This window comes from Leopardus geoffroyi, chromosome B4, assembly GCF_018350155.1.
Source record: "Leopardus geoffroyi isolate Oge1 chromosome B4, O.geoffroyi_Oge1_pat1.0, whole genome shotgun sequence".
NCBI lineage: Eukaryota > Metazoa > Chordata > Mammalia > Carnivora > Felidae > Leopardus > Leopardus geoffroyi.
Window position 1 is genome coordinate 82,132,666 of NC_059341.1, and position 288,358 is coordinate 82,421,023.

At 36.8% G+C, this 288,358-nt stretch overlaps 16 protein-coding genes and 7 pseudogenes across 18 annotated transcripts; 22 read left to right on the forward strand and 1 right to left on the reverse strand.

Annotated features, from left to right (window-relative positions):
- Window positions 1–13,390: 13,390 nt before the first annotated feature.
- Window positions 13,391–158,329, forward strand: LOC123590229 (olfactory receptor 6C1-like). 3 transcript variants are annotated; one of them, XM_045463145.1, is made up of 4 exons: window positions 13,391–13,966; window positions 94,633–94,664; window positions 126,188–126,303; window positions 157,015–158,329. In XM_045463145.1, exon 4 carries the CDS (start codon window positions 157,036–157,038, stop codon window positions 157,981–157,983), a length of 948 nt encoding a protein of 315 aa, XP_045319101.1. In that variant the 5' UTR covers window positions 13,391–13,966; window positions 94,633–94,664; window positions 126,188–126,303; window positions 157,015–157,035; the 3' UTR covers window positions 157,984–158,329. The 3 variants fall into 3 exon arrangements, with proteins under 3 accessions (XP_045319101.1, XP_045319102.1, XP_045319103.1); XM_045463146.1 differs by lacking the exon at window positions 94,633–94,664; XM_045463147.1 differs by lacking the exons at window positions 94,633–94,664; window positions 126,188–126,303.
- LOC123590234 (olfactory receptor 6C74) lies at window positions 52,878–53,928 on the forward strand. Its single transcript, XM_045463153.1, has one exon. The coding sequence runs from the start codon at window positions 52,990–52,992 to the stop codon at window positions 53,926–53,928; it is 939 nt and encodes a 312-aa protein (XP_045319109.1). The 5' UTR covers window positions 52,878–52,989.
- On the forward strand, window positions 71,099–72,471 carry LOC123590233 (olfactory receptor 6C74-like). Its single transcript, XM_045463152.1, has one exon. It carries the CDS (start codon window positions 71,533–71,535, stop codon window positions 72,469–72,471), a length of 939 nt encoding a protein of 312 aa, XP_045319108.1. The 5' UTR covers window positions 71,099–71,532.
- LOC123590236 (olfactory receptor 6C6-like) lies at window positions 80,490–81,433 on the reverse strand. The gene is given in 2 exon segments (XM_045463154.1): window positions 80,490–81,100; window positions 81,102–81,433. Coding segments are annotated over 2 exon segments (927 nt in total). The 3' UTR covers window positions 80,490–80,505.
- On the forward strand, window positions 95,284–97,090 carry LOC123590237 (olfactory receptor 6C6-like). Its single transcript, XM_045463155.1, has one exon. It carries the CDS (start codon window positions 95,457–95,459, stop codon window positions 96,393–96,395), a length of 939 nt encoding a protein of 312 aa, XP_045319111.1. The 5' UTR covers window positions 95,284–95,456; the 3' UTR covers window positions 96,396–97,090.
- Window positions 112,291–114,123, forward strand: LOC123591840 (olfactory receptor 6C3-like). Its single transcript, XM_045466488.1, has 2 exons — window positions 112,291–113,349; window positions 113,962–114,123. The coding sequence occupies exons 1-2, from the start codon at window positions 112,867–112,869 to the stop codon at window positions 114,121–114,123; spliced, it is 645 nt and encodes a 214-aa protein (XP_045322444.1). The 5' UTR covers window positions 112,291–112,866.
- Window positions 120,997–122,595, forward strand: LOC123590232 (olfactory receptor 6C1). Its single transcript, XM_045463150.1, has one exon. It carries the CDS (start codon window positions 121,270–121,272, stop codon window positions 122,206–122,208), a length of 939 nt encoding a protein of 312 aa, XP_045319106.1. The 5' UTR covers window positions 120,997–121,269; the 3' UTR covers window positions 122,209–122,595.
- LOC123591841 lies at window positions 122,879–125,249 on the forward strand (annotated as a pseudogene).
- On the forward strand, window positions 129,635–131,388 carry LOC123590231 (olfactory receptor 6C3-like). The gene has a single exon (XM_045463149.1). The coding sequence runs from the start codon at window positions 130,121–130,123 to the stop codon at window positions 131,057–131,059; it is 939 nt and encodes a 312-aa protein (XP_045319105.1). The 5' UTR covers window positions 129,635–130,120; the 3' UTR covers window positions 131,060–131,388.
- Window positions 137,120–138,571, forward strand: LOC123590235 (annotated as a pseudogene).
- Window positions 138,763–141,695, forward strand: LOC123591842 (annotated as a pseudogene).
- On the forward strand, window positions 151,005–152,104 carry LOC123591843 (annotated as a pseudogene).
- LOC123590230 (olfactory receptor 6C3-like) lies at window positions 157,013–164,300 on the forward strand. The gene is made up of 2 exons (XM_045463148.1): window positions 157,013–157,101; window positions 163,317–164,300. The coding sequence occupies exon 2, from the start codon at window positions 163,362–163,364 to the stop codon at window positions 164,298–164,300; it is 939 nt and encodes a 312-aa protein (XP_045319104.1). The 5' UTR covers window positions 157,013–157,101; window positions 163,317–163,361.
- A 20,566-nt stretch (window positions 164,301–184,866) lies between these two features.
- LOC123591844 lies at window positions 184,867–186,817 on the forward strand (annotated as a pseudogene).
- A 5,131-nt stretch (window positions 186,818–191,948) lies between these two features.
- Window positions 191,949–192,884, forward strand: LOC123590260 (olfactory receptor 6C3). Its single transcript, XM_045463189.1, has one exon. It carries the CDS (start codon window positions 191,949–191,951, stop codon window positions 192,882–192,884), a length of 936 nt encoding a protein of 311 aa, XP_045319145.1.
- An 8,992-nt stretch (window positions 192,885–201,876) lies between these two features.
- LOC123590164 (olfactory receptor 6C1-like) lies at window positions 201,877–202,829 on the forward strand. Its single transcript, XM_045463045.1, has one exon. The coding sequence runs from the start codon at window positions 201,891–201,893 to the stop codon at window positions 202,827–202,829; it is 939 nt and encodes a 312-aa protein (XP_045319001.1). The 5' UTR covers window positions 201,877–201,890.
- Window positions 202,830–209,854: 7,025 nt separating this feature from the next.
- Window positions 209,855–211,040, forward strand: LOC123590127 (annotated as a pseudogene).
- Window positions 211,041–231,539: 20,499 nt separating this feature from the next.
- Window positions 231,540–237,831, forward strand: LOC123591845 (annotated as a pseudogene).
- Window positions 237,832–238,257: 426 nt separating this feature from the next.
- LOC123591846 (olfactory receptor 6C3-like) lies at window positions 238,258–239,232 on the forward strand. Its single transcript, XM_045466489.1, has one exon. It carries the CDS (start codon window positions 238,258–238,260, stop codon window positions 239,230–239,232), a length of 975 nt encoding a protein of 324 aa, XP_045322445.1.
- An 8,202-nt stretch (window positions 239,233–247,434) lies between these two features.
- Window positions 247,435–248,392, forward strand: LOC123590156 (olfactory receptor 6C1-like). The gene has a single exon (XM_045463032.1). The coding sequence runs from the start codon at window positions 247,454–247,456 to the stop codon at window positions 248,390–248,392; it is 939 nt and encodes a 312-aa protein (XP_045318988.1). The 5' UTR covers window positions 247,435–247,453.
- Window positions 248,393–254,949: 6,557 nt separating this feature from the next.
- On the forward strand, window positions 254,950–256,052 carry LOC123590062 (olfactory receptor 6C3-like). Its single transcript, XM_045462875.1, has one exon. It carries the CDS (start codon window positions 254,950–254,952, stop codon window positions 255,886–255,888), a length of 939 nt encoding a protein of 312 aa, XP_045318831.1. The 3' UTR covers window positions 255,889–256,052.
- Window positions 256,053–269,970: 13,918 nt separating this feature from the next.
- On the forward strand, window positions 269,971–270,909 carry LOC123590130 (olfactory receptor 6C75). The gene has a single exon (XM_045462994.1). It carries the CDS (start codon window positions 269,971–269,973, stop codon window positions 270,907–270,909), a length of 939 nt encoding a protein of 312 aa, XP_045318950.1.
- Window positions 270,910–285,861: 14,952 nt separating this feature from the next.
- On the forward strand, window positions 285,862–286,797 carry LOC123590083 (olfactory receptor 6C76-like). The gene has a single exon (XM_045462929.1). It carries the CDS (start codon window positions 285,862–285,864, stop codon window positions 286,795–286,797), a length of 936 nt encoding a protein of 311 aa, XP_045318885.1.
- The last annotated feature ends 1,561 nt before the right edge of the window (window positions 286,798–288,358 follow it).

The following is a 288,358-nucleotide window of genomic DNA, read 5'->3' on the forward strand; positions in this document are numbered from 1 at the left end:
CAGGAACGTGGGGTTGTCAGACTTTGTAATTGGGTCCTCATCGGGAGAGAGCCTTAGCAAGGGTTAGGGTTTAGTCCAGGGACATCGCCAGGGCTGAAGCTACTCCAGTCTCGTGATCTCCCTTGAGGGCTGAAGTGAGGGCGCATATGACAGTGCAGCTCAAGTGTTGGGTTAGGGTTCGAGGACAACTTAGGTTTTGTTGGACGGTTCTGGTTACAGGTAGGATTTTGGTTAGTTTTGTCCCAGGAGGCTCCAGGCGCCAAACCCCCGGCAGTGCAGTGGTCTCCCCGAAGGGCTGAGTTGAGGGTACAAGGGAGGGTGCCGGTCAGCATCAGTCTCTGGCTTCCAAGGTCACACGACTCTATGGGCCCCTGGTCGTAGAGGCCTCATGCATCCTCCGGGGCATCTGCAGCCAGACTGGGAAATGACATGGTCTGCTTCCAGGTTCCATGCCAAGTTACCTTGTACCGCTTCTGGACCTTAGGCACGTGGTGTTGTCAGACTTTGGTATTGGGTCCCCATGGGGAGAGGGCCTTTGCTAGGGTTAGGGTTTGGTCCAGGGACATCGCTAGGGATGAAGCGACTCGACTCTCATGATCTCCCTCTAGGGCTTAAGTGAGGGCCCATGTGACGGTGTGGCTCAAGTTCAAGGTTAGGTTTTGAGGCCAGGTTAGGTTTCGGTGCAGGGTTCCTGTTAGGGTTAGGGTTAGGGTTAGGTCCCAGGAGGCTCCAGGCGCTGAACCCACAGCAGGGCAGTTGTCTCCCCAAGGGGCTGAGTTGAGGGCACAAGGGAGAGTCCTGGTCAGGATCATTCTTTGGCTGCCAAGGCCACACAAGTCAATGGGCCCCTGTTCGGCGAGGCATCAGGAATTCTCTGGGGCAGCTGCAGCCGTGCCTGTGGAACGACACGGTGAGCTTCCAGGTTCCATGCCCAGTGAGCCTGCAGCGCTTCTGGACCCCAGGCGCGTGGTGTTGTCAGACTTTGTTATTAGGTCCACATGGGGAGAGAGCCTTAGCTAGGGTTAGAGTTGGGTCCAGGGGTGTCACCAGGGCCAAAGCGACTCCAGTCTCATGATCTCCCTCGAGGGCTAAAATGAGGGCCCATGCAACGGTCCGGGTCAGGTGTAGGGTTAGGGTTCAAGATCGGGTTATGTTTCAGTTGAGGGTTCTGGTCAGGGGTGTGTTTAGGGTTGGGGTTAGATCCGAGGAGGCTCCAGTCGCTAATCCCACAGCAGTATACTGGTCTCCCCGAGGGTGCCTGTCAGGATTAGTTCTTTGCTTCTAAGGACACACAACTCTATGGGCCCCTTGTTGGATAACCCTCAAGAATCCTCTTGGGCAGCTGCAGCTGGTGGTGGGAAACAACATGGTGAGGTTACAGCTTCCATGCCGAGTGACCTTGCACCGTTTCTTGACCCCTGTCCATTCGTGTTGTCATACTTGGGGATTGGGTCCCCATAGGGAGAGAGCCATAGCTAAGGTTAGGGTTCTGTCCAGGGATGTCGCCAGGGCTGAAGCGATCCAGTCTTGTGATCTACCTCGAGAGTTGAAGTGAGGGCCCATGCGACGGTGCAGGTCATGTGTAGGGTTGGTTTTTGAAATCGGGTTAGGTTTCGGTTGAGGCTTCTGGTCAGGGGTCAGGTTAGGGTTAAGTTAGGTCCCAGGAGGCTCCAGGCACTGAACCAACAGCAGTGCAGTGGTCTCCCTGAAGGGCTCAGTTGAGGACACAAGGGAGGGTGCTGGTCTGGATTAGTCTTTGCTTCCAAGGCCACACAACTCTATGACCCATGGTTGGGTAGACCTCAAGAATCCACTCGAGCAGCTGCAGCCGGTCCTGGGATACGACATGGTGAGGTTCCAGGTTCCATGCTGAGTGACCCTGCACCGCTTCTGTAGCCCAGGTGCGTGGTGTTGTCAGACTCGAGGATTGGGTCCACATGGGGAGATTGCCTTAGCTAGGGTTAGGGTTCTGTCCAGGGATGTCGCCAGAGCTGAAGTGACTCCAGTCTTGTGATCTCTCTCGAGGGCTGAAGTGAGGGCCCATGCGACTGTGCGCATTAGGTGTAGGGTTAGGGTTCGAGATCGGGTTAGGTTTCAGTTGAGTGTTCTGGCCAGGGGTAGGTTTCGGGTTCGGGTTAGGTCCCAAGAGGCTCCAGGTGCTGAACCCTGGTCTCCCCGCAGTGCCGTGGTCTCCCCGAAGGGCTGAGTTGAGGGCACAAGGGAGGGTGCCGGTCAGGATTAGTCTTTGTCTTCCAAGGCCACACAACTTTATGGGCTCCTGGTCCTGTAAGCCTCACGAATCCAATCGGGCAGCTGCAGCCTGGCCTGGGAAACGACATGGTGAGGTTGTAGTTTCCAAGCCGAGTGACCCTGCACCACTTCTGGACCCTTGGCGGGTGGCGTTGTCAGACTTGGGCATTGAGTCCCCATGGGGACAGTGCCTTAGCTAGGGATGGCATTTAGTCCAGGTACATTGCCAGGGCCGAATCGACTCTAATCTTGTGATGTCCCTCAGGGCTGAAGTGAGGGCCCATGCGACAGTGCAGGTCAGGTGTAGGGTTAGGTTTAGAGGTCGGGTTAGGTTTCAGTGGAGGTTTCTGTCAGGGGTATAGTTAGGGTTAGGGTTAGGTCCCAGGTGATTCCAAGCGCTTAACCCACAGCAGTTCAGTGGCCTCCCCGTAGGGCTCAGTTGAGGGCACAAGGGAGGGTGCCGGTCAGGATTATTCTTTGGCTTCCAAGGCCACACAACTCTCTGGCCCCTGGTTGGGTAGGCCTCTCTAATCCTCTCGGGCAGTGGCAGCTGTGCCTGAAAATGACATGGTGAGGTTCCTGGTTCCATGCCGAGTGACTCTGCACTGCTTCTGGACCCCAGGCATGTGGTGTTGTCAGACTTGGAGATTGGATCCCCATGGGGAGAGAGCCTTGGCCTTCGTTACGGTTCAGTCCAGGGAAGTCGCCAGGGCCGAAGCGACTCCAGTCAGGTGATCTCCCTCCAGGGCTAAAGTGAGGGCCCCTGCGATGGTGCATGTCAGGTGAAGGGTTAGGGTTCCAGATCACGTTAGGTTTCTGTTGAGGGTTCTTGTCAGGGTAGGGTTAGGGTAAGGGTTAGGTCCCAGCAGGCTCCAGGCGCTGAGCCCACAAAAGTGTGGTGGTCTCCCCGAAGGGCTGAGTTGAGGGCACAATGGTGGGTGCTGGTCAAGATTAGTCTTTGGGTTCCAAGGGCAGACCACTGCATGGGCCTCCTGTCGGTTAGGCCTCAGGCATCATCTTGGGCATCTGCAGTGGGGCCTGGGAAACGATATGGTTATGTTCCAGGTTCTGTGCCGAGTTTTTCTGCACCGATTCTCGAATCCGTGTGCGTGCTTCTGTCAGACATGTAATTGGGTCCCCATGGGGAGTGAGTCATATGTAGTGTTAGGTGTCAGTCCATGGACGTCACCAGGGCCAAAGCGACACCAGTGTTGTGAGTTCTGTGTAGGGCTGTAGTGAGGGTACATCCCTGACTGTAGGTCTGTTGTGGACATTGTGAGAAATATCTGCTTAGTTGTAGTGTGAGGGTTATGTTTAAGGTTATTTTTAGGGTTTGGGTTAGATCCTGGGAGGTTCCTGGCAGTGACACCACAGAAGAGTAATTGTCTCCCTGAAGGGCTGAGCGGAGTACACAATGGAGGTTTCCATTAAGGATTTGTCTCTGGGTTCAAGGCAGACAAATATATGGAACGCTCTTCGGGTAGGACTCAGAAATCCTCTGTTGTAGCTACAGTCGCACTTTGGAAATGACATGGTGATGTTCCTCGTTCCATGCTAAGTATTCTGCACCGATTCTAGACCCCGTGTGCGTGCTGTTGTCAGACTTTGGAATTGGGTCCCCATGGTGAGAAACCCTTAGCTAGGTTTAGGGTTCGGTCCAGGGATGTCGCCCAGGGCCGAAGCGACACCAGTGTTGTGAGTCCATGGAGGGCTGAAATGTGGGCACATGCGCGGCTGTGGGTCTGGTTTAGAGTTAGTGTGATAGAGAAGGTTAGGTGTAAGATGAGGGTTATCGTTAGGATTACAGTTAGGGTTAGGGTTAGGTCCCAGGAGGCTCCAGGCACTGACCCCACAGCAGAGGAGTTGTCTCCCCCAAGGGCTCAGTGGAGTATACAAGGGAGGGTGCCGGTAAGGATTAGTCTTTGGGTTCCAAGGCCAGACAAATGTATGGGCCACCCTTTGGGTAGGCCTCAGGAATCCTCTTGTGCAGCTGCAGTCGTGCTTTGGAAATGACATGGTGATGTTCCACGTTCCATGCCGAGTATTTCTGCACCAATTCTCGAACCCATGTGTGTGCTGTTGTCAGACTTTGGAATTGGGTCCCCATGGGGAGAGAGCTTAGCTAGAGTTAGGGTTCGGTCCAGGGACGTCGCCTGGGCCGAAGTGGCACCATTCTCGTGAGTTCCATGGAGGGCTGAAATGTGGGCACATGGGCGGGTGTGGGTCTGGTGTAGAGTTAGTGTGAGAGTTTGCGTTAGGTTTAGGTTTAGGGTTAGGGTTACACTTCTGTTTAGGATTAAGATTAGTTCCCAGGAGGTTCCAGGCCTGAATGTACAGCAGTGCAGTTGTCTCCCCAAAGAGCTGACTGGAGTGTAGAAGGGAGGGTACCGGTCAGCATTAGTCTTTGCATTTCAAGTCCAGACATCTATATCCACACTCTTCCGTAGGCTTCAGGATTCCTCCTGTGCATCGGAAGCCATGCTTTGGAAATGACATAGTGATGTTCCACATTTCACACAGAATTATCTGGCACCACTTCTCAACCCAGTGTGTGTGCTCTTGTCAGACTGTGGTATTCAGTCCCCATGTGGAGAAAGCCTTAGCTACGTTTAGGGTTCGGGCCAGGGAAATCTCCAGGGCTGAAGTGACACCAGTCCTGTGATCTCCCACATCGATGATGTGAGGGCACATGCATGGTGTGAGTCAGCTTTAGGGTGAGTGTTAAAGATGAGGTGAGGTTTAGGTTCACATGTATACTGTGGGTCACTGTTAGGATTAGGGCTTGGTCACAGGAGGCTCCTGGCGCTATACCCCCAGTAGGTCAGTTGTCTCCCCGCAGGGCTGAGTAGGGGGGTCTAAGGAGGGTCCCAGTCAGGCTGAGTTTTGGGTGCCAGGGCCACTCCTCGGTTAGACCTCAAGAAGTCCCCTGTGGAGCTCCTTCTGCTCTTTGGAAATGACATTGTGATGTTCCAGGTTCCATGCCGAGTAATCCTCCTCCGCTTCTGGGGTCCATGTCTGTCATGTCCTCAGACTTAGGAATTGGGTCCCCATTAGGAGAAAGCTTTAGCCAAGGTTAAGTTTCGGTCCAGGGACGTTGCCAGGGCCGAAGCGACACCATTGCCATGGTCACCCTGGAGGGCTGAATGAGGGTCCATGCACGGGTGCGGGTGATGTGTAGGGTTAGGTTTGAGTTGGGGTGAGGTTTAGTTTGAGCGGTATGTGTGTGTCACAGTTAAGGTTAGGGTTAGGTCCCAGGAAGCTCCAAGCACTGAAACTCTTGCAGGGTAGTGGTCTCCCCAGAGGATTTTGTGTAGGCCTCATCAGAGCGGGCTGTTCAGGCTTAGTCTTTGTGAGCCAGGGCCAGCCTCGTGTGTGTGCCATCTTCAGTTGGGCCTCATCAACCCCCTTGTGCAGCTCCATGTGGGCACTGGAAATGTCATGATGATGTTCCATGTTCCATGCCAAGTAATCCTGCACCACTTTGGGGCCGTTGTTTGTGGTGTTCTCAGAGATAGGAATTGGGTCCCCATCCAGAGAGATCCTTAACTAGGGTTACTGTTCTGTCCAGGGACTTCACCAGTGCCGATGTGACACCATTCCTGTGTGTTGTGTGCGTTGGGTTAGGGTTTGGGATTGGGTTTGGTGTTAGGGGTTAGGGTTACGGTTGGGGTTGGTGTTAGGGGTTAGTGTTAGGGGTTAGAGTTAGGTTTATGCATTAGGGTTTGGTTTAGGGTTATGGTTAGTGTTTAGGGTTATGCTTAGGGGTTAGGGTTTGGAGTAAGAGTTAGGTTTAGGCATTAGGTTTGGGCTTGGGTTAGGCTTAGGTTTAGAGTTATGGTTTGGGTTTGAGACTTAGGGTTATGGTTAGAATGTAGGGTTAGGGTTAGGTGTTAGAGTTAGTGTTAGGGTTTGTGTTAGGTTTAGGAATAAGGTGAGGTCTAGGTCTAGGACTTTGGTTAGGGTTTTGGATTAGGGGTTTGGATTAGGGGTTAGCGTTAGGGTTAGTGTTAGAGTTTTCTGTTTAGGGTTAGGGTTAGTTTTAGGTTTTATAATTTTCGGGTTAGCAGTTAGAGTTGGAGCATCAGGGTTTGTGTTTTAGGGTTAGAGTTATACGGTTAGGGTTAGAGGGTTACGGTCAAAGTTATGGTTAGTTCAGGTTATGTTTACTTTTACCGTTCAGTAGGGTTAAGTTTGGGTTTAGACATAGGGATAGGGGCAGAGTTTAGTTTTAGGGTTATGGTTAGGGTTAGCTGTTAGGTTTGGGTGTTGGGATTTGGGTTAGTGTTAGGGTTAGGACTAGGGCAAGAAGTAGGTCATGGTTGCACTCCCACTTGGAGCGGGAAGATGTTCATGCTGGACACCGCCCTCCATCTGGGAGGAATTGCGTTCGTTTTTCGCCCCTTTCTCTCTGCACTGGAGTTTGTTCTCACCTCACCCCATTCCAGTTTGGCTCTGGAGTGTTTCACACCGTCAATCTGCCCTCTCTCGGTATGGTAGGATTTCTCGTACTGTCTTATATATTTTTGGGCCATGGGGTGTATAGTTTTAATCTTTATATCATTTATTTCTCCTCTGATTTTAATTATTTTCTTCATTCTGCTGTTTGGGGTTTTGTTTGTTGTCCTTTGTCTGGCTTTTATAGTTATAAGGCTATGGAGTTTACTTCAGGGTTTTTTGTTCTTGAGGCAGACTGTATTGCTATAAACTTCCCTGTTAGAACCCGTTTTCCTGCTTTACAGAAGTTTGGATCGTTGTGTTTTCATTTTCATTTGTTTCCATGTCATTTTGGATTTTGTCTTTGATTTCTTGGTTGAGCCATTTATTGTTTAGTAGCATGTTATTTAACTTCCAAGGTTTTGTGCCTTTTCCAGATTTTTTTTCCTTGTTGTAGTCTACTTTCATAGCATTGTGGTCTGAAAAGACACATGGTATTACATCGATCGGTTTGATTTTGTTTTGGCTTGTTTTATGACCTAATATTTTATCATGTGTGGGGAATGTTCCATGTGCACATGAAAAGAATGTGTATTGTGCTGTTTTAGGATGGAATGTCTAAAATATGTCCGTTAAGTCCATCTGGTCTACTCTATCATTCGAAGTCACTACTTCCTTGTTGATTTTCTGATGGAATGATCTCTCCATTGATGTCATTGGGGTGTTAAAGTGCCCTACTATGATTTATGACTATCAATTCTTTACTTTAGTTTTGGACTGTTTCGTGTATTTGGATGCTCTCAGGTTAAGCGCATATATGTTTACAATTGTTCTATCTTTTTGTTGGATTGTACCTTTTATTAGTATAGTGTCCTTTGTCTCTTGTTACAGTTTATTTTTAAATCTATTTTGTCTGATATAGGTATGGCTACTGCAGTTTTCTTTTGATTCTTTAGTTCTATAACTAGTCTTTTGTAGGTAGGAAATAGATAAGTCCTATATTGTATTCATTCTATCACCCAGTGCCTTTTATTATGAAGAGAGAGAGCACAGACATGGGAGGGTGGGTGGGGGGAATGGGGGAAGAGAGAGACAAAGAGAGAGAGAGGGAGAGAGAGAATGAGAAGGAGAATGAATCCTCACAAAGTCCCATGCTCAGTGCAGAGCCCAATTGGGGCTCAATCCCATGATCCTGGGATCATAGCCTGAGGCGAAATCAAGAGTCGAAATCTCAAGCGACTGAGCCATCCAGTTGCCCCTATCTGTCACCCAGTGCCTTTGATTTGAGCATTTATTCTGTTACCATTCAAAGTAATTGATAGACATGTACTTGTCCTATTATTACTTGATGTTGGTTGTTTCTGAATTTTTCTGATCCTTTCTTCTCTCTTTTTTTGGTTTGCTGGGTTTCATCACAATTTCACAGCTGAAATTGCTTGTCTTTATATGCTGCATATGTATTAGTGGTGTTTGGTTTGTGGTTATTATGAGGTTTGTACCTAACCGCTTCTGCATATAGAAGTCTATATTAAGTTGATAGTTGTTTAAGTTCGAACCAGTTCTTTACTCCTCTTCTCCCCGTGTTGTAGCTATGTAGTGTTCCTATTTCAAAACCTTTCATATCGTGCATACCTTGACTGATGTTTTACAGATACACTCATTTTTATTGCTTTTGCGTTTCACACTTCAATATTGTCACTTTGTTTCTTTTCCACTTAAAGAGTCCCCTTTAACATTTCTTGCAGGGGTGGTTTGTTGGTTGTGAACTTGCTGAGTATTTATTTGGGAACCTCTTGATCTCTCCTCCCATCTGAATGATAGTTTGCTGGATAGACTCTCTTTGGCTGCAGATGTTTTTCATTTAGCACCTTTACAGTACCATGCTGATCACTTATGGTTTCAAAGTTTCTTCTGGAAAACATCTGGTGATAACCTTACGGGGTTTCCCTTGTGGGTAAATGTCATCTTTTGTTTTCCTGCTGTGAAATTTTTTCTTTATCAGGACATTTTGCGTTTTAATTACTATATGACTTGGTGTGGATCTGTTTCTGTTGAATATATTGGGGGTTCTTTGTGCCTCCTGCTTCTGGATCTGTTTCCTTCCCTGCATTAGGGAAGTTTTCATCTATTGTGTCTTCAAATAAATTTTCTGGTTCTATTTCTCAGAGTTCTGAGAATGAGAAATAGGACAGAAAAGACCTATTGACGTTTCTCTGATGAGCCACTGGATTTGCATGCGTGGAGGATAGATTTGGGACTCAAATGAACAACCTACCTTTAACTTCAAAGAACTAGAAAAAAAAACAACAATCTATGTCCAATGTTCTCAAAAGGGAGAAAGTAATCCATATGAGAGTGCAAAGCAATGAAACTGAGACCATGAAGTCAGTAGAAAATATGAAAAAGACCAACAGTGGGTTTTCAGAAGAGTGAAACAAAATTGTCAAGACTATACATAGACTATGCTAAGACAGAGAGAGGACCCAATTCAAAAGAATTATAAATAAAAGAGAAGACATTATGCCTTACACCAAAGAAACATAAAGGAGACAAAGAGGTGACTATGGCCAAATCAGATGCCAGCAAACCGCCTACCTAGAAGAAATGGGTAGGTTCTTAGAAACACACAACCTACCAAGACTATATCAGGAAGAAATAGAAGGTTTGCACAGACCCATTAAAGGAAGACTGTATCAATACAAGAAGATAACCAATGCAAGTCAATTGAATCAGTAATCGAAGTACTCCCAGGGAAGAAAAGCCCAGGACCAGGTGGATTCACTGGTGACTTTGACCAAACGTTTGTAGAAGAACTAACAGCAGTCGTCTCACTGATTCAAAAGGAATGAACACCACACAACTCATTTCATGAGACTGGAATTACCTGAACAGAAATCTATAGGCCAGTATCCCCGTGATAAATGTAGATGAATAATTCCCAATAATGTACAGGCAAACCAAATTCAGCAGCGCATTAAAAGGATCATTGACCGTGATGAAGAGTTTTTTCCCCTGCAAAGGAAGGATGTTTCAGAAATGCAAATCAATCAATGTGATCTCTCACATAATTGAATGAAAGAAAAGTCAACCAGAAACAAGACTCTTAACTATAAATAGCAAAGGGAGGGTTACTAGAAGGGAGGTGGGCAGGGGGATGGGTTAAACGGGTGATGGGCTAAGGAGGGCGCTAGTAGTGAGGATCACTGGGTGTTGTATGTAAGTGATGGATGACTACATTCTGTACCTGAAACTAACATTACACTGTATGTTAACCAACTGGAATTTGAATAAAAACTTGAAAAAATAAATACTAAAGAAATACATAAATAAATTTAAACTAAACTAAATAAATACATTTTAAAAATAAAAAGAGGGGCGCCTGGGTGGCGCAGTCGGTTAAGCGTCCGACTTCAGCCAGGTCACGATCTCGCGGTCTGTGAGTTCGAGCCCCGCGTCGGGCTCTGGGCTGATGGCTCAGAGCCTGGAGCCTGTTTCTGATTCTGTGTCTCCCTCTCTCTCTGCCCCTCCCCCGTTCGTGCTCTGTCTCTCTCTGTCCCAAAAATAAATAAACGTTGAAAAAAAAAAAAAAAATAAAAAAAAAAAAATAAAAAAAAAAAAAATAAAAAGAAATCTCATGCGATGATGTCAATAAACACAGAAAAAAAGTTCTGAGAAAATTTGGTATCCATTTGTGCTAAAAAACTCTTTAAAATTCAGTGTAGAAGGAACATATCTCAACCTAAGAAAGGCCATGTATGTGAAGCCCACAGCTAATATCATACTCAATAGTGAAATTGTGAAAGATTTTCCACTAAAATCAGGCACAAGACAAGGATGCCCTACATATGTGAAGGGGATTGGGTTATGCAGGCTTCTGGTTATGCAATGAATAAATCACAGATAGAAGATATAGCATAGGGAACAGAGAGAGTGGTACTGGAATAGTGATGCATGGTGATAGATGATAGCTACACCTGTGTTAGCGTAGCAAAATGTATATACTTGTCCAATCACTATGTTGTTCATCTGAAACTAATGTAACATAGTGTGTCAGCTATTCCCAAATAACATGTTTTTTTTTAATAAGGTAAAGTCATGAAATAAAAAGTTTAATGTAAAAGAACCTGTTAACATCTAATCAAGAAATGCAGTAAAGTTCCAAAACAGAAAGTCACCATATCAAATTCTGTAGCATTCCTATACACTAACCAAATTATCTAAGAAGTAAAGAAAACAATCCCATTTACAATAGCATCAAAAACAATAAAATTTACAGGAATAAATTTAGCCAAGGAAGTGAAAGATCTCTCTACAGAAAACTATTCCTGTGTGCAGGAATGGAAGAAATTCAGTTTGGATGAAAGAAACAGGAGTACACACAAGTCAGTGAAAAGCCATCCCATGTCCATCTTTCGGAGGAATTAATATAGATACAATGTCCATACTACCCAAAGCCATCTAGAGATTCAGTGCAATCTCTATCAAGACTCCGATGCAATTTTTATGCAATTAGAAAATCATATCCTAAAATGTATTTGGAACCACAAAAAGACCCCAAGTAACCAACGCAAGAAAGAACAAAACAGGAGGCAACTTCTTGATTTCAAGCTTCATTCCAACACAAAGAAATCCGTTATGTCACTGGCATAAGCACACACACTGGAACAGAAATTGAGAGCCCAAACTAAACCCATGCATGCACAGTCAACTACTATTTGACAAGGGAGTCAAGAATACACAGTGGAGAAGAGTAGTATCTTGAATAACTGGTGCTGGGAAAATTGGATATTCACATGTATAAGAATAAAGCTTAGCACCGTATGTTACACCACTCCCTAGAGACTGAAAGGAAGAAACAGAGGGAGATGTGGTTAGAGAGAAACAGAGACAAAGAGGAAGTACAAGGAGGAAAGTAGAGACCTGGTCCAGGTATGTGGACAGGGTTATATGGGCCAGGGGAGAGGGGATGTATGAAGTGGCTCTGAGTGCTGGGGCAGAAAGGGCTTGTATCATGGGCATCAGAGTTCCATGACCCCAAGACATCCCTGGGTCCAAGCTCTGCAGAGGCCATTGGAATTGAAAAGATGTGTATCCCTCATTTCTTCTGGAATTATGAGGCTCAGCCTCACGTTCTGTCATGGAGAGGGATGTCTTGAGGGAGAGTGTGCTGCTCTTTGGCAGGTAAACTCCAGAGCCTGCCCTGTGGGGAGGTGTCCCGGGGCCATGGATTTCCCCCCTCCCCCCACCAGCTGGCCTTCCTGAAGTTCTGAACCCAGGCATCAGGCATTGTGTTGCCTGCAGGTCCTGCAGTCTGGACCTGGCAGAGGTGGACTAGTGATATTGATAAAAAAAGAAAAATATTTGACAATAAGGTCCATATCCTCCCTCTGGGACTAGCGGTGTGCATCAAAATCGTGGGTTGTTATCCTCCTATCCACAACCAATCTGAGGATTCCAGAAGGTAGGTGAACCCTTTAAAACACCATAGTCTTCTCTTACATCAAATTCAAAGACACTTTCTTGTCCCACCTTTCTTTTAATTCTGAAGAGATGGCAATTAGTAATTGAAGGCATAATGGTCCTATAGGCAATTTACCTATATGACTGATGGATATTATTTCATCTATCCGTATCCCTAAAGCACATTTCATTGGAAATATTAACCAAAGGTACATACTGTAAATTCACAACAGATGTGTAGCTCCCTGTAAGTTGCATTCTGACCTTGTCACATGTGTCATCAAAGATATTATTAGTGACTTTTCAGATAAGCTCTCAACATCAAGATGGTCATGTTAGAGAATCTGGTATAAATGGAATTTCACAGATTCTAAATGAGGAATGATTTTTCATTTTTAATGTTTCTTTTTTTGAGAGAGCCCGAGCTGGGGAGGGGGGAGAGAGTGGGAGACACCAAATCTGAGGCAGGCTCCAGGCTCTGAGCTGTCAGGACAGAGCCTGACACAGGGCTCAAACTCATGGACTGCAAAATCATGACTTGAGTCAAAGTCGGACGCTTAACCGACTAAGCCACCCAAGCGCCCCAGGAATAATAGTTTATTGGCAAAGAAGGAGAAATTAAAGATAGTGTAAAGGATGTCTATTTTTAATTGAAATATTGTTCACACATTTGTTGTATTAGTTTTAGGCATACATTGTAGTCATTCCACATGTCTATACATTATGTTGTATTTAACCACAAGTGTAGCTATCATGTGAAAGCATACAACAGTATTATTACTGGATTGACTCAATTCCATTGGCTGTCCCTTGTATCCCTAGGAACTCATTCACTGCATAGCTGGACGCCGGTATCTCTCTCTCAAAGGTGTCCATTCTTTAACCTAAGTATTTTGGTGGTAAACACAATTACCTCTTGTTCAGCATGTGTAAATTGGAGGTCTATTTTTCTGTGAACATTGCTTAAAACATTACAAATGATGTCATTACGTTAATAAATTCGGTTTCATTCTTCACTCACAAGAAAGGAGAAGGAAAAGATTTCTTTGTGTCCCAGGCCCTGTCACTAAAACCCTTCCCAATGTGGAGAACAGGCTTAGTTGCCCAGAGCACCTTTGGTTAGTCTCTCAGCTGAGCAACCAGGACCTTCAACATTGCGGGAATTCCCATGGTGGCCAGCAGAGAGAGCTGGAGCACCACAGACCGGGAGGGGTGGGTTCCTCTGCTGGGTAGTGATGGCCAGCAGAGGGCGCACCATCGGCTTTTCTGACCCAGGGCACCTGAGAGCAGGAGGGGTTTCTATTGCTCCCAGAGGACTCAGGGCCTCTGCCGCTGCCTCAGTACAGAGAGCAGAGCTGCATTTCCAGCAGGTTCTGCCGCCCGCCCCAGGGGAGACGTTGGGAGCTTAGCAGAAACTTAGCATATCCTGAGTCATCAGAGAGAAGCTGCCTTGTTGTACTGAGTCCTGAGGAGGGGGCGCTGGGTGGCTTCCCTGGACAAGCTGGTTGCTGAGCTGCACAGGCCTTTGCATTTTCTGAGCTGTTCCCGTGTTTCATTCCTCCCGTTCCCGGACAGTATTTGAAAATGACGTATTTTACTAAAGGACTGGTGGATTGCGGAGTCCCACGACATCACCTCATAGATGCAGTCGATGGTTTGTTCCAGATTCAGGCTTGTTTCCGGGAAGAAACCCTGACAGAAATTCAGAAGAACGGGAGCTGCATTCAATTAGGATGTGGATACATGAAATGCTCGTCTCAGGACCTTCTAGAAGAATGAGCTGGGACCCGTGTTCCGAGTCCTGCTGGAACCAGAGATCGAGGTAAGGGCACAAACTGTCCCCCACATCATACATGCTTTTTTAAAAATTTCATGGTTATTTTTCCAACCTAGTGAAGTGATTGAAAACTACAGAAAACCTGGTAGGTACCTGTCATTAACCTTATGTTATCTTTTAATTTAAATGCCAGTGAGTAAAGATACAGTGTAATGTTAGTTTCAGGTGTACAATATAGAGCAACACTTCCACACGTCACCCGGTGCTCATCCCAGGTGCACTTCTTAATCCCCATCAGCTGTTTCACCCATTCCCCCACCTCGCTGTGGAACTCCTCAGTTTGTTTCCTAGTTAAGAGTCTGTTTGTTTGTCACTGTCTCCTTCCCCTCCCCCCTTTGCTTTTATTGCCATGTGTTAGTGAAATCATCGGGTATTTGTCTTTCTCTGACACGCTTATTTCACCCAGCATAACATTCTCTCGCTCCATCCACCTCATGGCAAATGACAAGATTTCATGTTTTTACGGCTAAATAATATTACATTCCATATACTACATCTCAATTTATTCATCAGTTGATGGATGCTTGGGCAGTTTCCGTAATTTGGCTGTTGTAGAAAATGCTTCTGTAAACATCAGGGTGCATGTATCCCTTTGAAGAATTATTTTTTTATTCTTTGTGTAAATACCTCTTAGTGAAATTGCTGGATCGTAAGGTAGTTCTATTTCCAGTTGTTGTTTTTTTTTTTGACAAATCTCCATGATGTTTTCCAGAGTGGCTGCACCAGTTTGCATTCCTACCCACAGTGCAAGAGGGTTCCTCTTTCCCCACATCCTTGGCAACACCTGCTGTTTCATCATTCATTGATTTTAGTCATTCTGACAGATGTGATGTGTTATCTCATTGTACTTTTGAATTGTATTTCCCTGAAGATCAGAATTGTTGAGCATCTTTTCATGTGTCTCTTGGCCATGTGTATGTCTTCCTTGGGAAAATGTGTATTCGTGTCTTATACCCATTTTTAATCTGATTTCTCATTTTTTGGGTGCTGTATAACTATATATTTTGGATACTAACCCTTTATCAGATGTTGTTTGCAAGTATCATTTTGTAGGTGTTTTAGTTTTGTTGATTATTTCCTTGGTGATGGAAGCTTTTTATTTTTACGAAGTCCCATTGATTTTTGTTTGTGTTTCCCTTACCTCAGGAGATATATCTACAAAGATGTTTGTACAGGCAATGTCAAATAACATACCACCCTTGTTATCCTCTGGGATTTTTATGGTTTCAGGTTTCACACAGAGGTCTTTATCCATGTTGGATTTATTTTTGTGTATGTTGTAAGAAAGTGGTCTGTTGTTGTTTTGTTTTGTTTTGCAGGTTGCTGTCCAGTTTTTCCAAAACCATATGTTGAGGAGATTTTTTTTTAAGTTTATGTATTTATTTTTGAGAGAGAGAGAGAGCATGCAAAAGAGGGGCAGAGAGAAGTGGAGAAAGAGAATCCCATGCATGCTCTGCACTGCCCTGAGATCATGACCTGAGCTGAATCCACAGTCACACGCTTTGGTGACTGAGACACCCATGTGTCCCAAGACTATCTTTTTTTTTCCATTGGATAGTCTTTCCTGCTTTGTTGAGAATTAATTGACCATATAGGTGTGAGTTCATTTGTGGGTTTCCATTCTATTCATCTACACCTCTGTGTTTTGTTGTTGTTGTTGTTGTTGTTGTTTTGCCAGTACCATACTGTTCTGATCAGTACAGCTTTGTAACATAACCTAACATCTGGAATTGTGATGTCTCCAGCTTTGCTTTTCTTCTTCAACTTTGTTCTGGCTGTTTGGGGACTTTTGTCATTCCATACAAATTTTGAGATTATTTGTCCCAGTTCTGTGACAAATGTTTTTGTTAGTGTGATAGGGATTTCATTCCCTGTGTAGATTGTTTTGAGGAGTGTAGACATTTTAACAGTATTTTGTTCTTCCCACCCATGAACCTGAACTGTATTTCCATTTCTTTGTGTCCTCTTCCATTTTTTTCATCAGTGCTTCATAGCCTTGAGAGTACAGGTCTTTCACCTCTTTGGTTAGATATATTCCTGGTATCTTGTGGTATTTGTGAACCTGTTAATGGGATTGATCCCTTACTTTATCTCTGTTAATTCATGATTCGTGTATAGAAATGCAATACATTTATGTACATTGATTTCTGTATATTGTGACTTGTCGAATTCATATATCAATTCTAGCAATTTTTAAGGGAGTCTTTCATGTTTTTTATAGAGCACATCATGTCAGTTCCAAATAGCGAAAGTGCTACTTCTTCCTTGCTGATTTGGAGGCCTCTTATTTCTTTTTGTTGTCTGATTGCTGTGGCTAGGATTTCCCATACTATGTGAATAACAGTGGTAACAGGGCTCATCCCTGTCTTGTCCCTGATCTTGGAGGAAAAACTTTCAATATTTCCCCATTGAGGATGAGATTAGCTGTGGGTTTTTCCTAGATGACTTTTATTATGTGCAGGTAGGTTGAGTCTCAATGTACTTTGCTGAGGGTTTTTATCATGAATGGATGTGACATTTTGTCAAATGGTTTTCCTGCATCTGTTGAAAGCATCATATTGTTCTTATCCTTTCTTCTATTACTGTGGTGCATGTTGATTGATCTGTGAATGTGGAACCACCCTTGCAGCCCAGGGATATATCCCACTTGATTATGGTAAATGATTCTATTAATGTATTGTTGACTTTAATTTGAAGGTACTTTAATGAGAATTTAGGCATACACAGTCATCAGGCTATTGGTCTGCAGTTTTATTTTAAAAATTTTTAACATTTTTTTAAATGTTTCTTAGAGTACATAAAAGTGGGGGAGGGGCAGAGAGACAGGGAGAGAGAGAATCCTGGCCATGCCCCACACTGTCATGGCAGGGTCCAACATGGGACTCGAACCCATGCACTGCAAGATAATGTCCTAATCCGAAATTAAGAGTTGGACAGTAAACCGACCGAGCCACACAGGCACCGCTTCAGTTTTTGGTTTTAGTGGAGGCTTTATCTAGTTTTGGTATCAGGGTAATGATGGCCTCATAATATGAATTTGTAAGTTTTCCTTCTTTTTTATTTTTTATAATAATTCAAGGAGAATACATATTACCTCTTCCTTAAGTGTATGGTAGAATTCATCAGTGAAGCCATCTGGCCCTGAACTCTTGTGTTGGGGGGAGATTTTTTTAATTACTGATTTGATTTCTTTGTTTTCAGATTTTAGGTATCTTCCTGTTTCAGTTTTGGTAGTTTGTGTGTTTCTAGGAATTTGTCCATTTTTCTCAGTGTCCAATTTGTTGCATATAGTTTTTCATAATATTATCTTCTAATTGCATTTTTGTGGTGTTGACTATTATTTCTCCTTTCTTATTTGTGATTTTATTTATTTGAGTCCTTTCTTCTTTGTGAAAAGTCTGCCTACGAGGTTTTCATGTTGATTACTGCTTTCAAAGAACCAACCCCTGGTTTCATTGATTTGGTCTAGTGTCTTTTTGGTTTCTATATTCCTTATTTCTGCCTTAATCTCTATTATTTCTTTCCTTCTGCTGTTCTTTTTCTCATTCCTTTAGTTGTAAGTTAGGATTGTTTGAGATGTTTTTTTGCTCTTTAAGGTAGGCTTGTATTGCTATATACTTCCATCATAGACTGCTTTTGCCGCATTCCAAAGGTTTTTACCAGTGTATTTTCATTTTCATTTGTTTCAGTGTATTTTCTCATTGATTTCCTATTTGACCCATTCATTTAGTAGCATGTTATTTAACCTCCCTTTATTTGTGGCCTTCCCCTCCCCCCCCCTTTTGTGGTTGACTTCAAGTTTCCTAGCTTTGTGGTCAGAAAAGATGCTTGGTCTGATCTCTGTCATTGGGTACCTCTTGAGGCCTGATTTGTGACCTACAATGTGATCAATTCTGGAGAATGCCCCATGTGCGCTTGAAAAGAATGTGTACTCTGCTGTTTTAGTATGGAGTGTTCTGAATATTCAAATCCATTGTTTCCTTGTTGATTTTCTGTTTATAGGTTCTGTCCATTGATGTGAGTGATGTGTAAAAGTCTTCTACTATCGTTATATTATTATAAATGAGTTCCTTTATGGTTGTTGCTAAATGTTTTATATACTTGGTGATCGCATATTGGATGCATCAAAATTTACAATCACTGGATATTCTTGTTTGGCTGTGCCCTCTAGTATGAGATAGTGTCCATCTTCATCTCTTGTTATAGCTTGTTTGTTTTTTTTTAATTTAAGTCTCAGTTGACATACAGTGCATTCTCGGATTCAGGAGTAGATTTCGGTGATTCGTCCCTTACATACAACACCCAGTGCTCATCACAAGTGCTCTCCTTAATACTCGTCCTCCATCTAGCCCAGTGCTGACCCTTGTCCCTCCATCAACCTTCAGTTTTTTTTCTCTAACATTAAGAGACTCACGTGGTTTGTCACCACTCTTCTCTTTTCCTGCCCCCTTCCCATGTTTTCATCTGCTTTGTTTCTTAAATTCCACATGAGTGAAATCATATTTGTCTTTCTCTGATTGACATATTTCACTTAGCATAATACATTCTGGCTCCATCCACATCATTACAAATGGCAAGATTTCATTCTTCTTTTTTTTTTTTTTTTTAATTTTTTTTTTCAACGTTTATTTATTTTTGGGACAGAGAGAGACAGAGCATGAACGGGGGAGGGGCAGAGAGAGAGGGAGACACAGAATCGGAAACAGGCTCCAGGCTCTGAGCCATCAGCCCAGAGCCTGACGCGGGGCTCGAACTCACGGACCGCGAGATCGTGACCTGGCTGAAGTCGGACGCTTAACCGACTGCACCACCCAGGCGCCCCAAGATTTCATTCTTCTTAAAGCTGAGTTATATTTCATTGTATATAAGTATGTATGTATATATGAACATACACATATGTATATATGCATATACGTATGTATACACACACACACACACCACAACTTCTTTATACCTTCATCAGTTGATGGATACTTGGGCTTTCTCTATGTTTGGCTACTGTTGATAATGCTGCTATAAATACTGGGTGCATGCAATGTCACTATTAGGTATTTACCCAAAGGGTACCAAAATAGAGTCTCGGTTTTAAAGTTTATTTTGCCTAATATAAGTATTGCTACTGGCTTTCTTTTGACATTATTGGCATGATAAATGTTTCTTCATTCCCTCACTTTAAATCTGCAGGTGACTTAAGTCCAAATAAGGCTCTATAGGCAGCATCTAGATAGGTCTTGTTTTTGTTTGTTTGTTTGTTTTGTCCATTCTGACGCCCTATCCAATGTCTTTTCATTGGAGCATTTAGTCCCTTTATATTCAGAGTGATTATTGATAGGTATATATTTAGTCCCATTCTACTAGTTGTTTTGTCATTGTTTCTTGATGTTTTCTCTGATCCTCTCTTGTCTGTAACACTTTTAGTCTTTCATTTCCACTCAAAGAGCCTGATTTAAATATTCTTTTCTTTTGACTGGTAGTACATTTCTTTACTTATTTTTAATATTTCTTCTTTTTTAAATTTAAGCCCAAGTTAGTTACCTTATAGTGGAATACAGTTTCAGCAGTAGAATTTAGTGATCCATCAAGTACAAAATATACCCAATACTCATCCCAAGTGCCGCCCCTAATGCCCATCACCCATTTACACCATACCCCTCTTCAGTAACCCTCCTGGAACCCAGAGTTTCTTCTCTGTATTTAAGAGTCTCTTATCGTTTGACTCCCTGTCTGTTTGTATCTTTTTTTTGCTTTCCTTTCACTATGTTCACCAGTTTTATTAAATTCCACAGATGAGACAAATCATAGGATATGTGTCTTTCTCTGACATATTTTGCTTAGCATAATTAAGTCTGGTTCCATCCATGTTGTTGCAAATAGCAGGATTTCATTCTTTTTGATTGCCGAGTAATAGTCCATTGTATGAATATACCACATCTTCTTTATCCATTCATCTGTCAATGGTCATTTGGGCTCTTTGCATAATTTAGCTATTGTTGATAATGCTGCTATAAACATTGGAGTGCACGTGCCACTTCGAGTCAGCATTAGTGTATCCTTTGGATAAATACCTAGTAGTGCAATTGCTGGGTCCTAGTGTAGTTCTATTTTAGTTTGTGTGACGAATCTCCATACTATTTTCCAGAATGGCTATACCACTTTGCATTCCCACCAGCATTGCAAAAGGGTTCCCTTTCCCTGCATCTGTTGTTTCCTGAGATGTTAATTTTAGCCATTCTGATAGGTGTTAGGGGATATCTCATTGTGGTTTCGATTTGTATTTCAGTGATGACGAGTGAGATTGAGCATCTTTTCATGTGTGACCAATCTGGATGTCATGTTTCTTAAAGTGTCTCTTCATGTCTTCTGCCCATTTCTTAACTGGATTATTTGGTTTTTGAGTGTTGAGTGTGATAAGTTCTTTATAGATTTTGGATACTAACCCTTTATCTGATATGCCACCTGCAAATATCTTCACCCATTTCATTCAGTTGCCTTTTAGTTTTGCTGATTGTGTCCTCTGCTGTGCAGAAGCTTTTTATGTTGAGGACTCAATAGTTCATTTTGGTTTTTATTGCCCTTGCTTCTGGAGACATGACAAGCGAGAAGTTGCTGCAGCCAGGATCAAGGAGGTAGATTGCCTGTTGTGTCCTCTAGGATTTTGATAGTTCCTGACTTATATTTAGATGTTTCATCGATTTTGAGGTGTGTGTGTGTGTGTGGATTAAGAAGAGTGTCAGGGGTAGGGTTAGCGTTAAGGTTAGGTCCCAGGAGACTCCAGGAGCTGAACCCACAGTAGTGCAGTGGTCTCCATGAAGGGTTGAGTTGACGGCACAATGGAGGGTTCCGGTCAGGATTAGTTTTGGCTTCCAAGGCCACACAACTCTATGGGCCCCTGGTCAGGCAGGCCTCATGAGTCCTCTCGGGCAACTGCAGCTGGGCATGAGAAATGACATGGTTAGGTTCCAGGTTCGATGCCGAGTGACCCTGCACCATTTCTGGACCCCAGGCATGTGGTGTTGTCACACATGGGAATTGGGTCCACATGAGGAGAGAGCCTTAGCTAGGGTTAGGGTCCTGACCAGGGACGTGGCCAGTGCCAAAGGGACTCCAGTCTTGTAATCTCCCTCAAGTGCTGAAGTGAGGGTCCATGCGACGGTGGGGGTCAGGTGTAGGGTTATGGTTTGAGATCGGGTTAGGTTTCGGTTGAGGGTTCTGGTCAAGTTTAGCGTTACGGTTAGGGTTAGTTCCCAGGAGGCTCCAGGGGCTGAACCCACAGCAGTGCAGTGGCCTCCCCGAAGGTTTCAGTTGAGGACACAAGGGAGGGTGCTGGTCAGAATTAGTCTTTGGCTTCCAAGGCCACACAACTCTATGGGCCCCGGTTGATTAGGCCTCACGAATCCTCTCAGGCAGCTGCAGCTAGTCCTGGAAAAAGACATGGTGAGGTACTAGATTCCATGCCGAATGACCCTGCACCGCTTCTGGACCCCAGGCGTGTGGTGTTGTCAGACTTGGGGATTGGGTCCCCATGGGGAGAGAGCCTTACTAGTGTTAGGGTTCATTCCAGGGACATTGCCAGGGCTGAAGCGTCTCCAGTCTCCTGATCTCCATCTCGGGCTGAGGTGAGGGCCCATGCAACAGTGCAGGTCAGGTGTAGGGTTAGAGTTCGAGATTGGGTTAGGTCTCAGTTGAGGGTTCTGGTCAGGGGTAGAGTTAGGGTTAAGGTTAGGTACAAGGAGGCTCCAGGCGCTGAACCCACAGCAGTAGAGTGGTCTCCCCAAAAGGCTATGTTGAGGGCACTAGGCAAGGTCCCGGTTAGGATTAGACTTTGGCTTCCAAGGCCACACAACTCTATGGGCCCCTGGTCAGTTAGGCCTCATGAATACTCTCTGGCAGTTGCAACCAGGCCTGGGAAACTACATGGTGAGGTTCGACGTTCCATGCCGAGTGACCCTGCACTGCTTCTGGAACCCAGGCGTGTGGTGTTGTCAGACTTGGGGATTGTGTCCACATGGGAAGGCAGCCTTAGCTAGGGCTAGTGTTCAGTCCAGGGACGATGCCAAGGCCGAAACGACTCCAGTCTCGTGATCTCCCTCGAGAGCTGAAGAGAGGGCCCATGCGACGGTGAGGGTTAGGTGTAGGGTTAGGTTTCGAGATCGGGTTAGGTTAGGGTTAGGGTTAGTCCCAGGAGGCTCCAGGCGCTGAACCCACAGCAGTGCAGTGGTCTCCCGAAGGGCTGAGTTTCGGGCACAAGGGAGGGTGCCAGTCAGGATTAGTCTTTGGCTTCCAAGGCCACACAACTCTATGGGCCCCTGGTCGTGTAGGCCTCACTAATACTCTCGGGCAGCTGCAGCTGGGCCTGGGAAATGACATGGTGAGATTCCAGGTTCCATGCCAAGTGAACCTGCACCGCTTGTGGACCGCAGGAGCCTGGTGTTGTCAGACTTGGGGATTGGGTCCCAATGGGGAGAGAGCCTTAGCTAGGGTTAGGATTCATGACAGGATGAGGCCGATGCAGAAGCGACTCCAGTCTCGTAATCTCCCTCGAATGCTGACGTGAGGGTCCATGCGACATTGCGGGTCAGTTGTAGGGTTAGGTTTTGAGATTGTGTTAGGTTTCGGTTGAGGGTTCTGGTCAAGGGTAGGGTTAGGGTTAGTGTTAGGTCCCAGTAGGCTCCAGCCGCTGAACCCAGAGCAGTGCAGTGGTCTCCCCGAAGGTCTCAGTTGAGGGCACAAGGAAGCGTGCCGATAGGGATTAGTCTTTGGCTTCTAAGGCCATAAAACTCTATGGGCCCCTGGTTGGGTAGACCTCAAGAATCCTCTCAGGCAACTGCAGCTGGGCCTGGGAAAAGACATGGTGAAGTTCCAGGTTCCATGCCGAGTGACCCTGTACCACTTGTGTACCACAGGCGTGTGGTGTTGACAAACTTGAGGATTGGGTCCCCATGGGGAGACAGCCTTAGCTGTCTTAAGGTTCAGTTCAGGGATGTTGCCAGGGCCGAAGCGACTCCAGTCTTGTGATCTCCCTCGAGGGCTGAAGTGAGGTCCTCAGTGACGGTGTGGGTTAGAGTATGTTTAGGGAACGAGATTAGGTTAGGTTTCATTTGAAGGTTCTGGTCAAGGGTAGGGTTAGTGTTAAGGTTAGGTCCCAGGTGGCTCCAGAAGCTGAACCCACAGTAGTGCAGTGGTCTCCATGAAGGGTTGTGTTGAGGGCACAAGGGAGGGTTCTGGTCAGGGTTAGTCTTTGGCTTCCAAGGCCACACAACTCTATGGGCCCCTGGTCAGGTGGGCCTCATGAAACCTCTCGGGCAGCTGCAGCCGGGCCTGCGAAAAGACATGGAGAGGTTCCAGGTTCCATGCTGAGTGACCCTGCACCGCTCCTGGACTGTAGGCTCGTGGTGTTGTCAGACTTGGGGATTGGGTCTCCATAGGGAGAGAGCCTTTGTGAGGGTTAGAGTTCCGTCCAGGGACATGGCCAGAGCCGAAGCGACTCTAGTCTTGTGATCTACCTCGATGTCTGAAATGAGGGCCCATGCGATGGTGTGGGTCAGGTGGTGGGTTAGGGTTGGAGATCGGGTTAGGTTTCAGTTGAGGATTCTGGTCAAGGGTAGGGTTAGGGTTAGGGTTAGGTCCCAGGAGGCTCCAGGCTCTGAACCCACAGCAGTGCAGTGGTCTCCCTGAAGGCCTAAGTTGAGGGCACAAGGGAGGGTGCTGGTCAGGATTAGTCTTTTCTTCCAAAGCCACACAGCTCTATGGGCCCCTCTTCCGGGAGGCCTCACGAATCCTCTCGGGCAGCTGCAGCTGGACCTGGGAAACGACATGGTGAGCTTCCAGGTTCCATGCTGAGTGACCCTGCACCACTTCTGCACCCCAGGCGCATGGTGTTGTCAGACTTGGGGATTGGGTCCCCATGGTGAGAGAGCCTTAGCTAGGGTTAGGTAAAGTCCAGGTATGTCACCAGGGCCGATCGACTCCCGTCTTGTGATCTCCCTCAATAGCTTAAGTGAGGGCCCATGCACCAGTTCAGGTCAGGTGTAGGATTAGGGTTCGTGATCGTTTTAGTTTTCGGTTGAGGGTTCTGATTACGGGTATGTTTAGGTTTAGGGTTAGGACCAGGAATCTCTAGGCGCTGAACCCACAGAAAAGCAGTGGTCTTCCCGAAGGGCTGAGTTGAGGGCATAAGGGAAGGTGCCAGTCAGGATTAGTCTTTGGCTTCCAGGGCCACACAACTCTATGGGCCCCTGGTAGGGTAGGCCTCACGAATCCTCTCGGGAAGCTGCAGCCAGGCCTGTGAAACGACATGGTGAGGTTCCAGCTTCCATGCCGAGTGACCCTGCACTGCTTCTGTATCCCAGGCGTGTGGTGTTGTCAGACTTGGGGATTCAGTCCCCAGGGGGAGAGAGCCTTATCGAGGGTTAGGGTTCTGCCAAGGGACGTTGCCTGGGCCGAAGTGACTCCAGTCTCGTAATCTCGCTCGAGGGCTGAAGTGAGCGCCCATGCGACAGTGCCGGTAGGTGTAGACTTAGAGTTTGTGATCTGGGTAGGTTTTGGTTGAGGGTTCTGGTTAGGTGTAGGGTTAGGGTTAGGTCCCAGGAGGCTCCAGGTGCTGACCACAGCAGTGCAGTTGTCTCCCCGAAGGGACAAGTTGAGGGCACAAGGGAGCCTCCCATTCAGGATTAGTCTGTGTTCCCAAGCCTGACAACTGTATGGTCCACTGGTCGGGGAGACCTCATGAATGCTCTCGGGCAGCTGTAGCCCTGCCTTCGGCAGGACATTGTGATGTTCCAGGTTCTATACCGAGTGATCCCGCACCTCTTCTAACCCCCGGCGCGTGGTGTTCTCAGACTTTGGTATTGGGTCCCCATGGGGAGAGAGCCTTAGCTATGGTCAGGGTTTTGTCCAGGGACTTCACCAGGGATGAAGAGACTCCAGTCTTGTGATCTCCCTGAGGGCTGAAGTGAGGGCCCATGCGACGGTGCAGGTCAAGTGTAGGGTTAGGGTTGGAGATATGGTAAGGTTTCAGGAGTGAGTCTGGTTAGAATTAGAGTTAGGGTTAGTGTTAGGTCACAGGAAGCTCCAGGCGCTGAATGCATTTCTCTCCCTGAAGGGCTGAGTTGGCAGCACAAGGCAGAGTGCCATTCAGGATTAGTGTTTTTGTTCTAAGGCCAGAAGTATATGGGCCTCTCATTGGGTAGGCCTCAGGAATTCTCTCGGGGTGCTGCAGCTGGGCCTTTGAAATGACATGGTGATGTTCCAGGTTCTATGCCAAGTGATCCTTCACCGCTTCTGGAGCCCAGGCGCATGGTGTTGTCAGACTTTGCTATTGGTTCCCCATAGGGAGAGAGCCTTAACTAGGGTTAGGGTTCGGTCCAGGGACATCGCCTGGGCTGAAGTGAATCCATTCTCATGATCTCCCTCGAGGGCTGAAGTGAGGGCCCATGCGACGGTGCAGGTCAAGTGTAGGGTTAGGGTTGGAGATATGGTAAGGTTTCAGGAGTGAGTCTGGTTAGAATTAGAGTTAGGGTTAGTGTTAGGTCACAGGAAGCTCCAGGCGCTGAATGCATTTCTCTCCCTGAAGGGCTGAGTTGGCAGCACAAGGCAGAGTGCCATTTAGGATTAGTGTTTTTGTTCTAAGGCCAGAAGTATATGGGCCTCTCATTGGGTAGGCCTCAGGAATCCTCTCGGGGTACTGCAGCTGGGCCTTTGAAATGACATGGTGATGTTCCAGGTTCTATGCCAAGTGATCCTTCACCGCTTTTGGAGCCCAGGCGCATGGTGTTGTCAGACTTTGCTATTGGTTCCCCATAGGGAGAGAGCCTTAACTAGGGTTAGGGTTCGGTCCAGGGACATCGCCTGGGCTGAAGTGAATCCATTCTCATGATCTCCCTTGAGGGCTGAAGTGAGGGCCCATGCGACGGTGCGGGTCAAGTATAGGGTTAACATTCGAAATACGGTTAGGGTTCTGTACAGGGTTCGCGTTAGGATTAGGGTTAGTGTTAGCATTAGGTCTTTGGAGGCTCCAGGCATTTAAACCACAGCAGTGCTGTTGTCTCCCCGAAGGGCTGAGTTGAGGGCACAAGGGAGGGTGCAGATCAGGATTAGTCTTTGTGTTCCAAGGCCAGACAACTGTATGGGCCACTGGTGGGGTAGGCCTCAGGAATCCTCTGAGGCAGCTACAGGCAGGCATTCGAAAGGACATGGTGATATTCCAGGTTCAATGCTGACTGATCCTGCACCGCTTCTGGACCCCAGGTGTGTGGTGCTCTCAGAGTTTGCAATTGAGTCCCCTTGGGGAGAGAGCCTTAGCTTGGGTTAGATTTCAGTCCAGGGATGTCACCAGAGCTGAAGCGACTCCAGTCTCGTGATCTCCCTCGAGGTTTTAAGTGAGGACCCATGCGACGGTGCCAGTCAAATGTAAGATTAGTGTTGGAGATAGTGTTATGTTGAGGGTTCTGGTTAGGGTTAGGGTTAGGTTTAGAGTTATGTCCCTGGAGTTTCCAGGTGCTTAACCCACAGCAGTGCAGTAGTCTCCCCAAAGGGCTAAGTTGAGGGCACAAGGGAGGTTGCCAATCAGGAACAGTCTTTGGGTTCCAAGGCCACACAACTGTATGGGCCACTGGTTGGGTAGTCCTCAGGAATCCTCTCGAGGGCATCTGCAGCCGAGCCTAAGAAAGGACATGGTGATGTTCCAGGTTCTATGCCAAGTGATGCTGCACCGATTCTGGACCCCAGGCACCACTTCTTGAGCTTAGGCGTGTGCTATTGTCAGATTTTGGTATTGGGTCCCCATGGGGAGAGAGCCTTAGCTAGGATTTGGATTCGGTCAGGGACATCACCAGGGCTCATGTGACTCCAGGCTCATGATCTTCCTCAAGGGCTGAAATGAGGGCCCATGCGATGGTGTGGCTCAAGTGTAGGGTGAGGGTTCTGGTTTGGGTTAGGTATCAGGAGGCTCCAGGAGCTGAACCCACAACAGTACAGTTGTCTCCCCAAAGGACTGTGTGGAGTGCACAAGGGATTATGCCAGTCAGGATTAGTCTTTGCATCCCAAGGCCAGACAAATGTATGGGCCACTGGTTGGGTAGGCCTCAGGAATCCTCTTGGCAGCGGCAGCCAGGCCGTCAAAGGACATATTGATGTTCCAGGTTCTATGCTGAGTGATGCTGTACCGCTTATGGATCTTTGGCCCGTGGTGTTGTCAGACTTTGATATTTGGTCCCCATGGGGAGAGAGCCTTACCTAGGGTTAGGTTTTGGTCCGGGGATGTTGCCAGGGTCGAAGCGACTGCAGTCTCGTGATCTCCTTCGAGGGGTGATATGAGGGCCCATGTGACGTTTCGGGTCAAGTCTAGGGTTAGGATTTCAGACACGTTTAGGTTTCGGGTGAGGGTTCTGGTTAGGGGCACATTTTGCATTAGGGCTAGGTCCAGGAAGCTCCAGGTGCAGAAACCACAGCAGTGCAGTTATCTCCCTGAAGGGCTTAGTATAGTGTACAAGTGAGGGTGCTGGTCAGGATTAGTCTTTGGGTTCCAAGGCCAGACAGCTGTATGGGCCTCTGATCGGGTAGACTTCAGGAATCCTCTCAGGGTTAGCTGTAGCCAGGTCTTGGCAAGGACATGGTGATGTTCCTGGTTTTATGCTGAGTGATCCTGCACTTCTTCTGGATCCCAGGCGTGTGGTGTTTTCAGACTTTGGTATTTGGTCCCCATGGGGAGAGAGCCTTAGCTAGGGTTTGGGTTCGGTACAGGGACATCGCCAGTGCTGACGCGACTCCAGTCTTGTGATCTCTCTTGAGGGCTGAATTGAGGGCCCATGCGACGGTGTGGGTCAAGTGTATGGTGAGGGTTTGACATATGGTTAGGGTTCGGTTGAGGGTTCTTTTTGGGGTTATGGTTAGGGTTATGGTTAGATCCACAATGCTCCAGGCGCTGAACCCGTAGCAGTGCAGTTGTGTCCCCAAAGGTCTGAGTGTAGTGTACAAGGGAGGGTGCTGGTCAGGATTAGTCTTTGTGTTCTAAGGCCAGACAAATCTATGGGTTCCTGGTCGGGTAGGCCTCAGGAATCCTCTCGGGCAGCTGCAGCCGGGCCTGGGAAACCACATGGTGAGCTTCCAGGTTCCATGCCGAGTGATCCTGCCCCGCTTCTGGACCCCAGGTGCGTGGTGTTGTCAGACTTGGGGATTGGGTCCCCATGGGGAGAGAGCCTTAGCTAGGGTTAGGGTTTGGTACAGAAATGGCTCCAGGTCCAAAGGGACTCCAGTCTTGTGATCTCTCGAGGCCTGAAGTGAGGGCCCATATAACGGTGCAGGTCAAGTGTAGGGCAAGTGTTCGACATATGGTTAGTTTTCAGTTGAGGCTTCTGGTTAGGGTTAGGGCTATGGTTAGGTTTATGTATACATTCCAGGAGGCTCCAGGCGCTGAACCCACTTCAGTGCTGTTGTCTTCCCCGAAAGGCTGAGTGGAGTGCACAAGGGAGGGTGCCAGTCAGGATTATCCTTTGGTTTCCTAGGCCAGAGAACTCAATGGGCCAGTCATCTGGTTGGCCTCAGGAATCCTTCGGGCAGCTGCAGCTGGGCCTTGGAAACAACATGATGATGTTCCAGGTTCCATGCCCAGTGGTCCTGCACCGCTTCTGGATCCCAGGCACGTGGTGTTGTCATACTTTGCTATTGGGTCCCCATGGGGAGAGAGCCTTAGCTAGGGTTAGGGATCGCTCCAGGGACGTTGCCAGGGCCAAAGCGACTCCAGTCTTGTGATCTCCCTCGAGGGCTGAAGTGAGGGCCCATGCGACGGTGTGTGTCAATTGTAGGGTTAGGTTTCGAGATAGGGTTAGGGTTCGGGTGAGGTTCCTGTTTATGCTTACAGTTAGGGTTATGGTTAAGTCCCAGGAGGCTTCAGACACTCTGAAAATCTGAAATAGGCTCCAGGCTTTTAGCTGTCAGCACAGATCCTGATGTGGGGCTTGAACTCCTGAGCCATGAGATCATGACCTGAGCTGAAGTTGGATGCTTAACTGTCTGAGCCACCAAGGCACCCCTGGAGAATATATGTTTAAAGTATCATTTAAAATATATTAAAAATTGAAATTTAAAAGTCATGTAATTCTCAAGGACATGATTCAAATTTCTTTTATGAGTACTGAAACAAATATATTCCACAAAAATACAAAAATCTTACTGGGTAAATACATCTCTGTTCCTCATATCATCTTGGCATATTAATACTTGTAGTCCTGAGGGACTTGACCAGTGTGCCCAATAGACCTTCCATAATATGTATTATTGAGAAATACATATTGAATTGCAGTCTTCATAACTTAAGGAAAACATAGACAGTTCCATGAAAATTCTATATTCTCCCCTATGAAATAAAAACTCTTGCATAGTTAATAGTACTTCTTTCTAATGATCCTGAATCATTTTCCCAAGGCCAGTCACAATTAAATATTACTACTAATATACATCAACCACTTAATGCCAGTGCAAGCAAGTTAGTCTGCCCTAAGTATCTGTTTAGTTCCGAAGATTTGTACTAATCAACAAAATTACACATTGCTAAAAATATCACTGGGGTGCCTGGGTGGCTCAGTGAGTTAAGCATCTGACTTTGGCTCAGGTCACTATCTCACAGTTCATGAGTTCGAGCCACACATTGGACACTCTGCTGTCAGCACAGAGCCCCCTTTCAGATCGTCTGTCCCCTTCTCTCTCTGCTCCTCCTTCACTTGTGCACTCTCTCTCTCTCTCTCAAAAATAAGTAACATTACAAAATGTGTATATATTTAAAATATCATTAAGCTTCCAATTAAGAAGTATGGGGTTTAATTGGTAGGATATATCTGGATATTCTTTATGGCTTATTTCATTCCTCAGTTAAAAAAAACCCCAATTTTAACTGAGTATTTGTGAATAATAAAAACATTTTAAGAAAAGTAAATATGGGACCTTAATTATGGAAAAGGAATAAGGTTATGCTTTATTAAAATAAAATAAAACAAAAATAATAGAGCCTGTTATGTCTAGAAAGCTATAGAATGCTAAGGAAAAGAGTATGAAGAAAAAAATGAGGGTTGTGTACTTAAGGAATGCTGTGGATTACAATTATGCAAAGTATTTTCAATTCAGAGACTGAGTTCATTCATTCTCCAATTTACTAACTTACACTTTGTGTTGTACTGTTCCAGTAAAAGACATATAATAATGATCTCAGCTTTGGCTGGTATTCCAAATACTGATGATATAATTGCATAAATCCATAATCATTTTTTTTAAGGAAAAAACATATAACAGTTGTGAGAAAGCTTGTTTGACTCAAAGGTAAAGTCTATTTCTTCAGAAATGTTGAAAGCTGACCAGCTTACTAAGAAGTGAGAGTTCTATGGCCTCATTAGATGTAGCCAACTAAATTAGTGGGCTTAAGTAAATGTTATTAAATTATCAAAATGCTATGCAGCAAGTAAAATTTTATATTCTCTAGAGCATGTAGTAGTCATGGCAACTCAGTCACATTTTGAAAATTTTAAAAAAGACATTAATATAAATCTATGGGATTGCTTGCAATTGCTGCGAATAATCTTTCTTAAATAGGATATATGCAATGTAATCAGTAGGGTTTTTTAGGATTATAGCAGGAATGAGAGGAATATTTGGAGACACAATCTATAGTATTATCAATCCCTAATTTTCCAAAATTTTATTGAATTTAAATGTGCCCAGGCATGGTGAAAAATGTACAATGCTGATTATCGAGCAATCAAGAAAATGGCGATTTTTCTGGGATAGCCTTATTCATATTTTACATTAGAGACCATGGATGGTACACTGTAGAGCTTGATCACTCAAAGTTCAGCCATTCAACCTATCATTGATTTTCTGTAGCATCAATATCAGAGTTCTGAGGGGCAGTGGTGGCTCAGGCATTTTAGGCATACACGAAAAATCATAATGTAATAAATATCAATGAATAAATGTCAATAAAATATGGATACTTTATCAACTATTATACTCTTCTTTTTTTCTAAGACAAATAATGGAGTATTTTTAGCACTGTAACAAGTTTAGAATTGTTGCAAAATTCTAGTGACCATGATAGCTTTTGCTAAATGTACCAGAAATAGTGTTGTTCTATCACTGGTGATGAGAACGGTATTGAAGTAGGTTTTGCAATAATGGTGTGAGGCAATGGACACAGTTACCTTTACATCTGTCCCTGTGATTCAGGGACTTCTAGGGGAATGCAAAATGTGGGATCGCCAGGGTTCCTTTCCTTATGCTACTGAGGACATTGGCTTCAGAACTTAGACAAGTGAGATAGTACCAAAAGTACATATGTCTGGGGAGGAATTAAAGCAGAATTCTTCCAATGAGCCACTTGTTTCAGAATGGATATAGAGGCTGTGAGTTTTCAGCTTCTTACTTTCAGAGGGGAAATCCGTTTTAAGTATAATTTTTCTCTAAATGAAATAGTTACTTTTTTCTGAATTAAATTTGGAAAATGCATTGCAAAATAACAGATCCAATATTCATCTCACCACGATATAAAAAAAGAAGCATTGTTCATCTCAGCTTCAGTGCAGCATTATGAGTAATTGTTTTTTCAATAATGTTTCTATCGTTACTAATGTCTGCTATATTATTGCTAAGTAAAACTTGTACAGAAAATATTTGTCTCATTCTACTTTTGCTCAAAATATTGTATTCTAACTAACATAGAGTGACTGATTGCATAATAATGGAGTCAGTATTTTATAATGAGATTTTTAGTGGATACACAATAGTGACTAACTCTCACTTCTGACCATGCAGTTTTGGAAACCACTGAGTCTGTTGGGAGTTTAACTAAACTACTTCATAATGCTGCTGACTTGGCATCCATTTGGGATAGCAAACTTGCCTGCAGGGCCCTTGAACTGATATTTACCCCTCCCTCAAGTTCATATTCTTCTTAATAGCCCAAAGAGCCACCAGTAAACCTAAGTTCCTGATATGATATGATTCCCTCAACTGCCCTTGTGATAAATAATGGGCTCCCCTGTCACCCAGGGCTTTCCTCTAATGTGCCATTAGATAAAACCACCAGGAAGAATACTGAAATCCTGTTCTTTTTGGTTTAAATTGACCAATTGACCAGGACCCCAAAGTACTCTACCCTCAGGCTCTAATACAAGCATGTGCCCAGCTCTCTCCACTCTCTATTTCACACTCTGCCTTGACTTCCCCATGTGGCACCTTGAGTGAGCCTTATGCCTCCTCCAGACCCAGTGATTAATAAACCTCTCCATTTTGCTTCCTGTATGGTCTCTTGTTGAACCCTGGATCAACAACTTACACACCATCTTTACTTAATTAATGATAATTTAACAAAGTGACAGCACAGTAGGAAGCAGAATGGTTTTAATGGATGGGAACTGAAATGAATGTTGGAAAGAGGACTTCTCTATTGAAAGTCATATTCATTTGAAATTTTATTTTAAGCCACACCAAAATGGTAGCACTATACCTATGTGCAGAGTAGAAATAGGGGTCCAGTGAAGTGAAATTAAGGTTCAAATGACAATATAAAAAATCACATAAATTAACAGTCACATGAAGATTACAGTAAAACAGCAAAATCAAAATTACATTTTGTGTTTAATTTTTACTTATGTTTATTTACCGTGTCTCCTATATACTTATACAAGTATGCAATAATATATATATGCAATATATATATATGCATATGCATATACAAGTATGCATATATATATATATATATATATATATACACACACACACACACACATACATACATATACATGTATCTGTTTATGTCTATAGTGGATGATGGAATGGAATACACTCCATTCAGTAGAAACACGTAATTTATACACTACAAAATTGGAAAAGTAAAAGTAGCCCATATTTAATCCTTTTGTACCCTAAATTTATTTCATTTCATAATTTAAAAAATTTCAAAAAATTAATAGATGAATCTCTTATAATTATTATCTGTCTAAATCACTTCCATTAATCCTGACAATAGCATGCATCTGATGAGACGTTTTGTCTAGGTCTCTGTCTTTTGTGTGTTAGGAAAGCCTGTTACGTTTCCTGCTTCTGAGAATAATGGCTTGGTAAAAAGAAGTCACTTAATGTCCATGGCTTTGAGCTTCAAGAAGTGTCTCTGGTGTATGCTGCATGCACTCTACTGCTGTGTTTTGTCTACTCGATCCCTCAGGTCAGTCCTCTGCAGAGTTTCTCTTTGCCTGCTATGGAGAGTGTTTGAACATTGGACAGAGTGTGGCTAGTTTTACCTAGGTGTGCTCTGGTCTGGTTGTCAAGAGAGACCTGATGCTATTTCCACTAGAGCTGAAGCTCTGCAGAACTCTATGCTCAGTAGATGTGGTATTTGTGGGATTTGTGCTCATGTTCTGGGGGGAGAGGTCCCACCATGCTGGTTCTCAGGCATACTTGCCCAAGAAAAGCAGAACCATCAGAGAGCGGGTTGACAGGACTTGTGTAAGCAGTGAGTGGCACAGCACACAAAGTGGAGGCTGGAGCCACCTACACCAAGCCCCATACCCTGTGCTCTGCAGGTGCTTCTGAACTAAGACAACTGTGAATGAGAATCAGAGCAGCAGCCACACCTGTTTGCCAGAAGACCAACACAAACTCTCTACATGCACCACGTCTACTCGCCATAGAGTGAAGCAAAGCTTCACCTCTAGAGGAAATAAGATCTAGACTCTTTTAACAAGCAGACTAAAACGTACCTAGTTAAAACTTTCCAGACGTGGAAAAGGTCCAAATGCTCCCCACCTTAGGCAAGGAGGAACTCTGCAGAAGACTCACCTTAGGAAAACACAGCTAAAACACAACATCAGAGGGGCACCTGGGTGGCTCAGGTCATGATCTCACAACTTGTGAGTTCAAGCCCCACATCGGGTTCTGTGCTGGCAGGTCAGAGCCTGGGGCTTGCTTTGGATTCTGTGTCTCCCTCTCTCTCTCTGCCTCTCCCCTGCTTTCACTCTGTCTCTCAAAAATAAATAAACATTAAAAAAACACACAACAACAGAGTGCATACAGCATATACTACAAACACTTCCTGAAGAGCCAGGCATTGGACAGTATAGGACCTCTTTGCAATATAGCCATTATTCTCAGAAGCAGGAAACATAGCAGCCTTTCCTAACACAGAGAAAACAAGGACCTAGACAAAATGCCCAGAAGGAATAATTCATCTCGAAAGAAAGAACATGAAGAGGTCACAGCCAGGGACTCCACCAAAAATTGCTAGAACTGATACACAAATTCAGTTGCAGGATATAAAATCCATGTACAGAAATCTGTTGCATTTCCATACACCAATAATGAAGAAGCAGAAAAAAAATTAAGGAATCATTCCCATTTACTATTGCACCCAAAACAGTAAGATACCTATGAATAAACCTAACCAAAGAGGTAAAAGATCTGTACTCCAAAAATTTTAACTTATGAAAGAAATTGAAGATGAGACAAAGAAATGGGAAAACACTCTATGCTTATAGATTAGAAGAACAAACACTGTTAAAATGTCTATACTACCCAAAGCAATGTGCACATTTAATGCAATTCCTATCAAAAGACCACCAGCATTTTCCACAGAGTGGAACAATCTTAAAGTTTGCATAGTACAACAAAGACCCCTGAGTAGCCAAAGCAATTCTGAAAAAGAAAAGCAAAGCTGGAGGCATCACAATTTCAGACTTTAAGCTACACTACAAAGCTGTAGCCCTCAAGATGGTATGGTACTGGCAAAAACAGACAAATACATCAAGAGAACTGAACAGAAACCCAGAAATGGACCTACAGCTATATGGTCAACTAATATTTGACAAAGCAGGAAAGAATATCCAATGGGAAAAAGACAGTCTCTTCAACAGATGGTGTTGGGAAAACTGGACAGCAACATGCAGAATAATGAAACTGGACCACTTTCTTACACCATAAACAAAAATAAATTCAAATGGGTCAAAGACCTAATTGTGACACAGGAAACCAACCAAATCCTAGAAGAGATCACAGACAGTAACCTCTTTGACTTTGTCTAGAGCAACTTCGTACTAGACATGTCACTGCAGGCAAGGGAAACAAAAGCAAAAATAAGCTATTGGGATTTCATCAACATAAAAGAGTTTCTGCACTGCAAAGGAAATAATCAACAAAACTAAAAGGAAGCCTACAGAATGGGAGAAGATATTTTCAAATGACGTATCTGATAAATATAAAGAACTTAAACTCAACACCTCAAAACCAAATAATCAAGTTAAGAAATGGTCAGGAGACATCAATAAACATTGTCCTCAAATAAGACATCCAGATGGCCAACAGAAACATGAAAAGATGCTCAACATCACTCATCATCAGGGAAATACAAATCAAAATCACTATGAAATACCATATCAAACCTGGCAGAATGACTACAATTAACAGCACAAGAAACAACAGGAGTTGGCAAGAATGTGCAGAAAGGGGCACCCTCTTACACTGTTTGTGGGAATGCAAAGTGGTGCAGCAACTCTGGAAAACAGTAAAGAGGTTCCTCAAAAAATTAAAAACAGAACTACCTGTGACCCAGAAATTGCCTTACTGGGTATTTATTCAAAGGATACAAAAATACTGATTTGAAAGGGCATTTGCACCCCCAAATTTATAGCACCATTATGAACAACAGCCCAATTATGGAAAGAGCTCAAATTCCCATTGACTGATGATTGGACAAAGAAGATGTGGTATACATATATACAGTGGAATATTACCCATCAAAAAGAATGAAATCTTTCCAACTGCAATGATGTGGCTGGAGCTAGAGCATATTATGCTGAAGTAAATAAGTCAGTCAGAGAAAGACAAATACCATATGATTTTACTCACATGTCGAATTTAAGAAATAAAACATATGAACATACGGGATATAAAAAAGAGAGAGGAAGGTAAACCAAAGATACCTATAGCTATAGAAAACAATATGAGGGTTGCTGCAGGGGATGTGGATGGAGGATGGGATAAATGTGTGATGGGCATTAATGAGGCCAATCCTTGTATGTGCACTGAGTGTTATGTAAGCAAAGAATCACTAGTTTCTACTCTTGAAAACATTATTATGGTGTATGTTAACCAGAATTTAAATAAAAACGTTTGAAAAAGAATATGAAATAAAAGCATATTAACAGTATCTATGGTGTTAACAAGTTTATAAGCTTAAATCATATTCTTTCCCAACTTCATACTAAACTTTATAATCAGATATCCTCAGGCAGGGTGTCCATCACTTGGACCTATATGTAAGGCAAAACTCTGAAACTCCTAAAAGCATAGAGAAAACCTAGATGATTTTGATTTTGGCAGTGATCTTTTAGATACCACATGAAAGTTATGATCCATGAAAGAAATGATGGGTAAGATGGATTTCATTAAAAGTAAAAACTTCTGCTGTGCAAAAGATAGTGTCAAGAAAATGAGAAGACAAGTCACATACAGGGAGACAATATTTGCATAAAATACATGTGAAAAGTAACTCAAATATACAAAAACTCTTAGAATTCAACAATGAAAATGAGAAATTGAGCAGGGAAGATGGCAGCGTAGGGGGACGCTGGGCTCACCTCATCCTGCTAATCACTTAGATTCCACCCACATCTGCCTAAATAACCCTGAAAACCACCAGAAGACTAGCAGAACTAACTCTCCAGAGACAAGCATAGAGAAGAGGCCCACAGAAGAGGGTAGGAAGGGCGGAGAGGCGGTACGTGCTACACGGATGGTGGGAGGGACCTGGGGCGGTGGAGGGGCAGCCCACCCAGCAAGGCAGAAACCCGGAGTCTGGCTTGCAAAAGCAGAGGGGCAGGACTGTGTAAGTTCTGACAGCGAGCAGGACTTAACATCTGGAATGTTAAAAGTCAACAGCTCTGCTCTTGGGGAGTGGGGAGAGTGAGAGGACACTGGGAAGGAGAGTTGTTGAGCCCCAGAAGGACAGAGCTCAGTGGGGGAACAAAGGCGCTGGTAAGCGCCATCTCCCTCTCCCATCCCCCACCCAAAATTCCAAAGGGAACCAGTTCCCATCACCAAACTTGCTTGCACCACGCACATGCCCAACACTGTGCTTCTGTGGATCCATCCCTCCTATGGTCCTGCCTCCCTCCCAGTGCTGCAGGGCCCCTCCCACAGGGGACCATGGACAGCAAAGAAAGCTAAGCCTGCCCTCCCACACCCTGGCTAATATGCCAGATCCTGTCCAAACAGCACTACAAGCCTGGCAGTGTGCAAGTAGCCCTGAGAGGGGCCACCCACAGTGAGTCCTGCCCCTGGGAGAGGTGAAGATAAGGTACATACCAGTCTGACTGTGGCCCCAGCGGTGGGCTAGGGGCAGACATCGGGTCTGACTGCGGCCCCTCCCACCAACACAAGTTACTCCGGACAGCACAGAAGTGCCCTGCAGTTTGGAGCGACTGCAGGGACTACCCAAAATGACGGAACCAGAAGAATTCCCTTCAAAAGAAACCCCAGGAAGTAGTGATAGCTAACAAACTGATAAAAAACAATTTAAGCAATATAACAGAACAAGAATTTAGAATAACAGTGATAAAATTAATCACTGGGCTTGCAAAAAGCATAGAGCACAGCAGAGAATCTATTGCTACAGAGATCAAGGGACTAAGAAATAGTCATGAGGACCTAAAAAATGCTATAAATGAGGTGCAAAATAAAATGGAGGCGGCCATACACGGATGGAAGGGGCAGGGGAGAGAATAGGTGAATTAGAAGACAAAATTATGGAAAAAGAGGAAGCTGAGAAAAAGAGAAAAAAATCCAGGAGTATGAGGGGAGAATTAGAAAACTAAGTGATGCAATCAAAAGGAACAATATCAGTACAATAGGAATTCCAGAAGAGGAAGAGAGAGAGAAAGGGGCTGAAGGTGTACTTGAACGAATCATAGCTAAGAACTTCCCTGATCTGGGGAAGGAAAAAGGCATTGAAATCCAAGAGGCACAGAGAACTTCCTTCAGACATAACTTGAATCGATCTTCTGCATGATATATCATAGTGAAAATGGCAAAATACAAGGATAAAGAGAAAATTCTGAAAGCAGCTAGGGATAAACACACTCTAACATATAAACGGAGACCCGTAAGAGTAGTGGCCGACCTATCTACTGAAACTTTGCAGGCCAGAAAGGAATGGCAGGAAATCTTCAATGTGATAAACAGAAAAAAATATGCAGCCGAGAATCCTTCTAGGATAACTCCTTCTCGGGAGGAACTCCTTCTAGGGTAACATTACCTTGATTCCAAAACCTGACAAACACCCCACTAAAAGAATTACAGGCCAACATCCCTGATGAACATGGATACAAAATTTCTCAACAAGATACTAGCAAATTGAATCCAACAGTACATTAAAAAGAATTATTCACCACAATCAAGTGGGATTTATTCCTGGGCTGTGTGTTCAATATTTGCAAATCAATCAATGTGATACACCATGTTAATATAAGAAAGTATAAGGACTATCTGATCCTCAGTAGATGCAGGAAAAGCATTTGACAAAATACAACATCACTTCTTGATAAAAACCCTCAACAAAGTAGGGATAGAGGGGTAGAGAGAATGTACCTCATAAAGGCCATTTACGAAAGACCCACAGTTGACATCATTTTCAATGGGAAAAAATTGAGAACTTTTCCTCTAAGGTCAGGAACAAGACAGTAATAGTGGCTCTCATCATTACTATTTGACACAGTACTGGATGACTTAGCCTGGGCAATCAGAAAAAAAAAAAAAAAAGGAATAAAAGGCATCCAGATAGTTAAGGAAGAAGTCAAACTTTCACTATTTGCAGATGATGTGACACTTATGTTATAAACCCAAAAGTCTCCACCAAAAAATTGCTAGAACTAATACACAAATTCAGCAAAGTTGCAGGATATAAAATCAATGTACAGAAACCTGTTGCATTACTATACACCAATAATGAAGAAGCAGAAATAGAAATCAAGGAATCAATCCCATTTACATCAGAAACCATAAGGTACCCAGGAATAAACCTAGCCCAAGAGGTAAAAGATCTGTACTCTGAAAACTATAGAATACATATGAAGGAAATTGAAGAGGACACAAAGACATAGAAAATCATTCCATGCTCATGGGCTGTAAGAACAAACATTGTTAAAATATCTATACTACCCCAAAGAAATTTACACATTTAATGCAATCCTTATCAAAATACCACTAGTGTTCTTCATGGAGTTAGAACAAACAATCCTAAAATTTGTATGGAATCACAAAGGACCCCAAATAGACAAAGCAATGCAGAAAAAGAAAAGAAAACCTGGAGGCATCATGATTCTGGACTTCAAGCTATATTACAAAACTAGTCATCAAAACTGTCTGGTACTGGAATAAAAAGAGACACCGAGATCAGTGGAACACAATAGAAAACCCCAGAAATGGACCCACAACTATATATTCAACTAACCTTTGACAAAACAGGAAATAATATCCAATTGAAAAAAGGCAGTCTTTTCAACAAATGGTGCTGGGAAAACTGGACAGCAACATGCAGAAGAATGAACATGGACCACTTTCTTACACCATACACAAAGGTAAATTCAAAATGGATGAAAGGAATGAGAGAAGGTATTTGCAAATGACATATCAGATAAAGGGTATATCTATAAAGAATTCATCAAACTCAATACCCTAAAACCAAATAATCCATTTAGGAAATAAGCAGAAGACCTGAAAAGACATTTTTCCGAAGAAGACATCCAGATGGGCAACAGACACATGAAATAATGTTCAATATCACTCATCATCAGGGAAATACAAATCAAAACCACATTGAGATACCATCTCACAATTGCCAGAATTGCTAAATTTAAGAACACAAGAAGCGGGGCGCCTGGGTGGCGCAGTCGGTTAAGCATCCGACTTCAGCCAGGTCACAATCTCGCAGTCCGTGAGTTCGAGCCCCGCGTCAGGCTCTGGGCTGACAGCTCAGAGCCTGGAGCCTGTTTCCGATTCTGTGTCTCCCTCTCTCTCTGCCCCTCCCCCGTTCATGCTCTGTCTCTCTCTGTCCCAAAAATAAATAAACGTTGAAAAAAAAATTTTTTTAAAAAAAAGAACACAAGAAGCAACAGGTGTTGGCAAGGATGTGGAGAAGGGGGATCTCTCTTACTCTATTGGTAGGATTGCAAACTGGTGCAACCACTCTGGAAAACAGTATGGAGGTTCCTCAAAAAGTTTAAAATAGAACTACCCTATGACACAATAATTACACTACTAGGTATTAACCCAAAGGATACAAAAATACAGATTTGAAGGGATACATGAAGGGATAATTTCAGATCCTCTGTAATTAAAATAAAATCAGAATAACTTAAATATATTAATATAAATAAAGTCCTCAAGAGTTTTAGAGAGATTTATTTTCAAAATGTGGATTATAAATCAGTCTGCAAAACACTAAAATTTACAAACTATTATCCTTAAAGGTATATAAACAGAATTATTTAGGCAAAGTATTTTGTTTGTGATGGTCTCATTTTTATATTTCTATTGCAGGATGAAGCACTTAGATTTATATCTTTTTTTCTTTCCAAGCATCACACTGAAATGTGTAATTTTTATAATAAGTTTTAACACTTGTGGACATTTTGTGATTAGCTATTTCTAGCTTAGATCAACAATTTCTAAAAAAAAAATTTTAATGTTTATTTATATTTGAGAGAGAAAGAGTGCACAAGCAGGAGAGGGGCAGAGAGAGAGACAGACAGAGACAGAATCTGAAGCAGGCTTCAGGCTCTGAGCTGTCACCACAGAGCCTGATGCAAGGCTCAGACCCACAAACCCTGAGATCATGACCTGAGCCGAAACTGGACACTTAACCGACAGAGCCACACAGGTGTTACTAGATCAGCAATTTAAACTATCCAGGTATCTCTTTTATTCTTCATATTCAATGTGTTTTTAAGTCAATACATCACAGTACTAAAATTAAGCAACTATTTATCCTATCAAGTGATTATGGTTTATTTCCAGGGAATTCTGTAAACTGTGTGCATATGTCTCCAAGGATTTCAGCTCAAAAAGCAATGTTTCCCTGAGGATCTTTGGCTTGCTTCCTACATAAGAGATGCCAAAATACACAGACTCCTTTTTATATCCTTCAACTATGTTCTCAGAAGATTCTGTACAAAATGCAGTATCTTAAAGTACCATGCGCCCCCTTTACCTGCATTAATTTGTGAATACCTATTTATTGTGTGCTTGAAATGTATCAAGCACTCTTCTGTGTCCAGGGCATACGTCCTGAGAGCTCCCCTGCTTCCTTCTACCATGTGAGGACGTAGTTAAAAGTGTATGAAATCTATGCAGCAGGCTCTTACCCGACACCAGATCTGTTGGCACCCAGATCTTAGACTTTCTACCTCTAAAGCTGAGAAATAAATGTTTGTTGTTCAAGGCACCCAGTTACAGTATTTTGTGATAGCAGCCCCAACAGACTAAGCAAAAATAAAAACAGAGAATTCATTGCCAACAGACTTGTCCTGCAAGAAATGTTAAAGTTCTTTAGGGAGAATTCAAATGATATAGATCAGAAATTCTGATCTACATCAAGAAAATAAGAGTGTTGAAGAAGTAAAGGGATAAGTACATTCAATTGCATTTTCTACAAAACTGACATTCTGTATAGCACCAACCATTTATTAAAATTAATTACAAATCCAATACCATGAGTATGTTTCTGTCTTTAATAATAGGCGATATTCTGAGATCCAAATTAGATTATCTCTGAACACCTTCCTCCTTCACTCCCTGTTTTCTTCTTTATTTCCATCATATACTTTCCTACTTTCCTTTTCCATTATTTATTATTTCCTTCTTTCTTGCTTTAATCAACAGTTTTAAGGAGAAACTTTATCTGACAAGACTGGCGAGTGGGGTTATAAAAATTTACAAAATGCCTTTCATAGTGGCAACCTGGACATGTGATAGCTTTGAAGAGTCAATGGTCCCAAAGTTCATACATTTGAAGAATGACATAAATTTACAGAATCAAGAAACCAAGCTAACTCCAAGCATGACTAAATGCCTAAACAAATCATAATCAAACTACTAAACACTGAAGACAATGAGAAAATCTCAAATCTGGCTAGAGATAAAGGACGAATTACATACTATGAATATTAGAGAACAAAGGCTTAAACAGTTTCTGACTTCTTTTCACAAGCTATGGAGACCAGAAAACAGAGGGCACCTTTAGAGTGCTGAAACAAGCAAGCAAGCAAGCAAACAAACAAACAAAAAACTACTTGTCAATTTAGAATTCTATACAGTACAACTATGCTTCAAACATTACAGGGAAATAAAGACATTTTCACATAAAATCAAACTAAGAGCATTTTTCAGTAACACATCTGCACTACAAGAAATGCTGCAGGAAGTTTGTCAGCTGAAGAAAACTGAATCCAGCCAGAAAGCTGGAATTTCAGGAAGAAATTAGAAATATCAAACATTTTAAACATGGGGCAAATATTGAAGACTGCATTTTTAAAATAAGCTTGAAATAAAATAAAAGTTCATCACAAAGAAATTTAAATATTCACATATTTAAAGACTTTTAAAAATACTGTAACAAAAATTCTATCTTAAGTAAAAGTTCAGTGGATGGGCTGAGGAGCAGAAAGATGATTATAAAACAAAAGAGTCAAAAAAAAGAGTCAGTTAACTTAGAGATTAATAGAGACCACTCAATTTGAAAAACAAAAAGTCAAATATATATATTTAACGAACACAGCCTCTGTGACCTATGGGACAATATCAAAAGATCTAACATATGTGTGTAATTTGAATTTTAAAAAGCAGAGGATATTATAAGTCAGCACTGTCCAATAAAAATATAATGCAAAACACAAATGTAAGCAACATTTATAATTTTAAATTTTCTAGTAACCTTATTTTTAAAAAGTAAAGAGAACAGGTGAAATTGATTTCAATAAGATATTTTAACGAAGTATACCCAAATGATTATCATTTCACCATCTAATACATATTTAAAAATTAAACAGATATTTTACTTTTTTTGTAGTAAGTCTTTGAGATGTGAGGTACAATTTACATTCACAGCACATCTCAGTTTGGACTAGCCACATTTCAATTTTTAGTGGTTACCAAACTGGATAGTGTAAACATAGATAATGTAAAAGGTTTGTTGTTAACTTCTTCATTTTGGCTTCTCAGAAGCTTCAGACCAAATTCATGGTAAGTATGAAAAAACATGTGGAAATTAAAAAACACTCATAAACAACTAATGGGCCAAAGAAGAAGTTGCAAAGGAAAATCGAGAACACTTGAAGACAAATGAAAGCAAACACACAAGATACCAAAACTTATGAAATACAATGAAAGCAGTGTTCAGAGGCAAAATTATAGCTTTAAACATCTGCTTTAACAAAAAAAAAAAAAAAAAAAAAAAATAGCTCATATCAATAATCTAATTTCAAAATTCCAGATTTAAATTTAAAAAAGAGCAAAATTGGGGCACCTAGGTGGCTCAGTTGGTAAAGCTTCCAACTTCAGCTCAGGTCATAATCTCATGGTTGTGGGTTCAAGCCCCATGTCAGGGTCTGTGCTGACAGCTTGCAGCCTGGAGCCTACTTAGGATTCTGTGTCTCACTCTCTCTTTGCCCCTCCCCTACTCATATGTTCTCTCTCTCTCATTAAATAAATGTTAAAAATTTTTAAATTAAAAAAGAGCAGAATAAACCCCAAACCAGCAGAAACAAGTAAATAATAATTAGAGTGGAGATAAATGAAGTAGAAGGGAAGGAAAAATAGAGAAAAATCAACAAAACCTAAAGTTGGTTCTTTCAAAAGGTCAACAAAAGCAGACAAACCTTTAGCTTGATTGACAAGAAGAGAGAAGGTTCAAATTGTTAAAATCAGGAATCAGAGTCATTATTACTGACCTTCTGAAAATAGAAAGGAATATAAGAATAAATAGGAACAATTGTGCATGGACAAATTAGCATAACTGAAATATTTGTAAAAACCCACAAATTACCACTTAACTCAAGGTTGAACAGAATATCTAATACACCTGTAGTTATTAAGGAAATTGAATCAGTAATCTAAATAAAGAATATCCAAGACCAGATAAATGTTCCTGAAACTTTAATTTTTTTAAATGGTTTACTTATTTTTGAGAGAGAGATGGAGACACAGAATCCAAAGCAGGCTCTAGGCTCTGAGCTGTCAGCACAGAGCCCAAAACGGGGCTTGAACTCACAAACCGTGAGATCATTACCTGAGCCAAAGTTGGATGTTTAACCAACTGAGCCACCCAGGTACCCCCTGAAACTTTAAAGAAGAATAGAATTAAATAATTTCAACTTCCAAATATTAGAGTTTATAATAATGCCCTTCCTACTTGATTGCATGAGGACAGCATTATTCTGATACTAATGTCAGATAAAAACATCACAAAACAGAATAATACAGATCTATATCCCTTAAGAATATAGATGAAAAAATCCTCAACAAAATATTAGCAAATCAAATTTAGCTGCATTTAAAGGTAATACACCATGATAAAATGGGATGTAATGTACAGTGATCCAACATACAAAAATCAATTGGCATAATACACCAATGATAGAAGATAAAGGGAGAAAAAAAAAAACATGGTCATTACAACTGATGCAGGAAAAGTCTTTGAGAAGATTCAAATGATAAAACTTCATGATAAAAATATAGCAAACTTGGAATAGAAAGAAACTTCCTCAAACTGCTAAGTGTTCATGAAAACCCTACAGCTATTGTCACACTTAGTGGTGAAAGATTGAAAGACTTCCCCAAACCTCCAGGACACAACAAGGATGTCTACATTCTCAATTGCTATTCATCATTGTGCTGTTCATCTAGCCAGAACGGTTAGATGAAAATAAATAAAAACACTTGAATTGGAAAGAACTTTAAGTTCTTTATGGAAAAATCAAATAGAAATGGAAAGTCCAGAATAATCTCATACATCAATAGCCAATCAATTTTCCCAAAGGTACATAGACTATTCAATGGAGGAAAGAATAGTCTCTTAAATGGTGCTGGGACAACTGGATCGCCACATGCTAAGAATAGTTAGAGCCCTAGGTCACCGCTATTCACAAATTAACTCTAAGTATATCAATTACATAGAAGTAAGAGCAAAACGATAAATTTCATAGCAGAAAATATAGAGGTCTATTTTCATAACTTTGATTTGGATTTAGCAGTTGATTCTTATGTATGACACCAAAAACATAAGCAATTAAATTGGACTTCATCTAAATTTTATGCATCAGAGGGCATTATCATGAAAGTGTAAAGTAAACCTGGAAGGGTACCTGGGTGGCTCAGTGGTTAAGCATCTGACATGATCTCAGGGTTCATGAGTTCAAGTCCCACATCAGGTGAGCACAAGCCCCACATTGGGTGAACACAAGACCCACTTCAGATGAGCCCCGCTTCTCTCTCTCTCTCCCTCTCTCTCTCTCTCTTTCTCTGCCCTTCATGGGATTCTTTGTCTCTGCCCCTTGCTCACTTGTGCCCCCTCCCCCTTCTGTTTCTCAAAAAGCGAAAACCTGAAAAAAGTATTTTCTTTTAAAAAATTTTTAAAAATGTTTTATTTTTGAGACATAGCGAGACAGAGCATGAGCAGGGGAAGGGCAGAGAGAGAGGGAGACACAGAATCTGAAGCAGGCTCCAGGCTCCGAGCTGTCAGCACAGAGCCTGACGTGGTGCTCGAACCCACAAACCACGAGATCATGACCCGAAACAAAGTAGATGCCCAACCAAGTGAGCCACCCAGGCGCCCCTGGAAAAAGTATTTTCATATCACATATCTGATAAGGTTCTAGTATTCAGAATACATAAAGAACTATTGCAAATCAGCTGCAACAAAAACACAAAAACAATCACAAATAACCCAATTTTAATATGTGCAAAGGATTCAAACAGACATTTCTCCAAATGGCCAACAAGGACATGCAATAATGTTACACATCATTAGTCATTATAAAAATGCAAATTAAAACCACAGTGAATTGCACTTCAATTATGGCCACCCTGGGAGGATCCCAGCGTGGCCATAATTAAAAAAAGAAAAGAAATTGATGTGGAGAAATTGGAAATCCAATACATTGTTAGTGGGAATGTAAAACAGTGTAGGCACTGAGGAAAGTTTGGGAGTCTCATTAAAAAAGATAAACATAAAATTACCATATGATTCAACAATATCATTCCTAGATATTCACCCAAATAACTGAAAACAGGCTCTCAAATTCTTGTATGCTATTGTTTATAGCAGCACTATTCACAATAGCCAAAAGGTGGAAACAACTCAAATGTCCATCTACAGATAAATGGATAAAATGTGATATATATGCATGATGGAATATTATCCAGCTAGAAAAATGAAGTATTAATTCATGCTTAAGTGTGGATGAACGTCAGCATCATGATGCTAAGTGAAAGAAACCAGACATAAGAGGTCACATATTGTATGATTCCATATATATGAAATATCTACAGAGTTAGAATAGATTGGTATATGCCAGGGGCTCAGAAAAGAAGGGATGGGAAATGACTATTAAGTGGGTACAGTTTCCTTTTAGGAGAGCAGTGTTTGGAACTTAATATAGGTGGTGGTTGCTGAACAATGTGGATGGACTAAATGCCACTGAATTGCACACTTTAAAATAGTTGAGTGGGGCACCCGGGTGCTCAGTTGGTTAAGCATCCAGCTCTTGGTTTGAGCTCAGGTCATGATCTCACAGTTTCACGAGTTTGAGTCCTGTGTTGGGCTCTGCGCTGGGAGCACAGAGCCTATTTGGGATTCTCTCTCTCCCCCTCCCTCTCTGCCTCTCCCCACTTGTGCCATCTCGGTCTCTCTCAAAATAAACTTAAAAAAAAATAAAATGGTTAAAAAAAAAGACTATAGCAATATAAAAACTACAATAAAAATTTTTAGTAAAAAAGAGTATTAGAGAATCATATCATATAGTTAATGCAAATTTTCTTTTCTGGATTTTATGATTTGAATAGCTTAATTAAGTTCTGGGGGCGCCTGGGTGGCTTAGTCGGTTGAGCATCTGACTTCGGCTCAGGTCATGATCTCGCAGTCCGTGAGTTCAGCCCCTTGTGGGGCTCTATGCTGACAGCTCAGAGGCTGAAGCCTGCTTCGGATTCTGGTTCTCCCTCTCTCTCTGCCTCTCTCTCTCTCTCTCTCTCTCTCTCTCTCTTCTCTCTCTGTCAAAAATAAATAAACATTAAAATTTTTTTTTTTAATTTTGTGATTGGTTATCCATAATTATGGTATCACATGCTTTCATTGCCCTAAAAATCCTCTGTCTATATCTATTCATCCTTCGCCCCTTTCCCTAACCCCTGGCAACCACTGGTCTTTTTACTATTTCCATAATTTTCTTATTCTGTAATGTCATATAGTTGGAATAATAGAGTATGTACTTTTCCAGATTGGCTTCTTTCACTTAGTAATATGCAGGTAAGATTCCCCCATATCTTTTCATAGCTTGATGGCTCATTTCTTTTCAACTGGTATTTTTCTCATTTTAAAATACTTTATCCTGAAGTTATTTTCAAATGCTTCCAGAGTTGCATAAGTTTTAATTATTAGTTTTCAGTGTAGATTATTTTATTTGAAAATTGGAAAGACCTATATCAGAAGATTTTTATATAGATGACACCCTGAATTTCATATTTTAAAAATTAACTCATCATTATTCCCTCTCTCCTCCAAATTTCTTCCATGCTCATTCCAGGCTTCCTGTTATGCCACATCTTACTTAGTGACATTGTCTAATTTCTTATTTCATCATGTTCAAAATTTCAGAATAACCATCAATTTCTCTCATATCCAAATAACTCAACTTTTTAATTCTTCATCACATACTTTTTAAATTTCTAGTTTGAGGGCTATACCAGATCCTAAATATATAGGGATGAATAATATAACAGAAAACTCTCTGCCCCTGAATGGCTTAATTATCTAAGAGAACAGAGATGAGAGAGAGAGACAGAGACAGAGACAGAGAGAGGAGAAAAATACATAAAATAAATATTGATAGAATTGTAAAGAAAAAAATGTTGAGATAATGACTATAAAGAAGGGGAGGGTCTCCTCACAAATGGTTTCCTCTGAAAATGACTGTTTTATGGAGATGATATTTAATTAGAGACCTGGAATTTGGAGGCAAAGTGAGAGCAGATGTAGGGAGAGAAGTGAAAAAGAGCTTAAGGAATGGAAAGAGAGTCGGTATTACACTGATAACAGCAGATAAGGAAAGAATGGGAGAGCATGAAGAAGGGTAGTGAAGAGCTATGCCAAGGATTCTTATTGGCCACTCATCTACAATTTAATGTGGCTTTGGGACATAATTTTAGCAAAGAAGTAGCATAACTTGAGAAAACATATTTTTATCTTCTCTACAGAAAATAGATTGGATAAGGAAAGGAAGCAAAGATCATTTAGAAGCTTATTAGAGGCTACTATGTAGACCAAGTGGAAGGGAATGGTAGAGTGGATTCAGATCTTAGCAGTTGTAGCAGACACTATGTTTAATCACAAAACGTTTCCTACTGGACACCCATCAAGACTAGACATCTGGACATTTTGCATTTTGGTATGTCTATATAACTGGGTTATTATCAATGGAAAATAAATGGAAATTATGAGAATCACCTCCAAGCCTAGCAATAAAAACCTCCCCTGTGATGATTTACCAGACTCTCTTCTTCTGTCTATTGTAGATATATGTTGAAGAGGCCAGAGCTTTAAAAGTTAATTTCTGAATGGTGGCATAGAATAGAGTAGGCACATCCCACCCTACAAACATAATCTCTGCCATCTGTGCTGCATATTTGACTTTAAATTTCCAGGAAATAACTTTTCATTGTGTTAAATCTGGCAAAAAAAAAAAAAAATGACCCAATTCATTGAAAGTAAGAATAGTGGCTAAACCTTGAGAGGGCTAATGACCAGAAAAGAATAAAAGGGAGGATTCTGCAGTACTGGTAACATTCTACTTCTTTATCTGAGTACTGCTTATGTGAGTGTGTTAAATCTGTGAAAAGTGACCAAGCTATATAGTATAGTAATTGCATATTCTGTACATACATTTTTACTTAATTGAAATACCTTTAAAAATCTATGTAATATTGCAATGATTTTGAAGTTTATCTGTTATAACAGGATTAGTTTAAGTACTTGGCAGTAGAAGTAAAGGTAAAATGAATTGAAATAAAATTTTATGTAGAATCAACCAAATTTCCTGCAGATTGGGTGAAGACATTTAGATAGCTGGTGCAAAGATTAGACTCTTATTGTCTGTCTTGAGACGCTCATTTCCCCTCAGTCTAGAGCTCTATGATTTTGATCCTTCCAGGGTAATATCACACACGTAATATTTCCTTTGTCAACGATGACATGTCTTGCTTTCAAATCCTAAAACTAATTAAGTCTCTAAATTCAATCTGTCACTCCAGAAGATAGCCTTGAAAGGTTTAATTTAGGTAGGTATAAGCCCCTTATTGAATCAGGATTCAAATTTTTAGTAATCCCCTTAAAGTCTTTTCACAATATGGATTGGGGAATTTCACTTTTCTTGTGTAGAATGTATATTTATCATGGATATGTAAGCTGTAAGTTCCAAAAACTCCTTATGGCTTACAACATATAGCTGTCTCAAAAAGAAGATTTTGTCTTGTCTTTTAAACTTAAGTTTATGGATTATAGAGTTTTCTCCACTTAATAAATAAGTCGTGTATTTTTAATGTATTTGTACAATGGTCTCCCAGGGAATGTTTCCATGTTTTAAAAATTGTTTCATCAGCTAATCCTCTTGAGATCAATGGCAGAGTACACAAAAATGATTATAGTTCTTGCAATCTTAAAAACTACAAAAGAAGCAATAGTGCTTCTCATGGAGGCCAGACACATTTCAAAGTAAACAATGAGACTGAAATATTCCCTTTTTACCACTCCATTCTAAATTTTTTAAAGAGATGTATTTATTTTATATGTAATGCAAAAAATGTGCTCCAAATTTAATATAGAATAAATTGGAGATATGGCTCTTTAAAGAAAATGAGAAGAAATGAAATTAGATAAATTTCTTGTTATCATAAAAATCTTTGAGCTCATGTGTCTTGAGTGTGAGGTGCTGGGATTAATGTATTTTGGATGAGAATGTAAGATAAAAGTAGGTTAAACCAATATAAAAAAATATGAATATACAACATTCAGAAATTGCCTCTGTTCTTGGACTCAAATCAAGAGAAGACAATTGGGGATGAAATTGCTACTAACAACAATAAGGTTTGGAAAAAAAAAGTATTTTGGTCATATTAACTGCACAAAGTGGACAAAAAAAGTTGATTTATTTGTAAGTCATTGAAATATATAGTATGATGTTAAAACTATTTTTATCAACTCAGTCGAGTTGTCTTAATAAGAAACCTTTGAAACTTCATTTTGTAGGAATCAAGTTTTAAATAGATACCCTTCATAGGCTTCAACAGAATCTCAGAAATGAATTTTATTAAACAAATGTGTTGTTTTCCTCACATAATTATAATTATATATGTCTTTAGTATGCAAAGTCAATGTGAATATCATAAAATATGTCACTAGAAAAATGAATTAGTCTTGAATTTGAGAAACTTCATTTTGTTGAATTCAATAGAATTTAAATATTTCATGAACTCCCCAGTTTTCATATCCCAAAGGAGTCTCCTCTCTCTCTTACCTATAAATTACCTAAGTAGGTACAGAAGTCCCTAGGACTATAAAAATGGTCAGAAATAATGACTATTTTACTGCCATTCAGCAAGTATTTTATTTGGAATTAAAAGAAAAAAAGTGATGTAAAGTAATTTACAATAGTTTTTGTTGGGGGGGTTGCAATTTTGTAATTTAAATTTAGCCTGGGAATATGCATGTATGATTCACTTCTATCTTTGTAATTTGGCACCCTATAGAATTCATCCTCTGCTGATTGACATTTCCCTATGATTTTGACTTAAATGGCCAGAATGCAGACATTTTTAGAAAAATGATACACTGAGGAGTGTGGGAAAAGAAAGAAAACAAGAAAGGAATAAAGTGAAAGAGGAAAAAAAGAAACAAATCTTAGTGCATTATAATTATTTATAACCATTGGAAATATTTGTACATTCTCAACCTCTGAACTGGAATATATGAAGTGTAAAAAGTTTATTTTTTATTTATTTATTTAAAAAAAATTTTTTTTTCAACGTTTATTTATTTTTGGGACAGAGAGAGACAGAGCACGAACGGGGGAGGGGCAGAGAGAGGGAGACACAGAATCGGAAACAGGCTCCAGGCTCTGAGCCATCAGCCCAGAGCCTGACGCGGGGCTCGAACTCACGGACCACGAGATCGTGACCTGGCTGAAGTCGGACGCCTAACCGACTGCGCCACCCAGGCGCCCCAAAAGTTTATTTTTTTAAGTTTATTTTGAGAAAGAGAAAGTACAGATCAGGGAAGGGCAGAGAGAGAGGGAGACACAGAGAGAATACCAAGCCCATGCAGGGCTTGTACCCACGAACCATGAGATCTTGACCTGAGCTGAAGTCAGATGCTTAATCGACTGAGCCACCCAGGAGCCCTGAAGTATAAAAAGTTTAAAATGCAATGTAACATATGACATGATATTCTTCTTAAGAAATATGGTCATGCTTTCCAAAAATTTGGTGATAGACTTTCAATATAATAAACATGAGGATGTAGGCATGGTCTGGAAAAAGATGGAAAACAAAAAATGAAAAGTAACATAATTCTATGTAATTTTTTAAGTTTATTTGTTTATTTTGAGAGAGATAGAGACAGCACAAATGGAAGAGGGGCAGAGAGACAGAGGGAGAGAGAGAATCCCAAGCAGGCTCTACACTGTCAGTGCAGAGCCCAATGTGGGGGGACTCAAACCCACAAAGCAGTGAGATCATGACCTGAGCTCAAACCAAGAGTGGACACTTAACCGACTGAGAATAAGAGAAGAGAAGGGGGACATGAGTAAGAAAGAAGTGAAGAGTCTACCGCGACAACAGGGGAAGCCATGCAGAGCAAGGACACTAAAAGGAACTAGTAGGCAGGGGTAGATAAAATTTTTGTATGGCTTGTTTTCTAGAACCCTTTTCTGTTACTGCAAAAACTAAATAAGGCATGCTACATAAATAATATAATCATCATGCATGAGGATACACTTCCTGTCTGCTTGGTTTCATATCACAGAAAGGAGAATAAACAGGGCTGGTGAGATGAAAGTAAATCCAAAGGAAAAAGGAGAAAGCAGACCTAAAGTGGTCACGAGGATTTCAATCTTGAAGAGTTTGCAAAAGTTTGGTGAAAGTACTGAGTCCCCACTGTATATGGGCCTCAGATGTTTAGGTCAAGTTTACATTTCTTAAAAGGCGAAGAGTCCTCAGCTGAAATCTGACTTACAGAATACTATCATAAGGAGTAATAAATAGAGAAAAGAGACACGATTAGCAAAGAAGAATGAGCCAGCTGATGGTGTAAAATAATGTAAATGTAAACTAAATAGATTGGAAAAAATTGCAACTACAGAAGATGCAAGTTAAAATACTATGACAGTTTTTCTGTTTCTTTCTTTGTTTCTATTTTAATATGACTTTGTAAATGCCATGTATTATCCTTTTGGAATGCCTGAATTTATGACACTTGAGAAAAGAAACTCAGAGAGTTGTACTGAGTTAGTGAAATTCTGAGTACAAATTATATGAGCGAATTTTTAGAGGCTGTTACTGCTGACTAGCAGAATATCGAAGGAGTTTAGGTGTCAGTAGCAACATGTATATGGATGATCTCAAGATAATAGGTATCTCATACAGCCTTATCTCCTTTAATTCTCATTTTTTTCTTATTCCTTATTTTATTATTATTTCATTGGTAGAAGTCAGCCATGAGAAACCACACCACGGTAACAACCTTCATTCTTCTTGGACTGACCGATAACCCACAATTACAAGTGGTTATTTTTCTTCTCCTTTTTTTCACCTACATGTTGAGTGTCACTGGGAATCTAACCATAATCACCCTCACCCTGTTGGATTCTCATCTAAAGATACCCATGTACTTCTTCCTCCGAAGCTTTTCATTTTTAGAAATCTTATTCACAACTGTCTGCATCCCCAAATTTCTTGTCAGCATGGCAACAGGTGACAAGACCATTTCTTACAACAGTTGTGCAACACAGCTGTTTTTTACTACTGTCTTGGGTGCAATCGAATTTTTTCTTCTGGTTGCCATGTCTTATGACCGCTATGTAGCCATCTGCAAACCCTTGCATTACACCACCATCATGAGTGACAGAGTCTGCAACTTGTTGGTCTTTGCTTCATGGTTGGCCGGTTTTATAGTAATTGTCCCACCACTCCTTGTGGGTCTCCAGCTAGACTTCTGTGCAGCCAACACTGTAAATCATTTCTTCTGTGATTTTACTCCTATATTACAGCTCTCTTGCACAGACACAGCTGTAATAGAATTAATGGCATTTCTCTCAGCCATTTTGACACTCCTGGTTACACTGGTATTAGTGATTCTCTCCTATGCAAACATCATCAGGACTATTCTGAAGATACCTTCTTCTCAACAGAGGAAGAACGCCTTTTCTACATGTTCTTCTCACATGGTGGTTGTGTCCATTTCTTATGGCAGCTGCATCTTCATGTATGTGAAGCCTTCTACAAAGGAGAGAGTGTCTTTAAATAAAGGGATAGCCTTGCTCAGTACTTCTGTTGCCCCCGTGTTGAATCCCTTCATTTATACACTGAGAAACAAACAAGTGCAAGATGCTTTTAAGCACATGCTCAAAAAGATTGAGATTTTCTCAAGGAAGTGAACCATTTTAGTGATATTACTGAGGTTATGAGTAAAATAAAGCAAGAAGGGTAGAGTGTTTCACAGAGCTCTTCAAAGTTTGTATTCAAAATAATACTGTTTTTCTTGACATAATTTTCATAGTGGCCTGCCTAACTTCCAAAGCCTAATTCTTTCCCTTATCTGTCCCTTATTTGGACCAAAATAATTTGCCTTTTATTTGGTGCTTTTATCTGTTTCCTTTTAAAATTCTCTCAGAGGAAGACAAAGTTAGACTTTAATTTTTCCATGTTCCTTTCTGCTGTTCTGGAATTCAGAGATTCAATTTTACATATATTCTATATAGAGTTAATTCACTACCTAGATTTTTAAAACTTAGCTGAAAAGCACATATTTCTAGAAACCCACAAATTATCACTGACTCAAAGGAAAATAAAAAATGGGAATTGACCTATAACTATTAAATAGATTGATCACTAATCATATGTCCTTAAATAATGTGGATTTTGTTTGTTTCTGTAAATAGAGGTCATGGCAATCATTTCAAACAATTTATAAATTGCTTTTGGTTATTATTACTCTTTATCATATATTGTCGGTAAAAAACAAAACACAAAAATACTTGAATTTCACAGTATATGTATATTTATTTGTTTATAAATTATACAATTACAGTATAGAATATTTAAACACTTTAATACAAAAATAGAAATTAAGCAAGGAAATTAGGCAAAAGAATTAATATATTTTATAATATAACTATTATATAAATTAATTTTAATATTAATGGTACAACTATTAGATTCAATTTGATAAAACACATATTATTGTAATTGCAAATATCAGTTTAGTTATGTGATAAATTATCTGAAAGTCTTATTCCAAGCCCATCTGATCTTGGTACTTATCTAGAAGGACCATCATAGTTCAAAATTGATGCCTTATAATGCATACTGATCACATGGAAAGAAGTAAAAATCAAAATAAGATAAAAACAGAGAAGAAGGAAATCCATAAGAGACTCTTAAATACAGAGAATAAATGGAGGGTTGCTGGAGGGGTGCTGGGTGGGGGGGGGAAAGGGCAAAATGGGTGAGGGGCATCAAGGAAGGCACTTGTTGGGATGAGCACTGGCTGTTATATGCAAGTGATGAACCACTAAATTCTACTTCTGAAACCATTATTACATTATATGTTAACTAACTTGGATGTAAATAAAATTTTTTTAAAAAGAAAAAAAAAGATTTAGATTGGAAAAAAAAGAAGTGAAAACCACAATAATTATTCTTTTGTCCTACTTGAATTTTTGACATTGAGTTACTACATTTCTGTCTTCTCTAATGTTAATCTGCTGCCTAAACTTTTATTTTTATACAAATATTTTTTACAGTGCAGAGAAAGTCTTTATTTGGAATATTTTAATAGAGATTAAAATAATTCTAAGTTTTCCAATGGGTGGATGAGTATTTTCATAATTAATCAGCTTATATACTCTTCAGTAACAATAACCATGGCAAAAATTTCAAGCAATCAATTTCTAAATTTGTTTAGCTTATTACACCTTTCTTTTGAAAACTGGTTACTTTTTCATTACTATTAAAATACCACATATTTTGGAACAAAATGTTAGGGAAATATCTTCATGAAAGCATACAATTAATGGGTATTTGTTGGGTATTGATGGGTATTTGAAAAGAGAAAATTGGAATATGTTTGTTTGTAAAATAAAATTGTGTATTTCTCTTACTGTGTATTTAAAAAATACTTTGCCTGAGAAGTTCTGATTCTCTGATACAGTTTTGAAAAAGATATCTTAACATATCATTACAAGCTTCCTTCTTTCTCTTATCCCCACTCCCTCACCTCCTCCTCCTTACTCCTCTGATCCTTTGAACGTAAAAAAAAAACTATTCTTAGATGAAAGACTATGCAAAAACAGCCTGTATTTGTCCTGCAGATTATGGTTCCCTTGCCCTAGGTCAAAATTATGGCAAAAGGCCAGAGATGGCCCTAAAGCCTTTTTTCAAGGTGATGAAACCTACCTGTTATGCTCCATTAGTCCACAAAATTCAATAACTCAGTATTTAGTGCCAAGATTGTTTTGATTTAAACCAATAAGTGGGCCATAACTTAAAATGCAGTTGCAATTGATGTTACCACCTAATTCAGCCTATGAATTTACTGTCACCCTCTGAAATTCCTCTGTGATAGGACAGCTAAACATTTGAATTAAATGGCTATATGGAATGGATCACCATTCCTGTATCATTTTTTAAAGTATTAGATGGTAACACCAAGTACTGCAGTTTTGCCAGGGAAAGAAGCTTTAGATTTATTATTTTTTAATGAGGGGGAACTCCATGGTTTTCTACTTGGCCTTGAGTATATATATTTTAACAATATATTCAGGATGATTTTTCACATGCAGTAGAATCACTTCCCACACCCCTATTATCTTCCACTCTAATAAGTGTATACCCTGACATTCTATCATCATTATAATTAAGATTAACTCAGAGATGAGGTCAAACAATACCTGAAAGTTCCAGGTTTTACCCTCTTCAGTGCACAGTTTTCCTGGCAAAGGAATATATATCCATTCAGGAAAACTAGAGGGAGAATTTAGATATTAATATCAATGCATGGCTCTTCCTCACAGATAACTTCCTTCATGGGTTCTGGCTCTGTAAACTCCCTAAAGTCTTTAATTGGATAAGGATCTCTAACTCCTTATGATGCCTGGATCATCCCTTCTTTCACCTAACCTAGAGTTCTTTTAATTATATAGGTCATATAGGAATTTAGTGGATTGTCTATTTATTTTAGTCTTGGGGCAGCATGATGTTTTATTCAATTTACTACTAAAGTGTATCATGCAATTTCGATAACCACTCTAACCCTACCAACTAGTAAGTAACCAAAACCATCTTGCTAAGGGCTATAAGATGGTCTCTGCCCTTCCATGGTCCCATCATTTCCAGTGAAGTGAGGAAGCTCATTTTAATGAAATTATCTCCACTTTCATTTCAGACCAGCAGTTACAATACTTTTCAATGCTGCTCATACCCCCTTGTACCTTGTACAAAGAATTTTCCTCTAGATCTTCACCAGTTACATAGTTAAGGGGCATATAGGCAGACTGCACATGATAAAACTATTCCATATTGTTGTCATTCTACAACTTTGGATTTTTCTTATATTTCAACTTTAATCAGGATAAATCATTCACAAATCCAAGTTGTTATCTAATTGAACAAAAGATTATAGTCATTCTCAGAAGCTTGAACTCTTCCACTAAATCCACAATCACTACTCAGACCTCACCCTTACCCATTATGTGCTGGTAAACTAGCTTTCTGAAAGTAAAAGCCTAATAAATAGGAAAAAAATCCACAATTAAAAATATATCAATAAATTAACCTTGGTATATAATTATTTTTACTTTATCTCTGATATATCACCCTTAGAATCCATTCTCCATTCTCCACATTTATTTTCTCAGACTTTTGATGATGTAAATTGATAAGTTATTGCTTTGGTCTTAATATGTACCCCAAAATTCATATGTTGAAACCCAAATCCTGAAAGATAATAGTATGAGAAGAAAGGGCCTTTGGGAGGTGTGTAGGTCATGAATAAGATTAGTGCTGCTGTAGAAAGAACCCCAGAGAACTCTGTACCCCTCTTTCCACCATGTGAGGCTGCAATGAGAAAACAGCAACCTGGAACAGAGCCCTTATCTGACCACGCTGATCTCAGACCTCCATGCTCCAGAACTGTGTGAAATACATTTCATTGTATACAAGACACACAGTCTTCTGATATTTTATTATAGTGGGCCAAATGGACTAGAACAATTACTATAATATTTTTTGATACATAAGTCTTCTCCTTTGAGGTTTGAATGTTAACCTCTCTAACATGCTAGGTATGACTTTTTTAACACAGAGATGATGAATTTTGGTAGATATGGATCAAAAGGACACCTGGATTCACTCTAAAGTTACCTATCATCTCTCTGGTCATTAGGATTTTATTTTATTTTTTTCTGCTCATTTGTTTTTTATTTTCTAATAATTAAAAAAGTGTTTTTAGAAGTTTAGCATAAAAGTGGATGAAATTAAAACTGTATAGTTTGCTGATTATTCTAAAAAGACTCAGGTAATAGCTGAACAAAGCTTAAAAAATAAAAATAAGTAACCAAAGATCAAGGTATAAGGCATTACTAACACACTGCAGGAAACAAATATTCTAATACCTATAGATTATTTCTGACTGCACAGGAATGTTATGAATATGGAATAAGCAGTATGAGTTGGGCCTCTTCTGCCTAACATGATGTCTGTGGAATCTCTACAAGCTGTTGTATCTTGCATGATTTTGGTCATTTTCATTGCTTTATGACATTGCATTAAGTGACTATCCCAAATGTGAACTGTCATATGAATTGTTTAAGTGCACGAATTTCATGAAGAGTATTGTTATGGACATTTTTTGCATATTGTATATTTTTTATTTAGATATCGTTTCTCCTTGGGTTAGTTTTGATAATTTGTGATTTTCAAGAATTTGTCCTTTTTCATTTAAATATTCAGATATATTGGCATTTAGATAGCATTTTCATTCTCAAATCCCAGTGTTCATTGCTTGGACCTGGTCTAGTCTTCATCTTCACTCATTCTCCTATGGTAATAATGCCCAAATTCCTTCTGTAGCCTAGAACTCCTCTTTGCATAAAATAACTACCTGCTTATCTAAAATCTCTACTTGGACGTCTAAGAATCTCAGACTTAAGCTCTGAATTTAAACTCTATTTCCCCCCAATATTTTTTTTCTTTCTCAGACGTCATCTCAGCAAACAGCAACTTTCTTTCAGTTGTTCAGGCTAAAACCTTGAGATCACCTTTTTTTTTTCTTTTTTTCTTGTTTCCCCTCATACCTCTTAGCAATGTCTTGGCAATATCCGTTGACTACTTTCAGAAAACAACCTCTACTTCTTCTTCCATTGCAGCCACTCTGGCCCAAGTCAAAGTCCCTTTTTGCTGTGATGATTGTGATAGCCCTTTGGTAACTTCCTCCTTCTCCACCTCCTCTTCCTCTCTCTTCCCTCTTCCGTTTTCTTCTTCACCTTCTCCTGTTTTTCCTCTTCTCTTCCCTACTTTCTGTACCTTCTCCTCCACCTCTTTCCATTTCCCCCCATCTCTCACATCATGTATTTCAGCCTTCTACCCAAAACCCTTCAAAAACCCTCATCTTAATCATTTTAAGAGAAAAAAGCCTTAAGGTGGTCCACATAGCAGCTATATGATTTCCAGGGTTTTTTTTTTTTTTTTATTACATTAGCCTCATCTTTTCTAATTGTTCTTTCTGACTGTTCCGCAAAAGACAGAACATGTACCTGTCTTAGAATCGTTTTCACTTGATTTTCCTTTGCTCAAAATATTTTTTTTTTTGATCCACAAGAATCAAATATTCCTCCATGATTTTCTGTATTGTATTTAAATCATAATCCCACACCACACACACCATAGTTCCTTCTCTGAATTTTTTTCTTATTATCTACATGGCATATTTTATTTTACTTATTTTATTTTATTTTTTTTCCAATACATGAAGCTTATTGTCAAATTGGTTTCCATACAACACCCAGTGCTCATCCCAAAGGTGCCCTCCTCAATACCCATCACCCACCCTCCCCCCCCTCCCACCCCCCATCAACCCTCAGTTTGTTCTCAGTTTTTAAGAGTCTCTTATGCTTTGGCCTTCTTTCACTCTAACCTCTTTTTTTTTCCTTCCCCTCCCCCATGGGTTTCTGTTAAGTTTCTCAGGATCCACGTAAGAGTGAAACCATATGGTATCTGTCTTTCTCTGTACGGCTTATTTCACTTAGCATCACACTCTCCAGTTCCATCCACGTTGCTACAAAGGGCCAAATTTCATTCTTTCTCATTGCCACATAGTACTCCATTGTGTATATAAACCACAATTTCTTTGTCCATTCATCAGTTGATGGACATTTCAGCTCTTTCCATAATTTGGCTATTGTTGAGAGTGCTGCTATAAACATTGGGGTACAAGTGCCCCTATGCATCAGCCCTCCTGTATCCCTTGGGTAAATTCCTAGCAGTGCTATTGCTGGGTCATAGGGTAGGTCTATTTTTAATTTTCTGAGGAACCTCCACACTGTTTTCCAGAGTGGCTGCACCAATTTGCATTCCCACCAACAGTGCAAGAGGGTTCCCGTTTCTCCACATCCTCTCCAGCATCTATAGTCTCCCGATTTGTTCATTTTGGCCACTCTGACTGGCATGAGGTGATACCTGAGTGTGGTTTTGATTTGTATTTCCCTGATAAGGAGCGACGTTGAGCATCTTTTCATGTGCCTGTTGGCCATCCGGATGTCTTCTTTAGAGAAGTGTCTACTCATGTTTTCTGCCCATTTCTTCACTGGATTATTTGTTTTTCGGGTGTGGAGTTTGGTGAGCTCTTTATAGATTTTGGATACTAGCCCTTTGTCCGAGATGTCATTTGCAAATATCTTTTCCCATTCCATTGGTTGCCTTTTAGTTTTGTTGGTTGCTTCCTTTGCTGTGCAGAAGCTTTTTATCTTCATAAGGTCCCAGTAGTTCATTTTTGCTTTTAATTCCCTTGCCTTTGGGGATGTGTCGAGTAAGAGATTGCTACGGCTGAGGTCAGAGAGGTCTTTTCCTGCTTTCTCCTCTAGGGTTTTGATGGTTTCCTGTCTCACATTCAGGTCCTTTATCCATTGTGAGTTTATTTTTGTGAATGGTGTGAGAAAGTGGTCTAGTTTCAACCTTCTGCATGTTGCTGTCCAGTCCTCCCAGCACCATTTGTTAAAGAGACTGTCTTTTTTCCATTGGATATTCTTTCCTGCTTTGTCAGAGATTAGTTGGCCATACTTCTGTGGGTCCAATTCTGGAGTCTCTATTGTATTCCTTTGGTCTGTGTGTCTCTTTTGTGCCAATACCATGCTGTCTTGATGATTACAGCTTTGTTGTAGAGGCTAAAGTCTGGGATTGTGATGCCTCCCGCTGTGGTCTTCTTCTTCAAAATTACTTTGGCTATTAGGGGCCTTTTGTGGTTCCATATGAATTTTAGGATTGCTTGTTCTACCTTCGAGAAGAATGTTGGTGCAATTTTGATTGGGACTGCATTGAATGTGTAGATAGCTTTGGGTAGTACTGACATTTTGACAATATTCTTCCAATCCATGAGCACAGGATGTTTTTCCATTTCTTTATGTCTTCTTCAATTACCTTCATAAGCTTTCTATAGTTTTCAGCATACAGATCTTTTACATCTTTGGTTAGATCTATTCCTAGGTATTTTATGCTTCTTGGTGCAATTGTGAATGGGATCAGTTTCCTTATTTGTCTTTCTGTTGCTTAATTGTTAGTGTATAAGAATGCAACCGATTTCTGTACATTGATTTTGTATCCTGCGACTTTGCTGAATTCATGTATCAGTTCTAGCAGACTTCTGGTGGAGTCTATCGGATTTTCCATGTATAATATCATGTCATCTGCAAAAAGTGAAAGCTTGACTTCATCTTTGCCAATTTTGATGCCTTTGATTTCCTTTTGTTGTCTGATTGCTGATGCTAGAACTTCCAACACTATGTTAAACAACAGCAGTGAGAGTGGACATCCCTGTCGTGTTCCTGATCTCAGGGAAAAAGCTCTCAGTTTTTCCCCATTGAGGATGATGTTAGCTGTGGGCTTTTCATAAATGGCTTTATGATCTTTAAGTATGTTCCTTCTATCCCGACTTTCTCGAGGGTTTTTATTAAGAAAGGGTGCTGGATTTTGTCAAAGGCCTTTTCTGCATCGATTGACAGGATCATATGGCTCTTATCTTTTCTTTTATTAATGTGATGTATCACATTGATTGATTTGCGAATATTGAACCAGCCCTGCATCCCAGGAATGAATCCCACTTGATCATGGTGAATAATTCTTTTTATATGCCGTTGAATTCGATTTGCTAGTATCTTATTGAGAATTTTTGCATCCATATTCTTCAGGGATATTGGCCTGTAGTTCTCTTTTTTTACTGGGTCTCTGTCTGGTTTATGAATCAAAGTAATACTGGCTTCATAGAATGAGTCTGGAAGTTTTCCTTCCCTTTCTATTTCTTGGAATAGCTTGAGAAGGATAGGTATTATCTCTGCTTTAAACGTCTGGTAGAACTCCCCTGGGAAGCCATCTGGTCCTGGACTCTTATTTGTTGGGAGATTTTTGATGACTGATTCAATTTCTTCGCTGGTTATGGGTCTGTTCAAGCTTTCTATTTCCTCCTGATTGAGTTTTGGAAGCGTGTGGGTGTTTAGGAATTTTGGGTCATCTCCCTTTTCTTTTTGAGAAGCCTGGTTAGAGGTTTATCAATTTTGTTTATTTTTTCAAAAAACCAATTCTTGGTTTTGTTGATCTGCTCTACAGTTTTTTTAGATTCTATATTGTTTATTTCTGCTCTGATCTTTATTATTTCTCTTCTTCTGCTGGGTTTGGGGTGTCTTTGCTTTTCTGCTTCTATTTCCTTTAGGTGTGCTGTTAGATTTTGTATTTGGGATTTTTCTTGTTTCTTGAGATAGGCCTGGATTGCAATGTATTTTCCTCTCAGGACTGCCTTTGCTGCATCCCAAAGCGTTTGGATGGTTGTATTTTCATTTTCATTTGTTTCCATATATTTTTAAATTTCTTTTCTAATTGCCTGGTTGACCCATTCATTCTTTAGTAGGGTATTCTTTAACCTCCATGCTTTTGTAGGTTTTCCAGACTTTTTCCTGTGGTTGATTTCAAACTTCATAGCATTGTGGTCTGAAAGTATGCATGGTACGATTTCAATTCTTGTATACTTATGAAGGGCTGTTTTGTGACCCAGTATGTGATCTATCTTGGAGAATGTTCCATGTGCACTCGAGAAGAAAGTATATTCTGTTGCTTTGGGATGCAGAGTTCTAAATATATCTGTCAAGTCCATCTGATCCAATGTCTCATTCAGGGCCCTTGTTTCTTTATTCTGGTCATTAGGATTTTAAACAAAGCAGTATTGATGTTATGTATAAGACATAATGGGGTAAGAAGAGGATAGCTTTTCCTGGCAGTGAATTGTGATTTTTATTTAGGAAAAAATAGAAATATATCAAATATCCCAATATATACATTCTGATTTTCTCCAAACCCTGTACCATTATTTCCAATCTATGAGCTTTCTCAAATAAGACCTGGTAAGGATGCAATTTCAACTGATGTTGTTATTTAACACACTACAAAATCAGAGCCTACCTTTGATGATAATGCTTAATTGTATATTTGAAAGTTGCTAAGAGTCTAAATCTTAAAAGGCCTCATCACAAGAAAATAAATGCAACTATGCATGGTGACAGATGGTAACTAGACTTATTGTGATGGTGATTATGCAGTGTATATAAATATCAAGTCATTATGTTATATACTTGAAACCAATATAATTTGATATGACAATTATACCTCAGTTGAAAAAAGAGATCAGAGCCTACCTTTGTTTACAGCAATACCTAACATAAGGCTATAAGAGGTAATAAATTTCTTCGGAGAAGTCATGGGAACTCCATGGTTTTCTGACTATAAATCAAGCTAAAAATTTAAAGCCACAAATTTGTCATTTTCTTTCTTTAGATCCTTGATATGGTTAGAAACAACCATCCTGCCTCATAGCACTATAGTGACTATATATCTATCACATTTATCATATTGCTATCATCTCCATTTAGTTTGGAAAAGGTTATCCTTTAATGTAAATTTCTTCCTATGTGATAATCTAAGTAACTGTCAATACTTGGTGCCATGGATTCCTGATGTCTTATTATGGTCACGGCCCTATCTTCAAACACTTCAAGGTCAGAAAACTACTTCAAAAAAAAAAAAAACCTTCCTTAAGCGTATATTTCATGCAACCCCTTGTGCTTTCATGACTACTGAGTGCCAATTTTCCATGGACTTGCTACATACATATCTTGTATTAGCTCTTGCTCCAGATTATTTTTACAACTGTTTGTATAGCATTCAGCCATGGAGATAGAGATTATATCTCCCTCTAGGCAAGAAGGCAGACTTTTTTCCTGACCAGGGTTAGAAAGATCATGCCTCTGCATATGGCAATATTGGCCAGGTTTGGTAGCAGCCTCTTTAAATACTGTGATTTTTTCCAAGCCCAGGGTTTCTCAGCTCTGACACACACCTATTGTATGTTAAGCGTCCATGTGCATCCTCTCTGCATTGCTCTGTGTGGGGACTGGGAGGCAAGGGGAACTGTTGCAAACATGAAGTCTATGCCACCTGCTATGCTGTGAGTAGTAATATCTATTGTCTCTGACTCAGGAGTCTTGTGTTTTCTGCCAGAATCTATGAAACTGTAGTTGGGTGACCTATTATCTCCCTCCAAGTTCTTGACAGTTTTGTTGAAGAAGATAAATTGCTAGAAAAGATATGGCTCTCTGGAAAAGGAGGGCACAGGGATCATCCATGGGCAAGGTTAGGAATGTGAAAGATCCCTCATCCAATTATAGATGCTCTTGAGCAGGTAGTAAATGAAGAGGTATGAGTCCCTAACTCACCTACCTCTTAATGAGCCTGAGGGTCAGGAGGTAGGATTGAAACTATCCAACAGATCACTGCTTTCAGTTATTGTTTACTCCTCTAGGTGGAAAGAGGATGGCCAAGGACGCACCAAACCTGACTTTGGATGTAAATGATATACATAATATTTTATACGTTTATATATTTTATATATGATACATATATATAACATGTATGTTTTATATATAATTGGAAAAAAATTAAAGCAATTCACAGGCTATTCAAAAGGCAAATGGCTAAACATACAGCAAAAGGAATAAGCTATCAAGCCATACAAAGACATAGATGAATGTTAAAAATGCACACTCTTAAGTGAAAGTCAGCTGACTTCAAATGCTATACAGTGTATGATTGAACTTATATGCTATTCTAAAGGAGACAAATTTATAGAGAAAGTAAACAGATCGGTGATTGCCAGGACTTGGGAGCTGGAGGGTTGAACAGTTGAAGCACAGCTGTTTTTTTTTAGGGCGGTAGAGTTATTGAATATGATGCCATGAAGATGGGTATATCACACTACAGTTGTAAAAACAAAAAGAACATTGCAACACAAAGAATAACTCCAATGTGTGAAAATTTAAAAAAAAAATTAAATCCAGGATCTTAAAATGGAATGCAGAGGATTTAATTGTATTATGAATGCAAGAAACAACTTCACTGAAGGGAGTAGGGGAAATGATACTAACCTATGGGTGGAAATGAGTGAATCAGTAAGACTCAAGTCATAAGCCCTATACTCTAGTTGATATAGTTGCTTCCTACTGGACATTTCTATTGGAATTGAATAATTAAGTCAATTGCAGATGGAGGAAGCCATTGTTTCACTGTTGGAGTAATACATAGGAGCAAGAGGACAAAGGTAGAATGATTCATGTGATATTGGATTAAAGTTGAAGATACTAGTATGAATTCATGTGTAGCATAACATAGATACAGAGTGATACACATGTAAATGCATAATTGTGTGTATAAATCTGGATAGATATAAATATATATTCCCTTGCTCTATCACCTGAGGGTATCCAGAACAGATACTCCAGACACATTCCAATAAAGGGAGATTATAGAAAATGCCTGACAAGTACTTCTCAGAACTGTCTAGGTTATAAAAAATAAGAAATGTCTGAGAAACTGTCAGTCTACAGAAACCTAAGGGTACAAGTCTAATAAATTTAATGTAATATCACCCAATACATTGTTATATTATTGCTTTAAACAAACTCAAATCAGTCAGGTTGGTACACATTCCAGGTGGGAACACGGCCACAAGGGGTCTAGTGGATTCAAGTTTAATTCTGGATAAGTTTTAAAAAAATGTCCTTGTCCCTTCTGTACCTGATCTTTCTAGATGAAAGGTCTCAGGGTGAGTAGGGGATAACTGGAAACTAGATGCAATTATAGCTACTGGAATGGACCACTCAGATTTTGTAGAAGTGGAGAGAGAGAAAAACCTGGTATCAGGCAAGATACCTGCCTTCCTCCAGAAGACAAATACTCCAATGCAAGAGCCTTAAATTTACCTGTTAGGTCTGCCATCCTCCACCAGATGGTCTCTGAGGATAGCAGAGACAAGAGGGGACCACTCCAGTACCTCCTGGTCACCCCCATACACCTACCTTCACCCTTCGGCAAAATACTTCTTTTTATTTTTTATTTAATTTAATTTAATTTTTTTTTTTTTTTTTTTTTTTTTTTTTTTTTACTATTTATTGATCTTTAAGAGAGATAGAGAGCAGAGGAAGGGCAGAGAGAGAGAGAGGGAGACACAGAATCTGAAGCAGGCTCCAGCTCAGAGCTGACAGCTTAGAGCCTGACATGGGGCTCAAACTTATGAACCCTGAGATCATGACCTGAGCCAAAGTCAGAAGCTTAACCAACTGAGCCACCCAGGCGCTCCAAAATACTTCTTTTTAAAATTTATTTTAATTCCAGTAAATTAACATACAGTATAATATTGGTGTACAATATAGTGATTCAACAATTGTATACATTATTTAGTGCTCATCATAAATGTACTCTTGATCCCTTCACCTATTTCACCCATTCCCTATCCATCTCCCCTCTGGTGACCCTCTGTTTGTTCTCTAAAGAGCCTGTTTCTTGGTGTGTCTTTTTTTCTTTCTTTCTTTGTTTTGTTTCTTAACTTTCACACATGAGTGAAATCATATGGTATTTTTCTCTGACTTATTTTATTTAGAACAATATCTTCTGGATCCATCCATGTTGTTGCAGACGACAGGATTTCATTCTTTTTGTGGCTGAATAATATTCTTTTATATTTACCACCTCTTCTTTATCTATTATCTATCAGTGGACACTTGGGCTGCTTCCATAATTTGGCTAAAGTACTACAATGAATATAGGGGTACATACATCCTTTTGAATTAGTGTTTTCATATTCCTTGGTGGAATTCCTGGATCATAGAGTAGTTCTATTTTTAATGTTTGAGGAAGCTCCAAACTGTTTCCCACAGTGGCTGCATCAGTTTGCATTCCTACCAACAGTGCATGGGGGTTCTGTTTTTCTCCACATCCTCACTAGTACGTTTTTTCTTGTGTTTTTTATTTTAGTCAGGAAAAACACTTCCAAATGTCTTCCTCACTCGTATTTTGAGTCATAATGAAGCAGACAAATGTCACATGGCTAATGGCTTGAACAAATAGAACAAATTGGATTAAATACACTTAAGCAGTCCCTCCAAAAATAAGTAACTGAATTGGGAGCTCTAAGGCTTACCAGCCAGCTGGAAGTTACATGGGAGGCTTGCTAACCTGTAATCTGAATGATGCACGCTTAATGTGGCTGCCAGCCTCTAAAATTGTAAACTCTTTCTAGGAGACCTCATGCGCTCTTGGGTTTATACTTCCTGTCTGAGGGCTGGACATTGGTTGGCATCTTGTTGGAAAACACTGTGGTACCTTGGGAGTAATAAGAGAGACCTGCAGGTTAATCAGAGAGGTTAACATAGGAACATGCTTAGGGGAATTTGCCGCTGAAGCCAAGTTGGTATAGAAATGAGGGGTGGATTTGGTGGAAGGAAATTCTGAAACATTTCCACATGTTGTGATAGCTTTTGTTCTGGACTCTGTTTTCAAGAATGTTTTGTAATAGATTTGGCCTATTTTTCCCCTTAGCAGTATATTAAAGACACTGTCTTCTAGTAGGGCAAAATTAAGCAGATTTTCTCTTCACAGGACTGAGAATTTCCTAACCTGGTGTTCCTCAGCTTTAAATGTAGATGCATTGTGTAAATAACAATATCTATTAGGGTCAGGGCCCTTCCTTGAAGAGAATTTAGGGGTCAGGAGAACAGATGAGAACATGAAGCTCCTGCTTCCTGCTATATAATACATAATAAAGTTTTCTGTTGCTAACCTGGTAGGCTTGCCTCCCCATCAGTATCTATGAAATGATGGTGGGCCAACCTGTTAGGCTCTAGGTAAAAGTTCAGACCCTTCTCGGGTTTTGATTAATACCATAGATTTGGTAGAGTGTAAGAAAGACAAATATCACATCATGGAACTCTTCTACGAAGTCACTGTGTTTCTTAGCTGGTAGGACCTGCCATGGTGTTAGGAACCTGGGTCTGCTGTCCCGTATTGAATGGCCAGTGTATTCCTCATGTGCTTGCTCATACTCGTGGTTCCAAATGGTTTGCCATCCAATCTGCATCACAACAGTGTGAGGGACTAGCAGAGAGGAAGAGGAGGGCAAACCCCCCTTATCAAAGATCAAAGGAAATTGCACTACATCTCCACTTATGTCCTTTGCTCATAATTTAGTCACATGGTCACAACCAGTTGCAAGGAAGGCTAGTTGTAGACATAGACAAATATTCCATTAATACAGAGAAAGTGGAGAATGCTTGGGTGTTATGAAATAATCAGTCTTAAGATCTATAAGACTGTAAAGACAATTTGGAGGAAAGACAATTCAGAATAAAAATGAAATGATTATATGGAATAAAATGTTAGATATTTCAGGTGCAACTTTTTCTATGACAGGTTAATAACTTCTCCAACTAATATTGTCACTTGTTATTATCAACTAAAATTTTCTTTTTTCACTTCTAGTTTGTTATCTATGTATTTAGGGTTTCAAAACACATCTGTGTGGAAGGGCAAACACACATTAGGGAAATCTATACTGAAAGCTTTGGAGACAGAGTTAAAAGCAGTTTTGAAAAAAAAAAAGTATATAATTTATTTTTTTTTTAAGTATTTAGTGCCTAGGGAGAACTCGTGCGTAATGTATAAATTTGTGACCCTTTGAGAATGGTCTTCTTGGATCTCATATCCTCTGGGGACTCCTCATAATCTTTAGATATTTTCTTTCAAGATACAGACAGTATAAATATTCAATGAGATCAAGTGCTGATGAATTTTATATGGCACTGTGAATAATACCAAGAAAAGCACTCAAAACATAAATAAGTCAATTGTAGTGAAAGGGAAATTTAATAGTCTAAAACTCTGAAAAAAAAAACCCCTTTTAAAACCATTTACACAGTTGCCATAAATAAGTAAGAAAATCAGTCACAGATTGTGGGGTAGAGGGAGAATCCTACAGAGAAGAATGGAACTATCACTGTGGTCTGTTCAGCATGATGATAAAAGAGTTAAATATTGAAGCAGAGATAATTTGCTGGAATAAATCTGTTTAATATCTTCAAAAAATATGTTTGATTTTTAAAGTGCTTTTGGCAGACTGATTAGGACTCAAAAGGATGAAAAAATTGGTATGTCGAAAATTTAAAGACCATATTTCCATTAGATTTGTTTTAACCCATTTTGTCTTATTTTTACCATTATGGTATTAACCTTATTTTTCTAACCTTCAAATTTTGATTAAGGGGAAATCATGAAAAAAGACAGAATACAATGAAAATTTAGTTTTGAAAAACTTTACCTTTTTAAAATTTCACTAATATTCATAATATTTAACATAAGCTTGACTTCTAATGGTTTTGTAGTGTGAGCTTTGTTAATTTTTGTACAATATGTGTTAGGGATAGTTGGTGGGTGTAACTGTTGTAGTTGGACAAAGAAATAATCTGACATAGTAAAACTCTGATTTAGGTGTTTTAGATATAACATTCCTACAGTTGTTGCCTTTGGAGTAATTTGTGTAAATGAAGAAAAATTTATGATTAATCGTTTCACAATTATGTGAATGTAAGAGGAATGTCCAGGAAAAACAACTGTCCTTTCTTTTATACCCATATATGTCTACATTATTAACATGAATTTGACAACAGATCTTATTTTTTACCTATGCTTTTAGATATAACTGGAAACAATTTTTATTTGTATTCTATGTTTATTTTTATTTATGTGTATATCTTTGAAATTATATTCTATGTTTTAGAGATTGAAATAATTATATTGATATTCTCAAAACAGAAAACATTGTCTTATCTATGGCCCATTACTAAACCTTATTTATTTTATGTGTTTGATATGAAGGTACCAAGGAAAGAAATTTTCCTTAGAATCATTATGAAAAAAAGAAAAAAGCACAATAAGCTGTCCTATAATCATTGGTAGAAGTTGTTATTTTTCAGAGCGCAATGTAGGGAAAAACACTCTTTCAAACTTAATCTTGGTGTCCAATTTGCTAGCTGTGCAAACCAGAACAATCTGATTGTCTCTAATATATGCCATATGTTGAGATGACTACTGTTATCTATAGTTAATATTTATTTAATTACATTTTAGCCAAACATTTGAATATCCTTATGATAGGGAAATACATGCCTCCTAAAATTTTGTCAACACTATTCTGTGATTCATTGTATTTGAAATTTACCAAATACTGTTCATCTCTTTTAAGCCATGCTGACCTCAAATTGTTCATCTTTTCAGTCTGTATTTTACAGAAAGAGCAAAATGGTAAGTGTAAAGCATAGAAGCAGAGAGAGAAATTTCATGACAAATATTTTCTTATAATTTGTATTTATTAAAACTTACAAATTTACATATTTTTAATTTTAGGATTATTACTAATTTAAATGTCTTAATCTTCTTTCAATTTTTCTTACTAATTTAATTTCTTCCTTAAGCTCAATAACCTATTTCTAAAAATCCCTTCTATATTTCTAGGTTTCCATAAAGATTTATTTTTATCTTTCTCCCACTTCATATGATTTCCTGAACTCATATATTTCTATATGCTTCTATATCCATTACTCTCATTTTAATTATTTTTTCATTTTTCAGAATCATAACTTAGAGAGGAAAACTGCAGTTTCTTATTAGACACACAAATATTACCAGAATATTCCTGCTGATTTTGTTTGGGAGTACAACGTGGGAAGAGTGGGAATGATAACAGAGTTTGATGGGATGGAAATACTACTAAGGACAGAAAATAAAACTACTCATGATGTTTCATATTCACTTATTGGAAACTGTATCTCATTAGCCATGAAAGTAAGTGACAGAAGAATCAAGCATTTGAATTTGATTAAGTAAAATGGTAAAGTTATATAACCCTGTCTGTTGATGATGGTGAGGGGTGTGTGTGTGTGTGTGTGGTGTGTATATTTTATGAAAACCATTTCCTGATATAATTTTAATGACAATAATCATTTTGGTTCTGAATGCAAAGCTCTTAATTGAATAAGAAATGGCATCCATCTCAATTCTTGCTAAAATCAAGAGAGAAGAAGCATTTGTGCATGCTTTAAAAGTCCTTCTAATTTCCCTCATATAAAAACAGTCAACAACCGCTATCATATCAATCATCGCTATCATTATTCTCTGGCAGAATTGCAAAGTAAACATAAAATTCTCTATCCAGATACTTTGGAAATGCAAAGTATTGTTCTTCCTGGCATAACCTCCTAAAATATGAATGATGTTACTCTATCTGAAAGATTGCTTTCCTAATTTTACTTTAGACACTAGTTACCACTGCTATTTTCCCCTTAGGACTATCAATTTCTTTCTTTCTTTTCTATTTAGACCTGGAAAAGTAGAGGACAGTAATGGGAAATCACACACAAGTGACAGTGTTTATCCTGGCAGGTTTGACTGATGATCCACAATTGGAAGTTGTGCTATTTTTCTTCCTGCTTCTCACCTACCTGCTAAGTGTCACTGGCAATCTGCTCATCATCACACTCACCCTGGTGGATGTCACCCTCAAGACCCCCATGTATTTTTTCCTTCGGAATTTTTCCTTCCTAGAAATTTCCTATACTACCACATGCATTCCCAAATTGTTGGTTGCTATGGCAACTGGGAACAAAACCATTTCCTTTAATTGTTGTGTTACTCAAGTGTTTTTTGCCTTCCTTTTTGGTGCATCTGAATTTTACTTGCTGGCAGCCATGTCCTGTGACCGCTATGTTGCCATCTGTAAGCCCCTGCACTACACAACCATCATGAGCAGTAAGATCTGCATGCAACTTGTCTTCTGTTGCTGGCTTGCTGGGTTTTTTGTCATCTTTCCACCTCTCCTCTTAGGCATAAACCTTGACTTCTGTGCCTCCAACGTTGTTGATCATTTCTACTGTGATACAACTCCCCTGCTGCAGATCTCCTGCTCAGACACACAGCTCTTAGAGACCATGGGATTCATTTCTGCATCAGTGACACTTGTGGTCACGTTGGTAATGGTGATAATATCATACAGCTTTATTGCATTAACAATTCTAAAAATCCCTTCAACTAATCAGAAGAAAAAGGCTTTTTCAACATGTTCCTCTCACATGATTGTGATATCTCTTTCTTATGGCAGCTGTATCTTCATGTACTTTAAGCCGTCAGTCAAACAAAGAATATCTTTTTCCAAGGGAATTTCAGTGCTCAATACCTCCATTGCCCCACTTTTAAATCCTTTCATTTACACTTTACGGAACCAGCAAGTGAAAAAAGCCTTCATGAACATGATACAAAGGGTTGTTTCTTTCTCAAACAAATGAATATCTTGTTGCATAATGTATAATGCAAATGAACAAAGGAACCCCAATAATATCAATGAATCTAATTATAGCTTCCAATACATAGTTTCTTTCAATGTTTTTTGCTTTCATGTCCTTGATATTCATCTTTATACCTTCTCAAGCTATATTTACAAAAAAAATCTTTGTTCCAAAGAAGATAATTTTATGAATAACCTTTAACAGATATTTTTTCTCATCTCACTTCCATTTCCTATAAATATCTGAAAGCAATGGAGTTGAGATTTTCAATCGGTCTCTGTTGTCTTTGAATGCTAGTCAAGGATCAAAATATCTTTTTATTTACATTATATTTGATGTAACATACAACATAAAGTATTACATCTTTATTTTAGTTGAACGTACTTACAACTAATATTCATTTATAGTTTTTGTAACACTACCAAATTATTGCTGCATACTCTAACAAAATGAGAGGAAAATTTTGGCAGAGATTAAAGATTAGTGTTGATGCTCAAATTAGAAAATGTTGTCTATTTAAAAATTGTTCATGTGTCTAAGTAGATCCCTTAGAAATTAGTTTTTTAGTTTCTATTAGAAAATTGTTAGCGTTTATAAGTGTATCAATTATAGGTGACAAAATGTGTTATTTCACTGCTATATTTTAAAAATTAATTATGAAATACAAACGTATTTGGTGTTTCTATGCTCAAAAAATCTCTTCAACAACATGGGATACTCTGGAGCTAACTGGAAACTATAAGTGTAATTTGGAAAAACAATGGTAACTCAGTGTATTTATTCTTTTCAGATTTTTATAGACATAGATATAAACATAGATAGTTATCCCAGTAAAATCAAAATAGTAGAATTAAAGTAAAACTTTACTTACAGATTTTTGAACTGTAGGTCATAATTTAGAATTTCAGGGTTTCAAAACTTTTCTGTGTCATGGACAAAATGTAAAATATTAAATATAATAAAAACATTTTCACAGTTACATATCATGTTTCATGTTTTTTAATAGAAATGTATGTGCATTAGGCCTTTTTTTTTCATTTCTTTTTATCTTAACTATGGGTCTTGATTTGAATATTTTGAAAAATACTCTCTAAATACTTCTGAACAGTTCATTAATGAACTGGATCTTAAAAGATATTTGAGTCATGAATGATTTCAGGAATAATAGTTAATGAAACCATTGATTACATTTTTTCCATGATCATTTATGTATATACTTTTTTTAAGTTTATTTCTTTATTATGAGAGAGCACACTAGTGAGCAGGAGAGGGGCAGAGAGACAGGAAGAGAGAGACTCCCAAGCAGACTCCATGCGGTCAGTGCAGAGCCAGACATGGGGCTCAAACTCTCAAACTGCAAGATCATGACTTGAGCTGAAATCAAGACTTGGAGGCTTAACTGACAGAGCCACCCAGGCGTCCATATACCTATACTGTTTATATTTTGAGAAAGCCGATCTAATGATCCAGGAGCATTATCTAATTTTAGAAATTAAAAAAGCACAGAAAAATAATAAAAGATACCTATGACATATTGAGAAAATCTAATAGAGTGAAGCCTAAGATTCTCAATGGTGTTTGTTGTTGTTGTTGTTGTTTTAATTCTTTCATGTATCAATCCAAATGAGTTTGTGTTAGACACACTGTCCAAGCTAAGGCATTATTTATCATTGTCATTCTAAAATGCTTTATTTATATATTTTAATGTCTGTCAACTGCTAGTTATTTACCATAGAGGATATTAACATTATCTTTTTAATTATTTTTTTTAGTTTATTTTTTTTCAGTATATGAAATTTATTATCAAATTGGTTTCCATACAACACCCAGTGCTCATCCCAAAAGGTGCCCTCCTCAATACCCATCACCCACCCTCCCCGCCCTCCCACCCCCATCAACCCTCAGTTTGTTCTCAGTTTTTAAGAGTCTCTTATGCTTTGGCTCTCTCCCACTCTAACCTCTTTTTTTTTTTTTTCCTTCCCCTCCCCCATGGGTTTCTGTTAAGTTTCTCAGGATCCGCATAAGAGTGAAAACATATGGTATCTGTCTTTCTCTGTATGGCTTATTTCACTTAGCATAACACTCTCCAGTTCCATCCACGTTGCTACAAAGGGCCATATTTCATTCTTTCTCATTGCCCTGTAGTACTCCATTGTGTATATAAACCACAATTTCTTTATCCATTCATCAGTTGATGGACATTTCGGCTCTTTCCATAATTTGGCTATTGTTGAGAGTGCTGCTATAAACATTGGGGTACAAGTGCCCCTATGCATCAGTACTCCTGTATCCCTTGGATAAATTCCTAGCAGTGCTATTGCTGGGTCATAGGGTAGGTCTATTTTTAATTTTCTGAGGAACCTCCACACTGTTTTCCAGAGTGGCTGCACCAATTTGCATTCCCACCAACAGTGCAAGAGGGTTCCCGTTTCTCCACATCCTGTCCAGTATCTATAGTCTCCTGATTTGTTCATTTTGGCCACTTTGACTGGCGTGAGGTGATATCTGAATGTGGTTTTGATTTGTATTTCCCTGATAAGGAGCGACGTTGAGCATCTTTTCATGTGCCTGTTGGCCATCCGGATGTCTTCTTTAGAGAAGTGTCTACTCATGTTTTCTGCCCATTTCTTCACTGGATTATTTGTTTTTCGGGTGTGGAGTTTGGTGAGCTCTTTGTAGATTTTGGATACTAGCCCTTTGTCCGAGATGTCATTTGCAAATATCTTTTCCCATTCCATTGGTTGCCTTTTAGTTTTGTTGGTTGTTTCCTTTGCTGTGCAGAAGCTTTTTATCTTCATAAGGTCCCAGTAGTTCATTTTTGCTTTTAATTCCCTTGCCTTTGGGGATGTGTCGAGTAAGAGATTGCTACGGCTGTATATAATTGACATCCATAGACTATTTTAACCAACAACAGCTAAATACCTTTTCTTCTCAAATTCACCAAGACAGATCACATTCTGGGCCATAAACTACACTTTAAAAATTTTGAAGACTACAAATGATACAATAACTGCTCTCAAACCACAATGGCATTAAATTAGAAATTTATAAAAAGGATGACTGAGAAATCCTAAATTATGTGAAGATTAAATAACACTTCTAAATAATACATGGATCAAAGAAGAAATCTCAAGAGAAATTTAAAATTTTTTAACTAAATGAAAGTGAAATAACACCTTGTTAAAGTTTGTGGGATACAGTGAAAGCAGTGCTTAGAGGGAAATTTATACCATTAAGTGAATCTATGAGGAAAGAAGAAAAATCTATAATCAGTTATCTAAGTTTCCATAATATGACATGGACATTAAAAGGATAATAAGGAAACACTATGAACAATTCTATGATCATAAATTTGATAACCTAAATGAAAGTGACCATTCCTTGAAAGAAAGGATTTGCCAAAATTCATACAAGAATAATCTGAAAAGGCTTATACCTATTAAAACCTCACTTAATAATGAATTATCTTCTAAAACAGAAAGCATCAGGCATTCCATGTTCATAGTTCATCGGACAAAATACTGTTAAGGTATCACCCAAAACAATTTACAGATTTAAATCAATCTCTATCAAATTCAGTAGCATTATTTTTTTTTTCAAAAATGGAAAACTTGATTCTCAAGTTCAAACAGAATTACAAGGAAACTTGAATACCTAAAACCGTCCTGAAAAAGAAGAAAAAAGTGGGGACACTCACACTTCCCAACATCAAAGCATACCACAAAGCTACAGTAATCAACAAAGTGTGATATTGACATAAGGACAGATATATAGAAACATGGAATAAAATGAGTCCAGAAATAAGTCTATGCACCTATCACTAATTTTTCACTAGGCTAACCAAGATCATTCAATGGAGAAAGAATAGCCTTTTCAACAAAGAGTGCTGGGATAACTAGATAATCACAGGTAGAAGAATAAAATTAAACCCCTGACCCACATACTACAAAATTATCTCAAAGTATATCTATTACCTAGATGTAAAAGCAAAACTATCCAACTCTTTTAAAAACAGTGTATATATCTTCATGACCTTGGATTTGGATTTGGAAATGAATTTTTAGATATGGTATAAGCAACAAAAGGATTAAATTTGGCTTCACCAAAATTAAATACTTTTTGTTCAGCTAAGGATATTACCAAGAAAGTGAAAATAACCTTACAAAAAGGGAGAAAATTGTATATCTTATAAGGTTCTAAAATATATGAATCCAGAATATATGAAAAACTATTTCAAATCAGAAACAACAACATAAAGAACTAACCCAATCAGAAATGTGCAAGGATTTGAATACAAATTCTTTGAAATGGCTAATGAATACATACAATGATGCTCAACTCATTAGTCATTATGGAAATGCAAATAAAAACCATGAGATACCACTTCAAACCCACTAGAATGGCTATAGTTTTTTTTTTTTTTTTAATGTGGATGTGGAGTAATTGGAATTGCATTGTTAGTGGGAATGTAAAATTGTGTAGTTTGGCACAGTGTGTGGGCTAGAGATGTTTAGGTCAAGTTTGTGTTATTTCCATAGGTAGAGTCCACTGAAATCTGACTTCTAGAATAGCAAAGTCTATTACAAAGAGTAATAAACAGAAATATAGGGTTTTTTGTGTTTCTCTTTGTGTTTATTTTTATGTGACTCTATTAATGCTCTGGGTTATCCTTTAGGAAAGCCTAGATTAAAGGAAAAAAAATTCAGAGACTTTCATAGAATTAGTGAAATTTTGAGTAGAAATTATACGAATGAAATTTTAGAGGCTGTTAACTGCTGACTTATGATACTGAAGGAAGTTGGATGTCAGTAGCAACGTGTTTATGAGGATATTAAGATAGTAGGTATCTCTATAGTCTTTCCTCTTTAATTCTCCTTTTTCCCTCCTCCTCTCCTCCTGCTCCTTCTTCTTCATAAAAGTCAGCTGTGAGAAACCACACAACAGTAACAGCCTTTATTCTTCTTGGACTGACCAATGATCCACAATTACAGGTGGTCATGTTTCTTTTCTCTCTGTTTTAAATCTACATTTGAGTGTCAGGGAATCTAATAATCACCCTCACCCTACTGGACTTTCATCCAAAGACACCCATGTATTTCTTCCTCCAAAACTTCTCATTTTTAGAAATCTCATTCACAACTACCCGCATCCCCAAATTTCTTGTCAGTATGGCAGCAACTGATAATGAAGTAGGGAAGCTGAAGGGTATCCATGTTAGAAAGGCTCCATCTCTCCTGGTTTTCTGCTAGGCCCCATTTACTCATGTTTCATATTTTGCTTCTGAATAAGCCAACGAAGCTATGTTCCCATTTCAAGAAGGGAGCAAGAAAGTTAATCATTATCTGAGTTTTGTCCTAGGCCCAAACACCTGTTAACACCTAACAAGAGCCAAATTCAAACATGTTCCAGGACATTAGCTTCAAACAAACCTCAGTTGACACTGGCATCAATACCCCTAACTTTGGTAATTTATGGAATAACATTTATTGTTCACCTGGCATTTGCTTTTCTCTGGATTCCTGAATGAACACATACTCTAGACCTTCTTCTAATATAAACCCCTAGCCCCCCCCCCCAAAAAAAATAACAAATTGACCCATTCTCCTTTCCTTTCCAAATCTCCCAGACACTCCATCTGCTATTCTTTGTGTGTCATTCACGCTATCCAATAAACTCTGTTGCTACTTTCCCTGGCTTGCATTTGATTTCTACCCTGAGGGAAGCCAAGGACCCTCTTGGCTGGTCCTGTAGGACCCTCCTCTGGAGTCTGCCTGCATCGATATGATCATTTCTTACAACAGTTGTGCAGCACAGCTATTTTATACTCGCTTGGGTTCAATACAACTTTTTCTCCTGTTTCCTTAGGCAAATGTTTGTCTTTGGACTAGTACTTCATGTACTCTGGGCAGACTTCCTTAAAGATCTCTGTAGTTAAACTATTTCAATAATGTGACCCTTATTAGTGAATGAAAGGATTCAGATAAGGTTACTCTTTTAATGATCTAAACAATAACCTTGTTTTCTGAGGGGTTGAAATTCCTAATTATAAAGCTTTCAGAAGAAATGGAAAATAGAATGATAAGAGTAGATCATTGGAAAAATATTTTTAATAGTCTTGGGAGATTCTTAGAATCATTACATGAAAGTAATAGTAATCATACTTTTAGTAGTAAATAAAAAAATAGTTTGCAAATGTGTAAGTCAAATGAGAATTTCCTGTTGCCTGTGAATTGCTAGTAAAGGACCAAAACCAAAGTTTTCTTGTATATCAGATTCTAAAAACAGCCACCAACAATTAGGGTCAGATGCATTTACACAGGGTTTATAAACAGATGGAAGTATTAACCTAATTACCATGAAACAAAAGAAATGAGATAGATGAAAGATATGGTTCTATCACCTCCCTAAATCAACAGTAAGGGACGGAACACCTACACAAAGGAAATGTATCCTTCCTGGCTGGAAGTTTGCTGAATTTTTTAATATTCAGAGATACACTATTGTTGCCAAAGGGAAAGAATCTGTGCATTATTTTCTCAGGTCAGAATTCACTAACATAGTTTTGCTAGGTAGAAAAGAAACTGGAAATGACAGAAATATTTTGGCAAATAAACCTTATATCAGGTAACAACACTCCTTTATTATCAAACACACTGAATTTATTTCATAACAGTTTTAGAAAACAGATGGATAACATAGCATATATTGGTTGTATTCCAGACATAGGGATGGTAGGGACAGGAATGATAACCTTAAATTATATTTATAAGACTACCAAAGTGATTCTTACACAAAACCTTTCAAAATTACTGATATACCAGGTTTAAGTCCAAAATATAATTTTAGCATACAGGTCCCTCTAACTTCTCTAGACTTGTTACCTCTACCTTTATAACAGTATATTAAGCACTTGTTGGACCACATTCTTGAATTGTTCAAAATAAGCAATATCTTTTACTGAGTGCTAAATAGTTCTAATAGCATATATTTAATGAACTATGAGCTGTGGATTAAATTTCTCCTATTTTATATATGGAAATTATTAGGCACAAAATTTTTATGTATTCTTTGCAGTATTCTACATTGTGTGTATGTAAGGAAACATTTACTGAACCCAGGCTGAATATCTCACAAATCCTGTTGAAATATTAGATATACTAATTCTCCAAATGCATGTAGTTATCTAATACCTCCATGTTATCTGCATATATTTGTACCTCATTCATCTTTCTCTATGTGTATTTTTAGTCTCAACATAATTATTACTTTCTCCTAAAAGGCCTCCCAGATCTCCAAAATTACTTAGAAGCCATACGATATGCCGTAAAGTATTTTAATATTCCTTTATTACAACACTAATTATACACTGTATAGCAATATTGGAGTTTTGTGTTTGTCTCCGTTAAGCAATGCAAGCTTCTTAAAGGTAAGGACTGAGCCCCTTGCAATGCCTGAAATAAGGGAGATACACAATATGTATTTAACTACCAAATGACATATAACAAGGTATACTTATAAAAGACATACTTTATTTAAAGTATGGTTTCTAGAGGCTAATATATAATAAATAAATGTTACTTAAAGCTTGTATTACAGACTTGAGGGAATAAGTTATTGTAGCAGGGTGCTTTCATTAGGAAGAATAAAATGTATTGGTGACACTGAGCTGCAAGATTCTTCAAGAGACTGTCCTATATGAGTGGTGCCTGGGTGTCTCAATTGGTTATGTGTCAGATTCTTGATTTCTGCTCAGGTCATTAATCTCATGATTTGTGAGTTCAAGCCCTGTGAGGGCTCTGCACTAACAGTGCAGAGCCTTCTTGGGATTTTTCTCTCTCCCTCTCTCTCTGCCCTTCCCCTTCTTGCTCTCTCTCTCTCTCTCAAAAAATAAGTAAACTTAAAAAAAAATTAAAGGCAAAACAAAGAGAATGTCCTATATAAGTAATGAGGTAGAAAAACATGTCACAAGAAGTGAATGAAACATGTTTTTTGTTTTTATAAGATTATGATTTGTAGCATTTATTACAACGGTTTTTATGAAAAGCACATCTTTTGTAACATATCCCAGAAGACTTCTTTTACCTGCTGGTTCCTTAGGGTATAAATGAAGGGATTTAGTAAAGGGGCAACTGAGGTATACAGCAAAGCTACACCTTTGGATAAAGTCACTCTTTCTTTGGCAGATGGTTTAATATACATAAAGATGCAACTCCCATAAGTCATGGAGACAACAATCATATGGGAAGTATAGGTGGAAAAAGCTTTGGTCCTTTGCTGTGCTGAACGGAATTTAATAATGGTCTTAATAATGCAAGTGTAAGACAGAATCACCAACACCAATGTGATCATAAGTGTCACGACAGCGAAGATAAAAGACAACAATTCTAGGACATGTGTATCTGTGCAGGATATCTGCAGGATAGGAGGAGTTTCACACATAAAGTGATCAATTATTTTGGAAGCACAAAAATCCAGCTTGAGTCCCATGACCAATGGTGGAAAGATGATTAGGAATCCAGTTACCCAAGAGGAAAGTACAAGTTGATAGCACACTTTGCTGTTCATAATGATTGGGTAATGCAAGGGATTACAGATGGCAACATAGCGGTCGTAGGACATAGCAGCCAAGGTAAAACTCCATAACTCCCAGTAAAAGAATAAAAAATAATTGAGCTGCACAATTGTTATATGAGATAGTTTTTTCTCTAGCCACAATGGTTATCAAGTATCTGGGAATACATACTGTTGTGAATATGATTTCCAAAAATGAGAAATTATGGAGAAAAAAATGTATTGGTGGCTTGAGGCGAGGATCTAGCAGGGTAAGGAGGATGATGATTAAGTTCCCCAACAAGCTCAATATGTAATTAAGAAATAGAAACATGAAAACCACAATTTGCAATTGTGGGTCATCTGTCAATCCTTGGAGAATGAAATCTATTTCCATCGATTGGTTTTTCATTTCTCTTTTATGAGACTTATCAAATATACGTAAGAAGACAAATCAACCAAATACATATACATATGTATTTATGTACATATAAATACATAAAACATAAATATATATAAATTAGCCTAAGTGTATATAAATTAACTTAAATATATATAAGTTAACATAAATATATAAACTAAATATATATACTAAATCTATAGTTTAACTAAATATATATAAATTAACTAAATATTTATGTTTACCTAAAGCAGAAGAAAGTATATATTCTTTACCAATTTGCAAACGATTTCTCCAGTCTGAAATTGGAGATGCCACATAATTACATGCTACAGTCAATTCTAAATTCTTTCCCATCCATTAGTTCTCCTTATTATATTTCTCACAATTTTTCTCTGGAACTTGGATATTTTCTTTGGTTAATACACATTTTTACCCATTCCCCCTGAGTGGACTCAACTCTGCATGCATAATTTAAATAAAAGAATATGAATTATTTTAAATGTATGTTTTTATCAGTTTTATTCCACCTGTACAAATGCACTAGGCTGTTTTGTGTGTTAGAATGTGTATCATGGTGATTTTCAAAACAAGGATTTAGAATTATATTACAATTCCTGTGGTAGCCAATGACTAAGTAGCACTGATTTACATTAATTAAAGTGAAATTTTTGTGCACTGAAAGTATATAATAATTATTATAAATTTTCTTGACTGGCTCTGCTATATTAAAATGTACAGTTGTTTTTTCAGTATATATAATAAACAATGCAGCACATGACAAAAACAGACAACATATTTTAATAAAAAATATTGTGTCTTTTTTTCAATTTTTTTGAAGTGTATTCCTACATGTGTCTACATAATCTGGGTTGCTGTTTCTTTGTTTTACTTTCTCAATATTCTTTGTAAAATTGTTGAATAATCCAGAAATTATTATAGGGAAGTAAAATGTGCCACCTCAAAATTGTCTCTTTGGCTCGATGATTGATTTAAGCAGATTATTTTTAAGAAATGGAAGACTCACAATGTTTTTCTTTTTACCTCCTCTTCAAATGCCTAAAAGAATTTAGACAGAAGACCTGCTCCAAAAAGGGAACTATCACCACAGATAACTACAGTGTAATAGGAGTTAGATGTGGTAGAGAGGAGGAAGTTAGCAAAGTCTGTTTGATAAAATTCTTCTGTACGTCTCATTGTTTCTGTATGGCCCAGCAAACATTTGTTTACCAAATACTTACTCTTTTTCATTTTCCTTTGAATTGTCTTCCTTCTCTTCAAAGTCCCAGCCCCTGGTATACCCTCCTTCTTATTCAGAATGGCATGTAAGCCTCAATTGCCTGACTGCTGATAATTCTCATATCCTCATGGAGCTACCCATAAATATGTAATTAATTTGATTTTCTCCTGTTAATCTGTCACATGTCAATTTCATTCTTAAATAAGCCAAAAGAATCTTGACTAGTAGAGTAAAATCCCCCTTTCCAACATGATATTACTACCTGTCCTTTCTATGTATAGCAATTCTACTTATTTCCATGTTATACTATCCCCTTTTATATTAAGCATGCCAGTATATTTCATTATATGCATTACTTGCAGACTTTTAAAAGAAATGGTTTACTAAAGCATTTTTTACTAAAGCATGTTATTTTTATTCTTTTTTATTTGTCTTATTAATACTGCTATTTGTTTATTAATTAATTTTTCATGTTTGGGGAAAAAATAAAACTAAGATGTTCCATGAATAATGTGATTTTCTAAAGCAGATATTAGGGAATAGCTTCAATATTTTTAACAGCAATTAAAGACTTGCAGTCTTTAGCTACTAAGTGATCACAAACTTTTATTGTAAAAAAATATATTTATCTCCTTGTTATAACTCCCATCTTTGCTCTATTTCTGACTTGAAAAGGTATGCTCACAGAGTTATTCATACAATTTCTATTACTGTATGGGTCTAACAGAATGTTCTAGAACTATATTATTTCAAATTTTAAAGAAGAATTGCTCAGTATTTTTTCCACATCACTTTACCCAGGGCAATAATTAATAAAGAGAAACAGAGAAAATGAAGGTTAGTTGCAACTATATATAAATAAAATAGATTACAACATTTGTTAATACACAACCATAAAATGACACTACTATTAAAAAAAATTTGTAACTGTAGTAGTCATAAATGTAGTAGTCAAATTCAACTTCTTGAATTGGACTTGTGCATTTGACTTAATTTCTGATTTTGAAGTTAAGTTAAAATTGTAGTTGTCTTACCTCCTTGGATTTATTGTGTCTGTTGTTCCTTTATGTATGCATGGCAGAAATGTATTTTAATATGATTAATTATGATTTTACTCTTTTTTATTTTTTATCTTTTAATGTTTATTTTTCAGAGAGAGAGAGCACAAGCAGAGGAGGGGCAGAGAGGGAAACACAGAATCTAAAGCAGACTCTAGGCTGTGAGCTGTCAGCACAGAGCCCTACCTGGGGCTCAAACCCACAAACCATGAGATCATGACCTGAGCCGAAGCTGGACACTTAACTGACTAAGCCACCCAGGTGCCCTATGACTTTACTCTTTTATGATCATAATTTATTATCTAATCTGGACAAATACTATTATCTATTTACTATCATTGATTTTTGTGGGAGCGACCATGTACATATGATACTTCTGTAAAGAATTCCCACATTCCCTCAAATTCATACTTACTTTGAAGGTCAGAACTCAGGTATTAACAGTTTTAATGGACATCCATCTTCTATTCCACACAAGTTGCATTTTGTGAAATTTTGTTGTTATCACCGGTCATTCAAAACCTCAAAATAGGTACTTATACTTTAAAATAAAATAAAATATGGCAACCGAAACAACTCATGGCATCATTTAATGAAAGATAAGCAACTGTTCCAAGAAAGACTCCATATTGCTATCTGTACACTTATGAAATGCTGCAGTTTTATCGTTTTCTACTTATTACAGACTCAAGTGTTATATTGAAACAAAACAAAGTTGGGGGGAAACCTCTTCTTTGGGGATCAAGGTTCCAAAAGTACTAATTATTGGCAATAAAAGACACCATTGTATTCTACTTCAGATAAAAGCTGAAGTGAAAATATCCCAGAGGAGTATCATAAGTGATTTAGAAAAATAGGTGAAAAATTTAACAAGATCATTAGCAGTTCACTGTCCTAAGGCAACCATGAAAAATCCCAAGCTGTTTTATACAAGCCCAAGACATTGTCTTGTTTCAAATTAGCAACAGAAGCAATTTTAGACTTTGTTGTAAACCATTTTATACTCTGGAACCTAGTGGTCTATTTGTTTATGAATAATAATTAAGCAAAATATATTCTCAGATTAATAAATTGAGAATTCAGTGGGATTTTTGGTGAAACTATTTTGATCTTTCAAGTGAACTGAATTTTATCTATTAAATATATTGTATGTTAATGCTCAAACCTGGAGATTCCAATGTCTATCAACTAGTAAATGTTTTAACAAATTGTGGTATATACATACAATGGAATAAACTAGTCGTATGTAAAACAAAACAAAACAAAACAAAACACGATTGAATCTTAGAAATATTATGCTAAGTGAAAGAAGCCAGATATAATATTTAGATACTCTATGATTCTAGTTCTATAATTCTGGAAATATCTGAATTACAGAGACAGAAATCTGATCAGTGGTTTTAAGGGCTAATGGTGAGAAGTGACTGACTACAAAATGTCAAGAGAAAACAATTTAGGATACTGGAAATATTTTATGTCTTAATTGTAGTGGTAGCTGCATTGCTATATATGTTTGTCAAATTTATCAAACTATATACACCCCAAAAAGTGACCATTTTTGTAGTTAAATTCTATTTCAGTAATCTATCAAATATATTTAGATGTAGCTTACATTTTTTGTTGTTGTTGTTGTTACATTACTAATAAGATTACTTAGGTCTGTGCTATCCAATACAATAGCCACTAGCTACATGGGGATATACACATTTAAATTTAAATTAATAAATACTAAATTAAAAATTATATATTCAGTTCCTCAGCTACACTAGCCACATTTCAAGTGCTTGATAGCTATAGGTGATTAGTGACTACCATCTTGGACAGCACTGACTTAAATAATTTTTAGCTTTTGTCTTTTCTAAAGCATATATTTTATTATATAAATTTTCTATAAATTTTGATATGCTACATTTTATTATCATATAGTTTAAAATTTTCTCCAATTCCTTCCTGATTCCTTTTTTGACCAATTGGCTATATAAAAGTATATTGCTTAATTTCCAAGTATTTGGTCACTTTCTACTTGTCTGTTATTAATTTCTTGCTCATTTCCATAATAATTAGAAAGCATACTTTCAAGAATTTATCCTGTGAAAATTTCTGAAACTTTCTTTATGCTAAACTCATAGTCAACTTTGTAAATATTTCAATATTTTTGAGAATATTAAGTATTTTGAACTTGGACGCAGTCACCATTCTATATTTATGAGGGAGTAAAAAAGAACAGAGCTCAAGATTTTTGGTATTTTTGCAAAGACTAATCATTTTATAGCAATTTAGTTATTGTAATTTTCATCTCCATCATTTCTTTTTGCTTTCTTTAAGGTTTTCTATCTCAGTTTTGATATTTCCATCTTGTTCATACTTTGCCGTCTTGACTTCGCATCTTCCTTTAATTCTTTTAACACCTTTAGACAGTTGTTCTAAACTCTGTCTAGTGGATCCACCATTAAGTCTTTTTCAGGGAAAAATTCTGTTGATTTCTTTTGAATGAGCCATATTTTCTTGTTTCTTTTTATGACTTGTGATTTGTTGTTGTTGAACACTAGATACTTGAATCCAATAATGTGATAACTCTGGAATTCAGATTCTTCTCCTTCCCCAAGGCTGCTATTTTTTGTTATTGTTTCTGTTTTCATTTATTTTTTGGTGGTTGTAGACCAGTGCAGACTCTGCCAACACTGCATCTCTGGTCCTGTGCGCTTTGCAGAGCCTCAGTCCCAGTGGTGCTGCTGAGCCCCTCCCACGGAAGACCTGCACACACCTCATTAAAACTACACAACCCAGGGGCGCCTGGGTGGCGCAGTCGGTTAAGCGTCCGACTTCAGCCAGGTCACGATCTCGCGGTCCGTGAGTTCGAGCCCCGCGTCGGGCTCTGGGCTGATGGCTCAGAGCCTGGAGCCTGTTTCCGATTCTGTGTCTCCCTCTCTCTCTGCCCCTCCCCCGTTCATGCTCTGTCTCTCTCTGTCCCAAAAATAAATAAACGTTGAAAAAAAAAAAAAAAAAAAAAAAACTACACAACCCACCCCACCAGCCTGGTCCTAGTGGCAGTGACATGTCTCTTGTCACTGGCACACAAACTTTGCAGGCACTGTGTGCCCCACTCCCTCCAAGATGTTCTTGGAGGCATAAACCAGGCACAAGCCTGACAGTGTGCAAACAGCCGCAACAGGGCCAGGACCACTTCAAAGTGCCCTGGGGCTAGAGGAAGTTTACCACACAGCAGTCCACTGTGGTCCCAGCAGTGGGCTGGGGGAGGACATTTGGTCTGATTGCAGGCTCCACCCACCAAGGATAGCTTCTCAGGAGACCACACAGGAAAATCACCCTGTACTTGGGTGCCGCTGCATCTCTGGCAAATACCTGGTCTGACCAAATGCAGCCCAAAGCAGACACAGATTGATCCACTAACACCCCAGGGACACAAGGCTACCCACAACAGGCAAAGAGAGCCACTGCAGAAGATTGGAATGAAGGAAAAAGTGGCCGAGACTCAACAGCAGGGCACATGAAACACAATACACATAGAAGACACCCATGAAGCACCAGGTTCTAGTGAGCAGAGGGCATGCCACTGCAGGACACTACAGGACCTCTTCTTCAAAAAGCCATTACTTTCAAGAGCAGGAGATGCAGCTGACTTTCCTGACACAGAGAATTAGAAAAAATGAGATAGAGGAATATATCTCAAATGTAATAATAGGACAAAACCACAGAAAGAGACCTAAGTGAAATAGAGATAAGTAATATGCCTGATAGAGAAGTTAATGATCGTAAAGATACTCACTGGTCTTGAGAAAAGGGTGGAGGATCTCAGCGAGACCCTTAACAAAAAGATAAAAAGGGAACCATCAGAGATGAAGAACACAATAAATGACACTTTAAAAACCCTAAATGGAACAAATAGCAGACTAGAGAAAGTAGAACAACAAATCAGCAACCTTAAGGACAGAATAATGGGAAGTAATCAAGCTGAGAAGATGAGAGAAAAGAAATTATGCAACATGACAACAGATTTAGGGAATTCAGTGACTACATCAAGTTTAATAACATTCACATTATAGGGATCTCAGAAGGAGAAGAGAGAGAAAAGGAGGCAGAAAATTTATTTCAAGAAATAATAGTTGAAAACTTCCTGAATCTGGGGGAAGAAACAAAAATCCAGTTCCAGGAAGCAGAGATTCCCCAACAAAATCAACCAAAGGAAGTTCACACCAAGACACATACTAATTAAAATGGCAACACGTGGTGATAAAGAGAGAATTTTACAAGCAGAAAAGAAGATAGTTACATAGAAGGCAACACTTATAAGTCTATCAGCTGATGTTTCAGCAGAAAATTTGCAGGCCAGAAGTGAATGGCATGATATATTCAAAGTACTAATAGGAAAAAAACCTTGCAGCCAAAAATACTGTATCCATCAAGGCTATCATTCAGAACAGAGGAGAGATAGAGTTCCCCCAGTAACAAACAAAAGTTAAAGGAGTCCATGACAACAAAACCAGCCCTAAAAATCAGTCAAGAGATTCACAAGTAAAAGGGTATAAAGTATGACACCATATACCTAAAACATGGGGGGTAGAGGAGTAGAGAATGGGTTCAAACTTAAGCGACCATCAACTTAATATACACTGCTATATGCAGGAGATGCTATATACAAACCTAATGGTAACTACAAATCAAAAGCAGTAATAGATATACAAAACATAAAGAGAAAGGAATACAAGTACATCACTAAAGAAAACCAGAAAACTGAGAGAAGAGAGTAAGAGAATAAAGACACAGAGAAGAGCTACAAAAAAAAAAAAAAACACAAACGGGTAACAAAATGGCAATAAATGCACACCTATTAATAATTACCCCGAATGTAAATAGACGAAATACTCTAATCAAAAAACACAGGGTGATGGAAAGGTTAAAAACACGGCCCATCTATATGATGCCCACAAGAGACTCATTTCAGGCCTGAAGACACGTGAAGATGGAAAGTAAGCGGATGGAGAAACATTGATCATGCAAAAGGCTGTGAAAAAACTGCAGTAGCAATACTTATATCAGACAAAACAGACTTCAAAACAAAGACTGTAACAAGAGACAAAGGATACTATGTAATCATAAGGAGAACAATCTAGCAAGAAGATATAACAATGTAATTATTTAAGCACCAAACATGAAAGCACCCAAATACATAAAGCAGCTAATAAGAAACATAAAAGAACTAATTGATACAATACAATAATACAATAATAGTAAGGGACTTTAACACCCTATTTACCTCAATGGCTAGATCATCCAAATAGAAAATCAATAAGGAAACTGGCTTTGATGACACATTGGATGAGATGGATTTTACAGATATATCAGAACATTCTGTCCTACAACAGCAGAATACACATTCTTTTCAAGGGCACACTGAACATTCTCCAGAATAGATCATATGTCAGGCCACAAAATAAGTCTCAACAAATTCAAAAAGATCGAAGTCACGCCATGCATCTTCTCTTACCACAATGTTATGAAAGTAGAAATCAACCACAAGAAAAAATCTGGAAAGAACATAAATGCATGAAGGTTAAATAGCATGATACTAAACAATAAATGAGTCAACCAAGATGCCACACAGGAAATCAAAAAATATATGGAGACAAATGAAAATGAAAACACACTGGTTCAAACCTTTGAGATGCAGCAAAAGTGGTTCCAAAATGGAAGTTTATAGCAATACAGGTCTATCTCAAGAAGCAAGAAAAAATCTCAAACAACTAATATTACATCAAAATAGGAATAAATAAGACATAAACCCAGGGAAAGGAAGAAAATAATACAGATTAGAGCAGAAATAAACAAAATAGAAACTAAAAAAATAGAGACTGGGTCTTTGAAAAGATCAATAAAATGGATAAACCTTCAGCTAGACTCAAAAAAAGAGGACTCAAATAAACAAAATCTCAAAAGCAAGAGGAGAAACAGCAACTGACACTACAGAAATACAAAGAATTATAAAAGAATATTATGAAAAATTATGTCAAAATATTGGACAACCTAGAATAAATGTATAAATTCTTAGAAACATATAAGCCACCAAAACTGAAACCAGAGGAAAATTTGAACTGATAAATTACCAGCAATGAAATTGAATTGATAATCAAAAAAACAAAAACAGGGGCGCCTGGGTGGCGCAGTCGGTTAAGCGTCCGACTTCAGCCAGGTCACGACCTCGCGGTCCGTGAGTTCGAGCCCCGCGTCGGGCTCTGGGCCGATGGCTCAGAGCCTGGAGCCTGTTTCCGATTCTGTGTCTCCCTCTCTCTCTGCCCCTCCCCCGTTCATGCTCTGTCTCTCTCTGTCCCAAAAATAAATAAACATTGAAAAAAAAAATTAAAAAAAAAAAAACCAAAAACAAAAAAAAACCCAACAAACAAGTCAAGGACCAGATGGCTTCACAGGTGAATTCTACCAAACATTTAAAGAAGAGTTAATACCAATTCTCAAAATTTTCCAAGAAACAGAAGAGGAAAAAAAAGCTTCCATATTCGTTCTATGAGGTCAGCATTACTCTGATACCAATACTAGATAAAGACATTAAAAGAAGAAAACTAGGCTAATATCTCTGATGAACATAGATGCAAAAATCCTCAACAAAATATTAGCAAACCAAACCCAAAAATACATTTAAATAATTATTCACCATGATCAAGTGGGATTTTTTTCCCCTGAGATACAAGGGTAGTGCAAAGCAATCAATATGTTATATCACATTAACAAAAGAAAGGATAAAAATCATATAATCATTTTAATAAATGTAGAAAAAGCATCTATTTGACAAAGTATAATATTCATTCATGATAAAAACCCTCAACAAGGTAGGTGTGAAAGGAACATACCTCGATAAAATAAAGGTCATATATGAAAAACTCACAGCTAACATCATAGTCAATGGAGATAAACTGAGAGCTTTTCCCCTAAGGTCAGGAATAAGACAAGGATGTCCATTCTCACCACTTTTATTCAACATAGTACTAGCAGTCCTAGCCATAGCAATCAGACAAGAAAAAGGAATAAAAAGAATCTAAATTGGTAAAGAAGAAGTAAAACTCACTACTTGCAGATGACATACTATATAGAGAAAACCCTAAAGACTCCACCAAAAAACTACTAGAACTGATAACTGAATTCAGTAAGAAAACAGGATACAAAATCAATGCACAGAAATCTGTTGCATTTCTATACACCAATAATGAAGCAGTAGAAAGAGAAATTAAGAAAACAAACCCATTTAGGGGCACCTGGGTGGCTCAGTCAGTTGAGCATCGGACTTCAGCTCCGGTCATGATCTCACAGTTCATGGGTTTGAGCCCTGCATCAGGCTCTGTGCTGACAGCTTGCTTAGAGCCTGGAGCCTGCTTCAGATTCTGTATCTCCTTCTCTCTCTGCCCCTCCCCCGCTCACACTTTGTCTCACTCTGTTACTCAAAAATAAATAAATGTAAAAAAAGCATTAAAAGAAAAGAAACCCATTTACAATTACACCAAAAAAAAAAAAAAAACCTAGGAAAAAACTTAACCAAAGAGGTAAAAGACCTGTACTCTGAAAACTATAAAACAATGGTGAAAGAAATTGAAGATGACACAAACAAATTAAAAGATATACCATGCTCATTGCCTGAAAGAACAAATATTGTTAAGATGTCTATAGTACCCAAAGCAATCTACACATTTAATGCAATACCTATCGAAATACCAACAGCATTTTTCACAAAACTAAAACAAGCAATCCTAAAATTTGTAAGGAACCACAAAAAAAAAAAAAACCCAAATAGCCAAAGAATCTTGAAAAAGAACGAAATCAGAGATATTACAATTCCAGACTTCAAGTTACATTAAAAAGCTAGCTACTAATCAAAACCATAGGGTACTGGAAGAAAAGTAGACACCTAGATCAATGGAACAGAATAAAGAGCCCAGAAATAAACACATGATTCAATAACTCTTTGACAAAAAGAAGCAAAAATATGCACTGGGAAAAAATGGGAAAAACTTCACCAATGGTGCTGGGAAAACTGGAAAGCTACATGCAAACCACTTTCTTACACCAAACACAAAGGTAAACTCAAAATAGATTAAAGACCTAAATGTAAGACATAAAACCATAAAGTTCCCAAAAGAGAGAACAGGTAATAACTTCTCTGGCATTGGTTGTAGCAACATTTTTCTAGATATGTCTCATGACATAAGAAAACAAAAGGAAAAATCATGTTAGATGGCTAAAAACAAAAACTAAAGAAACAATAAGTACTGCTGCTGATGTGGAGAAAAAGGGACCTTCACGCGCTATTGGTGGAAATGCAAACTGGCGCAGCCGCTGTCGAAGACAGTATATATGGAGGTTTCTTAAAAAATTAAAAGTTGTGGGGTGCTTGAGTGGCTCAGTCAGTTGACTCTTGATTTCGGCTTAGGTCATGATCCCAGGGTTGTAGGATTGAGCCCCACACACTCTGTATGGATACAAAGACTGCTTGATATTCTCTCTCTCTCTCTCTCTCTCTCTCTCTCTCTTTCCTTCTGCCCGCCCCCCCCCCATCTCTAAATATATATATATATATAACTACCATAAGATCCATTAGTTCCACTACTGGACATTGACCCAAAGAATATGAAAATACCAATTTGAAAAGATACATGCACCCCTATGTTTCTGAAGCATTATTTACAATAGCCAAAACGTAGGAGCAGCCCAAGTGTCCATGGATAGATGAATAAAGAAGGTGTATGTGTGTATATATATAAATATACATGTAATGAAATATTAGTTAGCCATAAAAGAGAATAAAGTCTTGCCATTTTCATCAATATGGATGAGTCTAGAGAGTATAATGCTAAGCAAAATAAGTCAGTCAGAGAAAGACAAATACCATTTGATCTCACTCTTGTGGAATTTAAGCAATAAAACCAATGAAGAAAGAAAGAAAAAAAAGACAAACCAAAAACAGACTCTTAACTATAGATAACAAAGTGATGGTTACCAGAGGGGAGGTGGGTGAGGGGATGAATGAAATAGATGAAGGGATCAAGAGTACATTTATCATGGTGAGCACTGAGTAATACATACAATTGTTGAATCAGTATATTGTACACCTGAAACAAATACAACATTGTATGTTAACTACACTGGATTAAAATTTTTTAAGTGTGCTTATAGTCAATTTAAAGAAAAAACAAAGAAAAAGGAAAAAAAGAATTTGCAACCAACATTCTTGAAAGTGAAGGAAAGACAGGGACGCCTGGGTGGCTCAGTTGGTTAAGCATCTGACTTTGGCTCAGGTCATGATCTCTCAGTCTGTGGGTTTGAGCCCCGTGACCAGCTCTGTACTGACAGCTCAGAGCCTGGAGCGTGCTTCGGATTCTGTGTCTCCCTCTCTTTCTTCCCCTTCCTTGCTTGCACTCTGTCTCTCTATGTCTCTCAAAAATAAATAAACATTAAAAAAAAAAAACTTTAAAAAAAAAAAGAAAGTGAAAGAAAGACTAGGGAACTATTCCAAATTAAAGGAGACTAAAACATGGTAATTAAAGTAACATGTAATTCTAAATTGAATTTTTTTTGTATAAAGAAAATTTTTAGACAATTGGTGAAACTTAAATAGGATTGGAGAAGAACATGTTACTAATGTAGCAATGTTAATGTCCTGATAGCAATGGTTATATTGTACTTATCTAGTAGAACATATTCTTTTTTGGCATAAACACATACTAGTCTACTGAGAGCAGGTGGAGGATCAACTGGTGCAGGAAGAAAAGATCTTCATCGTGTATTTGTTCTTTTTATTTATGTTTATATTGTTTCAAAATTTAAAAATAAGGGAACATGTAAGTACTGCCATACACCTTCAATTTGGGGCATGTGTCATAAATTAACGAAATCCTAACATTGACTAGGAAGCAAGAGAGAGGTTTCTTTTTGGGGTAAACCCTCTTACATGTAGAATTGGTCATATTGTCCCAGGGAAGTGGAATATGTGAAATTCTTGTTGGCATCAACTTTAGAGTTTAAATTAGTTCTAGCTACCTTTTGGGGGGAATATCTGTTCTGTTTTATAGTCAAAGAAATTAAGTTTTTTAAATTTATTTATTTTTGACAGAGAGAGAGAGAGAGAGAAAGAGAGAGAGAGAAGTGGGGAGCAGCAGAGAGAGAGAGGGACAGAGAGGATCCCAAGGAGGCTCCACACTGTCGTGAACTGTGAGATCATGACCTGGGCCAAAATCAAGAGTGGGATGCTTAACCAACTGAGTCATCCAGGTGTCCCAAAGAAATTCAGTTCTATGGTTAAAGCAATTCACAGTTTTTATTTCCTTCCTTCTTTCTTTTGGTTGTTATTGTTTTTATTTTATATTTTACATACATGCCCCCTGACACTAGTCTTAGGGGGCATTATTTTTTTTTGTAATTTTAATTAATCCCCGTGCGTCTCTTATGAGCAAAATGATAAAACTGTGGCTCTAATTGTTAGCACACAATTTGAAGCAAGAATTCTTTGTTACAAAATTTGGGTTTCTTTCATATGGGAAACTTCCTAAAACATCTTTCTATTTAGAGCATTGCATTTTCACTTAGAATTTTTATGGAGATATTCTCCTTCATTTTAATATATAAGAAAAGAAGACAGAAAATGAATCTTATCTGGCCTGAAAGAGGATTTTAACTGAATTATTTGTAATGTCTGGGTCATTTTAATGAGCGTGAAAGTGAAAGATATTAAAAGATGCAGATAATTTCCAGAATACATATCTGTTTTAGAATTCTTCTCCAGAAAACCTTTGGAATTAAATTTCCTCTTAAAATATTGATTTTTTTTATAATATTGTAAGAGAGAAAATACTCATCATTTATTTTTCACTCCTGTTTTTACCATATTCCCACAGGGAGAAAAGTATATCAATGTATCCAAGATATGGTAAGTCATTTATAATTAGCAATAAATATCTAGATCATATTATATAAAAAGCAATTCTGCAAGTACAAGTCATATAATATCCACTGACTTTAGAACTGTCATAGATTTTTCTATTTTCATGCAGATGCAATAGTCAAAACTTCCTGATGAAATGCAACTAATATGAGAAGACTGATGTGTTTGAAACCAAAGAAAAATAATAAAGTGAAATGAGATGAAGGAACAATGGGGATGTACTACATCGGGACAAAATAATTAATGGCACATATTAGAATATTTCAATCATATAAAAATATGTAATTGTCATTATTTCTATATTTCATATATTTTTTAAGTGTTTTAGTGAGCTAAGGACTTTTGAATAAATGCTGTAAGTTGACACTGGTACAATTTTCTAGATGTTATAAGCATTTTTCAATAATTTATAAGATATACAAAGAAAATACATTTAAAGTCATACTTAGGTTTATTTAGAACATTTAAACAGAATTCAGCTCATTTGGAGATGATCAGCTCAAATTTAAATTATCTTTCAATTGCAAATAGGGAAAAAGAAAAAATTCAATACTGTTGTTATAACTGTGGCTCAGATGGAACAATCAGAGGCTGCATAGGTTGATCTATGCTATAATTTTAAGTATCATCTGTCTTGTTAAACTGGATCAACCTTTTAAACTTGTTTACATTTCTGACTATGTTTATCTTTCTGTTTGTAGTTTTTTAAAAAAATTTTTCTTCTTTCCACTTTTGGGGTTGTTTTCCTATGTCTATTTCATAGGACTCAAATCTGAAATGAGGAATCAGTCAAGAGAGATGGAGTTCATTCTCCTAGGACTGACCGATGACCCACAACTGCAAATTGTGATTTTTGTATTTCTCTTTCTAAATTATGTGTTGAGTGTAATGGGGAACTTATCCATCATCCTTCTTACCTTGCTAGATCCCCGCCTCAAGACTCCCATGTATTTTTTCCTCCGAAATTTCTCCTTCTTGGAAGCTTCATTGACAACAGTCTGTATTCCCAGATTCCTGATAAGCATCGTGACTAAAAACAAAACAATATCCTATGATAGTTGTGCATCTCAGTTATTCTTTTTCCTCTTATTAGAAATTACAGAATTTTACCTACTGGCTGCCATGTCTTTTGACCGTTATGTAGCAATCTGCAAACCCCTACATTATCCAGTGATTATGAACAACAAAGTGTGTTACCAACTTCTATTCAGTTCATGGACATCAGGCTTTCTATTTACATTTCCACCATTGGCCTTGGGACTGACATTGGAATTCTGTGCTTCCAGAGTAATTGATCATTTCATGTGTGACATTTCCCCTGTGCTGCAGCTTTCTTGCACTGACACTCATTTCCTGGAATTATTTTCATTTGTCTTAGCTATTTTAACCCTCCTGGTCACATTGCTGTTAGTGATTCTTTCTTACACATATATTATCAAGACCATTCTAAAAATCCCCTCTGCTCAGAAAAGAACAAAGGCTTTTTCTACTTGTTCTTCTCATATAATTGTGGTCTCCCTTACTTACGGTAGCTGTATCTTTAATTACATAAAACCAACAGCAAAGGAAAGGGTGACTTTATCCAAAGGTGTAACTGTTATCTATACCTCAGTTGCCCCTTTATTAAACCCTTTCATCTACACTCTAAGAAACCAGCAAGTGAAACAAGCCTTCAAAGACATACTCCAAAAGACTTTCTCTTTTTTCAAAAAATGAAAAGAAACTTTAATTTTTAAATCTTGGAGAAAAAAGTAAATAGAAATGTTTACTCATTTCATAAATTAACTTAATCTGCCCTTCAATTAGTTAACCTGATAATATTTTAACCAGAGCTTTCAGCACAGTACATCTATCCTTTCCTGTTTCTCTTTATGATTAGCATTCCTTTCTGTGCCTCAGCAGGAGTCCTCTCTTTAGTTAACAACACAAATGTTAAATTTCATTTACTTTACAAAACATGGTACTGATCTCCTCAAAAAAAAAAAAGTATTAGATATTCATCATAAGAATGTTATCAATTATACAGACATCAATATAACAACATGCGCTACCACTGGGGCTCTAGGAAATTCTTCAAATGTCATTCCAATATTTTCAACAAGGCAAAAAAAAAAGGCAGGCTTCAAATCATAAAAGGCTCATATGTCCTAAAATGCACCAGGACTTTATCTGGTAGGTCTAGAGACCTAAAAATCTGGAGTGAATAAGAATCACACACCTGGTTAGCATTTTTAAACAAAGTCAATGTTCTTATCCCTAAAATGTCTTTTCAATTTGTCTGGATTGCTGTATAGAAACATGGACTGTAGCCGATTCTGATGCATGTGGCTCCAATGAGAGTTTTATTTCTTGTTGTTTTTTTTAATGTTTATTTATTTTTGAGAGAAAGAGAGAGAGCAGAGGAGGGGCAGAAAGAGAGGGAGACAGGAGCCAAAGTGGCTCCATGCTGACAGCAGAGAGCTGGGGCATCCACAAACCCTAAGATCATGACCTGAGCTGGAGCCAGATGCTTAACTGACTGAGCCACCCAGGCACCCCGAGAGTTTTCTTTTTTAATATAAGAACCTATGCAAGTAGATTTTTATTTTTAAAGACTGCTATGTTAAACATATTGAGGATGGGTTTTTGGATGTTGGAGTCAGGAAGACAAGTTAGAGGGCTAATATTTTAAACGAAATGAGTTTTCTGAGAGTTGAAATGCAATAGAGTCAATGAATCTGAAGCTCCAGGTGATGGTTCCAGGGATATTTAGGAAAACAAACTGAGCCGAACTGTTGAACGTTTGGATGTACGGCATAAATGAAAACAGACTTTTTGTGTCTTCCTTGGACTTTCCTTCTGCCCACTCCTGCATGTACTCACTCATATATTTAATTCTTTTAAAGAAGGGAGCATTACTGATACCCTGTCAGATTTTTTTTAAAATGACCTTCAAAGAAATCCCTGAAATAGAGTCCCATATTGAATATAATTTTCCATCAGAGAAACATGAGTGAAAAAATCACTAAGGTATTTAATGCTGTACCTACTATGCATGTGGCCCTGAAAAGAAAAAAATTAAGTTCAGGTTTGTGTTCTGATTTATTTTACTATTTTAAGCCTGCACTGTTAACCATCTTCTTTTCTATGGCAATTAGAAGGAAATAAGCTCAAGTTATTATATTCTAGGCCCGCAAAGCTTTCTAATAAGCTCTTTAAAAACTACTAGGCTCTTACTAGATATGGTTTGTGAGTATTTTTTCAGTCGTTGGGTTGTTGTTTCACTTTCTTGATAGTGTACTTTGGCCACAAAAGTTTTAATTTTGATAAAGTCAAATGTATTTATTTATTTATTTTATTTTGTTACTGGTGCTTTTGGTGTCATATTTGAAAAATCATTGCTTAATCCAAAGTTGCAAAGATGTATATTTATCATTTATTTTAAGAAATGTATAGTTTTAGATCTTCTATGTAGGTCTTTGATTTCTATTGAGTTCATTTTTGTGTATGGTTTGAGGTACAGATTAAAGTCACATTTTGCATAAAAATGTTCAGTTATCATTAACATGATTTGTTGAAAAGGATATTATTTCCCCATTAATAATCTTGGCACCCTTGTGAAAAATCAATTAACCATCCATGTATGGGTCTAGTATAGGGTTCTCAGTTCTCTTCCTTTGAGCTATGTTTAATTGCTGTTTCAGTATCTCACTGTCTTGATCAAGGTAGTTTTATATTAAGTTTTGAAATTAGAAAGTATTACTTTCAAGTTTTTTCCTCATTTTCAATACTGTTTTGATTATTCAGGGTCCTTTGAAATTCCAGATGAATTTCAGGATTAGCTTGGCCATTTATGCAAAAAGAGCAGTTGAAATTTTAATGAGGATTGCACTGATTCCATAGAGTAGATAAGTTTGGGCAATATTACCATCTTAATTAACAATGTCAAATCTACTATCCAGTAACATGGGATGCCTTTATTTATTTAGGACTTTTAAAATGTTTTTGTTTTGTTATTTCTTTTGTACAAGTGTTGCACTCCTTGGTTAAATTCATATAAACTAACTTCTCTAAGGGAACAATAAAAAAAACCAAAAACTCGACAAAATATAGACAAAGGCCCTGAGTAGACATTTCTTCAAAGAAGATAGACAAATGGACAAAATGACATGAAAAGATGCTCCGGAACAGTAGTCACTAGGAAAATGCAAGTCAAAACCACAATGGCATACCATTTTGCAGTCACTGGGGCAGTTATAATATGTATGTGTGCTGTGTACATATATGTTGGTTATATACATCACAAAAAATAACAAGTGCTATTATACAGAATAACAAGTGATGATGTACAGAAATTGGAACGCTCATACATTGCTGGTGGGAATGTAAAATGTGCTGGCACTCAGAAAAGTCTGGCAGCTCATCAAAAAATTACATATAGAGTTACCATATAACTCAGAAATTCTACTTCTAGGAATTGAAAACACACGCTCACACAAAAACTCTTACACACATTTCCATAGTAGCATCATGCATAAGGGCCAAAAAGTAGAAACAACCTAAGTAACCTTGAAATGATGAATGGACAAAAAAAAAATGTGGTACAAGAATATCTCATTTTATTGAGATATTGCTTTGCTTTATTGCACTTTGCATATATTGCATTCCTTACAAATTGAAATTTGTGGCAATCCTGCATCAAGCAAATGTAGTCACCATTTTTTCAACAGCATTGCTCATCTCTGTATCACATTGTGGTAATTCTCACAAGAGTTCAAGCTTTCTCATTATCATTATATTTGTTATGGTAATCTGTGACCTTTGATGTAGTAACATGCAATAGTAATTGTAATTGTTTTAGAACACCATAAACAATGTCCATATAAGACAGCAAATGTGATCAGTAAATGTCATGTGTGTTCTGACTGTTCCACTGACCAGCTGTTCCCCTTTCTCTCTCTCTCCTCTGGCCTCTCTATTCCTTGACACACACCAATATTAAAATGAGGCTAAATAATGACCCTACAGTGGTCTCTAAGTGTTCAAGTGAAAGGGAAAATCACTTGTCTCTCACTTTAAATCAAAGCTAGAAATGACTAAGCTTAATGAGGAAGACAAGTCAACAGCCAGGACAGGCCAAAAGCTAGTTCTCTTGTGCTAATTATTAAGTTGTGAATTCAAAGAAAAAGTTCTTGAAGAAATTAAAAGTGCTACTCCAACAAACACATGAGTGATAAGAAAGTGAGTCTTTTTTCTTTAAATTTTGTAACACTTATTTATTTTTGAGAGGCAGAGCGAGACAGAGCACGAGTGGGGGAGGGGCACGGGGAGGAAACACAGAATCCAAAGCAGGCTCCAGGCTCTGAGCTGTCAGCACAGAGCCCGACAGGGAGCTTGAACTCACAGACCACGAGATCATGACCTGAGCTGATGAGCCACCTGAACTGACTGAGCCACCCAGGCACTCCAGAAGTGAAACAGTCTTATTGATGACATGGAGAAAGCTTCTGGATAGAAGATCAAACCAGCCACCACATTCCCATAAACCAAAGCCTAATCCAGAGCAATTTCTTCAATTCTATGCAGATTGAGAGAGGTGAGGAAGCTACAGAAAAAAAAAAAAAAGTCTGAAGATAGCAGAGATTGGTTCATGAGGTTTCATTTTTGTATTTTTGCTGTTTTTGTATTTTTTTTATGCCAGTTAGTTAATATACAGTGTAATGCTTTCAGAAGTAGAACCCAAGTATTCATCACTTACATATAACACCCAGGGCTCATCCCAAGTGTCCTCCTTAATGCCCATCACCCACTAGCCCATCCCCCTACCCAATACCCCTCTAGTAACCCCGTTTGTTCTCCGTATTTGAGTCTCTTATGGTTTGCCTCCATCTCTGATTTAATCTTATTTTTCCTTCTCTTCCTCTATGTTCACCCACTGTGTTTCTTAAATTCCACATATGATTGAAGTCATATTTGTCTTTCTCTGCCTGACTTATTTCACTTAGCATAATATGCTCTAGTTCCAATCACACTGTTGCAAATGGCAACATTTCACTCTTTTTGATCACTGAGTAGTATCTATTTTGTGTGTGTGTGTGTGTGTGTGTGTGTATGTATGTATATATATATATATATATATATATATATATATACACACATACATATACATACATACACACACCAATTGCACTACTAGGTATTTATCCAAAAAGGCTCATGAGACTTAAGGAAAGAAGCCATCTCCATAACATAAAATTACAAAGCGAAGCAGGAAGTATCATGTAGTAGCTGCAGCAAGTTATCCAGAAGAGCTAGCTGAGATAATTAATGAAAGTAGCCTAAACACCAATTTTTTAAATGTAGATGAAAAAGACTTATAGTGGGAAAGATGCCATATAGAACTTCTATAGCAAAGAAGAGTAGCCAATGCCTTGCTTCAAAGCTCCAAAGGATAGGCTGACTCTCTTGTTAGGGCTAATGCAGCTAGTAACTCTAAATTGAAACCAATGCTCATTGACTATTCTGAAAATCCTTGGGCTCTTAAGAATTATGCTAAACCGGGATGCCTGGGTGGCTCAGTCAGTTAAGCATCCAACTTCAGCTGAGGTCATGATCTCACAGTCTGTGAGTTTGAGCCTCCCATTGGGCTCTATGCTGACAGCTCAGAGCCTGGAGCCTGCTTTGGATTCTATGTCTCCTTCTCGCTCTCTCTGCCCCCCCCCTCACTCTGTCTCTGTCTCTGTCTCTGTCTGTCTGTCTCTCTGTCAAAAATAAACAAACAAAAAAGAATTACGCTCTGTGCTCTGTAAATTGAATAACAAAGCCTAGATGACAGCACACCTGTTTAAAACATGGTTTACTAAATATTTTAAGCTCACTGTTGAGACTTACTTTTCAGTAAAAGATTCCTTTTGAAACATTGCTTTTCACTGACAATGCGCCTGACCACTCAAGAGCTCTCATGGAGTTGTACAATAAGATTGACGTTGTTTTCATGGCTGCTAACCCAACTATTCTGCAGCCCATGGACCAAGAAATAATTTTGATTTTCAAGTCTTATAATCTAAGAAATACATTTCCCAAGGCTAGATTTGCCATAGATACTAATTCCTCTGATGGATCTGGGCAAAGCAAATTGAAAATTTTCTGGAAAGGATTTACCACTCTGATGCCATTAAGAACATTTGTGATTCATAGAAAGAAGCCAAAAAGTGCCAACATGAACAAGAGTTTGGAAGAAGTTGATTGCAGTATACAGTATTTATAAACATTATCAGTTATTGTTCTGTGTAGAAATAATCAAACCCTGGACGTTGGTCAAAATCACTATATTATGCAAATGATAGTGACCCTTGGAAGAAATTCAAGGTATAATTTTTTATTTCTGTGTTTGGGGATCTTTCTATATTTTAAACCATTTGTAAATTAAAAATTCCTGATCCATTCTGGTTGTGTCAATGTAATCAAATTTATTAAGAGTATCTTACATAAAAACATATGCAATCATTTTTATCCCATAGATTTGGGCAAATATTGACAAAACATATGCAGAATATCTTCATTATACTAAATAATTCCCTTTGCCTCTTCAAAACCATTCCCTCTACTCTCCATGCCTGCCATTGAATTCAAGTATCCACTGATGTCCTATGGTCACATACATTACTTTTGTTTTTTTCTGGAATTTCTTTTTTTTTCTTTTTTCTTTTTGGAATTTCTTATAAAAGAAATCACAAATTGTGAACTTTAAAGTTTGGTTTCTCTTGTTCAGTCATATTTTTGATGTTGACCCATTTTATTGCATGCATCCTTACTTTTTTCCTTTTTGCTAATGCAATTTAGCCAAATCTAATTTAGCATATTTGATTTAGAAAATTTAGACCTCTGGTGATCTTTCGTGATAGCCAGATTTCCCTCCCAATTCCCACACATTGGTGCCCATATTCTCTGAGGAATCTTTCCACAAGACTGAGTCATTTGCTTTGATCACTTAAACAATCAAGCACACACCATATACTGAAACGTCAATCCCTAAAAGCCTGTATCCTCCCATAATGTCCTTCTGATAAGCGTCTGCCAAAGGGAAACTAATTGGAAGGAGTTATTCCCCCTATGCCTTGGTGAATCTACTACTCAATTCCCATTCTCCATGGCAGTTGGAGTTACAGAATTACAGGAATTATCTTTAGAGGAACATAAGAAGGACACACGTAGAGGAATACCATCACCATTTTGTGGCTTTTTTGGCATCTCATCCCAACTCCTAATTAACATCTTCTATTCTCCTTCTAATGTAGCATGATGCAAAATTCTACCTACTTTTCTCCTTTGTGCTAGCAGCTCAGTTGATCTTTAGGAGTTGATACTCACAAAGAGATGCTGAAGAATAATAGTACACTGTCTTACCTCCTGTCTTTGCTAACCTCTCATGAGTCAGCATATTTATTTGTTTTAAAGTTATACTGTCAGATATATATGAAATCACAAAATATTGTAATTATAGGAAATCACAAATTTGTAAATTCTTACAGCATGGGTCCTATTATTAGTCAGGGTTCATTTGAAGGTAGGATTTCTGTAACTACTCTGGAAATAAAGGAGATAATGGAGGAATTGTAGCTTTTAAAAATAATGAAATAGGGGTGCCTGCATGGCTCAGTCAGTTAAGCGTACAACTCTATCTCCGCTCAGGTCATTATCTCACTGTTCATGAGATCAAGCCCCACATCAGGCTCTATGCTCATAGTATGGAGCCTTGTTGATATTCTCTCTTCCCTTCTCTCTCTCTCTCAAAAATAAATAAAAATAAACTTTAAAAATAAAATAAATAAAACTAATGACAGAGATAGAGAAGGAAACGTTTGAACACCAGACAGAATGTTGAGGAAACTAACATCAAGTATCTCATGTTGAAGCCTTATAGAAAATGGGTCAAGAAAGCTTAATGGGAAATCATAGTGACTCTCAGTTATTTCTGAGAGAGCATCTACCAATAATCTTAACAATAAAGTGGGTAGGCAGTTCTCAAATACTTTCTGAAAATCCACTATGGATCTAGCCTCCACTCACCAGCCTGACTACAAACTGAACAATATCCTCTGCTTCCCTTCCAACTTCCAAATTTTGTACCAAGTCCTCTCATGGACAAAATATAAATTAGAACCATTCAGAGAAGGGAACTCTCAGAAATAGCATCCCAGTTTTTCCACTCCACTGAGAGAACAACTAAGAAAGTATTTGTAAGGTCAAGTTGGCAACAGACAATGCAGATACTTTAAAAATAACCAAGGACCTAGTCTCAGAAATTGCAAATTATTGCTTTTGTCATTGGCTTTGTCCATAGTGTGATATCAGTATTGGGAGCAAATTAGAAGAGATGAGACTTGTATTTCCCTGATGAAGAGTGACAATGAGCATCTTTTCATGTGCCTGTTGGCCATCTGGATGTCTTCTTTAGAGAAGTGTCTATTCATGTTTTCTGACCATTTCTTCACTGGATTATTTGTTTTTCAGGTGTGGAGTTTGGTGAGCTCTTTATAGATCTTGGATACTAGCCATTTATCCGATATGTCATTTGCAAATATCTTTTCCCATTCTGTTGTTGCCTTTTAGTTTTGTTGATTGTTTCCTTTGCTGTGCAGAAGCTTTTTAACTTCATGAGGTCCCAATAGTTCATTTTTGCTTTTAATTCCCTTGCCTTTGGGGATGTGTCAAGTAAGAAACTGCTGCGGCTGAGGTCAGAGAGGTCTTTTCCTGCTTTCTCTTCTAAGGTTTTGATGGTTTCCTGTCTCACATTCAGATCCTTCATCCATTTTGAGTTTATTTTTGTGAATGGTGTGAGAAAGTGGTCTAGTTTCAACCTTCTGCATGTTGCTGTCCAGTTCTCCCAGCACTATTTGTTAAAGAGACACACTCAGATATCACCTCACGCCAGTCAGAGTAGCCAAAATGAACAAATCAGGAGACTATAGATGCTGGAGAGGATGTGGAGAAACGGGAACCCCCTTGCACTGTTGGTGGGAATGCAAACTGGTGCAGCCACACTGGAAAACAGTGTGGAGGTTCCTCAAAAAATTAAAAATAGACCTACCCTATGACCCAGCAATAGCACTGCTGGGAATTTACCCAAGGGATACAGGAGTACTGATGCATAGGGGCACTTGTACCCCAATGTTTATAGCAGCACTCTCAACAATAGCCAAATTATGGAAAGAGCCGAAATGTCCATCAACTGATGAATGGATAAAGAAATTGTGGCTTATATACACAATGGAGTACTACGTGGCAATGAGAAAGAATGAAATATGGTCCTTTGTAGCAACGTGGATGGAACTGGAGAGTGTTATGCCAAGTGAAATAAGCCATACAGGGAAAGACAGATACCATATGTTTTCACTCTTATGTGGATCCTGAGAAACTTAACAGAAACCCATGGGGGAGGGGAAGGAAAAGAAAAAAGAGGTTAGAGTGGGAGAGAGCCAAAGCATAAGAGACTCTTAAAAACTGAGAACAAACTGAGGGTTGATGGGGGGGGGGGTGTGAGGGGAGGGTGGGTGATGGGTATTGAGGAGGGCATCTTTTGGGATGAGCACTGGGTGTTGTGTGGAAACTAATTTGATAATAAATTTCATATATTAAAAAAAAGAAGAAGAGATGAAACTCATTCTGCATCTTTTTGTTTAATTTATAGGACATTATGTCAAGATCCTGAGGCTATGAATATTTAATCCATGTAACCCACTCATATAAATTCCAATATCTTTTGCAACCTGGTTGAAAATTATATTTCTAATGTAATGGAGGAAAAAAATGAGAAAAAAGAGTGATAAAAGCAGGGTAATGAATTATATCACCACTAAAGTAGTGTAATTTCCCATGAGGCTAGCACAAGTCTAAATATTAAGCTCTAGAATATCCCAGGGAGAGTAAGACCTCTGCAACAAGGTATTCTAAAATAAATTCTTTTTACTCAGTATATCCCAGATCTTGAAAGGAGAACTGTTCGTTCATTTATTCCTTAATAAATCAATTAACTTTTTTGATTGTTTATTTATTTTTAAATCTTTATTTAAATTCTAGTTAGTTAACATATAGTGTAATATTAGTTTCAGGTATACAACTCAGTGACCCAACACTTCCATACAACACCCAGTGCTATCACAAATGCCCTCCTTAATCCCCATCAACTATTTCACCCATTCTCCACCACCTCCCATCTGGTAACAGTTTGTTCTCTACAGTTAAGAGTCTATTTCTTAGTTTGCCTCCCTTTTTTTTTTTTCCCTTTACTCATTTGTTTTGTTTCTGAAATTCCACGTGAGTGAAATCATACAGTATTTGTCTTTCTCTGACTTACTTATTTTGCTTAGCTTAATACTTTCTTACCTCCATCCACATCATTGCAAATAGCAAGATTTCATTATTTTTCATGGCTAAGTAATATTCCATCATATATGGCTAAGTAATATTCCATTATATATGCATATATATGTATACATATATTGGGGTGCATGTATCCCTTTGAATTTTTGTATCTTTCAGGTAAATATTTAGTAATGCAATTGCAGGATCATAAGGTAGTTCTATTTTTAACTTTTTGAGGAAATTCCATATTGTTTTCCACGGTGACTGTACTATTTTGCATTGCCACCAACAGTGCAAAAGGGGTCCCCTTTCTCCACATCCTTATGAAACTTGTTATTTCTTATATTGTTGATTTTAACCATTCTGACAGGTGTGAGGTGATACCTTATTGTAGTTTTGATTTGTATTTTCTTGAGGATCAGTGATGCTAAGCATCTTTTCATGTGTCTATTTCATATCTGGATGTCTTCTTTGTAAAAAATGTGTATTCATGTCTTCTGCCCATTTTTTAACTGGATTATTAGTTTTTGGAATGTTGAGTTTTATAATTTCTTTAAAATTTTTGGGGGGCGCCTGGGTGGCACAGTCGGTTAAGCGTCCGACTTCAGCCAGGTCATGATCTCGCGGTCCGTGAGTTCGAGCCCCGCGTCGGGCTCTGGGCTGATGGCTCAGAGCCTGGAGCCTGTTTCCGATTCTGTGTCTCCCTCTCTCTCTGCCCCTCCCCCGTTCATGCTCTGTCTCTCTCTGTCCCAAAAATAAATAAACGTTGAAAAAAAAATTAAAATAAATAAATAAAATAAAATTTTTGGATACTAACCCTTTTAGCAGATGTATCATTTGCAAATATCTTCTCCCATTCCATAGGTCGCCTTTTAGTTTTGTTGACTGCTTCCTTTGCTGTGTAGAAACTTTTTATTTTGGTGTAGTCTCAATAGTTTATTTTTGCCTTTGTTTCTCTTGCCTCAGGAGACATATCTAGAAAATAATTGCTACAGCTGATGTGAAAGGTTACTACCTGGGCTCTCTTCTAGGATTTTTATGGTTTCAGCTCTCACAGTTAATCAATTTTGAATTTATTTTTGTGTATGGTGTAAGAAACTAGTCCAGTTTCATTATTTTGCATGTTGCTGTGCAACACCATTTTTTAAAGAAACTGTCTTTTTCCCATTGAATATTATTTCCTGTTTTGCTGAAGGTTAATTGACCATATAGTTGTGGGTTCATTTCTAGGTTTTCCATTCTGTTCTATGGATCTATGTGTCTCTTTTTGTGCTAATCCCATACTGTTTTGATCACTACAGCTTTGTAATGTAATTTGAAGTCTGGAATTGTGATGTCTCCTGCTTTGCTTTACTTTTTCAAGGTTGCTGTGTCTATTTGGGGTCTTTTTTGTTTCCATACAAATTTTTATGATTGTTCTAACTCTGTGAAAATTGCTGTTGGTATTTTGATAGGGATTGCATTTGTGTGGTATAGACATTTTAACAATATTTGTTCTTACAATCCAGGAACATGGAATGTTTTTCCATTTGCTTGTGTCATCTTCGATTTCTTTCATCAGTATAGTTTTATAGTTTTATAGTTTTCAGTATAGTTCTTTCACCATTTTGGTTAGGTTATTCCTATGTATCTTATTGTTTCTGGTTTAATTGTAAATGGGATTGTTGTTTTAATTTTTCTTTCTGCTGCTTCATCATTGGTGTATAGAAATGCAACAGATTTCTGTAGATTGATTTTGTATCTTGTGAGTTTACTGAATTCATTTTTCTGGTTTTGTTTTTTAAATTTATTTTTTCATTTTGAGAGAGAGAAAGGGGGGGGGGGAGTGAGGGAGGGAGAGAACAAGCTGGGGAGGAGCAGAGAGAAAGGGAGAGAAGGAATCCCAAGCAGGCTGGGCGCTGTCTGCACAGATCCCAATGTGGGGCTGGATCTCACAAACCATGAGATCATGCATGACCTGAGCCAAAATCAAGAGTCAGATGTTTAACCAACTGAGAGCCACACAGGTGACTCTGGGTTTCTTATATATATAGTATCATGTCACCTCCAAATAGTGAAAGTTTTATTTCCTCCTTGCAGATTTCGGGGACTTCCAGTACTATGTTAAATACCAGTGGTGAAAATGGACATCCTGGTCTTGTTCCTGACGATAAAGGAAAAGCTCTCCATTTTTCTCCATTGAGGATGATATTAGCTGTGGGTTTTTCATATATGGGTTTTATTATGCTGAGGTATGTTCCCTCTAAACCTACTTTGTTGGATTCATACTTTAAATAACCACATGTGTAGCACACTGTGAAACTTATTCTAGGAAGGATGACACCTTGTTAACAATCAAAATATAATTACCACTACAAAGTGGTAGCACAGGGAATTACCAAAGTTTGAGAAAATCAAAGAATCAAGAAGACTACTATAAAGGGTAAAATTAAACTAGCATTAACAAAACAAAAGAATTAACAAACAGACAAAAAAACAGACAAAAAGACCATAAATAGAACAAAATGATGGTTGCCAGAGGGGAGCAGGGGTACAAAATGGCTAAATAGGAGTGAGAGGTACAGGCTTCCATTATGGAATGAATGAGTCATAGGAAAAAAACATGCTGCATGAGGAATACAGCCAATGTTATTGTAATAGCATTGTATGGTAACAGCATTGTATAGCTACACTAGTGGTAAAAGTAGCATAATGTATAAACTTGTAGAATCACTACTTTTCCACCTGAAGCTAATGTAATAATGTAACTAATGTACTAACATAACTAATAGTTTTGTGTCAACTATACTCAAATATAAGCAAATAAACAGATAAATTAACATTTATGAATGATTAGAAGTGAATTTAGATGCCAAAGAAACCAGTTCCAGTAGGGAAAATAACATATGTGAGGGTGAATGACTTCCATTCATTATTTCACTTAATTTTTACAATATCCTATGAGTTAAGACTACTAGTCCTTCCATTTTATGAATAAAGAAATTGATATAAAGGATTAATACATTTTGTAAGTTAAGTTAATTTTGCAATTTTACTAAGATATTGGGTCACTTTAACCTCAAAATCTAGGAACTGTGATCTGATCTATATGATACTGTACCATTATGTGAATTATGGCTCCATTTTTATCTCTCTTTTATAAAATGTATAAATGATTTTTAATACCTGTGATGGATAGGATGCAATGAAAAGGACACATTCTTGTCTGTAGGAGTGAAATTTTGAAGTATCTATCAAGATTTGGTACTCATATATATTTTCAGGTAGCACTTGTGTATATGCAAATGAGCATAAAAATGGACTTAGCATTGTAGCAAATGATGTAAAATCGATGGCAAGTTAATCCCCTGAATCTTAACAAACAATATAATTATTAAATTATTAGAAGTCTACTTTGGTATTCCATGAACTCGTTATAAAAGGATGAGTCCCATGTAGAACATTTATAAGGAATGATACCCATTGTATATTGTTAACTGAAAAAGAAAAAAAGAAAAATTGCAAAAATATTTTCTGTAGTAAAACTGCATTACTATATTTTAAAAATTGCCTCTGGGTGTGTGAATATGACTGTGTTTGTGAGTGAATATACAGAAAAAAATCTCTGAAAGGATATACTATAAATATTTAATACTGGTTGATTTGAAGATGTGAGGGCAAATGGAGGATGAGTTAGAAAACATAAGGGCCATGCCATCTGACATCATATACCATTGATTTGATAATTGATTCTCTGACATTATTTCTCAAGGCATTAAGTCTATATAACTCTTAAAATTAAAAAATGAAAAAATGAGTTTAAAATACCTTTCTGATTTTTAAAAATATTATGGGGGCGCCTAGGCGGCTCAGTCGGTTAAGCATCTGACTTCAGCTCAGATCTGATCTCATCCTTATGAGTTTGAGCTCCACATCGGGCACTGTGCTGACAGTTCAGAACCTGCAGCCTGATTCGGATTCTGTGTCTCACTCTCTCTCTGACCCTCTCCCACTCACACTCTCTCTCTCTCTCTCTCAAAAATAAAGAAACATTAAAAAAATTTTAATATTACAATTCTTTCTTGACTAATTCATTCTTCTTTGTTCTGGTAGAGATGTATAAATGAATAAAACCTGAGTGCCACCCTCAATGAAGGGTTTACTGTGGTGGAGTTCAGCTCTATATTTAATGAACCCAAAGCGACTGAGAATAACTTATCTCCTGAGTATAGATTGAATGCCATGTGCATACTAGAAAAATTGAATACAGCCAAGGGGAAACCAGGTTGATTGTACACACTGGTAGGTACATTTTTGCTTTTAGTCTCACTGTATTGCTTAGCTTTCTGGAAAGATGGATGTTATGACATCACTATACTGTGTAAGACCATCTTGCCTGCATTCTGATTTTCTTTATTCTGGTCTCTCATACATTTATAGAGTGACTAGAGAAGGTAAATTTGTTTTATCTTTGGATAGTATTAATCTTTATCATATCCAGTGAGCTTTGAAATGTTTTACCTTACAGTCAGGAAGCAGTATTCCCTGGAAATTTACTTAAAGCACTCTCAGGGTTACAATAGTAATTTCTTGAAATTTAGGTCACAACAATGTTTATGCTTATATGGAAAGATAAAAGAGGTAAAGAAAAATTCCTTTCCTTTTAGCAGAGGCTATATAGCAATCAAGCCTGCATTTTCTCTGTGTGAAAATGCAATAGACAGAGCAAGGGTAAATGAAGGACAAAAAGTCTCCTTAAGTAGATTATGAATGCATTGCCTCCAATATTTTAAGCAAATTAAGAAAATCTGGGATTATATTTTTGTCTGGGATCATTAGACATAGCAGAAATAAAGTATGTTTTGTATTTGTGAATAAATGTATTTTTATCTTTCTCCCATTAATAAGGTTATTTTTTGGAATACATTTCAGGGATCTCCAAATTACTACTTTGACATATTTACTATTTTTAATTTTATATTTTAATATTTCAGTTTGTTCAAAAACTATTAACAGTCTCTGTCTTTTGATATGCCAATTTTGCTGAAATGTGTCAAAAATGTGTCTTTTTAAAAAAATTTTTAATGTTTATTTATTTTTGAGAAACAGAGAGACAATGTGAGTGGGGAAGGGCAGAGACAGAGAGAGGGAGACACAGAATCTGAAGCAGGCTCCAGCCTCTGAGCTGTCAGCACAGGGCCCAGTGTGGGGCTCGAACCCATGAACTATGAGATCATGACCTGAGCTGAAGTTGGAAGCTCAACCTGAGCCACCCAGGTGCCCCAAAAATGTGTCTTTTTCTAAAGGAAGACAATGCTGGTTGTCAAGGAAAAAACATAAAGCAAGGAAAATAAGGCACAATACAATCTTTGACACTTACCACCTACTGACTTCTCCAGTTAATGCTGTAAAAAGAAGTACAGACATAAAAAGGAGCTCTTTGAAATGTGACAATGCGTAATAAGTGAATTTCATTCTAGTGTATAAAATGTGACATGTGAGAATTAATTACTGATACTAACTTGATTCATATTACATTGCCAGTGATTTTCATTTTTTAACAAAGTACAATAAATAGCACAAATAAAAGCTGGTTGCTAAGATAAAGAGAGAACAACATACACAGAAGTCATATAGACTACATTTTAGCAATTTGTGGTTTCTATAAAGTAAATCTTACAGAGAATTTTTTACTTAGTCTTCTAGAAAGAAGGCAATGAGATATTTTGTGATTAAAAAAAAAAAAAAAACTCCTTTATGAGTCCCTTCTTGTACTCAAACAAGTTTAAGAGTGAAAAGACAAAGTGAATATAGTTACAAAACAAAGTTAATTGTTAATTTAAATGAGGAACATAAAAATTATATAATGGGACTATATTACTGAGATAGCTCTATCTATGTAAATATGGATATCACTGGCTTCAAGTTTTTTTTTCCCATAAATTAAGAACTTTTATTACAGCTAAGACAATTCTAGTCCTATATTTTTATGATTAGAAATACATTTATCTAATGGGCATATGAAAGAGAATGTATATTAAGAATAAAAATAATGACAGTTATTATTAATTAAGCTCAGGAATTGTGTTTGGGTCATCAGTTTCCAACAAAGCTTTACAACAAACTAAAGTTTATACATGGCATAAAAATTAAAACTCAAAATTAGATATTTCAGTCCTAAAAGCATGCAATCCTGGAAACCTGAAAACAATATCTCAATATCTAAATTACAGACATAATTACTAAATATTGTTGTAGAAATATATAAATAAGAGATGTATTGCACATATAGAAAATTTGGTTACAAGTACAGATGCTATATAAAGTCACTCGTGAGTGGACTTTTAATATAGACCTAAGAATACATTTTTCCTTTTCAACAGAGGATGTGCAAAATATTTCTACTTAATGGGATTGAGTGGATATTGCAAAAAGGCCAACAGGAAAAAAGTTCCATTGGCTTCATTTCATTGGAACTAATAGTGCAAACATTTGATCTTCAATTCCTTTACCATTCACAAACTCTGTTTTGTTTTTCACAGACTTTGCTTAAAGATGATAAAAATCAGTATGCGAAACCATACAATGATTAGAATTTGTTCTCTTGGGCATCTCAGATGACCCAAAGCTTTAGGCTATAATCTTTATCATTCTGCTTAAGGCTTATATATTACACGTCACTGGAAACCAACCATCATCATCCTCACCTTGACAGACTGTCCTATGTATTTTCTTCCTGTGGAATTTCTCCTTAGAAATTACATTCACCGGTGTGTCTATCCCCAGATTTTGGGGGACAATCATTACTAAAGTTAGAACCATTTCCTATAACGATTGTTTAGCTCAGCTATTTTTCTTCATCTTCATGGGTGTGTCTGAGTTTTTTCTTCTCACTGCCATGTCTTTTGATCGCTACGTTGCCATCTGCAGGCCTCTTCACTACACCACCATCATGAACAAGAAAATCTGCACCCTGCTGGTCTTTGGGTCATGGCTGGGGGGATTCCTTACCATTTTCCCACCACTCATGCTCATCCTCCAGCTAGATTTCTGTGCTGCCAATGTAATCGATCATTTCTCCTGTGACTATTTCCCCATTTTACAACTCTCGTGCTCAGATACATGGCTTTTAGAGATGATTGGCTTTTACTTTGCTTTTGTTACTCTGCTCTTCACGTTGGCATTCGTGATTCTTTCCTACGTGTGCATTCTTAGCACCATTCTGAGAATCCCGTCTGCTACTCAGAGGAAAAAGGCTTTCTCCACATGTTCCTCTCACTTGATTGTCATTTCCATCTCTTATGGGAGCTGTATATTCATGTATGTCAAGCCTTCAGCAAAAGAAAGAGCATCACTGGGGCGCCTGGGTGGCACAGTCGGTTAAGCGTCCGACTTCAGCCAGGTCACGATCTCGCGGTCCGTGAGTTCGAGCCCCGCGTCAGGCGCTGGGCTGATGGCTCAGAGCCTGGAGCCTGTTTCCAATTCTGTGTCTCCCTCTCTCTCTGCCCCTCCCCCGTTCATGCTCTGTCTCTCTCTGTCCCAAAAATAAATAAACGTTGAAAAAAAAAAAAAAAAAAAAAAAAAGAAAGAGCATCACTGACCAAAGGGGTAGCTATTCTCAACACCTCAATTGCCCCTATGTTGAACCCTTTTATTTATACCCTGAGGAACCAGCAAGTAAAACAAGCTTTCCAAAACTTGCTTCATAAAGTAGTGTTTTCTAGAAACAAATGAAAGTATGTATTAACAAGAAAGGATGTTATTGGGAAGATCCACTAAAGGAAAGACAAAATTTTGACTTCTACAATATGCTCCCATATCCAGCTCATAGATATTTGCAAGGTGCCAGAGTCCAACTCCAGCTTAAGGAACCTTATTTTCTTTCCCCAATGGTTCTTTTCCCAGGGGGCCTGTCGAGGGCAATTCCCCAACAGACAATTCCCCAGGTACTTTTATTAAGGCCAAATTACATAAAAGTGGGAGTACAAGAAGTTTCACTGTTGATGGGCAGCCCTGCAGTCCTGATCCGTCCACCGCCTGGGCCCTGCCATCAGGCTGGTTGGATAGCTCAGCTTCCGGCAGCAAGACTGTGCTCATTTGCTTAAGCTTTCTTGTACACTGAAAGTAGCTATGTTGTGTCTATCTTTCAAACTGTCTGTAGGTTCAATTTCCTCACTGATTTACAATTCTGAATATAGCCAGTAGCTATAAAGTATAAATTATTTTCCTGATTGTTTATTATTTCCAAATAATAAAAAGGTTTTAAAAAGGCTTGAGGAAACACTCTTTTAATTGATTTATCCTTAAATTTTATTTTCTGTTACTAATATCACATTTTCCTTTTTTTTTACATTTCCTTTTTAAAGCTATAAATAATATGAAACAAATTCTCTAACAATTATATTTTTTGCACAATATCTATCGTATCTGTCTAGTTCTTCTCACTCAGCTAATAGAGTTGAATGTCTATTTTACTGCTTATAAATTATTTAAAAGTCATATATCATATAAACATATAAATTATTTAAAAGTTGCTCAGGGCATGTGTTATTTTTTTATATACTCCCCCTTGTTTATTTCTATTATATTTTATAATATGTAAAGACAAATATTTAGGCAGTCACTATTATATTTATGCCACATGAAAGTTTGATAGGAATTTCATGACTAATACTATCTCTTCTTTAGAGAGCAGTTATTCTGTGCCATATGCTCAACTAGGTATGTCCTAGGTATTTAATCTGCACAGCTATATGGCAACATAGACCAATTATATCTTTCTTACAAGTGGGCAAACTGATGTTCAGAAGGGTTGAGTAATTGCCTTAGGTCTTGAGGCATAACAGCCAGTGTGATAACCTGACTTGAAAAACAAAACAAAGGCAAAAACTTGTGTTTATTTCACACACATTTAAGAATCTGTGGGAACTTGCAAATATCTATAGCTTTCACCAATTTTATTGGTGTTTTACACTCACATTATACTACTTGGGCATGATTATATTATTATAGTCTAGTAGGAAAGTAGTAATTCCTAATACTATACTTGGCACATAAATTGGAACTGTAATCGTTCAAAACCAGAAACTCTTCAACTGCCATTACTGGTGAGAAACAGAGGGAGAAGGAAAAAAAATTATAAAGTATTAGCCATATTATAATACCAAAAATTCTTACTGAAAGGCAGATTAAGTTATTGAAATGCAGATTAAAATATGGAGTAAAGAAAAGATTTAGTACTAGGTAGTAGATTATCAGTTTTTTAAACATGGCACAGGTTAGAGATGCATTCAGTACAGCTCTGTGTTATGAGCTAGGTTGTTAATCTCTGAAAAATACTGTCAGGGGACATGAACTTTCCCCTTAGTGTGGTTGTTTGCTTGCTTTTTTTTTTTTTTTTTTTTTTTTTCCTGTCTCAGCAGACACAGTCCCACAGCTTCCTTTTCTAATTTTAATACTAATGTGTATGGTGTATTATGTTTTATATTCCTTAGTGTTTTGTGTATAGTTCTGTTCTGGCAATTTGGATTCACTGAATTATCCCCCTTGAGGCAGCAGTGAAGACAATATATAAAACAGTAAGTAGCTTATACTATACAGAATCTGTGTAGCAGCCATAGTGGATGGTTTTAAAACATCTTCTGATTTTTTCCCCTTTTATACATGCATTCCTTTCTCATTCAAAGAAATACATTCCCTCTAGATAAAATGAAAATTTAACCAAAATATTAACATAGAAAGCAAAGGGGTTCACGGAGAGGACGTATGTCCAGGAACACTGGTTTCCTTGGATTACAACAATAGCAATTGCTAGTGAGCCTGTATGAAAATGAGAGGTAAGTCAGACATATAGAAGGCAATGGAAGTCTCCCAAACCGTATCATTGATTCATCAATTATCAGTTCAACTTTTAATTAGATCAAATAGGGTATATTGGAGTTTTATTTTGTAACTGGATATATTTTTTAAAATGTAAAGATATGTTAGTATATTTTGCTTTATTATATCAATTTATTCATTCTCTATTAAATAAAAAGCAGAAAATTACCATCTCTGTGCTTGTGTTTCTAATTGAATACAAGTTATATCATACTTTCTTTAAGAGAACAGACTTTAATTTAGAGAATCTGTGATTATATTTATCACTTGTCAGCTGTATAAATATATCTAATGTACAAAACCACACTGACCCTGGTGCTTCGTTTGGGAATAAAGATAAAAGTTCCAAAGATGTGTCCTAAAGGCTAAATGAGATAGAATATAAAAGTCCTTAGAATTTCATTGGAATCAATAATGACTTTGCTCAATCACAGATAGTATTAATAATGTTCCCAGACTTGGAAATCAATCTCAACTAAAAGAAAATAAATACACCAGCTCTTCTTAAAGCATAGTAAGTGCCACATAGCTTATAGAGCACTTGCATTTATATTATTTCAGTTAGTTCCCAAAACACCCTTCAAATTTCAACTCCATGAGAAACAGAACCGATGCTTAGGGAAACTGAGTAAAGTCCAAACTCACACATCCATTAAGCAGCCCATTCGTATTTTTTTTTTCAACGTTTATTTATTTTTTGGGGGACAGAGAGAGACAGAGCATGAATGGGGGAGGGGCAGAGAGAGAGGGAGACACAGAATCGGAAACAGGCTCCAGGCTCTGAGCCATCAGCCCAGAGCCTGACGCGGGGCTCGAACTCACGGACCACGAGATCGTGACCTGGCTGAAGTCGGACGCTTAACCGACTGCGCCACCCAGGCGCCCCCCATTCGTATTTTTAACTCACGTTTCTCTAACTGCAGAGCCCACATACACTCTGTGACAGTAATTTACCCTAGAGTGTCATGAATAAGCAATTAATAGTGTTTTGATACCATAATTATTATCAGTTTATGCACTTTCCCTCTTTTCTTTGCTTATTGATGTCTAAATAAAGAACTGAAAGCTTGAGGTTAGAAACTGGTATTTGCCACCAACTCCTACAGGTACAATCCTTCCAGTGGCTCACTAGGTTCTCCGCGGGAGACTTTGCTTTATTCAGTCCCAAAGAAGTTCTTAGAGAACACCTGTGTCATGGCCCAAAGCCCAAGACTGAACATTGCAAGTAAATTTAGAGTACTTATGAAGCAGAACTAGATGTTACCCATGACACTGAATTAAACAATTTTCTTTTCCTCTAATGTATGAGCCTAATCTCTGAACAACTCTTTACTCATGAGGTAAAAAAAAAAAAAAAAAAAAAAGAGTGATTTGATCATAAAGCACATTGCTTGGAAGCTATGATTTGTGAAGTTTTGCTAATGACCTCTAGCGAAGTTTAACTTAGTAAACAGAAAAAGTTGAAACAATTAGATTCTCAAAGTTATTGCATTACTAAGGGATATGTCCATCCAGGGCAACTGAGACATTAACAACAACAACAACAACAAAATTCACCACAAATAAAATGGAATCAGTCTAAGACTCCTAGTTTCTCAAAAAAATATCCTTTTTGTCCATAACGTATCCTTTAAAACAAATTCCCTTTCTCATCTTGGGCATCAAAGAAGTCATCAGTATCTAGTTTATCTAAAGGCCCATTGTCTTTTTTTTTTTTAATTTATTTATTTAAATTCAAGTTAGTCACAATACTAACAGGTCATTGTTAATACTAAATTGGTGGTTAACAACTTTGAAAGGGCTTATGCAGGGGTGCTTTCAGAATGAAACCTTGAAGGTACTTTGTGGCCATCTTATTCAACAAAAATGAAGTATTATTGTTAACTTTCATTTTGAATATGTCAAAGAGCCTGTCTCAGGGGTTCTTGAAGGGATTCTTGATTTTGACTAAACAGGTGGAAGATAATATAGAGGTTAACCTGAACCGTGTTCTTCCAGGGGGAAATATGGATCTGCCTTCAGAAACAATAAAGAGGAGTTAAATGCTTAGAGATATCCTTTATCCACTGCATGAATACATCCTTGGGATGGCCTCAGGCTTGAGGAATCATATGCACCTTGTTAAACACTGAAGTTTATTTCTCCCAAAAGGCTGCTGAATGAATGAAGGCATAACATGTATCAGGCTTAGTTGATGTTGGTAAATGAATACAATTCATTGAATTTTCATTAACATCTTTACATAAATAGTATAGCATATCTCCCCCAAGTCTGTGATAGTGGATCATCTCTTCTTACAGTTCTTTTTAAAAAAAAATTTTTTATGTTTATTTTTGAGAGAGAGAGAGACAGAGTGCGAGCAGGGAAGGGGCAGAGAGAGAGGGACACAGAATACAAAGCAGGCTCCAGGCTCTAAGCTGTCTGCATAGAGCCCAAAGCAGGGCTCAAAACCACCAACCGTGAGATCATGATCTGAGCCTAAGTGGGACGATCAGATGACTGAGCCACCCAAATGCCCCTCTTTTGCAGTTCAAGTGTGTTCTCTGGTCCTACAAAATTGGCCTGTCAGTATTCACTTTCAGGTGTTCACATGAAGTCTTCATTATCTATTAATACCTTCCTTCACAGCTCTTTGTGCATTCCTACAAAGGGTTTAATCAGTAGCCAGAATGTGTAAGTCTGTCATGGTATTATTTTTCAAAAATGTTTTAAAATTGATAGGAATGTAAGAGGAAAAAAGAAAAAGCAAAAAAAAAAAAAAAAACCTTGAAATTGTGGTAAAAATACAGTGCACTGACACATTATGACCTATGGAAGAGTAATATACACTATTTTTATTCCTGGATCTCCAATGCCAGTAAAATAGTACAGAAATTTCAATTTTCAGAATGATATTTTCTATTGGATAAGAATGCCTTTTGGGACTTCCAGGTGTTAGGAAAAACTAGCACTTTCAATGAAAAGGAAACTCTGATCAAAGACAAGTGATGTTATTGAGCAGAAATGATCTTAATTAAAAGAATGAACGTTAAAGAAGTTTAATGAAAGTAATTTTATGTATTTAAAGATTATTTATTTATTTTGAGAGAGAGAGAGAGAGAGAGAGAGAGTAAGTTGAGGAGGGGCAGAGAGAGGAAGAGAGAGACAATCCCAAGCAGGCTCTGGGCTGGCAGCATGGGGCTTGACCCCAAACCATAATCTCATGACCTGAGCCAAAACCAAGAGTTGGACACTCCACCAACAGAGCAACCCAGGCGCCCTTAAGGAAAGTAATTTTAAAATAATATTTTATGATGTTTTCAAAAATTATATATCCAAAAATATTGGGCTCCTTTACATGTCCTTTGTTATAAATTTACTCGGTACGGGGAATTTAGGTCCAGTAGGTAAATACACTCTGAAAAGTAGATAAAGTAGGCAACTACACCTTGTAAAAGAAAGACACAACCTACATAATGCAGGTAGGAATTGGGCATACAATGGAGAATCTCACCTGTTGGTGTGATTCAACAACAAACTCAACATCACTTAATTAATGAATTAAACAAGTGTTTATTTTAAGCCTACTGTGACTCTTCTGGGCATTAGATTGTGTTACATGGTTTTGAAGGCAACACTGCATCCTAGCTTTCAGACACGCACAATGTGGTGAGGAGTTCACAGGAGATGTCAGCACAGATGTTTGGTGGGCTGGGAAGAATAAGTCTAAGATTCTTAGGGGACTGACTCATACTAAGGGTATTAAACCTAGTGTTGTGAAGTTGGGAAGAAGGTGATTTGAGGTGTCATTGAAATCTGCTACCCACAAGGCTAGTTACATATACATATTTTATTTAAGGCAAGTTTCACAATCATTCTCAGAAAGATTACTGTTACTAAGGAGGGGCAGAGAAACTAAGCGGCCATTGGCAGCCATTGGTAGCAGTGTTGAAGTGCAGCAAATTTCTACATGTGGTGATTGTATCTTAGCTGATTGAGAAAAGTGAATTGTTGGAGGGCAGAGAGTGTGATGGAGTGCAGGAAGCAGATACACCATGGTGGCGAGAGGTCACCATGGTCATAAAGTGGAAAAACAAAGCTAAGATTTTCACAGGTACGATACATCCAGGTGATTCCACCTCATTTTTGTTGTTGTTATTGTTCCTATGTGATTCTCTCCATGTTCATTATTCACTACTATTTATTTTAGGTAAATCTTTTAAAAAAAGACACCATCTAATCCCAGAGGTTTTCAGCTCAGGGGTTAGAGAACATTTTCTCCACTGAGCCATCTTATTATGGCTTTTCTAAAATACTAAGCATTTTTATAAACGCTTCATATATATTAACTCATTTAATACTCATGATGACTTTGTAAGATAGGCCTGTATACAGAGAAATAAACTGTATTTATACAAGTAACACAGAGAGACCACATGGCTTCATACCTAATAAGTGGCTTGGAATCAAACCTAGATAGCGTCACTCTTCCTTACGGAAATACCTACGATAATATCATTTAAATTTTGTTTTAAAAAAAGAAATTAAAACTCACTATTTTGAAACCATATGCAAATAAAGAAATTAAACTATTTACCTCATTTTCTTGCAGAGCACTTATGTAACTCTTTAACTGAGGGAAATTCTTCAACAACAACAACAACAATAATAATATTTTAAATAGAAGGAAAAATCATTTGTATAGGAACATGGGTCATAATAATTACACATAGGCTGAAAAATTGTAAAATATTGCCAGGGATTCAGATGTGATCAAGCTCAGTTCTAAGCTCTTCCAGCTTAAATTATTTTCTGCCTCTTTCTTGCCTGTAACTCTAACACCTAAGGTTGCTGGTAGTGATGACTGTAATATATCTGACTTTGTGAGGTACTAGGAAGAATTGTAAAAGCTGAGCGTTAGCAAAAGTTGATCAATGGTGAAGGACAAAACACACTCTATATTAAAAAAATACAGTATCTTTCCCTTTTTTAGGATTCTCAGTGTAATTACGGTTTAAGTTACAGAGAAAAAGAAACTGGTGTACAATTGGAACAAAAGCACAAAGGTAGTTCTCACTGGAAAGAACCGTCATGGGCATGTCTCTGAAAGTTAAAAGGTAATATTTGGAGTCAGAAAAGCCTGGGAAAAAACCCTGCTCTAGCACTTCAAGTTTTGTGATATTGAATGTTTTCAAACCTGCCTAAACAAGAGTTTTCTCCTATAAAACAGAAGAAATTAACAGGTCATTGCTATTATCAATTCACTTAAAATTTCCCCTGCAGAGGAAATGACATACTATTTAAGCAAAATTCTGGCTTCACACTTGGACCTTTGTTAACCACTCTTCGAGTTTGTTCCTTGGGCTTTCTTCTGGAGGTTTGGAGAAAACAATAAATAAGCAACTGAGGAATGAGAAACCACACAGAAATAACAGAGTTTATCCTCCTGGGATTGTCAGATGACCCACAGCTTCAGGTGGTGATCTTTGTCTCTCTGCTCATCACCTACATGCTCAGCGTCACTGGCAACCTGACCATTATCACCCTTACCCTGCTGGATTCCCACCTCCAGACCCCCATGTATTTCTTCCTCAGAAACTTCTCCTTATTAGAGGTTTCATTCACAACTGTCAGCATACCCAAGTTCCTGGGCACCATGATGACTGGAGATAAAACCATTTCCTTTAATGACTGCATTGCTCAGCTATTTTTTTACATTCTCTTGGGAGTCACTGAATTTTACCTTCTGGCCGCCATGTCCTATGACCGTTACATTGCCATCTGCAAACCTCTGCATTACATGACCATCATGAATCACAGAGTCTGCATACTCCTTGTCTTCTCTTCGTGGCTAACGTCATTCTTAATCATATTCCCCGCACTCATGTTGCTCCTAAACCTTAATTACTGTAGCTCTAATGTTATTGACCATTTTACCTGTGATTATTTTCCCCTGCTGCAACTTTCCTGTTCAGACACAAAATTCTTAGAGGCGCTGGGGTTTTCCTGCGCTGTGTTCACTTTAATGTTCACTTTGGCCTTGATATTTCTGTCTTACACATATATCATCAGAACAATTTTAAGAATTCCTTCTACTAGTCAGAGGAAAAAGGCCTTTTCCACATGTTCATCCCATATGATTGTCATCTCCATCTCCTATGGCAGCTGCATTTTCATGTACATTAATCCATCAGCAAAAGACACAGTGTCTCTGAGCAAGGCAGTTGCTGTGCTAAACACCTCAGTGGCTCCCATGCTGAACCCATTTATTTACAGCCTAAGGAATCAGCAAGTCAGGCAAGCCTTCATGGACAAGGCAAGGAAGATAGTATTTTTCTCAAGCAAATGAAATGCTGTGGTGTCATAAATTAGACATGCACTTGCACAGCAATTTAAAATATACAAACATGAAATTCAAGGAACTTCTTCAAATCACAATGGTCTTCCTGTCATCCTTATACTTTTGTTCTCTGTTTTTAACAGCTTACAAGCACTATAATATATTTCCCATTCAATTGCAGTAATTTCATGCGTCTTTCTAAAGGTTCCATTTTCTGAACACTTTGTTAGTTGCAACTTCTCGAGCAGTAATTGTTTTATAAGATAAAGTTGTACTTTAAGTTTTGTTTAGGAAAACCATTATCAGGAATGGAGGGGACACTGTGTAAATATTGTTATGATATTTTACTTACTCTATACAGAAAACACAATTTTATTATTTCATTGATATTTGACAGAATTTCCATATGATTTATGGAACATGTGAATGCTTTCATTTAAAAACCAAGAAATACTGCTCACTTAATGGAGTATGTGCATGTAATTTACCTATTGGCTAAAAGAAGTGTAGATCTTTAACAATATAAATACATCTTCATATTTCCAAATCCTGTACTCAGTAGATATAGGTAGATATACAGGTAAATATCATATGCATATACATGTATACACATATTGTGTGACAACAGTGAAGCAATATCTGTTTTAGATATGTAAGATAAGTCACTTTCTCTAATTCCATGGAGGGTAAGCTCCATTTTCTGACTATGCTGAAATACATATGTATAGCTTCTTCTCTAGTTTTGGACAAGTTTCCAACAGGACATGTATCTAAATTATTTAATGCCTAAACAAAATCATTTAGGCTTCATAGAAAATAAAAGCTTCATAAGAAGAAAATTTATCCATTTCATATAAAATAAAATATCACCTGATAATATTCTTCCACTCACTCTATGTAAGGCATTAAGTGCCTAAAGTATTTTGGAAAGATGTGTATGTATATGTGTGTGTGTGTGTGTGTGTGTGTGTGTGTGTGTGTGTGTGTTTGTGTGTACATTAAATAAGAATTGTGGAAACTTAAAATGTAATCTAAATTATATGAACTACTTTTTAGTAATAGAAAATATACTACAATCCTAATTAGTAGCCCAACATGCCTAATGATCACTATGCAATTTATTCAATTGAGGAATACATCACAGGAGTTGTTGAGAAACAAACAAAATAAATTATAGAAAAATGAAGGAGACTCAAAATGTAAGGGAAAACCTATGCATGGTTTCTCAATTTCATCTTCTCTGAAGTATAATTTGTATGCTAAATAAGGCAAATAGTTGGCAAACTGAGGGTTTCTATAACCTCTCAACATATACTTCCCCATTGATAAGGCAGGTGTCAGATAAATCTGGCATATATAATGTACTTAGGGATGGAAATGAACCTGTCAGGCATATAGTATAAACAGCTAACAATAAATAGCAGTGATTGTTATTGTTAATATTGGTCTTTATATCTAACCGCTATAGTTTGGAATCAGTACAAATCATATTTATTAAGTGGTGAGAATATTTAACACAAGATCTACCCTCTTATTTCTTAAAAGCACAATATAGTATTAACTGTAAGCAAATGTACTACAGCAAACAATGTTCTTCAACAATATTCATCTTCAACATTCTCAGAACTTATTCCTCTAACAGAACTTAACTTTTCTTCTTAATGTGTATTTTTGAGTGAGTGAGTGAGTGAGTGAGAGAGAGAGAGAGAGAGAGAGAGAGACAGAGCATGAGTGGGGAAGGGGCAGACAGAGAGGGAGACAAAGAATCCAAAGCAGGCTTCAGGCTCTGAGCTGTCAGCACAGAGCCTGACACAGGGCTTGAACTCATGGACCAAAATATCATGATGTGAGCCAAAGTCAGACACTTAACCAACTGAGCCACCCAGGAGCCCCACAGAATGGAACTTTACAGCAGCTACCATCAATTCCCCATTGGCCACTCCAACCTGTCCCAAGGCAGCCACCATCTATCCTCCATTTCTATGAGTTTGGCCAATTTTAACACTTCATAAAAGTGGATTTATCCTTTTTTTGTTCTTCTGTCATGTGACTGACTTATTTCATCTAACCTAATGTTCTCCAGATCCATTAACACTGTCACATATTGTTAAAAAAAGAGGAAAGAAAAGAGCAGGAAATGAACAAGCACAAAATGATCAGTTTGTCCTGCTGGGCCTTTATGATGATCCTGATCTTCTGATTGTGATTTTCATCTTTTTATTCATCACATACATATATGTGTCACTGGAAACCTGACTAATCATCACTCTAACCTGGTGATGATCTATGGATCTACACATGCCTATGTATTTCTTACCTGGAACTTCTCTTTCTTAGAACTCTCCTTTACAACTATATATATACCTAGATTTCTGAGGGCAATTATTACCAAAGACAAAAACATTTCTCATAATAATTGTATAGCACAAGAATTTTTCTTTCTTTTCATGGAGGTGGCTGAACTTCCCATCCTAATTGCCATGTCCCTTGACCACTATGTTGCCATTTGCAAACCCCTTCATTACACAACCATCGAAGACAGGAATCTCTGCAACCTGTTTACACTCTGTGCACGACTGGGCAGGTTTCTGGTCATTTATGCTACCCCTTATACTTCTGCTCCAGCCGGATAACTGTGCTTCTAATATCACTGACCACTTTGCATGTGACTATCTTTCCCTTGTACAACCATATTCTCAGATGCAAGGTTCCTAGAAGTAATTGGCCTTTACTTTGTTTGGATTACTTCGCTATTCACTTTGGCGTTTGTGATTTTGTCCTACATGTATATCACATCTGTCAGTCAGACAAGAAAAAGTTTTTCTCCTCTTGTATTTCTCACATGATTGTTACCTCCATTTCCAAATATGCTAATTATTCTGCAGAAAAAAAGGCCATCACTGACAAAAGTAGTAGCTATTCTCAGTAACTCCTTTGTCCCCATGTTGAAACACTTCACGTACCCCTTAAGGAACCAGAAAGTACACAAACCTTCAAAGATATGGTCCTTAAATTACTGTTTCACACAAATACATCAAAATTTTGATTAAGATGAATTAATATTATCATGAATATTTAATAAGAGAAAATGAAATTTTAACCTTCTAATCTCCACTATCTTGCTATATACAGCTATAGGAAATCTTGAGTTCATTAGCTAAACATTCCAAGTTCCCATGTAAGTGATTTATGATTGTGAACATAAAACCAGTGGTTATGGAACACAAATCATTTTTCTTACTATTCTAAGTAATAAAAATATTCAACTAAAAATACCAATTCCAAAAGATATATGCAGCCCTGCAGTTTTTGGAGCATTATTTACAAAAACCAAGATATGGAAGCAACCCAAAGTGTACACTCATAGATGAATGGATAAAGAAGACATTATACACACATGCACACAGACACACACACACACACACACACATATACAATGAAACGTTATTCAACTATAAAAGAGGATGAGATGTTGCTATTTAAAACAACATCGATGGACATAGAGGAGATTGTTACATAAAATATGCCAGACAAAGACAAATACCACCTGATTTCACTTATATATAGAATCTAAAAAAAAAAAAAAAATTAACAAACAACCAAAGCTGAAACAAACTCATTATTACAGACAACTAATTGATTTTGCAAGATGGGAGGGGTTGGGGTGATGGGCAAAATAGGCAAGAGGAGTGGGAGGTATAGGCTTCTAGTTAGGGAATAAATAGGTCATGAGAATAAAAGGTACAGAATAAGGAATACAGTCAATGCTTTTATAAATGTGTTGTATTGTGACAGGTGGTAGCTACTCTTACGGTGAACACAGCACAGTGTATGCACTTGCTGAACTGCAGTATTATAACCTGAAACTCGCGTAACTTTGTGTGTCATCAATACTCAAGTAAAAACAAAGAAATAAATATAAATAAAGTATCATTGATGAATGAGTAGAAGTGAACTGAAGTGCCAATGTTTTCCTCATTTCCAACAGGGTAAAGATCATATGTGACTGTGAATGCCCTAAAGGAGAAGAAAAAGTAAGATTATTACAACAAATACACAAATAAAACCGCAGGTATTCTGGAGTGGAAAAAGTGAGGGTGGATGGTAAGAAGTGAGTCTGAAATGGCAGAAAGGGGTCAAATATTACTGTGCCTTAGCCCTGTTAAATTTAGACATATATATATTGAGAGTACTAAGAAACCTTTTTTTTCCCTGAAAAATGAGAAGTATGAGACCACATGAAAGGACACAGAAGGCATCATGTAAAGTGAAATGACTCAGACCAAGAAAGAAAAATGCCATATGATTCTCTTCTTAAGTGGCTTGTTAAAAAAAAAAAAAAAAGTAAACAAACCAAAAGCACAATCACATCTGTAAATACAGAGAAAAAACTAACAGTTGCGGGGGGGGGGGTAGGAAAATGGGGGAAGGGGAGAGGGAGATACAGACTTTGTTATGGAATGAATAAATCATGGGAATAAAAGACACCAAAAGGATTACAGTCAACGATATTGTAATAGCAAGTAATGGGAGCTGGTAGCTATACTTGTGTGAACACCGTGTAATGTATAAACTTGCCAAACACTAAGTTGTACACCTGAAACTAATGTAACAGTGTGTGTGCACTATAATCAAATTAAAAAAAAAAACTCTTAATAATAACTTGAAAAAGAGAGCATAAGTAAGTTTGTTGAGCACAGAACAGGCATTTTCAAGGCATAATGAGATCCACAGTTGGGTCACAAGGAACACAGATGTAGTAAGCTGGTTGGGGCTGACAGGTGACAAGATAAAGGATTTCTGGGCAGATTTTTATATCTGGCAGAGGATTTCATCCAAATGTTTTTGGGAGAGCGTGGGCAATAACCTAACACTCAAGTCAGAATGTTTTTATGTTTTATGACTTTTTATAACAAATTTGGTAACCATTGAGGACATTTTCATTTTAAAGTTAATAATAAAAATGCACAACAAAAATAAATGAAATAAGGGGCGCCTGGGTGGCTCAGTTGGTTAAGCGTCCGACTTCGGCTCAGGTCACGATCTCGCGGTCCGTGAGTTGGAGCCCCGCGTCAGGCTCTGGGCTGATGGCTCAGAGCCTGGAGCCCGCTTCCGATTCTGTGTCTCCCTCTCTCTCTGCCTCTCCCCCGTTCATGCTCTGTCTCTGTCTCAAAAATAAATAAACGTTAAAATAAATAAATAAATAAATAAATAAATAAATAAATAAATAAATAAAATGAAATAAGTTGTTTATGTATTCATTCTACTTTATACAAGTGGGGATGTATCAGTTAATAAAGCTTTGGTGCCACCTTCCATGAAGAGTGCACTACCATGTGGCTCAGCTCTGTATTTAAAGAGTCCCAAAGGAACTGAGAATAAATTACCGCCCAAATGTAGACTAATGCCATGGGCACATTAGGAAAAGCAAGTACAGCCAAAGGGAGACCAGGGTGATGGTATATGCTAGCAGGTACACTTTGGCTTTTACCTCACTGTATCACTCAGCTTTCTGGAAAGACGCGTGTCATGGCATCACTACACATCTGAGTTTATCTGTCCTTGCACCTTTCCTTTCTTGACCGAGGTCTCTTGGGGGATTTATACAGTGACCAGGGAAGGTAAAATTGTTTTATCTTTGGATAGTAGTCAATCTTCCTCTTATCCAGGGAGCTTTGAAATGTTTTAACTTCCAGTCATAAGGCAGTATTCCCTGGAAATCACTTAAAGAACTCTCAGAACTTAAGAACTTAAGAACTTCATCAAGTTCAGGTCAGAACAATGTTTGTGGTTATATGGAAAGATAAAAGTGATAAAGAGAAATTCCTTCACTCAGAGCAGAGGCTATAGAAAACTTGCATGCACTCAAGCTTGCCTTTTTCTCAGTATGAGAGGCTTTTACATAACAGAGGCAAGGGAGAACCGATGACAAAGTATCCTGAAGTAGTTTATGAATGCATTCTCTCTCACATATTAAGTAAATAAGAAAATCTGGGGTTGTATTTATGACTGGAATCATTAGACATATCAAAACGTAAGTATGTTCCAGGTTTGTCAATAAATGTGTTTATCTTTCTCCCATTCCAAAGGTTACTTTGTTGGAATAAAGCAGGGTGATCCCCAATTTATCACATCGGCATATTTACTAAAACAAATTTTATATTTTAGCATTCCAGTCATGTTTCAAAATACAATAATAGTCTCTGCCTTTTGATCTGCCAATTTTGCCAGTATGTTACAACAAATATGTGTCTGTTCCTAAAGGAAGAGAATGCTGATTGTCAGGAATAAAGAAAAGAAAATAAAAAGACACAATACAAGCCTGACAGTTACTCCTACAGACTTACCCAGTTCACCCCATAGGGGAAAAAAAAAAATACAGCAATTATTATTGAGGACTTAGACCGTAGATAAAATCTGATTGATTCTTAAGAATAAAAAGAGAAAAAGACAGGTAAAAGTCATATAGTTTACATTTTAGAAATTTGTGGTTTCTATAAAGTAAATTTTACAAAGAATTTTATTCATTCTACTTATTTAGTCTCCTAGAAAGAAGACAATGAAAGGTTTTGTTATCAAAAACACTTCCTTATCAGTTCCTGCTTGCCCTCAGACAAATTTGAGAGTTTTAAAAGATAAATAGTGGAAAAAGAAAAAACAGAAAACAGTTGTTAATTTAAATAAGAAACATAAAAATGACATAAGTGAAACAGTATGCTGTCAAAATATATTATTGATATAGCTCTACCTATGTGAGTATTAACTAATATCTCTGGCTTTAGTTTTCTTTGTCATAAATAGAGAACTTTACTCTTATCTATCACTAAGGAAATTCTAATATTTCCTGATAGACAACACATTTATTTCCTCTGCTCATATTTAAAAGAATATATATTAAGAATAACATTAATCATAGCTACTATTAAGCTCAGGAATTGTGATTTGGTCATCAGCTTCTACCCAATTTTATAAGACAATAAGGTTTGTAAATGGCATCAAAATTAAAACTCAAAATTGGACATTTTGGTCCTAAGAACACAGTCTTAGAAACTGGAAAACAATGTCTCAATATCTAAATTAGAAACAGAGTAAGTATTGTTGCAGAAACATATTTCCTTTGACTCAGGAGACATATCTAGTAAAATGTTGCTAAAGCTAATGTCAGAGACATTGCTGCCCGTGCCCTCCTCTAGAATTTTTATGGTTTCAGGTCTCCCATTTAGGTCTTTAATCCATTTGGAGTTTGTGTATGGTCTAAGAAAGGGGTGTGTTTTCATTCTTCTGCATGTCCTGACCAGTTTTCCCAATACCATTTGTTGAAGAGACATTCTTTTTCCCATTAGATATTCTTTCCTGCTTTGTCAAGCCAAGAAACACACTCTGAACCATAGAGAACAAGATTATGGTTACCAGAGAGGAGGTTTGCAGAGGGATGGGTAAAATAGGTGATGGGGTTTAAGGAGTTCATTTGTCAGGATGAGCATTGGGTGATGTATGGAACTCTGGAATCACTATATTGTACACCTGAAATGAACATAACAGTGTATGTTAACTCTACTGGAATTAAAATAAAATAAAAATGAATAGCTAAATATTAAAAGATGTAGTGCACTATTAGAAATTTGGTTAGAAATTTGGTTACAAATTTGCTCACAGGTATAGATGTGGTATATAGTCACTCATGAGGGGACTTTTAACATAGATCTGTGAATACATTTTTCCTTTTCAATAGGATGTGCAAAATGCTTCTGCTGTAATGGGACTGAGTGGATATTGAAAAATGCAAACAGGAAAAAAGTTCCATTGGCTTCATTTCTTGGGGCTAATAATACAAACATTTAAATCTTCAATTCCTTTACTATGCACATTTTCTTTGTTTTGTTTTGCAACAGATTTTGCTTAAAGAAAATAAAAAATCAGTATGAGAAACCATACAGTGATTACAGAATTTGTTCTCTTAGGCATCTCAGATGACCCAAAGCTTCAGATTATAATTTTTATCTTTCTGTTTCTGGCTTATGTATTAAGTGTCACTGGAAACCTAACCATCATCATCCTCACCTTAACAGACTTTCATCTCAAGACTCCTATGTATTACTTCCTGAGGAATTTCTCCTTCTTAGAAATTACATTCACCAGTGTGTCTATTCCCAGATTTTTGGGGACAATCATTACTAAAGTCAAGACCATTTCCTATAACGATTGTTTAGCTCAGCTATTTTTCTTCATCTTCATGGGTGTGTCTGAGTTTTTTCTTCTCACTGCCATGTCTTTTGATCGCTACGTTGCCATCTGCAGGCCTCTTCACTACACCACCATCATGAACAAGAAAATCTGCACCCTGCTGGTCTTTGGGTCATGGCTGGGGGGATTCCTTACCATTTTCCCACCACTCATGCTCATCCTCCAGCTAGATTTCTGTGCTGCCAATGTAATCGATCATTTCTCCTGTGACTATTTCCCCATTTTACAACTCTCGTGCTCAGATACATGGCTTTTAGAGATGATTGGCTTTTACTTTGCTTTTGTTACTCTGCTCTTCACGTTGGCATTCGTGATTCTTTCCTACGTGTGCATTCTTAGCACCATTCTGAGAATCCCGTCTGCTACTCAGAGGAAAAAGGCTTTCTCCACATGTTCCTCTCACTTGATTGTCATTTCCATCTCTTATGGGAGCTGTATATTCATGTATGTCAAGCCTTCAGCAAAAGAAAGAGCATCACTGACCAAAGGGGTAGCTATTCTCAACACCTCAATTGCCCCTATGTTGAACCCTTTTATTTATACCCTGAGGAACCAGCAAGTAAAACAAGCTTTCCAAAACTTGCTTCATAAAGTAGTGTTTTCTAGAAACAAATGAAAGTATGTATTAACAAGAAAGGATGTTATTGGGAAGATCCACTAAAGGAAAAACAAAATTTTGACTTCTACAATATGCTCCCATATCCATCTCACAGATACTTGCAAGGCTGTGCTCATTTGCTTAAGCTTTCTTGTACACTGAAAGTAACTATGTTGTGTCTTTCTTTCAAAGTGTGTATACGTTCCATTTCCTCATTGATTTACAATTCTGAATAGAAAGGCAGTGGATATAAAACATACCATTTTGCTGATTGCTCCAAATAGTAAAAATATTGTATACTATAATGGCTAATGGAGTAAAATGTTTTAAAAACATACTCTTTATATTTTATTTTCTTGTACTAATATCTAAGTTTCTTTCTTAAGGTTATAAAATATATGAAATACAATATCTATAACAACCATATTTTTTGCATACTATCTGCAGTATCTAATTCTTTCTACTCTGATATAGGCTTGAGTGTTTATTTTACTGTGTATAAACTATTTGAAAGTCATATGTCTTTTATTTTCTACTTATGCTTAAGGCATACATTGTCTTATTTTATATGCTCTCCTTGTTTATCTGTATTATATTGAAACATATGAGATTGATAAATACTAGGCAGTCACCAAGACATGGCACCTGGAAGTTTGATAGGAATTTCACAAATAATAGTATCTCTTCTGTAGAGAATATTTATTCTATGCCATTTGCTCAACTAGATATATCCTAAATCATATCATATTTAGCTGTCACAGCTATATGGCAAATTTTAGTGATTATCTATTTTTCACACATGTGTAAATTCTAAGCTTGAGGAACTTGCCCAAGGTGTTGAGCTATCACAGTCAATGTGATAACCTGATTTGAAAAATGAAACAAAATGACAAAAACTTGTGTTTGCTCTATTGTGTACATTTTTCAAATCTAGAGACCTGCATATTTTGCATAGCTTTTACTAAGGACCTGCACAATTTTATTGGTGTTTCGCACTCACATTATCTCATTTGGCCACGATCATATGATTATAGTGTGGTCAGGGAAGGTACTCATCTCTAATATTGTCGTTGGCATATACTTTGGAACACTGATCAATCAAAAGAAGAAAAGCTTCAACTGCCATTGCTGGTGCCACCAGAGTGACAAGGACAAAATATAAAGTACTATCAGTATTATAGTCCCAAAATTCTCTGTGGAAGGCACATTAAAGTTAATGGAGCCAATGAATGACTTAATACAATGTGGCAGGTTCTCAGTTTTTAAAAATGGCATGGAGGAGAGATGCATTTGGTAGAGAGCTGATGTAAGAATTAAGATACTTTATAGTAATCTCTGTCTGGAAAATAATCTGTTGGTCTCCGTTTCTCAAGAGAAACAAATCACACTACGAGGTTGTTATTTTTTTCTGTCTCACCGGACACTGTCCCCCAAGCTTCCTTTTCAAATTTCTGTACAAATGTGTTATGTTTTATATTCCTTAGTGTTTTGTGTCTAGTCCTGTCCTGGCAATTTGATTCACTGAATTATTCCCCTTGAGCCAGTGGCAGAGAATAGATAAAACATTAAGTAGCTTATGCTACATAAAACCCATGTAGGAACTGTACCAGACAGTTTTAAAACACCTTCTGAAATTTTTCTCTTTCATATATTTGCCCCTTTCTCACCCTCTGTACTCAAAGAAATCTATTCCCTCTAGATAAAATGGAAAATTTAAGTCAAAAACATTAACAGTAGAGAGCAAATGTGTTCAGTGAGAGGAACTGTGTTCAGGACACTGATTTCCCTGGATTACAACAATGGAAACCACTAATATTTTTTATATTTCAGCCACTCTGCATATCAGTGAGACTGTATGAAATCAAGGTAAGTAGGACATAGGGGAGGGAATGGTAGTCTCTCAAACCTTATCATTGATTCATTACTTATCAGCTCAAAGTTTAAGCAGATTCAATAGGGTATATTGGAGTAGTATTTTGCAACTGGATATATTTATAAATTAAAGCGATCTTAGCATATTTTATTATATAAATTTATTCCTTTTCTTAAATAAAAAGCAAGAAATTACCACTCTATGCCTGTGTCTCTAATTTAATATAGACTATGTAGTGCTTTCTTTACGAGAACAGACTTTAATTTTAGGTATTCTCTGATTAAACACTTGTTAGCTATACGAATATATCTAAGGTACAAAAACACACTGACCCTAATGCTTCATTGGGAATAAAGATAAAACTTCCATAGGTGTGTCCTAATGGCTATATGAGATAGAATATAAATGTCCTTAGAATTTCATTGGAATAATGGTTTTGGTCAATTACAGTTAACTATGAATATTCTGCCCAAAGTTGGAAATCAATTCCAACCAAAAGAAAATAAATACACCAGTTCTTCTTAAAGCATAGTAAGTGCCACATGGTTTATAGAGCACTTGCATATATATTATTAAATTCATTCTGAAGATGCCCTTGAAATTTTAACTCCATGATAAACAGAAAAAACTGATGCTTAGGGAATTTAAGAAACTGCCAAAGTCACACTTCCATTTGTATCTTCAAATCACATTCTCTAATTGCAGAACCCATATACTTTCTGTGATAGTAATTTACCCTAGACTGTCATGAATAAGACATTAAGTGGGGTCTTTTAAATGTTTATTTATTTTTGAAAGAAAGAGAGAGAGTGAGTGGGGAAGGGGCAGAGAGAGACACACACACAGAATCTGAAATAGGCTCCAGGCTCTGAGCTGTCAGCACACAGCCCAATACAGGGCTCCAACCCACAAACCACGAGATCATAACCTGAGCCAAAGTTGGATGCTTAACCAGCTGAGCCACCCAGGCACTCCAAAAATTAATAGTGTTTTGATATCATAATCTTATTATCACTTTATGTACTCTTCCTCTTTGCTTATTTTTGTCTAAATAAAGAACTGGAAGTTTGAGGTTAGGAGTTGGTATTTGCCAACAATTCCTACAGGTACAATCCTTCCAGCCACTCATTGGTTTCTCCAGGGGAGTCTTAGCTTTATTCAGACCAAAAGAAGCTCTTAGTGAACACTTGTGCCATGGCCCAAAGCCCAGCAAGATTGAACATTGAAAGTAAATTTAGAGTAATTATGAAGCCAACCTAGATGCTACCCACAACACTGAATTAAACAAGTTTCCTTTCCTCTAACGTATCAGCCAAAATGCTGAAGAACTGTTTACTCATAAAGTAAAAAAAAAAAAAAAAAAAAGAGTGATGTGATCATAAAGCACAATGCTTGGAAGCCATGATTCATGAAGTTTCTCTAATGATCTCTAATAAGGTTTAACTGAAGAGTGAATTTAGTAAACATAGAAAAAGTTGAAACAATTAGCCTCTCAAAGTTATTGTATTACTAAGGGATATGTCTACCCAGTGCAACTAGGACATTATGAACAACAACAAAATGCACCTCAAATAAAATGGAATCAGTCTAAGGCTCTTAATCTCTTAAAGGAACATCCTTTTGGTTCTTCACATATCCTTTAATACAGAGTCCCTTTCTCATCTTGGGCATCAAAGAAGTTATCAGTTTCTACTTTATCTAAAGGGTCATTGTTAATACTAAATTGATGGTAAAAAATTTGAAAGGGCATTAACTAGGGGTGCTTTCAGAATGAAACCTTGAAGGTACTTTGTGGCCGTCTTATTCAACAAATAGGAAGTATTATTGTTAACTTTCATTTTGAATATGTCAAAGAGCCTGTCTCAGGGGTCCTTGAAGGGATTCTTGATTTTGACTAAAAGGGTGGAAGAGATTATAGAGGTTAAACTAAACCGTGTTCTTCCGGGGGGAAATATGGATCTGCCTTCAGAAACAATAAAGAGGAGTTTCCTCAAAAAATTAAAACTAGATCTACCCTATGACCCAGCAATAGCACTGTTAGAAATTTACCCAAGGGATACAGGAGTACTGATGCATAGAGGCACTTGTACCCCAATGTTTATAGCAGCACTCTCAACAATAGCCAAATTATGGAAAGAGCCTAAATGTCCATCAACTGATGAATGGATAAAGAAATTGTGGTTTATATACACAATGGAGTACTATGTGGCAATGAGAAAGAATGAAATATGGTCCTTTGTAGCAACGTGGATGGAACTGGAGAGTGTGATGGTAAGTGAAATAAGCCATACAGAGAAAGACAGATACCATATGTTTTCACTCTTATGTGGATCCTGAGAAACTTAACAGAAACCCATGGGGGAGGGGAAGGAAAAAGAAAAAAAGAGGTTAGAGTGGGAGAAAGCCAAAGCATAAGAGACTCTTAAAAACTGAGAACAAACTGAGGGTTGATGGGGGGGTGGGGGGGGGGAAGGGTGATGGGTATTGAGGAGGGCACCTTTTGGGATGAGCACTGGGTGTTGTATGGAAACCAATTTGACAATAAATTTCATATATTGGGGAAAAAAAGAAACAATAAAGAGGAGTTAAATGCTTAGAGATATCCTTTATCCTCTGCATGAATACATCCTTAGGATGGTCTCAGACTTGAGCAATCATATGCACCTTGTTAAACACTGAAGTTTATTTCTCCCAAAAGGCTGCTGAATGAATGAAGGCATAACATGCATCAGGCTTAGTTGATGCTGGTAAATTAATACAATTCATTAAATTTTCATTAACATCTTTACAAAAATAGTATAGTATACCTTCCCCAAGACTGTGATATTGATCATCTCTCCCTACAGTGTCTTTAAGCATGTTCTCTGACCCTACAAAACTGGGGTATCAGTACTCATTTTCAGTGATGTTCACATGAACCCTTCTTACCTATTGTAACTTCCTTCATAGCCTTTCATACATTCCCTCAAAGCTTTCATCAGTAGCTAGAGTATGAAAGTCAATCATGGTATTATTTTTCAGAAAAGTCTTAAAATTGAAAGGAAACATGGGAGAAAAAAAAGACTATGCAAAAATTTTAAATAAGGGTAAAAATACAGTGCACTGATACATTATTAACTATGGAATAGCAATAATAGATTTTTAAAAGCTGGCTCTCCAATGCCAGCTAAATAGAGCAGAAATTTGAATCTTGAGATTGAAACCAAATATTGTCTATTTGATGAGAATGCATTTGGGGATTTCTAGGTGTTATGAAAAACTAGCACTTTCAAAAAAGCAACCCCTGATGAAGGAAGACTGATGTTACTGAACAGGAATAAGTTAATTGAAGGAATGAATTCTAAAGAAATTTAATGAAAGTAACTTTAAAATAATGTTTTATGAAGTTTTCTTTTTTATTTTTCTTTATTTTTTTTTTAATCTTTTTTTTTTTCAACGTTTATTTATTTTTGGGACAGAGAGAGACAGAGCATGAACGGGGGAGGGGCAGAGAAAGAGGGAGACACAGAATCAGAAGCAGGCTCCAGGCTCTGAGCCATCAGCCCAGAGCCCAACGCGGGGCTCGAACTCACGGATCGCGAGATCGTGACCTGGCTGAAGTCGGACGCTTAACCGACTGCGCCACCCAGGCGCCCCATGAAGTTTTCTTTTTTAAATTGCATATTCAGGGGCACCTGAGTGGGTTATGCATCCAATTTTTGGTTTTGGTTCAGGTCATGATCTATGGCTTCATGGGTCTGAGCCCCGTATAGACCTCCTTGCTGGCAGTGTGGAGCCTGCTGGGGATTTTCTCTCACTCTCTCTCTGCCCCTTCCACTTGTGCTGTCTCTCTCTCACACAAAATAAATAAATAAACACTAAAAACTTTTAAAAAACTAAATTGTATATCCAAAAAATTGGGGTTTCTTTTACATATCTTTGTTATATATTTACTTGATATAGGGAATTTAGGCCTAGTAGATACATACATCTTGAAAAGTAGATAAACTAAAAAAACAAAAAAAAAAACAAAAAAAACAAACAAAAAAAAAAACAAAAACGCTTTTGCAAAACTAAGACCCAGCCTGTGTGATCTGCAGCCTGGAATTTGAAATACAATAGAGAACTTCACCTCATGGGTGTGTTTGATTCAACAACAAACTCAACATCACTTAATTAATGAATGAGACATGTGTTTATTTTAAGCCTTCTATGACTCTTCTAGGCACTGGATTGGGTTGCAATGGCTTTGAGGGTAAGAATCTGTGCTAACTTTCAGACAAGCACAATGTAGTGGAGGAGCTCACGGGAGTTTTCAGCACAGATGTTTAGTGTGCTGCGAAAAATAAATCAAAGACTCTTAAACTTTCCCCTGTGCGTGAAATGACATACTATTTCAGCAAAACTCTGGCTCCACACTTAAACTTCTGTTAATCTACGTTCAAAATTTGTTCCTTGGGCTTTCTCCTAGAGATCTGGCTGGAGGACAACAAATAAGCAACCGAGGAATGAGAAACCACACAGAAATAACAGAGTTTATCCTCCTGGGATTGTCAGATGACCCACAGCTTCAGGTGGTGATCTTTGTCTCTCTGCTCATCACCTACATGCTCAGCATCACTGGCAACCTGACCATTATCACCCTTACCCTGCTGGATTCCCACCTCCAGACCCCCATGTATTTCTTCCTCAGAAACTTCTCCTTATTAGAGGTTTCATTCACAACTGTCAGCATACCCAAGTTCCTGGGCACCATGATGACTGGAGATAAAACCATTTCCTTTAATGATTGTATGACTCAGTTTTTTTTTTTTCATTCTCTTGGGAGTCACTGAATTTTACCTTCTGGCCGCCATGTCCTATGACCGTTACATTGCCATCTGCAAACCTCTGCATTACATGACCATCATGAATCACAGAGTCTGCATACTCCTTGTCTTCTCTTCGTGGCTAACGTCATTCTTAATCATATTCCCCGCACTCATGTTGCTCCTAAACCTTAATTACTGTAGGTCTAATGTTATTGACCATTTTACCTGTGATTATTTTCCCCTGCTGCAACTTTCCTGTTCAGACACAAAATTCTTAGAGGCGCTGGGGTTTTCCTGTGCTGTGTTCACTTTAATGTTCACTTTGGCCTTGATATTTCTGTCTTACACATATATCATCAGAACAATTTTAAGAATTCCTTCTACTAGTCAGAGGAAAAAGGCCTTTTCCACATGTTCATCCCATATGATTGTCATCTCCATCTCCTATGGCAGCTGCATTTTCATGTACATTAATCCATCAGCAAAAGACACAGTGTCTCTGAGCAAGGCAGTTGCTGTGCTAAACACCTCAGTGGCCCCCATGCTGAACCCCTTTATTTACAGCCTAAGGAATCAGCAAGTCAGGCGAGCCTTCATGGACAGGGCAAGGAAGATTGTATTTTTCTCCAGATAACGAAAGGCTGTGGTGTCATGAATTAGCCACATACCACATGGCAATTTAAAATATACAAACAGGAAATTCAAGGAATTCTTCAAGTCACAATGGCCTTCCTGTTTCCTTATTCATTCTTTGTTTGTTTCTAACAATTTAGAAGCACCTTTAATATATTTCCCATTCAATTATAATAACTTCATATGTCTTTCTAGTTCCCAGTCTTCTGAACACATTGTTAGTTGCAACTTCTTGAGCAACTATTGTTTTATACAGTATCATAGTTTGAGTTTTGTTTAGGAAAACAATTATCACCAGGAATGGAGAGGCTCTGTAAATATTGATATATTTTATTTAATCTATACAGAAAATATAATTATATGATTTTCATTGACAGGAATTCCCTCACCATCTTGTCATTTTTCTAGGAAAAAAAATTCTTCAAATGCCGTATGATTTACAGAAAAAAATGTGAAAGTTTTCATTTAAAAAACACATTTAAAAAACAAGAAACATTGCACACTTAATAGGTATGTCCGTACAAATTATCTATTGGTTAAAAAAAAGCAATCTCTAATAATATATACTTTTGTATTCATGTTGCCAAATAGATCTCCATATTTACAAATTCCATAATTACTCAGTAGATATAGGTAGATATATAGGTAGATACATATATACAAACATGTATGCATACATACATAAAATATATATAGCATAGTATACTATATATACTATATATAGTAAGCATACATTTGCACATACTGTAGAAAATTATGAAGTAATAGCTGTTTTAGATATGTAGGATCAGTTTATTTTCTCTAATTTCATAGAATGTAAGCTCCACTTTCTAACTATGCTGAAATATTAATTACACTTCTTTCTCTACTTTTGGACACGTTTGAAACAAGACATGTGTCTGAATTATTTAATGCCTAGACAAAATCTTTTAGGTTTTGTAGAAACTTTGTAAAAGCTTTATAGCAGAGAAAAATTTTATATTTATATAAATTTATATTTGTATTATATAAATTTATAGCAGAGCAAAAAAAAATCTATAAAACTAGAATTTCACCTGTTAAAATACTCTTCCACTCATTCTACTTAAGGTATTAAATGACTAAAGTATTTTAGAAAGATGTAGAGATGTGTGTGTGAGACAGAAAGAGAGAGCAAGAGAGACAGAGAGAGAGTAAAATAAGAATTATGGGTACAAAAAAAGTATTCTAAATTATATAAATTAGTTTTTAGTAATAAAAAATATAATATAATCCTAATTAGTGGTGCAACATTCCTAATGATCTCTATGCAATTTATTCAATTGACAAATACAGGAGTTGTTAGAGAACAAAAAACAAAATAAATAATAGAAAACTGAAGGAGATTCAAAATGTAGGAGAAAACTTATAAATGGTTTCTCAATTTCACCTTCTCTGAAGTATAATTTGTGTGTTAAATAAGACAAATAGCTGGCAAACAGGGTTCTATAGTCTCTTAACATATACTTCCCCATTGATAAGGCCAGTGTCCAATACATCTGGTATATATAATGCACTATAGGGATGGAAATGAACCTGTCATAGAGAATAATTAGCTACCAGGAAAAAGTAGGGATTGTTATTAATATTGGTCTCTATATCTAACTGCTACAGTTGAAAATCAGTGCAAATGATATTTATAAAGTGATGAGAACATTTAATATGAGATCTACCCACTTATATTTTAAGGCCACAATATAGTATTGTTAACTGTAGGTAAAAATGTACTATGGCAAACAATATTCTTCAATAATATTCATCTTCAACATCTTCAGAACTTGCTCCTTTTACAGAACTGAACTTTGTAGTGTCGTAGACTTTGGGTCTGGAGTTCTCTCTTGTCTAGCAAGACAGCGGGACACAGGATTGAAAATGGGAGAGAAGCTAATGTCCGGGAGGAGACAAGAGCCCTGAGTAAGGGTCCTTGCTCCATTTTTATTAGGATCAGAAGGCTTACAAGAGTGAATGATGTGCATAGAGAGACAATGAAACCATGAACATTAAGTCATGGGCATGGGGAAAAGGGGGTTTTGGAGATATGCGGTGTTAGGGATTTGGGTCAATACAAAACAAGATTCTGGTGCTGGGTGGAAGGTTGTTTACAGCAAACATGAGGACCCACCTCTGTTTACCTAAACTGGAAAGACAGAGCATGCTACCTCAGGTTCAACAAGGCGCTTTCTTTTGCTAATCAGCTCCACTCTGGGCAACTCTGCACTGCTGTGGTCTATAGCCCTATTTGCCTGTTTATCTAATTTGGTCCTTCCTTCCTTCCTGTGAAACCATCTTTCTGCTATTGTCCCATATCTTTGTCCTAAACTGGGGGCCTTTGCCCCATTTACCTAATCTTATTTACCTAATCTTGTTTACCCAAACTTGGGTGTGTTCATCCTATGGCTTTCTAATTCTTTATGCCTTGCTAACCCATCAGTGCAGGCTCAGAGAATTCCTAAGCTTATTCCCCACATATAGCAGCTATCATCAATTCCCCATTGCCCACCCCAACCTGTCCCAAGGCAGCCACCATCTATTCTCCATTTCTATGAGTGAGACTAATTTTAATACCTCATAAAAGTGGATTTATCCATTTTTTGTTCTTTTGTGACTGACATTTCATCTAAACTAACGTCTTCCAGATTCATCAATGTTGTCACATATCTTTAAATGAAATAAAAATGAAAGAGAAAGAAATACCTATATATTTCTAAGCTGGAACCTCTCTTAGAAATCTCATTTACACTGTATGTATTCCTAGATATCTGGAGACAATTATCACCAGGATAATATCATTTCCTATAACAGCTGTGCAGCCCAACTATTTTTCTTTGTGTTCATGGGAATTTCAATTTGAATTTCCATGTCCTTTGGCTACTATGCTGTCATTTGCAAGCCCCTTCATTATACAACCATTATGAGCAGGAAACTCTGTACCCTGTTTATGCTATGTGCATGGCCAGGTATGTTTTTGACCATTTTCCCACCCCGTATACTTCTCCTCCAGCTGGATAACTGTGTTTCCATTGTCACTGATCATTTTACATGTGGCTATCTTTCCCTTTTACAACTGTCTTATTTAGATACATAGCTCCTAGCAGTAATTGGTTTCCACTTTGCTTTCATTACTTTACTATTCACTTTGGCATTTGTGATTTTGTCCTACATATATATCATATCTGCTAGTCAGAGAAAAAAGTTTTTTCTGCTTGTTCTACTTACATGAATGCCATTTCTATTTACATATATGCTAATTCATCTGCAAAAATAAAAAGTATCATTGACAAAGGCAGTAGCTATTCTTAATAATTCTGTTTCCCTCAGGCTGAACCCCTTTACACCCTAAGGGGCCAGAAAATATACAAACCTTCAAATATTTGGTCCTTAAGGTATGTTTCATACAAGCAAATCCAAATTTGGGGTAGCATGAATGAATGTTATCATAAAGATTTGATAAAGGAAAATGAAATTTTAAACTAATTTGTACTATCTTCCTATATCTATGTCACAGCTACAGGAAATGCTGAGCTCATTTGTTAAGCATTGTTCATAACATAGATGTGGATGGGTTGTGTCTTCCTTTAAAACTATCTGTAAGGGTGCCTGGGTAGCTCAGTTCGTTAAGCATCCAACTTCGGCTCAGGTCATGATCTCACAGCTTGTGAGTTCAAGTCTCACACTGGGCTTGTGCTGACAGCTCAGAACATGGAGCCCACTTCGGATTCTGTGTCTCCCACTCTCTCTCTTCCCCTCCCCCACTCATGCTCTATTTCTCTCTCTCTCAAAAAACAAATAAACATTAAAAAAAATTTTAACTATCTGTAGGTTCCATGTCAGTGATTTATGATTGTGATTTATGATTGTGAATATAAAACCAGTAGTTATGAAACATAACTCATTTTAATGACTATTCTTATTAATCAAAATGTTTTATCAAAAACACTAATTCCAAAAAAAAATATGAAATCCCTGTGTTTTTTGCCACATTATTCACAATAGCCAAGATATGGAGGCAACGCAAGTGTACATTGATAGATGGAAGGATAAAGAAGATGTGATATATCCACAATGGAATATTGCTCAGCCATACAAAAGGATGTTTTGCAACAACATGGATGGACGTAGAGGGTATTTTGCTAAATGTAAAAAATCAGACAGAGAAAGGCAAATACCATATGATTTCACTTCTATGTGGAATCTCGAAAACAAAATAAAGCAATGAACAAACAAATAAAGCAGTTACAGATCCATAGAGAACAAACTGATGGTTGCCAGAGGAGAGGATTGAAGGATAGGTAAAATGTGCGAAGGAGAGTGGGATGTACAGACTGTCAATTGTGGAATAAGTCACAGAAACAGAAGTTACAGCATAAGGAGTATAGTCAACACTATTTTAATAGCTCTGTAGGTGGCAGCTACACTGTGGTGAGCACATCATAATGTATAGACTGAAATGTTATGTTGTATAACTGAAACTAATATAACATTGTGTGTTAGCCACATTTCAATAAAAAATGTTTTCTACTTTAATGACTTGAAGTAACACTGTTTTAATCAACTGATTTTAAATATCTCTTTCTCTTGATATAAAAATATTTTTCCTTTTAAAAGTTACATGAATCATGAAATAAATATCTACAGCACCATTGTTTTTTCATACTACCTGTAGCGTCTGTCCAATTCTTCCCATTCAGTTAATAAAACTGGGTGTATATTTTACTACTTTCAAATTATCTGAAGGCCCTGTGTACCCTGTTTTCTGTATATGCTGAAGTCATGGGTTATGTGTTATTTTATGAACTCTTCTTATTTTCTGCATTACTGTTTCTAAAAAAAATGTAACACAAATATTTAGGCAGCCACTGCCTCTTATGCTACATAAAAGTTTGATAGGAATTTCATAAACAATACCTCTTCTATACAAAGCATATATTCTGTGTCATATATAAGCCAGGTATGTTCTACACCATATCATAATTAATCTTCACAGCTATATAACAAATTAGGCATAGTTATCCCTCTTTACCAATGTGTAAATTGATGCTTCTAAGTTTTGAGTGACTTGCCTAAGATCTTGAGCTATAACAGCCAATATAATAGCCTAATTTGAAAATAAAAACAACAAAACAAAGAAAAACTTGTGTTTGCTCTCTTTTACACATCTTTGAAACTCTTCAAGGAACTGCAAATTTGGCATCGCTTTTACCATAAGCACAATTTTACTGGTGCTTTTAACACATGATCTCCTTTGTGCATAATTATATTACTATTATAGAGTTCTAATTATATGATTATAGTCTAGTCAGGGAAGGTGCTAACTCTTAATACTCTACTTGGCATATAAATGAGAACTTCAATCAATCAAAACAGGAAACTTCAACCGCCATTACTGGTGAGCAATACAGTGAGCAGGAAAAAGAGTCTTATGTATTATGTATAAGAGGTATTATGATACCAAAAATTCTTCCAGGAGGCAGATTAAAAATAATGGAGTCGGGGGCGCCTGGGTGGCGCAGTCGGTTAAGCGTCCGACTTCAGCCAGGTCACGATCTCGCGGTCCGTGAGTTCGAGCCCCGCGTCAGGCTCTGGGCTGATGGCTCAGAGCCTGGAGCCTGTTTCCGATTCTGTGTCTCCCTCTCTCTCTGCCCCTCCCCCGTTCATGCTCTGTCTCTCTCTGTCCCAAAAATAAATAAACGTTGAAAAAAAAAAATAATAATGGAGTCAAAGAATGGATTTAGCACAATGTGGTAGATTACCAGTTTAAAAATAAATGGCACGGTGTAGAGATGCATTCAGTAGAGATCTACATTAGAAATTAAGACATTTGGTTGCTAATCTGTGTGAAAAACAATGTCACACCAAGTGTGATTGTTTGCTTGTTTTGGGATTTTTCTTTTCATTTCTCATTGGACACTATCCCACAGGATTTCTTTTCATGTCAGTATTTTATATGTTAGTAGTTTATGTACACTCCTGTTCTGACAATTTTGATTCACTGAATTATTCCCCTTGAGTCAGTGGCAGAGAGAATAGATACAATAGTAAGTAGTTGTACTAGTTAAATCTGTGTAGAAACCATGTCAAAGAGTTAAAACACACTCTGATATTTTTTTCTCATTTGTATATTTGGTCCTTTCTTACTGTCTACACTTAAATAAGTATATTCCTCCTGGGAAAAAATGGCAACGATAAAACAAAATGTTGATAACAGAAAATATACTTGTTCAATGGCAAAGGGAAGTCTATCAGAAATGCTGGTTTTCCTAGAGGACAATGATCAGATTTGCTTATCTTTTACCATTCTAGCCATTCTGACTGTTTGTGAACCTTTAGGAAAAGCAGAGTTGTCAGGCATATTAGAAGGCAGTGAAAGTCTCTCAGACCTAATCATTGGTTCATTACTTAGGTCAATTTTTAATCAAATTAAATGGAATGTAGTGGGGTTATACTTTGCAATTTGTATATACCAAAAAGTATAAAAAACAAGATAGCATATATTTTCTATTATAACAATGTATTCATTCTTAGTGAAAGACAGGAAGTCACTATGTCTCCATCTTGTGTTTCCAACTAAATATAGGCCGGTGGTATTGTGTTTAGGAGAAGAGACTTTAATTTCACATTATATTTGACACTTTCTAGCTGAATGGATTTATGTAAGGTCCATGATTGCTCTGAGCCAGTTCTTGATTTGGGAATTAAGATTTAAAAAGTCCAGGGGCGCCTGAGTGGCTCAGTCGGTTAAGCATCTGACTTCAGCTCAGGTCATGATCTTGCGGTTTGTGAGTTCAAGCCCCGCGTCGGGATCTGGGCTGACAGCTCAGAGCCTGGAGCCTGCTTGGGATTCTGTGTCCCCCCCCCACCACCTCTCTGCCCCTCCCCAGCTTACATTCTGTCTCTCTCTTAAAAATAAACTTAAAAAAAAAAAAAGTTTAAAAAAAAATTTAAAAAGTCTAACAACTGTGTTATAAGAACTAAATGAGATAAATTAAAAAGTCCTTAAATACTATTGAAATAAATAATAACTTTGCTAAATGACAACTTCAGTGAAACATCCTTCCCAAAATTAGGAATTAATTCCAACTAAAAGAAAAATAAAATAAATAAAGCAGTTATTCATATATCCTAGTAAATACAACATAAATTACAGAGCATTAAGTTATGAGTTGATATTCAGGCATAAACCCCTATGGATATGTGTGTTACTATTTCTGAAAATATTATTAAATGCTGGAGGAGTGTTTGGTAGAGGGATGGGCTGAATGGGTGATGGGCATTAAGGAGAGCACTTGTTGGGATAGGCACTGGCTGCTATATGTAAGTCATGAATCACTAAATTCTATTCCTGAAATCTTTATTACACTATATGTTAACTAACTTGGATTTAAATAAAACCATGTGTGTGTGTGTGTGTGTGTGTGTGTGTGCGCGCGCGCGCGCACGCGCGTGTGCACGCTCAAGCAGGGGAGGGGCGGGGGGGGGGAGTGAGAGAATCTTCAAACAGACTCCGTGTTCACAGCAAAGAACCTAACACAGGGCTGTCTCACGACCATGAGAGCATGAACTGAGCCAGAATGAAGAGTCACTCACTTAACCAACTGTTTATATTTATAATTGTATGAATTTCAACAAAACTGAGTCAGCTTAACTTTATTGAAATGAAGAAATATAAAATATTCGATTGATTTTGGGAAACAGTCATCAAAAATTATTATAAGGAAGAATAAAAGCAAATTCCAATAAAACAATTCTACCAACCACTCAGTGGGATCAACTGTGGAGATTTTGTTTCATGCAGGCAGAGAAAGTGTCACGTGAACTCTCATTAATTTGTCAAGAGTGAATGAGCAGTGCCAGAAGTGCATTTTAGTGTAATTATGAAGCTGAGCAGGATGTTGCCCATTACACTGAATTACATTCTTTTTCTTTCTCTAACATATTAGGTTGAATGTGAGCAACTACTTTATTGAACAATTCCATAAAAGAAAAAGAAACAGGGTAATAGATACAATAAAGCAAATTACTTTGGAGATAGTCTCTGAACATATTTTTCTAATGACTTTCAATGTGCTTTAACTCTAAAGAAGAGATCAGTGAATACATACACAAGATGATGAAAAAACCTACACTTTCAAAATTAATGCATCACCCAGCACAACAGAAAGTCTTTTTTTTTTTTTTTTTTAATTTAAAACAACTGAAATGAAGTGGAACCGTTCAAAAGGTCCTCTCTCAGGCTGTCAAAGGGACGTTCTTTGGGACTTTGAAACTCATGTATGTTTTTAAATAGAGTCATTTTCTTACCTTGAACATGAATATCATTAACTAGTTTATCAGAAGGTCACTACATATTTACTTGATGGTACATTTTTCAGAAGGCCAGGATATTGACACATTTTAAGAACAAAAGCCCTGAAGATGCTTTCTAGTCTTCTTATTTAGCCAATGTTCAGTATTATTTTTTAATTTCAATTTCAAATGGCTCAGTGAATCTGTCTCAGGAATCCTTAGAAGGCAAGTCAATATTAATTGTGATAAAAGGAATGGAATAAAATGTGCATCTTAGTAGCATAAGCCATTAACACTTAACTGGAATAAATGTAATTAAGTGCATTTTTAGTTGGTGAGATAACCACATGAAGCCAAATTATTCCAAGAGATTTTACATGCTGTAATTGGACCATATATCCAAGTGGGATTTAATCCAGGGACAAAAAGAATAGCTTAAAATATCTGAAGTTGTTCCTAGGTAGGAATAATATTGTGGATGGTAGGCTATCACTGTTATTCTAATAATGCTGTATGTGCAATGTGAGGAAAAGCAAATGAAGATTAACATGATATTACAATTTTATCTAATGCTATTCATAGCCAGGGCTCTAATCACGAGATAAAGGAAATATAAAGTTATAAAAGATAAAAGGGGGTTCCTAAAAATATTGTAGTCCTAAGTTTGAATGATACACTTATATTGCACTAATAAATGTGCCTGTGTGGCTCAGTTAAGTGTCCAACTTCAGCTCAGATCATGATCTCGCAGTTCACGAGTTTGAGTCCCATGTGCTGATAGCTCAGAGACTGGAGCCTGCTTCAGATTCTGTGTCTCTTTCTCTCTGTCCCTCTCCAACTTGTGCTCTCTGTCCCTCTCTCTCAAAAATGGACAAATAAACATTTTAAAAAAATTAAAGAAAATAAAAATAAACTGCACTCATAGACCTTTTATTTGAAGAAAAAAAAAAGTGTTTGCTGGTCCTGTCCACTGAAAATACCTAGAAAGGATGACTGAACTCATAGTAATTATCACAGCTAGTGTACAGATTCTTAACTTGATTTACCATTTCCTAATCAATGGAAGAGGGACTCTTCAGAGAAATGACTCAGTCCAGTTCTCATACAGAAAAGTATAGCATGAGCCTGGGAACACTTGTCATCCAAGATGGGAAGGAAGCAATCAAAGAGGAAAAGTGTACTGCCCAAAAGGAAGAGTTTTCTCACTGGCTGAAAAAGATACTAGAGAACCAACTCTGACTATGCAATAGAAATAAAATAGGCATTCATCTGGGCTTTTCAGTATAAACTGTACCAATGAATGAGCAAAGAAAATGACAGATTAAGAACATAACCATCTTGCAGTACATAATGAATTAATGGGCCCAAACATTGATCAACAATGGCTGCTAAGAATAAAAAAATAATAATAAGACAATTGAACAAGTATTTCCTGTTAAAGTTTAAATACCATCTCTAGATTACTCTTGCAAATAAAGAACCCAAACCTAAACCTGGATTAAGCCTCTAAATCTAACTAGCAACTAGAGGAAGTCATGAAGATGAGCTTGCAATCAAGTGAAGCATGACTGCACATTGCCCTCCATGAATAATAATAGATTTTCTTGTTGCCTATTAGCTGGGCTTTTAGGATAAAAACATAATATCATTTCATTATTGCAACAAAATTGATCTATAAGATATTATATACTTGGAAGTTGCTGAGTAAACCTTAAATGTTCTCACCACAAAAAAGAAATGATAAGTATATAAGTGATAGATCTGTTAGGTAACTCCACCATAGTAATCATTTCACAATATACAACCATATAAAGTCAACACATAGTACACCTTAAACTTCACAGCGTTAGGTGTCAACTGTGCCTTAATAAAGCTGAAAAAAATAAATGAAATGAACAAGGGTATCACTCTATATGATACAGAGACACATCTGCCAAGAAGGCTTCTTTACTGAGTGCTCCATTACTAGGTTAAATACACACTCATAAATTTGAGTTATGCCTACCTTTTTCTTCCATTTTTTTCCACACTCTAACTCCGCTCTTTCAGTAACGAATTCCCAAATAAACATGCATTCTAGCTGTGATTTACTTCTGCAATGGTAACTCTACCATTATCTGATTATACAAACTATCATATTTTTTGTTAAATATATGTCTTGTTATTTTATTTAGATATATGACACTTATTTAATTTTAACTAGTTATTATATAATATGTATTATATGTTTATACAATTATAGAAATACGCCTTATTATTAACTGCTTACATGTAATAAAGTTTTATTACCAAATATTAGAGAAACATAAAAACAACAATAAAGAAAATAATCAACAATAATTCACTACCCAGAATTTCAAATAAACAAAACATGACTACTTGGTGACATTTCTCATTAGAATATTAAAGGTATGATAAGTGATAAATAAACGTAAAGGCTAAGATGAAAAATAAGATGGGCAATTGGTATTATAAGTAAATATTGCTATATGTACTCAGGATTAAATTAATTAACCTATGTAATTAACATTAAAATGTGAACATAATCTGTGCATTTTAATAGTTATTATTTAATTTAGAATTATGAAATGCCCTTAGTTCTCAGTGCCTCACCACTAACAAAGCCTAAGGATAAACAATAACCAAAAGGGTATATGTTAAAAACTTTGTATTTCCAGAAGCTTAAATATAAATTAGATTCTCAATTTTATTTTTATAAGAAAGTCAGTTTCACAACTGTTTTTATTACTCACAAAATATTAGGTAATTGTGATTAATGGAAGTAATTATTTTATAGAAGACAACATTTCAGGTTCTCTGTGGGATACGAAGGTGAACATAACCATTCTCAAGGGAGATTCATCATAGAGAAGAGCTAAAAGGCTACTGAGAAATGCAAGGCTTCCAGAAATCCCTCATGGTCTCCCATATAGCACAGATCTGACCTGGACTTGGCCTTGTTCCCAGGAGATCAATGAATAAAACCCTCTTTTGAGGTCAAAACAAGTAGACTTGGAAAATTTGAGCTATAAGTGAAACTAGAGGGAAGTCAATCTTAAGAATCTGTCCTTAGCATCACCATATATGATGCTATATCCCACTCAGTTCTCTAATTATTACTTTCTTAAGTTTTTATATCAACATTATTGAAGAGGATTGTCATATTATTTCTACATTGTTTTAAGGTTTCTGACATTCCATTTTTATATCCTGAAGTATTTCCTTTGAGCCATCATAAAATGGAGACAAAGCAAATCAAATTTGATTTTAGTGAACTTTGCTACAGTCTGACAGAGAAGCAATGAGGTGCATTCTACTCTTCACAGCACAAATTTGTTTAAAATTTAAAGGAGGTAACTGTCATAATTTGGGGAAACAAAATCTACAGCATAGCATATCCAGCACAGCTGAGAATTAACTGAATAGGTTAGTATGAATAAAAGACATTTTCCTATATTTTTCTGAAATATACTTATAGATCAATGGTCTCATGTAAAAGATAAGTGTGGGGCAGAATTACAAAAGAATCAAACATTTTTTCATAAAGCTAATATCTAAGAAAAAGGATGTTCAAATGGAAAATGCACTGGGTAACAATCTCAGAGACAGAGCTTTAAGATCTGAAGCAATTAGTTACTTTCCCGATTTGTGCTTCCGTGTAAAATAAAAACTAGATAAATACTGTATGTCCCTTTAAGCTCAAAAAAAAAAGTTCAATATATACATTATTGGCATATAGCAGAAGATGTCAAACATTGATGATTTTGATGAAATTACAAGACTAACCAATAAGTAAGTGAATATGTTCTCTATTTGTTATATAAAATAATAGGCTATTTACTCTCATATAGAAAACATACATAATATACTACTATATAATATGTATACAACATTCCCTATTACCTTGATAGCTATCTCCCAAAATATTAACATCTAAAAATTAATAATTAAATAACTTATGCTAAGCAAGTCATTAATTCATTTCTTATATCATAAAAAGTATAATGGTTGTTATTTTAGTCTTCTAAATTTCACTTTTACCTTGTGATGGAATTAAGAGCATTCATTTCTGTTTTTAAGGGGTGATATATCTAATAAATACATGACAGAAAAGAAAGAAAATTCATATTTAAAATTTTTAACAAAAATGTAATGATTTGCATAAATTGAACAAAGCAAGGAGCACTGATATCATTTATCATCTCTCAATGATGTGAGTTATTGTATGAAGATTTTCAAACTTCCCCTGCTCCATTTCAAATAAGAAAACTAGTAAATAAAGCAGAACTCACAAATGTGTATGAAAACCAAATGCAAACAAGAGAGTTCAATAGAAAATATCATGCATGGATTATAGTATATATTTTAGAATTATATCAATGATGGTGATATTGATCATCATGAATTATACTTTTTCATCTCCTCCCTTTAATACTCTTGCCACCTAAATATCTTTAAGGGAAGAAAAAGGAGAAACAGAGAGGAGAAATGAACCACACAGTGATCACAGAGTTTGTCCTGCTTGGCCTTTCTGATGATGCTGACCTTCAGATTGTGATTTTCCTCTTCTTATTTATCACATACATATTAAGTGTCACTGGAAACCTGACTATCATCACTCTAACCTTGGTGGACCCTCATCTACAGACACCAATGTATTTCTTCCTCCGAAACTTCTCTTTCTTAGAAATCTCATTTACAACTGTCTGTATTCCTAGATTTCTAGGAGCAATTATCACCAGGGATAAGACTATTTCCTATAACAATTGTGCAGCCCAACTCTTTTTCTTTATTTTCATGGAGGTGACAGAATTTTACATTCTCACTGCCATGTCCTATGACTACTACGTTGCCATCTGCAAGCCTCTGCATTACACCGCCATCATGAACAGGAAACTCTGCACCTGGCTTGTGCTCTGTGCGTGGCTGGGAGGGTTCCTGACCATTTTCCCACCCCTCATGCTTCTGCTCCAGCTGGATTACTGTGCTTCCAATGTCATTGATCACTTTGCATGTGACTATTTTCCCCTTTTATGACTGTCTTGTTCAGATACATGGTTTCTAGAAGTCATCGGTTTTTACTTTGCGTTGGTTGCTTTGCTATTCACTCTGGCGTTGGTGATTTTATCTTACATGTATATTATCAGAACTATTTTGAGAATCCCATCTGCCACTCAGAGAAAAAAGGCTTTCTCCACATGTTCCTCTCATATGATTGTCATCTCCATCTCTTATGGAAGCTGTATATTCATGTACGCTAATCCCTCTGCAAAAGAAAGGGCATCATTGACCAAGGGAGTAGCTATTCTCAATACCTCTGTTGCCCCAATGCTGAACCCCTTCATTTACACTCTGAGAAACCAGCAAGTGAAGCAAGCCTTCAAAGATTTGGTCCATACAGTAGTATTTTCTTTAAATAAATATTTATTTGGCAAAAAAAGGACACTCTACAGTGTAACTAGGTAAAATCTTGAATACTATTTAAAGATATCAGGTCCTTGATAGATATTTGTTCAACGAAAGAAATAGTGCTTGAGTCAACAGACTTTTATTTTTGTCATTTCTAAAATGAGACTGAAAGAAATCCGAATTGTAAAATCGTGCCAAGTTCCTGGATTTTATGCTTCTATTAGTTACTGGATTAAACACTGCACATCTTTCAAATGGAAAGAGACCTTCTGGATAGTAGATCCTTCTCAAGAATTAAGAACTCTTAATAGTAAGAATTAATTACTATTATGGGAGAGTAACTTCAAGTGATTTTATGAAAAGGTTGAAGAGTTCAATGAATATTTAAATCCATACTTTTTTCATGCCTTTCAATGGGAACCCAGTGAGCACTGAACTATATCCCACTCTTTTTATTGCTCTATAATTTTTATTGTTCTATATTATTTTTCTGAATTATTAAATTAATTATTAAAAATAAATTATTATTTCTGAATAAATTTGATACATACTCACTTGGAGAGCCACTTTTATGAAGACATTTTAGTATATGATAAAAATGTAATGTTTTCATGTAACATTGTCTCAGCATTTCACCCAACAAGAAAAGTAGTGGGAACATATTTTTTCAGAGAAATTCTGATTTAGGAAATTCAGGAAACCTCTCCAAAAGCTTTGTACATTGTACATTTTCTTATTTAGATAGTATGCAAAATATTCCATATGCTTCTGGCTTATTTCTTATGCCCGTCCTATCTCTTTGGGCATTATCTCAAAAGTTTCCTATTCCAGGGGCGCCTGGGTGGCGCAGTCGGTTAAGCGTCCGACTTCACCCAGGTCACGATCTCGCGGTCCGTGAGTTTGAGCCCCGCGTCAGGCTCTGGGCTGATAGCTCCGAGCCTGGAGCCTGTTTCCGATTCTGTGTCTCCCACTCTCTCTCTGTCCCTCCGCCGTTCATGCTCTGTCTCTCTCTGTCCCAAAAATAAATAAACGTTAAAAAAAAAAAAATTAAAAAAAAAAAAAAAAGTTTCCTATTCCAATAGTGGTACAAATGTTGATAACATTTGTATAATCCTTAGTGTATTTTCCTCTAGGCCTTTGTTGGCACATGTGATTCCCTGGAGCATTTGCTGGGAGACATGGACATACATGATAAAACATGTGCCTTATGCAGGTGAAAATCCATATAAAATCCTTGTCCAGAAAGGCCCAAAGTAACTCCAAACCTAGCTTCTCTTCACTAATTTTGCTCCCATGGCTACAATGGGAAATGTGTAAAAGATTATTAGCTATAAAGTAATTCCAATATATTGAGAAAGATTGATTTTAAAACTACTGAATCTCTTGACCTAAAACTGAAATAGTTGTTAATACGCTTTCTTAAAAAAATCATTTCGGCCAGTTGATGTGGTGCATTTGTATGACAAAGGTAAGATTGTAAAGTGAGGACAATGAAAAATTTCCTTTGGTTCGCACCGATTCATTAATACTTAAGTTTTCATCAAAATCCATAGAATAATTTGGGGCTGTTATGTTATCTGTATTCATCAAGGATAATGAACAATGAGGATGTTACATTTCTTGTTTGTCATAATAATATATTCTTTTATTAATTTTCTGAAAATTATTCTCTGAATTTAATTTTCCTTATTGAATACAGGTTTAATAAGTAGTACATGCTCCAGTTTCAGGCACAAAGAGTTAGGAATTCCAATTCTACCATGAACAAGTGTCTGATCTTGTTTATGTTACTTAAGCTGTTTCATTGTCAGATTCTTCAAAGGAACATAAGATTATCATATTGAGTAAATGAGATAAGAGCCTAAAACTTTTCATTGTCTCTTAAATGAGGGCACTCTAACATGGTTTTTGGTATTTTACAATGGGGCAATATTCCCCAAATATGTTACTGATTTTATTTTGGGGAAAATAAAGATAATAGTCACCACTGTCTGGGAGTACATTTTATTAAAATTTTGTATATTTTGTATAATTTTACTTTTCATTTAAATTGGGCTTCACAATTATTCTGTGAGATACTATTGGCATTTATTAAAATTAAGGAAACTACAACTCATGTTAAGTAACTTGTTCAAAGTCACAATACTATAATGTGACTGAGTTGCATTATTGATCCATTTCTCTTTGATGCAAAGCCCACAAGTTGCCCCAGTAATACCGTTCATTATAAATAAATATTAAGTTCCGATGCCATACATTTTTTAAGAATTCATTTCCTTTTTTAAGTTAAAAATTATCCTCAAATATATATAAATAGCTAACAAACCAAGACATTCAGGTTATAAGTAGAACATCTCTATGAAAACTTAAGGATTTTTCCTTCATTATTCTATTCATACTGGTTGGTGCTTTGATCTTACTTGGGATTCAAACTTTCCCTTTCTATAGAATTAGGAGAAAAGAAAGCTCTTTTTTTTTTTTTTTTTCCAGAGGACTCAGGGAAACAGGATTCTGAATTAATTTGAGGAATATTCTGAGGCATTACTAAAGTCATAATCTGAAAAACATTAAATAGGTTCTTCTTATGAGATTTTTTGTGTTCAGTAACGATGAAGCTTTTGCATGACATTAGATGTCAACAAACACAGGAATGGAAAAAATCATTCCAGGAAAAAAAAATAGTGGTTGTTACAAAACCAAACTGTTACTCAAGATACCACATTAAACCAATGTTTTGTTCTCTTCTCTGACAAATTGGCCCAACATGTACACCTAACACCAACAGTGTCAAGTGAGAGAAAGATAGAGAGTTAGAAAACTGTACTAACCTTGTGGGTGCAAATTGCCCTGAATATATGTGTCACAACTTTAAGGAGTTTTAACTTAAGAAGAGAGAATTCAGCACAGATAGTGCATAATGATAAAGTTAGTTTCCAATTATATTGTGGAATTTAATCTCCTAAATATTACAAAAATAAAGAAAAACAATCTCTTAATCTTTCAAAGGCCTTCAAAAATTGTCGTTTCTTTAAATTGGACAATTTGAGGAATACTATTGTGGGTTTTTTTCCCCAAAATTTATATAGAATGGTAGTGTCCTTAAAGTAATTTCCAGCTATTTATTTAACACGATAACAAGTAGCTGTTTATAGAATAGGTTAATTTCCACTTTCAATGAATGACACACTTGATTCAACAATGACGTATCTATGACAGAGCCAAATTCATCCATTGAAAAGAAAGGAACAAAGGGGAATACAAAGCTTCGGACAAAAGTTACATGTAGCTGGGTAAAAGAAACATGGATGAGTAGTTAGGAAGCAAAGCTTGAAATGATGTCTTGGAACCGTGGGTATATTTTTCATAACTCTACCAAACATATCACAGAAATAATTTATAGATCAAAGACTGTACACACAGCTGTTAATTACAGAGGATTATTCATTGAGAACAATGACTTTGACGATTGAAATATCCATCATACACTTGAATCACCATTCATTTGTTTACAAAATATGTCATTGTGATGTTTGCTTCTCTTGTAAGTGCTCTTTAGCCTGTTTTCTTCAGTCCCTGAGAAATAGCAAAAGAAATGTTCATTTCCTGTGAATCTCACATGCTTTCCTAGTAGCATTACCACTATCCATCTCAGTTGGAATTTGCCTTAAATTATCAACAGCGATATTTTTTGCTAAACAGTAAAGTGAGTGGAAAGAGAACTCAGGCACATAAGAAAAAACAAGGAAGAAATTTGACAGTATTATGATGCATTATATACCAAAAATAAACAATCCTATATCTTGAAACTAAATATTCTATTATAAAACTTCTCTCAGGACACTGAATTGAATACTTTACTATTTAATGACAATGAACACAATGCGGGATATGATAATAGACTGGTTTGATTTACTGAAGAAAATTTAGCTTCACTTTAAAATGCATTGTTATTATTACTATATTATTAATTATTTAGGAAAAGAAAATAAGGAGGTTTTATGTGCTGTTTCATAGATTACTCCAAGGCATTGACAAAATAAAGCTTCTATAACTCATGTAGATAAAAGGAAATGCTCATGTAGATAAAAGGAAAAATATAAACAGTATAATATGGAATAGAAAGCAGAATTCATATATAGAGAGATAATACTAACACCATTTAAATAGAAGAAACTCTGAAGGAAGAAAGTTCTGTAAAAGATAATTTTAGTATTCATAGAGTTCGGTTTCTTTAGTCTGTGACTATGTGGATCCAACCTACTAAATTTCTATCCTGCCTTCTCTCCACTCTGTACTCTCTAAAATCTGAGGATATCATGTCAAAGAATTCATTACCTCTGGCTTCAGATGAGGAGTTGGAGGGCGCAAAAGAATGTGAACCGGAGTGAAAACTTAGGAATTTTGTCACATTGTTAAAAATTGAACTTCAATGACTTTCAAATTTTGGTGCATTCACATTTGAGTGACCTTTTTCCCAACACATCATCTTTTCTACATTATACTAGTAAGTAATAATACGGGGAATTAGGTGACAGAAATGAGGAAATGAGTCACTTTTATTGGGGTTGGAAAAAGGACAAGGAGTTTCCCGATGGGAAGAAAACCCTTCAGGGAAGTGTTTTTAAAAAGTCAACAGGTAGCACTTCTATTCCAGTTATCAGGAAAACCTAGGTTAAAATCCCTGTTTTCTCATTCAGGTATATGACTTTGACAAGATTTTTAAAAATCTTTTTAGATTCAGTTTCCAATCTGTGAAATAAGGACTTTAAGAAAAATCATTCTATGTAAAACACAGAGTGTGGTATGTAGTAAAACCTTACTTTAAAACATTGTATCTATTTTTATTAAGTTGTCTTAAAGACCTCTATATTAAATTAAATTTGTTTCTTGGCAGAGACAAATTTCAGCACTATCTATCTGTGTAACCGTCTTTTCTTTAATCCTTCTATTTGTGTTTTCTACTCTAGATTATATAAGAGAAGAAAAATATGAGAAACCACACAGAAATAACAGAGTTTATCCTCCTGGGATTGTCAGATGACCCACAGCTTCAGGTGGTGATCTTTGTCTCTCTGCTCATCACCTACATGCTCAGCATCACTGGCAACCTGACCATTATCACCCTTACCCTGCTGGATTCCCACCTCCAGACCCCCATGTATTTCTTCCTCAGAAACTTCTCCTTATTAGAGGTTTCATTCACAACTGTCAGCATACCCAAGTTCCTGGGCACCATGATGACTGGAGATAAAACCATTTCCTTTAATGACTGCATTGCTCAGCTATTTTTTTACATTCTCTTGGGAGTCACTGAATTTTACCTTTTGGCCGCCATGTCTTATGACCGTTACATTGCCATCTGCAAACCTCTGCATTACACGACCATCATGAATCACAGAGTCTGCATACTCCTTGTCTTTGCTTCATGGCTGGCTTCATTCTTAATCATATTCCCGTCACTTATGCTGTTCATACAACTTGATTACTGTAAGTCCAATGTTATAGACCATTTTACCTGTGATTATTTCCCCTTACTACACCTTTCTTGTTCAGACACAAAATTCCTAGAGATTGTGGGTTTTTCCTGCACTGTGTTTACTCTAATGTTCACTTTGGCGTTAATAGTTCTGTCCTATATATATATCATCAGAACAATTTTGAGGATTCCTTCTGCTAGTCAGAGGACAAAGGCCTTTTCCACCTGTTCTTCTCACATGATCGTCATCTCCATCTCCTATGGCAGCTGCATTTTCATGTATATTAATCCATCAGCAAAAGACAGAGTGTCCCTGAGCAAGGGAGTTGCTGTGCTCAACACCTCAGTGGCCCCCATGCTGAACCCCTTTATTTACAGCCTAAGGAATCAGCAAGTCAAGCAAGCCTTCATGGACAGGGCAAAAAAGATTGTATCTTTCTCAAAAAAAATGAAGAAATAAAAGTGCTATTATAATTAAAGGCACATGATGAGCAATTAAACAAAAGTGGGGCCCTTCCAAAGTTTATTAATATCTACACAGCCTCAATGGAGTTATTTTTTCTTAATTAAACTTTTATTGCCAGCAGTTTACTGAGGAGACATATATATATATACGTGTTTTTTCTATTTAAATTCCAATCCATCTCTCATGCATTTCCCTTCCTTTGAGCTAGTCTTCCCACTCTGTAACCATGAGACTGGCCTCATTTCTTATAAATATTTTTAAATACCAATTCTTTCAAAATCATACATAGAAAATCAAAGAAATGCAAAAAGAGACCCAAGATCAATGAGTTAAAATTGTTTTATGATTTTACCAGGAAACACTCTTTCAAAGAATTCAGAAAATACTGTCATGTTTAACATTCTTTTTAATTTACTATATAAGTATCATAAATATAACTTAGTCTTATTAGAATGTTACAGAGACTATCCTCTCCATTTTATAGCACGCTTAGTAACTATGCGAAAAAAGTGCAATTAAAAAATAACAATTATTTTTTTGAGAACTCTAAAAGTATTTCTCAAGTACTGAGTTTAACTTTTCTGTGCCATAATTAATTGAAAACACAATTATAAATATACACTTACTTGGGAAAAACTTGAAGCAGCCCCTATTTTTGGAACTCCATAATTACCATATACACCATATCAGCTCTTTTAAAAGCCTAAAGAAATAGATATTCCTAGATACAGATTGAGTACATATACTGTGTTTCAGTAGTGTATTTAAATGCTTGATGTTAAACAGCTCTTTTTGAAAATCAGTTAAGTTATAAGTTTCTCATACCTTTTGTGGCTGTTTTGATATGAAAGCTTACACATACAATTCATTTAAGTGCAAAAGATACAAAACCTTATTTGTTTCATAATATACTTTGTTAATAGAAAAATCATTTTAAGGGTGCCTGGGTGGCTCAGTCAGTTGAACATGCAACTCTTGATTTAGGTTGTGGGACTGAGCCGCACATCAGGCTCTGCTCTGAGCGTGGAGCCTGCTTGAGATACTCTCTCTCTCTCTCTCTCTCTCTCTCTCTCTCTCTCATGCACACACACATGCTCACACCAAAAAAAAAAAAAAAAAGTCATTTTAACAAAAATAAGTTACATACCCACTCTCACTGCTTTTGTTCATTACTCTACTGGAGGTTCTATCCAGGGCATTAGCACAAGAATACTAAATACATTTAAAACTACTGGAAAAGAAGAAACAAATAAATCTTTCTTTGCAAAGAACATTATTTTCCTCCTATGGCCTTACTGCATTTACACTAAATGTTTCTTAACCCTGACATACTCCCCTCCCAGATATCTGCATGGGATAAGCCAGACATCCACATGTCCCCTCAATAAGGCCCACCCCAATGACACTACTTGAAATTTAGTGGCTCCCCACTTCCAAGATTTTTAAATTTCCTCTTCCTTTACAAAACATTAATTTACAAAAGACCATATAATGTACTAATCAATCACGTCCATTGCTTATTGTCTGTCTTATACCCCTCACCCCATGAAAGCAGGGATCTCTGCCCACTTTGTAGACACAGTGATGTGTTCCGGCAGTGCTGTGCTGGGACCTGCCTTTACACTTCCCAACAGCCAACTGTGCTTGTGTCTCCTCAATTCTGCATTCAGAAAGGCCACATCACCTGCCAGGGTGTGAGACTTTACATCTTAAAAATTGATAAACTCTACCGATGGGCTCCTCACCTCCACTCACTGAGAGGCAGTTGTTCAACATTTACTGGAAGTCACTATTCCTCCTCATTTAGAACATGTGTCTGCCATGTAGTGGGTATTCAATAAATATTTTTTGAATAATGAATAAGTTTAAATAACGTAGAATGGCTCCAGTGTCCTAGCAATCAGAGCCCTGACTAAATATTTTGTCCAACAGAACCACATACTATTTATACAATAATGCACATGACATTTAGCTTTTAAAACAATGTTCAAATAAAATGTGTGTTTCATCATAACTAGACAACTTTGAATGACAAAGAAATAATTAACTGAATATTTCTAATGCATTTGGTGTTCATTTTTTCTTTTATTTTACATTAGGACACTTGACAACTACGTAAAAATCTATTTCCTTGATTTTTCATGAAATCAATTATAACATTTCTAGTTAAGGTTTTCCTAATGAGCTTTCTAATGGTAGCAATGGATTCTCTAATGGATGCAAACCCTTGTTTTTCTCAAAGAAAAATTCTTACAACTCTTTGGGCTACACTTAATAATATATGAGATCCAACATCATCTGTCAATTGATAAACTTCTGAGATTATAGATTTAATTTAGAATAATAGCTCAATTAAATGGTGGTGCTCAGTAAGTAGGAGGCCAGTCAGACATCCTGACAGGTGGGAGGGGACTTACCTATAAAGGATGATAATGTACCACTGAAATTAATTAGTAATATGCACTGGAATTATTTAGTAATATGATGTCAGTTAAGGTTTTCAGAGAAAGTCTTTAATAATTTTTTTTATTTATTTTAGAGATAGAGCATGAGTGGGGGAGAAGGGTAGAAGGAGAGAATCCCAAGCAGGCTCTATGCTCATCACGGAGCCTGGGTTTAGATCTCTTTACCCTGAGATCATGGATCCAGACGAAATCAAGAGTCTCAACTGACTGATTGTTTTACTGGTTCATAAATATTCTCACAATGAAAAGATGTCATATGCACAAATATAAACAAGGATTTAATGGAAGTAAATAACATAATGAAAGAAAGTAGTCAAAAGGCAATAAAAGCCACATTAGCAGGAGCTTTGGGAAGGGTTTCCCTAAATTCAAAGGGCCAATACAGGGATAAACCTTCTCATGTCTTTAATTGGTTGCCCATTTCAGAAGGCAATCAAGTCGCACTAGAAATCCATAGCAGCATTTTCTACCATTTCATTCTGCTAAAGAATTCTTCTCGGGGTTGCCAGAATTCAAAGGATATAAGGACACCAATTCTACTGAGGAAAAGTCCAGAGTTTCTGGGAGAAAATGTGAATTCCTTGTATAATCAGAAGGGTGAATTCCAGGTCCAGCTCCCACACACTCATTATCACTCTGTTTATGTATTTGCCTATTTACCTAATAAATTTGCTTTTATACTTCTTAATCAATGTTTATAAAAATGATTCACCTGTATCTTTAATGATTCTTCTCCTTGGCACTCAGATTACTTAATGAATTCCCCTGAGCCAACAAAAAGACATAGTTAAATAGGTCCAGTTCCATTTGTATGGCATACATTGAAAGGAACATTCCTTATTTTCTATTTTTCAAAGAAGCATTTGCAGCAAGATATAGCAGTCCCTGAACCTAGGGAAAATACTACTTAGATTTTATAGATGTATAATCAGAATTACAAATTATTGATTTCAAATGTTTACATGAATAGAAAGAAAAATGATTTAATAAATCAGTGTGTTGTACTATATGAAAAGAGGCAAATGGGAGAGTACTTTACTAGCCAACCCAGGTGTAACTGAATTAGTACATGGAGCTTGATAAGAGATGAAAAGCCAGAATGAGTTGTACTACAATAAAATGTTATCAGAAATTCATAGTATCAGTAATGAAGGATATCGTGAGTCACATATAATTAATCTACCAACAAAGAGAATTATGATCCTTAAGAACTTGAAAAAGCTAAAACAACAAACTTCTTTTGAGAGCACAATGGAAACCAAGTCTTTTGCTAACTCAATTTAGCAGCTCTGAAATTATGTAAATAAGCAAATCAGATGACAAAATTTGAGATTAAATCATCCAGAAGAACCAGAGTAAGTAAATTTTTCATTCAATATATATGTCTTCATTTTATACCAATATCTCCAAAAAATATTATTTGTATATGTTTGGGGATTTATAAACTTTTCATTATTAAAAATTAAATAACTGTTTACTACCAAGAGACTATTAATACAATGTTAAAGGAGGAACACAGAAATAAATCTTGGATTGTCCATTTCTTTCTAACTTGAATTCATATTCTGTTATAAAGTAGGGTTTTTAAAAAAATTCCCAGGGCACATGGGTGGCTCAGTCAGTTAAGCAGCCATCTTGGGCTCAGGTCATGATCTCATAGTCCATGAGTTGGATAGAGTCCTGCGTCAGACTCTGTGCTGACAGCTCAGAGCCCGGAGCCTGCCTCACATTTTGTGTCTCCCTCTCTCTCTGCCCCTTCCCACCCCTCTGCTCGTACTCTGTCTCTCAAAAATAAACATTAAAAAATGATAATAAATTTTTTAAAATTCCCTACTGGAAAGGGTGTCTGTTATTTTGATTATCTACATGTTTATCTTCCATGACAATATTGTAAAAAAAAAAAATGTTAGGCATTATATGAATTAAACTATTTCCAGGATATTATTTATTTTAGTAATAGAAGGAATAGAAGGGTACCTTCTTGGCTGTTTGGCCTTTTATCAGAAAAGGAAACAAATGATAAGAGAGAGATAACATCAATCAAACCCTTAAGAAAGTAATTTATGAGATGAGGCGCCTGAGTGACTCAGTCAGTTAAGTCTCCCACTTTGACTCAGGTCATAATCTCACAGCTTCTGCGTCCTAGCCCCATGGTGGGCTCTGTGCTGACAGCTCAGAGCCTGGAGCCTGCTTCAGATTCTCTGTCTCCCTCTCTCTCTGCCCCTCCCCACTTGGGCGTTCTGTCTGTCTGTCTCTCTCTCTCTCTCTCTTAAAAGTAAACATTTTAAGAAATTTTATTAAAAAAGTGATTTATGAGAGAATGTGAATAAAACATTCCCATGGATAAACATGTATGTTCTAAGTGAGATGATTACTATAGTGACAAGTTGTTTAATCTTGTGAAAGTTCCCTCAACTATGTAGCTTCAAAATATAAAATGTGAGGGCAGCCTAAATCACTCCTATAAGATTTCAAACCCTATATTTAGATTATCCATAATCCAGACTAGTTTTTATAATATTGAGGTAAAGGAAAAATCATTAGAATATTTTTATGTTTTTATAAAAAAGAGAATAATTACAAGCTTAATCTTGAAACATTAGAAGAAATAGCTTCTGCTTAAATGCTAGCAAAAGACATTTTTTATAATCCATGGCCTGTGATTGTGTGTACTCAACAATAAAAGATCAATCTTTAACTTCAGATCATGTTATTACTTGAATGTAAGGTCCAATAGAAATTGGACAGAGTTGCTGAAGGGGAACATGTGTTTTTGGCTTTCATAGATTATTCACCATCATGGACATTTTAAGATTTTATATTCTATCCTCAATCTTCTTTTAACTCTTTTATTTTCTATAGGGGAACATACATTCTCTGTTCGAAAGTGGGGAAAAATGATCAGCGATGAAAAACCACACAGTACCCAAAGAATTCATTCTTCTAGGGCTATCTGATGACCCAGAGCTCCAGACTGTGATTTTTCTCTTTTTAATTATCACATATATATTAAGTGTCACTGGAAATCTGACCATCATCACTCTCACCTTGGTGGATTCCCATCTACAGACCCCTATGTATTTCTTCCTCAGGAACTTCTCTGTATTAGAAATATCCTTTACAACTGTCTGTATTCCTAGATTTCTGGGCACAATTATCACCAGAAACAAAACAATTTCATACAATAATTGCACTGCTCAGTTGTTTTTCCTCATCTTCATGGGTATAACTGAGTTTTATCTTCTCACTGCCATGTCCTATGATCGCTATGTAGCCATCTGTAAACCCCTACATTATGCAACCATCATGAACAAAAGAGTCTGCATTTTACTTGTCTGTTGTGCTTGGCTGGCAGGATTCTTAAATATCTTCCCACCAGTGATTCTTTTTCTCCAGTTAGATTACTGTGGCTCCAATGTCATCGATCACTTTGCTTGTGACTATTTTCCCCTCTTGCAGTTATCTTGCTCAGACACATGGCTCCTAGAAGTGATTGGCTTTTACTCTGCAATAGTCATACTGCTTTTCACTTTGGCATTAATAATTCTATCCTACATGTTCATCATGAGAACAATTCTGAAACTGCCTTCCGCCAGTCAGAGAAAAAAGGCATTTTCTACGTGTTCCTCTCACATGATTGTCATTTCCATCTCTTATGGAAGCTGCATATTCATGTATGCCAACCCTTCCGCAAAACAGAAGGCATCATTGACCAAAGGAGTAGCTATTCTGAATACCTGTGTGGCTCCTATGATGAATCCATTTGTATATACCCTGAGGAACCAGCAAGTAAAGCAAGCCTTTAAGGATACTGTCCAAAAGGTTATGTTTTTCTCCAGTGATTGAAGGCATTAGTAGCATTACAAGAATGAAGTGCTTGGAAATGCTTTCTGTTATTCACACTTTCTCAAAACTCCCTTTCCTTTACTCGAGTTATGTGTTTTCTCCTTTTTTTCCATCCCCCTATTACAATTTCCCAATCATGGAACTCAATAAATTTGATAATGTGAATATCATGTCAGAATTTTCTGTACATTCGAAAGTTTTATTCAAATGTATTTGAATGAAGTAATAAAATTGGGTTGATGATTATGATTTTGAATGGGAGTGGTTTGATTTTGAAGAGACATGGGCTTTAGGTTGATGGTAAGTGTGTAAGAGTACATGCAGATTTCTGAACTTTTCATTCTTACTAATAGAAATGAATGTCATTAGAAAATTTTGATTCTATTTGTCACTTCCATGAAATCAATTAAACATAATCATCAGGGGATTGGGAATAAAATATCTATTTAAAGGTTTTAAAAGATTAGAAACTCATACATATTAAAAATCTTTAACTACTGACAATAATTAAGATGCTAATGAGGAAGGGGAGAAGCAAGAGAGACAGGGGTAGAAGATAACATAAAATTTTCCAGCAATTCCTACACTCCAGATCTATTGTTTTCTTTGTATTGAAACATCTAATACTGACAACAACTTTATGAGGTACTTTTAATTACTATTCTTTTTGGGGATGCCTGGGTGGCTCAGCCAGTTAAGCATCCACCTTTGGCTCAGGTCATGATCTTGCAGTTCATAAGTTCTCCAGTGACTGAAGGCATTAATAGCATTAGAAAAGGAGCCCAATGTCGGGCTCTGTGCTGACAGCTTGGAGTCTGTGTCTCCCTCTCTGCTTCAGATTCTGTGTCTCCCTCTCTGTCTGCCCCACCCCCGCTCAACCTCTGTCTCTCTCTCTCTCTCTCTCTCTCTAAAAATAAACATTAAAAACAATTTCAATTACTATTCTTTTTTAGTCAGAGGTATTTTTCTTTAGGTAGATCACATACCTTCAGAAATTAAAAACTACTTTCCTCATGTAAATATTATGTATTTTCAATTATGTTCAACATTTAATCTACCTCTCTAAGACTTTAACAATCCCCTCAATTGGGTATGTTTTTCTCCTCCTTTTAAAGAATGAAACATAGAAATTCATGGTAAATAAATAATATATATGGCCAATACACATTACAGTGAGGATTCAGATCAAAGCTATGCCCCCCAATTAAGCCATTGTACCAATTCCTGGGGGAAGAGAGATAGTTTACAATATAAACATTACAAGAAAACTTAGAATTTAAGAATAGGATGCTATTTCTTTCACAAAAGTACTTACTTTCACAAGAGTACCAAATAAGTCCACCAAAATGCCACACTTGGCTTATGGGGATTTCTCTCCAAAATAACATCTCTCAGAAATTAACAATTCAGAAGACAAGAACCTCTTGTAATTAAAGTTAGATCCCTACACCTAAAACCAGAAAATTGCTTTCACCAAAGAAACTCAGACTCCAAATTTTCCATTGGTAATCTCAGATATAACATATAACTGTATGATAATGAATGTAGTATCTCATTGGCAAGGCTCTTGTCATTTTTGTTTGAGCACGGAGTTATCCCCATCAACAACCACAGACAGAATCATAAATTATGTGACTGACGATTTATTATCTCACTCATAGATATTATTTAGTCATTCTCCATCATTCTGAATTGAGTCAGAGTAAACCTTTGTATTCTTAAATATCAGAACTTGGCAGTGTTCATCATGCCTTACATCTCTCTCTGAGGGTAGATCTCCAGTACTAAAATTCTCATGTTCACATTGCCTTTTTCTCGCCATCTATAAAATTGGATGTATATTGCAATAATTTACAGTCATATGGAATCACATGAGCCTCCCTGTACAGTATGCTTATCAATATGGTTAGAAGTTTTCACAATATACTAGAATTTCATTTTTCTTGACTATATTAACAGACTATGAGCATTTTTCTAGCAAAAAGAATACTTGTTCATTATTGCCTACCAAAGGGCGTATTGTAGTGTAGTCATTGACTCAAATATTTGTTATAATTTAACAAATCAACAAATGGATGAAAGTGTCAAAATGCCTACTTCCTATCTAAACTATTGCTATCTCCTGCTTTGAAATTCTCATTCTTCTGCTCTGATATCTTATTTGAATAAGCTTCTCTGTCTGGGTTTTCTAGGACTCCTTGTTTTCCAGACCCATACAAATTGCTATAACCCTTAAAATAATATCATCACCTATTAAATGCCTTCCTCAACAGACAGGACCTATCTTTTCTTTATAGGACTAACTCCTAGGAGCTCCACTGTGGACATATTTAGGGCAAAATCCTGTCTTTTATTCATTAAGATACAAGATGGAACCCTATGACTCCCTGGGTATCACATTTTTAACTTGAGATGTTTTCATATAGACAATAGTTGAAATATAACAATGGTACTCAACAACATCATTTAGTTGTAGATATCAGTGGCTTTTTGAGGCAGATTTTGAAGGTCATCGTAGCAGTTCATCTACTCTATCATTCATTCTATATAGTCCCCAGAAATACAATTCCACTTGTGCAACCTTGGAAATATTAGCTAAACTCTCAATGAGTCAGTTTCCTAATATAAAAATTAGGGAGAATAATAGGAATTTCATCATGTGGTAGCTGTAAATATTTACTTAGACAAGGTTTACAAAAGAATTACAAACATGCCTGTTACCTTCCAAGTGTCTAATTATTAAAACTGTTACTGTTATCTTCAATAATGTCAATTTAATTAAATGTCCTATAGCACATGCAATTTTCTCAAAAGTAATTGGCTTTATGCATCACAACAGTGTCTGCAGGATAAGTGTCCTTCTACAGTGCATTGTGTGGTACTCCCTCATCTGTAAGTTAGGGATTACAATAATGTTTACTTGATTTATTGCTGATAAATAATTGAGACTTCTCTTTTGAATATCCCGACTGTGAAACATTTTAATGAACTTACATGTTTTGATTTTCCACGTTCTGTCAAACATATCTATGTCTATGCAAGGACTGCAAAAATTACATTTTCAATGGTCCTCGAAGCTAGGATTTTAAATGTAATTTTCGTTCTGCCAATCAGGAATATTCATAAAAGATACAAATTTTAAATTTGTTGTAGTTAAGCATCTACACTGCTGATATAGATCATAGCAGAGTCAAATGACCCAACTTTGTAGCAATAGTTCTAGATTACAGAGGACCAGACCTGTGAAGACTCAATATTGTGAAACAGTTTAGAGGTTTCCAGGCTAAAATCTGCCTACAGGTCTCTTCAATAATTCCTTAAGCCATATATTCCTCTATTTTAAAAAGATTCATTTTTAACGAGTTACAATAAATTCTGCAGTCTGCAACTAACTGCACTGGGTATATAGAGAGCAAGCATATCCAGGTAACATACTCTCAAAGCAGTAAGAATCTGAAATCAATTTATTAATCTGGTTTGGTCTGAAATCAACAATGATTCTATCAAACAATGAAACACTGGTAGTCCACACTGACACATTAGCAAGAGCTCACCTAGAAGTAAATGCCTACTAAAAGCAAGGATGAATAAGATTGGTAGGAGGATTGATGCAGGAGCTGGCTGCTTCCAAATTCATCAGACAGCTTAAAGAAAGGAAATGCAAGGTTAATGTTTCAAGTGTCTCATAACTGAAGAGATGACATAACTAATATTAAATCCTACAGGTTCCCTTAATTATCAAGTTGATTTAATTCACAGCCTCTCCACATGTCTTATGTGTATGCTAGGGCATTGATTGGGAAAATCAATCAATTGGGAGCTCATCACTGGAATGAAGGCATCTCTGCAGATTCAGATAACTCTCCATTCCTGAATGTGAAAGTACCACCAAGACTCCCTTGTCAACAGAAGGAACCATCTTCCTCGATTTCATGAAGGTGACCATGCATCACTTAGAACCTCTATGATTACCTCACCGGAAGGAGTTAGCTTCAAATTTTTTCTATGTGTACATTCACCACTCCTAGACCATTTTCTGGCCTATAATATGTATCAGAATCTAGTATTACCCAGGAGATAGTAAGTAGGTACAAACTCAGAAGGAAAAGGCATATTACATATTGAAAATTTTTACCTGTTTTGGACAGCTTATTTTAAGATAAACTTGGGAACTTATGTTTGGATGGATTTTCATGGCACATATCCAAGAAAGAAGAGACATAAGATTGCATTGTGCTGAACTTTGAAATGAGTGCATCCATCAGAAATTCTGGGTTTGCTAAGCCACCTTAGATAGATAGGAAAGTTCCACTAGATTCTCATGTGACTACTGAATTCATGGTTCAAAGTTAACCTATAACAAAAAACTGAAATGCCATAAATTCCTTAAAATGAAGTTTACAATCAATAGACTGATGATACAGAGAGTTTGGAAAGCATTCATCATGCTCAAGCTACTCATTAGCCTCTAAACTCTATTCCCTAAGACACCAAGAGTTGAAACAAATACAATGACCTTTTCCTTTTTTAAAAACAAGGAGCAGAGGAAGAGGGGTTAATGATTAAAGTGGGAGATGTTGTTATTAAAGCATCCCTTAAATATCGCCACTAATGTCTCCTTTCATCTTCAAATGATGAGAGCAAGTTATTACACAATATTGAAGCATGTGTAGAGTGGCAATAAAAATGGCCATCCACCAAAGTTTGCTTTGTTTTAGGAGATTCAAATAGAAGTCTAGGACGGAATTAAAATGGCCAGCCCGCTGAGGTGATTCTTACTCATTAACAACAGCAGCAGCAACCACAATAATCATAATGTTTTATTATGGAAGCCTGACTTGAATCATCATGAGGAATCACAAACTTTTATCCAAGGCAGATTCAAATCTGTTTCCAGAAAAATGCCATCCTCTTTGAAGCAGAAAATATTCTCTTACAGTTTAAGAGTGACTCTACATTCCAGTTGGTTAACATATAGTCTAATACTACCATCAGGAGTAGAATTTAGTGATTCATCACATGTTAACTAACTGGAATTTAAAAACTTGAAACTACAAAAAAAAAGAATATATGCATCTTTAGAAACAGAAATTAGACAGTGATCACCTATGGCTGACTGGAGTGAGAAGAATGGAGATGACTGATAATGGGTATGGAGTTTCTTTATAGGTATACAAATTCTCTAAAATTGATTGTGGTAATCGTTCTACAACTCTCTGAATGTACTAACAAATACTTCAAATGCGTGAATTGTAGGCGCACCAGGGTGGCTCAGTCGGTTGAGCATCTGACTTCGGCTCAGTCATGATCTCACGCCTCGTGAATTCGAGCCCCACATTGGGCCTGGAGCCTGCTTCGAATTCTGTGTCTCCCTCTCTCTCTGCCCCTCCCCAACTCGGGCTTGCTCTCTCTTGCTCTCTCTCTCTCTGTGTCTCTCAAAAATAAACAAACATTAAAAAAATGTTTTTATTGTATTTTTACTGTATTTATTTTTGACAGAGAGAGAGTAAGCAGTGGAGGGGCATAAAGAGAAGATGACACAGAATCTGAAGCAAGCTCCAGGCTCTGAGCTGTCAGCACAGAGCCCATCACAGGGCTCAAATCATGAACTGCAGGATTATGACCTGAACAGAAGTTGGACACTTAACCCAGGGAGCCACCCAGGCGCCTCACGTTAAAAAAAATTATTTAAGATTATTTAGGTGTTTGTGTCCCAAGTGACTTATTAACAAATACTCATCTGAAACGAGGATAACATGACCCATTTTGTGAAAGCTATTCAGTTTTCTGAAACCATTTCCTTCAATATTTGATTAGCAGGCTCATGGAAAATATGGCTATGGGGCAATGATTACATTTATGTGTAAGTTACCTGGATGTCAAACCTGTTAGTACTTGAGACCAATGTTGAGCTTTTGATATTGCTCAAATGCTAGAGGCAATAATCAACTACCTCACGGAAAACTAGTAAGTTTAGACTCCTTTCTTCAGGGAGGGGACTACAATGTGCCCTTCAGAAGAGGTATTTTTTCTAAATATATATTTGTTTTTGCTTTGCACAGGATTCCTTCCAGCAATACAATCTGTAGGTACCTATTTGTTTTATCGAGTCATGATGACCTAAAAAAAATTTATTCTGAAAATGGAACTCATTTGACCGTAAAAGAAGTGAGACAACACATTGATTTGTCTTACTATGTACTATGTCATCCAGAAATAACAAACATAAAAGTAGCTATGATGATAAATTTGGGGAAATACAAGAAATATGAGTACGAATTTAATAATTGGGGCTTGTAGGAAATGTCTACATGCCAAATATCCCCAGGGATCTTATTAGAATCAATGTTTAACTGGTATATTAGAATGGAACATACATGAGAGACAGATCAAGTATACCTTTATGCAAGAATATTTTGTTTCCTCAAAAATGAGGTTTAGGTCATCATGCCAATAACCAAAAAAGGTGCCGACTGACAGAAAAAAAAAAAAAAAATATATATATATATATATATATATGAATATGTAATAAAAGGATATGTATCCAGAATATATAAAAAAGAAGTCTCAAGATGCAACAATAAAACAAAGTTTAAACAATGGATAAATATCTAAATAGAAGTGTTATCAAAGATAATATACAAATGTCAAGTTAGCACAAAGATACTCAACATTATTGGTCATTAGAAAAATAAAAATTAAAACCCTAATGGGGGACTGCCATGTATCTATTACAATGAGTATTTTAGTCATTTAGCAAACTGTCTTTTTTTCAAAGACAATATCAAATGCTTGAGGCCAAACTACAGAACTTTCCAAACTGTGGATGGATTACAAAATGGTGCAGTCACTTATCAGCATAAGTTGCAGATAATTTCCAACATACAATTAACAAAAAGCCCATAAATCCCACTTCTAGTTATTTTACTCAAGTGTTTTGAAGTAATTTCACACAAAGCATCATTATTCATAGTCACCATAAATTGGAGACCACCCACATGTTCTTCAGTATGTAAATACATACACTAACTGTGATGTAGTCATCTAAGAGAACACTCCTTGGACTAGAAAGGAACCACATACTGATTGAGCGATAAACATGGATGAAACATAACTTCAGTTTATGTGAAATAATCCTGATCCAGAGACTACATATTAGATAGTTCTATTTGTATGACATTCTGGAATGGCAAATCCGTGAGGACAGAAAGCAAATCCATTGTTGTCAGGGTTGAGAGAGACAAAGGGTTGACTACAAAGGTGCATCATGAGGGGATTCATGAGATAATGCACCGATCCCATGTGGTTCTATGGGGTGGACACATGACCCTATGCAATTTTAAACACCCATAGAACCTAAAACAGCCCTAAGTGTGTGCGTTTCCTAAATGTAAATTACAAATAATCTTCTAGGATGTTGGTGGGACTCAAGAGGAGCACACACTGTGATATGACTCTCACAATCTTACAAAGAATAAACTCTAGACTAGAGGACTGAGTTGGAAGGATCAGGAACTTATGTTCATTTTATATAAATTTGTTCCTCATTACTCACAGAGTCCTTATTTACACATTTTCTTACTCTCTAGCATGTATTTATAAACCCTAAATCAATTCAAGGGACACTCTCTTGAGCTAGTCCAGGACATGGGCAGAGCAACAGAGGTTTTGAGTTACCCATCACACCTGTTGCCAGCTAAGTTTAAACAAGGTGATGCTCTGCCTTCTTGTTTCAGTTCTCGTACCTTGGACATGGCCAACGTGGCCTTTTCATGGCCAACATGATGCCATACTTTTCACATCTTTCTGTTTTAATAATCGTTATTTCACTGCTTCTAATGGCCCCAAAGCACAGTACTATACCACTCAGTGTTGAGAGCAAGAAGGGTGTGATGTGACTTACAGAGAAAATACCTATTGGGTGAGTTTGGGCCGGGTGTGAGTTCTACGGTGTTTGGCTTGATGTTAATGAATCAACAACATACTACATTCAGAAAAAGAAAGAGGAAATTTATTTCTCTGTATGTGAGGCCTCTCCTCAAAGTGCTAAAGTAAAAGCTTTACTGTGTTATGAAGCCATAAAGAAGATGGAAAGCAGATAAATTTGTAGATTCATAACATGAAAACAGATTTTTTTTTTAAGTGATAATGACAGGGGTGCCTAGGTGGCTCAGTCGGTTGAGCATCTGACACTTGATTTCAGCTCAGGTCACGGATCTCACAATTCGTGGGACTGAGCTCCGTGTCTGGCTCTGTGCTAACAGCACGGAGCCTGCCTGCATTCTCTCTGCCACCTTCTCTTTCAAAAGAAATAAATACACTTTTAAAAAGTCATAATGACAGCATTATTGTCAACTGGAACAAGCCAAAGATATTTATGGTCCTGTTACCCATGGTTAGGAAATGGGATATTCTCAAAGAGTGACAAAGTGTGAAAAAATATTAAACTTACAAGTGAGGCAAGTTATGCAGATCAAGAGGCTGTGAAAGTATTTATTACATATATCCAAGATGTTATTGAGGGGTTGGATTATGTAAAAGAGCAAGGTTTTAGTGCTGATGAGACTGGTCTGTTTTATAAGGACGTTGGAAAACTAAGCCATATAGCACGAACTACATATATAATAACACACAGTTTTTGTTGGTGGAGATGTTGTGACAGAGGCTTGAAGGAATTTAACTTCCTATTTCCCCTAGGAACAAAAATGCAATATTGCTAATTCACTGTTGTGGCGAATTTATGGACCATAAGCACCTGGAATAATGAGAATCCACACTCTCTACAAATGTACTTGTGTATACACAGATATATGGATATAAACCTATGTAGATGTGCATACATAGATTACTGTTACAAAGGTCTCCCATAACTGTCTACTGACAGACACTAGGAAAACCTCAAAAATTTTTTTTACAGATGGAATCAGGTTGAATGGACCCAGGAGCCAATTGAAAGGGTAGCCAATAGCCAAAACTGGAAACGATGAAAAACAAAAGAAAGAATGTAGTATTGAATTACAACCTAAAGAATAAAAATCATATTCATTACTGCATACTGAAATAAATAAATGTATAATTAAATGGAAGTGGAAAGGGTTAATTTTTTTCCTACACAAGAATGACAATTAGTAAACAGAAAAAAATAAAAAAACATACAAAACCACTGTCTTAAAATTGTTAGATGAGGCAGTTAATGAGGTTCTAACAGGATGCCTGGAGACCAGCAAAGAGGAAGACATGGACAACTCGGAAGAAGTCAGAGGCCCGTCTTGGCAGCACTCCAATACAAAATCACAAAGAACCAGATCAAACCAGACAGGCCCAAGATGGGTGACATACCAGGCCAAAGTTTACAGTATTCCTTCATTATACCACATTGCCATACTAAAATCTTCTACCCTACGGTGCCATGAACAAATGAGGAAGAAAAAGCACGTACAACCAACATTCCTGAAGAGACCACCCTGCCTCCAAGAAATCCTTGCCTGAAGTAATGAATATCCCAACCCCTTGTTAACAACTGTCAATAAAAGATAGAGACCCAAACCCAGGGATGTAGCTCTCCTTTGACCTCTCCTGCTTTCACATCTCAAGAGTGTACTATTTTAATTTTTTTTTAATCTTTATTTATTTTTGAGAGAGAGAGACAGCATGTGAGCAGGGGAAGAGCAGAGAGAGAGGGGAGATACAGAATCCGAAGCAGGCTCCAGGCTCTGCGCTGTCAGCACAGAGCCCAATGCGGGGCTCGAACTCATGAACCGTGAGATCATGACCTGAGCCCAAGTCGGAGGCTTAACTGACTGAGCCACCTAGGTGCCCTGTCAAGAGTGTACTCTCACTTTAATAAACTTTCCTGCTTGTTCTGCTAATGAGCTATGTTGTGTCTGTCCTTGAATTTTCTTTTTTTTTTTTTTTAATTTTTTTAATGTTTATTCATTTTTGAGAGAGCGCGCGCACGTGCGCACGCACGCGAGCGTGAGTGGGGGAGTGGGGGAGGGGCACAGACAGAGAGGGAGACACAGAATCGGAAGCAGGCTCCAGGTGCTGAGCTATCAGCACCAAACCCGTTGGGGGGCTCGAACCCACAGACTGTGAGATCATGACCTGAGCCGAAGTTGGCCGCTTAACCAACTGAGCCATGCAGGCACCCCTGTCCTTGAATTCTTCTCATGATGAGACCAAGAGCTTCTGGTGGCATCTTTTGGATGGACTGGGTAAAGGCCTTAGGACCCAAGGTCTCCTCATTTCTCACCAGGAACAAAACCACAATAATAGTTCTGAAGCAAGATCACTGTCAAATGTTAAAATAGGGAAACATTTTATAAGACATTTGATCTGATTGAGGAAAAGCCCTTAAGATGTGCTACAAAGCATGGCTTTGTTTATGACAGAAGATAAAATGAACTAGGAGAGCCACACAAGCAGAAAGGAGTGTATTAATCATATGCCATGTATAAATTTTGCTTGTTTTTTTTTTCAGTTTTCATTTGTTCCTTTATAATTTTACATATATTTAGATTTTCTTTTTCTTTTTTCTTTTTTTTTTTTTTTTTTTTTTTTGCTCTGCATACTGGATAACCAACTGATGAATAGTAACTTTCAATCACTGGGGGAAAATATGGTCTCAGGTGTGAATTTCAAAGTCAACCAAAGCTAAAATACAAACATGCGGGTCCTATCACGAGTAAAGTGATATGACATACCAAAAGTTTAACAGTCTTCAATCTTTAATGGATTTATTTTTAACGAATAAAACATTAAGTTACCTGTTTATTTGGTTATTCTTAATTAACAGATTTATTATGTATATTCCATCAATCTTTATGCACGATGCTATCTGTTACTATTGAAAAGATCATTGTAGAGAGCAAATGGAGTCACTCATGTCAAGCAGTGACCCATGTCAAGCAATGACAAAGCAGCCAAGGACACCGTAGCTGACACCAGACATCACTGACACCAGCACAGACTGACAACACCCAGAAACGAAAACCAGCAGAACCAGAAGAGGCCTACAAAACCCCAAGACTGATTAAAGTCCTTCAAAAGGGCAAGACTTTTGCAGGGAACCGTCAGACTCTCCAGACGCTGACCCTTCTATGTCTGACCACGTTGAAAATGCAACCGCCGTCAGAGTTTCTGCCAACTGAAATCTGAACATAATAGATATGCTCCACTGCTTGAATTGTGCCTAGAGCTGACCTGGCCCAGACCAAGGCCTCATCATCTCAACTGCATGTTCATGGACTGACTTTGCATTTTGGTTCCTCTATTTATTACCCCTTGTTGTATATCTTGTTTGTTTTATGACTTTGTATTGTGCCTTGCTTTGTGTGACTTGTATGAAGCCAAGTTAAATGTGTACTGAAATGTCAGTGAGTTTGGAATGTGAAACCTGCTTTAACCTTGCTTTATGATTGAATAAAGCTGGTATTATGGAAAACACAATCATGTACACACGTTTATAGTGTGCTGGCATCATTGACATGAAAACAGCTTCTGCTAAAAGTTTTGAAAGCACATAAATTGTTATGCTAACTAGAGATATATGATTGTTTAAAAGTGTACTTCTTCTGGGAAAAAAGTGTATTTCTTTTGGAAAGTGTACTTTGCATAGTGCCCTTCAGAAATCCATGCACACCTGGAACCTATACATAAGGTGTTATTTGGAAACAGGGTCTTTGCATAGATAACTGACAGAGAGCAGACTATACCACCCCAAAACATGTCTCTCTTGTGTAGGATTATTTTGACCTTTTTTTTTTTTTAAGAAATAGCAAAAGCAAAGCTCTGAAAACTGAGAAGTCAATTTTTCTAAGACATCTACATTTATAAGGGAAGTCTCTATTTGTAAGGGTGTCTCTGTGCCTTTCTGTATCAGAAAGTGGGGGATGATCAAATCTCTGGAAATTCTTATCAAACAAGAAGGTGGCAATTCAAATCTACATAACAACCATACCCTCTATTATCCTGCTTTGCCTGGTCCCTCCCCACTCCAGAACATCGTCTTCTGTCTTTAACTGAAGAAGATAGTTAAAGTGGTGTCATTGGGCCATTCTAAAGAGTCATTTAGTTTTCCTGAATCTCTCCCATGTATACAGGTGGTACACATGTTATTAAATTTGTTTGTTTTTCTTCTGTTAACCTGTCTTTTATTACAACATGGTCTCAGCCAAGAATCTAGAAGAGTAGAGGGAAAAGTATCTTTCCACCCCTACATCATCAAGTTAAGATGAGGTCATATACCTTAAAGCAATTTTCCATGGATCTTAATGTAATAACAGTTTCCCAATAATATGTAATTTGAAATAATATTTTGGCCTACATGTAAACATCATATAAATATTATTGAGACAATGTTTGTAATCAAACGAGCATATTTATGGCACATCCTTCAAGTTCTTGACTTTTATCCTTAATAGATTACCATACTTTGAGCTTAAAATAGCTGGTCTCTTTGAACAGTGTCTTCCTACAGTGTGTGCATTCAGTACTACTTAGTCACACACCTTAAAAAACCTCCCGTTTCCCGAGGAAACAGTAAAAATATTGTAAAATTTTTCTTCAGAATCTCTAGCAATAAGATTATTAACTAAGCCTAATTTCCATTTAATTTTAACTATTTATATGATTTATGGAATTCCAGAACCAAGTAGCAAAAGAGGACTTCAACTACTTCCACTTTAACTTCAAACTTTCTAACTGATGAAATTCTTCTTTCCAGCTTATCTCTTAACTCACACAAAGGCCCTGTGAGCAAAGCAGTCTTGAGGGGAACCAAAACTAACCCCTCAAGCAATAAGAACTGCCCTGAGCCAGCACTACTCTGCATGAATGGCCCCAAGACAATGATTGATTTCAATTGACTGCTTACCTGCACTTACCCACCCACTTTTGCCCACATTTCCCTGGCATAAATCTAGAAGTATTTTTGGCACTTTGGAGACAGACTAGTGAATGCTAGTCCACTGTCTTCCTGGTGTTGGGCTCACTGAAATGAATTCATTTCTTGTTTCACCACCTTCACTTGTTTGCTTTTGGCTTTTGTCAGTGGTGAGTGGTCAAACTTGGTCTGTTTGGGAGCCCTGGAGCCAGGTGCCCATGTACCCTTGCACTCTGGCTGCACTAGAAACTAAATAGAAGTCTCAGAGAATCAATATAAATGGAATATTATAGATGTCTTTTCAGATCAATGCAATGAACAACAAGATGATGTGTACGGTGACGTCTATTGCTTATACTTGGCGTGAGAAAAGGAATCTAAGATTTCTGAGATAATATAGAATTCCCACCCATTGCTGTAAGAAGTGAAAATTATGCACACATACAGAGTCTTTGCTTCTGTATTTTCAAAACCTAAGCTTGAGACCAACACATAATAAACATCTATAAAGTTATTATTGAATGAATAAATGATAATGATTCTAATCATGGTCAGGTTTTCTATGTCATCATTCGGTCGAAATATGTAAAACCTTAAAGACAAGCCTGACATCTCTTACAGTGTAGAATAATAAAGACTTCAGCTCCAGTCTAAAACATTGCAATTCTTTTTCTTTTTCAATATGTGAAGTTTATTGTCAAATTGGTTTCCATACAACACCCAGTGCTCATCCCAAAAGGTGCCCTCCTCAATACCCATCACCCACCCTCCTCTCCCTCCCACCCCCCATCAACCCTCAGTTTTTTCTCAGTTTTTAAGAGTCTCTTATGCTTTGGCTCTCTCCCACTCTAACCTTTTTTTTTTTTTTCCTTCCCCTCCCCCATGGGTTTCTGTTAAGTTTCTCAGGATCCACATAAGAGTGAAAACATATGGTATCTGTCTTTCTCTGTATGGCTTATTTCACTTAGCATCACACTCTCCAGTTCCATCCATGTTGTTACAAAGGGCCATATTTCATTCTTTCTCATTGCCATGTAGTACTCCATTGTGTATATAAACCACAATTTCTTTCTCCATTCATCAGTTGATGGACATTCAGGGTCTTTCCATAATTTGGCTATTGTTGAGAGTGCTGCTATAAACATTGGGGTACAAGTGCCCCTGTGCATCAGTACTCCTGTATCCCTTGTGTAAATTCCTAGCAGTGCTATTGCTGGGTCGTAGGGTAGGTCTATTTTTAATTTTTTGAGGAACCTCCACACTGTTTTCCAGAGTGGCTGCACCAATTTGCATTCCTACCAACAGTGCAAGAGGGTTCCCGTTTCTCCACATCCTCACCAGCATCTATAGTCTCCTGATTTGTTCATTTTGGCCACTCTGACTGGCGTGAGGTGATACTGAGTGTGGTTTTGATTTGTATTTCCCTGATGAGGCGTGACGTTCAGCATCTTTTCATATGCCTGTTGGCCATCTGGATGTTCTCTTTAGAAAGGTGTCTACTCATGTTTTCTGCCCATTTCTTCACTGGGTCATTTGTTTTTCGGGTGTGGAGTTTGGTGAGCTTTTTACAGATTTTGAATACAAGCCCTTTGTCCAATATGTCATTTGCAAATATCTTTTCCCATTCCTAAAACATTGCTATTCTTAAGAGTTTCATCAGATTAGAGAAAAAAGTTACCCGTTCACAATTTAATCTGTTGCCATTATGCAACTGCTACTCTCTGTTACATGATTAAGTTTCTTCTCCTTGTGCCATTATGGATTATTATAAACATTTCAGGCCATTATCACTGAAATATTCTATTCTAAATTTTATACTATTTGAACTATTGTTTAATGCTGGTGTCTTGAGGACACCAAACTCCATGGTACTTTTCACTTATTCATTCAACGAATCCCCCAACTCCACTGTGAAGACAGCAGATAAAATTATGACTAGCCTGGATAACATTCCCAAGATCATGTCGTCTTGTCCACCAGCTTGTAAAGACATTGCATGAGCCTTCATTTTAACATAACTTATTTCATTTCAAATGTTAAGATAATATTTATTTAGGTAGCAATACACAAGTTATCTTGGGGCTTCAGATCCTTAGAGAAATGTGAGTTGATATATAGAAATTAGTTGATGTATGTCCTTTTTGTAAAAATTGTACAGTGGATCCCAGAATTATTCTTTATTATCAGTATTTTGTGTATTTGCTTACAAATATAAGATGACATACAGGAAACAGTTTGCAAAGACCTTTGAAAAATACCAAAGTACTTACATTTAAACAAATTAAAGAAGCTTTTAGAAATGGCATTGTCTAGGGGCACCTGGGTGGCTCAGTTGGTTAAACAACTGACTTTGGCTCAGGTCATGAACTCACGGTTCGTGGGTTCCAGCCCTGCGATGGGCTCTGTGCTGACAGCTCAAAGCCTGGAGCCTGCTTTGGAGTCTGTGTCTCCCTCTCTCTCTGCCCCTCCCCCACTTGAGCTCTGTCTCTCTCTCTCTCTCAAAAATAAATAAAATGCAAAAAAAAAAAAAAATTTAAAGAAATGGCATTGTCCAAACCAGGCATATTTACCACACTTATCATAAAAATAAGTATGTCTTTAATATTTTCTCTCAGGAATACAATTTTGCTTTAATAAGATAAATTTATGCTTTGTACAAGTAATGTCAATTATGCATAATGCTATATATGAATAAAATTAAACCACACAAATTAATAGGAAATGTAAAACTGAAGAACATTTTTTAAAAAGTTATTTATTTATTTTAAGAGAGAGACAGACAGACAGATAGACCATGAGCAGGGGAGGGGCCTGACTCGGGGCTCTATCCCAGGAACTGTGAGATCTTGATCTGAGCTGAACAAAGAGACACTCAACCAACTGAGCCACCTACGTGCCCCTAAAAGAAAAACATTTTTCAAGTGCTACAATTTGAGAGTTTTGTGTGACATTTTTGTTCATTATAACATAAATATTTTGTGACTGACAGGGCTACATGATGTTTTGTGTTCTTATATAGAAATCTTTTAATAACTATTTTCATATAGTCTATATCAGACACCAAGTAATCATTTTTGTACAAGATTCAAAATAATTTATTTCATGTGTTAACACTAAAGAGATATATTTTATGTTTTACTTTTGCACAATGTGAATTTTATATAGTGAAGGTCAGCATCTATTATACAAAGGCAGAAGCCAAAAACATACATATCTGTGACCACAACGACTATAGATGATGGAAAGTAGAAATAATTCCCTCCCAGAAATTTTGTTGGTAAAGCACTATAGTAATATCATTAACAAATTAATTGGTAATCGTGAGTAAATATCAATCGTTTTAACAGCTCTGAAACCTCTGATGGATATAGAAAACAAAGGAGACATTACAGACTTAACCAAACTGTCTGGGCAGTTAAGCTTTTCTTTTCTTTTTTTTTTTTTTTTTTTTGAATGTTTATTTTTGAGAGAAAGAAAGACAGAGTGTGAGTGGGGGAGGGGCAGAGAGAGAGGGAGACACAGAATCCGAAGCAGGCTCCAGGCTCTGAGCTGTCAGCACAGAGCCCGACGCGGGGCTCGAACTCACGAACTGCGAGATCATGACCTGAGCCGAAGTCGGACACGCAACCAACTGAGCCACCCAGGCACCCCCAGTTAAACTCTTCTTAAGAGGATCTTAGAGGATAGCATCGGTCCCAGAATGGAAAGACCCTTTCCCTGAGGAGAAGCACAGGTCCCATCACACCAGGTCCCTGAAGTTTGGAGTTTTAAAAGGCAGCAGGCCCAGCTAGTGTAGAGCTCAAGGTGTACTGCATTGCTCCAGGCAGGCAAGTGACCCAGATACAGTGTGAATTCAGCCATCTAAAAAATGCCTGGGACGCCACAGAGGAAACAATTCACTCCTCTGAAACTGCAAGCAGTTTCACTGCTTAATAATTCACTCCCTGACAGCAGCAAGCATGGACTCCCCTCACTAGGAACGAAGGAGCAGGCTGGTGCCAGTTCCCTCCCCCACCCCTCAGCAAAAACCACCTTCGGTAAACAGCACAGCACCGATACTGGCAACTCAACCTGCTTACACCAAGTCCCAAGTCACTGTGATCCACCAGGACTGCTTTTCTAGGCCCAGTATGCCTTAGGACGAGCACAGCAGGCCCCTCCACAAGAAAACCAGCACAAACCACCACATACGCCACATCTACTGAAAACAGAGTTGTGCAGTTTCAGCTTTAGTGGAAATACTGTGAGGTCTCTTTTAGCAAGCAGATCAGAGCACACCTACTTAAAACTCACCACACTCTGGCTAAGATCCAAATACTTCCCACTGCACGCAAGGAGAAACTCTGCAGAGAACTGACCTGAGGGATAGAGCAGCCATAACGCAACAGCAGAGTGCACGAAGCATACACCAGAGACACTTCCTAAAGGATCAGGCCTGGGCAATATGTGACATCTTCTTCATAAAACCATTCCTCTCAGGACCAGGAAACATAAAAAGGCTTTTCTAACTCAGAGAAGAAGACAGATGCCTGAAGAAAATGCCAAGACTGACAAATTCCTCCAAAAAGAAAGAAAAACAAAAGGTCATGGCCATGGATGAAATTGAAACAGATATAAGTAATATATCCCATCCAGAATTTACAAGAACAAGGAAAAGGGTACTAGCTGTCCTTGAGAAAAGCATAGAAGACACCAGGGAATCCCTTACCACAGAGATAAAAAAAAAAAAAAAGCTGAAGACTAATTAGGCCAAAATGAAAAATGCAATAGCTGAGATTCAAAACCAGCTGAACGTGATGACCACAAGGATGGAGGAAGTAGAGAAATGAATAAGTGATATAGAAGATAGAATTATGGAAAATAATGAGCTTCACAAAAGGGGGAAACAAAAATTTGGGTCACAAAAGTAGACTTAGGGAGCTCAGTGATATCATCAAGGGTAACAACATTCATATTATAGCAGTCCCAGAAGAATAAGAGAGGGAAAAGGGGGCAGAACATTCACTAGAGGAAATTATAGCTGAAACCTTCCCTCATCTGGGGAGGGTAACAAACATCCAAATCCAGGAGGCACGGAGAACTCCCATCAAAATCAGCAAAATCAGGCCAACACCAAGACATACTGTAGTTAAATTGGCAAAATATAGAGATAAAGAAAAAGTCTTAAAACCAGTAAGAAGTCCCTATCTTATAAGGGAAGACCCATAAGGTTAGCAGCAGACCTCTCCACAGAAACATGGCAGGCTGGAAGGGAGTGGCATGATATATTCAAAGTGCTAAATGGGAAAAAAAAATCTACAGCCACGAATACTCTATCCAGCAAGACCATTTTTCAGAATAGAAGGAGAGATAAAGAGTTTCCCAGACAAAAAAAATAAATAAATAATAATAATAACACTAAAGGAGTTCATGACCACTATACCAGTTCTGCAAGAAATATTAAAGGGGACCCTGAGAGGAAAAAGAAAGACCAAAAGCAACAAGGACTATAAAGGAACAAAGAAAACCTCCAGAAACAATGACAAAAGAAATAACAAAATGGCACTAAATTCGTATCTGTCAATAATCCCTCTGAATGTGGGAGCCCTGGGTGGCTCAGCTGGTTAAGTGTCTGACTTCCTACGAGGTCTTGATCTCAACAGTTTCTGAGTTCGAGCCCCACATTGGGCTCTCTGCTGTGCACAGTCCACTTCGGCTTCAGATCCTCTACCCCCCTCTCTGCCTCTCCCCTGCTCTCTTTCTCTCCCCACCCCCCCGAAAAAAAAAAAAAAAACAATCACTCTGAATGCAAATGGACTAACTGCTCCAATCAAAAGACTTAGGGTGTCAGAGTAGATTAAAAAACAAGACCCATCTATATGCTGCCTACAAGAGATTCATTTTAGATCTAAGGACACCTGCAGATTGAAAGGGAGGGGACAGAGAAACATTTATCCTGCAAACAGATGTAAAAAGGAAACCAGGGTAGTCATATGTATATCACATAAACTAGATTATAAACCAAAGACTAACAAGAGATGACGCAGGGCACTATAATAAAGGGGTCTACCTAACAAGAAGATCTAACGATTTTAAATATGTATGCTCCCAAATTGGAACACCCGAATATATAAACCAATTCATAACAAACATAAAGGAACTAATTGATAATAATACAATAATAGTAGAGGACTTTAACACCCAATTACATCAATGGGCAGATCACCTAGATAGAAAATCAACAGGGGAAGAATGGCTTTGAACGACACACCAGACCAGATGGACTGAACACATATCTTCAGAACATTTCATTCTAAAGCAGCAGAATATACATTCTCTTCAAGTGCACATGGGACATTGTCCAGAATAGATCACACACTGGATCGCAAATCAGGTCTCGATAAGTACAAAAAGATTGAGATAGTACCATGCATATTTTCAGACCACAATGCTGTGAAACTTGAAGTCAACCACAAGAAAGAAATTGGAAAGACCACAAATACATGGAGGTTAAAGAACATTCTACTAAAGAATAAAGGGGTCGGGGTGCCTGGCTGGCTCAGTCACTTAAATATCTGACTCTTTTGAGAGACAGAGACAGAGTGTGAGCAGGGGAGGGGCAGAGAGAGAGAGAAAGACACAGAATCTGAAGAGGCTCCAGGCTGAGCTGTCAGCACAGAGCCCGACGCAGCGCTCAAACTCATAAGCCGTGAGATCATGACCTGAGCTGAAGTCGGATGCTTAACCGGCTGAGCCACCCAGGAGCCCTATATCTGACTCTTAATATTGGCTCAGGTCATGATTTCATAGTTCATTACATCAAGCCTCCATGCTGACAGAGCAGAGCTTCATTGGGATTCTCTCTCCCTCTCTCTCTGCTTCTCTCTCTCCCTCAAAATTAATAAATAATCTTTAAAAGAATGAATGGGCCAGCCAAGAAATTAGAGAAGAAATGTTAACGATAAATGGGAACAAATGAAAATGAAAACACGACTGTCCAAAACCGTTGAGATGCAGCAAAAGTGGTCCTAAGAGGGAAGTATATGGCAATACAGGTCTTCCTCAAGAAGGAGAAAAATCTCAAACAAGCAACCTAACCTTACACCTATGAGAGATAGAAAATAAACAACCAATGAAGCCTGAAGCCAGCAGCTGAAGGGAAATAATAAATATTTAACCAGAAAAAAATGATATAGAAAAAAATAGAACAGATCAATGAAACCAAGAGCTGCTTCTTTGAAAAATTAATAAAACTGATAAACCTTTAGCCAGATTCATCCAAAAAAAGGACTGAAGTAAAGAAAGTCACAAATGAAAGAGCAGAAATCACTACCAATAGAAATAGAAACAATTTTAAGAGAATATTATGAAAACTACATGCCAACAAAATGAACAACTTGAAAAAAATGGATAAATTCCTAAAAACATATAAATTACCAAAAGTTCAACAAAAAGAAATAGAAAAGTTGACCAGACTGATAACCAGCAAAGAAATTGAATCAGTATTCCAGTATCTCTCAACTAACAAAAGTCCAGAGCCAAATGGCTTCACAGATGACTTCTACAAAACATTTAAAGATAGTAATAGTAAATACCTATTTTTCTAAAATTATTCCAAAAACTAGAAATGGAAACAAAACTTCCAAATTTACTCTGTGAGGATTTTTCAGCCCTATATTTGGCTTAAAGAAAATAAAAATCTGTATGAGAAACCATACAATGATTACAGAGTTTGTTCTCTTGGGCATCTCAGATGACCCAAAGCTTCAGGTTAACTTTATTTATGGCTTATGTATTAAATGTCACCAGAAACCTAACCACCATTAACAGAATGTCACCTTGACAAAATGTCATCTCAAGATTACTATGTATTACTTCCTGAGGAATTTCTGCTTCTTAGAAATGACATTCACCAGTGTGTCTATCCCCAGATTTGCGGGGAACGATCATTACTAAAGTCAAGACATTGCCTATAACAATTGTTTAGCTCAGCTATTTTACTTCATCTTCATGGGTGTGTCAGAGATTTTTCTTCTCAGGGCCACGTCTTTTGATCATTACATTGCCATCTGCAGGCCTCTTCATTTCACCACCATGAACAAGAAAATCTGCACCCTGCTGGTCTTTGGGTCATGGCTGGGAGAATTCCTTACCATTTTCCCACCACTCATGCTCATCCTCCAGCTAGATTTCTGTGCTGCCAATGTAATCGATCATTTCTCCTGTGACTATTTCCCCATTTTACAACTCTCGTGCTCAGATTCATGGCTTTTAGAGATGATTGGACTTTACTGTGCTTTTGCTACTCTGCTCTTCACGTTGGCATTCATGATTCTTTCCTACGTGTGCATTCTTCGCACCATTCTGAGAATCCCGTCTGCTACTCAGACGAAAAAGGCTTTCTCCACATGTTCCTCTCACTTGATTGTCATTTCCATCTCTTATGGGAGCTGTAAGTTGAAATGCCATAACTTTATTAACAATTTATTTACTTTTCCTTCCTTGTTCATATTTTAGATAGCTAGTTAACAAACCAAAAGCATGAGCCCTGGGGGTCATATGCAAGACATGCATCACTGGGTTCTACGCCTGAAACCAAGACTACACTGTATGTTAACTAACTTGAAAATAAAAAAAAAGAAGGAAAAGAAAAACAAACAAACAAATAAATAAATAATAAACCAAAAGCATGAGGTTAGGTATTGATATTCAGCATAAACTCCTACAGATATGATTATTACTATTTCTGAAAACATTATTAAATGTGATTTGGTGATCTCTCTTTCCCTTGATCTCTTACTATGCACAACTAACTGTATGAATTCTAAAAACTGAATCTGCTCATCTTTAATGAAATGAATAAATGTAAAATATTCTGATTTCTCCAGGGAAATGGTCACTTAAAATAATTATGAAGAGAGCAAAAGACATTTCTTATAATTCTTCCAACCACTCAGTGAAGTCCACTGTAGAGATTTTGTTTAATTCAGGCAGAGAGAATGTTTCACATGAACTCTAATTTGTCAAGAATGAATGAGCGGTACCAGAAGTGAATTTCAGTGTAACTATGAAGCAGAACTAGATGTTGCCCATAATTAACTGAATTAATTTCTTTTCCTTTTCTCTAATATATTAAGTGGAACATGAACAACTACTTTATTAAACAATTTAATAAAGTGAAAAGACACAGGGTTACATGATCAGTAAAGCAAATTGCTTGGGAGAAACTCTCTGAACATGATGTCATTTAATGAGCTTTAATGAAAGAAGAGATAAATGAATAAATACATAAGATGAAAAAAAAACACTTTCAATATTAATGCATTACTAAGGGAGACTTCCACCCAACACAACAGAAAGAATTATTTAAAAATTTTTTATTTCATTTAAAACACCTGAGATGAAGTGGAACCACTCAAAAGGTCCTCTCTCAGACTGTCGAAGGGACATTATTTGGACTTTGATTCTCATGTACTTTTTTTTAAACAGAGTCATTTTCTTACCCTGAGCATCAGTGAATTTGCCATTAACCAGTTTATCAGAGGGCCATTGCGAATATTTACTTGATGGTCAAGATTTAGGGAGGGCAGGATATCGAAATGCTTTAAGAACTAAAGCCATGAAGATGCTTTCTAGCCTTATTTGCCAATGTTAAATGTTACTTTTAAATTTCAATTTTAAATAGCTCAGTGAATCTCTCACAGGAATCCTTAAAAGGCACATCAAACTTAATTGTGATGAAAAGAGTGGAAGGAAATGTGTATCTTAATAGCATAAGCCATTACACTTAACTGAAATAAATATAATTAAAATGTATACTTTTAATGTATATTTACATAAAAAGTATGTTATTTTTATTGTATTATTTAATGTACATTTAGTTGGTGAGATAACCACATGAAGTTAATTATTCCAGGAGATTTGGCAGGGAGGGGCAGAGAGAGGGAGACAGAGAATCCGATGCAGGCTCTACTCAGACAGCAGAGAGCCCGATGGGGGAATCAAACTCACCAACCATGAGGTCATGATCTGAGCTGAAGTCGGGCACTTAAACAACTAAGCCACCCAGGCACCCTTCCAAGAGATTTTAAATGCTGTAACTGGACCAGACATACAAGTGGCATTTAATCTAACAACAACAACAACAACAACAACAACAACAACAACAACAACAACAAAAATAGCTTAAAATATCTTAAACTGTTCCTAGGTAGGAATAATATTGTGGATGGTAGGGCTGTTATTCTAATACTGTTGTATGTGCAACATGAGGAAAAGAAGCAAATTAAAATTAACGTGATATTACGATTTTATCTAATGCTATTCATAGCCAGGGCCCTAATCATGAAATAAAGGAAATATAAATGTTTAACAGATAAAAGGGGGGGGGGGGGTACGAACCTAAAAGTATTGTAGTCTTAAGTTTGAATGATACATTTAAATTACGCTCAGAGACATTTTATTTGAAAATAAAATATATGTGTTTGCTGGCCCTCTCCACCAAAAATACCTACAAAGGATGATCGAACTCATAGCAATTATCACATCTAGTGCCCAGATTCTTTTTTTAAATTTTTTTTTTCAACGTTTTATTTATTTTTTGGGGGACAGAGAGAGACAGAGCATGAACGGGGGAGGGGCAGAGAGAGAGGGAGACACAGAATCGGAAACAGGCTCCAGGCTCTGAGCCATCAGCCCAGAGCCTGACGCGGGGCTAGAACTCCCGGACTGCGAGATCGTGACCTGGCTGAAGTCGGACGCTTAACCGACTGCGCCACCCAGGTGCCCCCTTTTTTTTTTTTTTTTTAATTTTTTTTTCAACGTTTTATTTATTTTTTTGGGGACAGAGAGAGACAGAGCATGAACGGGGGAGGGGCAGAAAGAGAGGGAGACACAGAATCGGAAACAGGCTCCAGGCTCTGAGCCATCAGCCCAGAGCCTGACGAAGTGCCCAGATTCTTAATGTTCCTCATCAATCCCAGATTTCCTAATCAATGGAAGGAGGACTCTTTAGAGAAATGACTCAGTCCAGTTCTCATACAGAAAAGTATAGCATGAGCCTGGGAACACTTGTCATCCAAGATGGGAAGGAAGCAATCAAAGAGGAAAAGTGTACTGCCCAAAAGGGAAGAGTTTTCCCCCAGCAGATGCACTCCAAAGAGATAGTGATCCCAATTTAAATCTCTCTTGAATTGTTTAAGTCAATCACTAATGTGACCTACAACAAAAGCAAAATCTATAAAGCCATGAATTCATGACAATACCCACAAAAAGATACTAGAAAACCAACCCTAACTACAGAATAGATATAAAGTAGGCATTCACCTGGAAAATGACAGATCAAGAACAGAACCGTCTTGCAGTACATAATGAATTAATGATCCTGCCATTGATAAACAAAGCCTGCTAAGAAAAAAAAAAAAAGAAGAAGAAGAAGAAGAAGACGATTAGACATGTATGTCCTGCTAAAAGTTTAAATTCCAACTCTAGAGTAGTCTTACAAAAAAACGTTCCCAAACCTAAACCTGGATTGAGCCTCTAAATCTAACTAGCAACTAGAGGCAGTCATGAAGATGAGCTTGCAATCAAGTGAGGCATGACTGCACATTGCCCTCTATAAATAATAATAGATTTTCTTGTTGCCTATTAGTTGGGCTTTTAGGGTAAAAACAAAATACCATTTCATTACTGCAACAAAACTGATCTATACGATTACCATATTATATACTTGAAAGTTGCAGAGGGGTGCCTGGGTGGCTCAGTCAGTTAAGTGTCCGACTTTGGCTCAGGTCATGATCTCACAGCTTATGAGTTCAAGCCCTGTGTGGGGCTCTGTGCTGACAGCTCAGAGCCTGGAGCCTGCTTCAGATTCTGTCTCTCTCTCTCTCTCTGTCCCTCCCCTACTCACACTCTGTCTCTCTCTGTCTCTCAAAAATAAATAAACACTAAAAAAATTTTTTTAAATAAATAAAAGAGCTGCTGAGAGAGTAAACCTTAAATGTTCTCACCACAAAAAAAAGGGTAAATATATGAGTGATAGATGTGTTAAGTACACCTATCCTGGTAATCATTTCATACATACAACTGTATAAAGTCAAAACATTGCACCCTTAAACTTATACTATGTTAGGGGTGCCTGGGTGGTGCAGTCGGTTGAGCGTCCAACTTCAGCCAGGTCACGATCTCGCGGTCCGGGAGTTCGAGCCCCGCGTCAGGCTCTGGGCTGATGGCTCAGAGCCTGGAGCCTGTTTCTGATTCTGTGTCTCCCTCTCTCGCTGCCCCTCCCCCATTCATGCTCTGTCTCTCTCTGTCCCAAAAATAAATAAACGTTGAAAAAAAAATTAAAAAAAAAAAAAACTTATACAGTGTTACATGTCAATTATATCTCAATAAAACTAAAAAAAAAAAAAGTGATTTGGACCAGGGTATCACTCTCTATGACATACAGCCACATCTGCAAAAATTCTCTTTTACTGAGTGCTCCTTTAACTAAGACAAATAAATGAAGTACACATGGCCATAAATTTGAGTTAGGCCTACCTATTTCTTCCATTTTTCTGCCTACTCTGTTCTAATTCCCCTCTTCCAGTAAGTAATTCCCAAACAAATGTGCATCCCAGCTGTGATTTAGTTCTGCACTAGTGACTGTATTATTTGATTATATAAAATCATTATGTATATTTCATGTTAAATGCATGTTTTGTTATTTTATTTAGATATAAAACACATTTAATATTAAGTAGCTATGGGGCACCTGGGTGGCTCAGTTGGTTCATCAGTGTAATAGCATTTTTTTAAATGTGAGTATGATATGTGCATCATAATAGTTATTATTTAATTTAGAATTATGAAGTGGCCTTACTTCTCAATATCTCAACACTAACAAAGCCTAGGGATAAACAACAACAAAAAGGGTATATGTTGAAAAGTTTGTATTTCCAGAAGCTTAAATATAAATTAGATTCTGAGTTTTATTTTTGTAAGAAAGTCGGTTTCACAGCTTTTTATTACTCATGAAATATTAGGTAATTGTGATTAATGGAAGTAATTATTTTATAGAAGATAACATTTCAGGTTCTCTGTGGGATATGAAGGTGAACATAACCATTCTCAAGGGAGATTCACCATAGAGAAGAGCTAAAAGGCTACTGAGAAATGCAAGGCTTCCAGAAATCCCTCATGGTCTCCCATATAGCACAGATCTGGCCTGGACTTGGCTTTGTTCCCAGGAGATCAACGAACAAATTTCTTTTGAGGTCAAAACAAGTAGACTTGGAAAATTGGAGCTATGAGTGCAACCAGAGGGAAGCCAATTTTAAGAATCTGTCCTCAGAACCCAACGATGTTACATCCCTGTCATTTCTCTCTTTAAATATTGCTTAAATTTTTATATCAACATTATTGAAGAGGACTGTCGTATTATTTCAATATATTTTTAAGCTTTCTGACATTGTGTTTTTATTTCCTGAACTATTTCCTTTGAGTCATCAAAAATAGAGACAAAACAAATCAAATCTGATCAGAGTGAACTTTGCTAAAGTCTGGCAGAGAAGCAATGAGGTGCCTTCTAATCTTCACAGCCCAAATTTGACTATTTAAAATTTAAAGGAGTTAACTGTCATAATTTTAGAAAACCAAATCTACAGCATAGCACAGCTGGAAATTAACTGAATAGGTTAGTATGAATGGTAGACATTCTTCTTTATGTTTCTGGAATATCCTTATGGATCAGAGATCTCACGTAAAAGATAAGTGTGAGGCAGAATTACAAGAGAGTCAAACACTTTTTCATAAAGCTAAGAGCTCAGAAGGAAGAAATTCAAACCGAATATAGAACCCACAGAGCTACCAAGATCTGAGGCAACTAGTTACTTTCCCAGTTTGTGCCACAGTGTAATACACAAAATGAATAAATAATGCATGTCCCTTTAAGCTCAAAAGTAAAAATGTTTCTATATGTACATTTCTAGCAAGTCACAGAAGATGTCAAACATTAATGATTTCAGTGGAATTACAAGCCAAACCAGTAAGTATGTTCTCTGTTAAATAAAATAATTAGGTTATTTATTCAATCATAGAGTAAATACATATGTATTATTACATAATATATAAATATAATGTTCTTACATAATCTTGAACTATACCAAAAATATTAATGTAAAAATAAATTAATAAGTAATAATTTATAACCTATTTTATTTGTTAAGAAAGTTATTAATTGATTACTTATATCATACAAAGTATAATGGTTATTACTTTAGTCTTCTAAATTTCACTTTTACCTTGTGATGGAATTAAGATTATCCATTTATGCTTCTAGGTAGTGGCATCCTTTAATAAATACTTGACAGAAAAGAAAGAAAAAATGCATATCTCTTAATTTTTCAAGAAGATTCTAATGATTTGCATAAATTGGACAAAGCAAGAAGTACTGGTTTTATTTACCATCTCTCAATGATGATAAATCATCACTCTCAATGATGTGAGTTACTGTATGAAGCTTTCCAAACTTCCGGTACATTTCAAATAAGAAAACTAGTAAATAAAGCAAAACTCACAAATGTGTATGAAAACTAAGTGCAAACAATAGAGTTCAATTGAAAATAAGATCAGCATGGATTATAGCACATACTTTAGAATTGTATCGATGACGGTGATATTGATCATCATGAATTATATCTTTCATCTCCTCCCTTTAATTCTCTTGCCACCTAAATATCTTTAAGAGAAGAAAAAGGAGAGGGAGACAGACAGAGACAGAGAGACAGAGAGAGAGAGACAGAGAAATGAACCACACAGTGATCACAGAGTTTGTCCTGCTTGGCCTTTCTGATGATCCTGACCTTCAGATTGTGATTTTCCTCTTCTTATTTATCACATACATATTAAGTGTCGCTGGAAACCTGACTATCATCACTCTAACCTTGGTGGACCCTCATCTACAGACACCAATGTATTTCTTCCTCCGAAACTTCTCTTTCTTAGAAATCTCATTTACAACTGTCTGTATTCCTAGATTTCTAGGAGCAATTATCACCAGGGATAAGACTATTTCCTTTAACAATTGTGCAGCCCAACTCTTTTTCTTTATTTTCATGGGGGTGACAGAATTTTACATTCTCACTGCCATGTCCTATGACCGCTACGTTGCCATCTGCAAGCCTCTGCATTACACCGCCATCATGAACAGGAAACTCTGCACCTGGCTTGTGCTCTGTGCGTGGCTGGGAGGGTTCCTGACCATTTTCCCACCCCTCATGCTTCTGCTCCAGCTAGATTACTGTGCTTCCAATGTCATTGATCACTTTGCATGTGACTATTTTCCCCTTTTACAACTGTCTTGTTCAGATACATGGTTTCTAGAAGTCATCGGTTTTTACTTCGCGTTGGTTGCTTTGCTATTCACTCTGGCGTTGGTGATTTTATCTTACATGTATATTATCAGAACTATTTTGAGAATCCCATCTGCCACTCAGAGAAAAAAGGCTTTCTCCACATGTTCCTCTCATATGATTGTCATCTCCATCTCTTATGGAAGCTGTATATTCATGTACGCTAATCCCTCTGCAAAAGAAAGGGCATCATTGACCAAGGGAGTAGCTATTCTCAATACCTCTGTTGCCCCCATGCTGAACCCCTTCATTTACACTCTGAGAAACCAGCAAGTGAAGCAAGCCTTCAAAGATGTGGTCCATAAAGTAGTATTTTCTTCAAATAAATGAAATATTTATTTTGGCAAACAAAGGACATGCTAAAGAGTAAGTAGGTAAAATCTTAAAATCCCTAAATATCTGTATCCGTATGCTTGTTCCCATAGTCTCTTACATGCCACCTTACAGTCAACTTAATGTTTTTCCAGTCCATTTCCACTTCCACACCCAGATTTCCCCAATGCATTGTTTATTCACTTGTTTTAAAATATGGTAAACTTTATTTCTCCTACAAAATTTTCTGGGTATGAATTTCTTTAAGACATACCCTATAACAGAATGTGAAAAATAGTTTTAATTCTATTAATAAAAAATCCCTAAAAATATATATATAACAGCATATCATACTTTGAATGTAGAGTTTCAAAGTCAGTGTGTGATTTCTTTTGTGTTTCAAGATATTCATTGGTAATTTCTTAACATTTAAAAATATACACTTCCTATATATCGTATGTTACATTCAGTCCTTAGACGTAATATGTAGTTTTGAATTACACTTTAAATGTAGAGCTTTAGGGGCGCCTGGGTAGCTCAGTCGGTGAAGCGGCCGACATCAGCTCAGGTCACAATCTCGCGGTCTGTGAGTTCGAGCCCTGCGTCCGGCTCTGGGCTGATAGCTCAGAGCCTGGAGCCTGCTTCCGATTCTGTATCTCCCTCTCTCTCTGCCCCTCCCCCGTTCATGCTCTGTCTCTGTCTCAAAAATAAATAAAACGTTAAAATAAATGAATGAATGAATGAATGAATGAATGAATGAATGAATGAATGTAGAGCTTTAGAGGTGCCCTGTTGGCTGAGTGGGTTGGGCGGCCGACTTCGGCTCAGGTCATGATCTCACGGTCCGTGGGTTCTGAGCCCCGCGTCGGGCTCTGTGCTGACAGCTGGGAGACTGGAGCCTGTTTCGGATTCTGTATCTCCCATTCTTTGACCCTCACCCATTCATGGTCTGTCTCTCTCTGTCTCAAAAATAAATAAACGTTAAAAAAAATTTTTTTTAAATGTAGAGCTTTATATTTTGTGAAATTTAGTGCATATTATCAAGGAAAATATTGATCATGATATTGAGCACTATTTATAGAATTTCCATGTTCTGTGTTATTTATATAACACACACACACATATATATATATGTATATATATACAGATATATATATACATATATATATATTTGTTAAAATTCAAAATAAATGCGATAAAACTAATTCATTGAGCATAATTTGTCAGTAGTGCATATATTTCTCCAGGGTCGGCTAATGAAGATTTCATTTGTTTGATTGGACCATTTTTCTCTGTTTCTTCACGTTCCTACTACCTTTTTATTGTTATGTACACATTTGAAAACACAACCAGCTCTCACAGTCTTGTAAAATCAGATTTGTGCAGAGGAAGACCATCACCATTCAGTCCCCCTAGAGATTCCGGGGACCTCTCAAGCCTTTTCTAAGGATGTGCATTCTCAGAATTTCACATGGATATTCCTAGTTAGATTTTACTCATTTTTTGCTTTTGATGGAGCTTGTAATTTCTTTCTGAGCTCTGTTTCTGTCTGGGGTAACTCAGGTCCTGGAAGCAACAGCAGGCCATCCAGATCCTTTTTGTTCTCAGCAGCCCATAGTCACCTAGAGTATGTCACGTTCCCTGAGTTAACAAACAAATGTTTTTATTTTACCTTCACTTATTCCTTCTGCAACACTCTTCCTTACTTTATGGAAATCTGACTTTGTGAATTATATTATTTTCCTTCTCTTTAAAGCATTTCTTTTAACATTTCCTTCAAGCTTGGAACACTGACAAAACATACACGTAAGTTTCTGTTTGTCCAAGGAATTCTTTATTTCTTCGGGAATTTTTTTTGTTTTCTTTTGTTTTGTTGGATTTTTCATTCTCTGCTTATGCTACCTTTCTATTCTTGCATTCCATCTGCTTTATCCAGGAGAGCCCTTATCATATTAATCATAGTTGGTTTAAATCTCCAGTCTAATCATTCTAACACCTCTGTCATGTCTGGTTCTGAATCATTCTCTGCCTCTTCAAAACTTTTTTTTTTTTTTTCCTTTTTTAAGTCTGTACTGTTTTCTTGACAACCAGACATGATGCACTGGGTGAAAAGAACTGGAGCAAATAGCCTTTAGGGGCTGTGATAGGCATCGGGGGAGGGGAAGCATTCCACAGTCCTATGATTAGGTCTCAGTCTCTTAGTGAGCCCAGGCCTCTGGACTGTGAACTTCGTAAGGGTTTCTCAGTTCTTTCTCCCCAGTTAAGTCAGACGGGAAACTTAGAGTGGGCTAGAGTTGGGTATTTCCCTTGTCCTACGTGGAAGGCTAGAGGACACTGGAGTTGGGTATTTCTCTCCCTGGGTCAGTTCAGCTCTGATAGTGTTCCAGCAGGTTAGTCTCTGGCCATCTAAGATTTCTGTGAGGGCAGGCTCTCTCAACAACAACACAGTGCTCTGGTGCATTTCAAAAGGGTTCCTTTTCCCCTGCCCCTGACAGAAGCATGAGGGGATTTTTCTCTGACATTCACTATCTGAACCTGGTTGAGCTCCTGGAAGCATACCTCAATAATGGGATGGGGCCTCATATACCTTGGTCCCCCCAGAGCTTTTAACTCTGTGTTTCCTCCCTGCACCTCCACAAATTATCAGTTTACTTCAGCTTTTCCTGTGCTGGCACTGGACCCTGTGGTAGTTTTGGCTCCCAAGTCTCTGTTCCCTTAAACCTTCACTTCTTGTATTTCTCTGTCTGATTTTCAATCTTAAGGACAGTGATTTGCCTTCCCTAAGGATACAAAGAGAGTGGATTTTTCAATGTGTTCATCATTTTTCCTTATTGTTAGACTTGAGTGGTGATTTGCAACTCCTTCCTTGCAGAACTGGAAACTGAAGGTGTCCTCTGTCTTCAAACACATTGTTTTTCCATTTAATCTCACATTTCCGTATGTTCGCTTCATGAGTATCGGTGCATATCAAGCCACTCCTTACAGAAACAGAAGGCTCCACATAATGTTTTATTTAATTCTCTAAAAACTTGCAAATTCATTGTTAATCTTATTTTATAAGTGAAGAAAGGCCTTTAACAATTTTCCAAGATTGCAACATGAATAAATATCATAGCTTGCATTTGAACCTCTCTCTTGGACCTAGGATGCCATTTTAAAAATCTTTCTGGTAAACTGCCTCCCATTGGTGTTCTTTTTTTTATTTAAATTTTTTTTTTTTCAACCTTTATTTATTTTTGGGACAGAGAGAGACAGAGCATGAACGAGGGAGGGGCAGAGAGAGAGGGAGACACAGAATCGGAAACAGGCTCCAGGCTCTGAGCAATCAGCCCAGAGCCTGACGCGGGGCTCGAACTCACGGACCGCGAGATCGTGACCTGGCTGAAGTCGGACGCTTAACCGACTGCGCCACGCAGGCGCCCCCCATTGGTGTTCTTGTATATCACAAGCACTTATATATCAATCAAAAAATATTTTTTTGAAAATTTTGAGCCCTAATGTAACAAAGTTTTGTATACATGAAAACGTGAGTAGAAATTAAAGAAATCTGTTAAAATCGCTTTTTTAATAGATATGGTGGTTATGCTGATTAGTTGTGATATGAATAATTAGATCATCAGCCCCAAATTACTTTGATCTCCAAATATAATTTTATTAGATATGAGGGTTGAATCAGAATAAATTAGAGTGTTTAACAAGCAAAGAATCACTATTTTGGGGAAACTTTTGATGAACAGTGATTCAACAGAAAGCTTAGAACATGTTGAAAGTGGACTTTTGTATAAATTCATATTAGAAAAATGACTAAGAAATAATGGGATCAATAAGGCATATTAACTAGTATAATGGAGCAAGTTTGCTGATTAAAAACTGGCTTGGTGTAGTAGAAAAAGTTCTGAACTGAGAAACAGGCTACTTTATTTGTATCTTTCACAACATTTTCTCTCATCGGTTTACCCTTGATTTTGGTTATTATACGACAGTGGGACTCGTATCTATTTTGATTCCATTTTATTCCCAGTGTTTTGTATACTATTTAAAGATAGCAGGTCCTGGAAAGATATTTGTTGAATGAAAACAAATAGTGCATGAGTCAACAAGCTTCTTTTTTTGCTGTTTCTAAAATCGACAAAAAGGAATCTGAATTGTAAAATCATGACACGTTTCCAGATATTATGCTTTCATTAATTACAGGATTAAACCCAGCACATCTTTCAAGTGGAAAAGGACCTTCTGGATTGTAGATCCTTCTCAAGAATTAACACCATTTCTATTTTGCGAGAATGATTCTTGGAAAATGTTGAAGAGTTCAATGAGTATTTAATCCATATTTTTTCATGCCTTTCGATGGGAATCCACTAAGCACTGAACTCTATCCCACTCTTTTTATTGCTCTGCATTCAGCATTTCTGAACAATTTATGTGATACTACTAGCTTGGAGAGTCACTTTAATGGAGACATTTTAGTGTATGATAAAATTGTAATGTTTTCATGTAAGATTAAGTTGTCCCAGTATTTAACTCAGCAAGAAAAGAAGTGGGGGCCTCAATTTGTCAAAGAAATTCTGATTTAGGAAATTCAGGAGACCTCTCCCAAAAGCTTTGCAACCCAGTTATTTTCTCACTTAGATAATATGCAAACTATTCCATCCGTTTCTGGCTTACTTCATTCACATGCCCTTTGTAACTCTTTGGGTATTATCACAAAAGTTTGCTGTTCCAATATTGGTGCAAATGTTGATAACATTTTTATAATCCCTTAGTGTCCTTTCCTCTAAGCCCTTGTTGGCACCTATGATTCACTGGAGTAATCGCCATGAGAGATAGGTAGTTATGGTAGATAAAACATGTACCTATGCAGGTGAAAGTCCATATAGAATCTTTGTCCAGAAAGGCCAAAGCAACTCCAAACCTAGCTTGCCTTCACTATTTTTGCTCCCATAATTACAATGGAAAATGAGTAATAGAATATAAACTATGATTTTTAGGAATACTGAATCTCCTAACCGAAAACTGAAATAGTTGTCAATGTGGATTTTTGTCATTTCAACCAGCTGATGCAGAACATTTGTATGACAAGTAGAGGTAAGGCTGTAAAGTTGAAGCCAATGAAAAATTTCCTTTTCTTAGCACTGATTCATTCATTCTTTTTTTTAATTTTTTTAATGCTTATTTCTGAGACATAGAGAGACAGAGCATGAGTGGGGAGGGGCAGAGAGAGAGGGAGACACAAAATCATTACCTGAGCCAAAGTCGGTTGCTCAACGACTGAGCCACCCAGCACCCCTGATTCATTCATTCTTAACTCAACTTTTCATCAGATCATATAGGAAAATTAGGGGTTGCTATTTCTTTCTGAATGTATCAAGGATTATGAAAAACGAGCATGTTACATTTCCTGTTTCTCATAATTTATTCCTTTATTAATTTTCAAAATTATTTTCTCTGAGTTTGGTCTCCCCCATTGAATATAGGTGTTCAATACTAGGTAGCCCATGCTCAATTCTATCATTTAGTAGCTGTCTGACCTTGTTTATGTTATTTAACCTCTCATTGTCAGTTTCTTTTAACCAACACAGGATTATAAAAATTAGTAAATGAGGTAAGAACATACAGCGTTAGCAGTCTCTCACATGAGGGACTACCAAAATAGTTTTTGTTATTTTGCACCGGGGCTCTATTCCTCATGTGATCACTGGTTTTATTTTTAGGAATAATAAAGATACTAGTAACTGCTGTCTGGGAGTACATGCTATAAAATTTTTGTACAATTTAATTTTACTTTGTATTTAAATTAGCTCTATATCCATAATATATTATTCTCATTTTAAAATTTAAAAATATGCTAAAACTCAGAGAGATTAAGTAACTTGTCCAAAGTTACAATACTATACTATAATGTAGCTAAGTTGCATTTTTAACTTTAAACTACTTAATTTCTCTTTGAGTGCAAAGCCCACAGGTTGCCCCAATAATACCATGCATTATAAATTAATATTAAATTCGGATGCCTTAGGTTTTATAAGAAGTCCTTTCCCTTTTTAAATTGAAAATGACCTACAAATATAGTTACCTGGTTAACAGACTGAGATAATCAGGGTTTAAGTAGAATACCTACCTATGAGAACCTATAGATTTAGAAGTTTTTAGATGATTACTGTTTTCCGTCATTATTCCTATTCATCTTGGTTGGTGCTCTGATCTGACTTGGGATTTAAATATCCCCTTTCTATTAGAATAAAAAGCAAGGTCATATCTTTTTTTCAGAGGACTCAGGTAAACTGCATTCTGAACAAACTTTAGGAATACTCTAAGGCATTACTAAAATAATAATCTGAAAAGGAATCTAAATTGGTTCATCTTATGAGATTGTTTGCATTCGGTCACCATGAAGTTCTTACATGATATTAGATGTCACCAAACATACGTCAAAAATGGAATGAATCATTCCACAAAAAAAAGAGTACTTGCTGTAAACCAATTACTCAAGATATCAGATTAAACCAGCATTTTGCTCTCTATTTTGACAAACTGGCCTAACATACAGACCTACTACCAAGAAAAAGATTGTCAAGTGAGAGAGACACAGAGAATTGGAAAACTACATAGTAATGTTGTGGGTACAAATTGCCTTGAGGATATACGCATTCACACCGTTTTGGGGAGTTTTAACTTGAGAGATTTCAGCACACATAGAGAATGCAGAATGATACAGTTAGTTTCCAACTAAATTGTGGAATTTAGGGAGACTCTAACCATCTCTCCTCATTATTAAAACAAAACAAGGAAACGCAACCTCTTATACCTTAATAGGTCTTTTTAAATTGTTGCATTTTAAGTTGGACATAGGAAGACACTATTCTCTTCTCAACAAAGCCATCCTTAAAATTCATATGAAATGGCAGAGGTGTCCTTAAAGTCATTTATTTAAACAAAATATTTAGTTGGTGCTTATTATTTTATTCACATGCATCAGTTATTTCATTTAGCACAACAGCAAGTATTTGTTCATTAAATACATTAATTTTCACTTTCATGAGCCACCCAACATAGTTCAACAAAGATACCCAGGATGGGTTCAAATTCATTGAAACAAAAAGGGGCAGGGAGTATACTAAATTTGTGATCATACGTTACATGTGACGGGGAAGAAGAAATATGGATGCGTGGTCAGGAAGGAAAGCCTAAAATGATGTGTTAGATTCTTGGATAAATTTTTCATTACTCCACCAAACACATCACAGAAATGGTTGAGAGATCAAAGGATCTATACAGCTCTTAATTATAGAGGATTGTTAACTAAGAACAATGACCTTTATGTTTTTAAAGATTTTTTTAATGTTTCTTTTTGAGAGAGAGTGTGTGAGCAGGTGAGGGGCAGAGAGAAGAGGGTAGATCTGAAGCAGGCTCTGCTGACAGCACAGAGCTGCTGTGGTGCTCAAACCCATGAACTGTGAGATCAAGACCAGACCCTAATTGAGCCACCCAGGCACCTCAAGAACAATGACCTAACTGAAATATCTCTTATGCACTTGAATTGCCATAAGTTTGTTTACAAAATATGTCATTGTAATGTCTGTTTCCCCAAGTAAGTGCTCTTCAGCCTGTTTTCTCCAGTCCCTGAGAAATAACAAAAGAAATACTCATTTCTTGTGAACCTCACATACTTTCCCAATGGCATTAGCACTATCCATCTTATCTGAAATTTTCCTTCGAATCTACAGCAATATTTTTGGCTACACAGGGAAGGGAGCGAGAAGACAGCTCAAGCATGTAAGAGAAAAAAAAAACAAAAAATTCACAGTATTAAGATGCATTATATACCGCATCAACAATCTGACATCTTTAAACTAAATATTCTATTGCAAAACTTCTCTCAAGACACAGAACTGAAAACCTAACTACTTAATGAGAATGCCCAGAGTAAGGGATATGATAATGGACTAGTTCAATTCATTGAGGGAACTTTTAGCTTCTCTCTAAAATGCATTGATGATGATGATGATGATGATAATTCAGGAAGAGAAAATAAAGGGATTTCATGTGCTATTTCCTTGATTATCCCAGGTGTTGACAAAATAAAGCTTCTACAAGTAAAGCCTAATGTACATAGAAAGAAAAATATAAAAATACTATACGTGATAGAAAGCAGAATCTATATCCAGAGAGAATCCACTACAAGGTTTAGATGGAAGAAATTTTGAAGGAAAAAAGTTCTGTAGAAGATAATGTTTATTTCAGATACTCATACAATTTTGCTTCCTTAGCCCATGAAATATGTAAATCCAATCTACTAAATTTCTGCTCTGCCTTTTCCGTATTCTGTACACTGTAGAATCTGAGGTCATTAACATTATGGCAATGAATTCAGTGGCTTGAGATGAGGAGTAGGTGGTTGAAAGGAGAATGTGAGCCAGAATGAAAACAGAAATTTGTCACATTGTTAGAGATTTAACATCAAGGACTTTCAAATTTTGGAGACCTCCCCATTTGAAGGACATTTTCCGGACACATTTGTCTTTCTATATTTTACAGGTAAGTAATAATACAGGAAATTTGGTGAGAGGAATGAGGAAATGAGACACTTTTCTTGTGGTTGGAAAAAGGACAAAGGGTTTCCCAATAAGAAGGCAACCCTTGAGAGAAGTATTTCTGTGTCAACAGGCAGGATTTCTCTTCCAGTTATCAAACATTCAGAAAAACCTGGGTTAAGTCCCTGTTTTCTCATTTAGGGTATATGACTCAGATAGGATTTTTAAGAATTATTTTAGATTCAGTTTCCAATCTGTAAAATAAAGATTTTAAGAAGAAACATTATGTGGAAAACACAGAGTGTGCCATATGGCAAAAACGTACTTTAAAACGTGTTACCTACTTTTATTGAGTTGTCTTAAAGATCTCCTAAATTAAATCAATGTGGTATAATACGTTTACTTCCGGAGACATATTCCAGCAGTATCCATGATAATCCTCTATTCCTTCTATTTGTGCTTTTCCCTCTAGTTTATACAAGAGAAGAAAAATATGAGAAACCACACAGAAATAACAGAGTTTATCCTCCTGGGATTGTCAGATGACCCACAGCTTCAGGTGGTGATCTTTGTCTCTCTGCTCATCACCTACATGCTCAGCATCACTGGCAACCTGACCATTATCACCCTTACCCTGCTGGATTCCCACCTCCAGACCCCCATGTATTTCTTCCTCAGAAACTTCTCCTTATTAGAGGTTTCATTCACAACTGTCAGCATACCCAAGTTCCTGGGCACTATGATTACAGGAGATAAAACCATTTCCTTTAATGATTGTATGACTCAGTTTTTTTTTTTCATTCTCTTGGGAGTCACTGAATTTTGCCTTCTGGCCGCCATGTCCTATGACCGTTACATTGCCATCTGCAAACCTCTCCATTACATGACCATCATGAATCACAGAGTCTGCATACTCCTTGTCTTTGCTTCATGGCTCATGTCATTCTTAATCATATTCCCATTACTTATGCTGTTCATACAGCTTGATTACTGTAGGTCCAATGTTATAGACCATTTTACCTGTGATTATTTCCCCTTACTACACCTTTCTTGTTCAGACACAAAATTCCTAGAGATTGTGGGTTTTTCCTGCGCTGTGCTTACTCTACTGTTCACTTTGGCATTAATAATTCTGTCCTACATATATATCATCAGAACAATTTTGAGGATTCCCTCTGCTAGTCAGAGGACAAAGGCCTTTTCCACCTGTTCTTCCCACATGATCGTCATCTCCATCTCCTATGGCAGCTGCATTTTCATGTACATTAATCCATCAGCAAAAGACAGAGTGTCCCTGAGCAAGGGAGTTGCTGTGCTCAACACCTCAGTGGCCCCCATGCTGAACCCCTTTATTTACAGCCTAAGGAATCAGCAAGTCAGGCGAGCCTTCATGGACAGGGCAAGAAAGATTGTATTCTTCTCAAGAAAATGAAAAAAATAAAAGTACTGTCATAAATTAAAGGCATAATGAAGAATAGTTAAAAAATAGGGCCCCTCAAAAATCTATTAAATACACATAGCCTCACTGGAGTTATTTTTCATTGCTTTTATTTCTATTGCCATATATAGATATGTATATGCCATATATGTATATATATGTATTTTTTTTCTATTCAAATTCCATCCCTCTTTCATTCATTTCCCCACCTTTGAGCTAGTCTTTCCACTCTGTAACTATGAGCTTGGCCTCAGTTCCTTCTTTTAAATAGTTTTAAATTCCAGGTTTTCCACAGTAATTCTTAGAGAATTAAGACACAGAAAAAGACAGAGCAAGAGCATTGGGGAGAAAGCTGTGTTTTATAATTTCATCAGGAAATACACGTTTTAGAAATTCAGAAAATATTCAATCAAGTTTAACATTATTTTATATCTACTATTCAAAGACTGTAAACATAGCTTGACAGTCTTATTAGAATATTGCAGTTACTATCCTCTCCATATGATAGCACTATTAGTAATTATATAAGAAACAGTATCACTGAAAGAAAAATGTAATTACATGTATTTTGAGAAATCAAAAAACATCTTTCATTACCCAGTTTAAAATTTTTTGTGCCAAATAATTTATCAGTTTAAAACATAATTAGGAAAACTTGAATTAATCCCTTTTTTTTTTTTTTTTTGGAATTCCATAATTATCATATACACAATACCAGTTCTTCAAAAAAAAAAGAAACTGAAGAAATAAATATTCCTAGATACCAGATATGACTACATATGGTTCAGGGGTATATTTAAACAAGTGCTTAATCTTAAACTGCTCTTTTTGATAATCAATGGCTAAGAGTTATAGCTTTCTCTTATCTTTACTGGCTATTCTGATATAACAGTTTATAGGAACAATTCATTTAAGTGCAAATGATGCCTTCTTTATTTCGTAATATACATTATTCATAATATATATACTTTGTTCATAGAAAACGTATTTAACCAAAATCTATTACAAGCCCCCCATCACTGCTTTTATTCTGCACTCCACTGACAGTTCCTCCAGGGCATTAGCACAAGAATACTAAATACATTCAAAACGACTGGAAAAGAAGAAACAAATAAATCTTTCTTTGCAAAGAACATTATTTTCCTCCTACGGCCTTACTGCATTTACACTAAATGTTTCTTAACCATGACATACTCCCCTCCCAGATATCTGCATGGGATAGGCCAGACATCCACATGTCCCCTCAATAAGGCCCACCCCAATGACGCTATTTAAAATTTAGTGGCTCCCGGGGCGCCTGGGTGGCGTAGTCCGTTAAGCGTCCGACTTCAGCCAGGTCACGATCTCGCGGTCCGTGGGTTAGAGCCCCACGTCAGGCTCTGGGCTGATGGCTCAAAGCCTGGAGCCTGTTTCCGATTCTGTGTCTCCCTCTCTCTCTGCCCGTCCCCTGTTCATGCTCTGTCTCTCTCTGTCCCAAAGATAAATAAACGTTGAAAAAAAAAAAAAAAAGATTAGCTTTAAAATTTAGTGGCTCCCCACTTCCAAGGTTTTTAAATTTTCTCTTCCTTTACAAAACATTGATTAATTTACAAGAGGCCATATAATGTACTAATCAATCACGTCCATTGCTTATTGTCAGTCTCACACCCCTCCTCACCCCATGAAAGCAGGGATCTCTGTTCACTTTGTAGACACAATGATGTGTTCCGGCAGTGCTGTGCTGGGACCTGCCTTTACACTTCCCAACAGCCAACTGTGCTTGTGTCTCCTCAATTCTGCATTCAGAAAGGCCACATCACCTGCCAGGGTGCGAGACTTTACATCTTAAAAATTGATAAACTCTACCGATGGGCTCCTCACCTCCACTCACTGAGAGGCAGCTGTTAAACATTTACTGGAAGTCACTATTCCTCCTCATTTAGAACATGTGTCTGCCATGTAGTGAGTATTCAATAAATATTTTTTGAATAAATAAGTTTAAATAACGTAGAATGGCTCCAGTGTCCTAGCAATCAGAGCACTATTTTGTCCTACAGAAACACATGCTATTTATATAATAATGTACATGACATTGAGTTAGCTTTTAAAACAATGTTCAAATAAAATGTGTATATCATAACTAGACAACGTTGAATGAGAAAGAATAATTGAGTATTTCTGATGCATTTGATGTTCATTTTCTTTTATTTTACATTAGGCCATCTAAAAACTACGTACAAATTTATTTCTTTGACTTTTCATGAAGTCAATGATAACACTTCTTATTAAGTTTTCCTACTGAGCTTTCTAATAGTAGGAATTCCCATGATGCAAACCCTTATTTTTCTCATAGAAAAATTCTTATAACTATTTGGGATACACCAAGAAATGTATGAAATCCAACATCACCTGTCAGTTGATACACTTCTGAAATTATAAATTCAACTTATAGAATAATAGGTCAATTAACTGATAGTATTCAGTAAATGGGAGATCAATCACACATCCTGCAGGGGCAGGATAGCTTAACTAAAAAGGATGGTAATATATCACTGAAAATAATTAGTTATATGCACTGGAATTATTTAGTAATATGATGTCAGTTCAGGCTTTCAGAGAAAGTCTTTAATAATTTTTTTAAATTTATTTTATAGAGAGAAAGCAAGAGGGGGGGAGGGACAGAGGGAGAGAATCCCAAGCAGGCTCTGTGCTCAGCATATAGCCCAACGTGGGGCTTGATCCCTTGGCCCTGAGATCATGACCCTAGCCAAAATCAAGTCTCAACTGACTGAGCCACCCAGGCTCAGAACTCTATGAGAGGTCCTTCTAAGAAAGTCTTAAACTTTTTGGATCCCTTAACCACTTGATAATAAATTTTATTTTATGATTTTGAACATGTTACAGTAAAACATTGTTTGTAACTGTAGGAGAGTGAAACCTGGTAGCTGAACAATGTTTCACTGGCCTTAAACATAGTCACTCATCAACCTCACAAGACATGAAGGTAACTGACACATTTTAAAAACCTGATGTCCTAGCATCTTTTGGATAGGTAGCAGGTATAATCAGCCTTAATTAAAAGTAAATTAGGAGGAGGTCCAGAGAAAAGCTAGACAGCTATTAGGAACTAGGAATAAAACAATAATGTAAGAACGTAAGAGACTGAGAGAACGATCAAGGAAGAAAGACAGGCAATTCAGCATCTAGGAGTCTCAGAAAAGATGTGGAGAAGAAACCTGTCTAATAGGATATTTCAAATGAAGTGCAGTGCTTTGTGATAGAAACTCACTTCCTTTTCCTGTAAGAAAATCAATGAAGACTGTTGTTCACAAACACACAAGTGGTGGTGAGCAGACACTTAGCTAACTTCTTTCTACTTCAGAGTCTTTACCTGAATAATAGCACTGACCTCAGAGGGTTTTGTGTTGTCTGCTTGTTTGAAAAAGTTGAGATAATTTAAGTGTATGGTCAGCGCCCGGTAATCAATAAAAGCTCAGAACAAAACAAAATCACTATTTGGAAACAAAAATAAACGCAAAGGAATAGAATTTTCATAAGGAGAAAATCAGTTCCACTATCTCTATTGAAATATATTGAATGAATATTTAATTACTGTTTTAATATGTATCAATTATAAATTCAACACATCTCAGGGTGCCTGGGTGGCTCAGTTGGTTAAGCGACCAACTCTTGGCTTTGGCTCAGGCCATGATCTCATGGTTCATGAGCTCGAACCCTGTGTTAGGCTCTGTGCTGACAGAGCAGAGTCTGCTTGGGATTCTCTCTCTCTCTGCCCCTCCCCTGCTCACTCTCTCTCTCTCAAAATAAATAAACATTTTAAAAAATAAATAAATTCAACACATCTCAGCATCTATATATTGTTCTATGCGTTAGCTAGTTGTTTGTTCATCCTTTCTCACTTCTTTCTTTTGTCCCACTTTCAAATATTCTCATCTTTCAATCCTGCATATTATCCGCATTTCTGGCATTAATGCATGCATGTTTTATGCCCACATTTTCAACTGAAGAAAATAAAGATAAGTCATCAAATGTGAAATTATATTACATATGTGTACATATATGTGTACATTACATATATGATACTCAAATATCGTATTCTTCTAGTAATGAAAACAGCATCTCTCATTGAAGAAAATGTGAAAATAAACAAGTTAAAAATATTCGATGCTGGATTCCCAGATACTTATTTTACTGGTTCAAAAATATTCTCACAACAAAAAGATGCCATATGCACAAATATAAACCAGTATTTAATGGAAGTAAATAACATAATGAAAGAAAGTAGTCAAAAGGTAATTAAAGCCACATTAGCGGGAGCTATGGGAAGGGTTTCCCGAAATTCAAACGCCCAATACAGGGATAAACCTTCTCATGTCTTTAATTGGTTGTCCATTTCAGAAGGCAATCAACTCACACTAGAAATCCACAGCAGTGTTTTCTACCATTTCATTCTGCTAAAGAATTCTTCTCGGGGTTGCCAGAATTCAAAGGATATACGGGCACCAATTCTACTGAGGAAAAGTCCAAAGTTTCTGGAAGAAAAATGTGACTTCCTTGTATAATCAGAAGGTTGAAATTCCAAGTCAAGCTCCCACACATTCATTATAATGTTGTTTGTACATTTGCCTATAAGTTTGCTTTTTATATTTTTTAATCAATATTTATAAAAACGATTCACCCCTATCTTTAATGATTCTTCTCCTTGGCACTCAGTTTACTTAATCAGTTCCCCTGGGCCAACAAAAAGGCACATAAAATAAGTCCAGTTCCATGTGTATGGCATGCATAGAAGAACATTCCTTATTTTCTGTTCTTCAAAACAGCATTTGCAGGAAAATATAGCAGTCCCTGAACCTAAGGAAAATACTACTTAGGTTTTATAGATGCATAATCATAGAATTACAAACTCTTGATTTTAAATGTTTACACGAATACAAAGAAAAATGATTTAATAAATCATGTTTTGTACTATATGAAAAGAGGCAAATGGAAGAGTACTTTACTAGTCAACCCAGGTGTAAGTGAATTAGTACATGGAGCTTGATAAGAGATGAAAAGCCAGAATGAGTTGTATTATGTTTTCAGATATTCACAGCATCAGTAATGAAGGATATTGTGAGTCACATATAACTAATCTAGCAACAAAGAGAATTATGATCCTTAAAACCATGACAAAGCTAAATCAGTATACTTGTTTGTTTTAAAAATCAATATGCTTGTTTTGAGAGCACAATAGAAACTAAATCTTTTGCAATTCAATTTAGCAGCTCTGAAATTATGTAAATGTTTAAGCAAATCAGATGATAAAATCTGAGATTAAATCATCAAGAAGACCAAGAAGTAAGTCCATTTTTTATTCTTCAATATATATACCTTCATTTTATTCAAATGTCTTTAAAAATATTATTTGTATATGTTTGTGGATTCACAAATCTTTCAATATTAAAAATTAAATAATTGTTTACTACCAAGAGACTATTAATAAAATGCTAAAGAAGGAACACAGAAATCAATCCTGGATTGTTCTTTCTTTCTAACTTGAAATCGTAGTGCTATAAAAATACAATTTTTTTGGGGCGCCTGGGTGGCGCAGTAGGTTAAGCGTCCGACTTCAGCCAGGTCACGATCTCGCGGTCCGGGAGTTCGAGCCCCGCGTGGGGCTCTGGGCTGATGGCTCAGAGCCTGGAGCCTGTTTCCGATTCTGTGTCTCCCTCTCTCTCTGCCCCTCCCCCGTTCATGCTCTGTCTCTCTCTGTCCCAAAAATAAATAAACGTTGAAAAAAAAATAAAAAAATAAAATAAAATAAAAAAATAAAAATACAATTTTTTTTATTCCCTATTGTATCTTTTATACTTTCCCTTTTAAGAGTTACCATTTCTTAGAATAAAAAACTGTTTTCCTAGTTTAATATTTCTAATTGCTTATTTTTTTGTGTTAAATTCAAGTGTAAATATACTTATTACATTTAATTTTAAAGGTAGATCTATATTAGAATCATTTTTGTTACATACATTATGTTGGGTGTTGGGTGGGGGATGGGCATTAAGGAGACCACTTGCTGGGATGAGCAGTGGATGTTATATGTAAGTAATGAATAATTAAATTCTACTCCTGAAATCATTATTACACTGTATGTTAAGTAACTGGAATTTCATTAAACATTTAAAAATTAAAAAAAAAAAAATCCCAATTGGAAAGGTTATCTGTTTCCCAGTAAATGCTATATTGATCACCTACTTGTTCATTTTCCATGACAATACTGTAAAAAAACAAAAAAAAGAATTCTACATTGCATGAATTAAACTATTTCTAGGCTATAATTATTTTAGTAATAGAAGAAGACTGCCTTCTTGTCCTTCTGGACTTTTATATGAAAAGAATTTGAAAAGATAAGAAAAGGGTAGCATCAACAAACCTTTAAGAAAGTAATTAACAAGAGAATGAGAACAAAACATTCCCATGGATAAACTTGTGAGATGATTACTATGGTGACAAGTTGTTTAACCTTGTGAGAGTTCCCTCAACTATGTGGGCTTCAAAATAGAAAATGTGAGATAGCCTAAAGGACCCCTGTAAGATTTCAAACTCTATATTTAGATTATCCATAATCCAGACTAGTTTTTAGTACTGAGGTAAAGAAAAGATCAATCAGAATATTTTCATGGTTTTATAAAAAAGAGAATAATTAGATGCTGAATCTTAAAGAAACATTAGAAGAAATAGCTTCTGCTTAAATGCTAGCAAAAGACATTTTTTTTAATCCGTGGCCTGTGATTGTGTATACTCAATAATAAAAGATCGATCTTTAACTTCAGATCATGTTATTACTTGAATGTAAGGTCTAGTAGAAATTGGACAGAGTTGCTGAAGGGGAACACGTGTTTTCGGCTTTCATAGGTTATTCATCATCATGGATATTTTAAGATTTTTAAACTCTAACCCCAGTCCTGTTTTCACTTTTTATGTCCTATAGAGAAACATACATCCTCTGTTCTAAAAGGGAGAAGAAAGGATCAGCGATGAAAAACCACACAGTACCCAAAGAATTCATTCTTCTAGGGCTGTCTGATGACCCAGAGCTCCAGACTGTGATTTTTCTCTTTTTAGTTATCACATATATATTAAGTGTCACTGGAAATCTGACCATCATCACTCTCACCTTGGTGGATTCCCATCTACAGACCCCTATGTATTTCTTCCTCAGGAACTTCTCTGTATTAGAAATATCCTTTACAACTGTCTGTATTCCTAGATTTCTGGGCACAATTATCACCAGAGACAAATCTATTTCATACAATAATTGCACTGCTCAGTTGTTTTTCTTCATCTTCATGGGTATAACTGAGTTTTATCTTCTCACTGCCATGTCCTATGATCGCTATGTAGCCATCTGTAAACCCCTACATTATACAACCATCATGAACAAGAGTCTGCATTTTACTTGTCTTTTGTGCTTGGCTGGCAGGATTCTTAAATATCTTCCCACCAGTGATTCTTTTTCTCCAGTTAGATTACTGTGGCTCCAATGTCATCGATCACTTTGCTTGTGACTATTTTCCCCTCTTGCAGTTATCTTGCTCAGACACATGGCTCCTAGAAGTGATTGGCTTTTACTCTGCAATAGTCATACTGCTTTTCACTTTGGCATTAATAATTCTATCCTACATGTTCATCATGAGAACAATTCTGAAACTGCCTTCCGCCAGTCAGAGAAAAAAGGCATTTTCTACGTGTTCCTCTCACATGATTGTCATTTCCATCTCTTATGGAAGCTGCATATTCATGTATGCCAACCCTTCCACAAAACAGAAGACATCATTGACCAAAGGAGTAGCTATTCTGAATACCTCTGTGGCTCCTATGATGAATCCATTTGTATATACCCTGAGGAACCAGCAAGTAAAGCAAGCCTTTAAGGATACTGTCCAAAAGGTTATGTTTTTCTCCAGTAATTGAAGGCATTAGTAGCATTACAAGAATGAAGTGCTTGGAAATGCTTTCTGTTATTCACACTTTCTCAAAACTCCCTTTCCTTTACTCGAGTTATGTGTTTTCTCCTTTTTTTCCATCCCCCTATTACAATTTCCCAATCATGGAACTCAATAAATTTGATAATGTGAATATCGTGTCAGAATTTTCTGTGCATTCGAAAGTTTTATTCAAATGTATTTGAATGAAGTAATAAAATTGGGTTGATGATTATGATTTTGAATGGGAGTGGTTTGATTTTGAAGAGACATGGGCTTTAGGTTGATGGTAAGTGTGTAAGAGTACATGCAGATTTCTGAACTTTTCATTCTTACTAATAGAAATGAATGTCATTAGAAAATTTTGATTCTATTTGTCACTTCCATGAAATCAATTAAACATAATCATCAGGGGATTGGGAATAAAATATCTATTTAAAGGTTTTAAAAGATTAGAAACTCATACATATTAAAAATCTTTAACTACTGACAATAATTAAGATGCTAATGAGGAAGGGGAGAAGCAAGAGAGACAGGGGTAGAAGATAACATAAAATTTTCCAGCAATTCCTACACTCCAGATCTATTGTTTTCTTTGTATTGAAACATCTATTCCTGACAACAACTTTATGAGGTACTTTTAATTACTATTCTTTTTGGGGATGCCTGGGTGGCTCAGCCAGTTAAGCATCCACCTTTGGCTCAGGTCATGATCTTGCAGTTCATAAGTTCTCCAGTAACTGAAGGCATTAACAGCATTAGAAAATGAAGCCCGATGTCGGGCTCTGTGCTGACTGCTTGGAGTTGTGTCTCCCTCTCTGTCTGCCCCACCTCTGCACAAACTCTGTCTCTCTGTCTTTCTCTCAAAATAAACATTAAAAACAATTTTAATTACTATTCTTTTTTAGTCAGCGGTATTTTTCTTTAGGTAGATCACATACCTCCAGAAATTAAAAAATACTTTCCTCATGTAAATATTATGTATTTTCAATTATGTTCAACATTTAATCTACCTCTCTAAGACTTTAACAATCCCCTCAATTGGGTATGTTTTTCTCCTCCTTTTAAAGAATGAAACATAGAAATTCATGGTAAATAAATAATATATATGGCCAATACACATTACAGTGAGGATTCAGATCAAAGCTATGCCCCCCAATTAAGCCACTGTACCAATTCCTGGGGGAAGAGAGATAGTTTACAATATAAACATTACAAGAAAACTTAGAATTTAAGAATAGGATGCTATTTCTTTCACAAAAGTACTTACTTTCACAAGAGTACCAAATAAGTCCACCAAAATGCCACACTTGGCGTATGGGGATTTCTCTCCAAAATAACATCTCTCAGAAATTAACAATTCAGAAGACAAGCACCTCTTTGGAATTAAAGTTAGATCCCTACACCTAAAACCAGAAAATTGCTTTCACCAAAGAAACTCAGACTCCAAATTTTCCATTGGTAATCTCAGATATAACATATAACTGTATGATAATGAATGTAGTATCTCATTGGCAAGGCTTTTGTCATTTTTGTTTGAGCACTGAGTTATCCCCATCAACAACCACAGACAGATTCATAAATTATGTGACTGATGATTTATTATCTCATTCATAGATATTATTTAGTCATTCTCCATCATTCTGAATTGAGTCAGAGTAAACCTTTGTATTCTTAAATATCAGAACTTTGCAGTGTTCATCATGCCTTACATCTCTCTCTGAGGGTACATCTCCAGTGCTAAAATTCTCATGTTCACATTGCCTTTTTCTCGCCATCTGTAAAATTGGATGTATATTGCAATAATTTACAGTCATATGGAATCACATGAGCCTCCCTGTACAGTATGCTTATCAATATGGTTAGAAGTTTTCACAATATACTAGAATTTCATTTTTCTTGACTATATTAACAGACTATGAGCATTTTTCTAGCAAAAGGAATACTTGTTCATTATTGCCTACCGAAGGGCGTATTGTAGTGTAGTCATTGACTCAAATATTTGTTATAATTTAACAAATCAACAAATGGATGAAAGTGTCAAAATGCCTACTTCCTATCTAAACTATTGATATCTCCTGCCCTGAAATTCTCATTCTTCTGCTCTGATATCTTATTTGAATAAGCTTCTCTGTCTGGGTTTTCTAGGACTCCTTGTTTTCCAGACCCATACAAATTGCTATAACCCTTAAAATAATATCATCACCTATTAAATGCCTTCCTCAACAGACAGGACCTATCTTTTCTTTATAGGACTACCTCCTAGGAGCTCCACTGTGGACATATTTAGGGCAAAATCCTATCTTTTATTCATTAAGATACAAGATGGACCCCTATGACTCCCATGGGTATCACATTTTTAACTTGAGATGTTTTCATATAGACAACAGTTGAAATATAACAATGGTACTCAACAACATCATTTACTTAGTATGTATCAGTGGCTTCTTGAGGCAGATTTTTTTTTTAATTTTTTTTTTAATATTTTATTTATTTTTGAGACAGGGAGAGACAGAGCAGGAACAGGGGAGGGTCAAGAGAGGGAGACACAGAATCTGAAATAGGCTCCAGGCTCTGTGCTGACAGCACAGACTGTCAACGGGGGGCTGGAACCCACAGACTGCGAGATCATGACCTGGGCCGAAGTCGCCCGCTTAACCGACTGAGCCACCCAGGCGCCCCACATTTTTAAGATCATAGTAGCAGTTCATCTACTCTATCATTCATTCTATATTGTCCCCAGAAATACAATTCCACTTGTGCAACCTTGGAAATATTAGCTAAACTCTCATGAGTCAGTTTCGTAATATAAAAATTAGGGAGAATAATAGGAATTTCATCATGTGGTAGCTGTAAATATTTACTTAGACAAGGTTTACAAAAGAATTACAAACATGCCTGTTACCTTCCAAGTGTCTAATTATTAAAACTGTTACTGTTATCTTCAATAATGTCAATTTAATTAAATGTCCTATAGCACATGCAATTTACTCAAAAGTTTTGGCTTTACGCATCACAACAGTGTCTGCAGGATAAGTGTCCTTCTACAGTGCATTGTGTGGTACTCCCTCATCTGTAAATTAGGGATTACAATGTTTACTTGATTTACTGCTGTGAATAATTTAGACTTCTCTTTTGAATATCCCGACTGTGAAACATTTTAATGAACTTACATGTTGTGACGTTCCACATTCTGTCAAATATATCTATGTCTATGCAACGACTGCAAAAATTACATTATCAATTGTCCTTGAAGCTACGATTCTAAATGAAATTTTCGTTCTGCCAATCAGGAATATTCATAAAAGATACAAATTTTAAACTTTGTTGTAGTTAAGCATCTACACTGCTGATATAGATCATAGCAGATGACCCAAATTTGTAGCAATAGTTCTAGATTACAGAGGAGAAGACCCTGTGAAGACTCAATATTTTGAAACAGTTTTGAGATCATTCCAGGCTAAAATCTGCCTACAGGTCTCTTCAATAATTCCTTAAGCCATATATTACTCTATTTTAAACAGATTCATTTTTAATGAATTACAATAAATTCTGCAGTCTGCAACTAACTGTACTGGGTATATAGAGAGCAAGCATATCCAGGTAACATACTCTCAAAGCAGTAAGAATCTGGAATCAATTTATTAATCTGGTTTGGTCTGAAATCAACAATGATTCTATCAAACAATGAAACACTGGTAGTCCACACTGACACATTAGCAAGAGCTCACCTAGAAGTAAATGCCTACTAAAAGCAAGGATGAATAAGATTGGTAGGAGGATTGATGCAGGAGCTGGCTGCTTCCAAATTCATCAGACAGCTTAAAGAAAGGAAATGCAAGGTTAATGTTTCAAGTGTCTCATAACTGAAGAGATGACATAGCTAATATTAAATCCTACAGGTTCCCTTAATTATCAAGTTGATTTAATTCACAGCCTCTCCACATGTCTTATGTGTATGCTAGGGCATTGATTGGGTAAATCAATCAATTGGGAGCTCATCACTGGAATGAAGGCATCTCTGCAGATTCAGATAACTCTCCATTCCTGAATGTGAAAGTACCACCAAGACTCCCTTGTCAACATAAGGAACCATCTTCCTCGACTTCATGAAGGTGACCATGCATCACTTAGAATCTCTATGATTACCTCACCGGAAGGAGTTAGCTTCAAATTTTTTCTATGTGTACATTCACCACTCCTAGACCATTTTCTGGCCTATAATATGTATCAGAATCTAGTATTACCCAGGAGATAGTAAGTAGGTACAAACTCAGAAGGAAAAGGCATATTACATATTGAAAATTTTTACCTGTTTTGGACAGCTTATTTTAAGATAAACTTGGGAACTTATGTTTGGATGGATTTTCATGGCACATATCCAAGAAAGAAGAGACATAAGATTGCATTGTGCTGAACTTTGAAATGAGTGCATCCATCAGAAATTCTGGGTTTGCTAAGCCACCTTAGATAGATAGGAAAGTTCCACTAGATTCTCATGTGACTACTGAATTCATGGTTCAAAGTTAACCTATAACAAAAAACTGAAATGCCATAAATTCCTTAAAATGAAGTTTACAATCAATAGACTGATGATACAGAGAGTTTGGAAAGCATTCATCATGCTCAAGCTACTCATTAGCCTCTAAACTCTATTCCCTAAGACACCAAGAGTTGAAACAAATACAATGACCTTTTCCTTTTTTAAAAACAAGGAGCAGAGGAAGAGGGGTTAATGATTAAAGTGGGAGATGTTGTTATTAAAGCATCCCTTAAATATCGCCACTAATGTCTCCTTTCATCTTCAAATGATGAGAGCAAGTTATTACACAATATTGAAGCATGTGTAGAGTGGCAATAAAAATGGCCATCCACCAAAGTTTGCTTTGTTTTAGGAGATTCAAATAGAAGTCTAGGACGGAATTAAAATGGCCAGCCCGCTGAGGTGATTCTTACTCATTAACAACAGCAGCAGCAACCACAATAATCATAATGTTTTATTATGGAAGCCTGACTTGAATCATCATGAGGAATCACAAACTTTTATCCAAGGCAGATTCAAATCTGTTTCCAGAAAAATGCCATCCTCTTTGAAGCAGAAAATATTCTCTTACAGTTTAAGAGTGACTCTACATTCCAGTTGGTTAACATATAGTCTAATACTACCATCAGGAGTAGAATTTAGTGATTCATCACATGTTAACTAACTGGAATTTAAAAACTTGAAACTACAAAAAAAAAGAATATATGCATCTTTAGAAACAGAAATTAGACAGTGATCACCTATGGCTGACTGGAGTGAGAAGAATGGAGATGACTGATAATGGGTATGGAGTTTCTTTATAGGTATACAAATTCTCTAAAATTGATTGTGGTAATCGTTCTACAACTCTCTGAATGTACTAACAAATACTTCAAATGCGTGAATTGTAGGCGCACCAGGGTGGCTCAGTCGGTTGAGCATCTGACTTCGGCTCAGTCATGATCTCACGCCTCGTGAATTCGAGCCCCACATTGGGCCTGGAGCCTGCTTCGAATTCTGTGTCTCCCTCTCTCTCTGCCCCTCCCCAACTCGGGCTTGCTCTCTCTTGCTCTCTCTCTCTCTGTGTCTCTCAAAAATAAACAAACATTAAAAAAATGTTTTTATTGTATTTTTACTGTATTTATTTTTGACAGAGAGAGAGTAAGCAGTGGAGGGGCATAAAGAGAAGATGACACAGAATCTGAAGCAAGCTCCAGGCTCTGAGCTGTCAGCACAGAGCCCATCACAGGGCTCAAATCATGAACTGCAGGATTATGACCTGAACAGAAGTTGGACACTTAACCCAGGGAGCCACCCAGGCGCCTCACGTTAAAAAAAATTATTTAAGATTATTTAGGTGTTTGTGTCCCAAGTGACTTATTAACAAATACTCATCTGAAACGAGGATAACATGACCCATTTTGTGAAAGCTATTCAGTTTTCTGAAACCATTTCCTTCAATATTTGATTAGCAGGCTCATGGAAAATATGGCTATGGGGCAATGATTACATTTATGTGGGAGTTACCTGGATGTCAAACCTGTTAGTACTTGAGACCAATGTTGAGCTTTTGATATTGCTCAAATGCTAGAGGCAATAATCAACTACCTTACGGAAAACTAGTAAGTTTAGACTCCTTTCTTCAGGGAGGGGACTACAATGTGCCCTTCAGAAGAGGTATTTTTTCTAAATATATATTTGTTTTTGCTTTGCACAGGATTCCTTCCAGCAATACAATCTGTAGGTACCTATTTGTTTTATCGAGTCATGATGACCTAAAAAAAATTTATTCTGAAAATGGAACTCATTTGACCGTAAAAGAAGTGAGACAACACATTGATTTGTCTTACTATGTACTATGTCATCCAGAAATAACAAACATAAAAGTAGCTATGATGATAAATTTGGGGAAATACAAGAAATACGAGTACGAATTTAATAATTGGGGCTTGTAGGAAATGTCTACATGCCAAATATCCCCAGGGATCTTATTAGAATCAATGTTTAACTGGTATATTAGAATGGAACATACATGAGAGACAGATCAAGTATACCTTTATGCAAGAATATTTTGTTTCCTCAAAAATGAGGTTTAGGTCATCATGCCAATAACCAAATAAGGTGCCGACTGACAGAAAAAAAAAAAAAAAATATATATATATATATATATATATGAATATGTAATAAAAGGATATGTATCCAGAATATATAAAAAAGAAGTCTCAAGATGCAACAATATAACAAAGTTTAAACAATGGATAAATATCTAAATAGAAGTGTTGTCAAAGATAATATACAAATGTCAAGTTAGCACAAAGATACTCAACATTATTGGTCATTAGAAAAATAAAAATTAAAACCCTAATGGGGGACTGCCATGTATCTATTACAATGAGTATTTTAGTCATTTAGCAAACTGTCTTTTTTTCAAAGACAATATCAAATGCTTGAGGCCAAACTACAGAACTTTCCAAACTGTGGATGGATTACAAAATGGTGCAGTCACTTATCAGCATAAGTTGCAGATAACATCCAACATACAATTAACAAAAAGCCCAGCAATCCCACTTCTAGTTATTTTACTCAAGTGTTTTGAAGTAATTTCACACAAAGCATCATTATTCATAGTCACCATAAATTGGAGACCACCCACATGTTCTTCAGTATGTAAATACATACACTAACTGTGATGTAGTCATCTAAGAGAACACTCCTTGGACTAGAAAGGAACCACATACTGATTGAGCGATAAACATGGATGAAACATAACTTCAGTTTATGTGAAATAATCCTGATCCAGAGACTACATATTAGATAGTTCTATTTGTATGACATTCTGGAATGGCAAATCCGTGAGGACAGAAAGCAAATCCATTGTTGTCAGGGTTGAGAGAGACAAAGGGTTGACTACAAAGGTGCATCATGAGGGGATTCATGAGATAATGCACCGATCCCATGTGGTTCTATGGGGTGGACACATGACCCTATGCAATTTTAAACACCCATAGACCCTAAAACAGCCCTAAGTGTGTGCGTTTCCTAAATGCAAATTACAAATAATCTTCTAGGATGTTGGTGGGACTCAAGAGGAGCACACACTGTGATATGACTCTCACAATCTTACAAAGAATAAACTCTAGACTAGAGGACTGAGTTGGAAGGATCAGGAACTTATGTTCATTTTATATAAATTTGTTCCTCATTTCTCACAGAGTCCTTATTTACACATTTTCTTACTCTCTAGCATGTATTTATAAACCCTAAATCAATTCAAGGGACACTCTCTTGAGCTAGTCCAGGACATGGGCAGAGCAACAGAGGTTTTGAGTTACCCATCACACCTGTTGCCAGCTAAGTTTAAACAAGGTGATGCTCTGCCTTCTTGTTTCAGTTCTCGTACCTTGGACATGGCCAACGTGGCCTTTTCATGGCCAACATGATGCCATACTTTTCACATCTTTCTGTTTTAATAATGGTTATTTCACTGCTTCTAATGGCCCCAAAGCACAGTACTATACCACTCAGTGTTGAGAGCAAGAAGGGTGTGATGTGACTTACAGAGAAAATACCTATTGGGTGAGTTTGGGCCGGGCGTGAGTTCTACGGTGTTTGGCTTGATGTTAATGAATCAACAACATACTACATTCAGAAAAAGAAAGAGGAAATTTATTTCTCTGTATGTGAGGCCTCTCCTCAAAGTGCTAAAGTAAAAGCTTTACTGTGTTATGAAGCCATAAAGAAGATGGAAAGCAGATAAATTTGTAGATTCATAACATGAAAACAGATTTTTTTTTTAAGTGATAATGACATGGGTGCCTAGGTGGCTCAGTCGGTTGAGCATCTGACACTTGATTTCAGCTCAGGTCACGGATCTCACAATTCGTGGGACTGAGCTCCGTGTCTGGCTCTGTGCTAACAGCACGGAGCCTGCCTGCATTCTCTCTGCCACCTTCTCTTTCAAAAGAAATAAATACACTTTTAAAAAGTCATAATGACAGCATTATTGTCAACTGGAACAAGCCAAAGATATTTATGGTCCTGTTACCCATGGTTAGGAAATGGGATATTCTCAAAGAGTGACAAAGTGTGAAAAAATATTAAACTTACAAGTGAGGCAAGTTATGCAGATCAAGAGGCTGTGAAAGTATTTATTACATATATCCAAGATGTTATTGAGGGGTTGGATTATGTAAAAGAGCAAGGTTTTAGTGCTGATGAGACTGGTCTGTTTTATAAGGACGTTGGAAAACTAAGCCATATAGCACGAACTACATATATAATAACACACAGTTTTTGTTGGTGGAGATGTTGTGACAGAGGCTTGAAGGAATTTAACTTCCTATTTCCCCTAGGAACAAAAATGCAATATTGCTAATTCACTGTTGTGGCGAATTTATGGACCATAAGCACCTGGAATAATGAGAATCCACACTCTCTACAAATGTACTTGTGTATACACAGATATATGGATATAAACCTATGTAGATGTGCATACATAGATTACTGTTACAAAGGTCTCCCATAACTGTCTACTGACAGACACTAGGAAAACCTCAAAAATTTTTTTTACAGATGGAATCAGGTTGAATGGACCCAGGAGCCAATTGAAAGGGTAGCCAATAGCCAAAACTGGAAACGATGAAAAACAAAAGAAAGAATGTAGTACTGAATTACAACCTAAAGAATAAAAATCATATTCATTACTGCATACTGAAATAAATAAATGTATAATTAAATGGAAGTGGAAAGGGTTAATTTTTTTCTTACACAAGAATGACAATTAGTAAACAGAAAAAAATAAAAAAACATACAAAACCACTGTCTTAAAATTGTTAGATGAGGCAGTTAATGAGGTTCTAACAGGATGCCTGGAGACCAGCAAAGAGGAAGACATGGACAACTCGGAAGAAGTCAGAGGCCCGTCTTGGCAGCACTCCAATACAAAATCACAAAGAACCAGATCAAACCAGACAGGCCCAAGATGGGTGACATACCAGGCCAAAGTTTACAGTATTCCTTCATTATACCACATTGCCATACTAAAATCTTCTACCCTACGGTGCCATGAACAAATGAGGAAGAAAAAGCACGTACACCCAACATTCCTGAAGAGACCACCCTGCCTCCAAGAAATCCTTGCCTCAAGTAATGAATATCCCAACCCCTTGTTAACAACTGTCAATAAAAGATAGAGACCCAAACCCAGGGATGTAGCTCTCCTTTGACCTCTCCTGCTTTCACATCTCAAGAGTGTACTATTTTAATTTTTTTTTAATCTTTATTTATTTTTGAGAGAGAGAGACAGCATGTGAGCAGGGGAAGAGCAGAGAGAGAAGGGAGATACAGAATCCGAAGCAGGCTCCAGGCTCTGCGCTGTCAGCACAGAGCCCAATGCGGGGCTCGAACTCATGAACCGTGAGATCATGACCTGAGCCCAAGTCGGAGGCTTAACTGACTGAGCCACCTAGGTGCCCTGTCAAGAGTGTACTCTCACTTTAATAAACTTTCCTGCTTGTTCTGCTAATGAGCTATGTTGTGTCTGTCCTTGATTTTCTTTTTTTTTTTTTAATTTTTTTAATGTTTATTCATTTTTGAGAGAGCGCGCGCACGTGCGCACGCACGCGAGCGTGAGTGGGGGAGTGGGGGAGGGGCACAGACAGAGAGGGAGACACAGAATCGGAAGCAGGCTCCAGGTGCTGAGCTATCAGCACCAAACCCGTTGGGGGGCTCGAACCCACAGACTGTGAGATCATGACCTGAGCCGAAGTTGGCCGCTTAACCAACTGAGCCATGCAGGCACCCCTGTCCTTGAATTCTTCTCATGATGAGACCAAGAGCTTCTGGTGGCATCTTTTGGATGGACTGGGTAAAGGCCTTAGGACCCAAGGTCTCCTCATTTCTCACCAGGAACAAAACCACAATAATAGTTCTGAAGCAAGATCACTGTCAAATGTTAAAATAGGGAAACATTTTATAAGACATTTGATCTGATTGAGGAAAAGCCCTTAAGATGTGCTACAAAGCATGGCTTTGTTTATGACAGAAGATAAAATGAACTAGGAGAGCCACACAAGCAGAAAGGAGTGTATTAATCATATGCCATGTATAAATTTTGCTTGTTTTTTTTTTCAGTTTTCATTTGTTCCTTTATAATTTTACATATATTTAGATTTTCTTTTTCTTTTTTCTTTTTTTTTTTTTTTTTTTTTTTTGCTCTGCATACTGGATAACCAACTGATGAATAGTAACTTTCAATCACTGGGGGAAAATATGGTCTCAGGTGTGAATTTCAAAGTCAACCAAAGCTAAAATACAAACATGCGGGTCCTATCATGAGTAAAGTGATATGACATACCAAAAGTTTAACAGTCTTCAATCTTTAATGGATTTATTTTTAACGAATAAAACATTAAGTTACCTGTTTATTTGGTTATTCTTAATTAACAGATTTATTATGTATATTCCATCAATCTTTATGCACGATGCTATCTGTTACTATTGAAAAGATCATTGTAGAGAGCAAATGGAGTCACTCATGTCAAGCAGTGACCCATGTCAAGCAATGACAAAGCAGCCAAGGACACCGTAGCTGATACCAGACATCACTGACACCAGCACAGACTGACAACACCCAGAAACGAAAACCAGCAGAACCAGAAGAGGCCTACAAAACCCCAAGACTGATTAAAGTCCTTCAAAAGGGCAAGACTTTTGCAGGGAACCGTCAGACTCTCCAGACGCTGACCCTTCTATGTCTGACCACGTTGAAAATGCAACCGCCGTCAGAGTTTCTGCCAACTGAAATCTGAACATAATAGATATGCTCCACTGCTTGAATTGTGCCTAGAGCTGACCTGGCCCAGACCAAGGCCTCATCATCTCAACTGCATGTTCATGGACTGACTTTGCATTTTGGTTCCTCTATTTATTACCCCTTGTTGTATATCTTGTTTGTTTTATGACTTTGTATTGTGCCTTGCTTTGTGTGACTTGTATGAAGCCAAGTTAAATGTGTACTGAAATGTCAGTGAGTTTGGAATCTGAAACCTGCTTTAACCTTGCTTTATGATTGAATAAAGCTGGTATTATGGAAAACACAATCATGTACACACGTTTATAGTGTGCTGGCATCATTGACATGAAAACAGCTTCTGCTAAAAGTTTTGAAAGCACATAAATTGTTATGCTAACTAGAGATATATGATTGTTTAAAAGTGTACTTCTTCTGGGAAAAAAGTGTATTTCTTTTGGAAAGTGTACTTTGCATAGTGCCCTTCAGAAATCCATGCACACCTGGAACCTATACATAAGGTGTTATTTGGAAACAGGGTCTTTGCATAGATAACTGACAGAGAGCAGACTATACCACCCCAAAACATGTCTCTCTTGTGTAGGATTATTTTGACCTTTTTTTTTTTTTTAAGAAATAGCAAAAGCAAAGCTCTGAAAACTGAGAAGTCAATTTTTCTAAGACATCTACATTTATAAGGGAAGTCTCTATTTGTAAGGGTGTCTCTGTGCCTTTCTGTATCAGAAAGTGGGGGATGATCAAATCTCTGGAAATTCTTATCAAACAAGAAGGTGGCAATTCAAATCTACATAACAACCATACCCTCTATTATCCTGCTTTGCCTGGTCCCTCCCCACTCCAGAACATCGTCTTCTGTCTTTAACTGAAGAAGATAGTTAAAGTGGTGTCATTGGGCCATTCTAAAGAGTCATTTAGTTTTCCTGAATCTCTCCCATGTATACAGGTGGTACACATGTTATTAAATTTCTGTTTGTTTTTCTTCTGTTAACCTGTCTTTTATTACAACATGGTCTCAGCCAAGAATCTAGAAGAGTAGAGGGAAAAGTATCTTTCCACCCCTACATCATCAAGTTAAGATGAGGTCATATACCTTAAAGCAATTTTCCATGGATCTTAATGTAATAACAGTTTCCCAATAATATATAATTTGAAATAATATTTTGGCCTACATGTAAACATCATATAAATATTATTGAGACAATGTTTGTAATCAAACGAGCATATTTATGGCACATCCTTCAAGTTCTTGACTTTTATCCTTAATAGATTACTATACTTTGAGCTTAAAATAGCTGGTCTCTTTGAACAGTGTCTTCCTACAGTGTGTGCATTCAGTACTACTTAGTCACACACCTTAAAAAACCTCCCGTTTCCCGAGGAAACAGTAAAAATATTGTAAAATTTTTCTTCAGAATCTCTAGCAATAAGATTATTAACTAAGCCTAATTTCCATTTAATTTTAACTATTTATATGATTTATGGAATTCCAGAACCAAGTAGCAAAAGAGGACTTCAACTACTTCCACTTTAACTTCAAACTTTCTAACTGATGAAATTCTTCTTTCCAGCTTATCTCTTAACTCACACAAAGGCCCTGTGAGCAAAGCAGTCTTGAGGGGAACCAAAACTAACCCCTCAAGCAATAAGAACTGCCCTGAGCCAGCACTACTCTGCATGAATGGCCCCAAGACAGTGATTGATTTCAATTGACTGCTTACCTGCACTTACCCACCCACTTTTGCCCACATTTCCCTGGCATAAATCTAGAAGTATTTTTGGCACTTTGGAGACAGACTAGTGAATGCTAGTCCACTGTCTTCCTGGTGTTGGGCTCACTGAAATGAATTCATTTCTTGTTTCACCACCTTCACTTGTTTGCTTTTGGCTTTTGTCAGTGGTGAGTGGTCAAACTTGGTCTGTTTGGGAGCCCTGGAGCCAGGTGCCCATGTACCCTTGCACTCTGGCTGCACTAGAAACTAAATAGAAGTCTCAGAGAATCAATATAAATGGAATATTATAGATGTCTTTTCAGATCAATGCAATGAACAACAAGATGATGTGTACGGTGACGTCTATTGCTTATACTTGGCGTGAGAAAAGGAATCTAAGATTTCTGAGATAATATAGAATTCCCACCCATTGCTGTAAGAAGTGAAAATTATGCACACATACAGAGTCTTTGCTTCTGTATTTTCAAAACCTAAGCTTGAGACCAACACATAATAAACATCTATAAAGTTATTATTGAATGAATAAATGATAATGATTCTAATCATGGTCAGGTTTTCTATGTCATCATTCGGTCGAAATATGTAAAACCTTAAAGACAAGCCTGACATCTCTTACAGTGTAGAATAATAAAGACTTCAGCTCCAGTCTAAAACATTGCAATTCTTTTTCTTTTTCAATATGTGAAGTTTATTGTCAAATTGGTTTCCATACAACACCCAGTGCTCATCCCAAAAGGTGCCCTCCTCAATACCCATCACCCACCCTCCCCTCCCTCCCACCCCCCATCAACGCTCAGTTTGTTCTCAGTTTTTAACAGTCTCTTATGCTTTGGCCTTCTTTCACTCTAACCTCTTTTTTTTTCCTTCCCCTCCCCCATGGGTTTCTGTTAAGTTTCTCAGGATCCACATAAGAGTGAAAACATATGGTATCTGTCTTTCTCTGTATGGCTTATTTCACTTAGCATCACACTCTCCAGTTCCATCCATGTTGTTACAAAGGGCCATATTTCATTCTTTCTCATTGCCATGTAGTACTCCATTGTGTATATAAACCACAATTTCTTTCTCCATTCATCAGTTGATGGACATTCAGGGTCTTTCCATAATTTGGCTATTGTTGAGAGTGCTGCTATAAACATTGGGGTACAAGTGCCCCTGTGCATCAGTACTCCTGTATCCCTTGTGTAAATTCCTAGCAGTGCTATTGCTGGGTCGTAGGGTAGGTCTATTTTTAATTTTTTGAGGAACCTCCACACTGTTTTCCAGAGTGGCTGCACCAATTTGCATTCCTACCAACAGTGCAAGAGGGTTCCCGTTTCTCCACATCCTCACCAGCATCTATAGTCTCCTGATTTGTTCATTTTGGCCACTCTGACTGGCGTGAGGTGATACTGAGTGTGGTTTTGATTTGTATTTCCCTGATGAGGCGTGACGTTCAGCATCTTTTCATATGCCTGTTGGCCATCTGGATGTTCTCTTTAGAAAGGTGTCTACTCATGCTTTCTGCCCATTTCTTCACTGGGTCATTTGTTTTTCGGGTGTGGAGTTTGGTGAGCTTTTTACAGATTTTGAATACAAGCCCATTGTCCAATATGTCATTTGCAAATATCTTTTCCCATTCCTAAACCATTGCTATTCTTAAGAGTTTCATCAGATTAGAGAAAAAAGTTACCCGTTCACAATTTAATCTGTTGCCATTATGCAACTGCTACTCTCTGTTACATGATTAAGTTTCTTCTCCTTGTGCCATTATGGATTATTATAAACATTTCAGGCCATTATCACTGAAATATTCTATTCTAAATTTTATACTATTTGAACTATTGTTTAATGCTGGTGTCTTGAGGACACCAAACTCCATGGTACTTTTCACTTATTCATTCAACGAATCCCCCAACTCCACTGTGAAGACAGCAGATAAAATTATGACTAGCCTGAATAACATTCCCAAGATCATGTCGTCTTGTCCACCAGCTTGTAAAGACATTGCATGAGCCTTCATTTTAACATAACTTATTTCATTTCAAATGTTAAGATAATATTTATTTAGGTAGCAATACACAAGTTATCTTGGGGCTTCAGATCCTTAGAGAAATGTGAGTTGATATATAGAAATTAGTTGATGTATGTCCTTTTTGTAAAAATTGTACAGTGGATCCCAGAATTATTCTTTATTATCAGTATTTTGTGTATTTGCTTACAAATATAAGATGACATACAGGAAACAGTTTGCAAAGACCTTTGAAAAATACCAAAGTACTTACATTTAAACAAATTAAAGAAGCTTTTAGAAATGGCATTGTCTAGGGGCACCTGGGTGGCTCAGTTGGTTAAACAACTGACTTTGGCTCAGGTCATGAACTCACGGTTCGTGGGTTCCAGCCCTGCGATGGGCTCTGTGCTGACAGCTCAAAGCCTGGAGCCTGCTTTGGAGTCTGTGTCTCCCTCTCTCTCTGCCCCTCCCCCACTTGAGCTCTGTCTCTCTCTCTCTCTCAAAAATAAATAAAATGCAAAAAAAAAAAAAAATTTAAAGAAATGGCATTGTCCAAACCAGGCATATTTACCACACTTATCATAAAAATAAGTATGTCTTTAATATTTTCTCTCAGGAATACAATTTTGCTTTAATAAGATAAATTTATGCTTTGTACAAGTAATGTCAATTATGCATAATGCTATATATGAATAAAATTAAACCACACAAATTAATAGGAAATGTAAAATTGAAGAACATTTTTTAAAAAGTTATTTATTTATTTTAAGAGAGAGACAGACAAACAGACCATGAGCAGGGGAGGGGCCTGACTCGGGGCTCCATCCCAGGAACTGTGAGATCATGATCTCAGCTGAACAAAGAGTCAGACACTCAACCAACTGAGCCACCTACGTGCCCCTAAAAGAAAAACATTTTTCAAGTGCTACAATTTGAGAGTTTTGTGTGACATTTTTGTTCATTATAACATAAATATTTTGTGACTGACAGGGCTACATGATGTTTTGTGTTCTTATATAGAAATCTTTTAATAACTATTTTCATATAGTCTATATCAGACACCAAGTAATCATTTTTGTACAAGATTCAAAATAATTTATTTCATGTGTTAACACTAAAGAGATATATTTTATGTTTTACTTTTGCACAATGTGAATTTTATATAGTGAAGGTCAGCATCTATTATACAAAGGCAGAAGCCAAAAACATACATATCTGTGACCACAACGACTATAGATGATGGAAAGTAGAAATAATTCCCTCCCAGAAATTTTGTTGGTAAAGCACTATAGTAATATCATTAACAAATTAATTGGTAATCGTGAGTAAATATCAATCGTTTTAACAGCTCTGAAACCTCTGATGGATATAGAAAACAAAGGAGACATTACAGACTTAACCAAACTGTCTGGGCAGTTAAGCTTTTCTTTTCTTTTTTTTTTTTTTTTTTTGAATGTTTATTTTTGAGAGAAAGAAAGACAGAGTGTGAGTGGGGGAGGGGCAGAGAGAGAGGGAGACACAGAATCCGAAGCAGGCTCCAGGCTCTGAGCTGTCAGCACAGAGCCCGACGCGGGGCTCGAACTCACGAACTGCGAGATCATGACCTGAGCCGAAGTCGGACACGCAACCAACTGAGCCACCCAGGCACCCCCAGTTAAACTCTTCTTAAGAGGATCTTAGAGGATAGCATCGGTCCCAGAATGGAAAGACCCTTTCCCTGAGGAGAAGCACAGGTCCCATCACACCAGGTCCCTGAAGTTTGGAGTTTTAAAAGGCAGCAGGCCCAGCTAGTGTAGAGCTCAAGGTGTACTGCATTGCTCCAGGCAGGCAAGTGACCCAGATACAGTGTGAATTCAGCCATCTAAAAAATGCCTGGGACGCCACAGAGGAAACAATTCACTCCTCTGAAACTGCAAGCAGTTTCACTGCTTAATAATTCACTCCCTGACAGCAGCAAGCATGGACTCCCCTCACTAGGAACGAAGGAGCAGGCTGGTGCCAGTTCCCTCCCCCACCCCTCAGCAAAAACCACCTTCGGTAAACAGCACAGCACCGATACTGGCAACTCAACCTGCTTACACCAAGTCCCAAGTCACTGTGATCCACCAGGACTGCTTTTCTAGGCCCAGTATGCCTTAGGACGAGCACAGCAGGCCCCTCCACAAGAAAACCAGCACAAACCACCACATACGCCACATCTACTGAAAACAGAGTTGTGCAGTTTCAGCTTTAGTGGAAATACTGTGAGGTCTCTTTTAGCAAGCAGATCAGAGCACACCTACTTAAAACTCACCACACTCTGGCTAAGATCCAAATACTTCCCACTGCACGCAAGGAGAAACTCTGCAGAGAACTGACCTGAGGGATAGAGCAGCCATAACGCAACAGCAGAGTGCACGAAGCATACACCAGAGACACTTCCTAAAGGATCAGGCCTGGGCAATATGTGACATCTTCTTCATAAAACCATTCCTCTCAGGACCAGGAAACATAAAAAGGCTTTTCTAACTCAGAGAAGAAGACAGATGCCTGAAGAAAATGCCAAGACTGACAAATTCCTCCAAAAAGAAAGAAAAACAAAAGGTCATGGCCATGGATGAAATTGAAACAGATATAAGTAATATATCCCATCCAGAATTTACAAGAACAAGGAAAAGGGTACTAGCTGTCCTTGAGAAAAGCATAGAAGACACCAGGGAATCCCTTACCACAGAGATAAAAAAAAAAAAAAAGCTGAAGACTAATTAGGCCAAAATGAAAAATGCAATAGCTGAGATTCAAAACCAGCTGAACGTGATGACCACAAGGATGGAGGAAGTAGAGAAATGAATAAGTGATATAGAAGATAGAATTATGGAAAATAATGAGCTTCACAAAAGGGGGAAACAAAAATTTGGGTCACAAAAGTAGACTTAGGGAGCTCAGTGATATCATCAAGGGTAACAACATTCATATTATAGCAGTCCCAGAAGAATAAGAGAGGGAAAAGGGGGCAGAACATTCACTAGAGGAAATTATAGCTGAAACCTTCCCTCATCTGGGGAGGGTAACAAACATCCAAATCCAGGAGGCACGGAGAACTCCCATCAAAATCAGCAAAATCAGGCCAACACCAAGACATACTGTAGTTAAATTGGCAAAATATAGAGATAAAGAAAAAGTCTTAAAACCAGTAAGAAGTCCCTATCTTATAAGGGAAGACCCATAAGGTTAGCAGCAGACCTCTCCACAGAAACATGGCAGGCTGGAAGGGAGTGGCATGATATATTCAAAGTGCTAAATGGGAAAAAAAAATCTACAGCCACGAATACTCTATCCAGCAAGACCATTTTTCAGAATAGAAGGAGAGATAAAGAGTTTCCCAGACAAAAAAAATAAATAAATAATAATAATAACACTAAAGGAGTTCATGACCACTATACCAGTTCTGCAAGAAATATTAAAGGGGACCCTGAGAGGAAAAAGAAAGACCAAAAGCAACAAGGACTATAAAGGAACAAAGAAAACCTCCAGAAACAATGACAAAAGAAATAACAAAATGGCACTAAATTCGTATCTATCAATAATCCCTCTGAATGTGGGAGCCCTGGGTGGCTCAGCTGGTTAAGTGTCTGACTTCCTACGAGGTCTTGATCTCAACAGTTTCTGAGTTCGAGCCCCACATTGGGCTCTCTGCTGTGCACAGTCCACTTCGGCTTCAGATCCTCTACCCCCCTCTCTGCCTCTCCCCTGCTCTCTTTCTCTCCCCACCCCCCCGAAAAAAAAAAAAAAAAACAATCACTCTGAATGCAAATGGACTAACTGCTCCAATCAAAAGACTTAGGGTGTCAGAGTAGATTAAAAAACAAGACCCATCTATATGCTGCCTACAAGAGATTCATTTTAGATCTAAGGACACCTGCAGATTGAAAGGGAGGGGACAGAGAAACATTTATCCTGCAAACAGATGTAAAAAGGAAACCAGGGTAGTCATATGTATATCACATAAACTAGATTATAAACCAAAGACTAACAAGAGATGACGCAGGGCACTATAATAAAGGGGTCTACCTAACAAGAAGATCTAACGATTTTAAATATGTATGCTCCCAAATTGGAACACCCGAATATATAAACCAATTCATAACAAACATAAAGGAACTAATTGATAATAATACAATAATAGTAGAGGACTTTAACACCCAATTACATCAATGGGCAGATCACCTAGATAGAAAATCAACAGGGGAAGAATGGCTTTGAACGACACACCAGACCAGATGGACTGAACACATATCTTCAGAACATTTCATTCTAAAGCAGCAGAATATACATTCTCTTCAAGTGCACATGGGACATTGTCCAGAATAGATCACACACTGGATCGCAAATCAGGTCTCGATAAGTACAAAAAGATTGAGATAGTACCATGCATATTTTCAGACCACAATGCTGTGAAACTTGAAGTCAACCACAAGAAAGAAATTGGAAAGACCACAAATACATGGAGGTTAAAGAACATTCTACTAAAGAATAAAGGGGTCGGGGTGCCTGGCTGGCTCAGTCACTTAAATATCTGACTCTTTTGAGAGACAGAGACAGAGTGTGAGCAGGGGAGGGGCAGAGAGAGAGAGAAAGACACAGAATCTGAAGAGGCTCCAGGCTGAGCTGTCAGCACAGAGCCCGACGCAGCGCTCAAACTCATAAGCCGTGAGATCATGACCTGAGCTGAAGTCGGATGCTTAACCGGCTGAGCCACCCAGGAGCCCTATATCTGACTCTTAATATTGGCTCAGGTCATGATTTCATAGTTCATTACATCAAGCCTCCATGCTGACAGAGCAGAGCTTCATTGGGATTCTCTCTCCCTCTCTCTCTGCTTCTCTCTCTCCCTCAAAATTAATAAATAATCTTTAAAAGAATGAATGGGCCAGCCAAGAAATTAGAGAAGAAATGTTAACGATAAATGGGAACAAATGAAAATGAAAACACGACTGTCCAAAACCTTTGAGATGCAGCAAAAGTGGTCCTAAGAGGGAAGTATATGGCAATACAGGTCTTCCTCAAGAAGGAGAAAAATCTCAAACAAGCAACCTAACCTTACACCTATGAGAGATAGAAAATAAACAACCAATGAAGCCTGAAGCCAGCAGCTGAAGGGAAATAATAAATATTTAACCAGAAAAAAATGATATAGAAAAAAATAGAGCAGATCAATGAAACCAAGAGCTGCTTCTTTGAAAAATTAATAAAACTGATAAACCTTTAGCCAGATTCATCCAAAAAAAGGACTGAAGTAAAGAAAGTCACAAATGAAAGAGCAGAAATCACTACCAACAGAAATAGAAACAATTTTAAGAGAATATTATGAAAACTACATGCCAACAAAATGAACTTGAAAAAAATGGATAAATTCCTAAAAACATATAAATTACCAAAAGTTCAACAAAAAGAAATAGAAAAGTTGACCAGAGTGATAACCAGCAAAGAAACTGAATCAGTATTCCATTATCTCTCAACTAACAAAAGTCCAGAGCCAAATGGCTTCACAGATGACTTCTACAAAACATTTAAAGATAGTAATAGTAAATACCTATTTTTCTAAAATTATTCCAAAAACTAGAAATGGAAACAAAACTTCCAAATTTACTCTGTGAGGATTTTTCAGCCCTATATTTGGCTTAAAGAAAATAAAAATCTGTATGAGAAACCATACAATGATTACAGAGTTTGTTCTCTTGGGCATCTCAGATGACCCAAAGCTTCAGGTTAACTTTATTTATGGCTTATGTATTAAATGTCACCAGAAACCTAACCACCATTAACAGAATGTCACCTTGACAAAATGTCATCTCAAGATTACTATGTATTACTTCCTGAGGAATTTCTGCTTCTTAGAAATGACATTCACCAGTGTGTCTATCCCCAGATTTGCGGGGAACGATCATTACTAAAGTCAAGACATTGCCTATAACAATTGTTTAGCTCAGCTATTTTACTTCATCTTCATGGGTGTGTCAGAGATTTTTCTTCTCAGGGCCACGTCTTTTGATCATTACATTGCCATCTGCAGGCCTCTTCATTTCACCACCATGAACAAGAAAATCTGCACCCTGCTGGTCTTTGGGTCATGGCTGGGAGAATTCCTTACCATTTTCCCACCACTCATGCTCATCCTCCAGCTAGATTTCTGTGCTGCCAATGTAATCGATCATTTCTCCTGTGACTATTTCCCCATTTTACAACTCTCGTGCTCAGATTCATGGCTTTTAGAGATGATTGGACTTTACTGTGCTTTTGCTACTCTGCTCTTCACGTTGGCATTCATGATTCTTTCCTACGTGTGCATTCTTCGCACCATTCTGAGAATCCCGTCTGCTACTCAGACGAAAAAGGCTTTCTCCACATGTTCCTCTCACTTGATTGTCATTTCCATCTCTTATGGGAGCTGTAAGTTGAAATGCCATAACTTTATTAACAATTTATTTACTTTTCCTTCCTTGTTCATATTTTAGATAGCTAGTTAACAAACCAAAAGCATGAGCCCTGGGGGTCATATGCAAGACATGCATCACTGGGTTCTACGCCTGAAACCAAGACTACACTGTATGTTAACTAACTTGAAAATAAAAAAAAAGAAGGAAAAGAAAAACAAACAAACAAATAAATAAATAATAAACCAAAAGCATGAGGTTAGGTATTGATATTCAGCATAAACTCCTACAGATATGATTATTACTATTTCTGAAAACATTATTAAATGTGATTTGGTGATCTCTCTTTCCCTTGATCTCTTACTATGCACAACTAACTGTATGAATTCTAAAAACTGAATCTGCTCATCTTTAATGAAATGAATAAATGTAAAATATTCTGATTTCTCCAGGGAAATGGTCACTTAAAATAATTATGAAGAGAGCAAAAGACATTTCTTATAATTCTTCCAACCACTCAGTGAAGTCCACTGTAGAGATTTTGTTTAATTCAGGCAGAGAGAATGTTTCACATGAACTCTAATTTGTCAAGAATGAATGAGCGGTACCAGAAGTGAATTTCAGTGTAACTATGAAGCTAAACTAGATGTTGCCCATAATTAACTGAATTAATTTCTTTTCCTTTTCTCTAATATATTAAGTGGAACATGAACAACTACTTTATTAAACAATTTGATAAAGGGAAAAGACACAGGGTTACATGATCAGTAAAGCAAATTGCTTGGGAGACACTCTCTGAACATGATGTCATTTAATGAGCTTTAATGAAAGAAGAGATAAATGAGTAAATACGTAAGATGAAAAAAACCAATTTCAATATTAATGCGTTACTAAGGGGGACTTCCACCCAACACAACAGAAAGAATTATTTAAAAAATTTTTATTTTATTTAAAACACCTGAGATGAAGTGGAACCACTCAAAAGGTCCTCTCTCAGACTGTCGAAAGGGACATTATTTGGACTTTGATTCTCATGTATTTTTTTTTAAACAGAGTCATTTTCTTACCTTGAGCATCAGTGAAATTGCCATTAACCAGTTTATCAGAGGGCCATTGCGAATATTTACTTGATGGTCAAGATTTAGGGAGGGCAGGATATCGAAATGTTTTAAGAACTAAAGCCATGAAGATGCTTTCTAGCCTTATTTGCCACTGTTAAATGTTATTTTTAAATTTCAATTTTAAATATCTCAGTGAATCACAGGAATCCTTAAAAGGCACATCAAACTTAATTGTGATGAAAAGAATGGAAGGAAATATGTATCTTAACAGAATAAGTCATTACACTTAACGGAAATAAATATAATTAAAATGTATACTTTTAATGTATATTTACATAAAAAGTATGTTATTTTTATTGTATTATTTAATGTACATTTAGTTGGTGAGATAACCACATGAAGTTAAATTATTCCAAGAGATTTTATTTTTATTATTTTGTATTTAAACTTTTTTTTAATGCTTATTTATTTTTGAGACAGAGAGAGAGTGTGTGCAAGTGGTGGGGAGGGGCAGAGAGAGGGAGACAGAGAATCCCATGCAGGCTCTACTCAGACAGCAGAGAGCCCGATGGGGGACTCAAACTCACCAACCACGAGGTCATGATCTGAGCTGAAGTCGGGCACTTAACCAACTAAGCCACCCAGGCACCCTTCCAAGAGATTTTAAATGCTGTAACTGGACCAGACATACAAGTGGCATTTAATCTAACAACAACAACAACAACAACAACAACAACAACAAAAATAGCTTAAAATATCTTAAACTGTTCCTAGGTAGGAATAATATTGTGGATGGTAGGGCTGTTATTCTAATACTGTTGTATGTGCAACATGAGGAAAAGAAGCAAATGAAAATTAACGTGATATTACGATTTTATCTAATGCTATTCATAGCCAGGGCTCTAATCATGAAATAAAGGAAATATAAATGTTTAACACATAAAAGGGGGGGGGGCGAACCTAAAAGTATTGTAGTCTTAAGTTTGAATGATACACTTAAATTACGCTCACAGACATTTTATTTGAAAATAAAATATATGTGTTTGCTGGCCGTCTCCACTGAAAATACCTAGAAAGGATGATCAAACTCATAGTAATTATCACAGCTAGTGCCCAGATTCTTGATGTTCCTCATCAATCCCAGATTTCCTAATCAATGGAAGGAGGACTCTTTAGAGAAATGACTCAGTCCAGTTCTCATACAAAAAAGTGTAGCATGAGCCCGGGAACACTTGTCATCCAAGATGGGAAGGAAGCAATCAAAGAGGAAAAGTGTACTGCCCAAAAGGGAAGAGTTTTCCCCCAGCGGATACACTCCAAAGAGATAGTGATCCCAATTTAAATCTCTCTTGAAATGTTTAAGTCAATCACTAATGTGACCTACAACAAAAGCAAAATCTATAAAGCCATGAATTCATGACAATACCCACAAAAAGATACTAGAAAACCAACCCTAACTACAGAATAGATATAAAGTAGGCATTCACCTGGAAAATGACAGATTAAGAACAGAACCGTCTTGCAGTACATAATGAATTAATGATCCTGCCATTGATAAACAAAGCCTGCTAAGAAAAAAAAAAAAAAAAGAAGAAGAAGAAGAAGACGATTAGACATGTATGTCCTGCTAAAAGTTTAAATTCCATCTCTAGAGTAGTCTTACAAAAAAACGTTCCCAAACCTAAACCTGGATTGAGCCTCTAAATCTAACTAGCAACTAAGGGCAGTCATGAAGATGAGCTTGCAATCAAGTGAGGCATGACTGCACATTGTCCTCTATAAATAATAATAGATTTTCTTGTTGCCTATTAGTTGGGCTTTTAGGGTAAAAACAAAATATCATTTCATTACTGCAACAAAACTGATCTATAAGACTACCATATTATATACTTGAAAGTTGCAGAGGGGCGCCTGGGTGGCTCAGTCAGTTAAGTGTCCGACTTTGGCTCAGGTCATGATCTCACAGCTTATGAGTTCAAGCCCTGTGTGGGGCTCTGTGCTGACAGCTCAGAGCCTGGAGCCTGCTTCGATTCTGTCTCTCTCTCTCTCTCTCTGTCCCTCCCCTACTCACACTCTGTCTCTCTCTGTCTCTCAAAAATAAAAAAACATTAAAAAAAATTTTTTAAATAAATAAAAGAGTTGCTCAGAGAGTAAACCTTAAATGTTCTCACCACAAAAAAAAGGGTAAATAGGGGCCCCTGGGTGGCGCAGTCGGTTAAGCGTCCGACTTCAGCCAGGTCACGATCTCCCGGTCCGTGAGTTCGAGCCCCGCGTCGGGCTCTGGGCTGATGGCTCAGAGCCTGGAGCCTGTTTCCGATTCTGTGTCTCCCTCTCTCTCTGTTCCTCCCCCATTCATGCTCTGTCTCTCTCTGTCCCAAAAAGTAAATAAATGTTGAAAAAAAAATTAAAAAAAAAAAAAAAGGGTAAATATACGAGTGATAGATGTGTTAAGTACGCCTATCCTGGTAATCATTTCATACATACAACTGTATAAAGTCAAAACATTGTACCCTTAAACTTACACAGTGTTACATGTCAATTATATCTCAATAAAACTAAAAAAAAAAAAAGTGATTTGGACCAGGGTATCACTCTCTATGACATACAGCCACATCTGCAAGTTTCTCTTTTACTGAGTGCTCCTTTAACTAGGACAAATAAATGAAGTACACATGGCCATAAATTTGAGTTAGGCCTACCTATTTCTTCCATTTTTCTGCCTACTCTGTTCTAATTCCCCTCTTCCAGTAAGTAATTCCCAAACAAATGTGCATCCCAGCTGTGATTTAGTTCTGCACTAGTGACTGTATTATTTGATTATATAAAATCATTCTGTATATTTTACATTAAATGCATGTTTTGTTATTTTATTTAGATATAAAACACATATTAAAATATTAAGTAGCTATGAGGCACCTGGGTGTCTCAGTTGGTTAATCAGTGTAATAGCATTTTTTTAATGTGAGTATGATATGTGCATCATAATAGTTATTATTTAATTTAGAATTATGAAATGGCCTTACTTCTCAATGTCTCAACACTAACAAAGCCTAGGGATAAACAACAACAAAAACGGTATATGTTGAAAAGTTCGTATTTCCAGAAGCTTAAAAATAAATTAGAGTCTGAGTTTTATTTTTTGTAAGAAAGTCGGTTTCACAGCTTTTTATTACTCACGAAATATTAGGTAATTGTGATTAATGGAAGTAATTATTTTATAGAAGACAACATTTCAGGTTCTCTGTGGGATATGAAGGTGAACATAACCATTCTCAAGGGAGATTCACCATAGAGAAGAGCTAAAAGGCTACTGAGAAATGCAAGGCTTCCAGAAATCCCTCATGGTCTCCCATATAGCACAGATCTGGCCTGGACTTGGCTTTCTTCCCAGGAGATCAACAAACAACTTTCTTTTGAGGTCAAAACAAGTAGACTTGGAAAACTGGAGCTATGAGTGCAACCAGAGGGAAGCCAATTTTAAGAATCTGTCCTCAGAACCCAACGATGTTATATCCCTGTCATTTCTCTCTTTATTGCTTTAAGTTTTTATATCAACATTATTGAAGAGGATTGTCATATTATTTCAATATATTTTTAAGCTTTCTGACATTGTATTTTTATTTCCTGAACTATTTCCTTTGAGTCATCAAAAATAGAGACAAAACAAATCAAATCTGATCAGAGTGAACTCTGCTAAAGTCTGGCAGAGAAGCAATGAGGTGCCTTCTAATCTTCACAGCCCAAATTTGACTATTTAAAATTTAAAGGAGTTAACTGTGATAATTTTACAAAACCAAATCTACAGCATAGCACAGCTGGGAATTAACTGAATAGGTTAGTACGAATGGTAGACATTCTTCTTTATGTTTCTGGAATATCCTTATGGATCAGAGGTCTCACGTAAAAGATAAGTGTGAGGCAGAATTACAAGAGAATCAAACACTTTTTCATAAAGCTAAGAGCTCAGAAGGAAGATTCAAACAGAATATAGAACCGACAGAGCTACTACGATCTGAGGCAACTAGTTACTTTCCCAGTTTGTGCCACAGTGTAATACACAAAATGGATAAATAATGCATGTCCCTTTAAGCTCAAAAGTAAAAATGTTGTTATATGTACATTTCTAGCAAGTCACAGAAGATGTCAAACATTAATGATTTCAATGGAATTACAAGACAAACCAGTAAGTGAGTATGTTCTGTTAAATAAAATAATTAGGTTATTTATTCAATCATAGAGTAAATACATATGTATTATTACATAATATATAAATATAACGTTCTCACATAATCTTGATGACTATACCAAAAATATTAATGTAGAAGTAAATTAATAATTAGTAATTTATAACCTATTTTACTTGTTAAGAAAGTTATTAAGTGATTATTTATATCATACAAAGTATAATGGTTATTACTTTAACCATTCTAAATTTCACTTTTACCTTGTGATGGAATTAAGATTATCCATTTATGCTTGTAGGTACTGGCATCCTTTAATAAATACTTGACAGAAAAGAAAGAAAATGCATATTTCTCTTAATTTTTCAAGAAGATTCTAATGATTTGCATAAAATGGACAAAGCAGGAAGTACTGGTTTTATTTACCATCTCTCAATGATGTGAGTTACTGTATGAAGCTTTCCAAACTTCCGGTACATTTCAAATAAGAAAACTAGTAAATAAAGCAAAACTCACAAATGTGTATGAAAACTAAATGCAAACAATAGAGTTCAATTGAAAATAAGATCAGCATGGATTATAGCACATACTTTAGAATTGTATCGATGATGGTGATATTGATCACCATGAATTATATCTTTCATCTCCTCCCTTTAATTCTCTTGCCACCTAAATATCTTTAAGAGAAGAAAAAGGAGAGGGAGACAGACAGAGACAGAGAGACAGAGAGAGAGAGACAGAGAAATGAACCACACAGTGATCACAGAGTTTGTCCTGCTTGGCCTTTCTGATGATCCTGACCTTCAGATTGTGATTTTCCTCTTCTTATTTATCACATACATATTAAGTGTCGCTGGAAACCTGACTATCATCACTCTAACCTTGGTGGACCCTCATCTACAGACACCAATGTATTTCTTCCTCCGAAACTTCTCTTTCTTAGAAATCTCATTTACAACTGTCTGTATTCCTAGATTTCTAGGAGCAATTATCACCAGGGATAAGACTATTTCCTTTAACAATTGTGCAGCCCAACTCTTTTTCCTTATTTTCATGGGGGTGACAGAATTTTACATTCTCACTGCCATGTCCTATGACCGCTACGTTGCCATCTGCAAGCCTCTGCATTACACCGCCATCATGAACAGGAAACTCTGCACCTGGCTTGTGCTCTGTGCGTGGCTGGGAGGGTTCCTGACCATTTTCCCACCCCTCATGCTTCTGCTCCAGCAGGATTACTGTGCTTCCAATGTCATTGATCACTTTGCATGTGACTATTTTCCCCTTTTACAACTGTCTTGTTCAGATACACGGTTTCTAGAAGTCATCGGTTTTTACTTTGCGTTGGTTGCTTTGCTATTCACTCTGGCATTGGTGATTTTATCTTACATGTATATTATCAGAACTATTTTGAGAATCCCATCTGCCAGTCAGAGAAAAAAGGCTTTCTCCACATGTTCCTCTCATATGATTGTCATCTCCATCTCTTATGGAAGCTGTATATTCATGTACGCTAATCCCTCTGCAAAAGAAAGGGCATCATTGACCAAGGGAGTAGCTATTCTCAATACCTCTGTTGCCCCCATGCTGAACCCCTTCATTTACACTCTGAGAAACCAGCAAGTGAAGCAAGCCTTCAAAGATGTGGCCCATAAGGTAGTATTTTCTTCAAATAAATATTTATTTTGGCAAACAAAGGACATGCTAAAGAGTAAGTAGGTAAAATCTTAAAATTCCTAAATATCTATATCCGTATGCTTGTTCCCATAGTCTCTTACATGCCACCTTACAGTCAACTTAATGTTTTTCCAGTCCATTTCCACTTCCACACCCAGTTTTCCCCAATGCATTGTTTATTCACTTGTTTTAAAATATGGTAAACTTTATTTCTCCTACAAAATTTTTTGGGTATGGATTGCTTTAAGACATACCCTATAACAGAATGTGAAAAATAGTTTTAATTCTATTAATAAAAAATCCCTCGAAAATACATACAACAGCATATCATACTTTGAATGTAGAGTTTCAAAATCAGTGTGTGATTTCTTTTGTGTTTCAAGATATTCATTGGTAATTTCTTAACATTTAAAAATATACACTTCCTATATATCGTATGTTACATTCAGTCCTTAGAAGTAATATGTAGTAGTGAATTACACTTTAAATGTAGAGCTTTATATTTTGTGAAATTTAGTGCATATTATCAAGGAAAATATTGATCATGATATTGAGCACTATTTATAGAATTTCCATGTTCTGTGTTATTTAAATATATATATATATATATATATATATACATATATATATTTGTTAAAAATTCAAAATAAATACGATAAAACTAAAACACATACCACTTTCCTAATTCATTGAGCATAATTTGTCAGCAGTGCATATATTTCTCCAAGGTCGGCTAATGAAGATTTCATTTGTTTGATTGGACCATTTTTCTCCTTTTCTTCCCGTTCCTACTACCTATTTATTGTTATGTACACATTTGAAAACACAACCAGCTCTCGCAGTCTTGTAAAACCAGATTTGTGCAGAGGAAGACCATCACCATTCAGTCCCCCTAGAGATTCCGGGGACCTCTCAAGCCTTTTCTAAGGATGTGCATTCTCAGAATTTCACATGGATATTCCTAGTTAGATTTTACTCATTTTTTGCTTTTGATGGAGCTTGTAATTTCTTTCTGAGCTCTGTTTCTGTCTGGGGTAACTCAGGTCCTGGAAGCAACAGCAGGCCATCCAGATCCTTTTTGTTCTCAGCAGCCCATAGTCACCTAGAGTATGTCACGTTCCCTGAGTTAACAAACAAATGTTTTTATTTTACCTTCACTTATTCCTTCTGCAACACTCTTCCTTACTTTATGGAAATCTGACTTTGTGAATTATATTATTTTCCTTCTCTTTAAAGCATTTCTTTTAACATTTCCTTCAAGCTTGGAACACTGACAAAACATACACATAAGTTTCTGTTTGTCCAAGGAATTCTTTATTTCTTCGGGAATTTTTTTTGTTTTCTTTTGTTTTGTTGGATTTTTCATTCTCTGCTTATGCTACCTTTCTATTCTTGCATTCCATCTGCTTTATCCAGGAGAGCCCTTATCATATTAATCATAGTTGGTTTAAATCTCCAGTCTAATCATTCTAACACCTCTGTCATGTCTGGTTCTGAATCATTCTCTGCCTCTTCAAAACTTTTTTTTTTTTTTCCTTTTTTAAGTCTGTACTGTTTTCTTGACAACCAGACATGATGCACTGGGTGAAAAGAACTGGAGCAAATAGCCTTTAGGGGCTGTGATAGGCATCGGGGGAGGGGAAGCATTCCACAGTCCTATGATTAGGTCTCAGTCTCTTAGTGAGCCCAGGCCTCTGGACTGTGAACTTCGTAAGGGTTTCTCAGTTCTTTCTCCCCAGTTAAGTCAGACGGGAAACTTAGAGTGGGCTAGAGTTGGGTATTTCCCTTGTCCTACGTGGAAGGCTAGAGGACACTGGAGTTGGGTATTTCTCTCCCTGGGTCAGTTCAGCTCTGATAGTGTTCCAGCAGGTTAGTCTCTGGCCATCTAAGATTTCTGTGAGGGCAGGCTCTCTCAACAACAACACAGTGCTCTGGTGCATTTCAAAAGGGTTCCTTTTCCCCTGCCCCTGACAGAAGCATGAGGGGATTTTTCTCTGACATTCACTATCTGAACCTGGTTGAGCTCCTGGAAGCATACCTCAATAATGGGATGGGGCCTCATATACCTTGGTCCCCCCAGAGCTTTTAACTCTGTGTTTCCTCCCTGCACCTCCACAAATTATCAGTTTACTTCAGCTTTTCCTGTGCTGGCACTGGACCCTGTGGTAGTTTTGGCTCCCAAGTCTCTGTTCCCTTAAACCTTCACTTCTTGTATTTCTCTGTCTGATTTTCAATCTTAAGGACAGTGATTTGCCTTCCCTAAGGATACAAAGAGAGTGGATTTTTCAATGTGTTCATCATTTTTCCTTATTGTTAGACTTGAGTGGTGATTTGCAACTCCTTCCTTGCAGAACTGGAAACTGAAGGTGTCCTCTGTCTTCAAACACATTGTTTTTCCATTTAATCTCACATTTCCGTATGTTCGCTTCATGAGTATCGGTGCATATCAAGCCACTCCTTACAGAAACAGAAGGCTCCACATAATGTTTTATTTAATTCTCTAAAAACTTGCAAATTCATTGTTAATCTTATTTTATAAGTGAAGAAAGGCCTTTAACAATTTTCCAAGATTGCAACATGAATAAATATCATAGCTTGCATTTGAACCTCTCTCTTGGACCTAGGATGCCATTTTAAAAATCTTTCTGGTAAACTGCCTCCCGTTGGTGTTCTTGTATATCACAAGCACTTATATAGCAATCAAAAAATATTTTTTTGAAAATTTTGAGCCCTAATGTAACAAAGTTTTGTATACATGAAAACGTGAGTAGAAATTAAAGAAATCTGTTAAAATCGCTTTTTTAATAGATATGGTGGTTATGCTGATTAGTTGTGATATGAATAATTAGATCATCAGCCCCAAATTACTTTGATCTCCAAATATAATTTTATTAGATATGAGGGTTGAATCAGAATAAATTAGAGTGTTTAACAAGCAAAGAATCACTATTTTGGGGAAACTTTTGATGAACATGTGATTCAACAGAAAGCTTAGAACATGTTGAAAGTGGACTTTTGTATAAATTCATATTAGAAAAATGACTAAGAAATAATGGGATCAATAGGGCATATTACCTAGTATAATGGAGCAAGTTTGCTGATTAAAAACTGGCTTGGTGTAGTAGAAAAAGTTCTGAACTGAGAAACAGGCTACTTTATTTGTATCTTTCACAACATTTTCTCTCATCGGTTTACCCTTGATTTTGGTTATTATAGGACAGTGGGACTCGTGTCTATTTAGATTCCATTTTATTCCCAGTGTTTTGTATACTATTTAAAGATAGCAGGTCCTGGAAAGATATTTGTTGAATGAAAACAAATAGTGCATGAGTCAACAAGCTTCTTTTTTTGCTGTTTCTAAAATCGACAAAAAGGAATCTGAATTGTAAAATCATGACACGTTTCCAGATATTATGCTTTCATTAACTACAGGGTTAAACCCAGCACATCTTTCAAGTGGAAAAGGACCTTCTGGATTGTAGATCCTTCTCAAGAATTTGCACCATTTCTATTTTGCGAGAATGATTCTTGGAAAATGTTGAAGAGTTCAATGAGTATTTAATCCATATTTTTTCATGCCTTTCGATGGGAATCCACTAAGCACTGAACTCTATCCCACTCTTTTTATTGCTCTGCATTCAGCATTTCTGAACAATTTATGTGATACTACTAGCTTGGAGAGTCACTTTAATGGAGACATTTTAGTGTATGATAAAATTGTAATGTTTTCATGTAAGATTAAGTTGTCCCAGTATTTAACTCAGCAAGAAAAGAAGTGGGGGCCTCAATTTGTCAAAGAAATTCTGATTTAGGAAATTCAGGAGACCTCTCCCAAAAGCTTTGCAACCCAGTTATTTTCTCACTTAGATAATATGCAAAATATTCCATCCGTTTCTGGCTTACTTCATTCACATGCCCTTTGTAACTCTTTGGGTATTATCACAAAAGTTTGCTGTTCCAATATTGGTGCAAATGTTGATAACATTTTTATAATCCCTTAGTGTCCTTTCCTCTAAGCCCTTGTTGGCACCTATGATTCACTGGAGTAATCGCCATGAGAGATAGGTAGTTATGGTAGATAAAACATGTACCTATGCAGGTGAAAGTCCATATAGAATCTTTGTCCAGAAAGGCCAAAGCAACTCCAAACCTAGCTTGCCTTCACTATTTTTGCTCCCATAATTACAATGGAAAATGAGTAATAGAATATAAACTATGATTTTTAGGAATACTGAATCTCCTAACCGAAAACTGAAATAGTTGTCAATGTGGATTTTTGTCATTTCAACCAGCTGATGCAGAACATTTGTATGACAAGTAGAGGTAAGGCTGTAAAGTTGAAGCCAATGAAAAATTTCCTTTTCTTAGCACTGATTCATTCATTCTTTTTTTTTAATTTTTTAATGCTTATTTCTGAGACATAGAGAGACAGAGCATGAGTGGGGAGGGGCAGAGAGAGAGGGAGACACAAAATCATTACCTGAGCCAAAGTCGGTTGCTCAACGACTGAGCCACCCAGCACCCCTGATTCATTCATTCTTAACTCAACTTTTCATCAGATCATATAGGAAAATTAGGGGTTGCTATTTCTTTCTGAATGTATCAAGGATTATGAAAAAGGAGCATGTTACATTTCCTGTTTCTCATAATTTATTCCTTTATTAATTTTCAAAATTATTTTCTCTGAGTTTGGTCTCCCCCATTGAATATAGGTGTTCAATACTAGGTAGCCCATGCTCAATTCTATCATTTAGTAGCTGTCTGACCTTGTTTATGTTATTTAACCTCTCATTGTCAGTTTCTTTTAACCAACACAGGATTATAAAAATTAGTAAATGAAGTAAGAACATACAGCGTTAGCAGTCTCTCACATGAGGGACTACAAAAATAGTTTTTGTTATTTTGCACCGGGGCTCTATTCCTCATGTGATCACTGGTTTTATTTTTAGGAATAATAAAGATACTACTAACTGTTGTCTGGGAGTACATGCTATAAAATTTTTGTACAATTTAATTTTACTTTGTATTTAAATTAGCTCTATATCCATAATATATTATTCTCATTATAAAATTTGAAAATATGCTAAAACTCAGAGAGATTAAGTAACTTGTCCAAAGTTACAATACTATACTATAATGTAGCTAAGTTGCATTTTTAACTTTAAACTATTTAATTTCTCTTTGAGTGCAAAGCCCACAGGTTGCCCCAATAATACCATGCATTATAAATTAATATTAAATTCGGATGCCTTAGGTTTTATAAGAAGTCCTTTCCCTTTTTAAATTGAAAATGACCTACAAATATAGTTACCTGGTTAACAGACTGAGATAATCAGGGTTTAAGTAGAATACCTACCTATGAGAACCTATAGATTTAGAAGTTTTTAGATGATAACTGTTTTCCTTCATTATTCCTATTCATCTTGGTTGGTGCTCTGATCTGACTTGGGATTTAAACATCCCCTTTCTATTAGAATAAAAAAGCAAGGTCATATCTTTTTTCAGAGGACTCAGGTAAACTGCATTCTGAACAAACTTTAGGAATACTCTAAGGCATTACTAAAATAATAATCCGAAAAAGAATCTAAATTGGTTCATCTTATGAGATTGTTTGCATTCGGTCACCATGAAGTTCTTACATGATATTAGATGTCACCAAACATACGTCAAAAATGGAATGAATCATTCCAGAAAAAAAAGAGTACTTGGTGTAAACCAATTACTCAAGATATCAGATTAAACCAGCATTTTGCTCTCTATTTTGACAAACTGGCCTAACATACAGACCTACTACCAAGAAAAAGATTGTCAAGTGAGAGAGACACAGAGAATTGGAAAACTACATAGTAATGTTGTGGGTACAAATTGCCTTGAGGATATACGCATTCACACCGTTTTGGGGAGTTTTAACTTGAGAGATTTCAGCACACATAGAGAATGCAGAATGATACAGTTAGTTTCCAACTAAATTGTGGAATTTAGGGAGACTCTAACCATCTCTCCTCATTATTAAAACAAAACAAGGAAACGCAAGCTCTTATACCTTAATAGGTCTTTTTAAATTGTTTCATTTTAAGTTGGACATGGGAAGACACTATTCTCTTCTCAACAAAGCCATCCTTAAAATTCATATGAAATGGCAGAGGTGTCCTAAAAGTCATTTATTTAAATAAAATATTTAGTTGGTGCTTATTATTTTATTCACATGCATCAGTTATTTCATTTAGCACAACAGCAAGTATTTGTTCATTAAATACATTAATTTTCACTTTCATGAGCCACCCAACATAGTTCAACAAAGATACCCAGGATGGGTTCAAATTCATTGAAACAAAAAGGGGCAGGGAGCATACTAAATTTGTGATCATAAGTTACCTGTGACGGGGAAGAAGAAATATGGATGCGTGGTCAGGAAGGAAAGCCTAAAATGATGTGTTAGATTCTTGGATAAATTTTTCATTACTCCACCAAACACATCACAGAAATGGTTGAGAGATCAAAGGATCTATACAGCTATTAATTATAGAGGATTGTTAACCAAGAACAATGACCTTTATGTTTTTAAAGATTTTTTTAATGTTTCTTTTTGAGAGAGAGTGTGTGAGCAGGTGAGGGGCAGAGAGAAGAGGGTAGATCTGAAGCAGGCTCTGCTGACAGCACAGAGCTGCTGTGGTGCTCAAACCCATGAACTGTGAGATCAAGACCAGACCCTAATTGAGCCACCCAGGCACCTCAAGAACAATGACCTAACTGAAATATCTCTTATGCACTTGAATTGCCATAAGTTTGTTTACAAAATATGTCATTGTAATGTCTGTTTCCCCAAGTAAGTGCTCTTCAGCCTGTTTTCTCCAGTCCCTGAGAAATAACAAAAGAAATACTCATTTCTTGTGAACCTCACATACTTTCCCAATGGCATTAGCACTATCCATCTTATCTGAAATTTTCCTTCGAATCTACAGCAATATTTTTGGCTACACAGGGAAGGGAGCGAGAAGACAGCTCAAGCATGTAAGAGAAAAAAAAAACAAAAAATTCACAGTATTAAGATGCATTATATACCGCATCAACAATCTGACATCTTTAAACTAAATATTCTATTGCAAAACTTCTCTCAAGACACAGAACTGAAAACCTAACTACTTAATGAGAATGCCCAGAGTAAGGGATATGATAATGGACTAGTTCAATTCATTGAGGGAACTTTTAGCTTCTCTCTAAAATGCATTGATGATGATGATGATGATGATAATTCAGGAAGAGAAAATAAAGGGATTTCATGTGCTATTTCCTTGATTATCCCAGGTGTTGACAAAATAAAGCTTCTACAAGTAAAGCCTAATGTACATAGAAAGAAAAATATAAAAATACTATACGTGATAGAAAGCAGAATCTATATCCAGAGAGAATCCACTACAAGGTTTAGATGGAAGAAATTTTGAAGGAAAAAAGTTCTGTAGAAGATAATGTTTATTTCAGATACTCATACAATTTTGCTTCCTTAGCCCATGAAATATGTAAATCCAATCTACTGAATTTCTGCTCTGCCTTTTCCGTATTCTGTACACTGTAGAATCTGAGGTCATTAACATTATGGCAATGAATTCAGTGGCTTGAGATGAGGAGTAGGTGGTTGAAAGGAGAATGTGAGCCAGAATGAAAACAGAAATTTGTCACATTGTTAGAGATTTAACATCAATGACTTTCAAATTTTGGAGACCTCCCCATTTGAAGGACATTTTCCGGACACATTTGTCTTTCTATATTTTACAGGTAAGTAATAATACAGGAAATTTGGTGAGAGGAATGAGGAAATGAGACACTTTTCTTGTGGTTGGAAAAAGGACAAAGAGTTTCCCAATAAGAAGGCAACCCTTGAGAGAAGTATTTCTGTGTCAACAGGCAGGATTTCTCTTCCAGTTATCAAACATTCAGAAAAACCTGGGTTAAGTCCCTGTTTTCTCATTTAGGGTATATGACTCAGATAGGATTTTTAAGAATTATTTTAGATTCAGTTTCCAATCTGTAAAATAAAGATTTTAAGAAGAAACATTATGTGGAAAATACAGAGTGTGCCATATGGCAAAAACATACTTTAAAACGTGTTACCTACTTTTATTGAGTTGTCTTAAAGATCTCCTAAATTAAATCAATGTGGTATAATACGTTTACTTCCGGAGACATATTCCAGCAGTATCCATGAATAATCCTCTATTCCTTCTATTTGTGCTTTTCCCTCTAGATTATACAAGAGAAGAAAAATATGAGAAACCACACAGAAATAACAGAGTTTATCCTCCTGGGATTGTCAGATGACCCACAGCTTCAGGTGGTGATCTTTGTCTCTCTGCTCATCACCTACATGCTCAGCATCACTGGCAACCTGACCATTATCACCCTTACCCTGCTGGATTCCCACCTCCAGACCCCCATGTATTTCTTCCTCAGAAACTTCTCCTTACTAGAGGTTTCATTCACAACTGTCAGCATACCCAAGTTCCTGGGCACCATGATGACTGGAGATAAAACCATTTCCTTTAATGATTGTATGGCTCAGTTTTTTTTTCTCATTCTCTTGGGAGTCACTGAATTTTACCTTTTGGCTGCCATGTCTTATGACCGTTACATTGCCATCTGCAAACCTCTGCATTACATGACCATCATGAATCACAGAGTCTGCATACTCCTTATCTTCGCTTCATGTCTGGCTTCATTCTTAATCATATTCCCATTACTTATGCTGTTCATACAGCTTGATTACTGTAGGTCCAATGTTATAGACCATTTTACCTGTGATTATTTCCCCTTACTACACCTTTCTTGTTCAGACACAAAATTCCTAGAGATTGTGGGTTTTTCCTGCGCTGTGCTTACTCTACTGTTCACTTTGGCATTAATAATTCTGTCCTACATATATATCATCAGAACAATTTTGAGGATTCCCTCTGCTAGTCAGAGGACAAAGGCCTTTTCCACCTGTTCTTCCCACATGATCGTCATCTCCATCTCCTATGGCAGCTGCATTTTCATGTACATTAATCCATCAGCAAAAGACAGAGTGTCTCTGAGCAAGGGAGTTGCTGTGCTCAACACCTCAGTGGCCCCCATGCTGAACCCCTTTATTTACAGCCTAAGGAATCAGCAAGTCAGGCGAGCCTTCATGGACAGGGCAAGAAAGATTGTATTCTTCTCAAGAAAATGAAAAACATAAAAGTACTGTCATAAATTAAAGGCATAATGAAGAATAGTTAAAAAATAGGGCCCCTCAAAAATCTATTAAATACACATAGCCTCACTGGAGTTATTTTTCATTGCTTTTATTTCTATTGCCATATATAGATATGTATATGCCATATATGTATATATATGTATTTTTTTTCTATTCAAATTCCATCCCTCTTTCATTCATTTCCCCACCTTTGAGCTAGTCTTTCCACTCTGTAACTATGAGCTTGGCCTCAGTTCCTTCTTTTAAATAGTTTTAAATTCCAGGTTTTCCACAGTAATTCTTAGAGAATTAAGAGACAAAAAAAGACAGAGCAAGAGCATTGGGGAGAAAGCTGTGTTTTATCATTTCATCAGGAAATACACTTTTTAGAAATTCAGAAAATATTCAATCAAGTTTAACATTATTTTATATCTACTATTCAAAGACTGTAAATATAGCTTGACAGTCTTATTAGAATATTGCAGTTACTATCCTCTCCATATGATAGCACTATTAGTAATTATATAAGAAACAGTACCACTGAAAGAAAAATGTAATTACATGTATTTTGAGAAATCAGAAAACATCTTTCATTACCCAGTTTAAAATTTTTTGTGCCAAATAATTTATCAGTTTAAAACATAATTAGGAAAACTTGAATTAATCCCTTTTTTTTTTTTTTTTTGGAATTCCATAATTATCATATACACAATACCAGTTCTTCAAAAAAAAAAAACCTGAAGAAATAAATATTCCTAGATACCAGATATGACTACATATGGTTCAGGGGTATATTTAAACAAGTGCTTAATCTTAAACTGCTCTTTTTGATAATCAATGGCTAAGAGTTATAGCTTTCTCTTATCTTTACTGGCTATTCTGATATAACAGTTTATAGGAACAATTCATTTAAGTGCAAATGATGCCTTCTTTATTTCGTAATATACATTATTCATAATATATATACTTTGTTCATAGAAAACGTATTTAACCAAAATCTATTACAAGCCCCCCATCACTGCTTTTATTCTGCACTCCACTGACAGTTCCTCCAGGGCATTAGCACAAGAATACTAAATACATTCAAAACGACTGGAAAAGAAGAAACAAATAAATCTTTCTTTGCAAAGAACATTATTTTCCTCCTACGGCCTTACTGCATTTACACTAAATGTTTCTTAACCATGACATACTCCCCTCCCAGATATCTGCATGGGATAGGCCAGACATCCACATGTCCCCTCAATAAGGCCCACCCCAATGACGCTATTTAAAATTTAGTGGCTCCCCACTTCCAAGGTTTTTAAATTTTCTCTTCCTTTACAAAACATTGATTAATTTACAAGAGGCCATATAATGTACTAATCAATCACGTCCATTGCTTATTGTCAGTCTCACACCCCTCCTCACCCCATGAAAGCAGGGATCTCTGTTCACTTTGTAGACACAATGATGTGTTCCGGCAGTGCTGTGCTGGGACCTGCCTTTACACTTCCCAACAGCCAACTGTGCTTGTGTCTCCTCAATTCTGCATTCAGAAAGGCCACATCACCTGCCAGGGTGCGAGACTTTACATCTTAAAAATTGATAAACTCTACCGATGGGCTCCTCACCTCCACTCACTGAGAGGCAGCTGTTAAACATTTACTGGAAGTCACTATTCCTCCTCATTTAGAACATGTGTCTGCCATGTAGTGGGTATTCAATAAATATTTTTTGAATAAATAAGTTTAAATAATGTAGAATGGCTCCAGTGTCCTAGCAATCAGAGCACTATTTTGTCCTACAGAAACACATGCTATTTATATAATAATGTACATGACATTGAGTTAGCTTTTAAAACAATGTTCAAATAAAATGTGTATATCATAACTAGACAACATTGAATGAGAAAGAATAATTGAATATTTCTAATGCATTTGATGTTCATTTTCTTTTATTTTACATTAGGCCATCTAAAAACTACGTACAAATTTATTTCTTTGACTTTTCATGAAGTCAATGATAACACTTCTTATTAAGTTTTCCTACTGAGCTTTCTAATAGTAGGAATTCCCATGATGCAAACCCTTATTTTTCTCATAGAAAAATTCTTACAACTATTTGGGATACACCAAGAAATGTATGAAATCCAACATCACCTGTCAGTTGATACACTTCTGAAATTATAAATTCAACTTATAGAATAATAGGTCAATTAACTGATAGTATTCAGTAAATGGGAGATCAATCACACATCCTGCAGGGGCAGGATAGCTTACCTAAAAAGGATGTTAATATATCACTGAAAACAATTAGTTATATGCACTGGAATTATTTAGCAATATGATGTCAGTTCAGGCTTTCAGAGAAAGTCTTTAATAATTTTTTTAAATTTATTTTATAGAGAGAAAGCAAGAGGGGGGGAGGGACAGAGGGAGAGAATCCCAAGCAGGCTCTGTGCTCAGCATATAGCCCAAAGTGGGGCTTGATCCCTTGGCCCTGAGATCATGACCCTAACCAAAATCAAGTCTCAACTGACTGAGCCACCCAGGCTCAGAACTCTATGAGAGGTCCTTCTAACAAAGTCTTAAATTATTTGGATCCCTTAACCACTTGATTTAATAAATTTTATTTTATGATTTTGAACATGTTACAGTAAAACATTATTTCTAACTGTAGGAGAGTGAAACCTGGTAGCTGAACAATGTTTCACTGGCCTTAAACATAGTCACTCATCAACCTCACAAGACATGAAGGTAATTGACACATTATTAAAAACCTGATGTCCTAGTATCTTTTGGATAGGTAGCAGGTATAATCAGCCTTAATTAAAAGTAAATTAGGAGGAGGTCCAGAGAAAAGCTAGACAGCTATTAGGAACTAGGAATAAAACAATAATGTAAGAACGTAAGAGACTGAGAGAATGATCAAGGAAGAAAGACAGGCAATTCAGCATCTAGGAGTCTCAGAAAAGATGTGGAGAAGAAACCTGTCTAATAGGATATTTCAAATGAAGTGTGGTGCTTTGTGATAGAAACTCACTTCCTTTTCCTGTAAGAAAATCAATGAAGACTGCATTGTTCACAAACACACAAGTGGTGGTCAGCAGACACTTAGCTAACTTCTTTCTACTTCAGAGTCTTTACCTGAATAATAGCACTGACCTCAGAGGGTTTTGTGTTGTCTGCTTGTTTGAAAAAGTTGAGATAATTTAAGTGTATGGTCAGCGCCTGGTAATCAATAAAAGCTCAGAACAAAACAGAATCACTATTTGGAAACAAAAATAAAGGCAAAGGAATAGAATTTTCATAAGGAGAAAATCAGTGTCACTATCTCTATTGAAATATATTGAATGAATATTTTCAATTACTGTTTTAATATGTATCAATTATAAATTCAACACAACTCAGGGTGCCTGGGTGGCTCAGTTGGTTAAGCGACCAACTCTTGGCTTTGGCTCAGGCCATGATCTCATGGTTCATGAGCTCGAACCATGTGTTAGGCTCTGTGCTGACAGAGCAGAGCCTGCTTGGGATTCTCTCTCTCTCCCTCTCTCTCTCTCTGCCCCTCCCCTGCTCACTATCTCTCTCTCAAAATAAATAAGTATTTTAAAAAATAAATAAATTCAACACATCTCGGTATCTATATATTGTTCTATGTGTTAGCTAGTTGTTTGTTCATCCTTTGTCACTACTTTCTTTTGTCCCACTTTCAAATTTTCTCATCTTTCAATCCTGCATATTATCCGCATTTCTGGCATTAATGCATGCATGTTTTATGCCCACATTTTCAACTGAAGAAAATAAAGATAAGTCATCAAATGTGAAATTATATTACATATGTGTACATATATGTGTACATTACATATATGATACTCAAATATCGTATTCTTCTAGTAATGAAAACAGCATCTCTCATTGAAGAAAATGTGAAAATAAACAAGTTAAAAATATTCGATGCTGGATTCCCAGATACTTATTTTACTGGTTCAAAAATATTCTCACGACAAAAAGATGCCATATGCACAAATATAAACCAGTATTTAATGGAAGTAAATAACATAATGAAAGAAAGTAGTCAAAAGGTAATAAAAGCCACATTAGCGGGAGCTATGGGAAGGGTTTCCCGAAATTCAAACGCCCAATACAGGGATAAACCTTCTCATGTCTTTAATTGGTTGTCCATTTCAGAAGGCAATCAACTCACTCTAGAAATCCACAGCAGTGTTTTCTACCATTTCATTCTGCTAAAGAATTCTTCTCGGGGTTGCCAGAATTCAAAGGATATATGGGCACCAATTCTACTGAGGAAAAGTCCAAAGTTTCTGGAAGAAAAATGTGACTTCCTTGTATAATCAGAAGGTTGAAATTCCAAGTTAAGCTCCCACACATTCATTATAATGTTGTTTGTACATTTGCCTATAAGTTTGCTTTTTATATTTTTTAATCAATATGTATAAAAACGATTCACCCCTATCTTTAATGATTCTTCTCCTTGGCACTCAGTTTACTTAATCAATTCCCCTGGGCCAACAAAAAGGCACATAAAATAAGTCCAGTTCCATGTGTATGGCATGCATAGAGAAGAACATTCCTTATTTTCTGTTCTTCAAAACAGCATTTGCAGGAAAATATAGCAGTCCCTGAACCTAAGGAAAATACTACTTAGGTTTTATAGATGCATAATCACAGAATTACAAACTCTTGATTTTAAATGTTTACACGAATACAAAAAAAAATGATTTAATAAATCATGTTTTGTACTATATGAAAAGAGGCAAATGGAAGAGTACTTTACTAGTCAACCCAGGTGTAAGTGAATTAGTACATGGAGCTTGATAAGAGATGAGAAGCCAGAATGAGTTGTATTATGTTTTCAGATATTCACAGCATCAGTAATGAAGGATATTGTGAGTCACATATAACTAATCTAGCAACAAAGAGAATTATGATCCTTAAAACCATGACAAAGCTAAATCAGTATACTTGTTTGTTTTAAAAATCAATATGCTTGTTTTGAGAGCACAATAGAAACTAAATCTTTTGCAATTCAATTTAGCAGCTCTGAAATTATGTAAATGTTTAAGCAAATCAGATGATAAAATCTGAGATTAAATCATCAAGAAGACCAAGAAGTAAGTCCATTTTTTATTCTTCAATATATACATCCTTCATTTTATTCAAATGTCTTTAAAAATATTATTTGTATATGTTTGTGGATTCACAAATCTTTCAATATTAAAAATTAAATAATTGTTTACTACCAAGAGACTATTAATAAAATGCTAAAGAAGGAACACAGAAATCAATCCTGGATTGTTCTTTCTTTCTAACTTGAAATCGTAGTCTGTTATAAAAATACAATTTTTTTTATTCCCTATTGGATCTTTCATACTTTCCCTTTTAAGAGTTACCATTTCTTAGAATAAAAAACTGTTTTCCTAGTTTAATATTTCTAATTGCTTATTTTTTTGTGTTAAATTCAAGTGTAAATATACTTATTACATTTAATTTTAAAGGTAGATCTATATTAGAATCATTTTTGTTACATACATTATGTTGGGTGTTGGGTGGGGGATGGGCATTAAGGAGACCACTTGCTGGGATGAGCAGTGGATGTTATATGTAAGTAATGAATAATTAAATTCTACTCCTGAAATCATTATTACACTATATGTTAAGTAACTGGAATTTCATTAAAAATTTAAAAATTAAAAAAAAAAAAATCCCAATTGAAAGGTTATCTGTTTCCCAGTAAATGCTATATTGATCACCTACTTGTTCATTTTCCATGACAATACTGTAAAAAAACAAAAAAAAAAAGAATTCTACATTGCATGAATTAAACTATTTCTAGGCTATAATTATTTTAGTAATAGAAGAAGGCTGCCTTCTTGTCCTTCTGGACTTTTATCGGAAAAGAATTTAAAAAGATAAGAAAAGGGTAGCATCAACAAACCTTTAAGGAAGTAATTAACAAGAGAATGAGAACAAAACATTCCCATGGATAAACTTGTGAGATGATTACTATAGTGACAAGTTGTTTAACCTTGTGAGAGTTCCCTCAACTATGTGGGCTTCAAAATAGAAAATGTGGAGATAGCCTAAAGGACCCCTGTAAGATTTCAAACTCTATATTTAGATTATCCATAATCCAGACTAGTTTTATAGTACTGTGGTAAAGAAAAGATCAATCAGAATATTTTCATGGTTTTATAATAACCATAAGAGAATAATTAGATGCTGAATCTTAAAGAAACATTAGAAGAAATAGCTTCTGCTTAAATGCTAGCAAAAGACATTTTTTTTAATCCATGGCCTGTGATTGTGTATACTCAATAATAAAAGATCGATCTTTAACTTCAGATCATGTTATTACTTGAATGTAAGGTCTAGTAGAAATTGGACAGAGTTGCTGAAGGGGAACATGTGTTTTCGGCTTTCATAGGTTATTCATCATCATGGATATTTTAAGATTTTTAAACTCTAACCCCAGTCCTGTTTTCACTTTTTATGTCCTATAGAGAAACATACATCCTCTGTTCTAAAAGGGAGAAGAAAGGATCAGCGATGAAAAACCACACAGTACCCAAAGAATTCATTCTTCTAGGGCTCTCTGATGACCCAGAGCTCCAGACTGTGATTTTTCTCTTTTTAATTATCACATATATATTAAGTGTCACTGGGAATCTGACCATCATCACTCTCACCTTGGTGGATTCCCATCTACAGACCCCTATGTATTTCTTCCTCAGGAACTTCTCTGTATTAGAAATATCCTTTACAACTGTCTGTATTCCTAGATTTCTGGGCACAATTATCACCAGAGACAAATCTATTTCATACAGTAATTGTACAGCTCAGTTGTTTTTCTTCATCTTCATGGGTATAACTGAGTTTTATCTTCTCACTGCCATGTCCTATGATCGCTATGTAGCCATCTGTAAACCCCTACATTATACAACCATCATGAACAAAAGAGTCTGCATTTTACTTGTCTTTTGTGCTTGGCTGGCAGGATTCTTAAATATCTTCCCACCAGTGATTCTTTTTCTCCAGTTAGATTACTGTGGCTCCAATGTCATCGATCACTTTGCTTGTGACTATTTTCCCCTCTTGCAGTTATCTTGCTCAGACACATGGCTCCTAGAAGTGATTGGCTTTTACTCTGCAATAGTCATACTGCTTTTCACTTTGGCATTAATAATTCTATCCTACATGTTCATCATGAGAACAATTCTGAAACTGCCTTCCGCCAGTCAGAGAAAAAAGGCATTTTCTACGTGTTCCTCTCACATGATTGTCATTTCCATCTCTTATGGAAGCTGCATATTCATGTATGCCAACCCTTCCGCAAAACAGAAGGCATCATTGACCAAAGGAGTAGCTATTCTGAATACTTCTGTGGCTCCTATGATGAATCCATTTATATATACCTTGAGGAACCAGCAAGTAAAGCAAGCCTTTAAGGATACTGTCCAAAAGGTTATGTTTTTCTCCAGTAATTGAAGGCATTAGTAGCATTACAAGAATGAAGTGCTTGGAAATGCTTTCTGTTATTCACACTTTCTCAAAACTCCCTTTCCTTTACTCGAGTTATGTGTTTTCCCCTTTTTTTCCATCCCCCTATTACAATTTCCCAATCATGGAACTCAATAAATTTGATAATGTGAGTATTGTTTCAGAATTTTCTGTGCATTCAAAAGTTTTATTCAAATGTATTTGGATGAAGTAATAAAATTGGGTTGATGATTATGACTTTGAATGGGAGTGGTTTGATTTTGAAGAGACATGGGCTTTAGGTTGATGGTAAGTGTGTAAGAGTACATGCAGATTTCTGAACTTTTCATTCTTACTAATAGAAATGAATGTCATTAGAAAATTTTGATTCTATTTGTCACTTCCATGAAATCAAATGAACACAACCATTAGGGATTGGAAATAATATATAAATATCTACTTAAATATTTTAAAAGTTAGAAACTCATACATATTAAAAAATCTTTATAATATTAATCATAGTGCTAATGAGGAGAAGAAGAAAGAGAGACGGGGTAGAAGATAATATAAGATTTTTCAGCAATTCGTACACCCAAAATCTATTGTTTTCTTTGTATTAACTCATTTAATCCTGCTAACAACCTTATGAGGTACTTTTAATTACTATTGTCTTTTAGTTAGAGGTATTTTTCTTTACGTAAATCAAATACCTCCAAAAATTAAAAACTGGGTAGAGAACAGGCAACGTAAAACACAGCAAATGTATAAAATGTATGAAACTATGATAAACTGGTAAAAGTTCATCTTTCTGGAGATCTGAGTTTTAATTGTTGCATCTAGAATCAACCTCAGGGTTTTTGGAAGTACGGAACAGAAATAACATCTGTTGACAATATTCTACACACTTTTTTTTCTATTAAGCAAATCACATGAAGTATTTATTTTACAAAAACTCTTTGAAAATGAACATTATTATTCCTAATTTATAGCTGAACAAACACAATGAAATTGAGGTTGAGACTTCAATGTTAGAGAGATTGCAGCTTTCAGAACTGGGATGTAAGTCACTTTTCTTTCATATCAAAATCCAGACCACCGGGTTACTTTCATTTCACATTGAATTTCACATGTAATAATTTATGAACAAAAGTTCATAGTCAATATTAGAATTGTTAAATTAAAGGACTTTTTAATGTGTGATGAACTCCAGGTTTTTCTTACTTATGACAGGCACTGGGGATATAATAATGAAAAAGAATGATTATTGCCCTAAATTATCTCAAATTCTAGTGGGGGAGAAAAACAACATATAATTAAAATTTAATTTGATAAATGCAGCAGCTTAGGCCTAAATAACCTATAGGCCAGGTGATGTTATCATCATCAAAGAAAATGGCAGTTTTCCTGCCTTTTCTCTTAGCACAATTACAGTCAACTTCACAATAATTGCTAAATGTTGGTTCTTTTTAACCCTAAAGTCACATGCATAAGATAAAACTCACCGCTTTGGCTGTCATCTTAGTTTCCCTTTTATTTCTTGGTCATTAGCATATATGTTATACACAAAGTCACATTATTTCCTGAGTAAAAAAGGGTTTTGAGAAATAGGATTATGATATTCTCCAAGACACTCTCCAGCAAGGCTCCCTCTACCCTCAAACTGCATTGTGAATCATACATTAATCTTATACAAAGTTTAACCCATTACCATTCCATTTCTATTCCTCTCTTGGATCTATTTGAAAGAATTTATATCAATGACCACAGTCTAGATTTCTAGGACTATTTCAGGCATTTACATCTAGTGAACACTGAGGTGTATTTGTCAAATTAAACCCCTGCAAGCAAAACAGACAGAAAGAAAAGCCAGTAACAATACTTAATACCTATACGTGGATAGTAACAGCTTCCTATAAGCAGAATAAGACTCTCATAAATATAATTTCCTCCTAATTCTTGTATCATTGAAAATTCGTTTAGATGTTATTTCTAAACATACTTTTAAAATGTTGCAAGCATGTGCTAGCCATTTGGTTAATAAGATATACCATCTCCATCTTATAAAATTTCAGGCAATGGATAAAAAGGTGGACATTTAGATATAGAATGAATCTTTATAAAAACATATACCAAGGGCTATATCAATATAAAATATGGGATTGCTCACAATATTTGCAGTAATGAAGTAAGAACGCCAATTCGATGTAAGAAATATAATCAAATGGATATTCTGGACAAGGAGAATAATGATTGCAAAAAACACAATTGTAAAAGTGAGAGAAGTGAATGTGAACCATATGGAAATAAATGGAAGGTAACAAGTAGCCACTACTTTTTTATGTTTTCCTTGAAAAGCTAATTTTATGGATTCAATTTATTATACACAGGTAAAATAATGCTATAAAACCAATACTCACTTTCCTCATGTGAGTATTGTATGTTTTAAATGATATTAAACATTTTATCTACCCCTATGAGTGTTAACAATGCCCTCAAGTGAGTATGTTTCTCTTCTCCATTTAAAGAATGAGACATAGAAATTCACACAAAACAAATAATGTATATATGGCCAATATATATTAGAACCATGATTCAAATCTAGCTATGTCCCCAAATAAGCCATTGTGCCAATTCCTGCGGGAAGGGAGAAATCTTGCAATATAAACATATACAAAGAAACAGACTTTCAGAATAGGATGGCATTCTTTCATGAAAGTACTTTCTTTCACAAGAGTACTAAATAAATCTACCAAAATGCCACACTTGGCTTATGGGGATTTCTCTCAAAATAACATCTCTCAGAAAATTAAAAATTCAGAAGACAAGCACTCCTTTGAAATTAAAATTAAATCCCTAAACCTAAAACCAGAAAAATAGCCAAAGAAACTCAGAATCCCAAACTTTTCCATTGGTAGTCTCAGATACAACATATACCTTTATGATAATATAGACACTCAATTGGCAAGACTCTCTGTTATTTTTGGATTGAACACTGAGTTATCCACAACAACAACTGCAGCCATCACCATAGAATATGCAATTGATAATTCATTATCTCACTCATAGATATTACTTAGTCATTCTCCATCATTCTGATTTGAGTCAGAGTAAACCTCTGTATTCTTAAATAATCAGAACATTTTGGTGTTCATCATGCCCTACATCACCCTCTGATGGTAAATCTCCAGTGCTAAAGTTCTCAAGCTCACTTGCCTTTTTGGCTCCATCTATACAACTGGACGTGGATTGTTATAATTTACAGTCATATAGGATTACATGATCCGCGTGGTACACTATACTTATCAATATAATTAGAAGTTTCACAATATGCTTGAATTTCAGTTTTCATGACTATATTAATAGACCATGAGCATTTTTCTAGCAAAGGGAATACTATGTCCATTATTGCCTACCAAAGGGTTTATTGTAGTGTAGTCATTTACTCAAATATTTGTTAAATTAATCAACAAATGGATGAAAGTGTCAAAATGCCTACTTCCTATCTAAATGATTGGTATCTCCTGCCTTGAAATTATCATTCCTCTGCTGATATCTTGTTTGAATAACTTTCTGTATCTGGGTTTTCTAGGACTCCTTGTGTTTAGAACCAAAGACAGAAATTGCTATACCCCTTCAAACAATACCAACACCTCTTAAACTCCTTACTCAATAGATAGGACCTCTCTTTTATTTATAGGTCTACCTCCCAGGATCTCCACTGTAGACATATTTAGGGCAAAATCCTATCTTTTAATCATTAAGGTACCATATGGAACCCCATGATTAGACTATCATGGTTATCACAATTTTAATGTTTTCTTAACTTGAGATGTTTTCATATAGACAATAGTGAAACATCACAATGGTGCTCAATAATATTTTTTACTTAGCATATATAAGTGGCTTCCTTGAGACAGATTTCTTCAAGTCTCAGCAGCTCATCTACTCTATCATTCACTCTATATAATCCCCAGAAACACAATTCCATTTGTGAGACTTTGGAAGAATTAGCGCAACTCTCAATGAGTCAGCTTCAGCTTCCTAACATAAAAATTAAGGAGAATAATAGGATTTCCTCTTGTGGTAGTTGTAAATATTTATTTAGACAAGGCTTATAAATGGCTTACAAACATGTCTGGTACCTTCCAAGCACCTGATAAGTTAAAACTAATACTATTATTTTACACAATGTCAGTTTTAACCACATGGTATTTACTCAAAAATAATTCAGCTTTATGTATCACAACAGTGTCTGCAGGAAAACTGTCCTTCTACAGTACATTATATGCTACTCCCACATCTGTAAATTGAGGATTACAATAATGCTTACTTGATTTATTGATGTGAATAATTTAAATTTATCTTTTGTCTATCACTACTCTAAAAACATTATGAACTTAAACATTTTGCATCTTCCAAATTCCATCAAATATGTCTATCTATATGCAAGGACTGCAAAGACTACATTTTAAGTTGTCCTTGAAGCTAGGATTCTAAATGTAATTTTAGTTCTGCCAATCAGATACATTTGTAAAAGGTACAAACTCTAAACTTAGTAACAGTTAAATATCTGTATTGCTAGTATAGATCATAGTAGATTCAGATGACTCTACATTTTGTAGCAATAGTACTAGATTCCTGAGGAGCAGCTCTCATGGGCTCAGTTTTGTGAGGCAGCTTTGAGATCATTCCAGAAAGCTCATCCTAAAATCTGCCTTCAGCTGTCTTGATAATTCCTTAAGCCATACATTATACAAATAGTTTTACAGTTAGCAATTTTATATCCATGCAATTTTAACCACCCATAGAACAGTAAACAACCCATAGCGTGTGAGTTCACCAAATGAAAGCGACAAATAATCACCCAGGATGTCAGTGGAAATCAAGAGGGACATACACTGACAAATTAATCTATTTTATAAAGAATGAAGTCTGAAGAACTGACGTTGGAGAGATCATGAACTTACATTCGTTTTATATAAAGTTGTTCCTCCTTATTCAGACTCCTTATTTGTACATTTTCCTACTCTCTAGCATGTATTTGCAACCCCAAAATCAATCTACAGGACACTTTTTGAGCCAGTCCAGGACATGTGCAGAGCAGCAAAAAGTTTGAGTTACCCATTACACCTGTTCCCAGCAGAGGTTAAACAAAGTGATGCTCTGCCTTCTTGTTTCAGCTCTCATACCTTAAACAAAGTCTTTGTCAAGGCCTACGTAATGCCACATTTTTCACATTTTTCTGTTTTAATTATTTCACTGCTTTTCATGAACCCAGAGCACAGTGCTATAGCACTAAGTGTCTTGAGAGCAAGAACTGTGATGTGACTTACAGAGAAAATACCTACCTATTGGGTAAGTTTGGGCCAGGCATGAGTTCTAGGACTGTTGGCTTAATGCTAATAGATCAACAACATAGTACATTCAGAAAAAGGAAGAGGAAATTTTGTCACTCTGTACGTGAGGCTTCTATTGAAAATGCTAAAGTAGCATCTTTACTGTGTCATGAAGCCATAGAGAAGATGAAAAGCAGACAAATTTGTAGACGCATGAAATGAAAACAGATTTTATACTTTTTTTTTTAATCCAAATTAGTAACATATAGTGTAATAACTGTTTCAGGAGTAGAATTTGGTGATTCATCACTTACATAGAACACCCAGTGCTCATCACAACAAGTGCTTCCTTAATGCCCATCACAAATTTAGCACATTCCCCCACCCAACACCTCCAGCAATTCTCAGCTTGTTCTCTGAAAACAGATTAAAAAAAAGGGGGGGGGAGCATAATGACAGCATTGTAAGTCTGAAAGCCGAAGAAATTTATGGTCATGTTTTCTCATTATTAGGAAATGTTAAACTCTACAGAGCTAGTGCTGTTGGCTAACATTTTTCAAAAGGTGACAAGGTGTAAGAAATGTTAAATTTGCAGGTTAGGCAAGCTCTGCAGATCAAGAGGCTGTGGAAGAATTTTTAAATATCTCTAAGATATCATACAGGAAAATGATTATGTAGAGCAGGGTTTCAGTGCTAATTAGACTGGTCTGTTCTAAAAGGACACTGGAAAACTAAGCCATATAGCACAAATTGCATATAACCTATATAATAACAAGTGGTTTGAGTTGGTGAAAATGATGTGACAGAGGCTTGAAGGAATGTACCTTTCTATTCCCCCTAGGAACAAAAACTCAATATTGCTAATTCAGTGTGGAAAGCTTATGGACCATAACTACCTGGAATAATGAGAATCAATACTCTCTACAAATGTATTTGTATTTATAGGGGGACCTGGGGGGCTGGGTCGGTTGGACATCTGACTTCAGCTCAGGTCATGATCTCATGGTTGGTGAGTTTGAGCCCTGTGTCGGGCTCTGTGTTGACAACTCAGATCCTAGAGTCTGCTTCAGATGCTGTGTCTCCCTCTCTCTCTGACCCTCCCCTGTTCATACTTTGTCTCTCTCAAAAATAAAATAAACATTAAAAAAATGTACATGTGTATATACAGGTATATTGATACATAAATGCATGCTGATGCTTTGTATACATGGATTAGTGTGCACAGAAAGATTTCTCATCACTGTCCACTGACAGACCCTAGGAAAACCTCAAAACTCAAAAAACAAATTTTTTTTTTTTTTTCAACGTTTATTTATTTTTGGGACAGGGAGAGACAGAGCATGAACGGGGGAGGGGCAGAGAGAGAGGGAGACACAGAATCGGAAACAGGCTCCAGGCTCTGAGCCATCAGCCCAGAGCCTGACGCGGGGCTCAAACTCACGGACCGCGAGATCGTGACCTGGCTGAAGTCGGACGCTTAACCGACTGCACCACCCAGGCGCCCCAACAAAATTTTTTTTAAGATGGAGTCAGGTTGAAAGGATTCAAGAGCCATTGAAAGATCCAAAGGCCAAAGATAGAGAATTTAAAAAATAAAGAATCTAGTATTATATTATAATCCAAAGGATACAAGTTATATTCATTAGTGTTGGGGCGCCTGAGTGGCACCTGGGTTGGTTAAGCAGCTGACTCTTGATTTTGGCTCAGGTCATGATCTCATGGTGGGTTTGTGAGTTCAAGACCCATATCAGGCTCTGTGCTCACAGCGCAGAGCCTACTTCAGATCCCCTGTCTCCATCTTTCTGCTTCTCCTCCATATACTCGCTCACTCTCTCTCAAAAATAAATAAGTGTTTGAAACTTTTTAATATAATCATTTGTACATACTATAAAGAAATGATTGTATAATTAAGTAAAAGTGGAAAAAAGTGAATTCTTTCTTACAGAATAATGCCAATTAACAAATACAGGAAAAAAAATGACAAATACAAAATCACTACCTTAAAACTATAAGCAGAGAGTTTGGGGTCCCCTGAAAAAGATGAGACATAGCTTTCTTGACATAAGAAAAGTTGTTTTAGGCCCCCTGCCATCTTGGGACCTATACCTGAGCAGCACTACTTGTCCAAAGCACATTTCTTGCAGAACTTCCTAGGATATGTTGAAATTGCAGAAGAATAGACTTCAATAGTCAATAAAACAAGGTAAGAACAAATAGCCACTATAAGGTCAGGAGACAGCACAGTCATATGAGAAACAATAAATCAGTGGTAGAACTCCCAGGGCTGATTCAAAAGTAAAGATTGGCCTGATGCATTCTTGTTATCTTTGCAGGATTTAAATGCCTTTGAACAATTTAAGAGATCACACCAACCAAAGCCAGAGAAGTGACCCTTGCCAGCCCTTGTGATTTCAATTAACTCAGTCACCTTGGAATTTTCTCCCAATCCCATGCTGAATTTCCCATTTTGCAAGCCTCTGGATGAATATGTATTCACCCTTGGTTTAAAATTTCTCCGGGGGTGCCTGGGTGGCGCAGTCGGTTGGGCGTCCGACTTCAGCCAGGTCACGATCTCACGGTCCGGGAGTTCGAGCCCCGCGTCAGGCTCTGGGCTGACGGCTCAGAGCCTGGAGCCTGTTTCCGATTCTGTGTTTCCCTCTCTCTCTGCCCCTCCCCCGTTCATGCTCTGTCTCTCTCTGTCCCAAAAATAAATAAAAAAACGTTGAAAAAAAAATTAAAAAAAAAAATAAAATAAAATTTCTCCGGTTTTGTTGATGAAGGACACACCGCTTTAGGAAATATCCCAGGCGTTCTCCTTTACTTGTTGCAAGTAAAACCCTTCCTTTCCTATTCTTTAACTTGCTCATTGTTTTTGGCTCAACATCCACCTGAAGGCAAACCCAGTTTCAAGTCACAAAACCATGTGATAATTCTGCAGCGAGATCATTGTAGAATGATAAAATTAGGAAAATATTGTTTAAGACATTTTTTTCTGATTGGGGGTAAGCCCTTAGATGTCTAAGAAGCATCGTGTTGCTTCCAACAGAAGGTAAAATGAACTACTGAGCCACATGAGTAGAAAGGAGTTTATTAATATGCCATATATAAACTTGACTCATTTCTTCCAACTGTCTTTTTGCTTATTTATAATTTTGTATATATTCATTGTATTCATTTTTATTTCACAACTTTAAATGAAGGTGAATACTAGATATCCATATATTTAATATTTTTACTATGCATAGTGGATAGCCAACTGATGAAGTGTATCACTTTAATCACTGGTGGTGGGGGTGGGAGGGATGGTCGCAGGTGTGAATTTAAAAGTAAACTAAAGCTAAAATACAAACATATAGGTCTTATCATGAATAACTCATATTGCATGCCATTGATTTAAGACAATCTTTAATCTTTGATGGATATGTCTTTAAAAGATAAAAGATTAAGTTTTTCTTCATTTATAAGGTTATGCTTAATGTAACAGCTTTATTACTTATATTCTGTCAATCTTTATGCATCTCCCTATAATCTACTATTGAAAATATTGATATAAAAGCAAATTCTGCTAAAAAGTTTGAGGCACATAAGTCGCTCTGCTCCCTGGAAATACATTATTGCTTAAACTGTTACTAGAAGTATCTGTTTGGGTCCTGTGCTGCTTTGCATAGTGCCCTTCAAAGGTCATGCCCATCTGAAACCTACAGATATGACCTTCTTTGGAAATAGGGTCTTTGCAGAAGTACTGAAGGGGAGCAGACTATATCACCCCCTGATATGTCTCTTTGGCATAGGATTATTTTTTGCTGGTTTTGTTTAAGAAATAACAGACCAAGGAAAAGCTCTGGAAGCTGAGAAGTCACTTTTTTGTAAGGTATTTGCATTATGTAAGAAAATTCCATTTGTAAGCGTATCTCCCTCTCTGTACCAAGAAGTGGAGGATAATCGAATCTCTAGAAACTCTTACCAAAGGAGAAGGCAGCAATGCAAATCTGTACAACAACCATACCCTCCTTCACTGTGTTTCCCTTGATAACTTCCTATAACTGGCTCCCTCCCCACTCCACAACATCTTCTTTTGGCTACAGGTGAGGATATTATTAAAGGTGGTGGCTTGAGCCATTTGGGGGAAATACTCCGTTTTCCTGGATCTCTCCCATGTATACAGGAGGTACGCATGCTATTAAACTTCTATTTTTCTCCTGTTAATTTTTTTTTTTATTATGGGGGGGGAGGGGAGGGCTCTCAGCCAAGAACCTAAAAGAGCAAAAGGAAAATCATCTTTCCTCCCATACATAATCAAGTTGAGGTCATATACATTAAAGCAATTTCCATGTATCTTGATGTGACAACAGTTTCTATATAACATAAAATTTTAAATAATATGATGACCTACACATAAACGTCATGTAGATACTATTCTGACAATGTTTATAATAAAACATGAGCACAGGGGTGCCTGGCTGGCTCAGTCGGATAAACGCCGACTTTGGGTCAGGGCATGATCTCACAGTCTGTGGGTTCAAGCCCTGTGTCAGGCTCTGTGTTGACAGCTCAGAACCTGGACCCTGCCTCAGATTCTGTGTCTCCCACTCTCTCTGACCTTCCCCTGCTCACTCTCACTCATTCTCTCTCTCTCTCTCTCTCTCTCTCTCTCTCTCTCTCTCTCAAAAATAAATAAACATTAAAAAATTTTTAAAAAACATGATCACATGTATGGCATAGTATTCAAGTTCTTGACTTTTCTCATGAACAGACTAATATACTTTGAATGTAAATAGCTGTTCTGCTTGAATAGTCTCTTTCTTTAGTGTGTACTCTTTACTACTTAGTCATATACCTTGAATAATTTCATGTCTCCAAAAAAAAAATCTTAAAACCTTTCTTCAGAAATTGTCTAACATTTTAAGATCATCAAGTAATCCGAATTTCCATTGATTTTAAACTATTTATATGTCTTATGGAAATCCTCTTTTATTTTTTTTTAAATATAATTAATTGTCAAATTGGCTAACATACAGGGTGTAGAGTGTGCTCTTGGTTTTAGGGGTAGATTCCCATGGTTCATCGCTTACATACAACACCCAGTGCTCATCCCAACAAGTGCCGTCCTCAATGCCCATCACCCATTTTCCCCTCTCTCCCACCCTCCCCCCATCACCCCTCAGTTTGTTCTCTGTCCTCTTTTAAATAGCAACTAAATATAAGTTCCAAATGATGAATGCAAATGGGATATTACAGACATCTTTTCGGATCACTGCACTGAAAAATAAAATGATGCATGGGATGAGGGACATATCGCTTATCTTGGACATGAGAAAAGGAATCTGAGGTTTCTAAAATAACGTAGAATTCTCACCTTCTGTTGTAAGAAGTGAAAATTATGCACACAGTTGTCTTTTACTTCTCTCTACCCTCAGAACCTAAGCTTGACCCCAACACATAGAAAACATCCCAAAAGTAATCATGGAGGGAATAAATGGTAATGATTATAATCATGACAGGTTTTCTATGTCACCATTCGGTGTAAAAATGTAAAACCTTAAAAAACATGGCATTTCTTATGGTGTAGAATGATTGAGACCTCAGCCCCAGTCTAAAACATCACAGTGAATTCTTAATATTTTCCCTAAGATTAGAGAAAAGCCCACTTGTTCACAATTTAAAATCTATTGCCATTGAGAAATTGTTTCTCTCTTACACCATTAAATTTCTTCTCCTTGTGAAGTTATGGATTCTTTTTATAATTTACTTTTATGTCTTAACACTGTATCTTAACACTGAGCAGGTATACTTAAGTTTTAGTTTTGCACAATGTGAATATTTTTATAATTTAAATTCTTCTATGTATTTTTTCTGCTCTGATTTCAGGCCACAATCACCAAAATAATCTATTCTAAATTATTTACTAATTTGGACTATTGTTGAATGCTGGTGTCTGGAGAACACCAATCTCCATGGTACCTTTTGTTTATTTACTCAGCTAACCCCCCTGAGTCCATTGTGAATGGAGCAGATAAAATGATAACTAGCCTGAATAACATTACTAAGATCATATCATCTTGCCCACCATACCTGGAAAGACATTCCAACTATAACTCCATTTCAACTATAACTTATTTCATTCAACTATAACTTATTTCATTCAACTATAATTTATTTCATTTCAACTATAACTTATTTCATTTCAACTATAACTTACTTCATTTCAAGTATGAAGACAATACTTCTTAAAGTGGCAATAGGTAGGATATTTTGAGAACCCAGATCCTTCGAGAAATCTGGGTTAATGCATAGAAATAAGTTGATGTATGCCCTTTTTATAAAAATTGCAGAGAAGCTCCCTGAATTATGCTTTATCAATATTTTGAATACTTGGTTACAAGTATAAGATTACAGAGAAGAAACAGATTGCAAAGACTTTTGAAAATTCCCAAAATTCTTACATTTAAACAAATTAAATAAGCCATTAGAAATGACAATGACTAAACCAACCATATTTACCATAAAAGTAAGTATGTCTTGGGGCACCTGGGTGGCTCAGTCGGTTGAGCGTCCGACTTGGTTCAGGTCATGATCTCATGGTTTGTGAGTTCAAGCCCCGCATCAGGCTTTGTGCTGACAGCTCAGAGCCTAGAGCCTGCCTCAGATTCTGTGTCTCCCTTTCTCTCTGCCCTTCCCCCACTCATGCTCTGCCTCTCCCTCTCTCTCTCTCTCTCTCAAAAATAAATAAACATTAAAAAAAAAAGTAAGTATGTCTTTAGTAGTTTCTTTCAGGAATGCAATTTTGCTTTAATAGGATAAATTTATGCTTTATGCAAGTTTTCTCAATTATGCACAATACTATATATGACTAAATTAAACCACACAATTTATATGAAATATATAAACGAAGAAATTTTTAAACTGCAACAATGTAATAGTTTCATGCAACATTTTTGTTCATTATAATGTAAATATTCAGTGATTGATAAGACTACATGATATTTTTGTGTTCTTAATCTAAATGTCTTTTAATAATTATTTTTAATATAATCAATATCAAGATACCATGTAATCATTTTTGTGCAAGATTTGAAACTATTTCATGTGTCTTAACGCTGAGCAGATACATTTTCTGTTTTAATTTTACACAATGTGAATTTTATACAGTGAGGGTTAGCATCCATCATGTAAAGGCAGAAGACAAAAAAAAAAAAAAAAAAAAACATGCATATCTTATGACCACGAGGAGGACAGATGATGGAAAGTAGGAATAATCCCCTCCTAGCAATCAGGTAAAGATTTTAATGTGTTCATTAACACACTAAATTAATTGGCTAATCCTCAGAAAATAGCATTCCTTTTGAAAGCTCTGAAACCTCAGAAGGATGTAGAAAACAAAGGAGACATTACAGACTTAGGCTGTATGGACAATTAAGCATTTTTTAAAATGATCTTAGATGACAGCGCATCTAAAGCTTTTATGGAAAATAAAAACTTTAAACAGGAAAAAATCAAATCCTGATAAACATCAAGAGTTGCATTAAAGCCAAAGATGAAAAATAAAAGAAATAAGAAATAATCCTTGCTTCCCAAAAGCGTACCTTTTGTCTCCCTCAAGAAAACAATAGGCAATATTATGGAAAAGTGCTAAATGATTTTATTTTTTTTAAGTTTTATTTATTGAGATAATCTCTACATCCTACATGGGGTTTGAATTCACAACCCCAAATCAAAAGTAACACGCTCCTTTGAGCCAGCCAGGAGCCCCAAAATCATTTTAGAATTTACAAAATTTACAATTTACAATTTACAAAAATAAAATTAGTACTTAAGAAACAGTAGTGCTTTATGTATCAGAAAGCAGACTCACGATAGGTAGATAGTAAATACAAATATATTTAAGAATATATTTATAATCTTAGAAAAGACCACTATGGCAAATTACTAATTAAAACTAGAATGTCTTGTGACACAGACATTGGAATTCGATTGGGACTACCCTCCCATGCATTAAATGTGTCTGTATACTGTTATCATGGAACATTATTCTAGCAGATGGGCAAGTAAGTGGTCTCTGAAGATTGTAAAAGTTTGAATGGGAGAAGACAAATGGTTATCAAAATAGAAAAGTTACAATATATATGATGAAGAAAGTAACAAAAAATACCTTCAAAATTTTGTAGTATGCTGGGAGTAAGCTGAGTTTTATTAGAAAAGGTTTTCATCTTAGAGGTTTTAATCTTTTTTTCTTGTTTTCAGGTATATACCAAAATATTCAGAAGACAGGGATTTATACTGAGATATGTGAGATACAAAGATATATAAGAATTAATATATGACATACTAACATTTATTATTATATATTATATAATTATTATTATAAATGTCAGTATCATGTTTCTCTAAAAATACAAGGCAGCAATGACTTAAAACTTATTTATTTATTTATTTATTTATTTAAGTTGGAGTGCCTGGGTGACTCAGTCAGTTAAGCACCTGACTCTTATTTCAGCTCAGGTCATGATCTCACAGTTCATATAATCAAGCCCCAGGTAAGACTCTGCACTGACAACACGGAGACTGCTTGGGATTCTCTCTCTCCCTCTGTCTCTGCCCCTTCCTTCCTCTATCTCAAAATAAATAAACATTGTTTAAAAGTGTGTCTATGTGTTTGTGTATGTGTGTATGTTTTTCTTTTCTAGTGTCGTAACTTTTCTTATTTTTTCATCTATTTTACAGCTACACAAAAATATCATTATAAAGAAGGAAGATAATGAAAAATTACACCTCAGTAACAGAATTTATTCTTCTTGGATTGACAAATGACCCACAGTGGCAGGTTGTACTTTTCGTATTTCTTCTTGCTACCTACATGCTAAGTGTGACTGGGAACCTGATCATTGTCACCCTCACCCTTTCAGATGCCCACCTGCAGACGCCAATGTATTTCTTCCTTCGAAACTTCTCGTTCCTAGAAATATCATTCACGTCTGTCTGCATTCCCAGATTCCTTGTCACTTTTGTGACAAGGGACAGAACCATTTCCTACAATGGTTGTGTGACTCAGCTATTTTTCTTCATCTTCTTGGGGGTGACAGAATTTTACCTTCTGGCTGCCATGTCCTATGACCGCTACGTGGCCATCTGCAAGCCTCTCCATTACATGACCATCATGAGCAGCAGAGTCTGCACCCTTCTTGTCTTTAGCTCATGGCTTGCAGGATTCCTGATCATCTTTCCACCAATACTGTTGCTTCTACAGTTGGATTTCTGTGCCTCCAATGTAATTGATCATTTTATCTGTGACGCTTCTCCAATTCTACAGCTTTCTTGTACAAACACTCACTTTCTAGAACTCATGGCATTTATTTTAGCGGTGGTAACACTTATGGTCACCTTAACGCTAGTTATTCTCTCTTACACATATATCATCCGTACAATTCTGAGAATTCCTTCCACAAGTCAAAGGAAGAAAGCCTTTTCCACTTGTTCCTCCCACATGATAGTGGTCTCCCTCTCTTATGGAAGCTGCATCTTCATGTACATTAAGCCTTCTGCAAGGGAAAGGGTGACTTTAAGCAAAGGAGTAGCTGTGCTCAATACCTCAGTGGCTCCTCTCTTAAATCCTTTCATATATACACTAAGGAATCAGCAGGTGAAGCAAGCCTTTAAGAATGTGGCCCAGAGAATGGCCTTTTACTCAAATAAATGAATGTTATTATGAAAAAAGTATACCCTTAAGAGTAAAGCTGAATGAAGAACTCTCTGCCTTTCTCTACATCAATTCTTCAAACACCTCAATTCATTCTTTCAGTTAGACATATGTATATAAACAATGCCTCTTTTTCTTACTAGCCTAAAAACCAGGTCTTAACTGGCTTTCTGTATAGAAAATAGTCAATCTTATCCTGTGTAACTCAAATTCATGTGTCAATAATCTCCATTGTTTCTCATATCAAAGCAAAGCAGCTTAAACATTCATAGAAAAGATACAGATTGCTACACTATAAGAAGCTACTAAAAACCACAAGCACTATGAAATGTATTTTATGAGAAATAATAATATGTATCAATTAATATTTCTTAAATTTCTACTTCTGTGTCATCAACAAAACGTTTAAAACGAAAAGCATTATTAAAATATCTCCATGAGTTTATCAATAAAATGTAATTAAAACATGCTGAAAAATCAAATAGAAATTTAAGATCAAATCTGCTGCCAGCCTTGTCTTTGCCATTTGAAATGAGATGGTATCTATTTTATATTAGTTTTTGCAGGAAAATATAGAAGTTTCAGTACAAGACATGAAATTTACCTTTTTCTTCCACTGATATGTTCTTATAAGAAAATAGATTAACTGAAGAATTCCCTATCTGCCAATCATATTTGAAAAGGAAAAGCATGGTATATAAAGGTAAATTAAGCTATCCTGATAAATGTCATATTTATATTCAAACTCTTTCAACTGATACAAAAATGGTCTTTCCTACTGATATGAAACAACAAATTCATAATCTGGAATGATAGGACATATAGACTCCAAAGAGTTTCTTGGAAATGATGATACATGACTTATTTATGCCTTAGTTTTCCTTTATTAGCAAATCTACACACTGTGTTTATCTGTCCTTTGCCTCTTTAACAGCATGTTCTACCTCCCTCAGTAATATCCAAGAAAATGACTCTGACAGCTTCAGAATTGTAAAAAATATGTCCAAGCCTGGCTCCTACAGTTAATATCCTCTATGGCACCTATGTATCACTAAGAAAACTGGTTGTCTTAAGACAGCAGTTGTGAATATAACTAGATACTAGGTAAGTGGATTTGACTTTGGTTTCTTGATTTCCAGCTTGGTCTGATACATAGGTTAATGTAAAGAGCTGTACATAGTTTCTAACTCCCAGACAGAAATACCTTTTCTTGTATCTCATAGACAAGAGTGTCTGTGAACACTCACTTATTTCTTACCATTGTCCTTTCATGGAATGGGTTACATTTTTTTAAAAAAGGATTTAACATAATATTACCACAAAATGAAAATTAATTTATCATTTTATTCAATTATAAATTCCATATTGGGGCAATTTGTAAGAAATGAAATTATATAGGTTTACTTTTGTAAGAAAATAACAAGTAAGCTGAAATGCAAAAGCAAGAACTTATCAAACTCAATACCCAAAAAACAAATAATCCAGTTAAGAAATGGGTAGAAGGGGTGCCTGGGTGGCTCAGTTGTTTAAGCATCTGACTTCAGCTCAGCTCATGATCTCATGGTCCGGTCCATGGCTTTGAGCCCTGAATCAGGCTCTGTGTTGACAGCTCAGAGCCTGGAGCTGGCTTCAGATTCTGTCTGTCTGTCTGTCTGTCTCTCTCTGCCCCTCCCCTACTCACACTCTCTCTGTCTGCCTCTCTCTCCCTCTCTCAAAAATAAACATTAAAAAAATAAAAGATAAAACAAAAGAAATGGGCAGAAAACATGAATAGACATTTTTCCAAGCATCCAGATGGTTAACAGACACATGAAAAGATGCTCAACATCACTCATCATCAGGGAAATACAAACCAAAACCACAATGAGATACCACATCACACTTGTCAGAATAGCTAAAATTGACAACTCAGGAAACAACAGATGTTGATGAGGATACAGAGAAAGGGGAACACTTGTGCACTGTTGGTGTAAATGTAAACTACTGCAGCCACTCTGTAAAATAGTATGGAGGTTCCTCAAAAAGCTAAAAATAAAACAATCCTACAACCCAGCAAGTGTACTACTAGGTATTTACCTAAAGGATGCAAAAACACTGATTTGAAGGGGTACATGCACCCTGATGTTTATAGCAGCATTATCAACAAGAGCCAAATTATGGAAAGAGCCCAATGTCCATCGACTGATGAGTGGATAAAGATGTGGCATCTATATACATATATATATATACATATATATATATATATATGTATGTGTGTGTGTATACACACTACTCTGCCATCAAAAAGAATAAAATCTTGCCATTTGCAATGACATGGATAGAACTAGAGTGTATAATGTTAAGTGAAATAAGTCAGTCAGAGAAAGACAAATACAATATGCTTTCATTCGTATGTGGAATTTAAGAAACAAAACAGATGAACATAGAAAAAAACAGAGAAGGAAGCAAACCATAAAAGACTCTTAATAATAGAGAACAAACTGAGAGTTGATGGAGGGAGGTTGGTGGTGTGATGGGCTAAATGGGTGATGGCTATTAAGGAGGCCACTTATGATGAGCATTGAATGTTATATGTAAGTGATAAATCACTAAATTCTACTCCTGAAACCAATATTACACTGTATTTAACTTAAATTTAAATAAAAACATTTAAATGATAAAACTTTATATATATATATATATATATATATATATATATATATATATATATATATATGGAGTGTATACAAACAACATGAAAATGTTAACTAAATGAATATATACTATACATATGGTATATATAATAGGTATGTAGGTAGACAGAAGAAAGAGAGGAAGAAAAATAAGAGGGAAGGGAAAGTGATCCTCTTGATTGACAGAAACTTCTCTGGAAAAAGTTGATTCTAATATTCACATTGTTCATAAGCGTAAGGTGAAATATTATTGTAAAGTATTATGAAATAATGAAATTTTTATTGCAAATGTGATGGTTGGTGAGAAATGTATCAGGTATAGTTCTGTTTTAGAGGCTTTCAAAAGTATTAAGTTCATATTATTTTTCACACTAATATTTCTAAAACACCTTCCCTTTCACGACAAGGAAAATTACATGTATGTAATGATCACACAAACACACTTGTGCCATAACCTTTTTTAAAATCAAATCACAGTTACTGTCACTTTACTGTTTTGTGGTTATTGAAAACATAAGAAATCATTTATTTTCATTGGTGAATTATCATCCTAAAAGTTGATTCTATTAAACAAAAAGTGGGAGCTTAGAATAAAAATTTCTTAATAGCATTGCAAATTGGAATTTCATTGACTCCTATTCCCATGAAGCATTCCTCAAGCTCTAGAGATTACAAAATACTCTCCAAAAAGTATTAACCATTCATGGGCCATTGAATCTCTTGGGATCTTAATACCAAGTGATGAGTGGCTAAAGAAAAAGTAATCACTAAAACTTACAGATCACAAAATCTAAGAAAGAATCACACAATCAGACAATTTTGGAAAAGCCTTCATTTTGTCTTATAAATGCTCAGGGGTGCCTGGGTGGCTCATTCAGTTGAGCGTCAGACTTTGGCTCAGGTGATTATCTTGCAGTTTGTAAGTTGGAGCCCCTTGTAGGGTTCTGTGCTGACAGCTCAGAGCCTGGAGCCTACTTCAGATTCTGTCTCCCTCTCTCTCTGCCCCTCCCCTGCTCGCACTGTCTCTCCCTGTCTCTCAAAAATAAATAAACATTAAAAAAAATTTTTTTTTTAATGCTCAGAAGGAAAAGTGAGCTAAATGAATAGATAATTAGAATAGAAAAGGAAGAAATCAGTTATTTTGTACCTTCCACATTTCTGCATTGATCTTAACCAGGCTGCCTGTACTTAATTAAATTCCTCTAAGTACTAATACAGTAAATGCGATAACATTTTTCTAAGGCATTCCATTTATGTTTTCTATAAAAGGCAAACTACATATTCCTTTTTTTAGAAGCAACTTTATAACTCAGGAGAGGTGTGATATTTTCCAGTTCTCTAGAACTACTTTTTATATTATCCATTTGCTTTCATAAATATTCAGCTTTTTTTTTTTTTATCTCTAATACATGCAATGCTAGGGGAAACTTTTCAATTCAATCTTTTAAGAATTCTATCTTAAATCCCTCCTTAAACTGAAGTCATTAATAAAGTTCACGAGGAGAGAGGTAGAAGTGGGTGAAAAGGCAGAGGAGGAAGAGCCTAAGAGCACAGAAAGAATATCAAGTTTTGCAGTAAATAAAGTTTGAGGGGCACCTGGGTGGCGCAGTCGGTTAAGTGTCCGACTTCAGCCAGGTCACGATCTCGCGGTCCGTGAGTTCGAGCCCCGCGTCAGGCTCTGGGCTGATGGCTCAGAGCCTGGAGCCTGTTTCCGGTTCTGGTCTCCCTCCCTCTCTGCCCCTCCCCCGTTCATGCTCTGTCTCTCTCTGTCCCAAAAATAAATAAACGTTGAAAAAAAAAATGAAAAAAAAAAAAAAAAGTTTGAGTTGGATGCACAAATGAAATTATTTACCATTTAAAATAACATTCAGAGAATATCAGATAAATCATGGTCTTCTTCCCCCTTTATGTGACCAAACATGCTATTTGGCAAATTCCACATGAAAAGAATTATTATTAGAAACTATACATTAGTTAAGAATTAACTTTCCTGGGGAGTGCCTTTGGTGGCTCAGTCGGTTAAGCCTCTGGCTCTTGCTTTTGGCTCAGGTCATAATCTCATGAGTTTGAGCCCCATGTCAGGCTCTGTGCTGACAGTGCAGAGGCTGCTTGAGATTCTTTCTTTCCCTCTCTCTCTGCCCCACCCTCTCTCAAACTTAAATAAACAAACATTTTTTAAAAATAAATATGGATGACATAGTCTGAATGACACTGCATCTCAAAATTAATGGGAAAAAAGGGAAGGGAGAAGGAGCTATCAAGGAACAAAGGCCTTTCTCCAGGAATGCTCCATTCCTTCCTTATGTTGCTCCTTCCCAATTATATAAATATTGAGCAAAGAATTAATCTCTTACCTAATGAAAAAGAGTCTTTCCGTACACTCATCAAAATCAGTGACATCTAGAATCCACATACAAATTACATGATCTGAGTACATCATAAGCCTTGGAACAATATTATGTAGTCAATTCCATTACTATATAAGGGAGAGTATTACTCATGCAACAGCATTTTAAAGTTTTATTCTTAGTTTGATAGCAATAACCAAGAAAACCTTAGGCTAAAGCATGAGGTACTAATCCATACTCTACATTGATATCAGTCACAATAATTTTCATGCATTGAATGAAAGCAGAAAGTTTCTACAATTATTTGATCACTGCATATGTATTATCACATTTCATTCTCACAGGCATCTTATCATCATTGTTGTATTTCAGGTAAGTAAAATCAGCCTTGCCTGTCATGTTCCCTGTCCTCCAACCACAAACCTCATGGTATTATTATGTTTCCATGACCATACAATATTGCAAAGGTTTTGAGGGGACAGGAACTCACAGAGAATTAAATTCCAACAGATGTCAAGTTCATAAATGGAAGCGCTGGGTCTGAAAGTCAGCTTTCTATATACAAAAGATGTACTCACACTCATAAGTGAAAAACAGTAACTTTATAATTTTTAATCAAACAGATCTGAAAATAATTTGAAAATAAACGATATGACCCATTGCAGAGTTTAATTTAACATTTGACATTTTTATCATAAACATAAACACATCCAAAATTAAATAATCTGGGTATGATGAAAATACTGAGATTTTAAGATTAAACTCTTACATTACCATTTGGTTTGTATTTATTGTCAAATGTATCCTATGTAGAGAAATACATAGGAAGTTAATGATGTTCGTTTAAAATGATACCTAAAAAAACATGCACACTTCCACTTCCCAGGCTAACATACCAAACACCATATTAACATAGAGCCCCCCAACTTTTCTGTCCTCCAAAATACAGATTTCGAAAGACACATCGACTGTACTGACACTGCTTTGCTTTCTCACTACCAAAATTAACTCTTTATATTTTTCTTTCCTGGGTTTTGGTCAGGTTTTAGAGAATTAAAAATTACAAACAGTAAATTTCAGCTGCATGCTTTTATAAAATTTGACAGATGTATGCAGTTGTGTATCCACAAGCACAGTTGAAATAAATATATTTTGAAAAAATATCCAAAATATTTTCTTATGTACTTTAGTAGCCAATCCCTACATCTTACAGCTCTTCAAGAATCCACTGATCCATTGTCCTATGGTTTTGTTTATTTTGTATTGTCATAGAAAATGAATCATATCGTATGTACCTTTTAAGTGTTCCTTTTTCACCTCATAAAATGCTTTTGAGATTCATCTATGTATGAATATATATATATGATTTGCATATATCATTAGTTTATTCCTTGTTTGTATGAATACATGGATTCACCAGTTGATGGAAATTATAAAGTTTCAGGTTTCATATTTAGGTAGATCTGTTTTGAGGTTTTTGTATAATAAAATATATATGCTGTGGTTCAGATTTTGCTTATGGAAGTCCAATTTTTCCAGCACCATTTGCTGAAAAATAATGTGTTGTCATTGACTCTTTGGGGCACCTAAAATATATATATTTCATATAATCACATTAGAAATAATGATTTAATAATTTTATGATATAAAAATTCACAAAAGTATATATAAATAAAATCATGTCTAGTACTCTTTTATTTCTGACATTCTAATACATGCATTAAACCTTTAAGTCTTTAAAGGATATATTAAAATTTAAATATTGCATATTTCCCAGTTTTGTTCTTCTTTTTCAAAGTTACTTGGAGTATTTTAGGTTTTTTAGCTTTCAATGGAAATTTTAGATTAGGCTTGTAATTTCAACAACCACCACCACAAAGACTTTCAGTTTCAGCTTGACATGTAAAGAACTTGGAGTTCCCATTCTTAGAACATAAAATGCTAAACAAACTGAAATTGATGACTTGTCTTTGACCATTCAGAGAACTGAGGTCACAGGATAAACTGCCACCCTGCAAACTGAAGAGAGGAACAAATTCAGAGTCATGGCTAAGATCCGCTTACCTGGAACACAACTGCTAGAGCCATTAAATGGTAGGAATTCTTAAACGGTAAGTTTTACAAACTGCTAGGGGCCTAGTATAGACTAGAATAAGAGAATTCTGAATGACCTGACACTTACATGGAAGTTACCTCCAGGGGTAACTTTTTGTTTTGGGAAAAACAAAGAAAATCCCTTCATGCTAAAGGAAATGTAACTGATCTATTTTTTTAATATTTATTTATTTTTGAGAGATAGAGTGTGATCAAGGGAGGGGCAGAGAGAGAGAGGGAGACACAGAATGTGAAGCAGTCTTCAGTCTGAGCTGTCAGCACAGACCCCAGGCTTAAACTCATGAGCTGTAAGATCATGCATGACCTGAGCTGAAGTCAGATGCTTAACTGACTGAGCCACCCAGGTGCCTCAGAAAGTAACCATTTAAAAAAATTTTTTTTAACGTTTTATTTACTTTTGAGACAGGGAGAGACAGAGCATGAACAGGGGAGGGTCAGAGAGAGGGAGACACAGAGCCTGAAACAGGCTCCAGGCTCTGAGCTGTCAGCACAGAGCCCGAGGCGGGGCTCGAACTCACGGACCTCGAGGTCATGCCCTGAGCCGAAGTTGGCCGCTTAACCCACTGAGCCACCCAGGCACCCCAGGAAGTAACCATTTTAAAACACACCAAAATTGTTCCTCATCACAAAAATTTTCAAGGAACTTTACTATATCCTTATCCCACCTGGGCAAAGCACCTTACTCGCAGTCCAATCTTCTCTAAACTTCATGTCTCAACTCAAAGGCGAGTATTTGGAACAATTATACCACTGGAGAAACAGTCATGAAAAATCACAGTTTAGAGACACAGGCCTAAGATATTGTGGTGTAATCACAAGATTACAGAACACTATCCCTTTGCCACAACTACCATCACACAACATACAATACAGTAACAGTGGATTACAGCTGCAGAGCTCTTCTCATTCCTGGAAAGAAGCCTGAAGTCAAGAGGGGGGAGACAAAAGCAAAGACACTAAAAGATATGAAAACTTCTTCAACCTACAGCTTCAGCAACAACAAATAGTAAACACATCGAAGCAAAATTACCCTAGCAAGATTATACTAAATCTTCATACTAATGGCCTATTTACATCAGTTTACATTTCAATGACAAAAAAAAATTTACAATACATAGTAAAGGAAACAAACAAAAACCAACAAACAAAAACACCATACCATCTGAAGGGATAAAGCAAGCTACGGAATCAGAGTGGATATGCCACAGATGTTAAAGATATCTAGCAAGGAATTGAAAATAACTATGATTAATATGGTAAGGGCTCTAAAAGAAAAAGTAGAAGACATATAATGACAGATGACAAAATTAAGTGAAGAAATGAAAATTATAAGAATCAAAGGAAATACCAGGAATCCAAAACACTGTAACTGAAATGAAGAATGCCTTTGATAGGCACATGAGTGGATTGAACCAGGCAGAGGAAAGAATCAGTGGTTTCTGAAGACAGCTCAATGAAGTTACCAAACCAAAATGCAAAGAGAAAAAAGAAAAAAAAAAAAAAAATTAACAGAGAATATGGGACAATCCCAAAACTTGTAACATAGGCATAACTGAAATACCAGAAAGAGAAAAGTGAGAAAAAAGAAATATTTAATGAAATAGTGGCTGTAAATAGAACTTTCCAAATAATGACAGAAGCAAATACACAGATAAAAGAAAATTAATAGAACACCAAGCAGGACAAATAAAAAAATTTTTTTCAATTACTACTCATATTATATTCAAATGCAGAAAATAGAAAGAAAATCTTGAAATAATCCAGAGAAAAATACAGCTTACCTAGAGAAGAACAAGAGTGAAATTACAACACATTTTTAATCAGAAAATATGCAAGCAAGAAGAGAATGGAGAGAAATATTTAAAGTGTTTAAAGAGAAAAAGCACTAACTATACACAGTTAAATTATACTTCAAAAGTTAAGGAGAAATAAAGACTTTGTCAGACAAACACGAACTGAATGAATTCATTATCAGCAGGCCTGACCTGAAAGAAGTTTTTCAAAAGTTCTTCCATCAAAGGAAAATTATATAGATCAGAAACCCTATTCTACACAAAGAGGGACACTGAAGAAAAAATAATTAAAAGTAAAATACAGGGGCGCCTGGGTGGCGCAGTCAGTTAAGCGTCCGACTTCAGCCAGGTCACGATCTCGCGGTCCGTGGGTTCGAGCCCCGCGTCGGGCTCTGGGCTGATGGCTCAGAGCCTGGAGCCTGTTTCCGATTCTGTGTCTCCCTCTCTCTGCCCCTCCCCCGTTCATGCTCTCTCTCTGTCCCAAAAATAAATAAACGTTGAAAAACAAAATTTAAAAAAAAAAAAATAAAATAAATAAATAAATAAAAGTAAAATACAGTACACTCACTATAAAAATAAATTAATGAGGACAGCAAGGTATTGTCCAAAGAATATCCATAAAGATCAAAATTAACGAAGACAGCATGGTATTGACAAAAGAATATATGTAAAGATCAATGAAACAGAATAGAGATTCCAGAAATAATACACATACAGTCCGTTGATTTTTGGCAAAGGAACAAAGGCACTTTAATTGAGAAAGGTTAATCTTTTCCACAAATGGTACTGGTAGAATTAGACATCCATATAAAAAAAATAAATCTAGGGGCACCTGGGTGGCTCAGTCGGTTAAGCGTCCGACTTCAGCTCAGGTCATGATCTCACAGTCCGTGAGTTTGAGCCCCGCGTCGGGCTCTGTGCTGACAGCTCAGAGCCTGGAGCCTGCTTCGGATTCTGTGTCTCCCTCTCTCTCTGCCCCTCTCCTGCTCATGCTCTGTCTATGTCTCAAAAATAAATAAAAACATTAAAAAAATTTTTTTAAATAAATCTAGACACAGACCTTTCACAAAATTAACTCAAAATGGATTATAGACCTACTATAAAACTTGAACAATAAGTAATTGGATGGTGGGTGGTAGAGTCAGAATTCTCACTTTTGGAATAGGAGGTTAGAGAGAAGAAGGGAAGGAAAGTTACATATAGTAATATTTATACATATGTATTTATACACAGGTTATTAGGATCACATGTATTTCCTGGTTCTGTCCTCTTAGTCAAGAAACAATGACACTATGGTAGCAATCAACACACCTAGAGCCCAGATCTTGGTTTCTAATACTATTCGCCAATAAAAGTAACTGGGTATTACTGCAGAAATGTTTGATTACAGGGCTGGGGTAAGGAACATACAAGATGATCCTGAAGCATCTTACAGTACCAGAAAATAAGTAAGCGATTTTTTAAAAACAACTATGATGGATGGATGTCAAATGAAAGAGTAGCCAACTTGAAAGGCCCCCAATGGCCAAAGCTAGAAAAATTTAGCAACAACATAAATTAGTATTGAATATAATTCAAAGTACAAAACATTTCCATGAGTCCATACTGATATAAATAAATAATTTAATAAATTAATAAATGAGAAAGAATACACAAATTTTCCACGTAAAGGAATCCCAAATAATTTACTCCATCTTCTAGGCAGAGTGTAATTCCCAACCATGCAGCGTGGACTGCACATACTACAGAGTACAGTGTGGAAAGTGGAGGTAGGTGGGTAGCACCCTTAACAGTGTAAGTATCTAACTATCAGTACCTAAGGTGATCAAAGTTCACACCAGCACTGATAAATCACATTGATGGTACCAACTCATGACATGGATGTGATGAAAATGGTAAATTTAACTCAATGGTCTTCCCCAAAACACATGACCCTAATTTAATCCAAGACTAACATCATATAAATCCCAGTTGATCAAAATACTTGATCAGAGTTCTCAAAACTCTCAAGATCATCAAAATTCTGAGAGATTGTCACAGCCAAAAGAAGCCTAAGGATGATTATAGTACTGTACTATCCTCAAAGAGATCCAGGAATAGAAACAATATATTAGGTAAAAATCAAGGAAATCTAAATAAATTATGTTCTTTAGCTAATAATCATGTGTTAACCCAATAATGTATTAATAACTTATCAGTTCACTAATTGTAATGACTATACCATATTAACATGTTAATAATAGGAGAAACTGTGTCACGGATATGTAGTGATTCTCTGTTCTATCTTTACAATTTTTCCATAATTCTAAAACTGTCTTAAATAAAAAATGTATCCAAAAAAACCCTGATGATATCTTGACTGGAATGTTGTTGAATCTATCAATACATTTGCTAAATATTGACACCTTAAAAATATTGAGCCTTCTAAAGCATGAGGATTTCATAGCTTTCTGTTTGGTTATTATGCTATTTTTTTTATTCTCCATCACAAAGAATTAGTTTATTTTTTTTATTGAAGCAGAAGTAACATTCGATGTTATATTAGTTTCAGGTGTACAACATAGTGATTCAAAAATTCTATACATTACCCATTGTTCACCAAAGTAAGTACTATACCGGATAATATTATCACAATAATATTGACTATATTCCATATGCTGTATTTCTCACCTATTTGACTTATATAACTGGAAGTTTGTACCTCTTAATCCCCTTTACCTACTTCACTCATTCCCCCAATCACTGCCCCTCTGGCACCAATCAGTTTGTTCTCTGCATTTAAGAATCTATTTTTTTGTTGTTGTTCATTTTTTTTTAGAATCCACATATAAGTAAAATACAGTATTTGTCTTTCTCTGACTTATTTCACTTAGCATAATAACCTGTAAGTCCATCCATGTTGTTGCAGATGGCAAGATCTCATTCTTTCATATGGCTGAGCAGTATTCCATTATATATATGCCACATCTTTTTTTATCCATTTACCTATCAAAGGACACTGGGTTACTTCCACATCTTGGTGAATGTAAATAATGCTGCAATAAGTATAGAGGTGCATATATCTTTCTGAAGATTACTGGATCATACGGTATTTTTATTTTTAAATTTTTGATGGACTTCCATGTTGTTTTCCACAATGGCTGCAACAATTTTACATTCCCACCAACAGTGCATAACGGTTCCCTTTCTCTTCCACATTCTCACCAACACTTGTTATTTCTTGCCTTTTTGATTCTAGCCATTCTGACAGTTGTAAGGTGATACCTCATTGTGGTTTTGATTTACATTTCCCTGATGATTAATGATGTTGAGCACCTTTTCATGTGTCTTTGGCCATCTCTATGTCTTCTTTGGAAAAATGCCTACTCAGATCCCCTGCTCATTTTTTATTGATTCCTTGTTCTTTTGTAGATGTTGACTTTGTATAATTTCTTTATATATTGTGGATATTACCTCTTATTAGATTTATCATTTGCAAATACCTTCTACCATTCAGGAGGTTGCCTTTTCATTTTGTTGATGGTTTCCTTCACTGTGCAAAAGCTTTTTATTTTGGTGTAGTCCCAATAGTTTGTTTATTCTCAATATACTTTTATTAACAAAATATTTGAATAGCACATTTTATACACTTGTAGCCCTTTATTCTTGCTGTTTTCTGTTTCTTCACAAGTTTACATGTAATTATGTAATTGGATTATAGTACCTCAACAGACATTTATCTAAGGTCAAAATAAAATAACATTGACGATAGGAAATCCTAAAGAATTCTAAGACTGCTTTCTCCTCACTGCTATTCTTTGCACTTATATACCCCTCTGAAATGGAATGTGGCTTTTTTTTTTTTAATCATTTCCCAAGGATACCTAATCAAAATTATTCAACTAAACTTTAGGGTACCTTCATCAGGAACATCTCTCTCCAGAGACATTTTAATTGTTTTCCTACAAGAATCCCCTATGACTACTTTTTTTGAATCCCCTGTGACTACTTTTTTTGAACATCAAGAAAGATGATTAATTTTTGAAATTACATTTCACCAGCATACCAAAGTGATCCCTTGTGACTATTTTTAGAAAAAAAGATACCTGTTTGTTTTAGTAACAATGGTTAGAAAACCACAGGAAGGTAATAAAAAGTTTACAAAAATGAACTCATGTTTATTTTATAAAAGTTACTGTGAGTCAGGTAAATGTTATATTAGTAGGTCTTCCTAGGATCTAGGGTTAGGAAGGATATTGTTTTTATGGAAATTTTGGAAAACAAGGGATTTTAATGTGTGGTCTTGGATTGTGCAATTTAAGATAGTTTCTTAAGTTTCAAGGATTTTCTGTCTCACAAATGTTTATCCATTCCCAAGCAGCTCACCTCTTTCCTATAGCTGTTATACCTTGATTTTCACTCATGGTTTGAGCCTTTCCTTCTTATGAACAAAGAGCTTTACTTAATTAACAAGCAAAATGGACAACTTTGTCACTCCTATTTCACTGTAACTACTTTTTCTTTATTTTGAGAGTCTTACCCACATTCCAGGAAAGCTTAGTCTCTAGTTCTGCTGTGTAACCAGGCAGAAACTTAGAGCAGGGGTCTGTTTTGCTGCTGGCTCTCCCTTCTCCACCTCTCTAGTTCTACTCCTAAACAATGAGTTAGTGCCGGAGACACTGCTACCCAATGAAAATTTTTTGCAATACCATTTGAGTCTCGGTCTTCCAGACTTAACATGGATTGACTACGTGGGACTAACCATAGAGCTAGTTCCACCACGTGTGTCACCAACTCTTTTCTGGATCACCTGTTATAGAACCTCTTGAATACTTGCACCTTCTACCTGCAACTGGGACTGTGTCAACTTTCTATCAGGGCCTCCCTGACTTTACTTTCTTCTGAATTTATTCTTCAGTACGTTCCATCTCACTCTATGTGACCAGGACCATCCTGCCAAATTCCACCTACATGGTACAGAAATATGTTCTTGCATCATAAAATTAAAGGCAGAAACTAATTGTGAAGTCTATAAAATGCTCCAAAAGTAAAGCCTCCAACACTGACCCTCAATTAAAGTAAGGCAACAGGGGCGCCTGGGTGGCTCAGTCGGTTAAGCGGCCGACTTCAGCTCAGGTCATGATCTCACGGTCCGTGAGTTTGAGCCCCGCGTCGGACTCTGTGCTGACAGCTCAGAGCCTGGAGCCTGTTTCAGATTCTGTGTCTCCCCTCTCTCTGACCCTCCCCGTTCATGCTCTGTCTCTGTCTCAAAAATAAATAAATGTTAAAAAAAAAAAAAAATTAAAAAAAAAAAGTAAAGTAAGGCAACAGAACATTTGTATTTGAGCAGTTAATTTTTACCACGTGGGATTATAGAACTGTAAGTATATTTTTCATTTCTTACCTCATTTTTTTTCCATTTTCTAATCAATTTATAACTTAAATCACTCAAGTTTGTCTTCTAAAAAGTAATAGCTTATTATTTAATTCAGAAAGGGAAATGTTTAATTCTTACTTTGCTTAGGATTATATAAATGTTTTATTTTATAGCCCTGATTCTTTTAAGTTGGTAATTCTCTGTATAGGCAGGACTGACATGAAACATCTTGAAAAACTTGTAGAAACTATTTAAAAAAGGAAACTTCAATTGTTTTATTTTGAGAAAAATTATTAGAACATGTAGTCATTGGTAAAATATTTTAATAGAAATAAAATAATATTTTTTATAGTTTTCATATACACTTATAAGATTTTTAAAAGAAAACAAAACACATTTAAGTATATTTTCATATACAGATGTCAAGTGACTCAGTCAATTTTAAATGGCTAGTGATCTACAAAGAAGATACTAGGTATAAGTTTATTTGTCCTGGCTCACACAGATTTTCAGAATTCAGTACAATTTGGTGGCTAATTTATTGGTCTGTTACATATCTTATATATTTCTTAACTATCACACAGAAGTGATAAAAAATAATACTGGACTCACACAAATCATTGTTTCTTGTTTGCATTTATAGACCTGGGAGAAGTCAGCAATAAGAAATGAAAAATCAAACATCTGTAAAAGAGTTCATTCTTCTTGGATTAACCAATGACCCAAAGCTAAATGTTTTGATTTTTCTATTTCTATTTTTCACATATATACTGAGTATAACTGGAAACCTGACAATTATCACCCTCACTCTGATAGATCCTCACCTTAAAACTCCGATGTATTTCTTCCTTAGGAATTTCTCTTTTCTAGAAATCGCATTCACAACAGTTTGCATTCCTAGATTTCTGGCCAGCATTATAACAGGGGATATGACTATTTCCTATAATTCTTGCATGGCCCAGGTGTTTTTCTTTATACTCCTTGGCTCGACAGAATTTTTTCTTCTGACTGCTATGTCTTATGATCGGTATATAGCTATCTGTAAGCCATTGCATTACACAACAATAATGAACAGCAGAATTTGCAACCAGCTTGTAATTAGCTCTTGGCTGGCTGGATTTCTCATTATCTTTCCACCTGTCATGATGGGACTTCAACTGGATTTCTGTGACTCCAACATCATTGACCATTTCACCTGTGACTCTTCTCCTATGCTGTTGATCTCCTGCACGGACACAGCATTCCTAGAGCTCCTGGGATTCTTCCTAGCAGTATTCACACTCATGGTGACCTTAATATTAGTGATTCTTTCCTATGTATTCATCCTTAAAACAATTCTGAGAATCCCCTCGCCTGAGCAAAGGAAAAAGGCCTTTTCCACTTGTTCCTCACACATGATTGTAGTTTCCATTTCTTACGGAAGTTGCATTTTCATGTACATCAAAACTTCAGCAAAAGAAGGAGTGGCTTTGACCAAGGGTATAGCAGTGCTCAATACTTCTGTTGCCCCAATGCTAAATCCTTTTATTTACTCTCTAAGGAACCAGCAGGTAAAGCAGTCCTTCAAGAACTTAGTCAACAAATGCTTCTCAAATAAATCTTAATCATTAAGAAATTCATGACTTGAACTTTAAATGGAATCTTATGACTAACACAATATTAACACTGTTACATTTCTCCACCCACTACAATATTCAACTTCCTTTCCTTCAGCTTTTGTTCTCCATTTATCCTATTTTGACCTTACGTGGTTCGACTATCTTTTTACATTTACATGCCCTGAAAATTTTCTGAGGATGAGTGATTTGATGTCACATGAATGCGAATAACATTTAACAATGCCAATATTTAATTTTAATCATTGAAGAACTTTCCCTTTGCACACCAAACAGATGCTAAATAAAATTCTAAGCAATTCTTTTTTTTTTCCTTTGAGAGAGAGAGAGAGAGAGAGAGAGAGAGATAATGCACACACATGAGTGGGAGTGGGAGTGGGTCAGAGAGAGAGGGAGACAGAGAATCCCAAATAGGCTTCCTGCTGTCAGCACAGAGCCTGACAGGGGGCTGGACCAACCTTGAGATCATGACCGGAGCCAAAGTCAGCAGTCGGATGTTTAACAGACTGAGCCACCCAGGCACCCCTAAGCAATTCTAAAAAGTTATTTCTCCCAGTGCATAAGCATTGATAATATCCTTTTTGGACTAAATTTGAAAGTTACTAGAAGTATGGCATTGCCATTTCTGTAAGATCTCAATATTTTCACCACGAAGCATCTTGAATGAACTACCCAGATGATTGTTACACAGCCCGTTATGTTCTTTTAATTTGCTAATGCTGAGTCTGGAGCTTATCTGAGGCTCTCTTAAGAGAGAGTCAGGCATGCCTTTGGTTTCCTATGATCCAATGTCATCTCCTTTGTTTTGTTTTTTTTGGAAATTAAACCATATGCTTTCTTTCTCTCAGGTAGTTCTCAAAATTTCTGGTACAATGATGGTACCCCAAAATGTTTTCCAGTGTTCATATGCTTTCATTCTTTTAAAAATGAAAAATATAGGGGCACCTGGGTGGCATCCGACTTCAGTTCAGGTCATGATCTCACAATTTGTGGGTTCGAGCCCTGCATCAGGCTCTGTGATGACAGCTCAGAGCCTGAAGCCTGCTTTAGATGCTGTGTCTCCCTGTCTCTCTGCCCCTCCCCTGCTTGTGCTCTCTCTCTCTCTCAAAAATAAACATTAAAAAATAATAATTTAAAAATAATTTTAAAATAAAAAATATAAAAATATATCTCTTTCAGAATTTTTGCAGACATTGAAGGATATGGATTTAAGCATGCTTGCACCATCCAAACCTTACAAGAAATCTTTCCTATAAGAAATTTTTAATTATTGCTCTATATTTTAAGAAAACTTAAATTAATATTTGTCTATCTGCTTCCTTCCTCTCTTCTTCCTCAAGCAATGCATGAACACATGAAATCATTTAACTTACCATCAGAACACTTTTCCTCACTGTTTATTTGAATTTTCAATGCTTGAGTTCCCTTTTCTCACCATAAAAAGAATGAGTTCTTCTAATAAGTGTTTATAGAAACAGAGTTACACATAATCAAAAACAGTTGAAAACTAAATTCTACCTGAAAGCATGAATGTCTAAAATATCTGCAT

Coding starts and splice junctions, on each gene's coding strand:
- LOC123590156 (XM_045463032.1), top strand. CDS start 247,454: ATGAGAAACCACACAGAAATAACAGAGTTTATCCTCCTGGGATTGTCA.
- LOC123590237 (XM_045463155.1), top strand. CDS start 95,457: ATGAGGAATCAGTCAAGAGAGATGGAGTTCATTCTCCTAGGACTGACC.
- LOC123590260 (XM_045463189.1), top strand. CDS start 191,949: ATGAACCACACAGTGATCACAGAGTTTGTCCTGCTTGGCCTTTCTGAT.
- LOC123590230 (XM_045463148.1), top strand. CDS start 163,362: ATGAAAAACCACACAGTACCCAAAGAATTCATTCTTCTAGGGCTATCT.
- LOC123590229 (XM_045463145.1), top strand. CDS start 157,036: ATGAGAAACCACACAGAAATAACAGAGTTTATCCTCCTGGGATTGTCA.
- LOC123590232 (XM_045463150.1), top strand. CDS start 121,270: ATGAGAAACCACACAGAAATAACAGAGTTTATCCTCCTGGGATTGTCA.
- LOC123590083 (XM_045462929.1), top strand. CDS start 285,862: ATGAAAAATCAAACATCTGTAAAAGAGTTCATTCTTCTTGGATTAACC.
- LOC123591840 (XM_045466488.1), top strand. CDS start 112,867: ATGGGTGTGTCTGAGTTTTTTCTTCTCACTGCCATGTCTTTTGATCGC. Junction 113,350..113,961: donor AGCCTTCAGCAAAAGAAAGA/GCATCACTGGGG, acceptor ACTTTTATTAAG/GCCAAATTACATAAAAGTGG.
- LOC123590062 (XM_045462875.1), top strand. CDS start 254,950: ATGAAAAACCACACAGTACCCAAAGAATTCATTCTTCTAGGGCTCTCT.
- LOC123590164 (XM_045463045.1), top strand. CDS start 201,891: ATGAGAAACCACACAGAAATAACAGAGTTTATCCTCCTGGGATTGTCA.
- LOC123590233 (XM_045463152.1), top strand. CDS start 71,533: ATGGGAAATCACACACAAGTGACAGTGTTTATCCTGGCAGGTTTGACT.
- LOC123590231 (XM_045463149.1), top strand. CDS start 130,121: ATGAGAAACCATACAGTGATTACAGAATTTGTTCTCTTAGGCATCTCA.
- LOC123591846 (XM_045466489.1), top strand. CDS start 238,258: ATGAACCACACAGTGATCACAGAGTTTGTCCTGCTTGGCCTTTCTGAT.
- LOC123590234 (XM_045463153.1), top strand. CDS start 52,990: ATGAGAAACCACACCACGGTAACAACCTTCATTCTTCTTGGACTGACC.
- LOC123590130 (XM_045462994.1), top strand. CDS start 269,971: ATGAAAAATTACACCTCAGTAACAGAATTTATTCTTCTTGGATTGACA.